Source organism: Ranitomeya imitator, chromosome 2 (assembly GCF_032444005.1).
Source record: "Ranitomeya imitator isolate aRanImi1 chromosome 2, aRanImi1.pri, whole genome shotgun sequence".
Classification (NCBI taxonomy): domain Eukaryota; kingdom Metazoa; phylum Chordata; class Amphibia; order Anura; family Dendrobatidae; genus Ranitomeya; species Ranitomeya imitator.
This window is the reverse complement of record NC_091283.1, coordinates 191,563,951-191,852,308: the sequence shown is the minus strand read 5'-3', so window position 1 is coordinate 191,852,308 and position 288,358 is coordinate 191,563,951. Positions and strand designations below refer to the sequence as shown.

At 45.9% G+C, this 288,358-nt stretch overlaps 6 protein-coding genes across 10 annotated transcripts; 2 read left to right on the top strand and 4 right to left on the bottom strand.

Moving 5' to 3' along the window:
• Positions 1-93,059: 93,059 nt before the first annotated feature.
• On the top strand, positions 93,060-100,393 carry LOC138662607 (caveolin-3-like). The gene is made up of 2 exons (XM_069748423.1): positions 93,060-93,258; positions 99,912-100,393. Exons 1-2 carry the CDS (start codon positions 93,139-93,141, stop codon positions 100,251-100,253), a joined length of 462 nt encoding a protein of 153 aa, XP_069604524.1. The 5' UTR covers positions 93,060-93,138; the 3' UTR covers positions 100,254-100,393.
• ARHGAP4 (Rho GTPase activating protein 4) lies at positions 100,385-196,460 on the bottom strand. Of its 3 annotated transcripts, none has more exons than XM_069748421.1 (23): positions 195,840-196,460; positions 148,934-149,123; positions 148,448-148,610; positions 145,217-145,279; positions 133,535-133,717; positions 133,242-133,370; positions 132,937-133,158; positions 132,748-132,849; positions 131,583-131,777; positions 130,713-130,797; positions 128,907-128,934; positions 126,584-126,686; positions 120,694-120,754; positions 119,887-119,964; positions 118,775-118,909; positions 111,284-111,386; positions 110,637-110,870; positions 108,455-108,531; positions 107,955-108,135; positions 107,568-107,657; positions 106,932-107,078; positions 105,731-105,830; positions 100,385-105,002 (listed from the first exon to the last, which is right to left on the bottom strand). In XM_069748421.1, exons 1-23 carry the CDS (start codon positions 195,898-195,900, stop codon positions 104,796-104,798), a joined length of 2,937 nt encoding a protein of 978 aa, XP_069604522.1. In that variant the 5' UTR covers positions 195,901-196,460; the 3' UTR covers positions 100,385-104,795. The 3 variants fall into 3 exon arrangements, 2 of the variants coding, with proteins under 2 accessions (XP_069604522.1, XP_069604523.1); XM_069748422.1 differs by lacking the exon at positions 126,584-126,686 and adding an exon at positions 122,853-122,880; XR_011318038.1 differs by lacking the exons at positions 100,385-105,002; positions 105,731-105,830; positions 106,932-107,078; ... (4 more) ...; positions 111,284-111,386; positions 126,584-126,686 and having other exon boundaries at positions 118,853-118,909.
• A 10,688-nt stretch (positions 196,461-207,148) lies between these two features.
• Positions 207,149-218,313, bottom strand: LOC138662603 (U8 snoRNA-decapping enzyme-like). Its single transcript, XM_069748420.1, has 3 exons — positions 218,082-218,313; positions 212,007-212,279; positions 207,149-208,604 (listed from the first exon to the last, which is right to left on the bottom strand). Exons 1-3 carry the CDS (start codon positions 218,256-218,258, stop codon positions 208,422-208,424), a joined length of 633 nt encoding a protein of 210 aa, XP_069604521.1. The 5' UTR covers positions 218,259-218,313; the 3' UTR covers positions 207,149-208,421.
• A 17,922-nt stretch (positions 218,314-236,235) lies between these two features.
• On the top strand, positions 236,236-245,195 carry LOC138662602 (uncharacterized). Its single transcript, XM_069748419.1, has 7 exons — positions 236,236-236,691; positions 237,265-237,319; positions 237,422-237,628; positions 237,725-237,871; positions 237,985-238,101; positions 238,341-238,730; positions 243,409-245,195. Exons 2-7 carry the CDS (start codon positions 237,265-237,267, stop codon positions 243,438-243,440), a joined length of 948 nt encoding a protein of 315 aa, XP_069604520.1. The 5' UTR covers positions 236,236-236,691; the 3' UTR covers positions 243,441-245,195.
• A 13,390-nt stretch (positions 245,196-258,585) lies between these two features.
• On the bottom strand, positions 258,586-266,665 carry NAA10 (N-alpha-acetyltransferase 10, NatA catalytic subunit). 3 transcript variants are annotated; one of them, XM_069748417.1, is made up of 9 exons: positions 266,472-266,557; positions 265,888-265,986; positions 265,377-265,435; positions 263,790-263,835; positions 263,166-263,281; positions 262,930-262,974; positions 262,095-262,179; positions 261,805-261,890; positions 258,873-259,015 (listed from the first exon to the last, which is right to left on the bottom strand). In XM_069748417.1, exons 1-9 carry the CDS (start codon positions 266,508-266,510, stop codon positions 259,009-259,011), a joined length of 582 nt encoding a protein of 193 aa, XP_069604518.1. In that variant the 5' UTR covers positions 266,511-266,557; the 3' UTR covers positions 258,873-259,008. The 3 variants fall into 3 exon arrangements, with proteins under 3 accessions (XP_069604519.1, XP_069604517.1, XP_069604518.1); XM_069748418.1 differs by lacking the exons at positions 261,805-261,890; positions 266,472-266,557 and adding an exon at positions 266,581-266,665 and having other exon boundaries at positions 258,586-259,015; XM_069748416.1 differs by lacking the exon at positions 261,805-261,890 and having other exon boundaries at positions 258,586-259,015; positions 266,472-266,613.
• Positions 266,666-269,335: 2,670 nt separating this feature from the next.
• On the bottom strand, positions 269,336-287,444 carry RENBP (renin binding protein). The gene is made up of 10 exons (XM_069748415.1): positions 287,259-287,444; positions 285,327-285,402; positions 284,729-284,804; positions 283,848-284,020; positions 277,543-277,767; positions 277,049-277,130; positions 276,800-276,975; positions 270,100-270,231; positions 269,885-269,972; positions 269,336-269,701 (listed from the first exon to the last, which is right to left on the bottom strand). Exons 1-10 carry the CDS (start codon positions 287,360-287,362, stop codon positions 269,610-269,612), a joined length of 1,224 nt encoding a protein of 407 aa, XP_069604516.1. The 5' UTR covers positions 287,363-287,444; the 3' UTR covers positions 269,336-269,609.
• Positions 287,445-288,358: the final 914 nt, after the last annotated feature.

Sequence of the window (288,358 nt, the reverse complement as noted above, 5' to 3'; positions counted from 1 at the left end):
ATAACATAAAGGGAATAAATGAGAAAAGATAACACTCACATATTAAAAGCATTGCAGGCATCCAGGCTAGTGCAGTTTCCATACATCCCAGTCCATGGGATGTACCAGCTCTTCCAGGACAATAGGACAAAGCAGTCCAGAAGGAGAAATCAGCAGAAAGAGATTCCTCAGAGCCTGCCAGACACTTAAAACATTAAGGCTGTGACATCACAGAAAGGCTGGCTTATTCAGACCCTCCTCTCTCTACATTCTGCCTAAACTTTAAACTATTCTCTCTAATTTCTATAACTTCACTACAAAACATGACAGAGTCATACCAAACCCATAATTCATCTCGGATTAACGTGAGCATTCTAATGAGATCAAATATGTCCTATCTGGGATACCTATTTACAGAGAAAACCCTACTTCTTTACCAGATGGAGTTAGAAACCCGAGTTTAAAGGGATGGGTACCTACACCGAGTGGGACTACGAATATATATTTTCGTATTTCTAGCTTAAATCGTTTGCCTAATATCTAACAAAAACTAAACAAAGAATCTTTCATGAATTTTTGGAGCCATTTTTCCTGTTCTAGCTGGACAAGAGCTTACACAGGAAATGCCAGTCGTAAATTCCGTTCGGCCATAAAACTTCTACCCCCCACACTCTCTGAGAAGGAAAGCCAGGAATTTGCAGCTACAAACTGTTACTCCAAGAAGGGGGGCTTAGCCCACACAGGCTAGAGAACTACTTATGATATTTCATACCATATCGTGACAAATAGGGACACATACGGCAGCAGAGGCTCAGTATTGGGGTATCAGGTGGAGTAATAGGGACACATACAGCAGCAGCGGCTCAGTATTGGGGTATCAGGTGCAGTAATAGGGACACATACGGCAGCAGTGGCTCAGTATTGGGGTATCAGGTGCAGTAATAGAGACACATACGGCAGCAGTGGCTCAGTATTGGGGAATCAGGTGCAGTAATAGGGACACATACGGCCTCAGCGGCTCAGTATTGGGGTATCACGTGCAGTAATAGGGACACATACGGCAGCAGCGGCTCAGTATTGGGGTATCAGGTGCAGTAATAGGGACACATATGGCAGCAGCAGCTCAGTATTGGGGTATCAGGTGCAGTTATAGGGTCACATACGGCAGCAGCGGCTCAGTATTGGGGTATCAGGTGCAGTAATAGGGACACATACGGAAGCAGAGGCTCAGTATTGGGGTATCAGGTGCAGTAATAGGGACACATACGGCAGCAGAGGCTCAGTATTGGGGTATCAGGTGCAGTAATAGGGACACATACGGCAGCAGAGGCTCATTATTGGGGTATCAGGTGCAGTAATAGGGACAAATACGGCAGCAGCGGCTCAGTATTGGGGTATCAGGTGCAGTAATAGGGACACATACGGCAGCAGAGGCTCAGTATTGGGGTATCCGGTGCAGTAATAGGGACAGATACGGCAGCAGAGGCTCAGTATTGGGGTATCAGGTGGAGTAACAGGGACACATACGGCAGCAGAGGCTCAGTATTGGGGTATCAGGTGCAGTAATAGGGACACATACGGCAGCAGCGGCTCAGTATTGGGGCATCAGGTGCAGTAATAGGGACACATACGGCAGCAGCGGCTCAGTATTGGGGTATCAGGTGCAGTAATAGGGACACATACGGCAGCAGAGGCTCAGTATTGGGGTATCAGGTGGAGTAATAGGGACACATACAGCAGCAGCGGCTCAGTAGTGGGGTATCAGGTGCAGTAATAGGGACACATACGGCAGCAGTGGCTCAGTATTGGGGAATCAGGTGCAGTAATAGGGACACATACGGCCGTAGCGGCTCAGTATTGGGGTATCACGTGCAGTAATAGGGACACATACGGCAGCAGCGGCTCAGTATTGAGGTATCAGGTGCAGTAATAGGGACACATACGGCAGCAGAGGCTCAGTATTGGGGTATCAGGTGCAGTAATAGGGACACATACGGCAGCAGAGGCTCAGTATTGGGGTATCAGGTGCAGTAATAGGGACACATACGGCAGCAGAGGCTCAGTATTGGGGTATCAGGTGCAGTAATAGGCACACATACGGCAGCAGAGGCTCATGATTGGGGTATCAGGTGCAGTAATAGGGACAAATACGGCAGCAGCTGCTCAGTATTGGGGTATCAGGTCCAGTAATTGAGACACATACGGCAGCAGAGGCTCAGTTTTGGGGTATCAGGTGCAGTAATAGGGACACATACGGCAGCAGAGGCTCAATATTGGGGTATCAGGTGCAGAAATAGGGACAAATACGGCAGCAGCGGCTCAGTATTGGGGTATCAGGTGCAGTAATAGGGTCACATATGGCAGCAGCAGCTCAGTATTGGGGTATCAGGTGCAGAAATAGGGACAAATACGGCAGCAGCGGCTCAGTATTGGGGTATCAGGTGCAGTAATAGGGTCACATATGGCAGCAGCAGCTCAGTATTGGGGTATCAGGTGCAGTAATAGGGACACATACGGCAGCAGAGGCTCATTATTGGGGTATCAGGTGCAGTAATAGGGACACATACGGCAGCAGTGGCTCAGTATTGGGGAATCAGGTGCAGTAATAGGGACACATACGGCCGTAGCGGCTCAGTATTGGGGTATCACGTGCAGTAATAGGGACACATACGGCAGCAGAGGCTCAGTATTGGGGTATCAGGTGCAGTAATAGGGACACATACAGCAGCAGAGGCTCAGTATTGGGGTATCAGGTGCAGTAATAGGGACACATACGGCAGCAGCGGCTCAGTATTGGGGTATCAGGTCCAGTAATAGAGACACATACGGCAGCAGAGGCTCAGTTTTGGGGTATCAGGTGCAGTAATAGGGACACATACGGCAGCAGAGGCTCAATATTGGGGTATCAGGAGCAGAAATAGGGACAAATACGGCAGCAGCGGCTCAGTATTGGGGTATCAGGTGCAGTAATAGGGTCACATATGGCAGCAGCAGCTCAGTATTGGGGTATCAGGTGCAGAAATAGGGACAAATACGGCAGCAGCGGCTCAGTATTGGGGTATCAGGTGCAGTAATAGGGTCACATATGGCAGCAGCAGCTCAGTATTGGGGTTTCAGGTGCAGTAATAGGGACACATACGGCAGCAGAGGCTCAGTATTGGGGTATCAGGTGCAGTAATAGGGACACATACGGCAGCAGAGGCTCATTATTGGGGTATCAGGTGCAGTAATAGGGACACATACGGCAGCAGCAGCTCAGTATTAGAGTATCAGGTGCAGAAATAGGGACACATACGGCAGCAGAGGCTCAGTATTGGGGTGTCAGGTGCAGTAATAGGGTCACATACGGCAGCAGCGGCTCAGTATTGGGTTATCAGGTGCAGTTATAGGGTCACATACGGCAGCAGTGGCTCAGTATTTGGGTATCAGGTGCAGTAATAGGGACACATACGGCAGCAGCGGCTCAGTATTGGGGTATCAGGTGCAGTAATAGGGACACATATGGCAGCAGCAGCTCAGTATTGGGGTATCAGGTGCAGTTATAGGGTCACATACGGCAGCAGCGGCTGAGTATTGGGGTATCAGGTGCAGTAATAGGGACACATACGGCAGCAGCGGCTCAGTATTCGGGTATCAGGTGCAGTAATAGGGACATATATGGCAGCAGCAGCTCAGTATTGGGGTATCAGGTGCAGTTATAGGGTCACATACGGCAGCAGCGGCTCAGTATTGGGGTATCAGGTGCAGTAATAGGGACACATACGGAAGCAGAGGCTCAGTATTGGGGTATCAGGTGCAGTAATAGGGACACATACGGCAGCAGAGGCTCAGTATTGGGGTATCAGGTGCAGTAATAGGGACACATACGGCAGCAGAGGCTCATTATTGGGGTATCAGGTGCAGTAATAGGGACAAATACGGCAGCAGCGGCTCAGTATTGGGGTATCAGGTGCAGTAATAGGGACAGATACGGCAGCAGAGGCTCAGTATTGGGGTATCAGGTGGAGTAACAGGGACACATACGGCAGCAGAGGCTCAGTATTGGGGTATCAGGTGCAGTAATAGGGACACATACGGCAGCAGCGGCTCAGTATTGGGGCATCAGGTGCAGTAATAGGGACACATACGGCAGCAGCGGCTCTGTATTGGGGTATCAGGTGCAGTAATAGGGACACATACGGCAGCAGAGGCTCAGTATTGGGGAATCAGGTGCAGTAATAGGGACACATACGGCCCCAGCGGCTCAGTATTGGGGTATCAGATGGAGTAATAGGGACACATACAGCAGCAGCGGCTCAGTAGTGGGGTATCAGGTGCAGTAATAGGGACACATACGGCAGCAGTGGCTCAGTATTGGGGAATCAGGTGCAGTAATAGGGACACATACGGCCCCAGCGGCTCAGTATTGGGGTATCACGTGCAGTAATAGGGACACATACGGCAGCAGCGGCTCAGTATTGAGGTATCAGGTGCAGTAATAGGGACACATACGGCAGCAGAGGCTCAGTATTGGGGTATCGGGTGCAGTAATAGGGACACATACGGCAGCAGAGGCTCAGTATTGGGGTATAAGGTGCAGTAATAGGCACACATACGGCAGCAGAGGCTCATGATTGGGGTATCAGGTGCAGTAATAGGGACAAATACGGCAGCAGCGGCTCAGTATTGGGGTATCAGGTCCAGTAATAGAGACACATACGGCAGCAGAGGCTCAGTTTTGGGGTATCAGGTGCAGTAATAGGGACACATACGGCAGCAGAGGCTCAATATTGGGGTATCAGGTGCAGTAATAGGGACAAATACGGCAGCAGCGGCTCAGTATTGGGGTATCAGGTGCAGTAATAGGGTCACATACGGAAAGAGCAGCTCAGTATTGGGGTATCAGGTGCAGTAATAGGGACATATACGGTAGCAGCGGCTCAGTATTGGGGTATCAGGTGCAGTAATAGGGACACATACGGCAGCAGAGGCTCAGTATTGGGGTATCAGGTGCAGTAATAGGGACAGATACGGCAGCAGAGGCTCAGTATTGGGGTATCAGGTGGAGTAACAGGGACACATACGGCAGCAGAGGCTTAGTATTGGGGTATCAGGTGCAGTAATAGGGACACATACGGCAGCAGCAGCTCAGTATTGGGGTATCAGGTGCAGTAATAGGGACACATACGGCAGCAGCGGCTCTGTATTGGGGTATCAGGTGCAGTAATAGGGACACATACGGCAGCAGAGGCTCAGTATTGGGGTATCAGGTGGAGTAATAGGGACACATACGGCAGCAGCGGCTCAGTATTGGGGTATCAGGTGCAGTAATAGGGACACATACGGCAGCAGCAGCTCAGTATTGGGGTATCAGGTGCAGTAATAGGGACACATACGGCAGCAGCGGCTCTGTATTGGGGTATCAGGTGCAGTAATAGGGACACATACGGCAGCAGAGGCTCAGTATTGGGGTATCAGGTGCAGTAATAGGGACACATACGGCAGCAGCGGCTCAGTATTGGGGTATCAGGTGCAGTAATAGGGACACATACAGCAGCAGCGGCTCAGTATTGGGGTATCAGGTGCAGTAATAGGGACACATACGGCAGCAGTGGCTCAGTATTGGGGTATCAGGTGCAGTAATAGGGACACATACGGCAGCAGTGGCTCAATATTGGGGAATCAGGTGCAGTAATAGGGACACATACGGCCGCAGCGGCTCAGTATTGGGGTATCACCTGCAGTAATAGGGACACATACGGCAGCAGCGGCTCAGTATTGAGGTATCAGGTGCAGTAATAGGGACACATACGGCAGCAGAGGCTCAGTATTGGGGTATCAGGTGCAGTAATAGGGACACATACGGCAGCAGAGGCTCAGTATTGGGGTATCAGGTGCAGTAATAGGCACACATACGGCAGCAGAGGCTCATGATTGGGGTATCAGGTGCAGTAATAGGGACAAATACGGCAGCAGCGGCTCAGTATTGGGGTATCAGGTGCAGTAATAGGGACACATACGGCAGCAGAGGCTCAATATTGGGGTATCAGGTGCAGAAATAGGGACAAATACGGCAGCAGCGGCTCAGTATTGGGGTATCAGGTGCAGTAATAGGGACACATACGGCAGCAGAGGCTCAGTTTTGGGGTATCAGGTGCAGTAATAGGGACACATACGGCAGCAGAGGCTCAATATTGGGGTATCAGGTGCAGAAATAGGGACAAATACGGCAGCAGCGGCTCAGTATTGGGGTATCAGGTGCAGTAATAGGGTCACATAAGGCAGCAGCAGCTCAGTATTGGGGTATCAGGTGCAGAAATAGGGACAAATACGGCAGCAGCGGCTCAGTATTGGGGTATCAGGTGCAGTAATAGGGTCACATATGGCAGCAGCAGCTCATTTTTTGGGTATCAGGTGCAGTAATAGGGACACATACGGCAGCAGAGGCTCATTATTGGGGTATCAGGTGCAGTAATAGGGACACATACGGCAGCAGAGGCTCAGTATTGGGGTATCAGGTGCAGTAATAGGGACACATACGGCAGCAGAGGCTCATTATTGGGGTATCAGGTGCAGTAATAGGGACACATACGGCAGCAGCAGCTCAGTATTAGAGTATCAGGTGCAGAAATAGGGACACATACGGCAGCAGAGGCTCAGTATTGGGGTATCAGGTGCAGTAATAGGGACACATACGGCAGCAGCGGCTCAGTATTGGGGTATCAGGTGCAGTAATAAGGACACATACGGCAGCAGCAGCTCAGTATTGTGGTATCAGGTGCAGTAATAGGGACACATACGGCAGCAGAGGCTCAGTATTGGGGTATCAGGTGCAGTAATAGGGACACATACGGCAGCAGCAGCTCAGTATTAGAGTATCAGGTGCAGAAATAGGGACACATACGGCAGCAGAGGCTCAGTATTGGGGTATCAGGTGCAGTAATAGGGACACATACGGCAGCAGCGGCTCAGTATTGGGGTATCAGGTGCAGTAATAAGGACACATACGGCAGCAGCAGCTCAGTATTGTGGTATCAGGTGCAGTAATAGGGACACATACGGCAGCAGTGGCTCAGTATTGGGGTATCAGGTGCAGTAATAGGGACACATATGGCAGCAGAGGCTCATTATTGGGGTATGAGGTGCAGTAATAGGGACAAATACGGCAGCAGCGGCTCAGTATTGTGGTATCAGGTGCAGTAATAGGGACACATACGGCCGCAGCGGCTCAGTATTGGGGTATCAGGTGCAGTAATAAGGACAAATACGGCAGCAGGGGCTCAGTATTGGGGTATCAGATGCAGTAATAAGGACAAATACGGCAGCAGTGGCTCAGTATTGTGGTATCAGGTGCAGTAATAGGGACACATACGGTCGCAGCGGCTCAGTATTGGGGTATCAGGTGCAGTAATAAGGACAAATACGGCAGCAGCGGCTCAGTATTGGGGTATCAGGTGCAGTAATAAGGACAAATACGGCAGCAGAGGCTCAGTATTGGGGTATTAGGTGCAGTAATAGGGACACATACGGCAGCAGCGGCTCAGTATTGGGGTATCAGGTGCAGTAATAGGGTCACATACGGCAGCAGCGGCTCAGTATTGGGGTATCAGGTGCAGTAATAGGGACACATACAGCAGCAGCGGCTCAGTATTGGGGTATCAGGTGCAGTAATAGGGACACATACGGCAGCAGAGGCTCAGTATTGGGGTATCAGGTGCAGTAATAGGGACAAATACGGCAGCAGCGGCTCAGTATTGGGGTATCAGGTGCAGTAATAGGGTCACATACGGAAGCAGCAGCTCAGTATTGGGGTATCAGGTGCAGTAATAAGGACATATACGGCAGCAGCGGCTCAGTATTGGGGTATCAGGTGGAGTAATAGGGACACATACAGCAGCAGCGGCTCAGTATTGGGGTATCAGGTGCAGTAATAGGGACACATACGGCAGCAGAGGCTCAGTATTGGGGTATCAGGTGCAGTAATAGGGACACATACGGCAGCAGAGGCTCAGTATTGGGGTATCAGGTGCAGTAATAGGCACACATACGGCAGCAGAGGCTCATGATTGGGGTATCAGGTGCAGTAATAGGGACAAATACGGCAGCAGCGGCTCAGTATTGGGGTATCAGGTCCAGTAATAGAGACACATACGGCAGCAGAGGCTCAGTTTTGGGGTATCAGGTGCAGTAATAGGGACACATACGGCAGCAGAGGCTCAATATTGGGGTATCAGGTGCAGAAATAGGGACAAATACGGCAGCAGCGGCTCAGTATTGGGGTATCAGGTGCAGTAATAGGGTCACATATGGCAGCAGCAGCTCAGTATTGGGGTATCAGGTGCAGAAATAGGGACAAATACGGCAGCAGCGGCTCAGTATTGGGGTATCAGGTGCAGTAATAGGGTCACATATGGCAGCAGCAGCTCAGTATTGGGGTATCAGGTGCAGTAATAGGGACACATACGGCAGCAGAGGCTCATTATTGGGGTATCAGGTGCAGTAATAGGGACACATACGGCAGCAGAGGCTCAGTATTGGGGTATCAGGTGCAGTAATAGGGACACATACGGCAGCAGAGGCTCAGTATTAGAGTATCAGGTGCAGAAATAGGGACACATACGGCAGCAGAGGCTCAGTATTGGGGTATCAGGGGCAGTAATAGGGACACATACGGCAGCAGCAGCTCAGTATTGGGTTATCAGTTGCAGTTATAGGGTCACATACGGCAGCAGTGGCTCAGTATTCGGGTATCAGGTGCAGTAATAGGGACACATACGGCAGCAGCGGCTCAGTATTGGGGTATCAGGTGCAGTAATAGGGACACATATGGCAGCAGCAGCTCAGTATTGGGGTATCAGGTGCAGTTATAGGGTCACATACGGCAGCAGCGGCTGAGTATTGGGGTATCAGGTGCAGTAATAGGGACACATACGGCAGCAGCGGCTCAGTATTGGGGTATCAGGTGCAGTAATAGGGACACATATGGCAGGAGCAGCTCAGTATTGGGGTATCAGGTGCAGTTATAGGGTCACATACGGCAGCAGCGGCTCAGTATTGGGGTATCAGGTGCAGTAATAGGGACACATACGGAAGCAGAGGCTCAGTACTGGGGTATCAGGTGCAGTAATAGGGACACATACGGCAGCAGAGGCTCAGTATTGGGGTATCAGGTGCAGTAATAGGGACACATACGGCAGCAGAGGCTCATTATTGGGGTATCAGGTGCAGTAATAGGGACAAATACGGCAGCAGCGGCTCAGTATTGGGGTATCAGGTGCAGTATTAGGGACACATACAGCAGCAGAGGCTCAGTATTGGGGTATCAGGTGCAGTAATAGGGACAGATACGGCAGCAGAGGCTCAGTATTGGGGTATCAGGTGGAGTAACAGGGACACATACGGCAGCAGAGGCTCAGTATTGGGGTATCAGGTGCAGTAATAGGGACACATACGGCAGCAGCGGCTCTGTATTGGGGTATCAGGTGCAGTAATAGGGACACATACGGCAGCAGAGGCTCAGTATTGGGGTATCAGATGGAGTAATAGGGTCACATACAGCAGCAGCGGCTCAGTAGTGGGGTATCAGGTGCAGTAATAGGGACACATACGGCAGCAGTGGCTCAGTATTGGGGAATCAGGTGCAGTAATAGGGACACATACGGCCCCAGCGGCTCAGTATTGGGGTATCACGTGCAGTAATAGGGACACATACGGCAGCAGCGGCTCAGTATTGAGGTAGCAGGTGCAGTAATAGGGACACATACGGCAGCAGAGGCTCAGTATTGGGGTATCAGGTGCAGTAATAGGGACACATACGGCAGCAGAGGCTCAGTATTGGGGTATAAGGTGCAGTAATAGGCACACATACGGCAGCAGAGGCTCATGATTGGGGTATCAGGTGCAGTAATAGGGACAAATACGGCAGCAGCGGCTCAGTATTGGGGTATCAGGTGCAGTAATAGGGTCACATACGGAAGCAGCAGCTCAGTATTGGGGTATCAGGTGCAGTAATAGGGACATATACGGCAGCAGCGGCTCAGTATTGGGGTATCAGGTGCAGTAATAGGGACACATACGGCAGCAGAGGCTCAGTATTGGGGTATCAGGTGCAGTAATAGGGACAGATACGGCAGCAGAGGCTCAGTATTGGGGTATCAGGTGGAGTAACAGGGACACATACGGCAGCAGAGGCTTAGTATTGGGGTATCAGGTGCAGTAATAGGGACACATACGGCAGCAGCAGCTCAGTATTGGGGTATCAGGTGCAGTAATAGGGACACATACGGCAGCAGCGGCTCTGTATTGGGGTATCAGGTGCAGTAATAGGGACACATACGGCAGCAGAGGCTCAGTATTGGGGTATCAGGTGGAGTAATAGGGACACATACAGCAGCAGCGGCTCAGTATTGGGGTATCAGGTGCAGTAATAGGGACACATACGGCAGCAGTGGCTCAGTATTGGGGTATCAGGTGCAGTAATAGGGACACATACGGCAGCAGTGGCTCAGTATTGGGGAATCAGGTGCAGTAATAGGGACACATACGGCCGCAGCGGCTCAGTATTGGGGTATCACGTGCAGTAATAGGGACACATACGGCAGCAGCGGCTCAGTATTGAGGTATCAGTTGCAGTAATAGGGACACATACGGCAGCAGAGGCTCAGTATTGGGGTATCAGGTGCAGTAATAGGGACAAATACGGCAGCAGCGGCTCAGTATTGGGGTATCAGGTCCAGTAATAGAGACACATACGGCAGCAGAGGCTCAGTTTTGGGGTATCAGGTGCAGTAATAGTGGCACATACGGCAGCAGAGGCTCAATATTGGGGTATCAGGTGCAGAAATAGGGACAAATACGGCAGCAGCGGCTCAGTATTGGGGTATCAGGTGCAGTAATAGGGTCACATATGGCAGCAGCAGCTTAGTATTGGGGTATCAGGTGCAGAAATAGGGACAAATACGGCAGCAGCGGCTCAGTATTGGGGTATCAGGTGCAGTAATAGGGTCACATATGGCAGCAGCAGCTCAGTATTGGGGTATCAGGTGCAGTAATAGGGACACATACGGCAGCAGAGGCTCATTATTGGGGTATCAGGTGCAGTAATAGGGACACATACGGCAGCAGAGGCTCAGTATTGGGGTATCAGGTGCAGTAATAGGGACACATACGGCAGCAGAGGCTCATTATTGGGGTATCAGGTGCAGTAATAGGGACACATACGGCAGCAGCAGCTCAGTATTAGAGTATCAGGTGCAGAAATAGGGACACATACGGCAGCAGAGGCTCAGTATTGGGGTATCAGGTGCAGTAATAGGGACACATACGGCAGCAGCGGCTCAGTATTGGGGTATCAGGTGCAGTAATAGGGACACATACGGCAGCAGAGGCTCAGTATTGGGGTATCAGGTGCAGTAATAGGGACACATATGGCAGCAGAGGCTCAGTATTGGGGTATGAGGTGCAGTAATAGGGACAAATACGGCAGCAGCAGCTCAGTATTGTGGTATCAGGTGCAGTAATAGGGACACATACGGCAGCAGAGGCTCAGTATTGGGGTATCAGGTGCAGTAATAGGGACACATACGGCAGCAGCAGCTCAGTATTGTGGTATCAGGTGCAGTAATAGGGACACATACGGCAGCAGAGGCTCAGTATTGGGGTATCAGGTGCAGTAATAGGGACACATATGGCAGCAGAGGCTCATTATTGGGGTATGAGGTGCAGTAATAGGGACAAATACGGCAGCAGCGGCTCAGTATTGCGGTATCAGGTGCAGTAATAGGGACACATACGGCCGCAGCGGCTCAGTATTGGGGTATCAGGTGCAGTAATAAGGACAAATACGGCAGCAGGGGCTCAGTATTGGGGTATCAGATGCAGTAATAAGGACAAATACGGCAGCAGTGGCTCAGTATTGTGGTATCAGGTGCAGTAATAGGGACACATACGGTCGCAGCGGCTCAGTATTGGGGTATCAGGTGCAGTAATAAGGACAAATACGGCAGCAGCGGCTCAGTATTGGGGTATCAGATGCAGTAATAAGGACACATACGGCAGCAGCGGCTCAGTATTGGGGTATCAGGTGCAGTAATAGGGTCACATACGGCAGCAGCGGCTCAGTATTGGGGTATCAGGTGCAGTAATAGGGACACATACAGCAGCAGCGGCTCAGTATTGGGGTATCAGGTGCAGTAATAGGGACACATACGGCAGCAGAGGCTCTGTATTGGTGTATCAGGGGCAGTAATAAGGACACATACGGCAGCAGCGGCTCAGTATTGGGGTATCAGGTGCAGTAATAGGGACACATACGGCAGCAGAGGCTCTGTATTGGTGTATCAGGGGCAGTAATAAGGACACATACGGCAGCAGTGGCTCTGTATTGGGGTATCAGGTGCAGTAATAAGGACACATACGGCAGCAGCGGCTCAGTATTGGGGTATCAGGTGCAGTAATAGGGACACATACAGCAGCAGCGGCTCAGTATTGGGGTATCAGGTGCAGTAATAGGGACAAATACGGCAGCAGAGGCTCAGTATTGGGGTGTCAGGTGCAGTAATAAGGACACATACGGCAGCAGTGGCTCAGTATTGGGGTATCAGGTGCAGTAATAGGGACACATACGGCAGCAGAGGCTCAGTATTGGGGTATCAGGTGCAGTAATATGGACACATACGGCAGCAGTGGCTCAGTATTGGGGTATCAGGTGCAGTAATAGGGACACATACGGCAGCAGAGGCTCTGTATTGGGGTATCAGGTGCAGTAATAAGGACACATACGGCAGCAGTGGCTCAGTATTGGGGTATCAGATGCAGTAATAGGGACACATACGGCAGCAGAGGCTCAGTATTGGGGTATCAGGTGCAGTAATAGGGTCAAATACGGCAGCAGCGGCTCAGTATTGGGGTATCAGGTGCAGTAATAGGGTCACATATGGCAGCAGAGGCTCAGTATTGGGGTATTAGGTGCAGTAATAGGGACACATATGGCAGCAGCGGCTCAGTATTGGGGTATCAGGTGCAGTAATAAGGACACATACGGCATCAGCGGCTCAGTATTGGGGTATCAGGTGCAGTAATAGGGTCACATATGGCAGCAGAGGCTCAGTATTGGGGTATTAGGTGCAGTAATAGGGACACATATGGCAGCAGCGGCTCAGTATTGGGGTATCAGGTGCAGTAATAGGGACACATACAGCAGCAGCGGCTCAGTATTGTGGTATCAGATGCAGTAATAAGGACACATACGGCAGCAGCGGCTCAGTATTGGGGTATCAGGTGCAGTAATAAGGACAAATACGGCAGCAGTGGCTCAGTATTGTGGTTTCAGGTGCAGTAATAGGGACACATACTGCAGCAGTGGCTCAGTATTGGGGTATCAGGTGCAGTAATAAGGACAAATACGGCAGCAGCGGCTCAGTATTGGGGTATCAGGTGCAGTAATAAGGACAAATACGGCAGCAGCGGTTCAGTATTGGGGTATCAGGTGCAGTAGTAGGGTCACATACGGCAGCAGAGCTCAGTATTGGGGTATCAGGTGCAGTAATAGGGACACATACGGCAGCAGCGGCTCAGTATTGGGGTATCAGGTGCAGTAATAGGGACACATACAGCAGCAGAGGCTCAGTATTGGGGTATCAGGTTCAGTAATAAGGACACATACGGCAGCAGTGGCTCAGTATTGGGGTATCATTTGCAGTAATAGGGACAAATATGGCAGCAGCGGCTCAGTATAGGAGTTTCAGGTGCAGTAATAGGGACACATACGGCAGCAGAGGCTCAGTATTGGGGTATCAGGTGCAGTAATAGGCACACATACGGCAGCAGAGGCTCAGTATTGGGGTGTCAGGTGCAGTAATAAGGACACATACGGCAGCAGTGGCTCAGTATTGGGGTATCAGGTGCAGTAATAGGGACACATACGGCAGCAGAGGCTCAGTATTGGGGGTCAGGTGCAGTAATAGGCACACATACGGCAGCAGAGGCTCAGTATTGGGGTGTCAGGTGCACTAATAAGGACACATACGGCAGCAGTGGCTCAGTATTGGGGTATCAGGTGCATTAATAGGGACACATACGGCAGCAGAGGCTCAGTATTGGGGTATCAGGTGCATTAATAAGGACACATACTGCAGCAGTGGCTCAGTATTGGGGTTTCAGGTGCAGTAATAGGGACAAATACGGCAGCAGCGGCTCAGTATTGGGGTATCAGGTGCAGTAATAGGGACACATACGGCAGCAGAGGCTCAGTATTGGGGTATCAGGTGCAGTAATAAGGACACATACGGCAGCAGTGGCTCAGTATTGGGGTATCAGGTGCAGTAATAGGGACACATACGGCAGCAGAGGCTCTGTATTGGGGTATCAGGTGCAGTAATATGGACACATACGGCAGCAGTGGCTCAGTATTGGGGTATCAGATGCAGTAATAGGGACACATACGGCAGCAGAGGCTCAGTATTGGGGTATCAGGTGCAGTAATAGGGTCACATACGGCAGCAGCGGCTCAGATTCAAGATTCAAGATTCAAAGAAGCTTTATTGGCAGAACCAAATACACATCAGTTTTGCCAAAGCAAGTGTATAGAGGCAATAGGGATAGGGACTGAGGGGATGTTGGGTAGGAGCTGTGGGGGGAGGTGGATGGGGCAGATCCAGGTTGGGGGCTATAGTCCATGGCATAGGGGAGGTGGATGGGGCAGATCCAGGTTGGGGGCTATAGTCCATGGCATAGGGGAGGTGGATGGGGCAGGTTCAGGTTGGGGGCTATAGTCCATGGCATAGGGGAGGTGGATGGGCAGGTCCATTGTGGGGGCTATAGTCCATGGCATAGGGGAGGTGGATGGGGCAGGTCCAGGTTGGGGGCTATAGTCCATGGCATCATAGTTCTCTTTCTCGCAGTCTATGACATTCGCTCACATACCGCGCTGCTATCTCCACTGCTCTCTCAGTATTGGGGTATCAGGTGCAGTAATAGGGTCACATATGGCAGCAGAGGCTCAGTATTGGGGTATTAGGTGCAGTAATAGGGACACATACGGCAGCAGCGGCTCAGTATTGGGGTATCAGGTGCAGTAATAGGGTCACATATGGCAGCAGAGGCTCAGTATTGGGGTATTAGGTGCAGTAATAGGGACACATACAGCAGCAGCGGCTCAGTATTGGGGTATCAGGTGCAGTAATAGGGTCACATATGGCAGCAGAGGCTCAGTATTGGGGTATTAGGTGCAGTAATAGGGACACATACAGCAGCAGCGGCTCAGTATTGGGGTATCAGTTGCAGTAATAGGGACACATACGGCAGCAGAGGCTCAGTATTGGGGTATCAGGGGCAGTAATAGGGACACATACGGCAGCAGAGGCTCAGTATTGGGGTATCAGGGGCAGTATTAGGAACACATACAGCAGCAGGGGATCAGTATTGGGGTATCAGGTGGAGTAATAGGGACACATACAGCAGCAGCGGCTCAGTATTGGGATATCAGGTGCAGTAATAGGGACACATACAGCAGCAGCGGCTCAGTATTGGGGCATCAGGTGCAGTAATAGGGACTCATACGGCAGCAGCGGCTCAGTATCGGGGTATCAGGTGCAGTAATAGGGACACATACAGCAGCAGCAGCTCAGTATTGGGGTATCAGGTGCAGTAATAGGGACACATACAGCAGCAGCGGCTCAGTATTGGGGTATCAGGTGCAGTAATAAAGACATACGGCAGCAGCGGCTCAGTATTGGGGTATCAGGTGCAGTAATAAAGACATACGGCAGCAGCGGCTCAGTATCGGGGTATCAAGTGCACTAATAGGGACACATACAGCAGCAGCGGCTCAGTATTGGGGTATCAGGTGCAGTAATAAAGACATACGGCAGCAGCGGCTCAGTATTGGGGTATCAGGTGCAGTCATAGGGTCACATACGGCAGCAGAGGCTCAGTATTGGGGTATCAGGTGCAGTAATAGGGACACAAACGGCAGCAGCGGCTCAGTATTGGGGTATTGGGTGCAGTAATAGGGACACATACGGCAGCAGCGGCTCAGTATTGGGGTATCAGGTGCAGTAATAGGGACACATACGGCAGCAGCGGCTCAGTATTGGGGTATCAGGTGCAGTAATAGGGACACAAACGGCAGCAGCGGCTCAGTATTGGGGTATTGGGTGCAGTAATAGGGACACATACGGCAGCAGCGGCTCAGTATTGGGGTATCAGGTGCAGTAATAGGGACACATACGGCAGCAGCGGCTCAGTATTGGGTTATCAGGTGCAGTTATAAGGTCACATACGGCAGCAGTGGCTCAGTATTGGGGTATCAGGTGCAGTTATAAGGTCACATACGGCAGCAGTGGCTCAGTATTGGGGTATCAGGTGCAGTAATAGGGACACATACGGCAGCAGCGGCTCAGTATTGGGGTATCAGGTGCAGTAATAGTGACACATACGGCAGCAGCGGCTCAGTATTGCGGTATCAGGTGCAGTAATAGGGACACATACGACAGCAGCGGCTCAGTATTGCGGTATCAGGTGCAGTAATAGGGACACATACGGCAGCAGTGGCTCAGTATAGGGGTATCAGGTGCAGTAATAGGGACACAAACGGCTGCAGCGGCTCAGTATTGGGGTATTGGGTGCAGTAATAGGGACACATACGGCAGCAGCGGCTCAGTATTGGGGTATCAGGTGCAGTAATAAGGACACATACGGCAGCAGCGGCTCAGTATTGCGGTATCAGGTGCAGTAATAGGGACACATACGACAGCAGCTGCTCAGTATTGGGGTATCAGGTGCAGTAATAGGGACACATGCGGCAGCAGTGGCTCAGTATTGGGGTATCAGGTGCAGTAATAAGGACACATACAGCAGCAGCGGCTCAGTATTGGGGTTTCAGGGGCTGTAATAGGGTCACATACGGCAGCAGCGGCTCAGTATTGGGGTATCAGGTGCAGTAATAGGGTCACATACGGCAGCAGCTGCTCAGTATTGGGGTATCAGGTGCAGTAATAGGGACACATGCGGCAGCAGTGGCTCAGTATTGGGGTATCAGGTGCAGTAATAAGGACACATACAGCAGCAGCGGCTCAGTATTGGGGTTTCAGGGGCTGTAATAGGGTCACATACGGCAGCAGCGGCTCAGTTTTGGGGTATCAGGTGCAGTAATAGGGTCACATACGGCAGCAGTGGCTCAGTATTGGGTTATCAGGTGCAGTTATAGGGTCACATACGGCAGCAGTGGCTCAGTATTGGGGTATCAGGTGCAGTAATAGGGACACATACGGCAGCAGCGGCTCAGTATTGGGGTATCAGGTGCAGTAATAGGGACACATACGGCAGCAGCGGCTCAGTATTGCGGTATCAGGTGCAGTAATAGGGACACATACGACAGCAGCGGCTCAGTATTGCGGTATCAGGTGCAGTAATAGGGACACATACGGCAGCAGTGGCTCAGTATTGGGGTATCAGGTGCAGTAATAGGGACACATACGGCAGCAGCGGCTCAGTATTGGGGTATCAGGTGCAGTAAAAGGGACACATACGGCAGCAGCGGCTCAGTATTGCGGTGTCAGGTGCAGTAATAGGGACACATACGGCAGCAGCGGCTCAGTATTGGGGTATCAGGTGCAGTAATAGGGACACATATGGCAGCAGCAGCTCAGTATTGGGGTATCAGGTGCAGTTATAGGGTCACATACGGCAGCAGCGGCTGAGTATTGGGGTATCAGGTGCAGTAATAGGGACACATACGGCAGCAGCGGCTCAGTATTGGGGTATCAGGTGCAGTAATAGGGACACATATGGCAGGAGCAGCTCAGTATTGGGGTATCAGGTGCAGTTATAGGGTCACATACGGCAGCAGCGGCTCAGTATTGGGGTATCAGGTGCAGTAATAGGGACACATACGGAAGCAGAGGCTCAGTACTGGGGTATCAGGTGCAGTAATAGGGACACATACGGCAGCAGAGGCTCAGTATTGGGGTATCAGGTGCAGTAATAGGGACACATACGGCAGCAGAGGCTCATTATTGGGGTATCAGGTGCAGTAATAGGGACAAATACGGCAGCAGCGGCTCAGTATTGGGGTATCAGGTGCAGTAATAGGGACACATACAGCAGCAGAGGCTCAGTATTGGGGTATCAGGTGCAGTAATAGGGACAGATACGGCAGCAGAGGCTCAGTATTGGGGTATCAGGTGGAGTAACAGGGACACATACGGCAGCAGAGGCTCAGTATTGGGGTATCAGGTGCAGTAATAGGGACACATGCGGCAGCAGCGGCTCAGTATTGGGGCATCAGGTGCAGTAATAGGGACACATACGGCAGCAGCGGCTCTGTATTGGGGTATCAGGTGCAGTAATAGGGACACATACGGCAGCAGAGGCTCAGTATTGGGGTATCAGATGGAGTAATAGGGTCACATACAGCAGCAGCGGCTCAGTAGTGGGGTATCAGGCGCAGTAATAGGGACACATACGGCAGCAGTGGCTCAGTATTGGGGAATCAGGTGCAGTAATAGGGACACATACGGCCCCAGCGGCTCAGTATTGGGGTATCACGTGCAGTAATAGGGACACATACGGTAGCAGCGGCTCAGTATTGAGGTAGCAGGTGCAGTAATAGGGACACATACGGCAGCAGAGGCTCAGTATTGGGGTATCAGGTGCAGTAATAGGGACACATACGGCAGCAGAGGCTCAGTATTGGGGTATAAGGTGCAGTAATAGGCACACATACGGCAGCAGAGGCTCATGATTGGGGTATCAGGTGCAGTAATAGGGACAAATACGGCAGCAGCGGCTCAGTATTGGGGTATCAGGTCCAGTAATAGAGACACATACGGCAGCAGAGGCTTAGTTTTGGGGTATCAGGTGCAGTAATAGGGACAAATACGGCAGCAGCGGCTCAGTATTGGGGTATCAGGTGCAGTAATAGGGTCACATACGGAAGCAGCAGCTCAGTATTGGGGTATCAGGTGCAGTAATAGGGACATATACGGCAGCAGCGGCTCAGTATTGGGGTATCAGGTGCAGTAATAGGGACAAATACGGCAGCAGCGGCTCAGTATTGGGGTATCAGGTGCAGTAATAGGGACACATACAGCAGCAGAGGCTCAGTATTGGGGTATCAGGTGCAGTAATAGGGACAGATACGGCAGCAGAGGCTCAGTATTGGGGTATCAGGTGGAGTAACAGGGACACATACGGCAGCAGAGGCTCAGTATTGGGGTATCAGGTGCAGTAATAGGGACACATGCGGCAGCAGCGGCTCAGTATTGGGGCATCAGGTGCAGTAATAGGGACACATACGGCAGCAGCGGCTCTGTATTGGGGTATCAGGTGCAGTAATAGGGACACATACGGCAGCAGAGGCTCAGTATTGGGGTATCAGATGGAGTAATAGGGTCACATACAGCAGCAGCGGCTCAGTAGTGGGGTATCAGGCGCAGTAATAGGGACACATACGGCAGCAGTGGCTCAGTATTGGGGAATCAGGTGCAGTAATAGGGACACATACGGCCCCAGCGGCTCAGTATTGGGGTATCACGTGCAGTAATAGGGACACATACGGCAGCAGCGGCTCAGTATTGAGGTAGCAGGTGCAGTAATAGGGACACATACGGCAGCAGAGGCTCAGTATTGGGGTATCAGGTGCAGTAATAGGGACACATACGGCAGCAGAGGCTCAGTATTGGGGTATAAGGTGCAGTAATAGGCACACATACGGCAGCAGAGGCTCATGATTGGGGTATCAGGTGCAGTAATAGGGACAAATACGGCAGCAGCGGCTCAGTATTGGGGTATCAGGTCCAGTAATAGAGACACATACGGCAGCAGAGGCTTAGTTTTGGGGTATCAGGTGCAGTAATAGGGACAAATACGGCAGCAGCGGCTCAGTATTGGGGTATCAGGTGCAGTAATAGGGTCACATACGGAAGCAGCAGCTCAGTATTGGGGTATCAGGTGCAGTAATAGGGACATATACGGCAGCAGCGGCTCAGTATTGGGGTATCAGGTGCAGTAATAGGGACACATACGGCAGCAGCGGCTCAGTATTGGGGTATCAGGTGCAGTAATAGGGACAGATACGGCAGCAGAGGCTCAGTATTGGGGTATCAGGTGGAGTAACAGGGACACATACGGCAGCAGAGGCTTAGTATTGGGGTATCAGGTGCAGTAATAGGGACATATACGGCAGCAGCAGCTCAGTATTGGGGTATCAGGTGCAGTAATAGGGACACATACGGCAGCAGCGGCTCTGTATTGGGGTATCAGGTGCAGTAATAGGGACACATACGGCAGCAGAGGCTCAGTATTGGGGTATCAGGTGGAGTAATAGGGACACATACAGCAGCAGCGGCTCAGTATTGGGGTATCAGGTGCAGTAATAGGGACACATACGGCAGCAGTGGCTCAGTATTGGGGTATCAGGTGCAGTAATAGGGACACATACGGCAGCAGTGGCTCAGTATTGGGGAATCAGGTGCAGTAATAGGGACACATACGGCCGCAGCGGCTCAGTATTGGGGTATCACGTGCAGTAATAGGGACACATACGGCAGCAGCGGCTCAGTATTGAGGTATCAGTTGCAGTAATAGGGACACATACGGCAGCAGAGGCTCAGTATTGGGGTATCAGGTGCAGTAATAGGGACAAATACGGCAGCAGCGGCTCAGTATTGGGGTATCAGGTCCAGTAATAGAGACACATACGGCAGCAGAGGCTCAGTTTTGGGGTATCAGGTGCAGTAATAGTGACACATACGGCAGCAGAGGCTCAATATTGGGGTATCAGGTGCAGAAATAGGGACAAATACGGCAGCAGCGGCTCAGTATTGGGGTATCAGGTGCAGTAATAGGGTCACATATGGCAGCAGCAGCTCAGTATTGGGGTATCAGGTGCAGTAATGGTGACACATGTGGCAGCAGCGGCTCAGTATTGGGGTATCAGGTGCAGTAATAGGGACACATACGGCAGCAGCGGCTCAGTATTGGGGTATCAGGTGCAGTAATAGGGTCACATACGGCAGCAGAGGCTCATTATTGGGGTATCAGGTGCAGTAATAGGGACACATACGGCAGCAGAGGCTCAGTATTGGGGTATCAGGTGCAGTAATAGGGACACATACGGCAGCAGAGGCTCATTATTGGGGTATCAGGTGCAGTAATAGGGACACATACGGCAGCAGCAGCTCAGTATTAGAGTATCAGGTGCAGAAATAGGGACACATACGGCAGCAGAGGCTCAGTATTGGGGTATCAGGTGCAGTAATAGGGACACATACGGCAGCAGCGGCTCAGTATTGGGGTATCAGGTGCAGTAATAGGGACACATACGGCAGCAGCAGCTCAGTATTGTGGTATCAGGTGCAGTAATAGGGACACATACGGCAGCAGAGGCTCAGTATTGGGGTATCAGGTGCAGTAATAGGGACACATATGGCAGCATAGGCTCATTATTGGGGTATGAGGTGCAGTAATAGGGACAAATACGGCAGCAGCGGCTCAGTATTGCGGTATCAGGTGCAGTAATAGGGACACATACGGCCGCAGCGGCTCAGTATTGGGGTATCAGGTGCAGTAATAAGGACAAATACGGCAGCAGCGGCTCAGTATTGGGGTATCAGATGCAGTAATAAGGACACATACGGCAGCAGCGGCTCAGTATTGGGGTATCAGGTGCAGTAATAGGGTCACATACGGCAGCAGCGGCTCAGTATTGGGGTATCAGGTGCAGTAATAGGGACACATACAGCAGCAGCGGCTCAGTATTGGGGTATCAGGTGCAGTAATAGGGACACATACGGCAGCAGAGGCTCTGTATTGGTGTATCAGGGGCAGTAATAAGGACACATACGGCAGCAGCGGCTCAGTATTGGGGTATCAGGTGCAGTAATAGGGACACATACGGCAGCAGTGGCTCTGTATTGGGGTATCAGGTGCAGTAATAAGGACACATACGGCAGCAGCGGCTCAGTATTGGGGTATCAGGTGCAGTAATAGGGACACATACAGCAGCAGCGGCTCAGAATTGGGGTATCAGGTGCAGTAATAGGGACAAATACGGCAGCAGAGGCTCAGTATTGGGGTGTCAGGTGCAGTAATAAGGACACATGCGGCAGCAGTGGCTCAGTATTGGGGTATCAGGTGCAGTAATAGGGACACATACGGCAGCAGAGGCTCAGTATTGGGGTATCAGGTGCAGTAATATGGACACATACGGCAGCAGTGGCTCAGTATTGGGGTACCAGGTGCAGTAATAGGGACACATACGGCAGCAGAGGCTCAGTATTGGGGTATCAGGTGCAGTAATAAGGAAACATACGGCAGCAGTGGCTCAGTATTGGGGTACCAGGTGCAGTAATAGGGACACATACGGCAGCAGAGGCTCAGTATTGGGGTATCAGGTGCAGTAATATGGACACATACGGCAGCAGTGGCTCAGTATTGGGGTACCAGGTGCAGTAATAGGGACACATACGGCAGCAGTGGCTCAGTATTGGGGTATCAGATGCAGTAATAGGGACACATACGGCAGCAGAGGCTCAGTATTGGGGTATCAGGTGCAGTAATAGGGTCAAATACGGCAGCAGCGGCTCAGTATTGGGGTATCAGGTGCAGTAATAGGGTCACATATGGCAGCAGAGGCTCAGTATTGGGGTATTAAGTGCAGTAATAGGGACACATATGGCAGCAGCGGCTCAGTATTGGGGTATCAGGTGCAGTAATAAGGACACATACGGCATCAGCGGCTCAGTATTGGGGTATCAGGTGCAGTAATAGGGTCACATATGGCAGCAGAGGCTCAGTATTGGGGTATTAGGTGCAGTAATAGGGACACATATGGCAGCAGCGGCTCAGTATTGGGGTATCAGGTGCAGTAATAGGGACACATACGGCAGCAGCGGCTCAGTATTGTGGTATCAGATGCAGTAATAAGGACACATACGGCAGCAGCGGCTCAGTATTGGGGTATCAGGTGCAGTAATAAGGACAAATACGGCAGCAGTGGCTCAGTATTGTGGTTTCAGGTGCAGTAATAGGGACACATACTGCAGCAGCGGCTCAGTATTGGGGTATCAGGTGCAGTAATAAGGACAAATACGGCAGCAGCGGCTCAGTATTGGGGTATCAGGTGCAGTAATAAGGACAAATACGGCAGCAGCGGTTCAGTATTGGGGTATCAGGTGCAGTAGTAGGGTCACATACGGCAGCAGAGCTCAGTATTGGGGTATCAGGTGCAGTAATAGGGACACATACGGCAGCAGCGGCTCAGTATTGGGGTATCAGGTGCAGTAATAGGGACACATACGGCAGCAGAGGCTCAGTATTGGGGTATCAGGTTCAGTAATAAGGACACATACGGCAGCAGTGGCTCAGTATTGGGGTATCATTTGCAGTAATAGGGACAAATATGGCAGCAGCGGCTCAGTATAGGAGTTTCAGGTGCAGTAATAGGGACACATGCGGCAGCAGCGGCTCAGTATTGGGGCATCAGGTGCAGTAATATGGACACATACGGCAGCAGAGGCTCAGTATTGGGGTGTCAGGTGCAGTAATAAGGACACATACGGCAGCAGTGGCTCAGTATTGGGGTATCAGGTGCAGTAATAGGGACACATACGGCAGCAGAGGCTCAGTATTGGGGGTCAGGTGCAGTAATAGGCACACATACGGCAGCAGAGGCTCAGTATTGGGGTGTCAGGTGCACTAATAAGGACACATACGGCAGCAGTGGCTCAGTATTGGGGTATCAGGTGCATTAATAGGGACACATACGGCAGCAGAGGCTCAGTATTGGGGTATCACGTGCATTAATAAGGACACATACTGCAGCAGTGGCTCAGTATTGGGGTTTCAGGTGCAGTAATAGGGACACATACGGCAGCAGTGGCTCAGTATTGGGGTATCAGGTGCATTAATAGGGACACATACGGCAGCAGAGGCTCAGTATTGGGGTATCAGGTGCAGTAATAGGGTCACATACGGCAGCAGCGGCTCAGTATTGGGGTATCAGGTGCAGTAATAGGGACACATATGGCAGCAGCAGCTCAGTATTGGGGTATCAGGTGCAGTAATAGGGTCACATACGGCAGCAGCGGCTCAGTATTGGGGTATCAGGTGCAGTAATAGGGACACATACGGCAGCAGAGGCTCAGTATTGGGGTATCAGGTGCAGTAATAAGGACACATACGGCAGCAGTGGCTCAGTATTGGGGTATCAGGTGCAGTAATAGGGACACATACGGCAGCAGAGGCTCTGTATTGGGGTATCAGGTGCAGTAATATGGACACATACGGCAGCAGTGGCTCAGTATTGGGGTATCAGATGCAGTAATAGGGACACATACGGCAGCAGAGGCTCAGTATTGGGGTATCAGATGCAGTAATAGGGACACATACGGCAGCAGAGGCTCAGTATTGGGGTATCAGGTGCAGTAATAGGGTCACATACGGCAGCAGCGGCTCAGATTCAAGATTCAAGATTCAAAGAAGCTTTATTGGCAGGACCAAATACACATCAGTTTTGCCAAAGCAAGTGTATAGAGGCAATAGGGATAGGGACTGAGGGGATGTTGGGTAGGAGCTGTGGGGGGAGGTGGATGGGGCAGATCCAGGTTGGGGGCTATAGTCCATGGCATAGGGGAGGTGGATGGGGCAGATCCAGGTTGGGGGCTATAGTCCATGGCATAGGGGAGGTGGATGGGGCAGGTTCAGGTTGGGGGCTATAGTCCATGGCATAGGGGAGGTGGATGGGCAGGTCCATTGTGGGGGCTATAGTCCATGGCATAGGGGAGGTGGATGGGGCAGGTCCAGGTTGGGGGCTATAGTCCATGGCATCATAGTTCTCTTTCTCGCAGTCTATGACATTCGCTCACATACCGCGCTGCTATCTCCACTGCTCTCTCAGTATTGGGGTATCAGGTGCAGTAATAGGGTCACATATGGCAGCAGAGGCTCAGTATTGGGGTATTAGGTGCAGTAATAGGGACACATACGGCAGCAGCGGCTCAGTATTGGGGTATCAGGTGCAGTAATAGGGTCACATATGGCAGCAGAGGCTCAGTATTGGGGTATTAGGTGCAGTAATAGGGACACATACAGCAGCAGCGGCTCAGTATTGGGGTATCAGGTGCAGTAATAGGGTCACATATGGCAGCAGAGGCTCAGTATTGGGGTATTAGGTGCAGTAATAGGGACACATACAGCAGCAGCGGCTCAGTATTGGGGTATCAGTTGCAGTAATAGGGACACATACGGCAGCAGAGGCTCAGTATTGGGGTATCAGGGGCAGTAATAGGGACACATACGGCAGCAGAGGCTCAGTATTGGGGTATCAGGGGCAGTATTAGGAACACATACAGCAGCAGGGGATCAGTATTGGGGTATCAGGTGGAGTAATAGGGACACATACAGCAGCAGCGGCTCAGTATTGGGATATCAGGTGCAGTAATAGGGACACATACAGCAGCAGCGGCTCAGTATTGGGGCATCAGGTGCAGTAATAGGGACTCATACGGCAGCAGCGGCTCAGTATCGGGGTATCAGGTGCAGTAATAGGGACACATACAGCAGCAGCAGCTCAGTATTGGGGTATCAGGTGCAGTAATAGGGACACATACAGCAGCAGCGGCTCAGTATTGGGGTATCAGGTGCAGTAATAAAGACATACGGCAGCAGCGGCTCAGTATTGGGGTATCAGGTGCAGTAATAAAGACATACGGCAGCAGCGGCTCAGTATCGGGGTATCAAGTGCACTAATAGGGACACATACAGCAGCAGCGGCTCAGTATTGGGGTATCAGGTGCAGTAATAAAGACATACGGCAGCAGCGGCTCAGTATTGGGGTATCAGGTGCAGTCATAGGGTCACATACGGCAGCAGAGGCTCAGTATTGGGGTATCAGGTGCAGTAATAGGGACACAAACGGCAGCAGCGGCTCAGTATTGGGGTATTGGGTGCAGTAATAGGGACACATACGGCAGCAGCGGCTCAGTATTGGGGTATCAGGTGCAGTAATAGGGACACATACGGCAGCAGCGGCTCAGTATTGTGGTATCAGGTGCAGTAATAGGGACACATACGGCAGCAGTGGCTCAGTATTGGGGTATCAGGTGCAGTAATAGGGACACAAACGGCAGCAGCGGCTCAGTATTGGGGTATTGGGTGCAGTAATAGGGACACATACGGCAGCAGCGGCTCAGTATTGGGGTATCAGGTGCAGTAATAGGGACACATACGGCAGCAGCGGCTCAGTATTGCGGTATCAGGTGCAGTAATAGGGACACATACGGCAGCAGCTGCTCAGTATTGGGGTATCAGGTGCAGTAATAGGGACACATGCGGCAGCAGTGGCTCAGTATTGGGGTATCAGGTGCAGTAATAAGGACACATACAGCAGCAGCGGCTCAGTATTGGGGTTTCAGGGGCTGTAATAGGGTCACATACGGCAGCAGCGGCTCAGTTTTGGGGTATCAGGTGCAGTAATAGGGTCACATACGGCAGCAGCGGCTCAGTATTGGGTTATCAGGTGCAGTTATAGGGTCACATACGGCAGCAGTGGCTCAGTATTGGGGTATCAGGTGCAGTAATAGGGACACATACGGCAGCAGCGGCTCAGTATTGGGGTATCAGGTGCAGTAATAGGGACACATACGGCAGCAGCGGCTCAGTATTGCGGTATCAGGTGCAGTAATAGGGACACATACGACAGCAGCGGCTCAGTATTGCGGTATCAGGTGCAGTAATAGGGACACATACGACAGCAGCTGCTCAGTATTGGGGTATCAGGTGCAGTAATAGGGACACATGCGGCAGCAGTGGCTCAGTATTGGGGTATCAGGTGCAGTAATAAGGACACATACAGCAGCAGCGGCTCAGTATTGGGGTTTCAGGGGCTGTAATAGGGTCACATACGGCAGCAGCGGCTCAGTATTGGGGTATCAGGTGCAGTAATAGGGTCACATACGGCAGCAGCTGCTCAGTATTGGGGTATCAGGTGCAGTAATAGGGACACATGCGGCAGCAGTGGCTCAGTATTGGGGTATCAGGTGCAGTAATAAGGACACATACAGCAGCAGCGGCTCAGTATTGGGGTTTCAGGGGCTGTAATAGGGTCACATACGGCAGCAGCGGCTCAGTTTTGGGGTATCAGGTGCAGTAATAGGGTCACATACGGCAGCAGCGGCTCAGTATTGGGTTATCAGGTGCAGTTATAGGGTCACATACGGCAGCAGTGGCTCAGTATTGGGGTATCAGGTGCAGTAATAGGGACACATACGGCAGCAGCGGCTCAGTATTGGGGTATCAGGTGCAGTAATAGGGACACATACGGCAGCAGTGGCTCAGTATTGGGGTATCAGGTGCAGTAATAGGGACACAAACGGCAGCAGCGGCTCAGTATTGGGGTATTGGGTGCAGTAATAGGGACACATACGGCAGCAGCGGCTCAGTATTGGGGTATCAGGTGCAGTAATAGGGACACATACGGCAGCAGCGGCTAAATATTGCGGTATCAGGTGCAGTAATAGGGACACATACGACAGCAGCTGCTCAGTATTGGGGTATCAGGTGCAGTAATAGGGACACATCCGGCAGCAGTGGCTCAGTATTGGGGTATCAGGTGCAGTAATAAGGACACATACAGCAGCAGCGGCTCAGTATTGGGGTTTCAGGGGCTGTAATAGGGTCACATACGGCAGCAGCAGCTCAGTATTGGGGTATCAGGTGCAGTAATAAGGTCACATACTGCAGCAGCGGCTCAGTATTGGGTTATCAGGTGCAGTTATAGGGTCACATACGGAAGCAGTGGCTCAGTATTGGGGTATCAGGTGCAGTAATAGGGACACATACGGCAGCAGCGGCTCAGTATTGGGGTATCAGGTGCAGTAATAGGGACACATATGGCAGCAGCAGCTCAGTATTGGGGTGTCAGGTGCAGTAATAGGGACACATACGGCAGCAGCGGCTCAGTATTGAGGTATCAGTTGCAGTAATAGGGACACATACGGCAGCAGCGGCTGAGTATTGGGGTATCAGGTGCAGTAATAGGGACACATATGGCAGCAGCGGCTCAGTATTGGGGTATCAGGTGCAGTAATAGGGACACATATGGCAGCAGCAGCTCAGTATTGGGGTACCAGGTGCAGTTATAGGGTCACATACGGCAGCAGCGGCTCAGTATTGGGGTATCAGGTGCAGTAATAGGGACACATACGGCAGCAGTGGCTCAGTATTGGGGTATCAGGTGCAGTATTAGGGACACATACAGCAGCAGCGGCTCAGTATTGGGGTATCAGGTACAGTAATAGGGACACATATGGCAGCAGCGGCTCAGTATTCGGGTATCAGGTACAGTAATAGGGTCACATACGGCAGCAGCGGCTCAGTATTGGGGTATCAGGTGCAGTAATATGGACACATACGGCAGCAGCGGCTCAGTATTGGGGTATCAGGTGCAGTTATAGGGTCACATACGGCAGCAGCGGCTCAGTATTGGGGTATCAGGTGCAGTAATATGGACACATACGGCAGCAGCGGCTCAGTATTGGGTTATCAGGTGCAGTAATAGGGTCACATACGGCAGCAGCGGCTCAGTATTGGGGTATCAGGTGCAGTAATAGGGTCACATATGGCAGCAGAGGCTCAGTATTGGGGTATTAGGTGCTGTAATAGGGACACATATGGCAGCAGCGGCTCAGTATTGGGGTATCAGGTGCAGTAATAGGGACACATACGGCAGCAGCGGCTCAGTATTGGGGTATCAGGTGCAGTAATAAGGACAAATACGGCAGCAGCGGCTCAGTATTGGGGTATCAGGTGCAGTAATAAGGACAAATACGGCAGCAGCGGCTCAGTATTGGGGTATCAGGTGCAATAATAGGGTCACATACGGCAGCAGAGCTCAGTATTGGAGTATCAGGTGCAGTAATAGGGACACATACGGCAGCAGCAGCTCAGTATTGTGGTATCAGGTGCAGTAATAGGGACACATACGGCAGCAGCGGCTCAGTATTGGGATATCAGGTGCAGTAATAAAGACATACGGCAGCAGCGGCTCAGTATTGTGGTATCAGATGCAGTAATAAGGACACATACGGCAGCAGCGGCTCAGTATTGGGGTATCAGGTGCAGTAATAAGGACAAATACGGCAGCAGTGGCTCAGTATTGTGGTATCAGGTGCAGTAATATGGACACATACGGCCGCAGCGGCTCAGTATTGGGGTATCAGGTGCAGTAATAAGGACAAATACGGCAGCAGCGGCTCAGTATTGGGGTATCAGGTGCAGTAATAGGGACACATACGGCAGCAGCGGCTCAGTATTGGGATATCAGGTGCAGTAATAGGGACATATACGGCAGCAGAGGCTCAGTATTGGGGTATCAGGTACAGTAATAGGGACACATATGGCAGCAGAGGCTCAGTATTGGGGTATCAGGTGCAGTAATAGGGACAAATACGGCAGCAGCGGCTCAGTATCGGGGTATCAGGTGCAGTAATAGGGACACATACAGCAGCAGCAGCTCAGTATTGGGGTATCAGGTGCAGTAATAGGGACACATACAGCAGCAGCGGCTCAGTATTGGGGTATCAGGTGCAGTAATAAAGACATACGGCAGCAGCGGCTCAGTATTGGGGTATCAGGTGCAGTAATAAAGACATACGGCAGCAGCGGCTCAGTATCGGGGTATCAAGTGCACTAATAGGGACACATACAGCAGCAGCGGCTCAGTATTGGGGTATCAGGTGCAGTAATAAAGACATACGGCAGCAGCGGCTAAGTATTGGGGTATCAGGTGCAGTCATAGGGTCACATACGGCAGCAGAGGCTCAGTATTGGGGTATCAGGTGCAGTAATAGGGACACAAACGGCAGCAGCGGCTCAGTATTGGGGTATTGGGTGCAGTAATAGGGACACATACGGCAGCAGCGGCTCAGTATTGGGGTATCAGGTGCAGTAATAGGGACACATACGGCAGCAGCGGCTCAGTATTGTGGTATCAGGTGCAGTAATAGGGACACATACGGCAGCAGTGGCTCAGTATTGGGGTATCAGGTGCAGTAATAGGGACACAAACGGCAGCAGCGGCTCAGTATTGGGGTATCAGGTGCAGTAATAGGGACACATACGACAGCAGCTGCTCAGTATTGGGGTATCAGGTGCAGTAATAGGGACACATGCGGCAGCAGTGGCTCAGTATTGGGGTATCAGGTGCAGTAATAAGGACACATACAGCAGCAGCGGCTCAGTATTGGGGTTTCAGGGGCTGTAATAGGGTCACATACGGCAGCAGCGGCTCAGTATTGGGGTATCAGGTGCAGTAATAGGGTCACATACGGCAGCAGCTGCTCAGTATTGGGGTATCAGGTGCAGTAATAGGGACACATGCGGCAGCAGTGGCTCAGTATTGGGGTATCAGGTGCAGTAATAAGGACACATACAGCAGCAGCGGCTCAGTATTGGGGTTTCAGGGGCTGTAATAGGGTCACATACGGCAGCAGCGGCTCAGTTTTGGGGTATCAGGTGCAGTAATAGGGTCACATACGGCAGCAGCGGCTCAGTATTGGGTTATCAGGTGCAGTTATAGGGTCACATACGGCAGCAGTGGCTCAGTATTGGGGTATCAGGTGCAGTAATAGGGACACATACGGCAGCAGCGGCTCAGTATTGGGGTATCAGGTGCAGTAATAGGGACACATACGGCAGCAGCGGCTCAGTATTGCGGTATCAGGTGCAGTAATAGGGACACATACGACAGCAGCGGCTCAGTATTGCGGTATCAGGTGCAGTAATAGGGACACATACGGCAGCAGTGGCTCAGTATTGGGGTATCAGGTGCAGTAATAGGGACACAAACGGCAGCAGCGGCTCAGTATTGGGGTATTGGGTGCAGTAATAGGGACACATACGGCAGCAGCGGCTCAGTATTGGGGTATCAGGTGCAGTAATAGGGACACATACGGCAGCAGCGGCTAAATATTGCGGTATCAGGTGCAGTAATAGGGACACATACGACAGCAGCTGCTCAGTATTGGGGTATCAGGTGCAGTAATAGGGACACATGCGGCAGCAGTGGCTCAGTATTGGGGTATCAGGTGCAGTAATAAGGACACATACAGCAGCAGCGGCTCAGTATTGGGGTTTCAGGGGCTGTAATAGGGTCACATACGGCAGCAGCGGCTCAGTATTGGGGTATCAGGTGCAGTAATAAGGTCACATACTGCAGCAGCGGCTCAGTATTGGGTTATCAGGTGCAGTTATAGGGTCACATACGGAAGCAGTGGCTCAGTATTGGGGTATCAGTTGCAGTAATAGGGACACATACGGCAGCAGCGGCTGAGTATTGGGGTATCAGGTGCAGTAATAGGGACACATATGGCAGCAGCGGCTCAGTATTGGGGTATCAGGTGCAGTAATAGGGACACATATGGCAGCAGCAGCTCAGTATTGGGGTACCAGGTGCAGTTATAGGGTCACATACGGCAGCAGCGGCTCAGTATTGGGGTATCAGGTGCAGTAATAGGGACACATACGGCAGCAGTGGCTCAGTATTGGGGTATCAGGTGCAGTATTAGGGACACATACAGCAGCAGCGGCTCAGTATTGGGGTATCAGGTACAGTAATAGGGACACATATGGCAGCAGCGGCTCAGTATTCGGGTATCAGGTACAGTAATAGGGTCACATACGGCCGCAGCGGCTCAGTATTGGGGTATCAGGTGCAGTAATATGGACAAATACGGCAGCAGCGGCTCAGTATTGGGGTATCAGGTGCAGTAATAGGGACACATACGGCAGCAGCGGCTCAGTATTGGGATATCAGGTGCAGTAATAGGGACACATACGGCAGCAGCGGCTCAGTATTGGGATATCAGGTGCAGTAATAGGGACATATACGGCAGCAGAGGCTCAGTATTGGGGTATCAGGTACAGTAATAGGGACACATATGGCAGCAGAGGCTCATTATTGGGGTATGAGGTGCAGTAATAGGGACAAATACGGCAGCAGCGGCTCAGTATTGGGGTATCAGGTGCAGTAATAGGGTCACATATGGCAGCAGAGGCTCAGTATTGGGGTATCAGGTGCAGTAATAAGGACAAATACGGCAGCAGCAGCTCAGTATTGTGGTATCAGGTGCAGTAATAGGGACACATACGGCAGCAGCGGCTCAGTATTGGGATATCAGGTGCAGTAATAGGGACATATACGGCAGCAGAGGCTCAGCATTGGGGTATCAGGTACAGTAATAGGGACACATATGGCAGCAGAGGCTCATTATTGGGGTATGAGGTGCAGTAATAGGGACAAATACGGCAGCAGCGGCTCAGTATTGGGGTATCAGGTGCAGTAATAGGGTCACATATGGCAGCAGAGGCTCAGTATTGGGGTATCAGGTGCAGTAATAGGGACACATACGGCAGCAGCGGCTCAGTATTGTGGTATCAGATGCAGTAATAAGGACACATACGGCAGCAGCGGCTCAGTATTGGGGTATCAGGTGCAGTAATAAGGACAAATACGGCAGCAGTGGCTCAGTGTTGTGGTATCAGGTGCAGTAATAGGGACACATACGGCCGCAGCGGCTCAGTATTGGGGTATCAGGTGCAGTAATAAGGACAAATACGGCAGCAGCGGCTCAGTATTGGGGTATCAGATGCAGTAATAAGGACACATACGGCAGCAGCGGCTCAGTATTGGGGTATCAGGTGCAGTAATAGGGTCACATACGGCAGCAGCGGCTCAGTATTGGGGTATCAGGTGCAGTAATAGGGACACATACGGCAGCAGCGGCTCAGTATTGGGGTATCAGGTGCAGTAATAAGGACACATACGGCAGCAGACGCTCAGTATTGGGGTATCAGGTGCAGTAATAAGGACACATACGGCAGCAGTGGCTCAGTATTGGGGTATCAGGTGCAGTAATAGGGACAAATATGGCAGCAGCGGCTCAGTATAGGAGTTTCAGGTGCACTAATAGGGACACATATACGGCAGCAGAGGCTCAGTATTGGGGTATCAGGTGCAGTAATAGGGACAAATACGGCAGCAGAGGCTCAGTATTGGGGTGTCAGGTGCAGTAATAAGTAACATAGTAACATAGTAACATAGTTAGTAAGGCCGAAAAAAGACATTTGTCCATCCAGTTCAGCCTATATTCCATTATAATAAATACCCAGATCTACGTCCTTCTACAGAACCTAATAATTGTATGATACAATATTGTTCTGCTCCAGGAAGACATCCAGGCCTCTCTTGAACCCCTCGACTGAGTTCGCCATCACCACCTCCTCAGGCAAGCAATTCCAGATTCTCATGCCCTAACAGTAAAGAATCCTCTTCTATGTTGGTGGAAAAACCTTCTCTCCTCCAGACGCAAAGAATGCCCCCTTGTGCCCGTCATCTTCCTTGGTATAAACAGATCCTCAGCGAGATATTTGTATTGTCCCCTTATATACTTATACATGGTTATTAGATCGCCCCTCAGTCGTCTTTTTTCTAGACTAAATAATCCTAATTTCGCTAATCTATCTGGGTATTGTAGTTCTCCCATCCCCTTTATTAATTTTGTTGCCCTCCTTTGTACTCTCTCTAGTTCCATTATATCCTTCCTGAGCACCGGTGCCCAAAACTGGACACAGTACTCCATGTGCGGTCTAACTAGGGATTTGTACAGAGGCAGTATAATGCTCTCATCATGTGTATCCAGACCTCTTTTAATGCACCCCATGATCCTGTTTGCCTTGGCAGCTGCTGCCTGGCACTGGCTGCTCCAGGTAAGTTTATCATTAACTAGGATCCCCAAGTCCTTCTCCCTGTCAGATTTACCCAGTGGTTTCCCGTTCAGTGTGTAATGGTGATATTGATTCCCTCTTCCCATGTGTATAACCTTACATTTATCATTGTTAAACCTCATCTGCCACCTTTCAGCCCAAGTTTCCAACTTATCCAGATCCATCTGTAGCAGAATACTATCTTCTCTTGTATTAACTGCTTTACATAGTTTTGTATCATCTGCAAATATCGATATTTTACTGTGTAAACCTTCTACCAGATCATTAATGAATATGTTGAAGAGAACAGGTCCCAATACTGACCCCTGCGGTACCCCACTGGTCACAGCGACCCAGTTAGAGACTATACCATTTATAACCACCCTCTGCTTTCTATCACTAAGCCAGTTACTAACCCATTTACACACATTTTCCCCCAGACCAAGCATTCTCATTTTGTGTACCAACCTCTTGTGCGGCACGGTATCAAACGCTTTGGAAAAATCGAGATATACCACGTCCAATGACTCACCGTGGTCCAGCCTATAGCTTACCTCTTCATAAAAACTGATTAGATTGGTTTGACAGGAGCGATTTCTCATAAACCCATGCTGATATGGAGTTAAACAGTTATTCTCATTGAGATAATCCAGAATAACATCCCTCAGAAACCCTTCAAATATTTTACCAACAATAGAGGTTAGACTTACTGGCCTATAATTTCCAGGTTCACTTTTAGAGCCCTTTTTGAATATTGGCACCACATTTGCTATGCGCCAGTCCTGCGGAACAGACCCTGTCGCTATAGAGTCACTAAAAATAAGAAATAATGGTTTATCTATTACATTACTTAGTTCTCTTAGTACTCGTGGGTGTATGCCATCCGGACCCGGAGATTTATCTATTTTAATCTTATTTAGCCGGTTTCGCACCTCTTCTTGGGTTAGATTGGTGACCCTTAATATAGGGTTTTCATTGTTTCTTGGGATTTCACCTAGCATTTCATTTTCCACCGTGAATACCGTGGAGAAGAAGGTGTTTAATATGTTAGCTTTTTCCTCGTCATCTACAACCATTCTTTCCTCACTATTTTTTAAGGGGCCTACATTTTCAGTTTTTATTCTTTTACTATTGATATAGTTGAAGAACAGTTTGGGATTAGTTTTACTCTCCTTAGCAATGTGCTTCTCTGTTTCCTTTTTGGCAGCTTTAATTAGTTTTTTAGATAAAGTATTTTTCTCCCTATAGTTTTTTAGAGCTTCAATGGTGCCATCCTGCTTTAGTAGTGCAAATGCTTTCTTTTTACTGTTAATTGCCTGTCTTACTTCTTTGTTTAGCCACATTGGGTTTTTCCTATTTCTAGTCCTTTTATTCCCACAAGGTATAAACCGCTTACACTGCCTATTTAGGATGTTCTTAAACATTTCCCATTTATTATCTGTATTCTCATTTCTGAGGATATTGTCCCAGTCTACCAGATTAAGGGCATCTCTAAGCTGTTCAAACTTTGCCTTCCTAAAGTTCAATGTTTTTGTGACTCCCTGACAAGTCCCCCTAGTGAAAGACAGGTGAAACTGCACAATATTGTGGTCGCTATTTCCTAAATGCCCAACCACCTGCAGATTTGTTATTCTGTCAGGTCTATTAGATAGTATTAGGTCTAAAAGTGCTGCTCCTCTGGTTGGATTCTGCACCAATTGTGAAAGATAATTTTTCTTGGTTATTAGCAGAAACCTGTTGCCTTTATGGGTTTCACAGGTTTCTGTTTCCCAGTTAATATCCGGGTAGTTAAAGTCCCCCATAACCAGGACCTCATTATGGGTTGCAGCTTCATCTATCTGCTTTAGAAGTAGACTGTCACGATATGGTATGAAATATCATAAGTAGTTCTCTAGCCTGTGTGGGCTAAGCCCCCCTTCTTGGAGTAACAGTTGTAGCTGCAAATTCCTGGCTTTCCTTCTCAGAGAGTGTGGGGGTTAGAAGTTTTATGGCCGAACGGAATTTACGACTGGCATTTCCTGTGTAAGCTCTTGTCCAGCTAGAACAGGAAAAATGGCTCCAAAAATCCATGAAAGATTCTTTGTTTAGTTTTTGGTAGATATTAGGCAAACGATTTAAGCTAGAAATACGAAAATATCTATTCGTAGTCCCACTTGGTGTAGCTACACATCTCATGACACCCGGGTTTCTAACTCCATCTGGTAAAGAAGTAGGGTTTTCTCTGTAAATATGTATCCCAGATAGGACATATTTGATCTCATTAGAATGCTCACGTTAATCTGAGATGAATGATGAGCTTTTTAGGACGCTGACATGTTTTGTAGTGAAGTTATAGAAATCAGAGAGAATAGTTTAAAGTTTAGGCAGAATGTAGAGAGAGGAGGGTCTGGATAAGCCAGCCTTTCTGTGATGTCACAGCCTTAATGTTTTAAGTGTCTGGCAGGCTCTGAGGAGTCACTTTTTGCTGATTTCTCCTTCTGGACTGCTTTGTCCTATTGTCCTGGAAGAGCTGGTACATCCCATGGACTGGGATGTATGGAAACTCCACTAGCCTGGTTGCTTGTCATGCTTTAAACATGTAAGTGTTGCTTTTCTCATTTATTCCCTTTATGTTATAATTACCCATGTACATATTTGCAATTGTCTCATTTATAACCTCTTTATAAACTATTTTTAATAACGCACTGCCTAGTTATTTTGAATGGGATATACTATTATATATTAGTTCGTTCTCCTGTTCTAAACCGTACCCTAAGTCTTGAAGGGAAAATACGCTACTGTTACTGTTGTGTTGGGTTAGCTTCGGACCCGTTTAATCGAAGCTGGTGGCAGCGAAAGTGTGCTGACGGTTGGATTATGCTGAAGCAACTGCGGGTTTGATAATTATTGTTCCTGCCTGTGTGGGAGTAGTTATCGCGTCGCTGCAGCGTGCCCAATAGCCAGTACATAGCAGGCAGCCTTTCTGGCGACTAATTACCCAGGGTGCAGTACCTAATCTGACCTGAGAGTAAGGGGGGCGCCAGAGAGCTGCAAGTGTTAAGTGGAACTGTAAGCGGGATATACATAAATCCCTGCAGTTCGTGGTATATAGAAAAGCAGTGGGATACCTAGAATAAGCCCCTGCTGTAAACTAAGAGGTCAATAGCCTTGTGTGTGGTTTTTCATCACATTGTTAGCAGTGGAGGGATAACTAAGATAAGCCCCCCTGCACATGTGATAGCCGTCTGTTGGCCTAAAGTCACCCTGATCCGTGACATAGGGGTGACGGTCACGGTGTGAATCCTGACCCAGTGGTGACAGCGGTCAGGGGAATCGTGACAATTGGTGGCAAGGCGGTGGGATATCTTAGAGCATTAGTGATTTGGTTTGAGTAATCATTCCTCTCACTAAAAACTTGCAGAAAGTTCTTGCGAGGACTCTGCGCAAATAAGTTTGGAGAACGAACTCAGTGCTTTTTAGTTGTGAGACAATTGCGTACTGGTAATTATCCCCTCCCTTTCTCTTCGTTTTTCTATCCTATCTTTTATTTGGCAACCATGGTTGGGCTGGGAGAAACCTTTTATGAGCAGCAGACCAGAGACACCCTTGTTGCCTTATGCAAGACACAGCACATTGACTTTGCAAGCAAAAACAAAGCCCAACTGGTCGCAGATCTGGTGCAATGGGAAGCCGCTCGAGACCAATCTCAGAGCTCAGAGGCCGCAGAAGCCAGCACCAGCGAACATGGTGCTGCAGCAGAGGTCCAACCACTGAATGCTGGCCCTGTTAGTAATCCGGGCGAATTGGACCCCCACCTGCAGGCGGCCTTGAAAGAATTCCCCATTGACGACCATGAGGGACGTCGGCAGCTGATTCAGCAATACCGGCAGGAGGCCCAGGCAGCCGAGAGAGAGGCCCGAGCTGAGAGAGAGGCCCGAGCTGAGAGAGAGGCCCAGCGAGCCGAGCGGCAAGCGGAGCGGGAGTACCAGCTGCAGTTAGCCCAACTGCAAATGCAGGGGTCGTCCCAGTCCAGCCGTGAGCACAGCAGCGCTCAGACACCGAAGCCCCGGCCTGATCACTTTCCTGTTATGGAGAAGGACGGAGATTTGGACACTTTTCTGCGGGCCTTTGAGAAAGCCTGCAGGCAGTACCAGCTGCCTACAGATGAATGGGCCCGATACCTGACACCAGGGCTGAAAGGTAAAGCTCTGGATGCGTTTGCTGCCCTCCCTCAAGAACAAGATGGAGACTATGAGGCCATCAAGCAGGCTCTGATAGCCAAGTACCAGCTTACACCCGAGGTGTACCGTAGAAAGTTCCGGACCCTCCAACGTGGCCCACACGACAGTTACAGTGATGTGGTGCATGGACTGGGGACCCACTTTGACCAGTGGACCCAAGGACTGTCAGTGACCACCTTTGCACAGCTGCGAGACCTGATGATCAAAGACCAGTTTTTTCATCTTTGCCCAGCTGAGGTGCGACAGTTCGTGATGGACAGAGAACCCAAAGACGTGACGAAAGCAGCGCAGATTGCCGATGCCTATGAGGCCAACCGTAGATCGGAAGCGCGGAAGCCAGTCACCACCAGCTGGAGAGGGGGTAAGCCTGCAACCAACGCCAGTACCCCTGCCAGCCAACACACCAGAGGTCCTGTCCCTGTGGCCAACAGCACCAGACCTACCACCGAACCTCGCGCGTGTTACACCTGCAAGCGGCCTGGGCATATCAGTACCTTCTGTCCAGACAGGCCGAAGAACCCCCCAGCCAAGGCCCCAGGGCCTAATGCAGCAGTTCTTTTGGTGGGTGGTGTGGTTGGGAGGGTGTGTGACAACGTACAGCCCGTCACTGTGGGAGGCCATGTTGCTACAGGCCTCAAGGACACCGGGGCTGAACGAACCCTCATCCGACCCGAACTGGCGGCCCCTGAAGAAATCATTCCGGGGAAAACCCTAACTGTCACTGGGATTGGGGGCATCAGCTGTCCCTTACCAATGGCCCGGGTTTTTATTAATTGGGGTGCTGGGAGCGGGGTGAAGGAAGTGGGGCTGTCTGATAATTTGCCCACTGATGTTTTGTTGGGGACTGATTTGGGGAGGATGTATGCATACTACGTTCCTGACACCCCTCCCCAATCTACTAATGAGGGTAAAGTTAACCCTGATGATGATGATGATGGGAAATCGCATGTGTTACCTGACCATGCTTTATCTTGTAATGATGCATCTACTAATGATTTTTTCCCTAGGATTGATGGTGAAAATGTTGTACCTGTGCCAGCTGAACCTGATAATGATTTTTCTGTGAAGGTTAATGTGTCCATAGGTACAGGTGTGCCCAGCCACGTCGCTCTGCGGAGTGAGACGGCTGAGGAACCCCTAACAGGGGCAAGTGTCGGTGCTACAGGACATGGGGAGATGCATGGGAACCGTGAGGAAGGTGACGCCATGAAAGTGACCAGTGCCACCGAGGAAGGTAACTGGCCCATAAGTAGCACAGCCCCTGGAGTGTTGGGGGTGGATGGGGAGGTAGAGCCCATAGCAGCGCCGGCTGATGGGCCTGTAGAAATCCCCGGGGAGACAGCCTATGTAGCTGCTGTCACCCGCAGTCAGAGTGCCCGGAACGCAGATAACTGTCTGCCTTCCGGACCCTCCTCAGTCATCACTGTGACTGAACCAGAGGTGGACCCAGAGCAGGTCCAAGAGGGTTCCCGTGGGGAAGGGACCCTGACGTCGCTTTTGGCTTCCCCTAGCCAGGAGTTTCAGGCCGCTCTGCACACAGATGCGAGCCTAGAGAGTTTGAGACAACTCGCCGAGACGCCCACCTCCGTGACTGATAAGGAGAGGGTGTTCTGGGAACAAGGAAGGTTATACCGGGAGACAGTACCCGGAGAATCACAAAAGGAGTGGTTGAGGGAAAGACAGCTGGTCGTCCCGCAGCAATTCCGGGGTGAGTTGTTGCGGATTGCCCATGAGATCCCGCTAGCTGGACACTTGGGGATCAGCAAAACTAAGGCCCGGCTGTCTCAACACTTCTATTGGCCTAAGATGGGGACAGATGTGTCAAACTACTGCCGCTCCTGTATCACTTGTCAAAGAGTGGGGAAGGCGGGGCCTGCTCTTAAGGCTCCCCTGATCCCTTTGCCAGTGATAGAAGAGCCTTTCCAGAGGATCGCGGTGGACATTGTGGGCCCGCTGGCCGTCCCCAGCAGCTCTGGAAAGCAATACATCCTTACTGTGGTAGACTATGCTACCCGGTACCCAGAGGCAGTAGCTCTGTCGTCAACTAGGGCAGATAAGGTGGCGGATGCCCTGTTGGCCATCTTTTCACGTGTAGGATTTCCCAGGGAAATGCTTACTGATCAAGGGACCCAATTTATGTCTCGCTTAATGGAGGCTCTCTGTAGGAAAATGCAGGTGAAGCACCTGGTATCGAGTGCGTACCACCCACAGACCAATGGCTTGTGTGAACGCTTCAATGGTACCCTCAAACAGATGCTACGCATGCTGGTTGAGACTCAAGGGCGCGACTGGGAGCGGTACCTCCCACACCTGCTGTTCGCTTACCGAGAGGTTCCACAGGCCTCGACGGGGTTCTCCCCCTTCGAGCTCCTGTACGGCAGGCGAGTCCGGGGACCCCTTGGGTTGGTAAGAGAATCCTGGGAAGAGGAGCCGAACCCTTCTGAAGTGTCCATAGTGGAGTATGTCATGCGCTTCCGTGACAAGATGCAGACCTTGACGCAGTTGGTGCATGACAACATGACGCAGGCTCAGGCTGATCAGAAGCACTGGTACGACCAGAACGCCCGGGAGCGGACCTACCACGTGGGTCAAAAGGTGTGGGTGCTGGTCCCCGTACCAACGGATAAGCTTCAGGCAGCCTGGGAGGGCCCGTACGTCGTCCACCAACAGCTCAACCCGGTCACGTACGTGGTCACGCTTGACCACGCTCGGGGTAGGCGAAAGGCCTTTCACGTCAACATGATGAAGGCTCATCACGAACGTGAACCTTTCGTCCTACCGGTCTGCAGCTTGCCCGAAGACGGTGAGGAAGACACCCTCCTGGACTTGCTGGCCCAAGCCAAGGCCAATGGGTCCATCGAGGATGTGGAGGTAAGCGCCTCGTTAACTGAACCCCAGCGGGTGCAGTTGCAAACCACACTGGAACCCTTCCGGGTCGTATTCTCCAACCGACCTGGGAGGACTGAGTTAGCCGTCCACGAGGTGGACACCGGGAATCACGCCCCACTACGGCGGACACCCTATCGAATCTCTGACCAGGTGCAGCAGACTATGCGCCAAGAGATCGATGAGATGTTACAGCTGGGGGTGATTCGACGGTCAAAGAGCGCGTGGGCATCGCCTGTAGTTCTCGTGCCAAAGAAGGACCGGACCACACGGTTCTGCGTGGACTACAGGGGGCTCAACGCCATCACAGCCTCGGATGCGCACCCAATGCCGCGCATCGAGGAGCTGCTTGAGAAGTTAGCTGGCGCAAAATACCTGACAATAATGGATTTGAGTAGAGGATACTGGCAGATTCCCCTGAGCCCCGAGGCGCAGGAGAAGTCCGCCTTTATCACACCCTTTGGACTGTACGAGTCCACGGTCATGCCCTTCGGCATGAAGAATGCCCCTGCCACTTTCCAGCGGATGGTCAACCGCCTGCTTCAGGGACTGGAGACGTACGCCGTGGCGTACTTGGATGACATTGCCATCTTCAGTTCCTCCTGGAAGGAACACCTGCAGCATCTCGAGGAGGTGCTCAGGCGAATTCACCAAGCAGGACTGACTATCAAGCCGGGAAAGTGTCAGATGGGCATGAGGGAGGTTCACTACCTGGGAAACCGGGTAGGCGAAGGCACCATGGAGCCAGATCATGGCAATGGTGATGGGTTGGCCCACCAGGGTGAACCTGCTGAGGTGCGCATGGAGGAGAACCATCAGGTCCTGCCTCCCTAGCGCACACCAAAAGGGGGAGGTGTCACGATATGGTATGAAATATCATAAGTAGTTCTCTAGCCTGTGTGGGCTAAGCCCCCCTTCTTGGAGTAACAGTTGTAGCTGCAAATTCCTGGCTTTCCTTCTCAGAGAGTGTGGGGGTTAGAAGTTTTATGGCCGAACGGAATTTACGACTGGCATTTCCTGTGTAAGCTCTTGTCCAGCTAGAACAGGAAAAATGGCTCCAAAAATCCATGAAAGATTCTTTGTTTAGTTTTTGGTAGATATTAGGCAAACGATTTAAGCTAGAAATACGAAAATATATATTCGTAGTCCCACTCGGTGTAGCTACACATCTCATGACACTCGGGTTTCTAACTCCATCTGGTAAAGAAGTAGGGTTTTCTCTGTAAATATGTATCCCAGATAGGACATATTTGATCTCATTAGAATGCTCACGTTAATCTGAGATGAATGATGAGCTTTTTAGGACGCTGACATGTTTTGTAGTGAAGTTATAGAAATCAGAGAGAATAGTTTAAAGTTTAGGCAGAATGTAGAGAGAGGAGGGTCTGGATAAGCCAGCCTTTCTGTGATGTCACAGCCTTAATGTTTTAAGTGTCTGGCAGGCTCTGAGGAGTCACTTTTTGCTGATTTCTCCTTCTGGACTGCTTTGTCCTATTGTCCTGGAAGAGCTGGTACATCCCATGGACTGGGATGTATGGAAACTCCACTAGCCTGGTTGCTTGTCATGCTTTAAACATGTAAGTGTTGCTTTTCTCATTTATTCCCTTTATGTTATAATTACCCATGTACATATTTGCAATTGTCTCATTTATAACCTCTTTATAAACTATTTTTAATAACGCACTGCCTAGTTATTTTGAATGGGATATACTATTATATATTAGTTCGTTCTCCTGTTCTAAACCGTACCCTAAGTCTTGAAGGGAAAATACGCTACTGTTACTGTTGTGTTGGGTTAGCTTCGGACCCGTTTAATCGAAGCTGGTGGCAGCGAAAGTGTGCTGACGGTTGGATTATGCTGAAGCAACTGCGGGTTTGATAATTATTGTTCCTGCCTGTGTGGGAGTAGTTATCGCGTCGCTGCAGCGTGCCCAATAGCCAGTACATAGCAGGCAGCCTTTCTGGCGACTAATTACCCAGGGTGCAGTACCTAATCTGACCTGAGAGTAAGGGGGGCGCCAGAGAGCTGCAAGTGTTAAGTGGAACTGTAAGCGGGATATACATAAATCCCTGCAGTTCGTGGTATATAGAAAAGCAGTGGGATACCTAGAATAAGCCCCTGCTGTAAACTAAGAGGTCAATAGCCTTGTGTGTGGTTTTTCATCACATTGTTAGCAGTGGAGGGATAACTAAGATAAGCCCCCCTGCACATGTGATAGCCGTCTGTTGGCCTAAAGTCACCCTGATCCGTGACGTAGGGGTGACGGTCACGGTGTGAATCCTGACCCAGTGGTGACAGCGGTCAGGGGAATCGTGACATAGACTTTCCATGCTTTCTGTTATATTTGGGGGTTTGTAACAGACCCCAATGAGAATTTTGTTACCATTTTTCCCTCCATGAATTTCAACCCATATGGACTCGACATCCTCATTCCCTTCGCTAATATCCTCCCTTAAAGTGGACTTTAGACAAGACTTTACATAGAGACAAACCCCTCCTCCTCTCCGATTTTTACGATCCTTTCTAAACAGACTGTAACCCTGTAAGTTAACTGCCCAGTCATAGCTTTCATCTAACCATGTCTCGGTTATTCCCACTATGTCTACTACTATAATAAGGACACATACGGCAGCAGTGGCTCAGTATTGGGGAATCAGGTGCAGTAATAGGGACACATACGGCAGCAGCGGCTCAGTATTGGGGTATCAGGTGCAGTAATAGGGACACATACGGCAGCAGAGGCTCAGTATTGGGGTATCAGGTGCAGTAATAAGGACACATACGGCAGCAGTGGCTCAGTATTGGGGTATCAGGTGCAGTAATAGGGACACATACGGCAGCAGAGGCTCTGTATTGGGGTATCAGGTGCAGTAATAAGGACACATACGGCAGCAGTGGCTCAGTATTGGGGTATCAGATGCAGTAATAGGGACACATACGGCAGCAGAGGCTCAGTATTGGGGTATCAGGTGCAGTAATAGGGTCAAATACGGCAGCAGCGGCTCAGTATTGGGGTATCAGGTGCAGTAACAGGGTCACATATGGCAGCAGAGGCTCAGTATTGGGGTATTAGGTGCAGTAATAGGGACACATATGGCAGCAGCGGCTCAGTATTGGGGTATCAGGTGCAGTAATAAGGACACATACGGCAGCAGCGGCTCAGTATTGGGGTATCAGGTGCAGTAATAGGGTCACATATGGCAGCAGAGGCTCAGTATTGGGGTATTAGGTGCAGTAATAGGGACACATATGGCAGCAGCGGCTCAGTATTGGGGTATCAGGTGCAGTAATAGGGACACATACGGCAGCAGCGGCTCAGTATTGTGGTATCAGATGCAGTAATAAGGACACATACGGCAGCAGCGGCTCAGTATTGGGGTATCAGGTGCAGTAATAAGGACAAATACGGCAGCAGTGGCTCAGTATTGTGGTATCAGGTGCAGTAATAGGGACACATACGGCAGCAGCGGCTCAGTATTGGGGTATCAGGTGCAGTAATAAGGACAAATACGGCAGCAGCGGCTCAGTATTGGGGTATCAGGTGCAGTAATAAGGACAAATACGGCAGCAGCGGCTCAGTATTGGGGTATCAGGTGCAGTAATAGGGTCACATACGGCAGCAGAGCTCAGTATTGGGGTATGAGGTGCAGTAATAGGGACACATACGGCAGCAGCGGCTCAGTATTGGGGTATCAGGTGCAGTAATAGGGACACATACGGCAGCAGAGGCTCAGTATTGGGGTATCAGGTTCAGTAATAAGGACACATACGGCAGCAGTGGCTCAGTATTGGGGTATCAGGTGCAGTAATAGGGACAAATATGGCAGCAGTGGCTCAGTATAGGAGTTTCAGGTGCAGTAATAGGGACACATACGGCAGCAGAGGCTCAGTATTGGGGTATCAGGTGCAGTAATAGGCACACATACGGCAGCAGAGGCTCAGTATTGGGGTGTCAGGTGCAGTAATAAGGACACATGCGGCAGCAGTGGCTCAGTATTGGGGTATCAGGTGCAGTAATAGGGACACATACGGCAGCAGAGGCTCATTATTGGGGTATCAGGTGCAGTAATAGGCACACATACGGCAGCAGAGGCTCAGTATTGGGGTGTCAGGTGCACTAATAAGGACACATACGGCAGCAGTGGCTCAGTATTGGGGTATCAGGTGCAGTAATAGGGACACATACGGCAGCAGAGGCTCAGTATTGGGGTATCAGGTGCAGTAATAAGGACACATACGGCAGCAGTGGCTCAGTATTGGGGTATCAGGTGCAGTAATAGGGACAAATACGGCAGCAGCGGCTCAGTATTGGGGTATCAGGTGCAGTAATGGGGACACATACGGCAGCAGAGGCTCAGTATTGGGGTATCAGGTGCAGTAATAAGGACACATACGGCAGCAGTGGCTCAGTATTGGGGTATAAGGTGCAGTAATAGGGACACATACGGCAGCAGAGGCTCTGTATTGGGGTATCAGGTGCAGTAATAAAGACACATACGGCAGCAGTGGCTCAGTATTGGGGTATCAGATGCAGTAATAGGGACACATACGGCAGCAGAGGCTCAGTATTGGGGTATCAGGTGCAGTAATAGGGTCACATACGGCAGCAGCGGCTCAGTATTGGGGTATCAGGTGCAGTAATAGGGTCACATATGGCAGCAGAGGCTCAGTATTTGGGAATTAGGTGCAGTAATAGGGACACATATGGCAGCAGCGGCTCAGTATTGGGGTATCAGGTGCAGTAATAGGGTCACATATGGCAGCAGAGGCTCAGTATTGGGGTATTAGGTGCAGTAATAGGGACACATATGGCAGCAGCGGCTCAGTATTGGGGTACCAGGTGCAGTAATAGGGACACATACAGCAGCAGTGGCTCAGTATTGGGGTATTAGGTGCAGTAATAGGGACACATACGGCAGCAGCGGCTCAGTATTGGTGTATCATGTGCAGTAATAGGGTCACATATGGCAGCAGAGGCTCAGTATTGGGGTATTAGGTGCAGTAATAGGGACACATACAGCAGCAGCGGCTCAGTATTGGGGTATCAGGTGCAGTAATAGGGTCACATATGGCAGCAGAGGCTCAGTATTGGGGTATTAGGTGCAGTAATAGGGACACATACAGCAGCAGCGGCTCAGTATTGGGGTATCAGTTGCAGTAATAGGGACACATACGGCAGCAGAGGCTCCGTATTGCTGTATCAGGGGCAGTAATAAGAACACATACGGCAGCAGAGGCTCAGTATTGGGGTATCAGGGGCAGTAATAGGGACACATACGGCAGCAGAGGCTCAGTATTGGGGTATCAGGGGCAGTATTAGGAACACATACAGCAGCAGGGGATCAGTATTGGGGTATCAGGTGGAGTAATAGGGACACATACAGCAGCAGCGGCTCAGTATTGGGATATCAGGTGCAGTAATAGGGACACATACAGCAGCAGCGGCTCAGTATTGGGGCATCAGGTGCAGTAATAGGGACTCATACGGCAGCAGCGGCTCAGTATCGGGGTATCAGTGGCAGTAATAGGGACATATACGGCAGCAGCGGCTCAGTATTGGGGTATCAGGTGCAGTAATAGGGACACATACAACAGCAGCAGCTCAGTATTGGGGTATCAGGTGCAGTAGTAGGGACACATACAGCAGCAGCGGCTCAGTATTGGGGTATCAGGTGCAGTAATAAAGACATACGGCAGCAGCGGCTCAGTATCGGGGTATCAAGTGCAGTAATAGGGACACATACAACAGCAGCGGCTCAGTATTGGGGTATCAGGTGCAGTAATAAAGACATACGGCAGCAGCGGCTCAGTATTGGGGTATCAGGTGCAGTCATAGGGTCACATACGGCAGCAGTGGCTCAGTATTGGGGTATCAGGTGCAGTAATAGGGACACAAACGGCAGCAGCGGCTCAGTATTGGGGTATTGGGTGCAGTAATAGGGACACATACGGCAGCAGCGGCTCAGTATTGCGGTATCAGGTGCAGTAATAGGGACACATACGACAGCAGCTGCTCAGTATTGGGGTATCAGGTGCAGTAATAGGTACACATGCGGCAGCAGCAGCTCAGTATTGGGGTATCAGGTGCAGTAATAAGGACACATACAGCAGCAGCGGCTCAGTATTGGGGTTTCAGGGGCTGTAATAGGGTCACATACGGCAGCAGCAGCTCAGTATTGGGGTATCAGGTGCAGTAATAAGGACACATACAGCAGCAGTGGCTCAGTATTGGGGTATCAGGGGCAGTAATAGGGACACATACGGTAGCAGCAGCTCAGTATTGGGGTATCAGGTGCAGTAATAAGGACACATACAGCAGCAGCGGCTCAGTATTGGGGTTTCAGGGGCTGTAATAGGGTCACATACGGCAGCAGCGGCTCAGTATTGGGGTATCAGGTGCAGTAATAGGGTCACATACGGCAGCAGCGGCTCAGTATTGGGTTATCAGGTGCAGTTATAGGGTCACATACGGCAGCAGTGGCTCAGTATTCGGGTATCAGGTGCAGTAATAGGGACACATACGGCAGCAGCGGCTCAGTATTGGGGTATCAGGTGCAGTAATAGGGACACATATGGCAGCAGCAGCTCAGTATTGGGGTATCAGGTGCAGTTATAGGGTCACATACGGCAGCAGCGGCTGAGTATTGGGGTATCAGGTGCAGTAATAGGGACACATATGGCAGCAGCGGCTCAGTATTGGGGTATCAGGTGCAGTAATAGGGACACATATGGCAGCAGCAGCTCAGTATTGGGGTATCAGGTGCAGTTATAGGGTCACATACCGCAGCAGCGGCTCAGTATTGGGGTATCAGGTGCAGTAATAGGGACACATACGGAAGCAGAGGCTCAGTATTGGGGTATCAGGTGCAGTAATAGGGACACATACGGCAGCAGAGGCTCAGTATTGGGGTATCAGGTGCAGTAATAGGGACACATACGGCAGCAGAGGCTCATTATTGGGGTATCAGGTGCAGTAATAGGGACAAATACGGCAGCAGCGGCTCAGTATTGGGGTATCAGGTGCAGTAATAGGGACACATACGGCAGCAGAGGCTCAGTATTGGGGTATCAGGTGCAGTAATAGGGACAGATACGGCAGCAGAGGCTCAGTATTGGGGTATCAGGTGGAGTAACCGGGACACATACGGCAGCAGAGGCTCAGTATTGGGGTATCAGGTGCAGTAATAGGGACACATACGGCAGCAGCGGCTCAGTATTGGGGCATCAGGTGCAGTAATAGGGACACATACGGCAGCAGCGGCTCTGTATTGGGGTATCAGGTGCAGTAATAGGGACACATACGGCAGCAGAGGCTCAGTATTGGGGTATCAGGTGGAGTAATAGGGACACATACAGCAGCAGCGGCTCAGTAGTGGGGTATCAGGTGCAGTAATAGGGACACATACGGCAGCAGTGGCTCAGTATTGGGGAATCAGGTGCAGTAATAGGGACACATACGGCCGCAGCGGCTCAGTATTGGGGTATCACGTGCAGTAATAGGGACACATACGGCAGCAGTGGCTCAGTATTGGGGAATCAGGTGCAGTAATAGGCTCACATATGGCAGCAGCGGCTCAGTATTGAGGTATCAGGTGCAGTAATAGGGACACATACGGCAGCAGAGGCTCAGTATTGGGGTATCAGGTGCAGTAATAGGGACACATACGGCAGCAGAGGCTCAGTATTGGGGTATAAGGTGCAGTAATAGGCACACATACGGCAGCAGAGGCTCATGATTGGGGTATCAGGTGCAGTAATAGGGACAAATACGGCAGCAGCGGCTCAGTATTGGGGTATCAGGTCCAGTAATAGAGACACATACGGCAGCAGAGGCTCAGTTTTGGGGTATCAGGTGCAGTAATAGGGACACATACGGCAGCAGAGGCTCAATATTGGGGTATCAGGTGCAGTAATAGGGACAAATACGGCAGCAGCGGCTCAGTATTGGGGTATCAGGTGCAGTAATAGGGACACATACGGCAGCAGCGGCTCTGTATTGGGGTATCAGGTGGAGTAATAGGGACACATACAGCAGCAGCGGCTCAGTATTGGGGTATCAGGTGCAGTAATAGGGACACATACGGCAGCAGAGGCTCAGTATTGGGGTATCAGGTGGAGTAATAGGGACACATACAGCAGCAGCGGCTCAGTATTGGGGTATCAGGTGCAGTAATAGGGACACATACGGCAGCAGTGGCTCAGTATTGGGGTATCAGGTGCAGTAATAGGGACACATACGGCAGCAGTGGCTCAGTATTGGGGAATCAGGTGCAGTAATAGGGACACATACGGCCGCAGCGGCTCAGTATTGGGGTATCAGGTCCAGTAATAGAGACACATACGGCAGCAGAGGCTCAGTTTTGTGGTATCAGGTGCAGTAATAGGGACAAATACGGCAGCAGCGGCTCAGTATTGGGGTATCAGGTGCAGTAATAGGGTCACATATGGCAGCAGCAGCTCAGTATTGGGGTATCAGGTGCAGAAATAGGGACAAATACGGCAGCAGCGGCTCAGTATTGGGGTATCAGGTGCAGTAATAGGGTCACATATGGCAGCAGCAGCTCAGTATTGGGGTATCAGGTGCAGTAATAGGGACACATACGGCAGCAGAGGCTCATTATTGGGGTATCAGGTGCAGTAATAGGGACACATACGGCAGCAGAGGCTCAGTATTGGGGTATCAGGTACAGTAATAGGGACACATACGGCAGCAGTGGCTCAGTATTGGGGTATCAGGTGCAGTAATAGGGACACATACGGCAGCAGCTCAGAATTGTGGTATCAGGTGCAGTAATAGGGACACATATGGCAGCAGAGGCTCATTATTGGGGTATCAGGTGCAGTAATAGGGACACATACGGCAGCAGAGGCTCAGTATTGGGGTATCAGGTGCAGTAATAGGGACACATATGGCAGCAGAGGCTCATTATTGGGGTATGAGGTGCAGTAATAGGGACAAATACGGCAGCAGCGGCTCAGTATTGTGGTATCAGGTGCAGTAATAGGGACACATACGGCCGCAGCGGCTCAGTATTGGGGTATCAGGTGCAGTAATAAGGACAAATACGGCAGCAGGGGCTCAGTATTGGGGTATCAGATGCAGTAATAAGGACAAATACGGCAGCAGTGGCTCAGTATTGTGGTATCAGGTGCATTAATAGGGACACATACGGCCGCAGCGGCTCAGTATTGGGGTATCAGGTGCAGTAATAAGGACAAATACGGCAGCAGCGGCTCAGTATTGGGGTATCAGATGCAGTAATAAGGACACATACGGCAGCAGCGGCTCAGTATTGGGGTATCAGGTGCAGTAATAGGGTCACATACGGCAGCAGCGGCTCAGTATTGGGGTATCAGGTGCAGTAATAGGGACACATACGGCAGCAGCGGCTCAGTATTGGGGTATCAGGTGCAGTAATAGGGTCACATACGGCAGCAGAGGCTCAGTATTGGGGTATCAGGTGCAGTAATAAGGACACATACGGCAGCAGTGGCTCAGTATTGGGGTATCAGGTGCAGTAATAGGGACAAATATGGCAGCAGCGGCTCAGTATAGGAGTTTCAGGTGCACTAATAGGGACACATATACGGCAGCAGAGGCTCAGTATTGGGGTATCAGGTGCAGTAATAGGGACAAATACGGCAGCAGAGGCTCAGTATTGGGGTGTCAGGTGCAGTAATAAGGACACATACGGCAGCAGTGGCTCAGTATTGGGGTATCAGGTGCAGTAATAGGGACACATACGGCAGCAGAGGCTCAGTATTGGGGTATCAGGTGCAGTAATAAGGACACATACGGCAGCAGTGGCTCAGTATTGGGGTATCAGGTGCAGTAATAGGGACACATACGGCAGCAGAGGCTCTGTATTGGGGTATCAGGTACAGTAATAAGGACACATACGGCAGCAGTGGCTCAGTATTGGGGTATCAGATGCAGTAATAGGGACACATACGGCAGCAGAGGCTCAGTATTCGGGTATCAGGTGCAGTAATAGGGTCACATATGGCAGCAGAGGCTCAGTATTGGGGTATTAGGTGCAGTAATAGGGACACATACGGCAGCAGTGGCTCAGTATTGGGGTATCAGGTGCAGTAATAGGGACACATACGGCAGCAGAGGCTCAGTATTGGGGTATCAGGTGCAGTAATAAGGACACATACGGCAGCAGTGGCTCAGTATTGGGGTGTCAGGTGCAGTAATAGGGACACATATGGCAGCAGAGGCTCTGTATTGGGGTATCAGGTGCAGTAATAAGGACACATACGGCAGCAGTGGCTCAGTATTGGGGTATCAGGTGCAGTAATAGGGTCAAATACGGCAGCAGCGGCTCAGTATTCGGGTATCAGGTGCAGTAATAGGGTCACATATGGGAGCAGAGGCTCAGTATTGGGGTATTAGGTGCAGTAATAGGGACACATATGGCAGCAGCGGCTCAGTATTGGGGTATCAGGTGCAGTAATAAGGACACATACGGCAGCAGCGGCTCAGTATTGGGGTATCAGGTGCAGTAATAGGGTCACATATGGCAGCAGAGGCTCAGTATTGGGGTATTAGGTGCAGTAATAGGGACACATATGGCAGCAGCGGCTCAGTATTGGGGTATCAGGTGCAGTAATAGGGACACATACGGCAGCAGCGGCTCAGTATTGTGGTATAAGATGCAGTAATAAGGACACATACGGCAGCAGCGGCTCAGTATTGGGGTATCAGGTGCAGTAATAAGGACAAATACGGCAGCAGTGGCTCAGTATTGTGGTATCAGATGCAGTAATAAGGACACATACGGCAGCAGCGGCTCAGTATTGGGGTATCAGGTGCAGTAATAAGGACAAATACGGCAGCAGCGGCTCAGTATTGTGGTATCAGATGCAGTAATAAGGACACATACGGCAGCAGCGGCTCAGTATTGGGGTATCAGGTGCAGTAATAAGGACAAATACGGCAGCAGTGGCTCAGTATTGGGGTATCAGGTGTAGTAATAGGGATACATACGGCAGCAGCGACTCAGTATTGGGGTATCAGGTGCAGTAATAGGGACACACGGCAGCAGCGGCTCAGTATTGGTGTATCAGGTACAGTAACAGGGACACACACGGCAGCAGCGGCTCAGTATTGTGGTATCAGGTGCAGTAATAGGGACACATACGGCAGCAGCGGCTCAGTATTGGGGTATCAGGTGCAGTAATAAGGACAAATACGGCAGCAGTGGCTCAGTATTGGGGTATCAGGTGCAGTAATAGGGACACATACGGCAGCAGCGGCTCAGTATTGGGGTATCAGGTGCAGTAATAAGGACAAATACGGCAGCAGTGGCTCAGTATTGTGGTATCAGGTGCAGTAATAGGGACACATACTGCAGCAGCGGCTCAGTATTGGGGTATCAGGTGCAGTAATAAGGACAAATACGGCAGCAGCGGCTCAGTATTGGGGTATCAGGTGCAGTAATAGGGTCACATACAGCAGCAGAGCTCAGTAATGGGGTATCAGGTGCAGTAATAGGGACACATACGGCAGCAGCGGCTCAGTATTGGGGTATCAGGTGCAGTAATAGGGACACATACGGCAGCAGAGGCTCAGTATTGGGGTATCAGGTTCAGTAATAAGGACACATACGGCAGCAGTGGCTCAGTATTGGGGTATCAGGTGCAGTAATAGGGACAAATATGGCAGCAGCGGCTCAGTATAGGAGTTTCAGGTGCAGTAATAGGGACACATACGGCAGCAGAGGCTCAGTATTGGGGTATCAGGTGCAGTAATAGGCACACATACGGCAGCAGAGGCTCAGTATTGGGGTGTCAGGTGCAGTAATAAGGACACATACGGCAGCAGTGGCTCAGTATTGGGGTATCAGGTGCAGTAATAGGGACACATACGGCAGCAGAGGCTCAGTATTGGGGTATCAGGTGCAGTAATAGGCACACATACGGCAGCAGAGGCTCAGTATTGGGGTGTCAGGTGCACTAATAAGGACACATACGGCAGCAGTGGCTCAGTATTGGGGTATCAGGTGCAGTAATAGGGACACATACGGCAGCAGCGGCTCAGTATTGGGGTGTCAGGTGCACTAATAAGGACACATACGGCAGCAGCGGCTCAGTATTGGGGTATCAGTTGCAGTAATAAGGACATATACGGCAGCAGTGGCTCAGTATTGGGGTATCAGGTGCAGTAATAGGGACAAATACGGCAGCAGCGGCTCAGTATTGGGGTATCAGGTGCAGTAATAGGGACACATACGGCAGCAGAGGCTCAGTATTGGGGTATCAGGTGCAGTAATAAGGACACATACGGCAGCAGTGGCTCAGTATTGGGGTATCAGGTGCAGTAATAGGGACACATACGGCAGCAGAGGCTCTGTATTGGGGTATCAGGTGCAGTAATAAGGACACATACGGCAGCAGTGGCTCAGTATTGGGGTATCAGATGCAGTAATAGGGACACATACGGCAGCAGAGGCTCAGTATTGGGGTATCAGGTGCAGTAATAAGGACACATACGGCAGCAGCGGCTTAGTATTGGGGTATCAGGTGCAGTAATAGGGTCACATATGGCAGCAGAGGCTCAGTATTTGGGTATTAGGTGCAGTAATAGGGACACATATGGCAGCAGCGGCTCAGTATTGGGGTATCAGGTGCAGTAATAGGGTCACATATGGCAGCAGAGGCTCAGTATTGGGGTATTAGGTGCAGTAATAGGGACACATATGGCAGCAGCGGCTCAGTATTGGGGTATCAGGTGCAGTAATAGGGACACATACAGCAGCAGTGGCTCAGTATTGGGGTATTAAGTGCAGTAATAGGGACACATACAGCAGCAGCGGCTCACTATTGGGGTATCAGGTGCAGTAATAGGGTCACATATGGCAGCAGAGGCTCAGTATTGGGGTATTAGGTGCAGTAATAGGGACACATACAGCAGCAGCGGCTCAGTATTGGGGTATCAGGTGCAGTAATAGGGTCACATATGGCAGCAGAGGCTCAGTATTGGGGTATTAGGTGCAGTAATAGGGACACATACAGCAGCAGCGGCTCAGTATTGGGGTATCAGTTGCAGTAATAGGGACACATACGGCAGCAGAGGCTCAGTATTCGGGTATCAGGTGCAGTAATAGGGTCACATATGGCAGCAGAGGCTCAGTATTGGGGTATTAGGTGCAGTAATAGGGACACATACGGCAGCAGTGGCTCAGTATTGGGGTATCAGGTGCAGTAATAGGGACACATACGGCAGCAGAGGCTCAGTATTGGGGTATCAGGTGCAGTAATAAGGACACATACGGCAGCAGTGGCTCAGTATTGGGGTGTCAGGTGCAGTAATAGGGACACATATGGCAGCAGAGGCTCTGTATTGGGGTATCAGGTGCAGTAATAAGGACACATACGGCAGCAGTGGCTCAGTATTGGGGTATCAGGTGCAGTAATAGGGTCAAATACGGCAGCAGCGGCTCAGTATTCGGGTATCAGGTGCAGTAATAGGGTCACATATGGGAGCAGAGGCTCAGTATTGGGGTATTAGGTGCAGTAATAGGGACACATATGGCAGCAGCGGCTCAGTATTGGGGTATCAGGTGCAGTAATAAGGACACATACGGCAGCAGCGGCTCAGTATTGGGGTATCAGGTGCAGTAATAGGGTCACATATGGCAGCAGAGGCTCAGTATTGGGGTATTAGGTGCAGTAATAGGGACACATATGGCAGCAGCGGCTCAGTATTGGGGTATCAGGTGCAGTAATAGGGACACATACGGCAGCAGCGGCTCAGTATTGTGGTATAAGATGCAGTAATAAGGACACATACGGCAGCAGCGGCTCAGTATTGGGGTATCAGGTGCAGTAATAAGGACAAATACGGCAGCAGTGGCTCAGTATTGTGGTATCAGATGCAGTAATAAGGACACATACGGCAGCAGCGGCTCAGTATTGGGGTATCAGGTGCAGTAATAAGGACAAATACGGCAGCAGCGGCTCAGTATTGTGGTATCAGATGCAGTAATAAGGACACATACGGCAGCAGCGGCTCAGTATTGGGGTATCAGGTGCAGTAATAAGGACAAATACGGCAGCAGTGGCTCAGTATTGGGGTATCAGGTGTAGTAATAGGGATACATACGGCAGCAGCGACTCAGTATTGGGGTATCAGGTGCAGTAATAGGGACACACGGCAGCAGCGGCTCAGTATTGGTGTATCAGGTACAGTAACAGGGACACACACGGCAGCAGCGGCTCAGTATTGTGGTATCAGGTGCAGTAATAGGGACACATACGGCAGCAGCGGCTCAGTATTGGGGTATCAGGTGCAGTAATAAGGACAAATACGGCAGCAGTGGCTCAGTATTGGGGTATCAGGTGCAGTAATAGGGACACATACGGCAGCAGCGGCTCAGTATTGGGGTATCAGGTGCAGTAATAAGGACAAATACGGCAGCAGTGGCTCAGTATTGTGGTATCAGGTGCAGTAATAGGGACACATACTGCAGCAGCGGCTCAGTATTGGGGTATCAGGTGCAGTAATAAGGACAAATACGGCAGCAGCGGCTCAGTATTGGGGTATCAGGTGCAGTAATAGGGTCACATACAGCAGCAGAGCTCAGTAATGGGGTATCAGGTGCAGTAATAGGGACACATACGGCAGCAGCGGCTCAGTATTGGGGTATCAGGTGCAGTAATAGGGACACATACGGCAGCAGAGGCTCAGTATTGGGGTATCAGGTTCAGTAATAAGGACACATACGGCAGCAGTGGCTCAGTATTGGGGTATCAGGTGCAGTAATAGGGACAAATATGGCAGCAGCGGCTCAGTATAGGAGTTTCAGGTGCAGTAATAGGGACACATACGGCAGCAGAGGCTCAGTATTGGGGTATCAGGTGCAGTAATAGGCACACATACGGCAGCAGAGGCTCAGTATTGGGGTGTCAGGTGCAGTAATAAGGACACATACGGCAGCAGTGGCTCAGTATTGGGGTATCAGGTGCAGTAATAGGGACACATACGGCAGCAGAGGCTCAGTATTGGGGTGTCAAGTGCACTAATAAGGACACATACGGCAGCAGTGGCTCAGTATTGGGGTATCAGGTGCAGTAATAGGCACACATACGGCAGCAGAGGCTCAGTATTGGGGTGTCAAGTGCACTAATAAGGACACATACGGCAGCAGTGGCTCAGTATTGGGGTATCAGGTGCAGTAATAGGGACACATACGGCAGCAGCGGCTCAGTATTGGGGTGTCAGGTGCACTAATAAGGACACATACGGCAGCAGCGGCTCAGTATTGGGGTATCAGTTGCAGTAATAAGGACATATACGGCAGCAGTGGCTCAGTATTGGGGTATCAGGTGCAGTAATAGGGACAAATACGGCAGCAGCGGCTCAGTATTGGGGTATCAGGTGCAGTAATAGGGACACATACGGCAGCAGAGGCTCAGTATTGGGGTATCAGGTGCAGTAATAAGGACACATACGGCAGCAGTGGCTCAGTATTGGGGTATCAGGTGCAGTAATAGGGACACATACGGCAGCAGAGGCTCTGTATTGGGGTATCAGGTGCAGTAATAAGGACACATACGGCAGCAGTGGCTCAGTATTGGGGTATCAGATGCAGTAATAGGGACACATACGGCAGCAGAGGCTCAGTATTGGGGTATCAGGTGCAGTAATAAGGACACATACGGCAGCAGCGGCTTAGTATTGGGGTATCAGGTGCAGTAATAGGGTCACATATGGCAGCAGAGGCTCAGTATTTGGGTATTAGGTGCAGTAATAGGGACACATATGGCAGCAGCGGCTCAGTATTGGGGTATCAGGTGCAGTAATAGGGTCACATATGGCAGCAGAGGCTCAGTATTGGGGTATTAGGTGCAGTAATAGGGACACATATGGCAGCAGCGGCTCAGTATTGGGGTATCAGGTGCAGTAATAGGGACACATACAGCAGCAGTGGCTCAGTATTGGGGTATTAAGTGCAGTAATAGGGACACATACAGCAGCAGCGGCTCACTATTGGGGTATCAGGTGCAGTAATAGGGTCACATATGGCAGCAGAGGCTCAGTATTGGGGTATTAGGTGCAGTAATAGGGACACATACAGCAGCAGCGGCTCAGTATTGGGGTATCAGGTGCAGTAATAGGGTCACATATGGCAGCAGAGGCTCAGTATTGGGGTATTAGGTGCAGTAATAGGGACACATACAGCAGCAGCGGCTCAGTATTGGGGTATCAGTTGCAGTAATAGGGACACATACGGCAGCAGAGGCTCCGTATTGCTGTATCAGGGGCAGTAATAAGAACACATACGGCAGCAGAGGCTCAGTATTGGGGTATCAGGTGCATTAATAGGGACACATACGGCCGCAGCGGCTCAGTATTGGGGTATCAGGTGCAGTAATAAGGACAAATACGGCAGCAGCGGCTCAGTATTGGGGTATCAGATGCAGTAATAAGGACACATACGGCAGCAGCAGCTCAGTATTGGGGTATCAGGTGCAGTAATAGGGTCACATACGGCAGCAGCGGCTCAGTACTGGGGTATCAGGTGCAGTAATAGGGACACATACGGCAGCAGCGGCTCAGTATTGGGGTATCAGGTGCAGTAATAGGTACACATACGGCAGCAGAGGCTCAGTATTGGGGTATCAGGTGCAGTAATAAGGACACATACGGCAGCAGTGGCTCAGTGTTGGGGTATCAGGTGCAGTAATAGGGACAAATATGGCAGCAGCGGCTCAGTATAGGAGTTTCAGGTGCACTAATAGGGACACATATACGGCAGCAGAGGCTCAGTATTGGGGTATCAGGTGCAGTAATAGGGACAAATACGGCAGCAGAGGCTCAGTATTGGGGTGTCAGGTGCAGTAATAAGGACACATACGGCAGCAGTGGCTCAGTATTGGGGTATCAGGTGCAGTAATAGGGACACATACGGCAGCAGAGGCTCAGTATTGGGGTATCAGGTGCAGTAATAAGGACACATACGGCAGCAGTGGCTCAGTATTGGGGTATCAGGCGCAGTAATAGGGACACATACAGCAGCAGAGGCTCTGTATTGGGGTATCAGGTGCAGTAATAGGGACACATACGGCAGCAGCGGCTCAGTATTGGGGTATCAGGTGCAGTAATAGGGACACATACGGCAGCAGAGGCTCAGTATTGGGGTATCAGGTTCAGTAATAAGGACACATACGGCAGCAGTGGCTCAGTATTGGGGTATCAGGTGCAGTAATAGGGACAAATATGGCAGCAGCGGCTCAGTATAGGAGTTTCAGGTGCAGTAATAAGGACACATACGGCAGCAGAGGCTCAGTATTGGGGTATCAGGTGCAGTAATAGGCACACATACGGCAGCAGAGGCTCAGTATTGGGGTGTCAGGTGCAGTAATAAGGACACATACGGCAGCAGTGGCTCAGTATTGGGGTATCAGGTGCAGTAATAGGGACACATACGGCAGCAGAGGCTCAGTATTGGGGTATCAGGTGCAGTAATAGGCACACATACGGCAGCAGAGGCTCAGTATTGGGGTGTCAGGTGCACTAATAAGGACACATACGGCAGCAGTGGCTCAGTATTGGGGTATCAGGTGCAGTAATAGGGACACATACGGCAGCAGAGGCTCAGTATTGGGGTATCAGGTGCAGTAATAAGGACACATACGGCAGCAGTGGCTCAGTATTGGGGTATCAGGTGCAGTAATAGGGACAAATACGGCAGCAGCGGCTCAGTATTGGGGTATCAGGTGCAGTAATAGGGACACATACGGCAGCAGAGGCTCAGTATTGGGGTATCAGGTGCAGTAATAAGGACACATACGGCAGCAGTGGCTCAGTATTGGGGTATCAGGTGCAGTAATAGGGACACATACGGCAGCAGAGGCTCTGTATTGGGGTATCAGGTGCAGTAATACGGACACATACGGCAGCAGTGGCTCAGTATTGGGGTATCAGATGCAGTAATAGGGACACATACGGCAGCAGAGGCTCAGTATTGGGGTATCAGGTGCAGTAATAGGGTCACATACGGCAGCAGCGGTTCAGTATTGGGGTATCAGGTGCAGTAATATGGTCACATATGGCAGCAGAGGCTCAGTATTTGGGTATTAGGTGCAGTAATAGGGACACATATGGCAGCAGCGGCTCAGTATTGGGGTATCAGGTGCAGTAATAGGGTCACATATGGCAGCAGAGGCTCAGTATTGGGGTATTAGGTGCAGTAATAGGGACACATATGGCAGCAGCGGCTCAGTATTGGGGTATCAGGTGCAGTAATAGGGACACATACAGCAGCAGTGGCTCAGTATTGGGGTATTAGGTGCAGTAATAGGGACACATACAGCAGCAGCGGCTCAGTATTGGGGTATCAGGTGCAGTAATAGGGTCACATATGGCAGCAGAGGCTCAGTATTGGGGTATTAGGTGCAGTAATAGGGACACATACAGCAGCAGCGGCTCAGTATTGGGGTATCAGGTGCAGTAATAGGGTCACATATGGCAGCAGAGGCTCAGTATTGGGGTATTAGGTGCAGTAATAGGGACACATACAGCAGCAGCGGCTCAGTATTGGGGTATCAGTTGCAGTAATAGGGACACATACGGCAGCAGAGGCTCCGTATTGCTGTATCAGGGGCAGTAATAAGAACACATACGGCAGCAGAGGCTCAGTATTGGGGTATCAGAGGCAGTAATAGGGACACATACGGCAGCAGAGGCTCAGTATTGGGGTATCAGGGGCAGTATTAGGAACACATACAGCAGCAGGGGATCAGTGTCACGATATGGTATGAAATATCATAAGTAGGTCTCTTGCTAGCCTGAGTGGGCTAAGCCCCCTTCTTGGAGAACAGTTTGTAGCTGCAAATTCCTGGCTTTCCTTCTCTGAGAGTATGGGGGAAGAGAGGTTTTATTGCCGAACGGAATTTACGACTAGCATTTCCTGTGTAAGCTCTTGTCCAGCTAGAACAGGAAAAATGGCTCCAAAAATTCATGAAAGATTCTTTGTTTAGTTTTTGTTAGATATTAGGCAAACGATTTAAGCTAGAAATACGAAAATATATATTCGTAGTCTCACTCGGTGTAGCTACACATCTCATGACACTCGGGTTTCTAACTCCATCTGGTAAAGAAGTAGGGTTTTCTCTGTAAATATGTATCCCAGATAGGACATATTTGATCTCATTAGAATGCTCACGTTAATCCGAGATGAATTATGGGTTTGGTATGACTCTGTCATGTTTTGTAGTGAAGTTATAGAAATTAGAGAGAATAGTTTAAAGTTTAGGCAGAATGTAGAGAGAGGAGGGTCTGGATAAGCCAGCCTTTCTGTGATGTCACAGCCTTAATGTTTTAAGTGTCTGGCAGGCTCTGAGGAGTCGCTTGCTGCTGGATTTCTTGTCCTGTCCTGGAAGAGCCCTGCTCACGTCCCAATGAGCTGGGACGTATGGAAAAACTCCACTAGCCTGGTTGCTTGTCATGCTTTAAACATGTAAGTGTTGCTTTTCTCATTTATTCCCTTTATGTTATAATTACCCATGTACATATTTGCAATTGTCTCATGTATAACATCTTTATAAACTATTTTTGATAACGCACTGCCTAGTTATTTTGAATGGGATATACTATTATATATTAGTTCGTTCTCCCGCTCTAAACCGTACCCTAAGTCTCTTGAAGGGAAAATACGCTACTGTTACTGTTGTGTTGGGTTAGCTTCGGACCCGTTTAATCGAAGCTGGTGGCAGCGAAAGTGTGCTGACGGTTGGATTATGCTGAAGCAACTGCGGGTTTGATAATTATTGTTCCTGCCTGTGTGGGAGTAGTTATCGCGTCGCTGCAGCGTGCCCAATAGCCAGTACATAGCAGGCAGCCTTTCTGGCGACTAATTACCCAGGGTGCAGTACCTAATCTGACCTGAGAGTAAGGGGGGCGCCAGAGAGCTGCAAGTGTTAAGTGGAACTGTAAGCGGGATATACATAAATCCCTGCAGTTCGTGGTATATAGAAAAGCAGTGGGATACCTAGAATAAGCCCCTGCTGTAAACTAAGAGGTCAATAGCCTTGTGTGTGGTTTTTCATCACATTGTTAGCAGTGGAGGGATAACTAAGATAAGCCCCCCTGCACATGTGATAGCCGTCTGTTGGCCTAAAGTCACCCTGATCCGTGACGTAGGGGTGACGGTCACGGTGTGAATCCTGACCCAGTGGTGACAGCGGTCAGGGGAATCGTGACAATTGGTGGCAAGGCGGTGGGATATCTTAGAGCATTAGTGATTTGGTTTGAGTAATCATTCCTCTCACTAAAAACTTGCAGAAAGTTCTTGCGAGGACTCTGCGCAAATAAGTTTGGAGAACGAACTCAGTGCTTTTTAGTTGTGAGACAATTGCGTACTGGTAATTATCCCCTCCCTTTCTCTTCGTTTTTCTATCCTATCTTTTATTTGGCAACCATGGTTGGGCTGGGAGAAACCTTTTATGAGCAGCAGACCAGAGACACCCTTGTTGCCTTATGCAAGACACAGCACATTGACTTTGCAAGCAAAAACAAAGCCCAACTGGTCGCAGATCTGGTGCAATGGGAAGCCGCTCGAGACCAATCTCAGAGCTCAGAGGCCGCAGAAGCCAGCACCAGCGAACATGGTGCTGCAGCAGAGGTCCAACCACTGAATGCTGGCCCTGTTAGCAATCCGGGCGAATTGGACCCCCACCTGCAGGCGGCCTTGAAAGAATTCCCCACTGACGACCATGAGGGACGTCGGCAGCTGATTCAGCAATACCGGCAAGAGGCCCGAGCCGAGCGGCAAGCTGAGCGGGAGTACCAGCTGCAGATGGCCCGGCTGCAAATGCAGGGGTCGTCCCAGTCCAACCGTGAGCACAGCAGCGCTCAGATACCTAAGCCCCGACCCGATCACTTTCCTGTTATGGAGAAGGACGGGGACTTGGACACTTTTCTGCGGGCCTTTGAGAAAGCCTGCAGACAGTACCGGCTGCCTACAGATGAATGGGCCCGATACCTGACACCAGGGCTGAAAGGTAAAGCTCTGGAGGCGTTTGCTGCCCTCCCTCAAGAACAAGATGGAGACTATGAGGCCATCAAGCAGGCTCTGATAGCCAAGTACCAGCTTACACCCGAGGTGTACCGTAGAAAGTTCCGGACCCTCCAATGTGGCCCACACGACAGTTACAGTGATGTGGTGCATGGACTGGGGACCCACTTTGACCAGTGGACCCAAGGACTGTCAGTGACCACCTTTGCACAGCTGCGAGACCTGATGATCAAAGACCAGTTTTTTCATCTTTGCCCAGCTGAGGTGCGACAGTTCGTGATGGACAGAGAACCCAAAGACGTGACGAAAGCAGCGCAGATTGCCGATGCCTATGAGGCCAACCGTAGATCGGAAGCGCGGAAGCCAGTCACCACCAGCTGGAGAGGGGGTAAGCCTGCAACCAACGCCAGTACCCCTGCCAGCCAACACACCAGAGGTCCTGTCCCTGTAGCCAACAACACCAGACCTACCACCGAACCTCGCCAGTGTTACTACTGCAAGCGGCCTGGGCATATCAGTACCTTCTGTCCAGACAGGCCGAAGAACCCCCCAGCCAAGGCCCCAGGGCCTAATGCAGCAGTTCTTTTTGTGGGTGGTGTGGTTGGGAGGGTGTGTGACAACGTACAGCCCGTCACTGTGGGAGGCCATGTTGCTACAGGCCTCAAGGACACCGGGGCTGAACGAACCCTCATCCGACCCGAACTGGCAGCCCCTGAAGAAATCATTCCGGGGAAAACCCTAACTGTCACTGGGATTGGGGGCATCAGCTGTCCCTTACCGATGGCCCGGGTTTTTATTGATTGGGGTGCTGGGAGCGGGGTGAAGGAAGTGGGGCTGTCTGATAATTTGCCCACTGATGTTTTGTTGGGGACTGATTTGGGGAGGATGTATGCATACTACGTCCCTGACACCCCTCCCCAATCTACTAATGAGGGTAAAGTTAACCCTGATGATGATGATGATGGGAAATCGCATGTGTTACCTGACCATGCTTTATCTTGTGTTGATGCATCTACTAATGATTTTTTCCCTAGGATTGATGGTGAAAATGTTGTACCTGTGCCAGCTGAACCTGATAATGATTTTTCTGTGAAGGTTAATGTGTCCATAGGTACAGGTGTGCCCAGCCACGTCGCTCTGCGGAGTGAGACGGCTGAGGAACCCCTAACAGGGGCAAGTGTCGGTGCTACAGGAAATGGGGAGATGCATGGGAACCGTGAGGAAGGTGACGCCATGAAAGTGACCAGTGCCACCGAGGAAGGTAACTGGCCCATAAGTAGCACAGCCCCTGGAGTGTTGGGGGTGGATGGGGAGGTAGAGCCCATAGCAGCGCCGGCTGATGGGCCTGTAGAAATCCCCGGGGAGACAGCCTACGTAGCTGCTGTCACCCGCAGTCAGAGTGCCCGGAACGCAGATAACTGTCTGCCTTCCGGACCCTCCTCAGTCCCCACTGTGACTGAACCAGAGGTGGACCCAGAGCAGGTCCAAGAGGGTTCCCGTGGGGAAGGGACCCTGACGTCGCTTTTGGCTTCCCCTAGCCAGGAGTTTCAGGCCGCTCTGCACACAGATGCGAGCCTAGAGAGTTTGAGACAACTCGCCGAGACGCCCACCTCCGTGACTGATAAGGAGAGGGTGTTCTGGGAACAAGGAAGGTTATACCGGGAGACAGTACCCGGAGAATCACAAAAGGAGTGGTTGAGGGAAAGACAGCTGGTCGTCCCGCAGCAATTCCGGGGTGAGTTGTTGCGGATTGCCCATGAGATCCCGCTAGCTGGACACTTGGGGATCAGCAAAACTAAGGCCCGGCTGTCTCAACACTTCTATTGGCCTAAGATGGGGACAGATGTGTCAAACTACTGCCGCTCCTGTGTCACCTGTCAAAGAGTGGGGAAGGCGGGGCCTGCTCTTAAGGCTCCCCTGATCCCTTTGCCAGTGATAGAAGAGCCTTTCCAGAGGATCGCGGTGGACATTGTGGGCCCGCTGGCCGTCCCCAGCAGCTCTGGAAAGCAATACATCCTTACTGTGGTAGACTATGCTACCCGGTACCCAGAGGCAGTAGCTCTGTCGTCAACTAGGGCAGATAAGGTGGCGGATGCCCTGTTGGCCATCTTTTCACGTGTAGGATTTCCCAGGGAAATGCTTACTGATCAAGGGACCCAATTTATGTCTCGCCTAATGGAGGCTCTCTGTAAGAAAATGCAGGTGAAGCACCTGGTATCGAGTGCGTACCACCCACAGACCAATGGCTTGTGTGAACGCTTCAATGGTACCCTCAAACAGATGCTACGCATGCTGGTTGAGACTCAAGGGCGCGACTGGGAGCGGTACCTCCCACACCTGCTGTTCGCTTACCGAGAGGTTCCGCAGGCCTCGACGGGGTTCTCCCCCTTCGAGCTCCTGTACGGCAGGCGAGTCCGGGGACCCCTTGGGTTGGTAAGAGAATCCTGGGAAGAGGAGCCGAACCCTTCTGAAGTGTCCATAGTGGAGTATGTCATGCGCTTCCGTGACAAGATGCAGACCTTGACGCAGTTGGTGCATGACAACATGACGCAGGCTCAGGCTGATCAGAAGCACTGGTACGACCAGAACGCCCGGGAGCGGACCTACCACGTGGGTCAAAAGGTGTGGGTGCTGGTCCCCGTACCAACGGATAAGCTTCAGGCAGCCTGGGAGGGCCCGTACGTCGTCCACCAACAGCTCAACCCGGTCACGTACGTGGTCACGCTTGACCACGCTCGGGGTAGGCGAAAGGCCTTTCACGTCAACATGATGAAGGCTCATCACGAACGTGAACCTTTCGTCCTACCGGTCTGCAGCTTGCCCGAAGACGGTGAGGAAGACACCCTCCTGGACTTGCTGGCCCAAGCCAAGGCCAATGGGTCCATCGAGGATGTGGAGGTAAGCGCCTCGTTAACTGAACCCCAGCGGGTGCAGTTGCAAACCACCCTGGAACCTTTCCGGGTCGTGTTCTCCAACCGACCTGGGAGGACTGAGTTAGCAGTCCACGAGGTGGACACCGGGAATCACGCCCCACTACGGCGAACACCCTATCGAATCTCTGACCAGGTGCAGCAGACTATGCGCCAAGAGATCGATGAGATGTTACAGCTGGGGGTGATTCGACGGTCAAAGAGCGCGTGGGCATCGCCTGTAGTTCTCGTGCCAAAGAAGGACCGGACCACACGGTTCTGCGTGGACTACAGGGGGCTCAACGCCATCACAGCCTCGGATGCGCACCCAATGCCGCGCATCGAGGAGCTGCTTGAGAAGTTAGCTGGCGCAAAATACCTGACAATAATGGATTTGAGTAGAGGATACTGGCAGATTCCCCTGAGCCCCGAGGCGCAGGAGAAGTCCGCCTTTATCACACCCTTTGGACTGTACGAGTCCACGGTCATGCCCTTCGGCATGAAGAATGCCCCTGCCACTTTCCAGCGGATGGTCAACCGCCTGCTTCAGGGACTGGAGACGTACGCCGTGGCGTACTTGGATGACATTGCCATCTTCAGTTCCTCCTGGGAGGAACACCTGCAGCATCTCGAGGAGGTGCTCAGGCGAATTCACCAAGCAGGACTGACTATCAAGCCGGGAAAGTGTCAGATGGGCATGAGGGAGGTTCACTACCTGGGAAACCGGGTAGGCGAAGGCACCATGGAACCAGATCATGGCAATGGTGATGGGTTGGCCCACCAGGGTGAACCTGCTGAGGTGCGCATGGAGGAGAACCATCAGGTCCTGCCTCCCTAGCGCACACCAAAAGGGGGAGGTGTCACGATATGGTATGAAATATCATAAGTAGGTCTCTTGCTAGCCTGAGTGGGCTAAGCCCCCTTCTTGGAGAACAGTTTGTAGCTGCAAATTCCTGGCTTTCCTTCTCTGAGAGTATGGGGGAAGAGACGTTTTATTGCCGAACGGAATTTACGACTAGCATTTCCTGTGTAAGCTCTTGTCCAGCTAGAACAGGAAAAATGGCTCCAAAAATTCATGAAAGATTCTTTGTTTAGTTTTTGTTAGATATTAGGCAAACGATTTAAGCTAGAAATACGAAAATATATATTCGTAGTCTCACTCGGTGTAGCTACACATCTCATGACACTCGGGTTTCTAACTCCATCTGGTAAAGAAGTAGGGTTTTCTCTGTAAATATGTATCCCAGATAGGACATATTTGATCTCATTAGAATGCTCACGTTAATCCGAGATGAATTATGGGTTTGGTATGACTCTGTCATGTTTTGTAGTGAAGTTATAGAAATTAGAGAGAATAGTTTAAAGTTTAGGCAGAATGTAGAGAGAGGAGGGTCTGGATAAGCCAGCCTTTCTGTGATGTCACAGCCTTAATGTTTTAAGTGTCTGGCAGGCTCTGAGGAGTCGCTTGCTGCTGGATTTCTTGTCCTGTCCTGGAAGAGCCCTGCTCACGTCCCAATGAGCTGGGACGTATGGAAAAACTCCACTAGCCTGGTTGCTTGTCATGCTTTAAACATGTAAGTGTTGCTTTTCTCATTTATTCCCTTTATGTTATAATTACCCATGTACATATTTGCAATTGTCTCATGTATAACATCTTTATAAACTATTTTTGATAACGCACTGCCTAGTTATTTTGAATGGGATATACTATTATATATTAGTTCGTTCTCCCGCTCTAAACCGTACCCTAAGTCTCTTGAAGGGAAAATACGCTACTGTTACTGTTGTGTTGGGTTAGCTTCGGACCCGTTTAATCGAAGCTGGTGGCAGCGAAAGTGTGCTGACGGTTGGATTATGCTGAAGCAACTGCGGGTTTGATAATTATTGTTCCTGCCTGTGTGGGAGTAGTTATCGCGTCGCTGCAGCGTGCCCAATAGCCAGTACATAGCAGGCAGCCTTTCTGGCGACTAATTACCCAGGGTGCAGTACCTAATCTGACCTGAGAGTAAGGGGGGCGCCAGAGAGCTGCAAGTGTTAAGTGGAACTGTAAGCGGGATATACATAAATCCCTGCAGTTCGTGGTATATAGAAAAGCAGTGGGATACCTAGAATAAGCCCCTGCTGTAAACTAAGAGGTCAATAGCCTTGTGTGTGGTTTTTCATCACATTGTTAGCAGTGGAGGGATAACTAAGATAAGCCCCCCTGCACATGTGATAGCCGTCTGTTGGCCTAAAGTCACCCTGATCCGTGACGTAGGGGTGACGGTCACGGTGTGAATCCTGACCCAGTGGTGACAGCGGTCAGGGGAATCGTGACAATCAGTATTGGAGTATCAGGTGGAGTAATAGGGACACATACAGCAGCAGCGGCTCAGTATTGGGATATCAGGTGCAGTAATAGGGACACATACAGCAGCAGCGGCTCAGTATTGGAGCATCAGGTGCAGTAATAGGGACTCATACGGCAGCAGCGGCTCAGTATCGGGGTATCAGGTGCAGTAATAGGGACACATACAGCAGCAGCAGCTCAGTATTGGGGTATCAGGTGCAGTAATAGGGACACATACAGCAGCAGCGGCTCAGTATTGGGGTATCAGGTGCAGTAATAAAGACATACGGCAGCAGCGGCTCAGTATTGGGGTATCAGGTGCAGTAATAAAGACATACGGCAGCAGCGGCTCAGTATCGGGGTATCAAGTGCAGTAATAGGGACACATACAGCAGCAGCGGCTCAGTATTGGGGTATCAGGTGCAGTAATAAAGACATACGGCAGCAGCGGCTCAGTATTGGGGTATCAGGTGCAGTCATAGGGTCACATACGGCAGCAGTGGCTCAGTATTGGGGTATCAGGTGCAGTAATAGGGACACAAACGGCAGCATCGGCTCAGTATTGGGGTATTAGGTGCAGTAATAGGGACACTTATGGCAGCAGCGGCTCAGTATTGGGGTATCAGGTGCAGTAATAGGGACACATACAGCAGCAGTGGCTCAGTATTGGGGTATTAGGTGCAGTAATAGGGACACATACAGCAGCAGCGGCTCAGTATTGGGGTATCAGGTGCAGTAATAGGGTCACATATGGCAGCAGAGGCTCAGTATTGGGGTATTAGGTGCAGTAATAGGGACACATACAGCAGCAGCGGCTCAGTATTGGGGTATCAGGTGCAGTAATAGGGTCACATATGGCAGCAGAGGCTCAGTGTTGGGGTATTAGGTGCAGTAATAGGGACACATACAGCAGCAGCGGCTCAGTATTGGGGTATCAGTTGCAGTAATAGGGACACATACGGCAGCAGAGGCTCCGTATTGCTGTATCAGGGGCAGTAATAAGAACACATACGGCAGCAGAGGCTCAGTATTGGGGTATCAGGTGCATTAATAGGGACACATACGGCCGCAGCGGCTCAGTATTGGGGTATCAGGTGCAGTAATAAGGACAAATACGGCAGCAGCGGCTCAGTATTGGGGTATCAGATGCAGTAATAAGGACACATACGGCAGCAGCAGCTCAGTATTGGGGTATCAGGTGCAGTAATAGGGTCACATACGGCAGCAGCGGCTCAGTATTGGGGTATCAGGTGCAGTAATAGGGACACATACGGCAGCAGCGGCTCAGTATTGGGGTATCAGGTGCAGTAATAGGGACACATACGGCAGCAGAGGCTCAGTATTGGGGTATCAGGTGCAGTAATAAGGACACATACGGCAGCAGTGGCTCAGTATTGGGGTATCAGGTGCAGTAATAGGGACAAATATGGCAGCAGCGGCTCAGTATAGGAGTTTCAGGTGCACTAATAGGGACACATATACGGCAGCAGAGGCTCAGTATTGGGGTATCAGGTGCAGTAATAGGGACAAATACGGCAGCAGAGGCTCAGTATTGGGGTGTCAGGTGCAGTAATAAGGACACATACGGCAGCAGTGGCTCAGTATTGGGGTATCAGGTGCAGTAATAGGGACACATACGGCAGCAGAGGCTCAGTATTGGGGTATCAGGTGCAGTAATAAGGACACATACGGCAGCAGTGGCTCAGTATTGGGGTATCAGGTGCAGTAATAGGGACACATACGGCAGCAGAGGCTCTGTATTGGGGTATCAGGTGCAGTAATAAGGACACATACGGCAGCAGTGGCTCAGTATTGGGGTATCAGATGCAGTAATAGGGACACATACGGCAGCAGAGGCTCAGTATTGGGGTATCAGGTGCAGTAATAGGGTCAAATACGGCAGCAGCGGCTCAGTATTCGGATATCAGGTGCAGTAATAGGGTCACATATGGCAGCAGAGGCTCAGTATTGGGGTATTAGGTGCAGTAATAGGGACACATATGGCAGCAGCGGCTCAGTATTGGGGTATCAGGTGCAGTAATAAGGACACATACGGCAGCAGCGGCTCAGTATTGGGGTATCAGGTGCAGTAATAGGGTCACATATGGCAGCAGCGGCTCAGTATTGGGGTATCAGGTGCAGTAATAGGGACACATACGGCAGCAGAGGCTCAGTATTGGGGTATTAGGTGCAGTAATAGGGACACATATGGCAGCAGCGGCTCAGTATTGGGGTATCAGGTGCAGTAATAAGGACACATACGGCAGCAGCGGCTCAGTATTGGGGTATCAGGTGCAGTAATAGGGACACATACGGCAGCAGAGGCTCAGTATTGGGGTATTAGGTGCAGTAATAGGGACACATATGGCAGCAGCGGCTCAGTATTGGGGTATCAGGTGCAGTAATAAGGACACATACGGCAGCAGCGGCTCAGTATTGGGGTATCAGATGCAGTAATAGGGACACATACGGCAGCAGAGGCTCAGTATTGGGGTATTAGGTGCAGTAATAGGGACACATATGGCAGCAGCGGCTCAGTATTGGGGTATCAGGTGCAGTAATAAGGACACATACGGCAGCAGCGGCTCAGTATTGGGGTATCAGGTGCAGTAATAGGGTCACATATGGCAGCAGCGGCTCAGTATTGGGGTATCAGGTGCAGTAATAGGGACACATACGGCAGCAGCGGCTCAGTATTGTGGTATCAGATGCAGTAATAAGGACAAATACGGCAGCAGTGGCTCAGTATTGTGGTATCAGGTGCAGTAATAGAGACACATACTGCAGCAGCGGCTCAGTATTGGGGTATCAGGTGCAGTAATAAGGACAAATACGGCAGCAGTGGCTCAGTATTGTGGTATCAGGTGCAGTAATAGGGACACATACTGCAGCAGCGGCTCAGTATTGGGGTATCAGGTGCAGTAATAAGGACAAATATGGCAGCAGCGGCTCAGTATTGGGGTATCAGGTGCAGTAATAAGGACAAATACGGCAGCAGCGGCTCAGTATTGGGGTATCAGGTGCAGCAATAGGGTCACATACGGCAGCAGAGCTCAGTAATGGGGTATCAGGTGCAGTAATAGGGACACATATGGCAGCAGAGGCTCAGTATTGGGGTATCAGGTTCAGTAATAAGGACAAATACGGCAGCAGTGGCTCAGTATTGGGGTATCAGGTGCAGTAATAGGGACAAATATGGCAGCAGAGGCTCAGTATTGGGGTATCAGGTTCAGTAATAAGGACAAATACGGCAGCAGTGGCTCAGTATTGGGGTATCAGGTGCAGTAATAGGGACACATATGGCAGCAGAGGCTCAGTATTGGGGTATCAGGTTCAGTAATAAGGACAAATACGGCAGCAGTGGCTCAGTATTGGGGTATCAGGTGCAGTAATAGGGACAAATATGGCAGCAGCGGCTCAGTATAGGAGTTTCAGGTGCAGTAATAGGGACACATACGGCAGCAGAGGCTCAGTATTGGGGTATCAGGTGCAGTAATAGGCACACATACGGCAGCAGAGGCTCAGTATTGGGGTGTCAGGTGCAGTAATAAGGACACATACGGCAGCAGTGGCTCAGTATTGGGGTATCAGGTGCAGTAATAGGGACACATACGGCAGCAGAGGCTCAGTATTGGGGTATCAGGTGCAGTAATAGGCACACATACGGCAGCAGAGGCTCAGTATTGGGGTGTCAGGTGCACTAATAAGGACACATACGGCAGCAGTGGCTCAGTATTGGGGTATCAGGTGCAGTAATAGGGACACATACGGCAGCAGAGGCTCAGTATTGGGGTATCAGGTGCAGTAATAAGGACACATACGGCAGCAGTGGCTCAGTATTGGGGTATCAGGTGCAGTAATAGGGACACATACGGCAGCAGCGGCTCAGTATTGGGGTATCAGGTGCAGTAATAGGGACACATACGGCAGCAGAGGCTTAGTATTGGGGTATCAGGTGCAGTAATAAGGACACATACGGCAGCAGTGGCTCAGTATTGGGGTATCAGGTGCAGTAATAGGGACACATACGGCAGCAGAGGCTCTGTATTGGGGTATCAGGTGCAGTAATAAGGACACATACGGCAGCAGTGGCTCAGTATTGGGGTATCAGATGCAGTAATAGGGACACATACGGCAGCAGAGGCTCAGTATTGGGGTATCAGGTGCAGTCATAGGGTCACATACGGCAGCAGCGGCTCAGTATTGGGGTATCAGGTGCAGTAATAGGGTCACATATGGCAGCAGAGGCTCAGTATTTGGGTATTAGGTGCAGTAATAGGGACACATATGGCAGCAGCGGCTCAGTATTGGGGTATCAGGTGCAGTAATAGGGTCACATATGGCAGCAGAGGCTCAGTATTGGGGTATTAGGTGCAGTAATAGGGACACATATGGCAGCAGCGGCTCAGTATTGGGGTATCAGGTGCAGTAATAGGGACACATACAGCAGCAGCGGCTCAGTATTGGGGTATCAGGTGCAGTAATAGGGTCACATATGGCAGCAGAGGCTCAGTATTGGGGTATTAGGTGCAGTAATAGGGACACATACAGCAGCAGCGGCTCAGTATTGGGGTATCAGTTGCAGTAATAGGGACACATACGGCAGCAGAGGCTCAGTATTGGGGTATCAGGGGCAGTAATAGGGACACATACGGCAGCAGAGGCTCAGTATTGGGGTATCAGGGGCAGTATTAGGAACACATACAGCAGCAGGGGATCAGTATTGGGGTATCAGGTGGAGTAATAGGGACACATACAGCAGCAGCGGCTCAGTATTGGGATATCAGGTGCAGTTATAGGGACACATACGGCAGCAGCGGCTCAGTATCGGGGTATCAGGTGCAGTAATAGGGACACATACAGCAGCAGCAGCTCAGTATTGGGGTATCAGGTGCAGTAATAGGGACACATACAGCAGCAGCGGCTCAGTATTGGGGTATCAGGTGCAGTAATAAAGACATACGGCAGCAGCGGCTCAGTATTGGGGTATCAGGTGCAGTAATAAAGACATACGGCAGCAGCGGCTCAGTATCGGGGTATCAAGTGCAGTAATAGGGACACATACAGCAGCAGCGGCTCAGTATTGGGGTATCAGGTGCAGTAATAAAGACATACGGCAGCAGCGGCTCAGTATCGGGGTATCAAGTGCAGTAATAGGGACACATACAGCAGCAGCGGCTCAGTATTGGGGTATCAGGTGCAGTAATAAAGACATACGGCAGCAGCGGCTCAGTATTGGGGTATCAGGTGCAGTCATAGGGTCACATACGGCAGCAGTGGCTCAGTATTGGGGTATCAGGTGCAGTAATAGGGACACAAACGGCAGCAGCGGCTCAGTATTGGGGTATTGGGTGCAGTAATAGGGACACATACGGCAGCAGCGGCTCAGTATTGCGGTATCAGGTGCAGTAATAGGGACACATACGACAGCAGCTGCTCAGTATTGGGGTATCAGGTGCAGTAATAGGGACACATGCGGCAGCAGTGGCTCAGTATTGGGGTATCAGGTGCAGTAATAAGGACACATACAGCAGCAGCGGCTCAGTATTGGGGTTTCAGGGGCTGTAATAGGGTCACATACGGCAGCAGCGGCTCAGTATTGGGTTATCAGGTGCAGTTATAGGGTCACATACGGCAGCAGTGGCTCAGTATTGGGGTATCAGGTGCAGTAATAGGGACACATATGGCAGCAGCAGCTCAGTATTGGGGTGTCAGGTGCAGTAATAGGGACACATACGGCAGCAGCGGCTCAGTATTGAGGTATCAGTTGCAGTAATAGGGGCACATACGGCAGCAGCGGCTGAGTATTGGGGTATCAGGTGCAGTAATAGGGACACATACGGCAGCAGCGGCTCAGTATTGGGGTATCAGGTGCAGTAATAGGGACACATATGGCAGCAGCAGCTCAGTATTGGGGTATCAGGTGCAGTTATAGGGTCACATACGGCAGCAGTGGCTCAGTATTGGGGTATCAGATGGAGTAATAGGGTCACATACAGCAGCAGCGGCTCAGTATTGGGGTATCAGGTGCAGTAATAGGGACACATACGGCAGCAGTGGCTCAGTATTGGGGTATCAGGTGCAGTATTAGGGACACATACAGCAGCAGCGGCTCAGTATTGGGGTATCAGGTACAGTAATAGGGACACATATGGCAGCAGCGGCTCAGTATTCGGGTATCAGGTACAGTAATAGGGTCACATACGGCAGCAGCGGCTCAGTATTGGGGTATCAGGTGCAGTAATATGGACACATACGGCAGCAGCGGCTCAGTATTGGGGTATCAGGTGCAGTTATAGGGTCACATACGGCAGCAGCGGCTCAGTATTGGGGTATCAGGTGCAGTAATATGGACAAATACGGCAGCAGCGGCTCAGTATTGGGTTATCAGGTGCAGTAATAGGGTCACATACGGCAGCAGCGGCTCAGTATTGGGGTATCAGGTGCAGTAATAGGGTCACATATGGCAGCAGAGGCTCAGTATTGGGGTATTAGTTGCTGTAATAGGGACACATATGGCAGCAGCGGCTCAGTATTGGGGTATCAGGTGCAGTAATAGGGACACATACGGCAGCAGCGGCTCAGTATTGTGGTATCAGATGCAGTAATAAGGACACATACGGCAGCAGCGGCTCAGTATTGGGGTATGAGGTGCAGTAATAAGGACAAATACGGCAGCAGCGGCTCAGTATTGGGGTATCAGGTGCAGTAATAAGGACAAATACGGCAGCAGCGGCTCAGTATTGGGGTATCAGGTGCAATAATAGGGTCACATACGGCAGCAGAGCTCAGTATTGGGGTATCAGGTGCAGTAATAGGGACACATACGGCAGCAGCGGCTCAGTATTGGGGTATCAGGTGCAGTAATAAGGACAAATACGGCAGCAGCGGCTCAGTATTGGGGTATCAGGTGCAGTAATAAGGACAAATACGGCAGCAGCGGCTCAGTATTGGGGTATCAGGTGCAATAATAGGGTCACATACGGCAGCAGAGCTCAGTATTGGAGTATCAGGTGCAGTAATAGGGACACATACGGCAGCAGCGGCTCAGTATTGGGGTATCAGGTGCTGTAATAGGGACACATACGGCAGCAGAGGCTCAGTATTGGGGTATCAGGTTCAGTAATAAGGACACATACGGCAGCAGTGGCTCAGTATTGGGGTATCAGGTGCAGTAATAGGGACACATACGGCAGCAGAGGCTCAATATTGGGGTATCAGGTTCAGTAATAAGGACACATACGGCAGCAGTGGCTCAGTATTGGGGTATCAGGTGCAGTAATAGGGACAAATATGGCAGCAGCGGCTCAGTATCGGGGTATCAGGTGCAGTAATAGGGACACATACGGCAGCAGAGGCTCAGTATTGGGGTATCAGGTGCAGTAATAGGCACACATACGGCAGCAGAGGCTCAGTATTGGGGTGTCAGGTGCAGTAATAAGGACACATACGGCAGCAGTGGCTCAGTATTGGGGTATCAGGTGCAGTAATCGGGACACATACGGCAGCAGTGGCTCAATATTGGGGTATCAGATGCAGTAATAGGGACAAATACGGCAGCAGCGGCTCAGTATTGGGGTATCAGGTGCAGTAATAGGGACACATACGGCAGCAGAGGCTCAGTATTGGGGTATCAGGTGCAGTAATAAGGACACATACGGCAGCAGTGGCTCAGTATTGGGGTATCAGGTGCAGTAATAGGGACACATACGGCAGCAGAGGCTCTGTATTGGGGTATCAGGTGCAGTAATAAGGACACATACGGCAGCAGTGGCTCAGTATTGGGGTATCAGATGCAGTAATAGGGACACATACGGCAGCAGAGGCTCAGTATTGGGGTATCAGGTGCAGTAATAGGGTCACATACGGCAGCAGCGGCTCAGTATTGGGGTATCAGGTGCAGTAATAGGGTCACATATGGCAGCAGAGGCTCAGTATTTGGGTATTAGGTGCAGTAATAGGGACACATATGGCAGCAGCGGCTCAGTATTGGGGTATCAGGTGCAGTAATAGGGTCACATACGGCAGCAGCGGCTCAGTATTGGGGTATCAGGTGCAGTAATAGGGTCACATATGGCAGCAGAGGCTCAGTATTGGGGTATTAGGTGCAGTAATAGGGACACATTTGGCAGCAGCGGCTCAGTATTGGGGTATCAGGTGCAGTAATAGGGACACATACAGCAGCAGTGGCTCAGTATTGGGGTATTAGGTGCATTAATAGGGACTCATACGGCAGCAGCGGCTCAGTATTGGGGTATCAGGTGCAGTAATAGGGTCACATATGGCAGCAGAGGCTCAGTATTGGGGTATTAGGTGCAGTAATAGGGACACATACAGCAGCAGCGGCTCAGTATTGGGGTATCAGGTGCAGTAATAGGGTCACATATGGCAGCAGAGGCTCAGTATTGGGGTATTAGGTGCAGTAATATGGACACATACAGCAGCAGCGGCTCAGTATTGGGGTATCAGTTGCAGTAATAGGGACACATACGGCAGCAGAGGCTCCGTATTGCTGTATCAGGGGCAGTAATAAGAACACATACGGCAGCAGAGGCTCAGTATTGGGGTATCAGGGGCAGTAATAGGGACACATACGGCAGCAGAGGCTCAGTATTGGGGTATCAGGGGCAGTATTAGGAACACATACAGCAGCAGGGGATCAGTATTGGGGTAGCAGGTGGAGTAATAGGGACACATACAGCAGCAGCGGCTCAGTATTGGGATATCAGGTGCAGTAATCGGGACACATACGGCAGCAGGGGATCAGTATTGGGGTAGCAGGTGGAGTAATAGGGACACATACGGCAGCAGCGGCTCAGTATTGGGGCATCAGGTGCAGTAATAGGGACTCATACGGCAGCAGCGGCTCAGTATCGGGGTATCAGGGGCAGTAATAGGGACACATACAGCAGCAGCAGCTCAGTATTGGGATATCAGGTGCAGTAATAGGGACAAATACAGCAGCAGCGGCTCAGTATTGGGGTATCAGGTGCAGTAATAAAGACATACGGCAGCAGCGGCTCAGTATTGGGGTATCAGGTGCAGTAATAAAGACATACGGCAGCAGCGGCTCAGTATCGGGGTATCAAATGCAGTAATAGGGACACATACAGCAGCAGCGGCTCAGTATTGGGGTATCAGGTGCAGTAATAAAGATGTACGGCAGCAGCGGCTCAGTATTGGGGTATCAGGTGCAGTAATAGGGACACAAACGGCAGCAGCGGCTCAGTATTGGGGTATTGGGTGCAGTAATAGGGACACATACGGCAGCAGCGGCTCAGTATTGGGGTATCAGGTGCAGTAATAGGGACACATACGGCAGCAGCGGCTCAGTATTGCGGTATCAGGTGCAGTAATAGGGACACATACGACAGCAGTTGCTCAGTATTGGGGTATCAGGTGCAGTAATAGGTACACATGCGGCAGCAGTGGCTCAGTATTGGGGAATCAGGTGCAGTAATAAGGACACATACAGCAGCATCGGCTCAGTATTGGGGTTTCAGGGGCTGTAATAGGGTCACATACGGCAGCAGCGGCTCAGTATTGGGGTATCAGGTGCAGTAATAGGGTCAAATACGGCAGCAGCGGCTCAGTATTGGGTTATCAGGTGCAGTTATAGGGTTACATACGGCAGCAGTGGCTCAGTATTGGGGTATCAGGTGCAGTAATAGGGACACATACGGCAGCAGCGGCTCAGTATTGGGGTATCAGGTGCAGTAATAAGGACACATATGGCAGCAGCAGCTCAGTATTGGGGTATCAGGTGCAGTTATAGGGTCACATACGGCGCTGAGTATTGGGGTATCAGGTGCAGTAATAGGGACACATACGGCAGCAGCGTCTCAGTATTCGGGTATCAGGTGCAGTAATAGGGACACATGTGGCAGCAGCAGCTCAGTATTGGGGTATCAGGTGCAGTTATAGGGTCACATACGGCAGCAGCGGTTCAGTATTGGGGTATCAGGTGCAGTAATAGGGACACATACGGCAGCAGTGGCTCAGTATTGGGGTATCAGGTGCAGTATTAGGGACACATACAGCAGCAGCGGCTCAGTATTGGGGTATCAGGTACAGTAATAGGGACACATACGGCAGCAGCGGCTCAGTATTGGGGTATCAGGTACAGTTATAGGGTCACATACGGCAGCAGCGGCTCAGTATTGGGGTATCAGGTGCAGTAATATGGACACATACGGCAGCAGCGGCTCAGTATTGGGGTATCAGGTGCAGTTATAGGGTCACATACGGCAGCAGCGGCTCAGTATTGGGGTATCAGGTGGAGTAATACGGACACATACAGCAGCAGCGGCGGCTCAGTATTGGGGTATCAGGTACAGTAGTAGGGACACATATGGCAGCAGCGGCTCAGTATTGGGGTATCAGGTGCAGTAATAGGGACACATACGGCAGCAGCAGCTCAGTATTGGGGTATCAGGGGCAGTAATAGGGACACATACGGCAGCAGCGGCTCAGTATTGGGATATCAGGTGCAGTAATAGGGACACATACGGCAGCAGTGGCTCAGTATTGGGGTATCAGGTGCAGTAATAGGGACACATACGGCAGCAGCAGCTCAGTATTGGGGTATCAGGGGCAGTAATAGGGACACATACGGCAGCAGCGGCTCAGTATTGGGATATCAGGTGCAGTAATAGGGACACATACGGCAGCAGTGGCTCAGTATTGGGGTATCAGGTGCAGTAATAGGGACACATACAGCAGCAGCGGCTCAGTATTGGGGTGTCAGGTGCAGTAATAGGTACACATAGGGCAGCAGCGGCTCAGTATTGGGGTATCAGGTGCTGTAATAAGGACACATACGGCAGCAGCGGCTCAGTATTGGGTTATCAGGTGCAGTTATAGGGTCACATACGGCAGCAGTGGCTCAGTATTGGGGTATCAGGTGCAGTAATAGGGACACATACGGCAGCAGCAGCTCAGTATTGGGGTATCAGGTGCAGTAATAAGGACACATATGGCAGCAGCAGCTCAGTATTGGGGTATCAGGTGCAGTAATAGGGACACATACAGCAGCAGCGGCTCAGTATTGGGGTATCAGGTACAGTAATAGGGACACATATGGCAGCAGCGGCTCAGTATTGGAGTATCAGGTACAGTAATAGGGTCACATACGGCAGCAGCGGCTCAGTATTGGGGTATCAGGTGCAGTATTACGGACACATACAGCAGCAGCGGTTCAGTATTGGGGTATCAGGTACAGTAATAGGGACACATATGGCAGCAGCGGCTCAGTATTGGAGTATCAGGTACAGTAATAGGGACACATACGGCAGCAGCGGCTCAGTATTGGGGTATCAGGGGCAGTAATATGGATACATACGGCAGCAGCGGCTCAGTATTGGGGTATCAGGTGCAGTAATAGGGACACATATGGCAGCAGCGGCTCAGTATTGGGGTATCAGGTGCAGTTATAGGGTCACATACGTCAGCAGCGGCTCAGTATTGGGGTATCAGGTGCAGTAATAGGGACACATATGGCAGCAGCGGCTCAGTATTGGGGTATCAGGTGCAGTTATAGGGTCACATACGGCAGCAGCGGCTCAGTATTGGGGTATCAGGTGGAGTAATAGGGACACATACAGCAGCAGCGGCGGCTCAGTATTGGGGTATCAGGTACAGTAATAGGGACACATATGGCAGCAGAGGCTCAGTATTGGGGTATCAGGTGCAGTAATAGGGACACATATGGCAGCAGCGGCTCAGTATTGGGGTATCAGGTACAGTAATAGGGACACATATAGCAGCAGTGCCTCAGTATTGGGGTATCAGGTGCAGTAATAGGGACACATACGGCAGCAGCGGCTCAGTATTGGGGTGTCAGGTGCAGTAATAGGGACACATACGGCAGCAGCGGCTCAATATTGGGGTATCAGGTATAGTAATAGGGACACATATGGCAGCAGAGGCTCAGTATTGGGGTATCAGGTACAGTAATAGGGACACATATGGCAGCAGAGGCTCAGTATTGGGGTTTCAGGTGCAGTAATAGGGACACATATGGCAGCAGCGGCTCAGTATTGGGGTATCAGGTACAGTAATAGGGACACATATAGCAGCAGTGGCTCAGTATTGGGGTATCAGGTGCAGTAATAGGGACATATAGGGCAGCAGCAGCTCAGTATTGGGGTATCAGGTGCAGTAATAGGGACACATACGGCAGCAGCGGCTCAATATTGGGGTATCAGGTGTAGTAATAGGGACACCTACGGCAGCACCGGCTCAGTATTGAGGTATCAGGTGGAGTAATAGGGTCACATACGGCAGCAGCGGCTCAGTATTGGGGTATCGGGGCAGTAATAGGGACATATATGGCAGCAATGGCTCAGTATTGGGGTATCAGCAGGATGAGGAGTTTGTGCAGGTTGGGAATTGATGGTGATGGGGCTGGAATGTGAGAAGTGAAATGTGTCTTTGTTGTATTCCCTGCAGGTGAGTCGTTGAAAGAAGTTGTCATGTCGGGCTGGGCGAGATGGAAAAAACGGGAAAAATGAACGATTCCATCAGAAAGGACGTCAACGGTAAGACATTATCTGTAACTGTGCTGTGATCTCTTTTATGTTCTGTAGGGCTGGTATCTACCACTGACCATATGGCGGTAATATCCATGTTGGTCGTTATATAGAGATTATCTTCAGTAACAGCGCGGTCATCTGCTGAGGTTCTCCTCCACTATTAGGCCGCGTCACCAAGTTGTAATGAAGGTTACCTGGTTAGGGGCCCACTCAGAAGTTTCGCCCTGAACCAAAACCCTAGCTACGCCTCTGACCCTCCCCTCTGGCTAAGAACAGAGAAGCAATCAGGAAGGGTTCTTTATTTTTCAGCATTTCTAATAGCTAAGCCAGCCTCCTTCTCTCTCCCAGTCAATTGATAGAGAAGGGGGCTGGCTTAGGTATTGAAATGAGTGGACAAGTTACCCCTCTTCATACACTGCTCTGGTGACATCCTGTAACATAAGAAATTCTCTACAGGCCATACCTGAAGCTGCCTGTACCCGGGACTGACAATGAAACTGGGGCACTGGCGGATCTTTGCTAACACAAGCCCATTAGTAAGTTATACATATTTAGATCAGGAGCGCTTCAAAACACCACTAGAGGGCGCTAAACTGTTCACTGTTTGATGAACTCAGAGTCTAAATAGCTCCCCCTAATGGTGGCTACTGGCAGCTACTATTTAACTACTTAAAGGAGTTGTCCAAAAATTACTAAAAACCATTACATAATAGCTGTGTCAAAATAATAAAATAACGTAATAATTATTTGCTTCTTTTATCCCCTACTGCACCAGTAATGCCACCGCAGGGGTCCTGCAACAATAATGTCAAGTGCATAATTTTCGTCACCTCCGTAGTCAATCACTGGCCTCAGGGGTCATGTTGTTGTGCACTGCAGCATTTCCTGCAGGGACGCCGGGGACCACCAGAGCGGTCGATAATTAAATAACTAATGATTATATTAAATCTATTTTTGTAAATTCTCCGACATTGCAGCCCCTTTAAGTCTTCGGTTTATACGGGGGACAAATCCCCAAATATTAGCAGTGTCCTTTGCCCCCTAAGGAGATGCGCCTCCATTTGCAGCGTGCTGGAATCCTACTTTGTGGGGTCCCGCCGCAGCTATTTCCATCACTACAGACCCATCCCGAGCCAGCAATGTCGCATGCGAGAGAAGAATTCAAACCACTTCACAGGAGGCTGCGGAGGGGACGGGGTCACATTTCATGTGGGCAGAAGGGGGCTAAATAAAGCAGACGCTGCTGAACTAAAGCTGGCCATGCAATGGAGGGGGCGCCGCAGCCTGAGCCAGACCTAGTGACGCGGAGACCTTACACCAACTCTGGAGTCTGTACTAGACAATTGCTAAAATGGCGCTTCCCAACACATGAGGATTGCTGCAGGCTTTATGTGCCAGTCACAAAATGAATGGAGCGGTGGTCAAGCATGCGCAGTGCCCCTCCATTCACATGGGGGGCATGTATGTAGTGGTCCTGAAATAATCAGGACATCTGTGCTCTGAAATAAAATTGGGGGCTGGTCTGTGGTAAGAAATAATTCAAGGATCTTGTCTAAATCTAAATCGGTTTAGGGGTCTGGTTTGAGGTCTGAGATAATTTAGGATTCTGGATTGGGGCCTCAGTCAATTTAGGGGCATGGTTTAGCTGGTTTGGGGGTTTTAGATAATTTAGGCGTCTGGTTTGGGGGTCCGAGTTAATTTAGGGGTCTCAGACTATTTAGGAGTCTGGTTTGGGGTCTGAGACAATTTAGGTGTCTAATTTGGGGTCCGAGTTAATCATGGGGTCTGGTTTGGGGGTCTGAGATCATTTCCATGTCTGGTTTGTGGTCTAAGATAATTTTGGGGTTTGGATTGGGTTCCGAGTTAATTTGGGAGTCTGGTTTGATATCTGAGATAATTTAGGGGCCTGGTTTTTTTTTTTTTTTTTAATCAAATATTTTTATTAAACAGTAAGAAAAATATAAGTAGATTACATTACTGTAAACAGTACATACATATGTTCTGCATTTTCAATAAACTTTTTAATCCCAAACCAGCTTCCCTCCCCTCCCCTCCCCCCCATCCCCGGAGACCCAAAAAGAACCACTCCGATCCTCCCAAACGTCTATCCTTAACCAAGAACAAGAAGGTGTCATGTCAATACTGCTCCCACGGGGGCAGAGTACCCAAAAAACTAGAAAACAATCTCCAGATCACGCCGACTTGAGCCAAGGGTTCCACAACTTGTTGAAAAGGTCCATCTTGTTTCTTTTAGAATAAATGCTCTTCTCCAATGCCACGATATAGTCCACTTGTGTCATGAAATCTCTTCTCGTTGGTGGCTCTACCCTTATCCAAAACTTAGCGATCAACTTTCGAGCAATAAACAGCAATCTTGCAATGACTGTTTTGTACGAGTTATCAGTTACAATCTCCTCTACGTAACCCAATATGCATACCAAAGGATCCCGTGGTATCGAACATTTGTATGTTAGTCCCACTTTATTTAGCACCACGATCCAAAACGAGGACAGCCTGGGGCACTGCCACATCATATGGAGGATACCCGCCTCGGACTGCGAGCACCTAGGGCATTCGGAGTTAGGTCTTAGACCAGCTTTATACAACATGTCCGGAGTTCTATAAGCCCTATGAATGACCAACAGCTGTGACAGCCTCCCAGGCTCACTCATCGAGATCCTGGGCACGTATTCCAATATTGAGTCCCACTGATCGCCGTCAATCACCCCCAGGTCTGCCTCCCACTTTGCTCTAGCTCTGATAGGGTGCCCCTCTAAGAAGGAAAATAGAAGAAATTCATATATTCCTGAGATCACCCCCTTCGTGCCTTCCCCTATGAGGATAAAATCTAGCATTAGATCCACCTGGATCTCCATAGGCCCCTTCTTACATTGTGCCCGATATGCATGAGAGATGCGGTTGTATTGGTACAATTCAGAGCTTGGCAGCTGAAATTCCTCCTGTAGTGTTTCAAAATTCTTAATTCTACCTTGGTGCAAAACTTGGCTTATCCGAGAAATTCCCGCTCCCTTCCAAACATGGAATCCCTCCATCTGTCTAAACTCCTGCAAGAGACAATTATTCCATATGGGCGAAAACCTAGTAAGTGCCCTCACACCCCTAATTCCTTTAACTTTGTCCCAAACCTTATGGATGAGCCTAACAGTGCAAAATTTAGTCCCCTTCTCTCGGAAATGCCCACCCTCCAAACCCTCAACTAGTACCCTTGACCCAATCAGTTTCCTCAGACTGCAGGGTGTCCGCTCCCAACCCGATTCCACACCCCATCCCCTAAAATGCTGACATTGTGAAGCCAAAAAATATAACCATGGGTTGGGCAGTGCCACTCCCCCCTCCGTCTTTGGTCTTTGTAGGATTTCCTGTTTAAATCTAGGACTTTTCCCTCCCCAAATCAGCTCGCCAAATAGAGATCTAATCCTCCGAAATCTATTCTGCGATATCCATATAGGGGAGTTGTGCAGCACGTAGAGAAGTTGCGGCATCACAATCATCTTTATTAGATTTATTCTACCAATGACCGATAAGTGTAACTTTTTCCACGCCTGAACCTTAATACGTATCTTCCGCAATAGTGGCGCCAAATTTAGTTCCTCAAAACTCGTCAGAGGCAACGCAATCTGAATCCCCAAATATTTAAATTTATCCACCAACCTCAACTTTGCATGAGATTCCCTCATAGCACTATTCTCATAATCCCCATCCACTAACATCATATTGGACTTTTCCCAATTGATTCTCAGGCCAGAGTAGCTCCCAAATTCTTCAATAATGGCCTCCGCCCCTGTCAGGGACTCCCCCGAATCCTCCAAGAAGAGCAAAATATCATCTGCGTATAACGCTACCTTCTCTTCCGAATCCCCGTACATAAATCCCCTCACCTCCCGGGAACCTCTAATTTTTGCAGCAAGGGGTTCCACCGCCAGGGCAAAAAGCAGTGGGGACAAAGGACAGCCCTGTCTAGTCCCCCTAGACAAAGAGAAAGTCTCAGAGAGGATGCCATTCACCCTTACCTTTGCCACCGGGGAAGAATACAGCAGCCGCACCCATGAGATGAACCTAGGTCCAAACCCCAAACGTTCCAACACTGTCCACAGATAACTCCACTCCACACAGTCAAAGGCTTTGTGGGCGTCCAAAGATGCCACAACCCGTTTGCCAGCATTATCTGAAGGGATTTGTAAATTTAAGAACAACCTTCTCAGGTTGATTGCCGTTGACTTGTTAGGCATGAAGCCTGACTGGTCAGGGTGCACCAATTTGTCTATCACCCTACTCAACCTATTTGCCAAGGCTTTTGCCAAAATCTTAATATCGGCAGTCAATAGTGAAATTGGTCTATAGGATTCTGGCATCAGTGGATCTTTATCAGCCTTAGGGATAACCACCACTATAGCCTCTCTCATCGACAAAGGCAACTCCCCTCTTTCCAGCGAGCTATTGTACACCCCCACCAGCCTGGCCAACAGAGTTTCTTTCAAGGTCTTATAAACCTCAGCTGGAATGCCGTCCGCTCCCGGGGCCTTACCCCCCGCAACACCTGCCAAGGCCACCCCCAATTCCTCCTCCCCAATCGGTTCCTCCAATAATTCACACTCCTCTCTACTCAACCGGGGCATATCAATTTCTTCCAAGTAGCTCTCCATATCCTCGGATCCCTTCTCCACACTGGACGTATATAATTTTCCATAAAATTTCCTGAACACTTCCAGGATCTGCTCCCCCTGAGTAACCAACCTTCCCTCCTCCGTCTTAATAGAGTAAACATGTGAAGAGTCTCTTTGCGCGGATGCCACTACCGAGAGCAAGTGCCCCACTTTCTCCCCCTCCGAGTAGAAAGTTTCTCTCTGGAAGGCCCTCAACCTCTCCGCCTTTTTCAAAAATAACTGATCGACCTCCCGCTGAGCTGCCCTCATACGACTCTGAGATTCCCCGGTACGATGTTCCCCCAATGCCGCCTCTGCTGCTTTCAACTCCTCTAAAACGCCCTGATCCCGCTCTTTGGTCCTTGTTTTATGTCTTGAGATATCCCTAAACAAAATTCCCCTTAAATAAGCTTTCATGGTGTCCCACACTACATGGCATTCCGCGCTCCCTTCATTAATTTTGAAAAATTCCTCTATCTCTACTCCCACCTTTGCCATGTCCAAAATTTGTAGCCAGACTGGGTGAATTTTCCAACCCGCCCTCCTCAAACCAACCTGACCTGACAACTTTAGAGAGACCCGAACTGGGCTATGGTCTGATAAAATCCTGGGATTATATTCCACCCCGTTTAACAGTTCGTTCATCCTATCGTTACCCAAGGCAACATCAATTCTTGACATCGAGCCGTATGTAGTCGAGTAACAGGAATAGGAATATGTATTGGCATTGCGGACCCTCCATAAATCAATCCAACCAATTTCTCTGAGATAGTTACCAAAGGGAGTGTCATTACCGTCCCTGCGCTGTGATGCGTGGTTACTCTTGTCCCAGTGGTCATTTGCTATATTGTTTACATCACCCACCACCAGAAGGGGGATCCCATCCCAACCTCTTATAGCCTCCAATATGTCCTGGATCTTCCTTCCAGAGTATGGCGGAGGTATATACAATGATACTATGCACATTAAGCAGTCAAAGATTTTACACACTAGCAAAACGTATTGACCATCCGTATCAATTTTAACCTCAACTTCCTCAAATGGGGTATTAGTGTGAATTAAGACTGACACTCCCCTCGCGTAACTAGAGAACGTCGAATGATACGCCTTGCGCACCCACCGTTTCTGTAATATATCAACTTTTTCCTCCACTAGGTGGGTTTCTTGCAGGCAGATCACCGAGGGCCTCTGTTTCAGAAGATACTGAAATATTGCCGCGCGCTTAGTGGCGTCCGCTAACCCCCTAACATTCCAGCTTATAATATTAACGTCCCCTCCCATTTTCTAGAGAAAAAACAATGAGTTAGAGCAGTCTCCTTCAGGTCTCCCCCGACACCCCCCCCCCCACCCCCTCCCATCCCCCTTTCCCAACTTCCCCATCTAAAACTCAATAGAATTCAACTAGTACAAACTTTCTTTCTCTGTATGAGAACTGAGAGCTCTTGATACAACCTAGAACTGAGCCCCTTGCAGTCCATCTCTCCCCCTCCCACCGCTATCAACATGAAATATTCTTTGCGCCGCCGAGCACACTATTTCAAACTTTTGGGTGCATTCTGTAAGACAAGTTCAAAAATCACCATCAGGGGGTATAAACAAATGAGTGACGAAGTCTCAGCGTCAGTCTCATCGGCTCCGATCCACGCCAATTTTCTTAGTATTGGTATCTAGCCAGTGCATAGCCTCCTCCGGGTTCTGGAAAAAATGAACACGGTCCAGCGCCACCACCCTGAGCTTAGCCGGGTATAACATCGAATATTTTAGGTCCAGGTCTCGGAGCCGCCTCTTGACCTCGCCGAACCTCATTCTCAGTTTCTGCACCGATGCCGAGTAGTCCGGATAAATGGAGATCCGATTTCCGTCTATGCTCAGTCCGTCGCTGATCCTGGCCTTCCTTAGTAGGGTTTCCCGGTCCCGATAGTCCAAAATTTTTGCCAGCAGAGCTCGAGGGGGGGATCCAGGCGGCAGGGGCCGGGTGGGGACTCTATGGGCCCTCTCCACGGAAAAGTGGTTGGTAAGGTCTGCTCCTCCCACCGAGTTTTTGAGCCATGCCTCAATGTATTCCGTAGGATTATTCCCCTCCACCTTCTCCGGCACCCCAATTATTCTTAGATTGTTCCTACGGGAACGATTTTCCAGGTCATCTGTTTTAAATTCCAGTTCTGCAATACGCTGAATGTATCTCTTTTCTCTTTTCAACAGTTCATTTGTCTGATCTTCCACACTGCCCACGCGCTCCTCCACCACCTCCACTCTTTTCTCCACTTTACGCATAGCAGAATTAAGGGACTTCATTTCAACTGTTAAATCGTCTACCCTTAGGTTCAGCGCAGCCAGGGCAGATTTGCAGTGTATAACGACTGAGAAAATGTCCTGCAGTGTAGGTTCCCCCACGTTTGATTGCTGCGCACCCTCAGAGTCCTTAGCCTGCACTGGACTGGCGGTGGGTGACATGTTAGTTGTCTCTTGCATCTCCTGCCTCTTCACTGGAGAAAGCCGCTCCTCCACCACACTGAGGGTGTCATCCCCTCCTCTCTCCTGTCTCTGCGGGACTTCCTCCTCATCTGGCCCCTCAGGGCCCAGCAGCAGGGCACCCCCCTCCTCTGTCCGAGCAAACCGCTCCAGCCGGGCGATTACCTCAAGCCTCCGGCGGTATGCGGTGCTGGCTCTGGCCGCCTCCTCCTCTGCCACGGCGCCATCTTGGATTTTCGCGCCAGCCGCGGGCGCTGACTGTCTTTTGCGCGGCATTACCGCTCTTCTCCTTTCGCTGCCTCCGGCCCTCTCCTCCGTGCCCAGGGGTCCTGCGGAGCAACTTCGCCCGGTTTTCGGCGCTCGGCGGCGCCTTCAAGGGTGAGGATTTAGGAGCGGTGCGGGGAGAGAGATCCGTCGCACGTCCGCTCACATCGCTCGCTAGGCCACGCCCCCAGAGGCCTGGTTTAGGGTCTGATATAATTTAGGGGTCTGGTTTGGGGTTTGAGATCATTTAGGGGTTTGGTTTGGGGCAGGAGATAATTTAAGGGTCTAATTTGGGATTTGAGATCATTTAGGGGTCTGGTTTGGAGTCTGATATAATTTAAAGGTCTGGTTTGGGGGCTGAGATCATTTAGGGGTCTGGTTTGGGCATGAGATAATTTAGGGGTCTGATCTGGCATCTGAATTCATTCAGTGGTTTGGGGTCTGAATTTGTTTATTTAAGGGTCTGGCCTGGAGTCTGAATTAAGGGCCTGTTGTGGGGTCTGAATTTATTCAGGGTCCTGGCTTGGAGTTTAAATAAATGTAGGGGTGTGGGGTCTGAATTCACTTCTTTAGGGGTCTGAATTAATTGGTTGGACTGATCAGGATCTTAATTAAATTATGTTTGGGGTCTGGATTGATTTGGGGGTTTGACTATTTAATTCATTGTTTGCGACTTTGTACTTTTGTTATTCTTACCGTTTCATTGTTTATTTAGTTTCTTCTGCTTTTACCGAGATTCTTATTCCTGTGCACTGGTTGTGTTAGATTTTTTTCTTACATTTTTGCTCTTTTTTCTCTTTTCAAAAAAAAAAAAATTGTTAGGGGGTTCCCAAAAATAATAATTTTTCAGGGGTTCTCCAATGCTAAAAAGGTTGTTAAAACCCCGTAATGTGTAAATTCAGATCGCTGTACAGATTTAATTTCAACTTTACGAGAAATTTTCATCTAAAATTATGTCCTGATATATTGTGTCTGTTCTTCTAAATTCTTTAGGGTCTCTTGGTATAAATAAGTAAAGCATGGTGGCAGCACCGGGGTCACGACTTTAACTTAAGCATTAGTTGCATGGAGTTTGTCCCGCTCGTGCTTGTTGGGGGGTTTCCTCCAAGCCTAAAAATATACTGGTAGAAAAAAAGGGTAAGTACCTCTGTGCTTTATATACATAGAAAGACTTATGTTAATCACAAGGATTATGTGACTCCCCGATCTTCATTCAGGTCTTAAATAAAGGGAAACATATTAAAGAAGATCTGTCACTTGCCATAAATGTATATTTTTTTTGCCTGGTGTAAAAGCCGCTGTTCTCCTGTATCCGGCGCTGTTTTTCTTGTCTTTCTGCGCCTCTCCGTTCCCGAGATATGGTCCCTTCTTTCTTGCCTAAAAATTGAGTTTTCTTAGCCAAGTGAGTGTGGCCATTAAGAACCCACCCACAGAGAAGAGCTGAGAACCACGCCCACTTGGCTTAAATACTAGATTTACCCACAGGAAAGAGGAGCCCATATCTCCGGAACGAAGAGGCGCAGGAACAAAAGAAAAACATCGCCAGATTCAGGAGAACAGTGGGATTTCAATCAGTGTAAAAAAAATGTACCGTATTTTTCGGATTATAAGACGCACCGGACTATAAGGCGCACCCAGGTTTTAGAGGTGGAAAATAGGGAAAAAAAATATTTGAAGGTAAAAAATGTGGTAAAATATTTAATAACATAAATGACATACTATTATATGTGGTGCTATTATATATAATAGTATGTTATTATGTTGGAAGCTGCGGGACCAGTGTGGTGTCTGTAAAGCACTATATGAAGATGCTGGAGGGTGAGTATAAGAATGGGGGCACAGGGCTTATATTTAAAGCACCACTCCAGCACTGCAAAATAACACTGGAGTGCTGCTTTAAAATCCCATGGGAGAACTATAACTCCCAGCATGTCCTGCAGATCCTATGACATGCTGGGAGTTATAGTTCACCAAAGGAGTGGCAGAGTGCTTTATTGTGTTTTGTAAAGACTAACCTCTTAAATGTGGCAGCCAGCCACACTATGGTGAGGTTAAAGCTGGAGCATCCCATTACTGTACACAGAGCAGTTCCTCTTTCCTTTCCACAGCACAGGTTATGAGGAAGCTGCAAATTCTAGTGGAGACTGGAGAGCCTGAAGGACCTGTGATGATGTCAAGAAGAGGGAGGGCTCTGAGCTGCCATGTGATGCTCCAGCCCGCCCACTCCTGACATCATCACAGGTCCTCCTGCACAGAACTCAGTGTCCAGCCCAGGCATGGCAGGCAGGTATGCAGCGATCTCCTCTCTCCTCCGGCCCCTGCTGCTGCCTCCTCTCCCCCAGACACACAGACCTGCCCAGCTGCTGCAGGAATCAGCGCTGGAGAAGCCATGTGTGTCCCTGCTTAAAGGGAACCTGTCACCTGAATTTGGCGGGACTGGTTTTGGGTCATATGGGCGGAGTTTTCTGGTGTTTGATTCACCCTTTCCTTACCCACTGGCTGCATGCTGGCTGCAATATTGGATTGAAGTTCATTCTCTGTCCTCCGTAGTACACGCCTGCACAAGGCAAGATTGTTTTGCGCAGGCGCGTACTATGGAGGACAGAGAATGAACTTCAATCCAATATTGCACCCAGCATGCAGCCAGCGGGTAAGGAAAGGGTGAATCAAACACCAGAAAACTCCGCCCATATGACCCAAAACCAGTCCCGCCAAATTCAGGTGACAGAGTCCCTTTAAGCATTTGCTGCTCCCGGCTCACCGCTCAGCTGATAGGTGGGCGGGGAGCCGCTAATGAATATTCACTGCACTTAATCATCGGGAGCACATGGTTTCTCCAGCGCTGATTCTGGGCAGCGGGGACATCCTGAAGTGGGATAACAGTGCGATCCCACTCACTGCTGCCCCCCTCCCCACATGCTACATCCGTACCATAAGACGCACCCACACTTTCCTCCCAAATTTGGAGGAAAAAAAGTGCGTCTTATGGTCGGAAAAATACGGTATTTATGGCAAGTAACAGGTGCTCTTTAGAGCATTTGGACAAGAGTGGTGCTGTTTCAGAAAAATAAATCACTTTTTTTCTAATATTTTTTATTTCTCACATATTTTTCATATTTCTTAACATTTTCCACATTTTACTACAGATTTATATATGATGTAGGGATTGAAAACCATTTAATAGGCACAAATATGAGATAAGCCAATGGGTGCTCGTACATCTGTCAAATCATGGGCTGGTGGTTTACACTTCGTGGCCAACCACATACGATAGGAAAGTCATAATGTAGTGGCTTCCTTCTAAAGTTTGATAGTATGTGCTTATACACAGCAGTCAATATAAACAAGCAGGGCTGCAGTGTAAAGCATTGGAGATGTAGAAAGCAGTAGAAGCCTCAGATGATTCAGGAAGTAATATTATCTATGTACAGTGGTGTAACGGGGTCTACCAAGCTGGGGTACCTCTTTCAGTACCACCCCGGGTTTCAGGAGGTCCACGCTGCTTTTGCTAGATTCTGAATGAAGGACGCCGGCAGGAATTTCTTGATTACATGAGAGCATATAAAAGCTGACTGCTTCTCCACGTATTTCCAGTCTAAGAACACCCTTTACTTACAGCACAAATATATAACACAGATACACAGGGCAGGCCAATAGGAAAACAACAAGCCAGACATACATTACAATAGCCGCAGGGGGCCGGAGCCTGCCGATATTTACTGTGGGAATTACAAAGGTGGGGGGAGGTCAGAAAGAGAATATCTTGTCCAGGGGCGCAGCCTGTGGACTGATGCATTTCACATGGAAACTATTATACATACATATACTGCATAACATTCTTGGTGCTGGGGGGTTCTGTAACAAGTGGAGTGCAAAAATATTCACCTCCTCTTCCCTTCAGCTTTTTTTGTGTTTTACTACCTCACAACCTGCAATTTCACTGTTTTTTGAGGGTTTGCATCAGTTCATGTAGAGCACATGCCTACAGCTGTGAACATTTGATTTTCTTTTTATTGTGAAGCAAACAACAAATAAAACAAAATAACAGAAAATGTTAGTGTGCATAACTCATCAACCCCCTAAAGTCAGTACGTTTTAGAGCTCCTTTTTCGGTAATTTCAGCTGCAAGTCACTTTGGATAAGTGTCTATGAGCTTTCCACATCTTGACACTAGGATTTTTGCCCATTCCTCAATCAAAACTGCATCAGCTCCTTAAAGTTAGATGATTTCCTTTGGCGAGCAGCAATCTTCCCGTCTGACCACAGATTCTCAATTGAATAAAGGTCTGGGCTTTGACTAGGCCACTCCAAAACATTTTACATGTTTCCCCTTAAACCACTCGAGTGTTGCTTTAGTTGTATGCTTTGGATCATTGCCTTGTTGGAAGCTGAACCTCTGTCCCAGTCTCAAATCACTGACAGACTGAAACAGGTTTTGCTCAAGAAGATCCCTGTATTTCGTACCATCCATCTTCCTTTTGACTCTGACTATTTTCCCTGCCCCTGCTGCCAAAAGCCATCCTCACAGCATGATGCTGCTACCACCATGTTTCACTGTAGGTATGATGTTTTGTGATGCTGAGCTGTGTTGATTTGTCGCCAGACATAGCGTTTACCTTGGTGGCCTAAAATTTCAATTTTGGTGTCTTCTGACCACAGCACCTACCTTCATACATTTGAGGAGTCTCCCACATGTCTTTTGGAAAACTCAAAACGAGCCATACTATTTTTGTGTGCAAGTAAAGGCATTTTTCTACTCTTCCATAAAGGTCACCTCTATGGAGTGTACGGCTTATTGTGGTCGTATGGACAGATACTACAGTCTCTGCTTGGGAACTCTGCAGCCCCATGAGGGTTACCTTTGGTATCTGTGCTCTCTGATTAATGCCCTACTTGCCCGGCCTGAGAGTTTAGGTGGCTGACCCTCTCTTAGCAGGTTTTTTGTGGTGCCATGTTCCTTCCATTTGATGATAATGGACTTGATGGTGCTCCAGGGGATTCTCAGAGATTGGGATATTTTTTCATAACTGAACCCTGTCTTGTACTTCTCAACAACTTTGTCTCTGACTTGTTTGGAGATCTCCTTGGTCGTCATGGTGTTGTTTAGAGATCTCTTTGGTCTTCAAGGTGGTGTTTGGAGATCTCTTTTGTCTTCATGTTGTTGTGTGGAGATCTCCTTGGTCTTCGTGGTGTTGTTTGGAGATCTCCTTGGTCGTCATGGTGTTGTTTGGAGATCTTCTTGGTCGTCCTGGTGTTGTTTGGAGATCTTCTTGGTCTTCCTGGTGTTGTTTGGAGATCTCCTTGGTCGTCATGGTGTTGTTTGGAGATCTTCTTGGTCTTCATGGTGTTGTTTGGAGATCTCCTTGGTCTTCACGGTGGTGTTTGGAGATCTCCTTGGTCTTCATGGTGTTTGGTTAGTGGCTCCTCTTGTTAATGGTGTTGCAGCCTCTGTGGCCTTTCAGAAAAGGTAAAGTGTATATACTGACAGACATGTGACACTTAGATTGCACACAGGGGGACGTCCTGTCACTAAGCATGAGACTTATGAAGGAAATAGTTTTTACCAGAAATTTTTAGGGGCTTCAAAAGATGTGAATACATACGTACTGTACATGCCAATTTTTAGTTGTTTGATCCCATAAATGTAATCTATGCCTATATTTTTCTCACTTCACCAACTTTAGACTATTTTTTACTGATGCATCACACACAAATCAAATTACAAAAATATTTAAACACAGGTTATAATGTAACAAAATAGTTAGAAAGCCAAGGGGGTGAATACTTTCTCAAGCCACTGTATAGTGATGTACATATGAGAAAACTTCACACCTGCAGTCAGCCACCTGCCCTTAGCTCTCCAACCCATGTACAGTTCCTAAAAGTACCGTAGATGTAGTTGGATAATCACAATGTAAAACTATACAATGATGTGTGTAGAGTCAGAGTCACAGTCAGCGAGCTCCAGATCCTGGTGCTGGGATGTTCTCCAGTGGTAAATGGGATAGGGCGGCTCCTCTGGACATGGGCAGCACTCTGGGCAGAGCCTCACCAGCAGAAGCTGCAGGACGCCGACAGGGTAAGAAGTTAGTAAGAAACACCAAGGAACAGAACATGGCCCAAATCCAGCACCCGGAGCCTGCGAAGGAGAGCAAGACCCTCCCTGACACCCTCACCAAGGAGATCGACTTAGTACAGAGGGACCCTAAAAATATCAACCAGGACGTGGTGCAGGTGAGAGAGAAGTGAAGTGTATGGAAGATTGTAATATTACATAGGAACATGAAGTCTATCCGAGGACTGACACAAGAATAATATCTATCTGTTGTCTATTTATCTATCATCTATCTATTATCTATTTATCTATTATCTATCTATCATCTATTATCTATCTATGTATAATCTATCATTATTATCTATCATCTATCTATTATGTATCTACAGATCTATTATCTATTATTTATCTATTATCTATAGATCTATTATCTATCATCTATCTATAGATCTATTATCTATATATCTATAGCTCTATTATCTATATATTATCTATCATGTATTTATCTATTATCTATCAATTATCTATTTATCTATCATCTATCTATCTATTATCTATCATTTATCTATCTATCATCTATTAATTACCTATTATCTATTTATCATCTATCTATTATCTATTCATGATCTATCTATTATCTATCATCTATCTATCTATCATCTATCTATTATCTATCTATTATCTATCATCTATCTATTATCTATAATCTATCTATTATTTATCTATCTATCTATTATCTATTTATCATCTATCTATTTTCTATCTATCAATCTATCTTCTATCTATATATATATCTATCATCTATCATGTATCTTTCTATCTTTCCATCCTTATCTATCCATTGCTTAATAAAGCTACTCTATCATCCATGAACGAAGGACTTGTCCACTACTTCTACCCTTTGGTTCCCTCCACCGTTCTTCTCGGGGCTGGATGTAAACAGTGAACAGAGCAGGACCCCACAGCTCTGTAGTCTGTGAAGTGGCCCCTACCGTGTACTGCAGGTCAGCTCTTATTGAAGATAATAGGAGCTGGTCTGCATATAAAATCAGTGGTGGTCTGACACCCAGGACCCTCACTAATCTTTTTATTGATCACCTAGGTCATGGACAACCCCTTTAAGATCCTTGCTACATATTAGAATTGTATTAGAAATTCAGGGCACTTTCTAAGTTATCCAATCCCCACAATACACTTGTCTTTGGGGGGGGGGGGGGGCATATGGAGGAGATGCCTTTACATTTGGGGGTGCCATGACTTTTCCAGGGTACTTAGAAGGGATCTTTTAGGACAATTTAACTACTGAAACTAGTGGTACGACAATATAGGTCCTAGAACAACGATAAAAATGATACCTGTCTTGTAGTAATCCGATGTACCGCTGCTGAGAAATCAAGCTTTGAAACCACATGCAAATTTAACCTAGAAGTGCATTGGGGCGTGTCTGTGTCCTCACAGTGCTCTTCCAGGCTAATTTGCATGTGGCTTTAAAGCTTGATTTCTCAGCACTGGCACATCGGATTACTACAAGACAGGTATCATTTTTCTTGTTTTTATAGGACCTATATAGCCATGCCAATAGTTTCAGTAAAAAAAGTATCCAGACACATACCCTTTAATTTACATTATAGTGAAATTTAAGGCTGTATGTGATGTATGATATCTTGCAGTTTCCAATAATTCAGCTGGGCAATCCTTAATTGCTGGTGATGTCCTTATTCGGAGATTTCTTCTAATTTACTGGGTAATTATCTATAGGAGGCATTGAACATACCAGCCTTTCTAGAGTAAAGCCGACCAAGCACTTTCACTAGCTGTCAATCATCTGATGGCAATCTCTCCTAACTTCCCCACACACATTAACGTTCCCCCTTCTTCCAGCCCGTGCCCCCTCTACACCCCAATACTCACCTCTGAATGTGCGTTTGGACACCAGTGGTTCTCCCTAATGACAGCATCCCATTATCACAAACCAGAAACTTTTGCACAAGTTTTTGGAGGCACCAAAGAGATTTGACAACTTTTCTGGAAGGTCTCCACTTTTCCCTGTACTTGGTTATAAATGCTTGTGCTATATACTTGAAGTGTGTTGTAAGAGATTAGAAAAAAAATAGATTGGATAAGAAATATTGGATAGCACTGTGCTAAAGCTGACTGGGGTTACAAATTTACAGCGACCTGGGCCAGTTTTACAACAGTGTTTACGAGCTCAATAGAAAAGAGATTGTAAGCTCTGTGCATGTTCTGCCGTCTAGCAGCAGTGGTCGGTCTCCAAGGCAACTAGCTGTAAACAAAAGAAAAGTGCTAATATCTCAAGAACAGCTGCAAATTTTAATAAGCAGTAAATTGCAAAATTGCTTGTACTTACAAGCTCTGCCCGTCAATACCTATTTACAAAAATGGGAATGGGAATAACCCTTTAAGAACAGAAAGCCCTGGCGTTGGTCATCCATCCAATAATTCAGAACTGCGGAATAAGCTTTATTATAACAAAGAGGCACAGGAATAATCACTGCCGTGTAAAACGGAGATGATTGGGTGGGGTTTTAGGGTCTCTGTACGGCGAGCCTGTGAATTAAGCACTCGGGATCTGTGTAAATTTAACACTGCAGACGAGGTCTGCTTTGGTCACCGTGTGGCTGCTGGTGGGGGCTGCTGTCACAAGTCGCAGAAGAGGTCTGACAGCTGGAGACTCTGCCCACATCCACCTCCGCTCAGAGACAAATATATAGAGGGAATTAATGGAATCCTCATAAACCCCAGCACTAATGCACCTTATAAGTGCATCCCGCAGCGACTTAGCGACCGTCCCCGGAGCAATAACTCTTCATACTAAAAAGGTGGCGATGCAATGTTCACACTGCGCAAAAAGCTAATTAATGTAAAAGTGCAAAGCTTTTAATTCTCTGCACACTTAAGTTTCTGGAGGTTTTCAGAGCTGAGATAAAGCAATAATCACGGGGGCCAATCTCCCATCCCCCCCCCCCCTCCAATCTGAAATTGATAATACGGTATACCAGTGATCAACCACAAGGCTTGGCCTAAAGGAATAAGACTCTGTTCAGACCGGCCCTCCGTGACTCTGTGGTCAGCGTGTGCCTGGACTTTACACGTCTACACAGATGGATCTACGGTCACGTAGCCTTAAAGGGGTTGTCTCATATCATTACAGCTATCGTCAGCCCATGTGACTATGGTTGTAATGCCTTAAAGGGGTTGTTTCTTCATGACAGCTATCGTCCATGGTTGTAAGTCTCATCTTGTTAAATGGGTAAAATATCAAATTTCGTATAAAAAGAAGAAGTTTTGCAATTTAATTTGTATTAATAATTCTGTCCGTTCTCAGAAACAAAATGATTTTTAATTCTATAGTATACATTTTGCTGTTTACCGTCCACCTCTGCAGTTAATCAGCGGTAGCCGGTTTCCTACACAAGAAGCACAGGTTTGCAAGCCAGTTGCATAACTAAGGTACCTTTAAACCTTATGGGTACAAATGCAAACTCTCAGTGCCCCCATCTATTGTGGGTCTTTAATAGTATTGTTTTCTCATGTGGGACTTTTTTGGGCCTCCCTAAGCTCCAGGGTCCTTGTGTGACTGCAGCCCTGCCCCTGCTGATTTTGGCCAGATGGGTGGATTTGGCCTCGTTCAGTGCCCCTGCAAAGCTTGCGGCATGGGAGAGCTTACAGTTCTAACATGCCACAGGTGCGAGCTGTCAATCTTCAGGAGGGCACCGCCCCCTGGCAAGATAGAGGGCAAGGGCAATGCTCCTATACACCCAATATCTCATTGCAGAGGTGGAGTTCGAGGTTGACGCCATGTTCTTTTAGGAGACTCATTGCCAGTATATACCAGAGTGCTGAGGGAGGTTTATGGAAGCCTAAAAAAAGATAATGCACTATTCAAACCCCATTGTCAGAATTGCTGTGCTTTCTCTGTGTCAACAATGATAAGCAAGCATCTATGTGGTGTGGCCTTGTCAATGGAAAAATAAACAGTTCGAATGCTAGGAAGAAGTTTAGAAACAAAAATGTAAAAAAGTAATCCATCTTGAAGGTAGGAAGGACAGAGATTCAGCCTGAGTGACTGATGAGACTTGAGTGGACTTTCTGTGAGACCTCCTTCACATGTACACGTAGGTGTGGTGACGGTTTTCACGCGTACCGGAGACACTTGCCCACATAGACCCCTTTAGCTGAGTGGGTCTGTGCATACGTCAATGTGTTTCCAGGGACCACAGGCCGGAAAACATCCCGCACACGTGCACAAAGATGACATTCATGTGTCATCAGTGTGACACGCATTGGCGCCTGGGAAAAAGCGATGCAGTTCGTGCTGTTCCCGGGCACCATGTCCTGAGCTCTCATCATTGTCACTTGGTCTCCGTGCGATGAGCGTGACAGGCGGCAAGTATGGGAGTTGTATTCAGCACCCGCTGTGTACATCGTGTTTAACAGAAACCATTTTTTAAAAAATGGTGTGCTCCCTCATAATTTTCATACCAGCAGAGGGAAAGCTGATCGCTGGGGGCTGATGTTAATAATCAGGGAAAGGGGCCAACAACCCAAACGGTTCACAGGCTATTAATAATAGCTTACAGCTGTTTTCTTAATCTTTACTGGTTAGTTTACAGGGGGACCCCAGAAAAAAAGTATGTAGGGTCCCCCTATAACATCTAACCAGCAAAGGCTAAACAGACAGCTGTGGACTGATATTAATAGCCTGGGAAAAAGCCAGTGATATTGGCCCCCCTTCTAGTCTAAGAACATAAACCTCTCTGTTACTGAGAATGGCCCCTTCTTTCTTGTATATAAATTTAGTATTGTAAGCCAAATGGGCATGGTCCTCAACTATTCTCTGTGAAAGTCTTCTTAACACATCACCCACTTGGCTAAGAAGACTACATTAATACACAGGGAAGAGAGGGCCATATCTCAGGAATGGAGAAGCGCAGGAAGAAAACAAAAACATTGCCGGAGTCAGGAGAACAGCGGCATTTACACCATATAAAACATTTTCTATATATGACAAGTGATAGGTTCTTTCTAAGACCATCTAACCTAACCTTGGAAGATTATACTGTATATATAAGCCACACTAAGCTACTACTAGCCAGCTAACAGTATACAGTTAGGGCCAGAAATATTTGGACAGTGACACAATTTTCGCGAGTTGGGCTCTGCATGCCACCACATTGGATTTGAAATGAAACCTCTACAACAGAATTCAAGTGCAGATTGTAACGTTTAATTTGAAGGGTTGAACAAAAATATCTGATAGAAAATGTAGGAATTGTACACATTTCTTTACAAACACTCCACATTTTAGGAGGTCAAAAGTAATTGGACAAATAAACATAACCCAAACAAAATATTTTTATTTTCAATATTTTGTTGCAAATCCTTTGGAGGCAATCACTGCCTTAAGTCTGGAACCCATGGACATCACCAAACGCTGGGTTTCCTCCTTCTTAATGCTTTGCCAGGCCTTTACAGCCGCAGCCTTCAGGTCTTGCTTGTTTGTGGGTCTTTCCGTCTTAAGTCTGGATTTGAGCAAGTGAAATGCATGCTCAATTGGGTTTAGATCTGGAGATTGACTTGGCCATTGCAGAATGTTCCACTTTTTGGCACTCATGAACTCCTGGGTAGCTTTGGCTGTATGCTTGGGGTCATTGTCCATCTGTACTATGAAGCGCCGTCCAATCAACTTTGCAGCATTTGGCTGAATCTGGGCTGAAAGTATATCCCGGTACACTTCAGAATTCATCCGGCTACTCTTGTCTGCTCTTATGTCATCAATAAACACAGGTGACCCAGTGCCATTGAAAGCCATGCATGCCCATGCCATCACGTTGCCTCCACCATGTTTTACAGAGGATGTGGTGTGCCTTGGATCATGTGCCGTTCCCTTTCTTCTCCAAACTTTTTTCTTCCCATCATTCTGGTACAGGTTGATCTTTGTCTCATCTGTCCATAGAATACTTTTCCAGAACTGAGCTGGCTTCTTGAGGTGTTTTTCTGCAAATTTAACTTTGGCCTGTCTATTTTTGGTATTGATGAATGGTTTGCATCTAGATGTGAACCCTTTGTATTTACTGTCATGGAGTCTTCTCTTTACTGTTGACTTAGAGACAGATACACCTACTTCACTGAGAGTGTTCTGGACTTCAGTTGATGTTGTGAACGGGTTCTTCTTCACCAAATTAAGTATGCGGCGATCATCCACCACTGTTGTCATCCGTGGACGCCCAGGCCTTTTTGAGTTCCCAAGCTCACCAGTCAATTCCTTTTTTCTCAGAATGTACCCAACTGTTGATTTTGCTACTCCAAGCATGTCTGCTATCTCTCTGATGGATTTTTTCTTTTTTTTCAGCCTCAGGATGTTCTGCTTCACCTCAATTGAGAGTTCCTTTGACCGCATGTTGTCTGCTCACAGCAACAGCTTCCAAATGCAAAACCACACACCTGGAATCCACCCCTGACCTTTTAACTACTTCATTGATTACAGGTTAACGAGGGAGACGCCTTCAGAGTTAATTGCAGCCCTTAGAGTCCATTGTCCAATTACTTTTGGTCCCTTGAAAAAGAGGACGCTATGCATTACAGAACTATGATTCCTAAACCCTTTCTCCGATTTGGATGTGGAAACTATCATATTGCAGCTGGGAGTGTGCACTTTCAGCCCATATTATATATATAATTGTATTTCTGAACATGTTTTTGTAAACAGCTAAAATAACAAAACTTGTGTCACTGTCCAAATATTTCTGGCCCTAACTGTATAATGTTCCACAGTGCAGTGGTCTTAACTGGTCCATGTCATCTCTTACAGGTGGATTTCGAGGATGTAATCGCTGAACCAGATAGCATTCACAGCTTTGACGGCGTGTGGAAGGCTAGCAACACCACCTTTACCGTCACCAAATACTGGTTTTACCGAGTGATCTCTGCTGTTTTTGGCATTCCGCTGGCCCTTCTGTGGGGCTTCCTTTTCGCTTGCCTTTCATTCTGTCACATCTGGGCTGTAGTCCCTTGCGTCAAGAGTTACCAAATGGAAATCCAATGCCTGGGCCAGTTCTATGCCGCTTGTCTCCGTACCTTCTGTGACCCAATCTTTGAGGCCGTGGGTAAAGCACTTGGTGGCATCCGTGTGGCCCTCAGAAAAGAAGTGTGAAAACCAAATTGGCACCAATAGACAATGGCATTGGGGGAAGCTGCCAACTAAGTATGCCCAATTAAAAATATCATGATGCCAATGGACCCAATTTAGGCTGACCTAACCCAAAGAAGCACGCAAAACAAAAGTGGGTATAAATACCATGTTTTATTGGCATTTCTCTGTATGCACAAACAGCTGTATTTTGGTGAGAACTGGCACAGGAGTATAGGGTAAAAGGCCTCTGTTATATAGTCTTATGCATCTATAGCCACGGAAGATCAATGTGAAGACGTTCTTCCAAGACTCCACAGACCTATAGCCGCAGAAGATCAATGTGAAGACGTTCTTCCTAGACTCCACACATCTATAGCCGCAGAAGATCAATGCGAAGACGTTCTTCCAAGACTCCATATGGGCTCCGAACTCAAGAAGTCAAACTATTCTCCATAACTTGAAGATCACAGTAAGATATGGGATAGTGTACGGTTACAAACAGATAAGGCACACCGAACATGGGTACCCTAGAGCTTCGGTAACCCAACTGCCAGAGTGCCGAGTTATGCCAAGATAAAAGCAGTGACAGAGGGCGATAAAACTGTAGGGCGAGGTTTGAAAATGATGCACATACAGCAAAAAGACTTTAACCACAAGCAAAACTACAAGAACAGACGATCTAAGAAAAAAAGTGCCAGGTCCATAAAAAGAACCCTCACATGTCTTTTGTGCCATTAATATGGGAAATGTATTGAAACCGTAAGCTGCCTCATAGACGAGAAGATCTCATTCCTGGATGATAATAAAAAAATGTTTTGTGTATATATTGTATGGTTTATTTTGCTGGAGAAATAGCTATAAAATAATGGTCAACCACTCATCATTGGTGGGTTTAGGGAGTAATAAGTGGCACCTGGACAATGTGGCGCCACTTATCTCTTGATACGGATATGATCAGGCAGAAAATCTGCCTGATTTAGGTTCCCTCCAATAGCAGACTTTAGGCAGAGATTTTCCTACTCTTGTGAATTTTATTTGCTTCTATGCACCCTCCTGCAACTTTTACTAAATGTTATTTTTGCTTTCCAGCATGACTATGTGCTTATTATAGGCAGAGCACGGAATATGGCATCTATCGGTACAGCTCAGCTCTGTTACATCCTTATAATTAGAGGTTATTGAATGGAAAAAGATGAGAGACAAAAATAATCATGTAAAAATCAACACGGGATAGCATATTTCTCTAATGAGGACCCTTCACTTGTCATAAATATATATATATTTAACCTTTTGTAAAAGCCACTGAATCCGGAGCTGTTTTTTCTTTTTTTTCCTGTGCCTCTCCATTCCTGAGATATAACTCCTTCTTCTCTATATATAAATTTAGTCTTGTTAGCCAAGTGGGTGTGATCATCGAGAAAACGCTCACATAGAGGTTCCGGCCTCCTTGGCTAACAAGTCTGGGTTTATATACATAAAGCAGAAGGCCATATCTCCAGAACGGAGAGGAGTAGAAAGAAAAGAAAAGTGACCCCATATTCAGCAGAACAGTGGTATTTATACCAGGTAAAAAAGTTAAAAATTTATGAAAATGAAAAGGTCGCCTTTAAGAGTTTTTTGGGGCGGTTCATATTAAAGGGGATGCCTGGTTGAAAAGTGACTTTTTGTAAGAAGGTGGCCCCATTGATCGGTAGATTACACGTTTTCCCCGCAGTAAGTCTAGTTTTTGTGTTCCACCACAACAGGAGAAGTGGAGTGTTACCCAGTTCCTAATGAAATCATCATGACTGAACTTACCGAATCCTCCCAAACAAAAGTTTTTAGAGCTGCATTTTGAGCCTCCTTCAGACGTGTACAAGACGCTGTCAAGTTCGAGTCAGGAAAACCTGTGACCAGTCTGAGCAACATGGTCCATAGGACCATGGTCCATAGATGGCTGAATATGGGTAACCAATATATCTTGAAAAAAGGGCACCCTGCACTGTCAATAATTTGGCATATGCCTGAAGAATACATTTAGAATATCTCGTTACTGATATAAGTGTATGGAAAGCAGTAAAATTCCTTTAATCTGGAATAATTTGGACTCCGGTCTTTTGAAATTTTACATAATATGGAAATTTTATAAAGACAAAAGTGTCACATTAAAGTCAAGTCACTTTATTAGTAAGCGATATCTGTCATGTATGAGCCTTGAGACGTCTTTAGACAACGTTTAAAAGGGGTTGTCCAATACTACAAAAACATGGCCGCTTTCTTCTAGAAACAGTGCCACCTTTATCCATAGATTGTATTGTATCGTTATTAAAAAAGAGGACCTGTCACTCGCTATAAATATGCCTTTTTTTTACCTCATGTAAATGTTGAGATTCTCCTGAATCCAGCCTTGCTTTTCATTTGTTCCTGCTCCTATCCATTCCCGAGATATGGCTCTGTTGTATATAAATCGTCTTTTTTGGCCAACTGGGCGTGGTCCTCCAAAAGATGCCAATAGAGAAGAGCTCAAGACCACACCTATTTGGCCAAAAAAGGCTAGATTTATATACAGGGAATTGAGAGGAGCAGGAAGAAAAGAAAAGCAATGTCAGACTCAGGAAAACAGCGTGATTTACACTAGGAGAAAAATATATATATTTATGGCAAGTGACAGGCCATCTTTAAGTGACCCCAATATCACACTCAGTAGGGCAGTTATATGAAAACTGTCTGTTTCCCATAGCAACTAATCAGCTCTCAGCTTTCATTTTACCTGAACAGTTTAAGAAATGAATGCGCAGCTCTGATTGGTTGCTATCGGCAACAAGGATAGTTTTACTTTCAGTTTTGTTTTGAGTTAACATTACAGAAAGCCATATAGGCCTCCATTATGGTATTGAGTTTTTCCACACAATACAAAAATGCCTGATAAGTTTTGTTACCCAATACCGAAAGGTGAAGGAATCATGACTGAGACCCCTCTCAGAAGCCCATGTAGCTGCCATATGGCTTTGCTCCTTGGTCTGTGTAACCCTTTAATTCTAGAGAAGCAACGTCCATCGAAGGTCATTAAAGGGGTTTTCCCATTACGCAAAGTAGGCTTTGAAATTGGTGGCAAGGAATCTAATCTGCTAATTTATTATTACACAAAAGTACTTTTTTTTTGTAAATTTCATATCCTAATTAAAAATTCGGTGTAGAATTCCCAAAATGTGCTCCAAATTGTGCGCTGAGACACAATGGCCTACAGTTCCCCATCTCGTCACATCACACACGTAGTTTTCTTAGATTTTCAGCTGCATAGTATAGGGAGTATAATGTAGATTGAAAACAGTACCGCACATGCGAAACCACCAAAATGTACTGTATGGCTGTGGGCAAACATAACCCGCGGCAACAGAACTTTTAAACAAAGTGGTCACATGGAGTACAAGTAGGTGGATACCACTAAAAGTAACACCATTTGACAACAATGATTATTTTTACATTAAGGATCAACTTAGCCCTATTAAAGAGGCCTATGTCAAATATGGGCTCCATTTTTATGCTTTAATCTTTTTTACGCTGCTCCCCTGAAAATTATGTTTTTTTATTTTTTCTAAATCTGCCATACGGTTTCAGAGATATGGGCTTTTTTTTTTATTATCGGAGGGGCCACGCCCCTGAGGATCCTGCAAGCCACGCCCTGTTTCAAAAGATCCGGAAAAAAAACAAACTACCACTAAACAAAATGGCCCATATCTTTGGAACTGCATGTCGGATTTTAAAAAGACAAAAAATAGAATAATCAGGGAAGCAAATAAAACCAAGAACTGGCCACTTTTGACCTGGTGACAGATCCCCTTTAAGGTACCACTCAATAGACTTCACTCAACTGCTCAATAGCAAGCATAAAATGTAAAATGATGCAGCTAGCGCCACCTAGTGACATCTATATAAATCTCCTTGACATTGCACGCCTGTTGTCGGTGCCTGTGCTATTCGCAGTGTACTCATATTTAAACTTGAACGGACCCCACAGTAACATGAAAGCCGCTTCGCAAGTACTAAAAAAGTGGACGGATACTCTCGAAATGTCACCGTCCTAACAATGTCTAGTTCATTCCCGCGGAGAATCTAATGCTGGCTGATTGTATGATCAGTATAAAAGATGGGGGATCGTTAGTGGTGTTATTGGCTGTGCTTGTGCCAACCTGCTGGTATCATTCTGCTGAGCAGGAATCTGGTCTAGATGCCAGGAAACCTAAATACCAATGGGTTAAAAATGAACGTTGTTGAATTGGATAGGAGCCACGGCCGCTATCCGCAGCCAACAGTCTATATCTGCTTTTTCTATCCCCCCTGGTGCTTCCCTAATGGTTGGACATTGGCCCACGCTGGTTTTTGGGGAGGGAGAAGCTCCAATTAGCTTCACACGACTGTGCTTTTCTTTATGGCAGAAACATAGACTGATACATTGAAACGAATGTAAATATTATCACACGTCCTTCCTTCCTCTATTGTCCAGCACTCCAATACTGATTTGAGCCCAGGGGAGCGAGGTGCATGGAAATGAATGGATTCTACGTTCCTTTCTTGTCTCCAAATTCATCTTCGAAATACGGCTCTTCCTTGAGGTCCCTTTTTGCCCGCTGGGCTCCCGCGTACTTGCTCGAATGCGCTTGGTGCATGAGGTTTAGTCTCCCGGGGCTTCCCTGCTTTGGTGACTTCACTTGCTTCTTCCCCGACGCCGTGTCTGTGCGCTGCTTTACCCAACAGCTCCTTGAAAACACTGTCCATGTTTTTTGTCACATCCTGTCATGTAGAGGGGGGACAAAAATGCAATATTTTAGATTATTACTCATGGAAGGTCTACATGGAGGTCCCGCCAGGCTATGAGCAGATGCAGAACCTGGATCTCCTGCAAAATCTGCCCTACAATACTCATTGGGCTCCAGGGTTGGGTGACTGGTTCCTCTAACCCCCCCTATAGCTACACCCAGGCTCGGACTGGCCCACACAAGAGCAGGAGAATCCTCCGGTGGGCCACCACCCTCTTATATGAGCAGTGCTGGGCACAATATACTTGAATCACTATGTACAGACAAAGGCGGCATCTTATTCAGTTAGCAATCTACCCAGATCATTGTTATATACATTTGTGATTGTCACATTTGCATGTAGCTAAAAACTGGTGCCCCGCAGTTGGTTACTGAAAGGCCCTTTGTGCCCCAGTCCGACACTAGCTACACCCCAGTATATATGATAACTTACAACATAGTAGAAGATAAAAAAAAACTACCAATATAGCACTGAATAAAGCTGCAGACGTCTGTTTGCCCTATGACAACACTTCCAGTGCTAAGCTGTAGTATTTTAACTGGATATGAACACAAATTCAACATCCGCCGTTTCAGCAGTGGTGTGTGAATGTTGACAAAGATGGTGATCAAGGCAGCATCCGTATGACAGCACATAGGACCGCCAGCTTCCCCTCTGTTTTCTATTTTCACTTTTTTTCACAACCACATTAAAGTAATGACCTTATCTACTTCTATGCCTTGACGATCGCTTTGCCAGGTTTTCATTGCAAATGTCCCCTTAGGCACACCGTCCATATGGTTTCTCCTCTCCCCTGGTGTTCTGGTAAGACAAAACAAAGCAAATGTAAAAAAAAAAAAAGTAACCGAATAAAAAATAGTATCATAATATAATTATTATTAGGTCATAATATCAATTTACATATAACGTCTCAAGATAGATATAAAGATGGGTGGAAAGATACAAAGATAGATGAATGGATGGATGGATAGAAAGATAGATGGGTGATGGATATACAGATAGATAGACAGATAGATAACAGATAATAGATAGAAAGATGGATAGATAGATAATAGATAGATAGATAGATAGATAGATAGATAGATAGATAGATAATAGATAGATAGATAGATAGATAGATAATAGACAGATAGCTAGATAATAGATAGATAGATGATAGATAATAGATAGATAGATAGATAGATAGATAGATAGATAGATAGATAGATAGATAATAGATAGATAATAGACAGATAGCTAGATAATAGATAGATAGATGATAGATAATAGATAGATAGATAATAGATAGATAGATAGATAGATAGATAGATAGATAATAGACAGATAGCTAGATAATAGATAGATAGATGATAGATAATAGATAGATAGATAGATAATAGACAGATAGCTAGATAATAGATAGATAGATAGATAGATAGATAGATAGATAGATAGATAGATAGATAGATACGGTAGATAGATAATAGATAACAGATGATAGATAGAAAGATAGATAGATAGATAGATAACAGATAATAGATAGAAAGATAGATAGATAGATAGATAGATAGATAGATAGATAGATAGATAGATAACAGATAATAGATAGATAGATAGATAGATAGATAGATAGATAGATAGATAGATAGATAGATAGACAGATAAATAATAGATAGATAGATAATAGACAGATAGCTAGAGAATAGATAGATAGATAGATAGATAGATAGATAGATAGATAGATAGATAGATAGATAGATAGATAGATACGGTAGATAGATAATAGATAACAGATGATAGATGATAGATAATAGACAGATAGATAATAATACATGTTAGATAATAGATAGATAATGGATAGATAGATAGATAGATAATAGTAAGATAGATATTCATGTCTTTTACTCCTGTCTTCCATCTTGCCTTTCAATGTGACTTAGCAGCCTTGGACCAGGATGAGCCATAGGAAAAGGAATCCTGGATGCGTCCATGAATGGGCTGATTTTTCGGATAGGGCTTCCCTCACTGCGTTTTCTGGGGGAGCACGCGCTATCAGAATTTACTCGTAACCTAAGAGAATTATGAGAAAACATTGGTTAGAGTGTCAACTCTACTACATCATTCCAAAGATTAACTATTTATACTGTAAAGAACCCTTTCCTACATAACAATACAACTACCTTACTGCACACCCAAATGTTTTTCCGCTCCAGTTCCTGCAATATTGTTACAGAAGTGCCTTCTTGCTCAAGATTGTAGCCTTAGATAGCATTTATAGGGACAAAATGATATTCAAGGCACATGTTTTATATATCATTTTAAGGAAATTGAGATTGTACTTTTTTATGCAGCTGCTGCTTGGTATTGAGCGCTGCTGCTCAGATTACTGGTAACCTGTTTACCTTCTTTTTTTTCCCCAAGTCCGTTTTTTTTAATTATAGAACGGTTTGTTGAAGGGTTTGTGTGGGCATACCCTCCTGCCAGATCTGTCATCAGGTGAGGAGACACCACAGCACGCTAGGAGGCAAATGCCCAACACCCAGCGAGCTGATCTCTTACCTGCTGGGTTCAACAATATCGTCTGGTGTGACGGCTGTGCTGGACTCCGCTTCCTTCCTGAGAGCTCGTTGCTCCAGCTTCTTCTCTGAGCTATAAAATTAGTGAGCAGGCCATATTTTATATATACATATAGAATACAACTTGCTTTTTTTTCATTCTAATATAACACGCACAGGGGCCGTTATGGTGGGATATGGGATGTTTTGCAGGGTCCTTACAATGGAGAGCTGGTGGTCATCACCTCTATGAAGACAGTGGCTACAACCAATGATCACCAGCTGCCCAGTGTGAGGCTTCCACAAGATCACAAGCACAATGTTCTCAGGAGCTAAGACCCCAAACTTTTAGTGCTGCAGAGTTTCCATATTCCTTCTGACCATCTCTTACCCCTCAGGAATGTTGATATACTTGTGAGGGACCAGGCCTCGCTGCCCTCCGGACTCCCCTCTCCACCAGTCACCAGACGCCTTACTGTGCAAGACAATCAAATCACCCTTTTTGAATGAAAGTTCCTGAGGAGTTCGAGCCAAGTAGTCAAACTTTGCCAAAGCCTCCACTGTTTCCAGCTCTGAAAAAAACATAGATAGATAGCTAATAGATAATAGATACATAAATGATAGATAATATATAGATAGATAGATAATGGATTGATAACAGATAACACATCGATGATAGATAGATAGATAGATAGATAACAGATCGATGATAGATAGATAGATAGATAGATAGATAGATAGATAGATAGATAGATAATAGATAAATAATTGATAATAGATAGATAATAGGATAGATAAATAATAGATAGATAATAGAAAGATAATAGATAGATAGGCAGATAGATAATAGATAAATGATAGATAATAGATAATAGTATAGCATTTTCTTACCATCCTCGCTGACAGCCATTTCCTGCTGCATCTCTTGATCGCTTTCTTCAATGGTCGCCTCCAGGGCTAGCGTATCACTAAATGAAATGATAGATATTAATTTTAGTGATTAAAAATAAAACTTTCATAAGGCATAAAAAATAATACCCCATCATAGTCACATTCTGCACAGTAATGGCGTATCCTCGGGTTGGGTCATGCAGTGAAAGGTTGCGGTATAGCTACAGCACACAGCAAAAGTCAGGTATAGTTACAACAAGGCCCGGAAACACACTGAAAGGTCCAATCTACTTTTAATTGTTCCCGTCAGACTATATAGTGTTGGTGTATTTTGGATCATTGTCCTGCTGCTTAACCCAAGTGCACTTCAGCTTGCGGTCACATATAGATGGCCGAACATTCTCCTTCAGGATTTTTGGTAGACAGCAGAATTCATGGTTCCACAGCAAGTCATCCAGGTCCTGAAGCAGCAAAATAGCCCCAGACCATCACACTACTACCACCATAATTTACTGTTGGTATGATGTTCCTTTTCTAAAATGCTGTGTTATACTTACGCCAGATGTAGTGGGACATACACCTTCCAAAAAGTTCAACTTTTGTCTTGTCAGTCCACAGAGTATTCTCCCAAAAGTCTTGGGATCATCAAGATATTTTCTGGCAAAGCTGAGACGAGCTTTTATGTTCTTATTGCTCAGTAGTGGTTTTCGTCTTTTAACTCTGCCATGCGGGCCATTTTTGCCCAGTCTCTTTCTTATGGTGCAGTCATGAACAGTGACCTTAGCTGAGGCAAGTGAGGCCTGCAGTTCTTTGGATGTTGTTGTGGGGTCTTTTGTGACCTCCTGGATGAGTCATCGCTGTACACTTAGGGTAATTTTTGGTTGGCTCGCCAGGGAAGGTTCATCTCTGTTCCATGTATTTTGTTATCTGCGGATAATGGCTCTCACTGTGGTTCGCTGGAGTCCCAAACCTATAAAAATGGCTTTATAACCTTTCCCAGAATGATAGATCTCAATTACTTTGTTTCTCATTTGTTCCAGAATTTCTTTGGATTGCGGAAAGATGTCTAGCTTTTGAGGATCTTTTGGACTACTTTACTTTATCAGGCTGGTCCTATTTAAGTGATTTTTTGATTAACAACAGGTGTGGCAGTAAACAGGCCTGCGTGTGGCTAGGGAAATTGAACTCAGCTTCTCAAAGATGTGATAAGCCGCAGTTAATACATAAATTAAGGGTGGGGGCGGGCAATCACTTTTTCACAGAGGGCAGGCCCTGTAGGTTTGGATTTATTTTCCCCTTAATAATAAAACCTTCATTTAAAAACTGAATTTTGTGATTACTTGTGTTATTGTCAGGGGTATGACAGAGGCTGCAGACGGCAGCACGGCATCTAGCTGCAGAAGGTCTCTGCGTTTGGCCTTGCAGACACCTTGTTAACCCATCTGACTCTTTGACCCAGTGTCAACCTTTCTCCGGTTCAAATTGGCACATCTGGACCAGGGTGTTTATAAACTCCCAGCCTGCTGCTGGAATTTGCCGGTGATATTTCCATTTTCACCTATTGAGGCTTGGAGCTATAGCAGTCGGCTAGCTTCCTGTTTGGTGTTGCTGGAGGATGTCTGTGTTACATATCTGAGTCTACTCAAGATAAGTGTTCCCCTTGTTCGTCTACTCCAGCTGTATTTAGTGTTAGTGGGGATCCACTAGTGCACACCCCGTTATTCCCTAAGCAGGGCTTATAGCCAGAGACAGGCAGGGATTAGGATCCTGCTCGGCGATAGGTGCAGAACCTATATAGGGACATTTAGAGAAGACAGGGTGACGTTAGATCTGCCTAGGGGTCTCCACTACCCTCTTCCCTAGTGTTGGGCTCCCTTTCCCTCATCCCTTCGTGTTGCACTTAGTCTTTCCTACACTATGCGTGACACTTATCTTTGTCTAATACTTACATTTGTTTGGTGATCTGAAACATTTAAGTGTCAAAAACATGCAAAAGAATAGGAAATCAGAAAGGGGGCAAACACTTTTTCACACAACTGTAAATACATTCCTGAAAAATTCTGGCCATTTACAATTAGTATTCTGTGATTCACGTTCCCAATCTGTCCAACGTTAATGGTTGTGGGCTGAGATGGGGGATGGTCCATCCTTTCTGGACATTTGCCTTCAGGTTGACACTCACCAGTATTCTTCGTCCTCCTCCATCGTCATGCACTTCTCGTACACGGGACCCTCCAGTTCTGTTGGCCCCGGAAATATCCGTTCTTGGTAAATGATAATGGTCTTCACAACCTCGTTACTATGAGCCTGGACAGATACCGGGTCCTGTCCTTCAGGGATGGAAACCAATGTTGGACCGAAACAGACTGCCAAGTTATATGGATCCATCATGTTCTCATCACTGTACTGAGACAAACTAGAAAACAAGAAGAAATAGAAATGTAGAAGGTTTTATTTTCCTGATCAAGATTTCAACTACTCAGAATTGTAAGGATTAATAAGCTGATTGCAAAATATCCGGCAGGTAGGGAACACAGTGATCAGCTACAAGAGAATCCAACAGCAAGTCTTTAATTATCCAGTAGTGCCCCCGCAGGTGAGATGGAGTATTACACAATGCTCAATAAAATCACTGCAGAATTATGTCAAATCCCAAGCCGTCCTTTGCTGGTTAATAGTTGAGGTTTTGAATAGGGGAATTGATTCGGAATTTCCTATTAGGGTAATTGGAAATGGATTTTCTACAAAGGACAACCCCTCTAAGCCCAAGGGCAGCAATATAGGCACTAATTTAATGTATTATCTGGATGGGTTCTTGAAATTACTTACTGGTTCAAGAAGGCAAAGAGGTATCTTAGGACAAGGGTGACGGTTGGGGGGAGCTGTGCCACCAACTTCTTCAAGTGTGCAACTCTATCCTGGATCTCCAGTTCTGATGGGTAAGAAATAGATTTTTTTTTATAATAAACATGCAGGAATACAACTAATTACAATGGTGTATGACACATACAAAAGACACTTTGGGGACCACTTAGAACACAATTCCGAGTATGAAATATGAATCCCTATGATCCCTTCTTCTGGAGGCCGGTTTGCCTCACTATGTGTGACTGTTTGTCACTGATTGCTTCTCTGCTTGTGATCTAGAATAATTTGTCCAATTAATGTTCAAATTTCTTGGAAATCTTGAAACGACGTGGAAGTACAAAGCAGCACATCTAAACAAGCCAAGTTGCGGTGTCAAATATGGGGGGTATAAACCGCGCTGTCATCTGGGCCTCTTATCAGACAGTGGCAGTGGTGTAGCCTGGGGAGAGGAACCACAGAGGCGATTGCCCGGGGTGCCACATTTTATGGGAGAGTAAAATGCCTTCCTTAGGTATAGAATTGTGGCTAATATCGTGGCTAGGGCTAGGGTGGGTGCTAGGATTTGGGCTAGGATTGGGTCTAGGGTGGGGGCTACAGATAGGGCTAGGATTTGGGCTAGGGCTTGGGTGGGGGCTAGGATTAGGGCTAGAGTGGGACCTAGGATGGGGCTAGGGTAAGATTTGGGGCTAGAGATAGGACTAGAATTGGGGTTAGTGTTATGGACCTGGTGGTTAGGAGCACCAGGAACGACCTGATGGTTAAACTCACACAAGACAAGCTCTGGGAAGTGGGAACTCTGCTGACCGCAACCCCTAATCCTATCACACAACTAGAAATAGCCGTGGAGCGTACCTAACACGGCCTAGACGCCTCTTCACAGCCTAAGAGCTAACTAGCCCTAGAACTAGAAAATAAAGCCCACCTTGCCTCAGAGAAATTCCACAAAGGAAAAGGCAGCCCCCCACACACATTGACTGTGAGTAAAGATGAAAGTCACAAACACAGAAATGAAACAGGTTTCAGCAAAGAGAGGCCCGACTTACTAAACAGACTGAGGATAGGAAAGGTATCTTTGCGGTCAGCACAAAAAACTACAAAAAGACCACGCAGAGTGTGCAAAAAGACCTCCGCACCGACTCACGGTGCGGAGGTGCCACTCTGCATCCCAGAGTTTCCAGCTAGCAAAACAAAATCATGACAGCAAGCTGGACGAGAAAGCAATGAACAAATAATAACTAGCAGGGACTTAGCTTCTGCTGGAGTAGACAGGTCACCAGAAAGATCCAAGAGCGAATTGAACCAGTACAAGAACATTGACAGCTGGCATGGAGTAACGATCTGAGTGGAGTTAAATAGAGCAGCCAGCCAACGAATAAACTCCGTCACCTGTGGAAGGAACCTCAGAAGCAGCAGCACAACTCACAGCCACCAGAGGGAGCCCATGGACAGAACTCGCCGAAGTACCATTCATGACCACAGGAGGGAGATCGATAACAGAATTCACAACAGTACCCCCCCCCCCTTGAGGAGGGGTCACCGAACCCTCACCAGAGCCCCCAGGCCGATCAGGACGAGCCAAATGAAAGGCATGAACTAGAACGGCAGCATGAACATCAGAGGCAAAAACCCAGGAATTATCTTCCTGACCATAACCCTTCCACTTGACCAGGTACTGGAGCTTCTGTCTCGAAATACGAGAATCCAAAATCTTCTCCACCACATACTCCAACTCCCCCTCGACCAACACCGGGGCAGGAGGATCAACGGAGGGAACCATAGGCGCCACGTATCTCCGCAATAACGACCTATGGAACACATTATGGATGGCAAAAGAAGCTGGAAGGGCCAAACGAAATGACACAGGATTGAGAACTTCAGAAATCTTATACGGACCAATGAAACGAGGCTTAAACTTAGGAGAGGAAACCTTCATAGGAACATGACGAGACGACAACCAAACCAAATCCCCAACACGAAGTCGGGGACCCACACAGCGCCGGCGGTTAGCGAAACGTTGAGCCTTCTCCTGGGACAATGTCAAATTGTCCACCACATGAGTCCAAATCTGCTGCAACCTGTCCACCACAGTATCCACACCAGGACAGTCCGAAGACTCAACCTGCCCTGAATAGAAACGAGGATGGAAACCAGAATTACAGAAAAAAGGCGAAACCAAAGTAGCCGAGCTGGCCCGATTATTAAGGGCGAACTCAGCCAAAGGCAAGAAGGACACCCAATCATCCTGATCAGCAGAAACAAAGCATCTCAGATATGTTTCCAAAGTCTGATTAGTTCGTTCGGTTTGGCCATTTGTCTGAGGATGGAAAGCCGAAGAAAAAGACAAATCAATGCCCATCTTAGCACAAAAGGACCGCCAAAACCTCGAAACGAACTGGGAACCTCTGTCCGAGACGATGTTCTCCGGAATGCCATGCAAACTAACCACATGCTGGAAAAACAATGGCACCAAATCAGAGGAAGAAGGCAATTTAGACAAGGGTACCAAATGGACCATCTTAGAGAAGCGATCACAAACCACCCAAATGACCGACATCCTTTGAGAGACAGGGAGATCTGAAATAAAATCCATGGAAATATGCGTCCAGGGCCTCTTCGGGACCGGCAAGGGCAAAAACAACCCACTGGCACGAGAACAGCAGGGCTTAGCCCGAGCACAAGTACCACAGGACTGCACAAAAGAACGTACATCCCGTGACAAAGAAGGCCACCAAAAGGATCTAGCCACCAAATCTCTGGTACCAAAGATTCCCGGATGAGCCGCTAACACCGAACAATGAACCTCAGAGATAACTCTACTAGTCCATCTATCAGGGACAAACAGTTTCTCCGCTGGGCAACGGTCAGGTCTATCAGCCTGAAATTTCTGCAGCACACGCCGCAAATCAGGGGAGATGGCAGACAAAATTACCCCCTCTTTGAGAATACCCGCCGGCTCAGGAACATCCGGAGAGTCAGGCACAAAACTCCTTGACAGGGCATCAGCCTTCACATTCTTAGAGCCCGGAAAGTACGAAACCACAAAATCGAAACGGGAGAAAAACAGCGACCATCGAGCCTGTCTAGGATTCAACCGTTTGGCAGACTCGAGATAAGTCAAATTCTTGTGATCTGTCAAGACCACCACGCGATGCTTGGCTCCTTCAAGCCAATGTCGCCACTCCTCGAATGCCCACTTCATGGCCAACAACTCTCGATTGCCAACATCATAATTGCGCTCAGCAGGCGAAAATTTTCTAGAAAAGAAGGCACATGGTTTCATCACCGAGCAATCAGAACTTCTTTGCGACAAAACAGCCCCTGCTCCAATCTCAGAAGCATCAACCTCGACCTGAAACGGAAGTGAAACATCTGGCTGGCACAACACAGGGGCAGAAGAAAAATGACGCTTCAACTCCTGAAAAGCCTCTACAGCCGCAGAGGACCAATTGACCACATCAGCACCTTTCTTGGTCAAATCAGTCAACGGTTTAGCAACACTAGAAAAATTAGCGATGAAGCGACGGTAAAAATCAGCAAAGCCCAGGAACTTCTGCAGGCTCTTCCCAGATGTAGGCTGAGTCCAATCATAAATGGCCTGAACTTTAACAGGGTCCATCTCGATAGTAGAAGGTGAAAAAATGAAACCCAAAAATGAAACCTTCGGAACTCCAAAGAGACATTTCGACCCCTTCACAAACAAGGAATTCGCACGAAGGACCTGGAACACCATTCTGACCTGCTTCACATGAGACTCCCAATCATCCGAAAAGACCAAAATATCATCCAAATATACCATCATGAATCTATCCAGGTACTCTCGGAAGATGTCATGCATAAAGGACTGAAACACAGATGGAGCATTAGAAAGCCCGAATGGCATAACCAGGTACTCAAAATGGCCCTCGGGCGTATTAAATGCTGTTTTCCATTCATCGCCCTGTTTAATTCGCACAAGATTATACGCCCCTCGAAGATCTATCTTGGTGAACCAACTAGCCCCCTTAATCCGAGCAAACAAATCAGACAGCAGCGGCAAAGGGTACTGAAATTTGACTGTTATCTTATTAAGAAGGCAGTAATCAATACAAGGTCTCAAAGAGCCATCCTTCTTGGCCACAAAAAAGAACCCAGCTCCCAACGGTGATGACGACGGGCGAATATGACCCTTCTCCAAGGATTCCTTTATATAACTCCGCATAGCGGCGTGCTCTGGCACAGATAAATTAAACAGTCGGCCCTTAGGAAACTTACTACCAGGAATCAAATTAATAGCACAATCGCAATCCCTATGAGGAGGTAGTGCACCGGATTTGGGCTCTTCAAATACATCCCGGTAATCTGACAAAAACTCAGGGACTTCAGAAGGAGTGGAAGACGAAATTGACAGCAATGGAACATCACCATGTACCCCCTGACAACCCCAGCCGGACACAGACATAGATTTCCAATCCAAAACTGGATTATGGACCTGTAGCCATGGCAACCCCAAAACGACCACATCATGCAGATTATGCAACACCAAAAAGCGAATATCCTCCTGATGTGCAGGAGCCATTGACATGGTCAATTGAGTCCAGTACTGAGGCTTATTCTTGGCCAAAGGCGTAGCATCAATTCCTCTCAATGGAATAGGATGCTGCAAGGGCTCCAAGAAAAAACCACAGCGCCTGGCAAACTCCAAGTCCATCAAATTCAGGGCAGCGCCTGAATCCACAAATGCCATAACAGAATAGGACGACAGAGAGCAAATCAGAGTAGCGGCAAAAGAAATTTAGACTGTACCGTACCAATGGTGGCAGACCTAGCGAACCGCTTAGTGCGCTTAGGACAATCGGAGATAGCATGAGTGGAATCACCACAGTAAAAACACAGCCCATTCTGACGTCTGTGTTCTTGCCGTTCAACTCTGGTCAAAGTCCTATCACACTGCATAGGCTCAGGCCTATGCTCAGAGAATACCGCCAAATGGTGCACAGTTTTGCGCTCACGCAAGCGCCGATCGATCTGAATGGCCAAGAACATAGACTCATTCAGACCAGCAGGCGTGGGAAATCCCACCATGACATCCTTAAGGGCTTCAGAAAGACCCTTTCTGAAAATTGCCGCCAGGGCACACTCATTCCACTGAGTAAGCACAGACCACTTTCTAAACTTCTGACAGTACACCTCCGCTTCATCCTGACCCTGACACAAAGCCAGCAAGATTTTCTCTGCCTGATCCACTGAATTAGGTTCATCATAAAGCAATCCAAGCGCCAGAAAAAACGCATCTACATCACGCAATGCAGGATCTCCTGGCGCAAGGGAAAATGCCCAGTCTTGAGGGTCACCACGCAACAAAGAAATAATGATTTTTACTTGTTGAACGGGGTTACCAGAGGAGCGGGGTTTCAAAGCTAGAAACAATTTACAATTATTTTTGAAATTCAGGAACTTAGATCTATCCCCAGAAAACAAATCAGGAATTGGAATTCTAGGCTCTAACATCGGATTCTGAACCACAAAATCTTGAATGTTTTGTACCCTTGCAGTGAGATGATCTACACAAGAGGACAGACCTTGAATGTCCATATTTACACCTGTGTCTTAAACCACCCAAAGGTTAAGGGGAAAAGAAAGACAAAACACACTGCAAAGAAAAAAAAATGGTCTCAGAACTTCTCTTATCCCTCTATTGAGATGCATTAATACTTTGGGCCAGCTGTACTGTTATGGACCTGGTGGTTAGGAGCACCAGGAACGACCTGATGGTTAAACTCACACAAGACAAGCTCTGGGAAGTGGGAACTCTGCTGACCGCAACCCCTAATCCTATCACACAACTAGAAATAGCCGTGGAGCGTACCTAACACGGCCTAGACGCCTCTTCACAGCCTAAGAGCTAACTAGCCCTAGAAATAGAAAATAAAGCCCACCTTGCCTCAGAGAAATTCCCCAAAGGAAAAGGCAGCCCCCCACACACATTGACTGTGAGTAAAGATGAAAGTCACAAACACAGAAATGAAACAGGTTTCAGCAAAGAGAGGCCCGACTTACTAAACAGACTGAGGATAGGAAAGGTATCTTTGCGGTCAGCACAAAAAACTACAAAAAGACCACGCAGAGTGTGCAAAAAGACCTCCGCACCGACTCACGGTGCGGAGGTGCCACTCTGCATCCCAGAGCTTCCAGCTAGCAAAACAATATCATGACAGCAAGCTGGACGAGAAAACAATGAACAAATAATAACTAGCAGGGACTTAGCTTCTGCTGGAGTAGACAGGTCACCAGAAAGATCCAAGAGCGAATTGAACCAGTACAAGAACATTGACAGTTGGCATGGAGTAACGATCTGAGTGGAGTTAAATAGAGCAGCCAGCCAACGAATAAACTCCGTCACCTGAGGAAGGTACCTCAGAAGCAGCAGCACAACTCACAGCCACCAGAGGGAGTCCATGGACAGAACTCGCCGAAGTACCATTCATGACCACAGGAGGGAGTTCGATAACAGAATTCACAACAGGTTAGGTTAGGGCTAGAGTGGGGGCTAGGATCGGGGCTAGGGTTAGTGCCAGAGTGGGGGCTAGGAGAGCTAGGGTTAGGGCTAGGGTAGGGGCTAGGATCGGGGATGGATCAGGGCAAGTGTGAGGGCTAGGGTAAGTTCTTGAGTGGGGGCTAGGATTGGGGCTATGGTTGGGGCTAGAGTGGGGGCTAGGATTGGGGCTAGGGTTGGGGCCAGAGTGGTGGATAAGATGGGGCTAGGGTTAGTGCTAGGATTGGGGTTAGGATTAGTGCTAGGGTGGGGGCTAGAATTTGGGGAACGGTGAGGACTAGAGTTAGTGCTGTAGTGGGGGCTATAATGGAGGTAGAGTTAGGGCTAGGATTGGGGTTAGGGCTATAGTAGGGGCTAGGGTTAGTGCTAGAGTGGTGGCTATGATGTGGCTAGGGTAAGGGCTAGGATCAGGGCCAGGGTTAGGGATAAGGTAATGAAATAGTTACATAAAAATGTAGGTGTAAATAAGATAAAAAAAATTATAACTAAGTTTTTACATTTTACATTTTGCGTTGTATGTAAGTAAAAATAAAAAGCAGAAAAAATATAGAGGGCCAAAAGACAAAATATAAATATAGCAGTATTTTCTTAAAAAACAATTCATGTGCTTGGGGTATAAGGTGAGCAATGCTAGCCTGGTTGATGGCAGTGATAACGGCATACGGGTTAGGGGGCGCAAAACTATGGGCAACCCAATGGGGGCTGTACTGCTCCAGCTGGAGTTGTAAAATGCTCATTTTAATATTAGTCAGGAAAACTTTCAAAAGAGTGTCAGCCATTCTGACATGAATTTTCATAGTAAATATACCAGTGTAATCAGGTGTAAGAGCTGTATTTGATCATGTATGCAGCTTATATGTGTGATCTGGTGACACATCCAGCCACTCCCAACATGTCCACTGTAGATAGAATACACTCACGGAGAGAGGACAGTAATTCGTTGAACATGTCTTTTGGAAATAACGGCTTCTCCAGTCCCCGGAAGTACAGCTTCAGGACCCCCGCCACCGAGTCCACATCATTCCCTGTGTAGCTGGAGTCCAACCGGTCCTCACCTGGAAAGGAGCACAGATTAGTCCGCCTGTTGGAAAAATCCCAAAAGACCCAAAAAGGTGTCATTTCAGGAAGGTTTACTATGTCCCCAGAGCCAGTAACAAGTAGACAGTGAGAAGGCAGGGCTTAAAGGGGCGGTGCACTAGGTATCACTATGTATGCAGCTATTAAAGGTTGCTTTAATTGAAGGGAAATGAACCCGTTTTTATCAGCTTGATAAGTGGTATTATATATAAGAGAACAGACCTTTAATACATACCTAAAAAAAAATGTTATAAAGTAACTACGGTTTGAATTTTCTATTTTACGAGTTAACATAATCATTTTTATAATATATCTCATCAGAGAAATCAGCTATTTTCTCCTTCAGGACTGATCATTTATTCTCAATTCATGGTTACAATAAAATCTGTAACCTATGTCTTCAGTGAAGACAGACCTTTCCATTACTCAAGCAGGAAATGGCAGTTGGTGCTTATAAAGTTCTATGGAGGGGGAGGAGCCAGACAGACATTCTGCTGTCACTCCTCTAACTCCTCCTTCTTCCTCCATAGAGTTTTACGAGCAGCAACTGTTATTGTTATCGCCTTCACTGAATAAAGATTTTACCAGTAAATTGAATAGTGAAAGATCAGGAGAACAGGAGAAAGAAACATATTTTTTTTCTAATTAGTTTCCTATTATTATTGATTTATGGAAAATAAATAATATAAAACGCTAACAATATCATGCCATTCAACATGTCACCAGTAGATGGCGCCACTCCATAGCAAATATAGCACAAGGGAAAAGAATCCTGATAAACTGTGTTCTATATGTAGTTACCATGAATGTAAATGCATAAGTGACATAAATAGCAAAAGTGGCATAAAAAAAAATAAAACAGCAGTGTTGTTAAAAGTCCTACATTCCGAGATTGTGGCCCAGAAGGTAATCTATCCCCATTTTTCCGTCAGTGTCACCCTTATGTTATACGAACCTCTTTCAAAGGCACTGCGAATCTCATTCACCTGGGCCTGTGACCCTGGGACACGGAATATACCCTCGTGCTGTAGACCTATAGAAAAGTATACGCCAAAAATGTCACAAATACTCGTCACATGTCATTACATACAGCAGCAAAGCACAAGACAGATCTTTAAATTGGAACCTGTCACTTCCCATAAATGTGAAATATTTTTATCCTGAGTAAATGCCGCTGTTCTCCTGAATCCGGCGATGTTTTTCTTTTGTTCCTGCGCCTCTCCATTCCTGAGATATGGCCCCATTTCTACATATACAAATTTAGAATTGTTGGGCAAGTGGGTGTGGTCATCGAGAAAACGCCCACAGGAGGAGGAGACCAGAGGACCAAGCCTCCTTGGCTAACAAGACTAGATTTATATACAAGGAACAGGAGGCAACATCTCCAGAATGGACGAAGAAGAGGAGTACAACAACGATTTGTTATAGAAGTGGGCGCGATCCTAAACTTTTTCTCTGCGAGTCGTTTTAAGAATCACACCCCCTTGGCTATCAAGACTAGATTTCTATATAGGGAAGAAGAGGCCGTAGCTCAGGAACGGAGAGGCGCAGGAACAAAAGAAAAACATCGCCGGATTCAGGAGAACGGCGGCATTTACACCAGGTAAAAATAATGATGTATTTACGGCAAGTGATAGGTTATCTTTAAGATGAAAATAAGGAGTTTCCCCCCAAAAAACCTTGATTATTGATCGCAGATTTAGCAAATTCTTCACCCTTAGTTATTGATGCCATATCAGTTGCCTCTGACGAGTTTACCCACCGTGCAGGTTTATGAAGCGGATACAGCTCGATACGACCCGTGGAATGGCTTCTCCTGAACTCTGGGTGGTCGAGACACCAAGAGAAAAGACAAGAAAATGGCATGAGCAGGCCGGAAGACGTCTTAGTCTTTGGTATCATTGTCACTACGTTGAGATTAGCGGCTATAACTGCTGACCGGGCAGAAATACACGGTGGGGGGAAAGGATGGGGAAAGCCAATGAAGCCCATGATAAACTAAATACAACGGAAGGGGGCTACCAATCAGTATTCTACCAGAGTCCACCCTACATACACAACTATTCAGCTGCCTGCAACACGGGGAAGTCTTGGGAAGTCTTCACGCAGTCTTGGAGACCATTGAACCATGGGACAACTAAGCCTTCCGAGAAGCCATTCAATACAGTGATGTGTTTGGCCGACTTCCTCCAGAATAGAAGAACGTGATGCCACCTCTCGCCACATCCTGTTTGTTTTTTTACAAGAAAATACTTCCTCGGCTGCTATCACGAGGAGTATATAAAGTGTCACTCCGGCAAGACATGGACATCTGCCATCACAGCCGTGTTAGCTAGATTTCTGAAAGAGGGCAGCCATGTTTTTCTAAGCCTGGACAATCCCTTTAACTATTCATTAGATAAGATGTGACAATGACTTCAATCTAGGTTGGAGCCTATAGAGCGATCATTTTTATCACGTTGGAAAACATGGATTGCTTAGAAGTGTGGCTCAGTGGTTACATCGGTGAAGAAGGAAGTAGCTAGCTTCTCCTCCTAGTTTTATTTAAAGCGACATCTCTGAGGAACATTTTTTTTTTTAAATTAAGCATTCAGACTGGTTAAAAATATTTTTTATGAACTGAAACAGGGATTGCTTGGAAGTGTGGCTCAATGGTTAAATCGGGGAGGAAGGAAGTAGCTAGCTTCTCCTCCTAATTTGGTTTGAAGGGGAATTCTGGGGAAAATAAAACCATTTTTTCAAGTGTTCAGACTGGTTAAAAATATTTTTTTATCGATTTTAAAAAGAAGGATTGCTTGGAAGTGTAGCTCAGTGGTTACATCCATGAAGAAGGAAGTAGCTAGCTTCTCCTCCTACTCTAATTTTGTTTAAAGGGGCATTTTCTGGGGGAAAATAAAAACATTTAAGTGTTCAGACTGGTTGAAAATATTTTTTTAATAACTTAAAAACAGGGATTGCTCAGAAGTGTGGCTTAATGGTTACATCGGTGAAAAAGGAAGTAGCTAGCATCTTTTCTGCGTTCAGTTTAAAGGGGCATTCTGGGGAAAAAGATGATTTTAAAGTGTTCAGACTGCTAAAAATATTAAAATTATCAATAATTTGTGCTCTTAGAACCCCGGCAGCTCCAGTTCAGTCCCTAACCCAGTCCTTGCTCATCTGTTCTTTTTGGTCCCGTCCTTCCAGTGTGTCGAGAACGGGACCAGGCAGCGCAGACTATCACGGACTGCGAAAGTGCAGAACGGGAATTACAGTGGATTAGTGAGGATAAATATTAAATTATTTTATTATTTGTAACCCATCTGAACACTTTAGATAATAATTTGTATTCTGCAAAGCACCTCTTCGGAAAAAAAATAAAAGTAATTAAAAAAAAAACTTTTGGCATAAATGACAGAAGTTATGATCAGTGTCGTCCTGAAAGAGGAAGAGGCTGAAACTAGGAGAGGCAGCGTTTGCTAACGACAAGTTCATTGACTTTCTATTGAGTAGTCTCAATAGGACTCAACACTCGTTTAGAGTGTCCTTCTTCTCTTTGTTTCAGCGATCGGGGGTCTCAACGCTCTGACCACCACCGATTAAAACTTCTGATATTGTAGGTTTTTGGAAAACAGGGGCAAACAAAAACTTGAGACACAGACCCACAAAATGCTCCTTAATTAAAGACCAAGTGGCTCCTATCTGGCCAGACCTCCTGGGCTGATCATAGAGATCATTGGCTGGATGGGAGCTATGCAGGGGCAGAGTCCTGGTGAATGTTCTACTTCTGGCCATTACTATTTAATCCCACAACCTCTAACCATACAGAAAACAATAAGATGACATATGAAATAACCAACTGGAAAATAAAGCAACAATGAAGACTACAAGCAGACACAACAGCGCTGAAAGCCATGCATGAAGAGAAGAATTACTGAAATGTACCTTGGCTCGGGACAGGTACCGCCGTCTCCTGCAAGCAGAGTTGAGGGGGGGGGGAAGGACAAAGAGAGGATCGGTCTGTAAAGGGTTAATTGGAAGCACAAGCAGAATGAGGCTCCTGTGATCGCGCAAGGGATATCGGAAGGGAAATCACTCATAGTAAATAGTGCAGAGTCAATATGACACTTATAGAAAGCAGAGGTAGGCTTCAGATTTAGCAAATTCAAGTGCAGAATACAAAAAAAAAAAATCAAAAAAGTACATTTTTGTAGATGAGAAAGTTAAGAGCCTAGCAAAACTATAAGTCAATTTCTAATTCCCGATCTGTGAAGTCCAAAGTGGTCGCTTCTTTGGATTATGATGCCCTCAGTGTCTGTAGGTATCAAGATTTGTCCTGGTCTGCTTCCGTATAAATAAATCTCCCCCTCTATAAGATCAAATACACAGCAACAGCGAGGGGGACAAGGTGGATCATGATGCAACCATCCAGGACATGAAGGTGTCATGCTCCAGATTGAGGAGGCCAGGAGAACCTACAAGAAGATGTCATACTACAGAACAAACCTTTAAGAAGCTCTGGTGCTACAAATACAGGGGGTCAGGGGAACTTTCAGGAAGGAAGCATGCTACAGGTGGAGGAGGACAGGGGAACCTTCAGGGAGGTATTATGCTACACATGGTGGAGGCCACAAGAAATTCAAGCAGGTGTCATGCTGAACGTGGAGGAGGTCAAGGGAATCTTCAGAAAAGTGACATGCTAGAGATGATGGAGGTCAGAAGAACTTTAAAGAAGTTGTCATGCTACATGTGAAGGAGGTCAGGGGAACTTTCAAGGAGGTATTAAGCTACAGGTGGAGGAGGCCAGGAGAGCCTTCTATACGGTGTCATGTTACAGGTGGAGGAGGACAGGGGAAACTTCAGGAAGGTGTCATGCTACAGATGAAGGAGACCAGAAAAACTTTCAAGAAGGTGTCATTCTACATGTGAAGGTCTGGGAAACCTTCAGAAAGGTGTTATGCTCCACATGGAGGAGACCAGAAGAACCTTCAAGAAGGTGTCGTGCTTCAGGTGAAGGAGGTCAGAAGAACTTTCAAGAAGCTGTCATGCAACATGTGAAGGAGGTCTGGGAAACCTTCAGAAAGGTGTCATGCTCCACATGGAGGAGACCAGGAGAACCTTCAAGAAGGTGTCATGCTTCAGGTGAAAGAGGTCAGAAGAACTTTCAAGAAGGTGTTATGCTACATGTGAAGGAGGTCTGGGAAACCTTCAGAAAGGTGTCATGCTCCACATGGAGGAGACCAGGAGAACCTTCAAGAAGGTGTCATGCTTCAGGTGAAGGAGGTCAGAAGAACTTTCAAGAAGGTGTCATGCTACATGTGGAGGAGGTCAAGGGTACCTTTAGGAAGATGTCATGTTACAAATGAAGGGGGTCAGAACTGTCAGGAAGGTGTTATGCTACACATGTAGGTGGTCAGGGGAATCTTCAGGAAGGTGTCATGCTCTAGATGGAGGAGGCCGGGAACATTTTCAGGAAGGTCTCATGGAGGATCTTGTGATCAATCCAAATCTAGGCTTGGCTTCATAGGAATCTTTTGTTTTTTTTTTAAGACTACCTCAAATTTTGGATAACGCAACATCCATACTCCTGCTGAATTATCATCTATATTACAGAAGAAACTTTAATGAACACAGGGTGAAGCATCGCCAAATCTGTGCACTGTCCTCAGATGTAACGGGAGACTTGGAAATAAGAATGACCAATGTCATAAAATAACTATGGGATTTAATGTAGGGTCGTTTTTGTACTATTGATATTCATTATAAATATTATAAATGGTAAATGGAATCACCCTTTAAAAATCTGTAGCGCTAACTCAAGAGCATACCTTTATAAAGGAATAAGTAGGTGCCCTTAAAAGTTTAGGTCCCTTTTCTTCATCATCACCCCATTACAATCATTTATGTATGGATATTTGTAGGTTTATCCCATTATACCCGCAGTAATATGCTGTATAACACGTTTTCAATACAGATAGGGTCACACAAGACATAGAAAGCAGAGCACATACTGTAGAATGGTGCAACATGAGAAGGGAAGTAAATATGGGTGGGCAAAAGGGAAGAAGTAGAGATTACGCAGAGGAAGAGAGATAATGACGAGTGATAGGTGATAAGAGGTTTTAAAGATAAAGTTCCTTGTGTGAGCAAAAAGAGGGCAAAATACAGACTGTATATATACTAACTTTGCTGATTTAGTCCAGCTCAGCTCAGTGAAAGCTAAACTGGATGCAACCTTCAACTCTGTGGTGTGGTTTAAAGCTGACGTGTCACTTGATCCAAGAGATTGAGCTCAATACCTTTTTTAAAAAAATGAGTGACGGGGATTTTGTGCCACTTCGCTATTTTGCGCTGTGTTGCTCCATTTCCGATAAATTCATATTTGTTTCTTCTGGATCGCAGTATGTGAAATCTCTTCTTGTAGACCAACTGAGCGATTCTTCAGAGTTTTCAATGTGGTTTGGGTCACGTGCTATCATCCTTCACTCCCAGACACTGCAAATCATAGCTAGGCAGCCTTTGAGTCTGACAGACTGCAGAATTGGATGCCGAGCTGTGATTGGCAGCGTGTGGGAGGGATGAGCGAAGGCACACGCCCCAGAGAAGACTCTGAAGAAACGCCCAGTTGCGCTACAAGCAGAGATTTCACGTACTACAATCTGAAAGCAACAAATGTTAATATCTCAGCAATGGAGCGACGCAGTGCAAAATGGAAAAGAGCGGTATAATCAGGGGAACGCGAAGATTTTTGCCAAGGTATTTAACTCAGTTTTTAGAGCAAGTGACAGGTCCTTATTAAGCAAGCTCCACTGCTTTTCTAGACTGCCAAAAAATAGAGACAGTCCCGGCATACTCACAGACTGTTGGTAACTATGAAATAGAGGCATAATAAAAGGTGCATGTCACCAAAGTAGAGATTTGAGCATCTATATGTTGGTTTATCAATGCTGAGCTATTAGGCACAACAGCACCCACTTATGATCCTGTTGCAAGTGCCATGCATGAAGGCAGCAGTCAATCACTTACAGTTTAATAGGCATCAGGCTTCATTGTGTCATGTGTTACAAACGCTAAGACAGTAGGGTCCACTCACATGGGTTACCTGTTGAGGGAGTGTGTGCCTACCGAATCTGCTACTGTCCACTAACATTGAAAGTGTCGGACTGTGCGGGGACACACTTCTTTCATAAGTGAAAGGTAACACCTTATTGTCAATTTATTCCTAAATGTCCAGGCGGAATATCAGAGGAATGGGACAACGCAGAATTGAAAAAAAAGATACATGAGAATTGTTATTTCTTGGGAAAAACAAGAGAAGACAGAATTAGTGACAGGTCCCCTTTAAGGCTGGCACTTATATGGAAGTACAATATCGGGCACTATGGGGGCATGGGGAAGAGTGGCTGGCAGTGTTAGGTATAAAAATTGAAATACAGAAATAAAAAAGGTCATGTGGAATAAGAGAGGGAAAAGAGAAACCTAAAATAAGGGTCCTATCAGCAGCAGAAGCTCAGACCGTGAGATCATTCAGCAGCGAGGTGATAGATATTTGCACCGGCAGGGAGAGTCCTATGCAGCGAAGGCTTCTGGAGCGAGCAACACTGCAGTAAATTCCCCAAAAGGGAATATGAGCCAGATCAGGAAGCAAAGAAAAGGGCAGCAGATATGGCGGGTACCTGCACAAACTCCTCCAAGTCCCCGTTAAACAGTTTGTGGTTATACTGGGAGGACGGTCTCTGCCTTCTCGCCCTTTGAGACTTACTGGTGCTGGACTCCTGCCTGAAACCAACCGTGGGACATACAATTCACCCACATGCAAATCCTCGCTTCACATAAAGGCTGGGGCTACGCGGCAACTGAAGTTGCAACACAGATAAAGCAGCAAAAAGATTGCTCTATGCTGCAGCATAATGTAGGTGAATGGGGTCATGTTGGTACCCGTAGGGTACCGTGACCGCAACAACCAAACCACAAAAAATCCAATTGGTTGTGATTTTTTATGACTTATTGCAGCCCATGGGTCGCAATGCAACCCCATTGACCTGCATTTTGCTACTGCAATTTTTGGTCATGCTGGACCCGTGTTGCGGCCAAATTTGCCGGTATCCCCTACCTTATAATATAACAGAGGCAATAAACATAGAAGATATTCTGGCCTCCATTACATAAAGACACAAACTTTATTAGAGTCATTTATCATTAAACAGGATGGTATCCAATAGACAGGATCAAATAAAAAAGGAAAAAATTCCAAGGGTTACTTTTATATACACGCCGCTTAATAAAGGCTTTGTTTATTAAAGCGGCTGGCTTTGCACCTATAGACAATGCCAGTCTTGTCTAAGTTTTGTATGCCTTACTGCAGCTCAGCCCGAAACATGAATAAGAATGCACTGCAATACCAGATACAACCTGTGCCCAGTAGTGGCGCTGTTTTGGTGGGAAAAAAAACACATAACTTTTTCTCTAATCCTGGACTAAGGGGCAGCAAAATTCAAAAAGGGCAACAATCGGGGTATTCCAGTCTACATAAATCGTCAACTATCCATTGGATAGATTTCAAAAACCTGACCTGCACATCCAAACATAGACTCAGTGTGAACAGGTGCTGAACCTAGAGTCGCCAACTCGTATACAGTTAAGTAAATAAGGCAGCACACTGCAGCGCTAGAACGTACAAACTTGAAAAACAAAATTTGAACTGCATTACTGCACTAGAAATATGAAAAATGAGAGCTTTTAGCGCATAAAAATGGCCAATTTTATGTGTACCTGGTAGACCTGGTATAAGAGAGATGCAGTAAAGGGGCTATCAAGTACACATAAAATTGGCCATTTTTATGCGCTAAAAGCTCTCATTTTTCATATTTCTAGTGCAGTAATGCAGTTCAAATTTTGTTTTTCAAGTTTGTATGTTCTAGCGCTGCAGTGTGCTGCCTTATTTACTTAACTGTATACGAGTTGGTGACTCTAGGTTCAGCACCTGTTCACACTGAGTCTATGTTTGGATGTGCAGGTCAGGTTTTTGAAATGTATTCTCTAGCCTTCTGATCGTGCACTCCACCTCCTAGCTTCAGGTGTTTTAATTACAGCAGGTCTAATACCCCTCCACAGAGAGAGAGAATTCTAGTCTAAGAAGATGTTTCACATGTACCCATTCAGATGGAGACGTTTATTCTCAGCGAGGTAAGGCAAGTGTAGGACCTGGTATAAGAGAGATGCCGTAAAGGGGCTACCAGGTACACATAAAATTGGCCATTTTTATGCGCTATAAGCTCTCATTTTTCATATTTCTAGTGCAGTAATGCAGTTCAAATTTTGTTTTTCAAGTTTGTATGTTCTAGCGCTGCAGTGTGCTGCCTTATTTACTTAACTATCCATTGGATAGGTCATAATGGTTAATCCCACCGATTGCCATAATGGGAGGGGACTGGTTCTCCCCTGGTCTCAAGATATTGTCAAATGGAACAACTGGTCACCCATACAAAAGCTCCAAAGCAAAGGACAAAATTTAATGTTAAATGTCCATATTTTGTTATTATGATCTAAAACATTTTGTACATTTTAGCAACATTACACGTTTTTTATATAATGCTTCAAATCCCCTGAATATATAGAACTGAATGATATAACCTAATTATGTGTGCCTGTGGTCACCACTATAGGGAGCTGAGAAGCACAGTTAAAAATGTCAGCTACCTGTAGTCACCACTAGAGGGAGCTGAGTAGTTCAGCAGTCTACATGATAAAACAGTATGCTGTGAGCTCTATGGCTCCCTCTAGTGGTGGCTACAGAAAACATTTTTTATTTAACTTGCAGCCTTGTAATAAGAAGAAAAGGAAATCAGTGGGGAAAGCAGGAACCAGGGTCAATCATTGCCTTGTGGTGTGAGGTTTATGTTTTTTTAACGGATACTAAATAAATCCATATCGGCTAAAGATTCTACTTCCCGTTCCTCCTCTGTACCCCCCAATACAGAGAACATACAGCGTACATACCCAGAGATGTGACTGTGTGACTCAGCAGCTGCAGAGGAAAATGGAAACAGTGAGAAATTGCAGAACACACAGAAATACGGCAACTTCCTCAGCTGTTCTCATATATCATTTGAATACATCTACTTATTAGAGCAGCTTAGGAAATAACCATTGCTTAGCAGATCTCGATGTACTTTGCTATATAATATGCTATTATAATATCATTTAATGGAAAGAAGGACAGATAAGTGGACACAAAATACATTTTTATCTTTAAAAGGTTACATAAGATTTTTTGGGGAAACAGCGCCACTCTGGTCCACAGGCTGTGTCTGGTATTGCAGCTCAAAATCATTTAAAAAGTAATAGTGGTTTCAATTCTCATTTCATAAATGAATATTATCTATGAGAATAAGACACTTTGTAATATATCTTATCAGAGAAATCTGCTTATTTCCCCTCCTGGACTACTAATCTTTCACTCTCAATTAACGGGGGAAAAAAATCTGTGTTCAGCAAAGACAAATTTTTCCACTACTGAGATAGGAGGTGACAGTTGGTGCTTATAAAATTCTATGGAGAGAGGAGAAGCTAGAGGCCAACACAGACATTCTACTGCAAGTTCTCCTGAAATAGTTACAATTTAACTTTTTTTTTACTATATGTTTAAAATGTAAACAGTCGTTTCAGGAGAACTTGCAGTAGAATGTCTGTGCCTGCCTCCGCCTCCTCCATAGAATACTATGAGCACCAACTGTCATCTCCTATCTCAGTACTGGGAAAACTTGTCTTCAATGAATGCAAATTTTAACTGTAAATTGAGAATTTTGACATAGAAAGTTCAGTCCAGGAGGAGAAAGAAGAGGAGTTATCTCATAAGAGATATTACAAAGTTTCTTATTTTCATGTGTACTATTGATTTATGAACTAAAAATTAAAAAGATGGTTACACTTTAAGTCATTAGATGTAAGCTGCAATACCAGGAACTACATAAAGGCAAGAGTGGCGCTGTTCTGTGCAAGCAAGCTTGTATATAAAGGAGACAGTGAAAACTGGAGGGCCTCCTCCAAGTGTTGACCAGGTTGCCAGAACTTCTACTGTTATAGCGGAGACTTATAGAAGGGAACCTTGTGTCAATATGATCAAAATACCCAATCTTGATGGCAGCAGTGTTGACCAGGTTGCCAGAACTTCTACTGGTATAGCGGAGACTTATAGAAGGGAACCTTGTGTCAATATGATCAAAATACCCAATCTTGATGGCAGCAGTGTTGACCAGGTTGCCAGAACTTCTACTGGTATAGCGGAGACTTATAGAAGGGAACCTTGTGTCAATATGATCAAAATACCCAATCTTGAAGGCAGCAGTATTGACCAGGTTGCCAGAACTTCTACTGGTATGGCGGAGACTTATAGAAGGGAATCTTGTGTCAATATGATCAAAATAACCAATCTTGATGGCAGCCACTAATAGCCTTAAAGGGTTCCTAAATTTTCACATGTCAGAAGTCAGGCCCCCCATGATCATTGTCTTCATTAGCATTGAACCGAGCACTCTCCCCATCCATAGTAATGAAGATGGCGGCAGAGGTCAATACCGCTTGCCCAGCTGCTCTCTTGCTTTGCCCACTTCTGCACAAGTGTGAACAGAGCTAGAGGATGGCTGGGGAGGCGGACACATAAGTAAATGACAATGCAAACCTATGAAAGAGAAGAGCGTTGCTTTTGAGGTTTACGGGATCATTTAGAGATTCTTGGCAAAAAACTGGAAGACATTTGACCAGAAACTGGACAACTCCAAGTTCTACTGAGCACAATCCACTTGCCTTTATCTATGGCTTCCTTCAGCCGGTCTCGCTTTGACTGTAATTTACATATAGTGCTTCTCCCTGCAAGATACTTCTGCAATTTCTAAAACAGAAAAGAAAAATACAAGTAAGCAGATATCAGCTACACCAAACATGGAAGCATCAGAACAGCAGGGACCATCCACGGGACGTTACTCTACACCTACTAATTCTGCAACCGGCACAGTATCTCCACATGATGATGCCAAAATTGATACATTAGATCATTAAAAGGGTTTTCTTTAGCAGATATTTAAGAAAAATTAGACTGAACTGAGCTTGGACCTCCACCTATTTCTCATCATGAGGATGGTTGATGTTGAAGTCCTAGATACTTTTAATTCCTTGTCCATGTAGATCATGGATGCGCCAAGTCCTTCACAGAGAAAGAGTTGCCCTTTGTTGAGTGTCTTGAATACGGGATCCTCCTCTATTAACACTGAATTCCGTAAGAGGGCCTTTAAAAGGGGGTTTTATAAAGCAGACAGCCCCTCCTGAAGAATCTAGGTTAACAACCAGTCATTCCATACCAGACTAATGGCCCATTCACTTGCTGCTATGGGATGAAGACGTGTAATTACTAGTGATGTTGAGTGACAGCTTATTGTGCTAAAGTACAACATGGGCAATTAGCCTGGTGAATGGAACCGTAGTGAGACACCAGGAGAATGAGTAGATCTTGAATGGTGGCATTGTTGGGTATCTTTGAATGGTCATTTATATAATTCTTCCCAAACTTCCATTGAGGGCCGTCATAACTGCATTTTTTTCTGTGTGGTCCTCACATTTATGGCCCCCGACCTCAAAAGGTCAAGCCCCATATTGTTCTCCTACCTATTTCCTTCTCACCGTAACATAGAAGGTCTCTGTGTCCTGCTGGTTGGCCCGTCTTTTTGCCGTGCTTGTCTTACTGCTGGTGTCTGATCCCGTGGATTTTAAGGATTCTGTGGACTGGCTGGACTGAAATGCATCGGACAAGTCAAAGTCATCTGCTCCAATGAGGTCTAGTAGAGACTGGAGAGTAGCCTTAAGTGTCTTGTTCACCTGAAAAGAAAACAGGCTCAGAATGCAAATGTTGATTGCTCCCAATTTCAATTAGCTTTCTACAACGTTTGGTGGTGAAAGGGTCCTCCATATTATTTTCAGTAATTTGCCATGCCCAGACCCACCTCATTTCATCCAGCTAAGCTCCACGAATCACATATATGAATAAGCATGGAATAAAGTTGAGGACCCATACGTATGTCCCATAACCTGGTCAATCTTGCTCAGTAACACTGAATATTCTGCATAAGGCTCTGCTCACATTTTCTTTCTGACTTCCATTACATAGAAACAACAACAATGCAATTCTGGATCTATTATATAATAGGCCCCACCAGAATTGACCAATGTCCAAAGGACACCAGTGACTTAGAATGGAATTGGTGAGGGTTCTGTTGAGATGTCCCTCAGGTTCAACCGAGGCATGCGAAAGGATAATGGGAATGTTGGTGTGAATCGATTCACGGGCTCAGTCCATCAGCCACATCAGTAATCTATGGCCGCCACACGGGAGGAGAACCATCTCTTACCTCTCGCCACCACCGGCTCCTCTTTTGATTAGCTGATCTGGCACAAGGTCAACGTTGTGGCATGATGAACATATCACACCGTGTCAGGCCTGCTAATCATAAGGAGGGCCAAGAATGCCATCAGGTAGGAGGCGGTTCTCAAGGCTCCCGCCCTGTGTCAACAGATTACTAACAAGGCTGAAGGACAGGGTCCTGCAAAGCAATACGAACAAAGTCTAGAAAGGAGTATAGGTACAACCATAATGCATGAACAAATCTGCCCCAAAAAGAGCACATGTTTTTCCTCCCCAGCAGTCCGAAAGTCCATAGGACTGATGGAGATAACTGAATAGCGTAGTCCTATACAGTAGATGCTAAATTTACAGCCACCACTTCAGTACGTCGGGGCATTTCAGAGTCCAATTCTCAACTTGTAATAATCCCTTTAAGGTGTAACGTACCTCTTCAGTCTCTAGATGCTCGCTTTCCAGTCTCGATTGAATATGTTGAAATCTGGTGATCAGCTCTTGGTGAAAAAGTGGCTCAGATCGGACCTCCAACACCTGGAGAAGAAGAACATGACATATGTATTTACAAAAAAACCTACATATTTATTTTGGACGCCCCCAAAAGACGAGCAGGTTCCATACCTCATCGCCCTCATGGGGCTGGAATTCAAATCGTGCTGGAGGACAGAAGGCGTCACCCCGCATCTCCATCATCTTGTGTTTGTCAGCCTGTGCATCCAAGTTGTCAACGGCCCCTTCAATGGCCTGAAGACCTTGGTGTCGGGAGGCTTGAACTCGTTCCTCAGCCTGCAAGAATACTCGCATAGTCTTCCCAAGGGAAAGGTGAAAGCCAAGATCACAACACTGCCGGGGAAAAAGTGGGAACATTACTAGGGGGGCATGACTGATGATCCAGAATGAAGGAGAGAACCGCAGGAGCCACCTACATCGATCAGGTCGCTGACATCATTGATATAGTAGTTGTTCAGGTTGGAGTTCACCGTGTTCAAGTTGATGAGATATTCATTTCGGGCCTTGGTGCATTTTTGACTATTCTCCAGGTATTTCTTCAACCTCTAAAAAAAAACCAATAGATATATTGTAGCATATTGGCTAGCTAACTCATGTAAATGGCCAGCAGTACAAGACCACTGGTCCCACCGCAACATAACAGGACAGCACTTCTATAAGTCAGTGGCCGAAGCCGCGATACATATTTTTGCACCAAGACCCTCCTTACCTTCTCAACAAGCCTCTCGCTCTTTTTCAGCGAGCTTCGTCTCGGCCCTCTTTCAGCCACCGGTGAGCTCAGCGTCTGCTCGCTCACTTTGCCCGTGCGCTTCTCGTCCTGCTTCTCTGCCTCCCGCAGTTTGTGCTCCGAGTTTAGACAGTCGTTGTGGTACAGCTGGTACGTCTTCATGGCCTGTCAGCGAGAAGAGAAGTCATGTTTCACCGAGATAATAGCTGGATTGAGGGAAATCTGCACAAATCATCGGTATGTGCACCTCTATTTAGGCAACGTATGGCAGTGGTACTGAGGCGCAGTACGGTATATTATCTGCACTGTATGGTGCTATCTAAAGCAGCGTACGGTATATTATCTTTGCATTGCATGGTATTATTTATTTAGGCAATCTATGACACTGTTACTTAGGCACAGTACATGATATTATCTGTGCACAGTATGGTGCTATCTAAGGCAATGTATGGCACTGCTATTTAGGCACAGTACGGTATATTACATCTGCACTGTATGGTACTATTTAGGCAATGTATGACACTGTTACTTAGGCACAGTACGGTAAACTATCCTCGTATGGTGCTGTTTATTTGGATATTACGTTACACTGCTCCTTAGGTACAATACAGTATATTTTCTTTGCACTGTATGGTACAATTTATTTGGACATTATGTGACACTGAGACTTAGGCACGGTACGGTATATAATCTTTGCATTGTATGGTATTATTTATTTAGGCAATGTATGTCACTGCTATTTAGGCACAGTACGGTATTTTATCCTTGCACTGTATGATATTATTTAGGTAATGTATGACACTGCTATGTAGGCACAGTACGGTATTTTATCCTTGCACTGTATGGTATTATTTAGGTAATGTATGACACTGCTATTTAGGCACTGTATGGAGCTATTTAAGGCAATGTACACTACTGTATATTATCTCTGCACTGTATGGTGCTATATAAGGCAATGTTCGGCACTTTTACTTAAATACACTACGGTATATTATCTTTGCATTGTATGGTGCTAATTATTTAGGCAATGTATGACTGTTACGTAGACACAGTACGGCATTTTATCCTTGCACTGTATGGTGCTATTTAGGCAATATATGACACTGCTGTTTAGGCACAGTATGGTATATTATCTCTGGACTGTGGTGCTGTATAAGACAATGTATGGCATTGTTACTTAGGTACAGTATGGTATTTTATCTTTGCCTTGTATGGCGCTATTTATTAAGAAGATAAAGATTCAGGTCATACATAAACAAAAAAGCAAGAATATAACATAGTGCGATATAGGTCCAAACTGTACTGATATTATGTCACCAGAAGACAAGAAAACTACAGCCTCACGGGAACACCCATAACTAAAGTGTAACGAAAGGACAACTCCACCCAAGAACATTACCGCCCATCAGTTTTCAAGATAACTTAAAGGGAATCTGTCAACCACATTCGGATCCTTCAGACGTAACCTGAAAACCCATCTCTTCAGGAAAGCCTACAGCCTGCACTGACCCCGCTGCCTCCTCATCACTACCGAAGCTACCGCCTCACCAACACCGGAGCTCCTGCAACCACACCACACCTCTGATTGACTCCTTTCTATATACACTGTGCATATGCAGAAAGCTGCCAATCAGTGGTTGGACTGCCTGGCAGCAGGAATACTAGCCTTCTAGTGATAATCTCCTGTCACTAAAACTGTGATTTTGTAAAAACTACAAAAAAAGCATCCCAATAAGTGGCACATCGCTGGAATCAGGGTCTCCGTCTTTACATTATGCTGTTCTCAGATTAGATGGTAACAGCCTGCTGACAGATTCACCACCAGCACTTTCCTGAAAGCAAAATAAAATGATTGCACTTCTGTTCATTGGTGAAACAGGCACGGTGTATATACACTGCTCAAACAAATAAAGGGAACACTTAAACAACAGAACATAACTCCAAGTAAATCAAACGTCTGTGAAATCAAACTGTCCACTTAGGAAGCAACACTGTTTGACAATCAATTTCACATGCTGGTGTGCAAATGGAATAGACAACAGATGGAAATTATTGGCAATTATCAAGACACCCTCAATAAAGGAGTGGTTCTGCAGGTGGGGACCACAGACCACATCTCAGTACCAATGCTTTCTGGCTGATGTTTTGGTCACTTTTGAATGTTGGTTGTGCTTTCACACTCGTGGTAGCATGAGACGGACTCTACAACCCACACAAGTGGCTCAGGTAGTGCAGCTCATCCAGGATGACACATCAATGCGAGCTGTGGCAAGAAGGTTTGCTGTGTCTGTCAGTGTAGTGTCCAGAGGCTGGAGGCGCTACCAGGAGACAGGCCAGTACACCAGGAGACGTGGAGGGGGTCGTAGGAGGGCAACAACCCAGCAGCAGGACTGCTACCTCAGCCTTTGTGCAAGGAGGAACAGGAGGATCACTGCCAGAGCCCTGCAAAATGATCTCCAGCAGGCCACAAATGTGCATGTGTCTGCACAATCGGTTAAAAACCGACTCCATGAGGATGGTCTGAGTACCCGATGTCCACAGATGGGGGTTGTGCTCACAGCCCAACACCGTGCAGGACGCTTGGCCTTTGCCACAGAACACCAGGATTGGCAAATTTGCCACTGGCGCCCTGTGCTCTTCACAGATGAAAGCAGGTTCACACTGAACACATGTGACAGACATGACTGGAGACGCCGTGGAGAGTGATCTGCTGCCTGCAACATCCTTCAGCATTACTAGTTTAGCAGTGGGTCAGTAATGGTGTGGGGTGGCATTTCTTTGGAGGGTCGCACAGCCCTCCATGTGCTCGCCAGAGGTAGCCTGACTGCCATTAGGTACCGAGATGAGATCCTCAGACCCCTTGTGAGACCATATGCTGGTGCGGTTGGCCCTGGGATCCTCCTAATGCAGGACAATGCCAGACCTCATGTGGCTGGAGTGTGTCAGCAGTTCCTGCAAGATGAAGGCATTGAAGCTATGGACTGGCCCACCCATTCCTCAGACCTAAATCCGATTGAACACATCTGGGAAATCATGTCTCGCACCATCCACCAACGTCATGTTGCACCACAGACTGTCCAGGAGTTGGTGGATGCTTTAGTCCAGGTCTGGGAGGAGTTCCCTCATGAGACCATCCGCCGCCTCATCAGTAGCATGCCCAGGCATTGTAGGGAGATCATACAGGCACGCAGAGGCCACACACACTACTGAGCATCATTTCCTTGTCTTGAGGCATTTCCACTGAAGTTGGATCAGCCTGTAACTTCATTTTCCACTTTTTTGATTTTGAGCATCATTCCAACTCCAGACCTCAGTGGGATATTAGTTGTGATTAACGTTGATAATTTTTAGGTTTTATTGTTCTCAACATTCCACTATGTAATGAACAAAGATTTACAACTGGGATATTTATTCAGTGATATCTAGGATGTGGGATTTTAGTGTTCCCTTTATTTTTTTGAGCAGTGTAGATGTAGCCCAGATGAGTTTGTCAGGGGCAGCACAAGCGAGTTTTGTCTGTTGTCACAGTTATTGTAATGGTGTGACCGGCAGAGTTATGGGCATGTCATGGCTGGCACTGTTATGAGCGCACTGTGGTGGTCAATTTCATAGCCCATGGCAGTGGCACTGTTCTCATGGTTAATGCTTTTACCATGAAAAACTCTTTCAAATAAACAATAACACCAAAAAGCTGAAATTGCTAAAGTCGTCATTTTCATGCTCGGGATCAGATAATTTTTGCTTCCTTCTTTAGGCCTATTTCACACGTCAGTGTGTTCAGTATGTGCGGTGACAGTTTTCACACGTACTGGAGACACTGACACACATAGACCCATTCAAATGAATGGTTCTGTGCACATGTCAGTGTGTTTCCATGGACCGTGTGTCCATGGGCAAAACACGATGACATGTCCGTTTTTTAACAGAGGCACGAGCTGCAACACATCCTGCATACATGCACACTGATGACATCCGTGTGTCATTAGTGTGACATGTTCCGGTGCCTGGGAACAGCGGTATTGTTAGCGCTGATCCCTGGCACGGGTGCTGGCGCTGTGATCAGCAGTAGCAGGGGAGAATGTTGAGAGTTGTATTCAACTGATAACAGCAAGAGCAGGAGGCAGCTGATGGGAGTATTCATCAGACGCCGCATGAGCTATAAATAAATTAAAAAAAGATAGACAATACAAAGGTTACACCAACCCCACAAATATGAACCCCACTTGCCACCGCTATCTAATAGATGTGCCTTTTCTAGGGAGGCTGCAGGCTGCTCTTTTCAGGCTGTGGGTCTATATCCATGGCCCCTTACCACTGAGAATACCATGCCGTTTTTTTTAAATTACTTATTTAAATAATTAAGAAATACAGTGTGGGGACCACTCTACTTTTGATAACCAGCCTTGCTAATGCTGACAGCTGAGGGTTGCAGCTCACAGCTGTCAGTTTTGCCTGTCTCGTTATCAAAAATACAGAGGAACCCACATCATTTTTATTATTTATTTATAGTACAGGCAGATGAATACTCCCATCAGTCGTCTCCTGCTCTTGCTGTTATTAGCGGCATCAGGTGTAGGCTGATGGGAGTAGTAGTCCCATCAGTCGCCTCCTGCTCTCGCTATTATTAGCAGCAGCAGGTGTAGGTTGATGGGAGTAGCAGTCCCATCAGTCGCCGTCTGCTCTCACTGTTAACAGTTGAATACAATGCTCAACATTTTCCCATGATAGTACTGATCGCAGGGCAAGCAGGGGACAGTGATATGAGTTGTCTTCAGCACCAGGCCCAGGGAACAGCGAGAACTGTACCGCTGATTTCCAGGCGCCGGTTTGTGTGATACGGTAGATTACTGAATGCAAATCACCAGAACAGGCGCTCTGCAATCACTGAACCAGCAGGGAATGCTGGGAGATTTCAACTCTAGAGTTAATACAGCTATGAAGTATGATACAGACTGTAACTCAGAAAAAAAGTCCAAGATAAGTTGTTACTAATTATACAAAAAAAATAAAGTTTTACTGGTAAATACAATCTTATTTTTGGTTTTGAGGCCTAAAGATCCGAAATAGATGCAGGCAATTAACAGTTTTCTATTTGCATGTATTTAAACGGGTATTCCTATAAAAAAATGAAGGACTAGTGCCCCATATTTGAGCAGAGAGGTGGTCGCGCATGTGATGTGGTTACGCATGTGATATGGTCGCGCATGTGATGTGGTCGCGCATGTGATGTGGTCGCGCATGTGATGTGGTCGCGCATGTGATGTGCGCTGCCACTTCCATCAATCTCTATAGGACTGTAAGAAATAAGGTCCTTCCGTAAGTCCCATGCATTTTCAATGGGGTGGCAGCAGGCTTGAATGTCTCCATTCCAAAAAGGGGGATACAAGTCATCTCTCTTCTGGTAATTGGGAGAGGGTTCAGTTGATCTTTGGATAGTTGATAACTTCTTACAGCCCAAATTCCCCTTTATACATTCTAGTAGTCCATATATGAAGAGAACTAACCTAGAAGTCTGACTTCCTCTTTTCACAAGTATAAAAATACAATTAATCATTTGAGGAGAAGTAATTTGTTTGCTTTGTGATATCCCACATACAGTGGGGCAAAAAAGTATTTAGTCAGTTAGCAATAGTGCAAGTTCCACCACTTAAAAAGATGAGAGGCGTCTGTAATTTACATCATAGGTAGACCTCAACTATGGGAGACAAACTGAGAAAAAAAAATCCAGAAAATCACATTGTCTGTTTTTTTATCATTTTTTTGCATATTATGGTGGAAAATAAGTATTTGGTCAGAAACAAACAATCAAGATTTCTGGCTCTCACGGACCTGTAACTTCTTCTTTAAGAGTCTCCTCTTTCCTCCACTCATTACCTGTAGTAATGGCACCTGTTTAAACTTGTTATCAGTATAAAAAGACACCTGTGCACACCCTCAAACAGTCTGACTCCAAACTCCACTATGGTGAAGACCAAAGAGCTGTCAAAGGACACCAGAAACAAAATTGTAGCCCTGCACCAGGCTGGGAAGACTGAATCTGCAATAGCCAACCAGCTTGGAGTGAAGAAATCAACAGTGGGAGCAATAATTAGAAAATGGAAGACATACAAGACCACTGATAATCTCCCTCGATCTGGGGCTCCACGCAAAATCCCACCCCGTGGGGTCAGAATGATCACAAGAACGGTGAGCAAAAATCCCAGAACCACGCGGGGGGACCTAGTGAATGAACTGCAGAGAGCTGGGACCAATGTAACAAGGCCTACCATAAGTAACACACTACGCCACCATGGACTCAGATCCTGCAGTGCCAGACGTGTCCCACTGCTTAATCCAGTACATGTCCGGGCCCGTCTGAAGTTTGCTAGAGAGCATTTGGATGATCCAGAGGAGTTTTGGGAGAATGTCCTATGGTCTGATGAAACCAAACTGGAACTGTTTGGTAGAAACACAACTTGTCGTGTTTGGAGGAAAAAGAATACTGAGTTGCATCCATCAAACACCATACCTACTGTAAAGCATGGTGGTGGAAACATCATGCTTTGGGGCTGTTTCTCTGCAAAGGGGCCAGGATGACTGATCCGGGTACATGAAAGAATGAATGGGGCCATGTATCATGAGATTTTGAGTGCAAACCTCCTTCCATCAGCAAGGGCATTGAAGATGAAACGTGGCTGGGTCTTTCAACATGACAATGATCCAAAGCACACCGCCAGGGCAACGAAGGAGTGGCTTCGTAAGAAGCATTTCAAGGTCCTGGAGTGGCCTAGCCAGTCTCCAGATCTCAACCCTATAGAAAACCTTTGGAGGGAGTTGAAAGTCCGTGTTGCCAAGCGAAAAGCCAAAAACATCACTGCTCTAGAGGAGATCTGCATGGAGGAATGGGCCAACATACCAACAACAGTGTGTGGCAACCTTGTGAAGACTTACAGAAAACGTTTGACCTCTGTCATTGCCAACAAAGGATATATTACACAGTATTGAGATGAAATTTTGTTTCTGACCAAATACTTATTTTCCACCATAATATGCAAATAAAATGTTAAAAAACAGACAATGTGATTTTCTGGATTTCTTTTTTCTCAGTTTGTCTCCCATAGTTGAGGTCTACCTATGATGTAAATTACAGACGCCTCTCATCTTTTTAAGTGGTGGAACTTGCACTATTGCTGACTGACTAAATACTTTTTTGCCCCACTGTATAAACTATAAATTAGGTGTTCAGGAAATAAAGCATAGCCAAATACTAAAAGGGGACCCTTCACTTACCATAAATATGTATTTTTTTTACCTGATGTAAATGCCGCTTTTCTCCTGAATCCGGTGAAGTTTTTCTTATGTTCCTGTGCCTCTCTGTACCTGATATATGACATCTTCTTCCTTGTATATAAACCTAGTATTTTAGCCAACTGGGCGTGGTCATCAAAAGGGTTGCCACAGAAAAGAGTTGACAAGCACACCCACTTGGCTAAAAAAAAAAAAAAGACTAGAAATATATACAGGGAAGAGGGGGTCGTATCTCAGGAAGAAAGAGGTGCAGGAATAAAATGAAAACATTGCCGGATTAAGGAATAAGGAAGAATAATTTACACCAGATATAAAAAATATTTATGGGTAATGACAGGTCCTCCATAAAGCATAGCTCCCAACCGTTCTGGATTCAACAGGACTATCCCAGATCAGAGGGTTAAGCCCCACCACGACTGGGCTTTGTTCCAACTTCTAATACTCACCTCTCTGCTCTCCGACATCTCCATCATAGCTTCTCCTCGTCGGGGTCGCATCTCTGCTCATAAATAGATTACTGTATATACTCGAGTATAAACCTCGTTTTTCAGCACATTTCTTTTGTGCTGACAATGCCCCCCTCAGCTAATACTCGAGTGAGGTGTCCAGAACATGGAGGGGGAGCGGTAGCGGCGGGTCACAGGTGGCAGCAGCCAGCTGCTGCAGCTAAAGCCTGTGCCTGCACAGCGTCAGCAGCAGCCAGCTTCCTGCAACTGCTGGGCAATCACGTATGGCCGCTAGTTAAGAAAAATGAATATTCACCTCTCTCCACTCTCAAGGGGCGTGGAGAGAGGTGAATATTAATTTCTCTTAAGTAGAGGCACATGTGACTGCATAGCGGCTGACACTGTGCACGCTGCTTAATAGCAATGAATACTCCCAGCCCTCCACGCACATAGTTCCGGAGTGGGGAGCGGTGAGTATTCCGGCAGCTGTGCTCTGCTTGCGAGCAGCGCATGACGTCCCTGCCATGCACTGCTTACAAGCATAAAGCAGCTGCTGGCACCGAAACAAGACACTGCAAGGGAGCGCAGGAAGGTAAGTATAATGGTTTATTTTCTAAAAAATGTTTTTTGATGGGGGGCCAATCATAAAAGGATGGGGATGAGGAGCCATGCAGAGAAGGATGGGGATAAAGAGCCTTGCATATCAGGATGGGGATGAGGAGCCATGCAGACAAGGATGGGGATAAGGAGCCATGCAGACAAGGATGGGGATAAGGAGCCATGCAGACAAGGACGGGGATAAGGACCCATGCATACAAGGACGGGGATAAGGAGCCATGCAACCAAGGATGGGAATAAGGAGCCATGCATACAAGGATGGGGATAAGGAGCCATGCAGACAATGATGGGGATAAGTCACCATGCAGACAAGGATGGGGATATGGAGCCATACATACAAGGATGGGGATAAGGAGCCATGCAGACAAGGATGGGGATAAGGAGCCATGCAGACAAGGATGGGGATAAGGAGCCATGTGTTGTGAATTCCGCTCTTGGGCTCCCTCCGGTGGTTGTAAGTGGCACTTTTGTGAGTTCTGCTCTTGGGCTCCCTCTTGTGGTTTCTAGTGGTATGGCTGCTCCTTGGAGTTAGCTGTCATCAGCTGCCTCCACTTATCGTTTGCTATTTAAGTCTGGCTCTTTCTTCAGCCTGTGCCACTTGTCAATGTTTCCTGGCTGGATTCATCTCTGCTTGGATTCTCCTGGTTTCCTGACCAGTTCTGCAAAGATAAGTTCTGGCTTTGCTCATTTCAGTCCACATGTTGTGGAGTTATTGTTCTGTGCATTATATATTTGTCCAGTTTGTCAGTATGGATTTTTTCTGTTAGCTGGAAGCTCTGGGAAGCAGATTTACCCTCCACACCTTTAGTCAGGTGTGGAGATTTTGTAAACTCTGTGTGGATTGTTTTGTAGTTTTTATACTGACCGCACAGTATCCTTTCCTGTCCTATCTATCAAGCTAGACTGGCCTCCTATGCTAAAATCTGATTTCATTTCTGTGTATGTTATTTTCCCCTCCTCTCACCGTCAATATTTGTGGGGGGCTATCTTTCCTTTGGGGATTTTCTCTGAGGCAAGATAGGTTTCCTGTTTCCATCTTTAGGGGAAGTTAGATCTTAGGCTGTGCCGAGGGGTCTAGGGAGCGTCAGGTACCCCCCACGGCTATTTTTAGTTGCGCTGCTAGGTTCAGGGTTTGCGGTCAGTACAGATACCACCTCCTTCAGAGCTTGTCTCATGTTGTTCCTAAACCACCAGATCATAACAGCCATGCAGACAAGGATGGGGATAAGGAGCCATGCAGACAAGGATGGGGATAAGGAGCCATGCAGACAAGGATGGGGATGAGGAGCCATGCATACAAGGATGGGGATGAGGAGCCATGCAGACAAGGATGGGGATAAGGAGCCATGCATACAGGGATGGGGATAAGATGGGGATAAATACTAAACCTCACAAATCGGCAAATAACACGGACATATTTGGTGTCTCTGTAATCGTAACAATCCGCACAACACAGTGATCAGATTATTTACGAGGATCAGTAAATGGTGTAAAAAAAAATGACGTGATTGATATTTTTTTCTCTATTAAACCCATAACAAATGCTGAGGCCGTGTTCACACATGACGTAAAAGCAGAGTTTTTTCCAATACTTTTTTTTTCTGCAGGTGTCTTCACCACACAACGCAATAATACTCTTCTCTGTGTGTTTTCTCTGTTTCTTTTCAGCATTTTCTCTCTTATCTGATGCCTTTTTGGCGCCGATGTGAAGCTTTTAACGCTTTTTCAATACTACAGAAAAGCACTGATTCTGCACTTAAAAATTTAACAGCATTTTTTTTCCTTGCTTTTTTTTTTTCAGAATTCACATAGAAGACTGTAGAGGAAAGAAAGAAGCAAACCGCAGATTTCAGCAGCGTCTTTAGAGACCGGAGAGTTCATGGAACCACATCCACGTTGCTTGGAAATTTAGGCCGTGTTCACATGTAGGGTAAACGCTGCTTTTTTAAATGATGCTTTTTTTTGTACAGAAATTCTGATGTGGCTAACTGTCCAAACAAAGTGGATGTGATTTCATGAAAACTGTTCCCCTTGAGGTCTAAAAACGCTGCTGAAATCTGCGTTTTTGGTAAAGAAATGGTAAATGCGTATGGATTGGGATGTGGCAAAAAGTTGCCGGAACAGCGCCACACTTGTCCACTGGTTGGGTGTGGCATTGCAGGTCAGCTGCATTTACTTCAGTGGAACTTAGCTGCAATGTAAATTCGAGCAAACAACGGATAAAGCAGCCATGTTTTTCTAATCTAGAAAGTCACCCACCTATTAATCTCTTTCGAGGGTGACATAACCCCATATTTAAAATATGTGAGCGTGCACGGGAAACATATTTTATAAGGCTAGTTTCACATTTGCGTTTAAAAACGCAGCGTTTTAAACGCAAACGCAGGTGGTGAAAAAAACGCATGTAAACGCGTGCAAACGCTGCGTTTTTTAGATGCATGCGTCTTTGCATGTGGTAAAAAAAATGCGGCGTTTCGACGCGTTTTTTCCTGCGTTTGCGTTTTTGAAACGCATGATGAGAAATGTGTGACAGCTGCCAATCATCAAAATCAACTAGAAAACCCACTATAAACAGAAATAGCTAGGGTTAGGGTTAGGATCCCTAGGGTTAGGGTTAGGGTTAGGATCCCTAGGGTTAGGGTTAGGGTTAGGATCCCTAGGGTTAGGGTTAGGATCCCTAGGGTTAGGGTTAGGATCCCCTTAGGGTTAGGGTTGGGGGTTGGCTTATTAGTGTGTATTCTTGTGTTTTTCTATTGAAATGCATGCGTTTAAAAACGCAAGCAAACGCATGTGCTTAAAAACGCATTGCTTTTTTTGCGGCAAAAAAAGCCTCTAGAAAATACTACATGTTGCATTTCCGCAACAAAACGCAAGCATAGAAACGACGCATGCGTCGTCAAAACGCGGCAAAACGCATGTAAAAAAATGCATGCGTTTTTAATGTTAAGTATAGAAAAGAAACGCGTGCGTTTTTTTGCGCTAAAACGCAGCAGCAAAAAACGCAAATCTGAAACCAGCCTTAATTTTCCATAACATTATAGTATAATGCTGTAAGATCGCTCCCTTTTCAGGCGTGAGCTCTGCGGACACCGTGAGCTGGGATTGCCCGCGGCTTCTGCACACTGTCGTGCCGGGCTCACAGAGCTGCCATGTTTATGTAATTACCCGGATGGCCTTTTACATTGACAGACCCAGATTCCAGCACGCTGAATCACATGAATACATGACGGATGACTCGAGTCTCCGCCAGATGTGACGTTATGTTATGATGACTCGAAGTAAACTTCTCCTCTGTCCTCCGCCCCATACTCACCCCTTGCAGCTCAGACACCAGCTTCATCAGATCCTCCTGCTGCTGGGCACTGATGTCTTTACTCTGCGGGGGGGAGGAAGGGAAACAGCATAAGGCGGCGACTTAGGCAAAACTATCTGTAAATAGATATGCAAATGTCGCATTATGCACCGACATCGCCTCAAACCTCCACATCCAAATATGTGTCAGGAATAGTCATGTGTATTTAGAGTAGAATAAGCAGTGGAGGCGGAGGTGTACATTAAAATGCATTTTTCCTAATAGTAACGAAAAATCTATAAATCCCTGCATCCATCCGAGGGCGTTATCACGTGTGCTATGTTACTTAATTTTCTTCTACTTTCCTCCTCCAACTCAGATAATTTGAAACATGGGCGCCCTCTTCTCCGACAGCTCGGGATGTTGAGGGAGAGGCCCCCTGGTATTTGCCTTTGCTCATTATATCTTGTTAATAATTTATTTGCTTTTCTTGAATTATGTTCTTCCCCAGGAATCAACCTCAGAGCCTCTAACTTTGTAGGCAGCAACTTTAGCAGTGAGCCACAGACAGCACTGCTAAGCAGAAGAGGATTTTCTCTGCCTAAAGGTTCGATCTCACCTGCGTAAAAAAATCACTCCAATGTTGATCTAGAAAAGTAGGGCGAGTGTCATGCGTGTGCAATGCAATTTTTCTCAACTAGCATCCGTATGACATCTGTATTCAATCCGTATGCCATGCATTTCTAACATCACATTTTACATACAATGATTATCTGTCATTTAAAGCTAACTTTCTTATTTAATAAAGCAGTCTTAAATACAGATATAGAAAGAAAGATAGATAGATAGATAGATATAATTAGATACATAGATATTAGATAGATATGAGATAGATAGATAGATAGATAGATAGATAGATAGATAGATAGAATTAGATAGATAGATATGAGATAGATAGATAGATAGAATTAGATAGATAGATAGATAGATAGATAGATAGATAGATAGATAGATAGATAGATAGAGATAGCTTCAGATATTTAATAAGCGTTGTGGAGATTATCCGGCAGCTTTTTAGCAATACATTTTTTTATATTGCGTGGGGTTCTCCTTATTTTTATTAACAAGCAAAGGTTAAGCAGACAGCTGCAGAATGATATTAATAGGATGGAAGATTCATGGATATTGGCCCCTTCCCAGCCTAATAAGACCAGCCCTCAGCCGCCACAGAAGTGGTGTTACCATTAGATACGTCAATTCTGGTGCTTAGCCTTGGCTCTTCCTGATTACCCTGGTGCATTGGCAATCGAGGTAATGGTTTTGGGGTTGATGTGAGTTGTGTAGTGTTTGCTGACATCAAGCACAAGGGTTAGTAATGGAGACCCCCCATTACTAACCCCTTAGTGAAAACATAGAATCACAAACACACAAAATTCCTTTATTTGTAAAAAGCACTCTTGACAAATTCCTTCTTTCACCTATTTATTACCATAAAAAAATCAACAGGGTCCGCCGTAATCCAAATGGAGGTCCCACAATGATACCTGTCTTCTTTGTCCAGTCTGTGGAGCCCCATTCATAGAACGCGGGTCCACAAACTGGAGCTACAGACACTGACGGGTCTCACACTGCACAGGGTGAGAACCAGCAATAAGTCATCACGCTGCGAGTGATGACTTCAGTAAGTTAACAACAGTCTAACAGCTGTGAACAACGATAACTTTAATGACGTCAGGGCTCGTCATAGAGGCCGGGTTCTCGCACTACGCAGCGTGAGAGCCGGCAGTGGCTGCTGCTCCAGTCTATGGAGCTGCGTTCTCTGAACGGAGCTCCATAGACTGGACAAAGAAGACGGGGATCACCATGAGACCTTCCAATTATGGACTACAGCGGACCTCTGTGGAATACTTTTTTGGGGTAATAATTTGGTAGAAGAGGGTAATTCTTGGGGAGTGCTTTTTACAGTGAAAAGACTTTTCTGTGTGTATTTATTTCTTCTGACTACGGGGTGAGTAATGGAGGTGTCTCTCCATTATTAACCCCTGGGCTTGATGCCAGCTGGCATTACATAGCTGACATCAACCCCAAAAAACATTATTCCAATTGCCGCCGCACTAGCGCAATTGGGAAGAGCCGAGGCTAAGCGTCAGAATTGGTGCATCTAATAGATGTGCCATTTCTGTGGCGGCCGAGGACTGGTTTTATTAAGCTGGGGAGGGGCCAATGTCCATGGCCCTTTCCAGACTATTAATATCAGCCTGCAGCTGTCTGCTTAGCCTTTGCTGGTTATTAAAAATAGAGGGAAACCCACATAATCTTTTTTTAGGGGGTCCTCCCTTTTTTAATAACCAGTAAAAACAAAGCAGACAGCTGTGAGGTGATATTAATAGGCTGGGAAGCACTATATTTATTGGCTCATTCCCAGATTTTTTTTTCATATGCAAATGCTCTAGATTGTATTCTCCTTCATTACAGGCATACTGCATGGATCCCCTATCTTGTGACAGCTCAGGACATTGTGGGTGATGCCACTGGCATCTGTCTTTGCTCATTATATCTAATTAATAAATTATTTGCTTTTCTTGACTTGGGTTCTTCCACAAGATTCAATCTCAGAGCCTCTAGCTTTTCAGGAAGCACTACTAAGTAGAGGAGAATTTTCTCTGCCTAAAGCTCTAAATTGTATTCTTCTTCATTACAGGCATAATGCTGGGGCATACATACCATTTGTACAACTTGTGTACTGGCACAGGGGCCCAAGCGGTATATTTATTATACTTGTAATTGTAACAACTCGTACAATAAAGTGAACAGATTATTTACGGCGATCGGTAATGCCATCCCATCTTATTTCTCTACTTTTTTTTAATCGATTATTCACGCTTACATTGTATGTATCTGTATTAATTGCTTTCTTCTCTTGCTTTGTTAAAAAAAAAATACCAAGACATTCAAGTTACACAAATGAGCTGAAAAGCAGAAGTCCATGGTTTGCCTTTAAAACCGCACGTTCCATATTTGGATAGTTCACATCTGCATATTCGGAATTTGCTTCAGCATTACAAAAACAGCAAAAGAAAAAAAAAAGGTATCCTTCTACAAAAGGGAACTAATAGAAAACTCAACGAGGGAACGAAAAAGTTACAATTTCTAAGTAAAAGCGGAAAAAAAAACAGATATATATATTGTCCATCTATATTTCATCCGCATTTTCATACGTTGATGTGAATAAGCATTTAGGCTAAGTCTAACCTTCTTTGTAAGGCGGATGAGATCCTCCCCTGTATGCGTGAGACGTGGAATAAGATGTGAGCTGTAAACGTCGCTGATGGCGGCATAATCCCGGCTTTCTTGACGTGTGTGGTTTAGGACCATGTACAAGCAATTGATCGGGGACAGAAGTGGCTGATCCTTTCTAAAGGAAAAAAAAAAAAGGAGAGAAGTGGTTTAGGCGGGGGCTACATGGCGACTTTGGCCTTGTTGGTTCACAGAGCGATACAAGTGAATAGGGTCATATTGCGACCCCCCGAGGGCTCTGTATCAAGCCAGTCGCAAAAAAAATGCAGATGAGGTTGGACTTCTTACAAATTGCTTGTGGCAGATGCAGTATTATTTGGGTCATAATGCGATCCCATTTACTTGCAACGGTAATTAAAGAACTTCGGTTGTGCAAAGGATGCCACAACCCTAATGTTAAAGAGAAGATTCCTACATTTTTCCCACCCATTTGGTCATTACCTGTGATGTTCCTTGGAGTTGCGGATCTTAGAGGAGAAGCGATCACACAACTTTTCAAGGTTTCGGGAATACTCCAGGTTGATCTCTGCTTTCCTGCGCAGGAACTCGCTCAATTCTTGCAGCAGCTGCTGTCGGTGCTCCACCTGAGCATCTATACATTTTCCTTGCTCGATCAGTTGGCTGCGGATCTCTACGAAGAGGAAGAGAACAGGTCAATGTAATGTCTGATCCTCATGGCAAGCATAGTAATAGGCCAAATAACTCAACATAGTTATTCTTGTATGACAGCCATTGCTCCAGCCACGTAGAAGTGAATGGTCACACGTGCACTACTGCTCCACTCTCAAAGGAGACTTTTGCCATGTAAATGACCTTGACAAAATCCTATATGACTCCATTATATGTTATTAGGGATCCATCTTCCACCATAGGGATCCGACGTTCAACCAATGCATCACAGATCCCTGCTGAATTACTGCAGACAATGAGCAGTATATTTGTGTTAAAAAGGAAAATCAGCACATAATGAAAGGTTTAATTTCTGCATATAAAAGTTAGAAACATTTTTGTTCATATATTTTTTTGCTATGGATTTAAAAAACGCCAGCAATCGACTGTGCCCAGGTGAATTTTCTGGGGGTTTTTTTGGAGTTAGTCTTTGACAGGACTGAAACTGATGAGGTTTGCGCCTACCACCCTAACAGGTTAACAGTGAGCCACAAACTGCACTATTGTATATGAGATCTAAATGTTATTCTTCATTCCAGGTACATTTATATGAAAAAGTTTGGGCACCCCTATTACTCTTAAGCTTAATGATGTATAAAAATTGTTGTTGTTTTTTTGCAACAGCTATTTCAGTTTCATATATCTAATAACTGTTGGACACAGTAATGTTTCTGCCTTGAAATGAGGTTTATTGTACTAACAGAAAATGTGCAATCTGCATTCAAACAAAATTTGACAGGTGCATAAGTATGGGCACCCTTATCATTTTCTTGTTTTAAATACTCCTACCTACTTTTTACTGACTTACTAAAGCACTTTTTTTGGTTTTCTAACCTCATTGAGCTTTGAACTTCATAGCCAGGTGTATGCAATCATGAGAAAAGCTTCTTAAAGTGGCCACTTGCAAGTTGTTCTCCTGTTTGAATCTCCTCTGAAGAGTGGCATCATGGGCTCCTCAAAACAACTGTCTAATGATCTGAAAACAAAGATTATCAACATAGTTGTTCAGGGGAAGGATACCAAAAGCTGTCTCAGAGATTTAACCTGTCAATTTCCACTGTGAGGAACATAGTAAGGAAATGGAAGAACACAGGTACAGTTCTTGTTAAGGCCTGAAGTGGCAGGCCAAGAAAAACATCAGAAAGGCAGAGAAGAAGAATGGTGAGATCAGTCATGGACAATCCTCAGACCACCTCCAGAGAGCTGCAGCATCAACTTGCTGCAGATGGTGTCACTGTGCATCGGTCAACTATACAATGCACTTTGCACAAGGAGAAGCTCTATGGGAGAGTGATGCGAAAGAAGCCGTTTCTGCAAGCACGCCACAAACAGAGTCGGCTGAGGTATGCAAAAGCACATTTGGAGAAGCCAATTTCTTTTTGGAAGAAGGTCCTGTGGACTGATGAAACCAAGATTGAGTTGTTTGGTCATACAAAAAGGCGTTATGCATGGCGGCCAAAAAACACAGCATTCCAAGAAAAACACTTGCTACCCACAGTAAAATTTGGTGGAAGTTCCATCATGCTTTGGGACTGTGTGGCCAATGCCAGCACCGGGAATCTTGTTAAAGTTGAGGGACGCATGGATTCCTCTCAGTATCAGCAGATTCTTGACAATAATGTTCATGAATCAGTGACAAAGTTGAAGTTACGCAGGGGATGGATCTTTCAGCAAGACAATGATCCAAAACACCGCTCCAAATCTACTCAGGCATTCATGCAGAGGAACAATTACACTGTTCTGGAATGGCCATCCCAGTCCCCAAACCTGAATATCATTGAACATCTGTGGGATAATTTGAAGAGAGCTGTCAATGCTCGGCGACCATCAAATTTAACTGAACTGGAATTGTTTTGTAAAGAGGAATGGTCAAAAATGCGTTCATCCAGGATCCAGGAACTCATTAAAAGCTACAGGAAGCGACTAGAGGCTGTTATTTTTGCAAAAGGAGGATCTACTAAATATTAATGTCACTTTTCTGGTGGGGTGCCCATACTTATGCACCTGTCAAATTTTGTTTGAATGCAGATTGCACATTTTCTGTTAGTACAATAAACCTCATTTCAAGGCAGAAACATTAATGTGTCCAACAGTTATTAGATATATGAAACTGAAATAGCTGTTGCAAAAAAAAACAATTTTTATAAAACATTAAGCTAAAGATTAATAGGGGTGCCCAAACTTTTTCATACAACTGTATATTGTACTGGTAGGTACAGAAATCTCTTCTTCATTACAGGTATATTGTACTGGTAGATACAGAAATATCTGTATATATTATTATTATTATTAATATACATTTTAATAGCGCCATTTATTCCATGGCGCTTTACATATATCTGTTCATTATGGTAATTTAAAAGAGCTGCATTTCTTTTTTTTTATTAAAGATACTAAAAAAATAATACTAATTGTATATTTTAATAAATGTGTGTGTGTGTGTGTGTGTAAATGCGTGTCCACATTTTATACATATGTGTGTGCATGGGTATTAACGTAGGGGAGACCAATGCATAAGTCCTACCCAGGGGCCCTTGTCTGTCAGTATCCGCCTCTGGCATTATCCACCTTCATAGCTTTTTATTATGTAGCCCAGGCCGACCATTATAGCATTTTCCATTCTAGGACTCCCTATTGCTGTCATAGACATTTTACTTTGTCAATTAAAGAAGCTAATTTTAGTAATGCAGAGCAATGGAGAATGTGCACTCACTGAACCATGCCCTCTGGATTGTGTAATGACATGTGGCATTTCGCCAAAACAACCCATGGATGCATACGGGCATTTTAAAAATCGGATTGCGCTAAAACGTCCCATGTGATTACTGTTTGCCTGTGATATCTCTGGTGAAGGCCCACCCTATGAGCTGTCACAACGTTGGCATCTGAAGAGCACTAGTGCCACAATGTCAGAGATTTGCCAGGGCTGGTTATTCCTAAGAGTCTGACGGCGGATTACACATTGAGTGGTCTTGCTTTTGCCTCCTTGTATCATCCTATTCATCGGGAGATGTTTATGTGTATAGTCGTGCTGCCCTGCGGGGCGAAGATTCAGCCTCTTTCGCTCGCTTGCACAGGACATCTACTGCTAGGACATGACAGCTCTCACTACGTGGAACAAAAGGCAATGACTGCATGACCCCCCCAGGACATCAGCTGTTGTGCTGGTCATCCATGCTTAAAAAGGAAGGGGTGGGGGGTCCTCGAAGAGAATAATGAAAGAGCAATTCACACTTTCTTTTGTATGTCTTCGAATTTTCACTGTAGAAAACCCATACACACATACACTCCATGGAGGAAAGTATTGGGAAAGGACCAAGGCGACCTCTGCCCTTCCGGTGCTTAATTTGGATTAGTGCACATAGGGAAGGCATTACTCTACTTTGATAGGAACGTCCACATGACTGACGACATGCTCCCTGAAATCCCAATTTTTCGGTAAGACGTGGCATGGTGCCTGCTAAGACACACCATGAGCGGTAATGCATTTCTTACTATTTGTAGCGTATTTTAGGTTTAGATTGTAAACGGTATCATTAGCCCCAATATGGTCTTATGGGACCTTACAAGAAGGCTGTGGTTGGGAGGTCTGATGTAGTAAATGAGCAGTGTTTAATAATGGAGTGATCATTTAACAGTGGATTTCAACCGTATCCTCAAATTAAAAGGGCTCTCCTACAATGGTAAGTGATGGCAGATCCTTAAAGGGAATCTATCTGCATTTTTTTTGTACCCCATCTGAGAGTAGAATGATGTAGGGGCAGATACCCTGATTCCAGTGATGTGTCACTTGCTGGTCTGTATGCTGCCAATTTGATACAATCCCCGTTTTCTCTGCTACAGATCTACCAGTTCTCTGAATGCTGACTTCTGTATAACTCCGCCCACACTACTGATTGGCTGCTTTCAGTGTACGCTGTGCAGAATGTTGCCAATCAGTGGCAGGGGGCAGGGCTGGACTGCATGGCAGGAGGTTTACTAGTCTTCTAGTGATTATCTCTTGCTGATAAAACAGTGTTTTTATCAACACTACACAAAGCAGCCTAGTAAGTGACACATCGCTGGAATCAGGGTCTTTGCCTCTATATCATGCTGCTCTCAGATTAGGTATAAAAACCTGGTGATAGATTCCCTTTAAAATCTTGATTGGTGCGGTCAAACTGCTGAGATCCCTACTGATCCTTAGCGTGGAGAGGTTACCAATCTCAGACAAGTATGGCATATCCAGAAGACATCTGGAAAAGGAGGTCCCCCAACCTTCTTATGCCAGCTGCCATTAATAGACAGGTGTCTGCACATGTATGGTTCTCTCCAGCTACTTTCAGGCTTTCCGTGAACGAAGAGAGTCATGCCTGCGGGGCCACCTCTCTAATCACAAAGGTGCAAGATGGGGCCCACCCGTTTCTCGAGATCACTGCAGATCCAAGAGATAGGACTTGTACCCTTCAGCTATTCTGAGTTGGAAACCTGTGGGCCAAGTGCTCCTCTGACCTCGTCTGCGATTTTTTTTGTAATTTTATCGATGCTGAGCCTTTTCCTTTAAATCCTGGATATACGACAACCCTCTAGGCCATAGTTCCGGAGATAGTTCCGTACAGTATAGTAATTAATCCCAACTTCTTACAGACCCTATTAGGAGGCATAGAAGAACCATAAGGAAAGTGGGCAGCACTGATCTGATGTCTAGTAACCTCGATGCCATGTGTTTAGTCACCCAGTCACCCGGCATACACCGGCCCTTCCCTGCTCTCCATCTTCCTGCATCTGTAACTTCTGTGCTGATTCCCAGAACTTTCTGAGCCTGCTTGGATTAGAAGAACTTCGACAAACATCCACATAACTGTCTACATCCTAGACGTTAAGAATGGGAATCCTTCCCCCTAACCATAGGCATTTATTTTATTATCTAAATAGATTCCATTGTTATAACAATATATAATGCAAGAATAATAATAATAATCATAATCTAATATATAAAGCTGAATGTGTGTATGTATGTACAGTTAGGGCCAGAAATATTTGGACAGTGACACAATTTTCGCGAGTTGGGCTCTGCATGCCACCACATTGGATTTGAAATGAAACCTCTACAACAGAATTCAAGTGCAGATTGTAACGTTTAATTTGAAGGGTTGAACAAAAATATCCGATAGAAAATGTAGGAATTGTACACATTTCTTTACAAACACTCCACATTTTAGGAGGTCAAAAGTAATTGGACAAATAAACATAACCCAAACAAAATATTTTTATTTTCAATATTTTGTTGCAAATCCTTTGGAGGCAATCACTGCCTTAAGTCTGGAACCCATGGACATCACCAAACGCTGGGTTTCCTCCTTCTTAATGCTTTGCCAGGCTTTTACAGCCGCAGCCTTCAGGTCTTGCTTGTTTGTGGGTCTTTCCGTCTTAAGTCTGGATTTGAGCAAGTGAAATGCATGCTCAATTGGGTTTAGATCTGGAGATTGACTTGGCCATTGCAGAATGTTCCACTTTTTGGCACTCATGAACTCCTGGGTAGCTTTGGCTGTATGCTTGGGGTCATTGTCCATCTGTACTATGAAGCGCCGTCCAATCAACTTTGCAGCATTTGGCTGAATCTGGGCTGAAAGTATATCCCGGTACACTTCAGAATTCATCCGGCTACTCTTGTCTGCTCTTATGTCATCAATAAACACAAGTGACCCAGTGCCATTGAAAGCCATGCATGCCCATGCCATCACGTTGCCTCCACCATGTTTTACAGAGGATGTGGTGTGCCTTGGATCATGTGCCGTTCCCTTTCTTCTCCAAACTTTTGTCTTCCCATCATTCTGGTACAGGTTGATCTTGGTCTCATCTGTCCATAGAATACTTTTCCAGAACTGAGCTGGCTTCTTGAGGTGTTTTTCTGCAAATTTAACTCTGGCCTGTCTATTTTTGGTATTGATGAATGGTTTGCATCTAGATGTGAACCCTTTGTATTTACGGTCATGGAGTCTTCTCTTTACTGTTGACTTAGAGACAGATACACCTACTTCACTGAGAGTGTTCTGGACTTCAGTTGATGTTGTGAACGGGTTCTTCTTCACCAAATTAAGTATGCGGCGATCATCCACCACTGTTGTCATCCGTGGACGCCCAGGCCTTTTTGAGTTCCCAAGCTCACCAGTCAATTCCTTTTTTCTCAGAATGTACCCAACTGTTGATTTTGCTACTCCAAGCATGTCTGCTATCTCTCTGATGGATTTTTTCTTTTTTTTCAGCCTCAGGATGTTCTGCTTCACCTCAATTGAGAGTTCCTTTGACCGCATGTTGTCTGCTCACAGCAACAGCTTCCAAATGCAAAACCACACACCTGGAATCCACCCCTAACCTTTTAACTACTTCATTGATTACAGGTTAACGAGGGAGACGCCTTCAGAGTTAATTGCAGCCCTTAGAGTCCATTGTCCAATTACTTTTGGTCCCTTGAAAAAGAGGACGCTATGCATTACAGAGCTATGATTCCTAAACCCTTTCTCCGATTTGGATGTGGAAACTATCATATTGCAGCTGGGAGTGTGCACTTTCAGCCCATATTACATATATAATTTTATTTCTGAACATGTTTTTGTAAACAGCTAAAATAACAAAACTTGTGTCACTGTCCAAATATTTCTGGCCCTAACTGTATGTGTGTATATCCGGGATTGGCATCTGCACCGTCGCAGCTACAGCCACCAAATTTTGCACAGTCACACGTCTGGACCCCGAGAGTGTCATAGGCTATGTTGTGAGGTGAAAATTTAACCCCGCGCTTTCCTATTCACCAAACAATTTTGCCCCTATCTACATAATGGGGAAAAAGTGAAAGGAAAAGTGTTGGAGGCAAATTGACAGCTGCCAGATGTGAACAAGGGGGACTTAAAGAGTGAGAGCGATGGCGCCAAAGAGTATATACCGTACAGTTGCTAAGTTGGGGCCCCGACATGGGATACTCACCACACACGGGGATATGAACACACACACAAAATGCGCCACACACTACCACGTGCTTGAACACATATACCACCCTCAGCACACATTTCACCACACATACACCAACCTCGCCACATAAAAGTTGAAACACAAATGTCGCCGCTCAAAACTCGCCACATGCAAAACTAGACTCACGCAAAACTCGCCACACATGCAAAACTCACCTCATGGAAAACTCGCCACACATGCAAAACTCGCCACATGCAAAACTTGCACACGTGGAAAAATTGCCACATGCAAAAGTTGCCTCACACAAAACTTGCACATACTCAAAACGCACCACACATAAAACTCACCACACGCAAAACTCGCCATGCGCAAAACTTGCTGCCCACAACTTGCTACACTAACCTGTCACATGCAACTCGACACACAAAAAGTTGCTACACGCATGTCGCCACACGCAACTCAACACACACAACTTGGCACACGAAACTCGCCCTAAAACACACACAAGTCTGGTATTATCCTTCAAAAATAAAAATCTGATTAATAAGCAGACAAACTACAAGAGCAACAAATGTACCATATAGGAAATACTATTATATGTATGTGTGAGCTAATATATACTGCCAGGGGAGAGGGCTTCCCGTTGGCTGGAGATTTATCAGGCTGCCAATTTAGCTTACAAATACTGAGGTAAAAATACTGACCAAATAACGTGTGAACGAGGTCTAATACAGGAGGAGATGACACACAGATATATACTATAAACAAGAGGAGATGACACACAGGTATATACTATATACAGGAGAGATGACACAGGTATATACTATATACAGGAGGAGATGACACACAGGTATATACTATATACAGGAGGAGATGACACACGTATATACTATATACAGGAGGAGATGACATAAGGGTATATACTATATACAGGAGGAGATGACACACAGGTATATACTATATACAGGAGGAGATGACACACAGGTATATACTATATACAGGAGGAGATGACACACACATATATACTATATACAGGGGAGATGACACACAGGTATATACTATATACAGGAGGAGATGACAACCTGGTATATACTATATACAGGGGAGATGACATACAGGTACATACTATATACAGGGGCGAGGACACACAGGTATGTACTATATACAGTGGAAATGACACAGGTATATACTATATACAGGAGGAGATGACATACAGGTATATACTATATACTGGAGGAGATGCCACACAGGTATATACTATATAGAGGAGGAGATGACACACGTATATACTATATACAGGAGGAGATGACATACAGGTATATACTATATACAGGAGATGACATACAGGTATATACTATATATAGGAGGAGATGACATACAGTTATATAGTATATACAGAAGAGATGACATACAGGTATATAATATATACAGGAGGAGATGACACATTGGTATATACAATATACAGGAGGAGATGACATACAGCAGGTATATACTATTTACAGGGGAGATAACATACAGGTATATACTATATACAAGAGAAGACATACAGGTGTATACTATATATAAGGGAGATGACAAACATCTATATACTGAGGTGAAAATGAGGGGTGTGAGGTGAAAATGAAAAGGTGTGAGTGAAAAATGAGAGGAGTGAGGGAAAATAGTCGAGTGATCGGAAAATGACAGATGTGAGGTTGAAATGACAAGTGTTAGGGGGGAATGAGAGGAGTGAGGGGGGAAATAAGAGGAGTGAGGGGGAAAATGAGAGGTGTAACGGAGAAAATGAGAGGCGTGATGGGAAAATAAGAGACGTGACGTGCTATAACTAACCACAGATATTTACTATGCCCAGGCAACGCCGGGCTCTTCAGCTAGTCATAAATAAAATAATAAATGAAAAAAATAATTACACTAATAATACAAGTAGCAAAAAATAAAATAGCAAAACTATGTATAAAAATAATCAACGAAATATATAATATATAATAACACTAAATAATAATAACAAATGAAATAAATAATAAAATAACAATAACAGTAATTATACTAAAATAATAAATAACAATCATAAATTATGCTATAAGCAGCCACATTATCACTGCGCAGTTTGCCATCAGCATAGGACAGCTGGTGACATATCCTATGACCTTTACAATGCACCGCGAACGCAGCGCCCGAGCACAGCGGGATAATATATTATCTATAAATAGAGGCAACCTACCTGTAGAGAATACCCAGAACGCCTCACGCCGCCTGATGCCGCAATTTATTCTTGTAACCTTGAGACGCGGCCACACTGACACTTAGTGGTGCAAATTTTTGCTTTTATCTAAATAGTTTCATTTAAAAAGTTTAAGAATGTTGTAAACGACACAGAAGTCAGAAGGATGAGGGTATAAACATGTGGAGTGCTAATGGATTATCATGGACCCTGCGGACATGTGGAGTGCCGATGGATTATCATGGACCCTGCGGACATGTGGAGTGCCGATGGATTATCATGGACCCTGCGGACATGTGGAGTGCCAATGGATTATCATTGACCCCCCAACATCTGGAGTGCTAATGGATTATCATGGACCCTGCGGACATGTTGAGTGCCAATGGATTATCATGGACCCCCCCCCAACATGTGGAGTGCCAATGAACTATCATGGACCCCCCCAACATGTGGAATGATGATGGATTATCATGGAACCCCCCCAACATGTGAAGTGCCGATGGATTATCATGGACCCCGCGGACATGTAGAGTGCCAATGGATTATCATGGACCATACCATGTGGCGTGCCAATGGATTATCATGGACCCTGCCAATATGTGGAGTGCCGATGGATTATCATGGACCCTGCCAACATGTGGAGTGCCGATGGATTATCATGGACCACACAATGTGGAGTGCCGGTGGATTATCATGGACCCCGCCAACATGTGGAGTGCCAATGGCTTATCATGGACCATACCATGTGGAGTGCCGATGGATTATCATGGACCCCACCAACATGTAGAGTGCCAATAGATTATCATTGTAGTCGGGGTCCTACTGAAGCCCACATATAGCATGTCACATGCTTAGTGTTCTCATATATCCATTTTCTTTGTTCCTCTTGGCAAGAAATCAAGATATCACAGTAAAAAAACATATCTTCGGCAGTGACATATGTGGGAACCAAAAATAAGCGTATGTGAATATGATGTCTTTTAGATGCCGGCGTACAGAATACGATTCAGGAGAATGTTAGTGGTGCTTTTCCTGAAACTCATTTTTTTGGCATCTTTTTGGTAATTTTTCTAAACTGTGTATATAAATTAGTGAGGAATGGACCAATCACTTCTTTGCCCCACTTCTCAGTAGGTCATTTTGACTTTGCAGTGCATTTATTCAATCTTTTTAGCATTTTTTAAAGGAAATCTGTCTGCAGGGTTTTACTATGTAATCTGAGAGCAGCATGGTGTAGGGGCAGAGAGCCGGGTTGCAGCAATGTGTCACTTATTGGGCTACTGTGTTGTTGTGTTAATAAAATGAGTGTTTTATCAGCAGGAAATTATCACTACAGGACTAGATGTTTCGTTCCTCCTAGTCCAACCTCACCAGTGATTGGCAGCTTTCTGTCAATGTAGAGTGTACACAAGAAGCTGCCAATCAGGGGTGTGAGCGGGGTTATAAACAGCTCAGCATTCAGAGCTCTGCTTGATCTACAGCAGATAAACCAGGAATTGTAAATTACAGCAAGCAGCCCAGCAAGTAATACATCGCTGGGATCAGGGTCTCTGCCCCTATATTATGCTGTTCTTCCATTATAAAGTAAAAACCTTCTTATATATTCCCTTTAAGCACTTTTTTAGGCAGATTCCTGAGCGGACCTACCCGAAAATACATCGTCTACACATTCCCTAACTGGCCATGCTCCTATACAAATCCCATAAGTCGCCATTTTTCATTCTAGCTATGGATTTATAGGCAATTCATCCATAAAGAGGATAAGTAAAGGGTCGTATCCACCCATTAACCCATTAGCCAAATTACAATAAACACTGACATCAAGTCGCCAAGACCAGAATTCCATCTCATTAAGTTAAATTTCTTCCGAAAGCTAAAAGGGTCCATCCCTGGGGATACGGACAGTTCATGGCTTGACCCATTTAGGTCTCCACTAAGAGCTCAACATCTTCTCTCTTGTGTGCTGGAATTGAGGATGACATCTGATCCTAAATGCAAGACCCCACACTGTCTCATTGACTTTTTGAACCACAAGCAACTTCCCCCCTTACTCCAGGCAGTATTTAACGAGCTCTTATTTATGAAGTCAGATGCCTGACAGGTCAATGGTCTACTAGATTAGGGTCTCTTAGGGCTTACAACAGAGTATGAATTCCATCAATTCATAGATGCATTTAGAGCACAATACATTATTACGTCCTTGTGTGATCTTCGTTGTCACAATATCTCTGGGGGTTTTTTTTTCAGGAAATAGAGGAGTTTTGATTCCAAGAAAGTCCATCACCCTACAAATTGCCATGTAAGCAACTTCCGTACATTCTTCAGCCAAAAGAAATTGAAATTTTTTTATGCACAAGAATCAATGTATTTATCAAGGGAACCTGGAGCGGCGTAAATATACTTTGTGCAGGAATGGCTGGCTTCACACGGCCTAGATTCACTAGCAGAGTTTAGACCAGAAGACCAAGCCCAACTGTCTCGTCTCCCGACCTGAGCTAACTGCTTCAGATATACCTACGAGACAGTTAATTCAGGTTGGGAGAACTGATGGCCACGCTGGGTCTTCCAATCCAAGCACACTGCGGATTCGTGAACCCGGCCTAAGTAGTGTTTTACATGCTATGAATTGTCATTTCGCAACATCAGGAATTAAATTGCTTAGATTGAAGGAGTTGTCCGGACTTAAGCTACAAATCTGGAGTCACTCTATGTGACTGCAAACTTGTGAATCCTTATAGCGTGAGAACTGCACAGCGTGAGGATTCTCCGGCGCCGGGAGCGGGAGGTCATGTGACCGCAAGTATGAGATTTGCATAATTCCAGCCACATTCCGACTAGAGAGTATCAATCACTCAATCAATATACTTGCATTGAGCGAGGTCACACATGTCTATTCGGCAAGAAGAAGGCAGTGGTTCTCAAATTCCCCAACAATCTGGCTGCCGTTGTTATGGCACAATGTTTTTGGGGTTCTGTGGCCCAGAGGCTAGCGGCTTTGCCTGGCAGCAGGGGTAATATTGAAGACCTAGGAGCAGGTACTGGGTGGCGGTGGTTGCCATGCAGAGTAAGGACCCATTTAAAGTCACGATGACAGGATGGTGGGCTTATACACTTTGCTCAAAAAAGTAACTAAGAACTTCATATAGTAGTATATATAAAAAAAAAAACAAATCTAGAAACAGATAATTGGCTTAGACTAAGCCAGAAAATACAGGATTAAGGCCAAGGCACCAATAAAGTGACATTTAGCCTCATATGCCCTAAAAATGTGGTGGCCATTATTGCTTTGGTACTATGTCTTTGAGGTGTTGTGACCTAGAACCATGGGGGCTTTGACCGTCAGAAGAAGTACAGTTGACCACCTGGATCATTCCCTGTGTAGGTACTATATTGCGGTGGTTGCCATATAACATCCATATATGAGTCCCGATGTCTTGGACCAATCTGACCCAAACAAGCAGCCACAACCCACCTAAGGAGGCCAAATCACGTACTGTGGAATATGGATGTGTGAATGGGGTCTTACTCAGCTGAATGAGCATGAGTTGTAATACCAGTCACAGCCCAATAAAGTACTGGTTCAGTGTCTAAAAAAAAATGTAAAAGACAAAGACAACCCCTTGAATTTCTTTCCCCCATGTGAATGTACACAATAGTTCAAAAAGCATTGATGGCAACAAAAGTCATTGTGTACATAGCTAGAAGATATGACAAGTCAGAGTCATTTGTGGAAAGGTCATACGAGAGAAATCAAGAAGAGAGGACTATAAAGAGAGCAGTCAAAGATCAATAAGTATAAATATAAACACGAAACAAAAGGTGGATAGGCCACGACAGACTTCTTAAATACTTGAAGTGACGACTATCCAGATGATGAGCCATTCCTCATGCACAATTAGCCCAAGGGTTAAACAGCTCCCGTCTATTTCCGTGTAGACAACCAAGAATAGAACGCTCTATATTCCTGGGCTCTCCAGCCACAGTACAACTTCCAAGACCGGAATTACTTTTCACTTCATTACAGGGTGTGATAACCACTTTGGTCCATCCATATGTTGAAGTTGCTTCTAAGCCCGGAGAGTGATCTGATGATTCACATTGGTAATTAGAGAGCAGGGGGGCAGTGTTGGAATGAAAAACTTGCTGAGACGAATTATATTTTTCACTAAATTGCTTCTTGAGTCAACCAAAAATTGCCCAGTAAAAGGAAAGATATGAACCCAAGAGGTCGAAATAACTTACTAGACATTAAAATTGAAGCAATATTTTGCTTAGACATACATTGAAGCTCTAAGACAAAGTGCAGAAGCTATAATTGTAACCCCCAGCTACTTGATGTTAAAGTCAATCTGTATGCCCCACCTGGCTAAGAAGTCAGGTGGCAAGTGCAATATCTTGAATATCTAGAAAATGTAACTGTTCGGCAAGTGCCCATTTAAATGGACTATACTGGGTTAAGAAAACTCAACCTTACTGGTGAGAATTGGTCTGGTTTTATGTCCACCATGGTGGCATGTGGCGTCTATGAGAATTTGGATGATGGTGACTTGTTTGGTTGGTTTGGTTGTCCCTTCTGACCAAAGACAACACCCTCCATATGTCCTACTAGGAGGTCAGAGAAAGGCGTTATCCTCTGTGAGTTGTGACCACCTCCTTTATGACAAGGAGTGGAGAGTTGGTTTCCAAATCTACGGCCATCTGTTGTCTTTTATCCTTTTCACAACTACACTGAAGGGAAATTGATGCAGAACTTATCCCATAGATTCCTATTGGATCGTTCTCTGATGAAGCCCCATCAGATTGTTTGGGGCATCTAGAAGAATGATTGTCCGGAGAAAAACAGGTGACTGCTAGCATGAGCCATGCGTCACATCAACAGTAAAGCATTGTGAGACACTTCATGTGTGGGGGGACTTTCATCTGCGGAGGGGTCTCACTCACAAATTTTGCCTATGAACACTGCCATGAATAAAGAATGGGGTCTAAACATCCTCCAAGACCAACTTCACCCGACCATCCAGGAGCAATTTGGTGATGAACAATTCTCTTTCCAGTATGATGGAGACCATGTCACAAGGGAAAATTGATAACTAAGCGTCTCGGTGAACAAAACATTGAAACTTTGAGTCCAGGATCAGGAAACCGCATTGAACATCTGTGATCCATCCTCAAAACTCTAAGAACTGATTAGGAAAGATTGGGTTGCCATCAGTTAGGATTTGGATGGACATTGACCACCATTCATTGTATTACTACGTGTCGCCTGAGGTGACGAGGGAAATTCAGCCCATACAAAATCATCTGTTTCCTGGATAACTTTCAATCTTAAATATTCTATACATGAATAAGTGGTTAATAAGCTTCGTAAAACCTCAAAGACAGCACTGGTGAGAATACCACAACATCTACAATAGACCATATGTTTTTGTGACGTACATGATCCCTCTTGTTTGAGATCAATTATCTAGAAGACCATTATTTATTGAAGAAGTCCTCTCAAAGAGGCATAACTGTATGTAGTCAAACTTTATTACATTCCTCCAAAATTTTCTGAGATGGGTGTGAATGTTTAGAGAAGAAATGTAGAAATGTAGACATTTTTCTTGAGATCAGTAACCTCCCACGTGGTGTTGGACAATGGGTGGATAAGATGACTTGGCTGCAGGCTTGATCTGCTCTCTGTGAATTTACAGAAGTGAAAGTATGCCAGAAAGAAGAAATAAAACCACGTTTCAAAATTGGTATTTTTTCTTTTAAAAGAACAAGGAAATCTGTTACATAAAGAATATGGGTTTCATGAGAATCCGCACTAACGGTTCTACATGAATTGTGCTTCCACCATTGCTTGTCTTATGGGAATGCCAATTGCTCAGTTGTTGTGATGGCTAGATGATTGGGTCAGAGCACCTTCAGAAAGGGCAGGTCCAGAGGGATGTTCCTGGTATACAGCAGTTGGTAACTACCAAAAGTGGTACAAGGAAAGACAACCAGAAAGAGGACCACAATTCATTGATGCATATCAGGAGTGAAGGCTAGCCCACCGGGTCTGATCCCACAGAAAAGCCAATGTAGGGCAAACTGCTGACCATGATAGAAATATGTCAGACCACACAAAGCGCATCCTGCCGTATAGGGACCGTGCGATAACAAACCGGTCAGAGTACCCATGCGTATCCCATCTACTGCCAAAACCACAAAAAAATTACGCATGGGCATTGTAAAATGGAAGAAGATTGCTGGCACATAGAATCACATTTTCATTTACATTGTGTGGGTGCGTGTGCGTCAATAACCTGGGAAAGAGATGGCACCGTAGGAAGAAGTTAAGGTAGCGGAGGCAGTGCGATATTTTGGGCAATGTTCTGCAGAGAAAGCTTGGCATATACTGTTTATGCAGATATTTGACACATACCACCAAACATATCTCTTAATAACAACAGAATTCTCTGACGGTAGGTGGCACCAACTGAAAGGGGCTGTCCACTATTGGACATCCCCTACATCCATGCTACAGTGCCCCATAATATAAAATTAAAACAAAACATAAAGTAATTAAATTACCTCCAGGATCGTCGAGATATAGCCACTGTGTTTCACATGGCATTGTTCTGTCTGATGGAATTGTGAAAGCTGCAGTCACATCAGTGGTCACTGATGGTCTGCAGTACTTGAGCGCCAGGAAGTATTTTATTTATATTTTATATGGGCACTATCAACGTCGAGGACGGTGGATTTTATACAGGCAGGTGGCTTTAATGATATATATAAATATATATATATATATATATATATATATATATATATATATATATATATATATATCTAGAAAATTCCTTGGAGAAGGGAATGGCACTAGGATATCAATTGCAGCTTTATATTCCTCGCACTCATTACATGGATCGCTCACACATGCGGTATGCAAAAAGCCACTGAGATGCGGTGCTCAGCTAATGAGGTAATACCGATCTTCATAAACACGATGGACCCGTCGAAGTGCAGAGCGCACGAAACGGCCGTCGTCCCCCTTCACTCCCCGCACCCTCGTAACTACCTGCATTGTGTCCGCATAATCTGTACTATGGATTGAAGACACATTAAAGACATCATTTTGAGCAGACTGGTGAGTGCCGCTACTTTTTCAACTTTTGTTTATGAAGATATATATATATATATATATATATATATATATATATATATATAGTAGATGGTGGCCCAATTCGAACACATAGGGTATTCTAGAATATGTATGTAGTTTATTTATGAATTTTTCAGAATGCAATTTATACACAGGATTTGGCCGGCTGGCTACGACCAATTAGCACAGCGTGGTTCAAATTCCGCGCCAATTCGCGGGCGGACTGGGAAATGTTGCTGATTATTCGCGGCCAGGCGTGATCAATCAGTGAAGCCAGGGCCGGCTCCAGGTTTTTGAGGGCCCCGGGCGAAAAAAGTCTCAGTGGGCCCCCCTCTTTAACACATACCACGATTCATCACAGATACAGCAGAGAAATATAGCACAGCCAAGTAGCGTATAACACAGCCCACGTAGTATATAGTACAGCCACGTAGTATATAGCACAGCCACGCAGTATATAACACAGCCACGTAGTATATAGCACAGCCACGCAGTATATAGCACAGCCACGTAGTATATAGCACAGCCACGTAGTATATAGCACAGCTACGTAGTATATAACACAGCCACGTAGTATATAACACAGCCCACGTAGTATATAACACAGCCCACGTAGTATATAACAAAGCCACGTAGTATATAACACAGCCACGTAGTATATAGCACAGCCACGTAGTATACAACACAGCAACGTAGTATATAGCATAGCCACATAGTATATTGCCCAGCCACGTAGTATATAGCACAGCCCATGTAGTATATTGCCCAGCTACGTAGTATATTGCCCAGCCACGTAGTATATAGCACAGCCACAAAGTATATAGCACAGCCACGTAGTATATAGCACAGACACGTAGTATATAACACAGCAATGTAATATATTGCCCAGCCACGTAGTATATAGCACAGCCTACGTAGTATATTGCCCAGCAACGTAGTATATTGCCCAGCCATGTAGTATATTGCCCAGCCACGTAGTATATAGCACACACGTAGTATATAGCACAGACACGTAGTATATTGTATACTACGTGGCCTGTGTTATATACTGCATGGGCAGTGTTATATACCACGTCTCTGTGCTATATACTACGTGGCTGTGCTATATACTACGTGGCTGTGCAATATATTACGTGGCTGGGCAATATACTACGTATCTGTGCTTTATACTATATGTCTGTGCTATATACTACGTGTGTGCTATATACTACGTGGCTGGGCAATATACTACGTATCTGTGCTATATACTACATATGTGCTATATACTACGTGGCTTGGCAATATACTACGTGGCTGGGCAATATACTATGTGTCTGTGCTATATACTACGTGTGTGCTATATACTACGTGGCCCACGGAAGGTGAGTATATAATGATTTTTTACTTTTTTTTATTATTTTTAACATTAGATCTTTATACTATTGATGCCGCATAGGCAGCATTAATAGTAAAAAGTTGGTCACACAGGGTTAATAGCAGCATTAACGGAGTGCGTTACCCGTGGCATAACGCGGTGTAACGCTGCCATTAACCCTGTGTGAGTGCTGACTGGGGGGGGGGGGGGAGTATGGACTGCGGGCACTGACTGCGGGGAGTAAGGAGCGGCCATTTTGCCACAGGACTGTGCCCATCGCTGATTGGTTGTGGCCGTTTTGCCGCGACCAATTAGCGACTTGGGATTTCCGTGACAGAAAGAGAGACAGACAGACAGAAGGACAGACAGAAAGACGGAAGTGGACCTTAGACAATTATGTATATATATATATATATATATATCTATGTATATATATATGTAAAAAGGCGACCACGGACAGAAAAGGGCCACTGTGCAAGAATAATATATGGGCCCTTTCCAGGCCAATAGCTCATCACAATGCACAAATCCTCCTGTTTTGGAGGTGTAAACGTGCCCCCTAACATCTTGGGCCCCTGGACAGGTTGCACCACTGATATGTCAATCTATATATACACAGTTGTGCTCAAAAGTTTACATACCCCGGCAGAATTTGTGCTTTCTTGGCCTTTTTTCAGAGAATATGAATGATAGCACCAAAACTTTTTCTCCACTCATGGTTAGTGGTTGGGTGAAGCCATTTATTGTCCATTACTGTGGTTTCTGTTTCTAAATCATAATGACAACCCAAAACATCCAAATGACCCTGATCAAAAGTTCACATACCCCATTTCTTAATACCCTGTATTGTCCCCTCTAACATCAATGACAGCTTGAAGTCTTTTGTGGTAGTTGTGGATGAAGTTCTTTGTTTTCTCAGATGGTAAAGCTGTCCACTCATCTTGGCAAAAAGCCTCCGGTTCCTGTAAATTCCTGGGCTGTATAGCATTAACTGCGCTTTTGAGATCTCCCCAGAGTGGCTCAATGAGATGGTCTCAGTCAGGAGACTGAGATGGCCACTTCAAAACCTTCACTTTGTTCTGCTGTAGCCAAGAAATACCAAGTAGATGGTATTGTGTTTTGGATCGTTGTCACGTTGGAACGTCCAAGTACATAAGCCTTGTTGACTTCTCTCTAAATGTAATGTTTATGGTTGTGGCCAAAAAGTTCAATTTTGGTCTCATCACTCCAAATTACCTTGTTCCAGAAGTTTTGAAGCTTGTCTCTGTGCTGTTTTGCATATTGTAGGTGAGATACTTTGTGGCATTTGAGCAGTAATGACTTTCTTCTGGTGACTCGACCATGCAGCCCATTTTTCTTCAAGTGCCTCCTTATTGTGCATCTTGAAACAGCCACATCGCTAGTTTTCAGAGAGTTCAGTATTTTTGCCGATGTTATTTGTGGGTTTTTCTTTGCATCCCGAACAATATTACTGTCAGTTGTGGATGACATTTTTGTTGGTCTTCCTGACTGTGGTTTTGTGTTTACAGAGCCCCTGACTTTCCATTTGTTAATCACAGTTTGAACACTGCTGACTGGCATTATCAATTCCTTGGATATCTTTTTGTGTCCCTTTCCTGTTTTATACAGTTCACCTACCTTTTCCTGTAGATCCATTGATAATTCTTTTGCTTTCCCCATGACTCACAATCCAGAAATGTCAGTAGCTGGATGAAAGATGCAAGAGTCTGTCTGGATCCCGGAAACTAACTCAGCTTTTATGTATACACATACTGATTACAATCAAACAGGTCACAGGTGAGGATGTTACCTTTAGTAGCCATTCAAACCCATTTGTGTCAACTTCTGTGCATGTTATCAGGCAAAAATCACCAGGGTTTGTGAACTTTTGATGAGGGTCATTTGGATGTTTTGGGTTGTCATTATGACTTAAAAAGAGAAAACACAGTAGTTTGACAATAAATAGCTTCACCCAACCACTAACCATGAGTGGAGACAAGGTTTTGGTGTTATTATTAGTGATGAGCGAATATACTCGTTACTCGAGATTTCCCGAGCACGCTGGGGTGACCTCCAAAAATGTTTTAGTGCTCGGAGTTTTAGTTTTTAGGGCCGCAGTTGAATGATTTACATCTGTTAGCCAGCATAAGTACATGTGGGGGTTGCCTGGTTGCTAGGGACATCGTCACTTCATTTCTTAAAGTAATGATGGCCACTCGTTTTTCTTAGCTGCTTTTTTCTTGCCATAATACAAATTCTAACAGTCTATTCAGTAGGACTATCAGCTGTGTATCCACCAGACTTCTGCACAACACAACTGATGGTCCCAACCCCATTTATAAGGCAAGAAATCCCACCTATTAAACCTCATCAAGAGAATGCCAAGAGTGTGCAAAGCAGTCATCAAAGCAAAAGGTGGCTACTTTGAAGAACCTAGAATATAAGACATAATTTCAGTTGTTTCACACTTTTTTGTTAAGTATATACCGGTAATTCCACATGTGTTAATTCATAGTTTTGATGCCTTCAGTGTGAATGTACAATTTTCATAGTCATGAAAATACAGAAAAATCTTTAAATGAGAAGGTGTGTCCAAACTGTATATATATATATATATATATATATATATATATATATATATATATATATATATATATATATATACACACACACACGATCTGTAACGTTTTGCATTCCGTTCATTGCTGCCGGTGTCGGTCATCAGGGATGTCTTGTAAATCCGGGTGAGGTAGTGGGGGGTTGAGGGGATTCTTACTCCCCTAGGAAAATCTAATGGATTTCCTAAACTAACTATCCAGTTAGCCACAGGAGACAGACCGTTCTCTGTAATGCAGGCTCAGGGTAATGACAGCGCTGCACAGAAGAATAACCTACACCCTAACAGGAAATGACTGACAGCGTGGGCTGCGCGCTCACATAGACAGGCAGAACTGTGGCACCGAGACTTGCAGCCATTGCCCGAGCCTCTTATTTCCATGATCATCACGTCTTCCTCTCGCACTTTTCTTGGCTGCTCCGGCCTTGCTGTGTGTAGGAAAGTCCTCAGGTACCTCCCTGCTTTGCATAGACCTGGCCTTGTGTGCGCCTGCAGGAAGTGGCTTCTACTGACATGAATGAGGCATTGAAGATCCAGACAAGCTGGCGGATTGGCATCCCCAGCCCATAACATTGCCCCAGCAGGGGGATCATAGAAACACTGCCCTGCGAGTCCAGGGCATAGGAACGAATGCAAACGTAGACCTCAATGCCAGCCTCTTCACGCTTCTTGAAACTTTGACCCTAAATGTTCTCATGATGAAACTTTCCCTGTTCTGAATATAAAAAAGGAGGGAAAAAAAAATCTTTAATGAGCCTTGTCATGACCACTGCCCACTCGCTACAGATGTGACGGTAAAGGGGGACTCCGCTTCTCACACTCCCCTATTCCAATAGGCTAACAATGAGCCCAGTGCTTCCCACAGCCAGGCCACACATCCACACCACACTCCTGCCGCTGCCGCTCGCTGTTTTGATAGGCCAGTGAAAAACCTGCCCCAATACGTAACTCTTCTTGAACTCTGGCATTCACAACCTGGCTATACTTTTCCTCTTCGAGGTTGTGGGTACGATTAGAGCAGCAAGGAACAAACGTATGACATTTTAAATAATATATATGAAAAAGGTACAAAGCTTAAAAAAATTACAAAAAGATGAACTATAGGAGAACGGAGCATAGAACGCAAACAGTTGCAAAGCTGTGCGGCCTCCAGAGTTGAACAAAACCCTGTGGAACTAATCTGAAGAGGAAGAGTTGCAGAAGGGACAGACTTAGGCAGTACCCCAGATTAGGTGACCATGACAAAACCAGCCTTCAGTAGAAAAGGTCAGCATCAAATATGCGCAAATATGCTCGAATAAGGTGTCATCTGAGCATGGTCGAATAATATGCTTGCTCGAATAATATGCACCTGCATGTCTCACGGCAATGCAGTCCCTGCATTTGTTGAGGCTGTCAAACAGTTGCAAGACATGCAACCGCGTGGACTCAAACATATATTTTTCGAGAATGCTGAAGACACTAGTCAGCGCTCCGGGAGGAGATTTTGACCCAAGGTAGGTGACAGATACTCCCACTGTAGCTCCAGCAGATGAGATTGTAGGCTACAGACGTGGATACCAGCTAGGCCTGGACTGAGACGACGCCGGTCAAGCACCGAAGACCAGAGGTAAGCCGGTCAAGGTCCAGACTGAGCTCGTCGACGGTCAAGCACCGAAGACCCGAACGCCAGTCAACAGCCGAGGACCAGCCCCCACCGATACGGACCGACGAGATGTACGTCGGCAGTCAAGGAACAAAGAGGTCCTGGAAATAATTGGCCAGAGACTCCAGCATGGGCCAATGATCGAAGGAGACGTGTAAGATGGACCGTCATTTTCTGCAGATTTACAATAACGGAGTCTGGATGAGACTAGAGCGGCTAGTGAGACAGAGCAGAGCCCCTCATCAAGGCCCAGAAAGCTGCAGAAACTTCGAGAGACTGTTCAACCCAAATAATTAGCTGGTTCTCCCCCACTAGAATTAGGTTGGACTGCGGATTTGGAGCGGAAGATTCCTGTTGTATACAATTCCATATACCTCTGTTATAAAAGTGCTCGTCAAATATTGTCCTTTTGTGATTTGTCATTTTCAGTGTCTCTGTTTCTAGTACATATTGTTAATACGATAATTAAATTGTTGTTTCCACCTGGGGCCTCTGATGTAACATTTAGTCTTCTGCTTACATGACAAAAACACAAACAAAAAAAAGGCAAAAAATAACAGCATAAAACAAAAAGGGATAAATAAAGAAGTCTCTTAGGATTAGATTTCCACAGAAATCTGGACAGATCTACAAGTTATGTTGTTTCTCCTGGAATCCTACAGTGAGTTTTTTTGGTTGAGATATTTTAAAGGGTCTCATTCACGCCCCTTACTCCTATCCTAGTCCCGGTCAGGTGTTCGTGTGACCCCGGCCTTAGGGTCGAGGGTCAGTATTTTCCTTGGCTAATGATTTGCTGAAGGTATTTATTATTTATGAGGATGTATAACAACCAATGTGACAAGACAGCGGGGATGAAACAGATAATACCGACTCTGTAACGTACAAATGTGACATGGCCAATAATGATGGTAAACTCAGCCGTGGAGGTGATGAGAAAGGGGAGAGGCGCAATGTGAAGCACTGAGAGCATCAGCTTTATATGACGGCCATGCCGGCCTCCTCACACCATACAGTACTGACAGATGGTGACGCAGAGGACGTAGGAGCCCGGCCATTTTACGCAACAGCCGTCATTCGGCATTGATATCTGTGACTACCTAGCAGTAACTGAGAGCCCGTCAGGTTTGCTCAGCAGGCGGCCCAATCACAGGACTGTGCGAGAGGATGAGCGGCACAAATATTCACCGACACCTGTATAAGAGACATATTCACATGCACAAAAATACATTCACACAAGTGCATTCCCATGTACTCACAAATATACAAGTACATAATCATTAATATAAAGCATTCATATATGTGTACACGTACATATAGGCACAAATACATGTATACAAGTACACAAAAACATGCGTAAATACATACACACATACACAGATACACACATACATACATGCATACACACACATACATACATACGAACAGATACATACATATATACATACATACATACACACACATATACACACATACATACATACATACACACACACATATACACACATACATACAAACAGATACATACAGTGGGGCAAAAAAGTATTTAGTCAGTCAGCAATAGTGCAAGTTCCACCACTTAAAAAGATGAGAGGCGTCTGTAATTTACATCATAGGTAGACCTCAACTATGGGAGACAAACTGAGAAAAAAAAATCCAGAAAATCACATTGTCTGTTTTTTTAACATTTTATTTGCATATTATGGTGGAAAATAAGTATTTGGTCAGAAACAAAATTTCATCTCAATACTTTGTAATATATCCTTTGTTGGCAATGACAGAGGTCAAACGTTTTCTGTAAGTCTTCACAAGGTTGCCACACACTGTTGTTGGTATGTTGGCCCATTCCTCCATGCAGATCTCCTCTAGAGCAGTGATGTTTTTGGCTTTTCGCTTGGCAACACGGACTTTCAACTCCCTCCAAAGGTTTTCTATAGGGTTGAGATCTGGAGACTGGCTAGGCCACTCCAGGACCTTGAAATGCTTCTTACGAAGCCACTCCTTCGTTGCCCTGGCGGTGTGCTTTGGATCATTGTCATGTTGAAAGACCCAGCCACGTTTCATCTTCAATGCCCTTGCTGATGGAAGGAGGTTTGCACTCAAAATCTCACGATACATGGCCCCATTCATTCTTTCATGCACCCGGATCAGTCGTCCTGGCCCCTTTGCAGAGAAACAGCCCCAAAGCATGATGTTTCCACCACCATGCTTTACAGTAGGTATGGTGTTTGATGGATGCAACTCAGTATTCTTTTTCCTCCAAACACGACAAGTTGTGTTTCTACCAAACAGTTCCAGTTTGGTTTCATCAGACCATAGGACATTCTCCCAAAACTCCTCTGGATCATCCAAATGCTCTCTAGCAAACTTCAGACGGGCCCGGATATGTACTGGCTTAAGCAGTGGGACACGTCTGGCACTGCAGGATCTGAGTCCATGGTGGCGTAGTGTTTTACTTATGGTAGGCCTTGTTACATTGGTCCCAGCTCTCTGCAGTTCATTCACTAGGTCCCCCCGCGTGGTTCTGGGATTTTTGCTCACAGTTCTTGTGATCATTCTGACCCCACGGGGTGGGATTTTGCGTGGAGCCCCAGATCGAGGGAGATTATCAGTGGTCTTGTATGTCTTCCATTTTCTAATTATTGCTCCCACTGTTGATTTCTTCACTCCAAGTTGGTTGGCTATTGCAGATTCAGTCTTCCCAGCCTGGTGCAGGGCTACAATTTTGTTTCTGGTGTCCTTTGACAGCTCTTTGGTCTTCACCATAGTGAAGTTTGGAGTCAGACTGTTTGAGGGTGTGCACAGGTGTCTTTTTATACTAATAACAAGTTTAAACAGGTGCCATTACTACAGGTAATGAGTGGAGGAAAGAGAAGACTCTTAAAGAAGAAGTTACAGGTCTGTGAGAGCCAGAAATCTTGATTGTTTGTTTCTGACCAAATACTTATTTTCCACCATAATATGCAAATAAAATGATAAAAAAACAGACAATGTGATTTTCTGGATTTTTTTTCTCAGTTTGTCTCCCATAGTTGAGGTCTACCTATGATGTAAATTACAGACGCCTCTCATCTTTTTAAGTGGTGGAACTTGCACTATTGCTGACTGACTAAATACTTTTTTGCCCCACTGTACATATGATCCAATACAAGAAATGAGGGCACTCACCAGTCTTCACCGTGATTCGTACTTTATTAATAGATACAACTTGTTAAAAATCCATGGCCGGAGTTGAATGAGCCGTAGCTCGTGTGAGCAGGGGGGGTCAGGACGACGATCGTTTCGCGCTGTGCTTGCGCTTCAACAGGTCAGTTGAAACTGACCTGTTGAAGCGCAAGCACAGCGCGAAACGATCATCGTCCTGACCCCCCCTGCTCACACGAGCTACGGCTCATTCAACTCCGGCCATGGATTTTTAACAAGTTGTATCTATTAATAAAGTACGAATCACGGTGAAGACTGGTGAGTGCCCTCATTTCTTGTATTGGATCGTATTGAACACTGTTTTTTTCTGAGGAGCACCCGAAGTCAGGATTCGTTGGAGTTGTGCTTCTATTTGTCGGATCTGTTGACACAGCCTGTCAGATGTTTTAAGCCATCGAGGATAGTGCCGCTCGGCGTGTTGTTTCTCCGGCTCTTGTTGTATTTAGATACATACATATATACAGTACATACATACACACACAGATACACACATACACACATACAAACAGATACATACATATATACAGTACAGACCAATAGTTTGGACACACCTTCTCATTTAAAGATGTTTCTGTATTTTCATGACTATGAAAATTGTACATTCACACTGAAGGCATCAAAACTATGAATTAACACATGTGGAATTATATACTTAACAAAAAAAGTGTGAAACAACTGAAATTATGTCTTATATTCTAGGTTCTTCAAAGTAGCCACCTTTTGCTTTGATGACTGCTTTGCACACTCTTGGCATTCTCTTGATGAGCTTCAAGAGGCAGTCACCGGAAATGGTCTTCCAACAATCTTGAAGGAGTTCCTAGAGATGCTTAGCACTTGTTGGCCCTTTTGCCTTCACTCTGCGGTCCAGCTCACCCCAAACCATCTCGATTGGGTTCAGGTCTGGTGACTGTGGAGGCCAGGTCATCTGGCGTAGCACCCCATCACTCTCCTTCTTGGTCAAATAGCCCTTACACAGCCCGGAGGTGTGTTGGGGTCATTGTCATGTTGAAAAATAAATGATGGTCCAACTAAACGCAAACCGGATGGAATAGCATGCCGCTGCAAGATGCTGTGGTAGCCATACTGGTTCAGTATGCCTCTAATTTTGAATAAATCTCCAACAGTGTCACCAGCAAAGCCCCCCCCCCCCCCCCACACCTCCTCCTCCATGCTTCACGGTGGGAACCAGGCATGTAGAGTCCATCCGTTCACCTTTTCTGCGTCGCACAAAGACACGGTGGTTGGAACCAAAAAGCACAGATTTCCACTGGTCTAATGTTCATTTCTTGTGTTCTTTAGCCCAAACAAGTCTCTTCTGCTTGTTGCCTGTCCTTAACAGTGGTTTCCTAGCAGCTATTTTACCATGAAGGCCTGCTGCACAAAGTCTCCTCTTAACAGTTGTTGTAGAGATGTGTCTGCTGCTAGAACTCTGTGTGGCATTGACCTGGTCTCTAATCTGAGCTGCTGTTAACCTTCGATTTCTGAGGCTGGTAACTCAGATAAATTTATCCCCAGAAGCAGAGGTGACTCTTGGTCTTCCTTTCCTGGGGCGGTCCTCATGTGAGCCAGTTTCTTTGTAGCGCTTGATGGTTGTTGCAACTGCACTTGGGCACACTTTCAAAGTTTTCCCAATTTTTTGGACTGCTTTCTTCTTGCCATAATACAAATTCTAACAGTCTATTCAGTAGGACTATCAGCTGTGTATCCACCAGATTTCTGCACAACACAACTGATGGTCCCAACCCCATTTATAAGGCAAGAAATCCCACTTATTAAACCTGACAGGGCAGACCTGTGAAGTGAAAACCATTCCCGGTGACTACCTCTTGAAGATGCACCAATTCCGGCACTTAGCCTCTCTCTTCCCACTGCCCTGTAGCGGTGGCATATGGGGTAATAAGGGGTTAATGTCATCTTTCATTGTAAGGTGACATTAAACCCGGTTAGTAATGGAGAGGCGTCAATAAGACACCTATCCATTACTAATCCTATAGTAGTGAAAGAGTTAAATAAAGACGCAGCCAGAAAAAGTATTTTAATATTCTTAATTTCACCATACTTGCAACGACGCCTAATTCCCCCGAAGCCATCGATCACCTGCAAAAATTAAAAAATAATAAACCAACAGTATACTCCCTGTTCCGACGCAGTCCAGTTAATAACGAGTGTCCCACGACGATCTCCCCTATAGAGCTGTCACATCACAAGATGTGACAGCTCTATAGGCCTCCAATGACACACTGACAGGAGACAATGGCTCCTGCAGTGTTATCACTGAGGCTTCAATGGCCTCTCACTTTACGACACTGCTGCGTGAGAATTTTCCCACGCAGCGGTGCCGCAAGTGACAGTATGAATTTTACTGTACTCACAGCGGCGGAGGGATACAGTGTAGAAGGATACCTTCCGTCATTGTATCCCGGAGCCCCTGGAGAGCGGTTGCATCTGCCGATGTGACAGCTCTCCACGGGAGATCGTCTTGGGACACTCATTATTACATGGATTACATCGGATCAGGGAGTATACTGTTGGTTTATTATTTTTATTTTTGTTACAGGTGATTAATGGTTTCGGGGACTAGGTGATTGGTGACTATGTACTGTATGTTGCATGTACTGTATGTCTATATGTCTGTATGTGTTTTTTTTTTAACACTTGAACACAGCAGCCGGATGATGGGACTACTGCTGTTCCATCATCCGGTAGCTGTCACTGTAGCAGGCATAGCCGGATGGGACTATACACAGCCCCACACGCACACACACAGCCCTGCACACACACGCATACAGCCCCGCAGACACATACAGCCCCACACACCCATGCACACACACACACACAGATACACACAAACAACCGCACACAGCCCCGCACATCTTCTCCGCACAAACACAGTCTCTCGCCCACACACACCGTCTTCACCCAAACACTCTTTCCCCTCCAAATCTGCAGCGTGTCTCGCAGGCACATCCGCAGCGAATCCGGAAATCTTTTTTAAACCTGCGGTTTTGCTGCGGATTGGCCTGAGACAATGGAAGTCAATGGGTGCAGAAACGCTGCAGATCCGCAAAAAGAATTGACATGCGGCGGAAAAAAAAAAGCTGCGATTCCGTGCGTTCCGCAGCATGTGCACACCAAATGTCAATTTCACATTGACTAACATTGGTGGTGCACTACACTGCGGATTTGATGCAATTCCGCGCGTCCAAAACCGCCGTGGAAACGCATCAAAATCCGCAACGTGTGCACATAGCCTGATAGGTTACAATACAACAGGGCCTGGCAAAGAGTCAACCTTCAGAGACAAATCGTTTCCAAGGCACCATTGACTGATGCCTTGGAAATTATTTGTCTCTGAATTTGCTGTTAACTTGGTGGGAAGTTGCTCCAAGGAAGCACAGAGACTGTGGAGTGGTACAAAGGAAACTACCATTACGGGCACAAAGCAATCTACCTTGAAGTGGTGGAAGCTTAAAAAAAAATCTTTTGGCCAAAATAAAAGCTGATGTCTATGTATGTGATATGGTGTTCGATGGGAACTGTTAATTTGTGATTGGTGAGGACGTGGTGCAGACGTGGAGTTTTTCTAAGAGTGGGCGCTGGGCCTGTGGAAGGTTCACGGGGTGGAGGCGGAGCTGGGGTGGAGTCTGGGCGGAGTCTCAAGGGGTCCCAAAAATTTTGCCAGGAAGGGGCCCTGAAATTTCTGGTGGTAGTCCTGCCTTACTGTAATCAAATAACATAGACATGCAGTCCATATAATACCACCACACTGCACTCAAATAATACTAATTTAGCAGTACCACACTGTACTCAAATAATACTGCCAACCAGTACATAAATAATTCTATGACACTGTTTATATAATACTGATATGCATACATCAATAATACTATTACACTTTGTTTAATTAATACTAATATACAGTACATAAATAATATCACCATACTGTGCTCAAATAATACTGGCATGCAGAATATGAATAACACCACCATACTGTACTCAAATTGCACTGACATACTGTACGTAAATAATACCAAATACCACTACACTGCACTCAAATAATACTCACATACCATATATAAATGATACCAACATACTGCACTCAAATAATATTGACATACCATATATAAAAAATATACCACCATACTGCACTCAAATAATACTGACATACCATATATAAATAATACCACCATGCTGTGCTAAAATAATACTCACATACCTTAAATAATACCACCATGCTGTGCTAAAATAATACTGACATATATATAACCACCATACTGCCTTTAATATAATACTGACAAAGTACATAAATAATAACACAAAGTCGTGAAATAATACAGTATATAGATAATACTACCATTCTGTGCTCAAGTAATACTGATATATTGTATATAAATGATACCATACAACACTCAATTAATACTGACATACCATATGTAAATACCACCATACTGCGCTAAAATAATACTGAAATACCATATATAAATACCACACTGCGCTAAAATAATACTCACATACCATATATAATACCACCATACTGCGCTCAAATAATACTGATATACCATATATAAATAATACCACCATACTGCGCTAAAATAATACTCATATACCGTATATATAAATAATACAACTATACTGCACTCAAATAATAATGACATATCGTATATACAGTGGGGCAAAAAAGTATTTAGTCAGTCAGCAATAGTGCAAGTTCCACCACTTAAAAAGATGAGAGGCGTCTGTAATTTACATCATAGGTAGACCTCAACTATGGGAGACAAACTGAGAAAAAAAAATCCAGAAAATCACATTGTCTGTTTTTTTAACATTTTATTTGCATATTATGGTTGAAAATAAGTATTTGGTCAGAAACAAAATTTCATCTCAATACTTTGTAATATATCCTTTGTTGGCAATGACAGAGGTCAAACGTTTTCTGTAAGTCTTCACAAGGTTGCCACACACTGTTGTTGGTATGTTGGTCCATTCCTCCATGCAGATCTCCTCTAGAGCAGTGATGTTTTTGGCTTTTCGCTTGGCAAAACGGACTTTCAACTCCCTCCAAAGGTTTTCTATAGGGTTGAGATCTGGAGACTGGCTAGGCCACTCCAGGACCTTGAAATGCTTCTTACGAAGCCACTCCTTCGTTGCCCTGGCGGTGTGCTTTGGATCATTGTCATGTTGAAAGACCCAGCCACGTTTCTTCTTCAATGCCCTTGCTGATGGAAGGAGGTTTGCACTCAAAATCTCACGATACATGGCCCCATTCATTCTTTCATGTACCCGGATCAGTCATCCTGGCCCCTTTGCAGAGAAACAGCCCCAAAGCATGATGTTTCCACCACCATGCTTTACAGTAGGTATGGTGTTTGATGGATGCAACTCAGTATTCTTTTTCCTCCAAACACGACAAGTTGTGTTTCTACCAAACAGTTCCAGTTTGGTTTCATCAGACCATAGGACATTCTCCCAAAACTCATCTGGATCATCCAAATGCTCTCTAGCAAACTTCAGACGGGCCCGGACATGTACTGGCTTAAGCAGTGGGACACGTCTGGCACTGCAGGATCTGAGTCCATGGTGGCGTAGTGTGTTACTTATGGTAGGCCTTGTTACATTGGTCCCAGCTCTCTGCAGTTCATTCACTAGGTCCCCCCGCGTGGTTCTGGGTTTTTTGCTCACCGTTCTTGTGATCATTCTGACCCCACGGGGTGGGATTTTGTGTGGAGCCCCAGATCGAGGGAGATTATCAGTGGTCTTGTATGTCTTCCATTTTCTAATTATTGCTCCCACTGTTGATTTCTTCACTCCAAGCTGGTTGGCTATTGCAGATTCAGTCTTCCCAGCCTGGTGCAGGGCTACAATTTTGTTTCTGGTGTCCTTTGACAGCTCTTTGGTCTTCACCATAGTGGAGTTTGGAGTCAGACTGTTTGAGGATGTGCACAGGTGTCTTTTTATACTGATAACAAGTTTAAACAGGTGCCATTACTACAGGTAATGAGTGGAGGAAAGAGGAGACTCTTAAAGAAGAAGTTACAGGTCTGTGAGAGCCATAAATCTTGATTGTTTGTTTCTGACCAAATACTTATTTTCCACCATAATATGCAAAAAAAAATGATAAAAAAACAGACAATGTGATTTTCTGGATTTTTTTTCTCAGTTTGTCTCCCATAGTTGAGGTCTACCTATGATGTAAATTACAGACGCCTCTCATCTTTTTAAGTGGTGGAACTTGCACTATTGCTGACTGACTAAATACTTTTTTGCCCCACTGTAAATGATACCACCATACTGAGCTCATATAATACTGACATACCATATATAAATACCACCATACTGCGCTAAAATAATACTGAAGTACCAAATATAAATACCATACTGCGCTAAAATAATACTCACATACCATATATAATACCACCATACTGCGCTCAAATAATACTGACATACCATATATAAATAATACCACCATACTGCGCTAAAAAAATACTCACATACCATATATAAATAATACCACCATACTGTGCTCAAATAATATTGAAATATATATAAATAATACCACCATACTGCGCTGAAATATTGACATACAGCTCATAAATAATAAGAGCACAAAGTGGTTGAATAATACCGTGTATAGATAACACTACCATACTGTGCTAACATAATATTGCCACACAATTTTATCCTTGCATTGTAGGACACAGTGACTGGCATTGTAAGCCATTTCTTGATTCAGGAAGACCACTGATGTGAACATAAGAACATGTGTTTATGTTAAAATTAGCCAGGAAATCTGGTAAGGTAAGTGTTAATGTGTATGTATATAAAGCAGAAGGGTGGGATTTCCTGGTCCATAAAGCAATTATTACATTATACTTTGCCCTCAGACCGTCAACGTCTTCAGCCATCGCTGTGCGACTAGAGCGGAAGTTGTAGGCCGCTAGTAAGCTGCTGAGAATTGGGCCAAGATCCTGTACAGAATAGATAGGGATCAGCAAGCACATGATGAGGTAACAGACAGGCTCTCACAGGTCTGCACAGCAGACGAAGGGTTAACCACTATTGTACCGCATCACTCTGTCAAGAAATATTACAAAGACGCTGCCCTATGGCTAACAAGCGGAAAGCTGAGAACTGCTACAAACACCAAGGACTGAAGGAGTTAAAAGGCAATTGCCTGTAGAATTAGGTGTATGCATATCTAAGCAGCACACCACTATATATATATATAGTTATACGCTATGTAAAAGATTAAGTCACTCTGTAAAGATATTGAATTATTTATCTTGTATTGATCTTGAACCTGTATTATATCCCCCAGAGCTTCATTCATAATTCTGCTGGTTGTTCCTAGAAAAAAAAATAATCCATCAACTTGTTGTCAGACTCCTCCCATACAGCTTACCGGGGCTTCTGTAAGGATTTTAGCCAGTAATATTTCATATTACTGCTTATATATTAAACTTCCAGGATAAGGAATAGTGGAAGAGTTCAGCTCTGAAGCCAGGATTGTGAATGTAACTCGGTATAAGGGACGAGCACATTCTAGAACAGTGGCAGCATAAACAAAAGGATTGGGTGGGTTAAATCCAACATGACCAACTCTTCTTTACCCTTAAGGACCCCATGCACTTTAGGTTAAAGTTGGTCAGAGGGATCGGCTGACCACCTACTGTGTATGGGGACCCTGACAAGATGATGTTGGGGGAGAGAAGGATCCGTCCGATTGGATTTCCCATTGCCGATTCATTTTGTTCTCAGGGAGACAAGCAAAAGACTGGAAACTGGTCATAGGGAACACAGGGGCGTTATATAGGGCCGAGCTTTCCTAGAGAGAGTCAGGGGACGTAGCTGTCAACCAGACGATCGTTTGGCCACCAGCTATCCAATGTGTATTTCTGCCCAAAACAAGATGGAAGACCTCCATAAACAACAGCCAGGCATTTACATTGACATCGGTTGGGTTGGCCAACTTTTTTCTGACGTGTATGGTCGATGCACACACACATTAGATCGATGTTGGCTGGTTCGGCTGGCAGCCATCTCAACTCTCCCGAACGCTTGCTCTGTTCTCAGTGAGAGAGCTCCTGCCAAAGTCCACTGGTGGGGCTTTAGTCTAGAGAACAAACTGATCAGCAGTCAGACATGCCAAATCCTTAACTCCACCAACAGTCATCCGTCAGAAATCCCCATACACAGTAGACCGTTGGCTAAACCAGTCGATAATTGTGGGATCGGCCGATATTAGTCTAAAGTGCATGGGGGCCTTACTGTGTCAAAGGTGCCCACATGCTCTAGATAGCTGTAGGCCATCAGATGAGTCAGGAGACCCCATTACAGTAGATGCTCATCTGGTTCAGCCATAATCAGTGGTTTCGTACCAACTTTAACCTAATATTTAGACCTTTAGCCCAGAAAGTATCAGATCACCACCTACTCTGGACCCTTTAGAGTTGGGCAAAATGATTTCCGGTTTGGGCTTTTGTGGCAGCTGGACCAGGGTAATCTTCACTTCTGCAGCTGTGGCCGGCATCCACGCCAACTCTGGTATAGGCAAGGATTGAGACCCCACAACATCATGACATTGTGAGTTCTACTAATCACCAGAAGAGCCCGTGATGCCGAGCCGATGAAGTCAACCTGCAAAAAATGAAGACTGACCCAGTCCGGCTGACACGGAGGACCATACTGAGCAAATCTTTTTCCTCAACTCTAGTATCTTTGTGTCTGATACTACTAAATATTTTTTGGAGGAAGGATTTAAATTGAAGCTTATTCTTGTGTTCAACCGTGAAGGGGTTGTCTGTTTTAGAAAACCTATGATATTAAAGATAGGATGGCCTTCTCAAGGCCCGAGGACAAGGTGTGGAATGGCTACATGGAGCGTCTCTGTCTGGAGACCTACCCTATCATACCGACTGCCTACTCAGTTGAATACACATGGTGTAATACCTCATTTCCCCTTTGGGGGAGCTGCAGTTAAAGTTGTCACCTATTGCCAGGTTTCCCAACTTACTAAAGCTGATCATTGGGGGCACAGTAGGGGTTCACTGTGTAATCAGCTTCTTGTCGTACAAAAAAAAAAACCTAATTTGAATATATATATATATCTATGCTCTAACACAGTTACAAGAAAAACTCAGCATGTGGCAGTGTGCCAACTATTAGTTCCTTAACTAGAAACCATATCACTTCCTATAAAGCGCTTATCTTGGACCTTCTGCTCACGTAGCACAGTGCTGACCGTGAATGGCACCACTACAAAAATTGCACCCTATGTCCTTTTATTGCAGGACACTTCTGTGTTTTCTGACGTCCTGGTCCCACCAGTGAAACTTCAGCTCACATGCATCGCACATGTGCATGACTTATGCCATTATAGGGTGCAGCATTTTGGGAAACAGCTGCTTTCTAACATGAACAGCGCCGCATTTGTCAATGAGTTGGTATTGCAATTCAGCTCTCTTTAGAGAGTCACTAAACTTTTTTTTTTTTTTCAATAATTTTGTCCAACAAGGAAAGTAATGAAACTACAATCCATTTTATTAGGAAATTTATCTTTATTCTTGTGCAATAAATACATGTAAGTGGCTTTCCCTCAGTCTATTTGCCTCCCTTCAGCTGCATTGATATCAGCACGTACCCTTAAGGTACCTTCACACATAACGATTTCGTTAACGATATCGTTGCAACGTCACGCTTTTTGTGACGTTGCAACGATCCCGCTAACGATCTCGTTATGTGTGACAGCGACCAACGATCAGGCCCCTGCTGGGAGATCGTTGGTCGCTGGGGAATGATCAGGACCTTTTTTTTGTCGCTGATCACCTGCTGTCATCGCTGGATTGGCGGGTGTGACGCCGATCCAGCGATGTGTTCACTTGTAACCAGGGCAAACATCGGGTTACTAAGCGCAGGGCCGCGCTTAGTAACCCGATATTTTCCCTGGTTACCATTGTAAAAGTAAAAAAAAAACACTACATACTCACATTCCGATGTCTTTTACGTCCCCCGCCGTCAGCTTCCCTGCACTGACTGTCAGCGCCAGCCGTAAAGCAGAGCACAGTGGTGACGTCACCGCTGTGCTCTGCTTTACGGCCGGCGCTCACACAGTCAGTGCGGGAAGCTGACGGCGGGGAACGTGACAGACACCGGAATGTGAGTATGTAGTGTTTTTTTTTTTTTACTTTTACAATGGTAACCAGGGTAAATATCGGGTTACTAAGTGCGGCCCTGCGCTTAGTGACCCAATGTTTACCCTGGTTACCCGGGGACTTCGGCATCGTTGGTCGCTGGAGAGCTGTCTGTGTGACAGCTCCCCAGTGACCACACAACGACTTACCAACGATCACGGCCAGGTCGTATCGCTGGTCGTGATCGTTGGTAAGTCGTTTAGTGTAACGGTACCTTTAGAGTACAGCTGATGGCAGTGATGGGTCACCACCTGTCTCCTCCTCCGAGTATTGTGCTTATCCGAACAATCTCCTACAGCAGCTGATCTCCAGAGTTAGGGACAAGGGAGCGGACCTGTGGATGTTCAGGTTCGCCTGGTTCGACCAGTCCAAAGGTCGATTCTGTTACCAGAACTTTTCTCGAACTTGAACCAGAACCCGAACCCTAAAAAAGTCAATGGGGATCCATTCGAAGAGCCCTGGATCTCAGGATTGATGGAACCCCAGCGATTGGGAAGTTATCCTCTATATCATGGATAGGGATTAATGGAGACAAGGAGGCTGGGCGATCAGCTGATCAAACCTTTATATTGCAGGTGAAATGCAGTATTACACCGTGACCATTCAAATCAATTTCCATCTATGTAAATATGGACAGGGCTGGTCCACCAGAGTCCAGGCTTATAAATAAGACTTCTAGCCTGAGGACCTAATAGGACTCTTGGCATGGTTTTTTTTTTTTAACAAAAAGTTCAGTTTTTTAAATGAAGAATCAGTCCATTAGAAGACCACTCGAGGAGTTGAGTAAGCAGCAGTGAAGCGTTGCAGCGGAAGCTCCCTGTCACTTCCTGTCACTCACACTTCTTGCAGCAGCTGTGGCACGTACCCACACTTGTCAGGGCACACAGAAAGCCTTTCCATAGGGTATTCATGTCACAGAGTATGTGTGCAGGGAACGTCTATGGCCCAATCAGCAGGACAAATGCCACATCCTATTAATAATAAGATGTAATAAAGGTCTTGACCTCTCAAGAAGTCCAACACCGGTCACCTTCAGAACATCCAGAAGTCTTTATAGGCTAAGTCTATACGACAACTCTACTAATCTGCGGCCATAAAACATTGGTGTCATTTATTCCAACGTTTGGTTTGGGTACCAGAACTGTTCCAGAACCAGAACCCTACTGAAAACAATGCGGACCTGAACTTTTGAGCTGGAAAATTTTCTCTCTCTGCAATGGACCTTCTCGGGAGCTATGAACATTGCAATGGAGACGTTCGTGTTAGGTGTTTTACACCACTGTCAGGTTCGAACCCCAAACTTTTAACTATCAATCGCTTTTATTCCTTTACCGCCGCTTTTATATCTTTGACCATCGCGCCATGCATTTCCTATGGGGTGGTTGCCGCTCAGCTTTTTCCAGCCACCCCTTAGAGGATCGAGCTGTAGTCAAATATCCAACCTATGGCTCCATTTTTTTTTAACAGGGAATAAAAGTCCCCAAATGTGGGTCCATCTTAGCAGTCGGACCTCCACGATCAGAAAGTTGTCACCTATCCTGTGGAGAGGTGATAACTTGCTTTCTTTGGACAACCCCTTTAAAAACAACATGTCTTTAATCCTTTCTTACCTTCATAACTGGAGCATCTTTTCTTGGGTTTCGATATTGTACTTCAGTTATTTCTCCTAGAAATTGACAGGAGGGGCCACTGTGTCAGACTGGGGTGCCAAGGGCCCCCCCAATAACCAACTTCACGACCCCATTTTTCAGCTACATGCAAATGTGACATTATCCTCAAACGCAAATTTATGTAACAATGATCTGGTAGATTGTTAACTGAATAAGACGTACATAGTGATACAAGAATATAGTGTTGAGTACTGCTCATATAAGAGGGTGGTGGCCCACCGGAGGATTCTCCTGCTCTCCGGTGGGCCAGTCCAAGCCTGGTTGTGGGGGTGTCCCTGCACGCTCCGACATCATCCAATCAGCGCTGACCGTGCAGACTGTAAGGACACACCTCTGTGGCAACAGCCATGTGTGAATTAACACATTCATTTCTAGAAGGAGGAACAGCTCCATGCACAGGTCTAAATAAAGATGACGCAGAACTGTAACGTTAAAAGGAATATGAGGATTTGCTAAAAGTGGCGGGTCAAGTGAGCTGAGTGGCCACAAAAATTTAACTTTTGGTTCTACAAAAATTATTTTTGCACCCCTCACTACTGACTGTGTCCTGTGGATGAAATTGAAATATTTGTCCCTCCCTGGTTAGCTGAGGAAACAGCAACGTGATAAGATGGCAATTTACATGTGTAAAATATGATAGGCCATCAGTTCAAAGTTCTGCTCTCGGCTTGTAAACTACGATCAAGAGGGGTGTGGGGAATACACACAGAATATTTACCCAGTGGATAACCCCTTGTGCACACATCCCCCTCCCCTGGCCCGTACTAACACATGCATACAGCAGATCCCTATACCCAAAAAATGCTCATGACACCATGCTTCCTGCAGGCGGTCAATCACATTATTCATAAGTATTGCTTAGAGCTCGTCACCTTGAAGGGAAAGTATGTTATTACTGGTACGCATCACTTGTTTATGCTTGTTTTACAGCGAAATATGTGGATATTCACATTCCTGCTTTACATATTTTCTCTATTAAAGGGAACCTGGTATTTTTTGGTAGTAATAGAACGGCTGTACCGGCGCTTGTCCCCCTGTAAAAATGATACATTTTGTGTAGAGATCTGATGTACCAGTCATGAGAAATCTAGCATAGAAGCCATATGCAAATTAGGCTGGAAGTGCACTGTGGGCGTGTCAGTGCAAAAGGGACAAGCTGTCACAGTGTACCGACACGCCCCCAGTGCACTTTCTGCCTGATTAGCATATGATTTCTATGCAAGATTTCTCATGACCTACACTTCGGATCGATACAAAAAAAGGTGTCATTTTTATAGAGGGATGAGCGTCTATACCTTTAAAAACATGGTGACATTTGTTACTATCTGTGCAGCCTCATCATCATCCTCATTCAAGTTGCACTCAGAAAGACCTGCAGCCCCTTCTTTAGGTTAATGGTATAGGTTTGGGGGGCATTCCACCGGTGGTCACCGAGATCTATACCGATCATCAGAACAAGGCGCCATGAGCTCCCCAACATTTCATGGAGCTGTGATTGGTGGCACTTCTTGGGTTCTGCTGATGTCACCACGCTGAGTCCTGCTACTGTCAGTCTGTGAACCATTGCATATGTCTATGTTCTCATGGGCGCATTGCTATACATAACACAGTATACAGAGAACGCAGCACGCGACACCGGATGTTGTGTGATGGATTCTACACAGATAAGTCAACAGAGAGTCAACGAGAAAAAGGAAAGGGAGCCATTACGCATATTTTACGTGTATATGAGACGCATCCATGAGTATAGACATTGAAATACAAGTATAAACCTGAAACACAACGAAGCTAAAAAAAATTAACAAAAAAATACAGATAATTCTTATTCTCAATTCATGTCCTGTTTCCATTCATGAACAGGTCATTAAAGGGAAGGTGTCAGCACATGTGGAAGTAGTGGTATGGCCCGATAGGCGCTTGTTGACCGATACAAATGACACCTTTTATGTAGAGATCGGATGTGCCAGTTAGGAGAAATGCAGCACAGAAATTGTATGCAAATTAGGCAGGAAGTGCACTGGGGGCGTGTCAGTGTGCTGAGAAGAGGTAGTCTGAGTGTACAGACACGCCCTCTCTGCACTTCCAGACCGATTTGCCTATGGCTTCTCCACTAGATTTCTCCTGACAGGCACATCGGATCTCTATATAAAAAATATCATTTTTATTGGGGGACAAGCGCCTATGCAGCCATACCATTTATAAAAAGCGTTGACAGACTTAATTTTCAAGGATAATACTGTAGATAAAGCTTTCTAAAAACCGCAGGTCCCACGACATCTTCAGATTGAGTTCCTATGATTGCTCATGTAATAGCCCTGTAAAACAAACCCGACACACTGAAGTCAAGCCTATGTAAAAGCAGCCCTTCCTGGATATCCCATTACCACCTACTGTATATGCTATTTGGGGGATTTTACACTATTGGCTTGACGTCTATGGAATCTCTGTTAGACCTTTGTGTCAGCAATACAACTTCTAGTTAAACCTACAAAAATAATACTACAAATGCTCGAACCAAATATTATCATGTAACTGGTCCAAGGTGACTTAACGGCAGCCGGAACTGGGAACATACTGCGCCAAGTATGAATCATAGAAGAAGACCTAATTATCATTTTCTTGCATACAAACCCCTTGACTTACTGCTATGAATATGACCATTGTGGACAATGCAGGATATCATGTAGGTACAGTAGTGGCACAGATCTCCGTGGACATTTACAATTTGCCCACACTTTTGCCTAGCCTTTAAAACGCAATCCACTTCCTTGGAGTAGAATTCACCATGAGAGAAACAAGTATTTTAATTTTTCTTAAATGGTGATTGTACTTTCAAGTAAGTTTTCTGAAGAAGTTGTACATGGGTAATAACATTAGTCATTTCATCCCCTCGTATCCTGCATTTTCACCAGTATTACCCTATGCAAGTCCTATCTTGTAATTTCCAATTGACTCTGAGCTGGTGGGGAAGAGACCAGCTGCTATGATGTCTCCTATACACAGCACACTGGGATGAATTCCCTTTCTTCATTCTTCAGTTAGCAAAAAAAAAAAAAAGTATGAAGCAGTGTAGCTGTGAATCCAGCTCTGCGGAAAGGTCAAGGACTTGTTAGAAAGCTCAGCACAATCTTTCTGTGTCTCCCTCTGTTTGTTTTCTCCCAGTTCCCCTCTCAATAGAGTATGGATAGGGGGTGTAACTTGACTCCTCACCGTGATGATAGTCCACCTTGTTTTGAGCAAGATGGAGTTCAGATGCTTTTTTTTCAGAGCAGATGGTGAGTTCAAGGGGCAGGAGAGAGTTGAAGAAGTAGCTCATAAGTGCGGTCCTTTAAAGGAGATGTTTCTTATATTATAAAAGACGGTATCTCGCAGAGCATAACTTACAAAATTACCAAGTTTCCAAAATTCCCTAATGCACTGGCAGGGTATTTTTGTTTGCTGCATCACTTTTCATAGATCAGTTCCTCAATAAGTTCTTGATGAAACTGGATAGTGGAAGCTTCGACCTTTTTTTTTTGTTTATTGGATAAGGATTTCTACATTTTCACTTCTTGCATCTGACGATAAATTAGAGTAGGAACGGACAGAACCACAAACTGAATGTGGCTGCAATGCTCTGAAGAAGATGATCTGCAACTCCCGGGTGGTGAGAAGGTAGTGCAAGAGTTTACACAAATGGTCCCTAACCTGACAAGTGATCTCTTCTCCTCGATTCACTCTGCAGTCTAGGATACATGGTGCCAGAAAGAGCAGTCTGTATTCTGCTGTTTGTGAGTCGCCCCACGGGCTAGGGGTACTCGGTACCGGGTCCTACTGTTTCACAGGGGGATGTCACGGTGGCTGCGACCCGGTCCGTGGCCCTGGGCGCCCATGTAAAAGGGAAAGGTCTTTAGAGGGAAAAGTTTATGTTAGTGACGCCACCTGTGGTATTCGGTCAGGGTGACCGACGCTGCTTTAAGGGGTCCGCTGGGGTGATGTTATGGCAGCTAGATGGTATACCTTCCCACAGGTGAAGTGTATCCCCAGGGCTTCCCGATGTATAGATAATGATATGGTGAGAGGCGCAGTGAAGAACGAGGACACAAGGTTGCAGTCTCTTTACCATTTACTGAAGACTTCAGCATCCACAGTCCAGAGCACCGGATCACAGGGCAGGCAGAGTCCGGCAAGCTTGGAGGCAAGTCCAGAGTCCCCTTATCCAAGTGAAAATCAGTAGCCTTCCCTTGCGCTGCAGTGGTATAGTCCCTTACTGCCTATGGCTTCACAGAAGGGTCTCACAGATGTGGTGTTTCGTTCTCTCTGTCCCCCATATAGGATAGGACAAAACCCGTATGACTGGTGACTTGAGCCTTTTTATAGGGTCTCTTAGATAACCCGGCTCTGTAGGTGTCACCGTGCCTCCTGGGTGTGAGTGCAGACAGGTAACCTGCAATTAGCTGTCCTGCCGGTCTCTGAAATAAGGCGTAGAGGTCCTTACTCCCTCGGTGTTCCGGCTACCAGGGTCCTGCACCTCAGAAGGAGGCAGCCTGTTCGGGGCTGGTCCCCTTCTGGTATCCTCTCCTTTGCTTCGACTTCCTTCACGCTCACTGCAAACAATTCTGCCTTTCAATGTCTCTTTCTGGAAGTTGCAGCTCTGAGGGCATGCACAGCTCTGTTGACTCTCTGCCCTCCTCAGACTACTGTCTGGAACTGACTAACTTTCCCTACAGACTACCAGTTATATATATATATATATATATATATAGAGAGAGAGATAAAGAGTGACCTAATAAATAGGAGCAGAAGCTCCCCCTGGTGGCCTGGAGTGTGAAATGTGTTGGATGTTTGTGATACCTGGATGCAGTTATCCTTCTTTGCCTCCAAACGCAATATCACTCTCCCCTGGAGGAAAGCAATACCACTGTGACGACCAGGACCATGGGGCGCCACACTTGCATCCTGCAAATCCACCATGAAGGGCACAAAGTTATTTCTGATGGGTGCTCTGCAGGGAACAGAGGGCAGAGAGTGGTCATGGACAATGTTGTCCACTTTGAGCATCAGGTGGCACCACTGGCGGGTGGAACAGAGACAGATTACCTGTGTACAAAATTCTGCACAGGTCCTTAGGGGGGGCGAAATATTAGCCTGGCTGTTTCTTTTGAACAATTAGCGCTCAGATCTTTTCTAACCCGTCACGTGTATAATCCGACGTACCCTGACTCATTCACTCACATGTCATTCTTCATTCATTTCTGTCAACACAACCGTGACTTTGTCCTACACTATCTATACCGCCGGTGACATATGAGATGTAGGAGAGCAGCAGACGAGATCTCTTGTAAGTGACGGGTGGAAAGAAGAAAAAGAAGGAAATCCATAGATCAGGGTGCAACTTATAGACCCTACTCCATAGTTTATAGTGCCGTAGATGGTGGATAAACATTGCATAGGACAACCCTGGATTGTTTGGCATGCTGGGGTGTACTTAAAAAAGGGGCACTGTAGTAAAAATCTAAATGTGACATTCCTCTAGGTTCAGACAAACAAGCCTCCCCCCTTTCCTTGGACAGAGAAGTACAGTGTTTATTCACTAGCCCAAAAATCCTATTCCTGGAAGAAAAGAAGGATGGCATGACTAATGTGCCAACGCTCCCTCCCTTGTTTACAGAAGGAAAGTCCCTCACGTTCACATCATCCATGGAGGATAAGGGGCCAACCTGAGCTAAAACCCAAATATTTACAATATTTAATATGTGTTGGCAAATGCCCACCAGGAACTTTGATTCTTGGGGCCCACCGTTCAGCTACCTGATCCTAGTACTTTTGCTTTTATGTAATATGGATTTGGCTAGCTTGTTTAATGAATCATTAGAAGATATTTTCAAGTTGTGAATCAAGGGTAATAGCATTTATCATTAGCACTGTTTACAGGGGCGGCCTACCGGAGGACTCTCCTGTTCTCCGGTGGGCCAGTCCGAGCCTGATATTATACACGTCTCTGATAATAGGGTATGGTATTGGCAAAACAAGTGCAAATATTTCTTGGATGCCAATGTGCAGGAAGAGAATATTGGCTCATTGATCCTCAATGCCTCATCATATTACATCCCCAGTGGTAATAATTAGCTAAAAAAATCCTTATGTTGCAATCAGAAGCTACTTTGAAGCTACTAACCTACTAAGCCCTCGTGCTTGATTTTTTTTTTAATTAAAAAAAAATAAAAACAAGGCCAAAACTTGTGCAGAAGATTAGCAAAGTACTTTAGAAGTAGACATCCTGCAAAGGAAACCATCCAAAGTGCAAACTACAGAGATAAAGGAGCCCAAGGTCTGCAGGAACATAAGAAGGAACGGACATCAATCATATTAATATAAATGATTGCTCTTGTTATTCTGCTCTATCATAATGCTGGAAACAGGAACAAATGGGCTACTTGCACACAGGTAATATACAAATGATCAGGTTTTTAAATACATCAGATAGGGATTGCATACATCAGTTAGGACTGCTCTGATATGGGTATACCTTGACGTTTGGTGGAGCAGCTTAGTATACATTTTTTGCAAAAAACGTATCAACCAAATACCCTGGTTTTTTACATCTTTTTACTAGCACTTGCGGATTACTGTGATTTTTTAAACTGAGTGTTTTTGGTTTTACTATGCTCTTTTGTGTCCTCTATCATAATGCTGTAGACTGTATTTATAAAACGATTGCATCGTTTCTTTTGTTCTATAAACTTGCGGAAAGTTTTTCAATATTTGAGAAACATAACACAATTGATACCAAGTAACAAACAACAAAGAATCTTCCTTTGTAGCTGAGGATCCAAGAAGATCAGAAGGAGGTGATGATAAGGCTACGTTCACACAGTGTCATTTTTCATGTGGAAAAGAATCAATATGAATTTCCCCAGGAACCATCATCAGAAATCTAATCCTGACCCCCGAATTTCCAGGGGTTGCATTTTGAACTCCTGAGGGTCCGCATGCAGAATAGCCCCATTTATTGAAGCTGGACCATCTGTAACTATTTATCTTTGTGGTTTTTATGTGTAAATGACTTCTATAGAATATTCAAATTTGCAGCATAAAAGTTTGCATTCATATGAATGGCAATAAAGATTTCCCATTAAAAAAAAAAATATAATAATAAAAGATGGTGTGTGGGTGTTTTTCAAATGGACTTCAGTGCAGAATATGTTCCAAAACCAGAGCGACAAAAAAAAACCTCAGAGCAGCCCGAATAGCAGGAAGTATGTGTAACGTCCCTTAATGGGGTTGTCGTATCAAGATATCCACCGATCATATGACCTACTAGAGCATATGACACTCATGACCTCCCTCTATAAGCAAGAGTGGTCCACAACAGTGTAACGGCAGGAGCCTTATATAGCCGCTCTATCTCTACCCATCCCACTCCATCCTTTTCCACCATTTTATTGCTAAATGAGTGAAGAAAAAGCAATATGTAGCATTTTTTTTTGAGTTGACGCTTTGAAATGTCAATCACAACGATGAATGTGAGAAATCACAACGCAAACTATGGGATCTGTTCTCACATCAGATTCCCTCTGGCATTTCATGGCCACATTGGAGAGGAAAAAAAGTTGCATGGCCTGATATATGAAAACCCAGCCTAAGAGCTTGTGTTAAATGATCACCTATTCATAAGGCTGCGTGCCCACGATCAGGAATAGTAGAGTTTTGGACAGTAGTAGCATATTTTCACTCCATAACGCAGTGTTCTACATTACAAGCACGGTGGATGGGATTTATAGAAATCCCATGACCACTATGCTTCTGGTCATGCCAATTTCTCTAGTGGAGACGCTAGTTTCCTCGGCGTACCTTCCCCGAATAGACTGTCATTAGGTGCGGTAAATCCGCATAGTTCTAAAAGACAAGTACGAAAAGTAGAACGCAGAGTTTTGGAAGCAGCAAAAATACGGTGAGTTCAAAACGATACTGTTCCTGATCGTGGGAACGTTCCCTAAGTAGCTAGATAAGGTTTCCCTCCGAAACGATAGCTAATAAAATGTCATGTCTGCTCTTTAATGGCTTGGCTAGAATAATTGAATAGGAGCTCTAGAGATTATTCTGGAATTGTAGAAAACTTTAGAAAAGATTGGTGTAATTTGTCTGGAGATCCTTGGAATAAACCTCAGCCACAAGTTATTAGATTGAGGTTCATCACATCTCGTGGCGTCCATGGGAAGACCCAACTCATTGACAAAGACATTCTGTGCTTCAACGGAGAAGCGGAAGAAGACAACATGCGTGAAGATGGATGGATGCAATCACTGGAGTCATGAAGAAGCCAATGCGGAACCTGAAGACCCGAACAAGTTTTTAGATTGAGCTTCATCTCATCTTGTGGAGTCCATGGGAAGACTCAACTCATTGACAAAGACATCTGTGCTTCAACGGAGAAGCGGAAGAAGACAACATGCGTGAAGATGGATGGATGCAATCACTGGAGTCATGAAGAAGCCAATGCGGAACCTGAAGACCCAAACAAGTTTTTAGATTGAGCTTCATCTCATCTTATGGAGTCCATGGGAAGACTCAACTCATTGACAAAGACATCTGTGCTTCAACGGAGAAGCGGAAGAAGACAACATGCGTGAAGATGGATGGATGCAATCACTGGAGTCATGAAGAAGCCAATGCGGAACCTGAAGACCCAAACAAGTTTTTAGATTGAGCTTCATCTCATCTTGTGGAGTCCATTGGAAGACCCAACTCATTGACAAAGACATCTGTGCTTTAACGGAGAAGCGGAAGAAGACAACATGCGTGAAGATGGATGGATGCAATTATTGGAGTCATGAAAAATCCAATGCGGAACCTGAAGACCCTCACAGAAGACAAGAAACACTGATCCTATGGCTGTCAGGATTCCAACACAATGGCCCTATGACTTAGATGCCTACGAGAAGATCTGTGGGCTTCTACGTTGACTCTACATCTAATTAATGGAAATATTTCCACTACATTAACTAGTACTTTGCCCAATCTGACCATATCCATGCTCTAAATACGTATATCGTGATCATTATACGCTTCAGGATACGGGCTCCGTGGACAACAATAATGGATCCATAGTGCGTATTCTAATGAAGGCTTGTAGATCACAATGAACTTTGGAGCCATTACCTTCAGATTGTTTTGTCTGCGGTCCCGTCTGACCTCGACCATTGTGATGCGAGCCTGGTATTTTACAGATAGTACACGAACGCAGCAGCCAGCTCCTGGCGCAGTCAGAAATCACATACAGCCGCAGACACAGGACAGACGCACAATGCGCCGCAGTCCGGGGCAGTTAGCGCAGAGCACTTAAAGCTGCGTAATAAAGTCTACCACTATGGAAAAATTTTATTATGCATAACGACGGTAAGGAAAAAAAAAAAAAAAGGATCATTATTTTTCAACCAAAACTCGGAGAACTGCAAACCCAGGCAAAGGAGATGACTGTTATCATGGGCACAGAAGCAATGTGGTCTAATCTATGGATGGTTGGCATGTTGGTCATGCTGTAATCCCAGCTCTTCCGTTGACTTTAGGCATAGCATGCGCTACATGGTTATGTATTCAGGAAACGCTTACACCACAGCCTCTGTCATAACACAAGTTCCCCATAAACCTTCTACACTAATCCGTTTTAACCCCTTCGCGCCTCCCCAACAAAGAATCTCTTTCTTGCAGCCCTTCTTACCTTTAAACTGACTTTCATAGTCTGCAGTTCTGTCCTTCCTTGGCTTCCCAAGAGATGCCATCCTTTTTTTCCTTCAGTACCTGGCACTCACTGGCTCTGCTGTCATATCACTGCCAGTGCCTCCACCTCCAATCCATGAGCTCAGATTCAGCAAGCAAACAGCCCCCCACTCCCCCCCAAAAAAACGATGTTTCACTAGCAGTCCCTGATGAATGGAGTTGTCCAGAGTCCTGGGGAAGGGGAGGTTGTGTGACCTTAGACAGTGTGCAGCAGCTTCAGATCACAGTGTAATGGACTCTGCACCTTCATGCTGTGCCAGGAGGTGATGCAGTGCTGACAGTGTGCAGCAGGCAGGGGGATAACTGGGTGCGGGAGGTGCCCTGGCACAGAGGTGCAGTGCTGTGGGCTGCAGCCAGGGTCCAGTGCTGCCAGTGTCCTCTGCATTGGGAGCAGTGCACAGAGCTGAGCACACAGGCGCCTCCCTCCTCCTCCTCCTCCTCCTCTTCAGCTGTCTCTGTGTGATCACAGATTGATGTCTGTCTCTATAGCTGTGTGTCTCCAGCTGTCTCTAGGAAGACATCCTCCTCCTGCTGTATATGTGTCAGTGTGCTCTACCTGCTCCTCTCTGCAGCCTCCTCCCTCCTAGTCATGGCTATAATGATTTATTAATGAAGTAAGGCCAGCAATGTACAGATGCAGGAGGAGTCACACACACACACACACACATATATATATATATATATATATATATATATATATACACAGTATATATGCATGCCCCCACACATGTGCATTGTCTGATGAGCCCCCTCCTCCTGGGTCAGCAGCATCTTATTCACAGTCAGTGTGATCTTCTTCATCACAGTCACACTTCCCCATGTGTGGACCAATCAGACCTGGAGAATGGTGGGCTGATCATCATCTGTGGCTTGGATGGCACTGTGCATGCTGCAGCTCTGGGAGACAGGGCATTGTGGGCTCCTCATATACACAATGAACAGACTTCCATCTGACCCTAGATCTCTCCCCATGCATGCCATTCATTGTCCTGTATAATAACACTTCCTTTATGCGGTGTTCTTTGTCTTGCAGGACTTCATTACATACATAAGAAATGTGTAAACCTCAGGATCACGTCTCATTTCTGGTTCTGATGAGCCAAGAATGAACTATGCACTTGAATCACTTGAATGTAATACCAGAGACAGCCTGCAGAGATGAGTGGCGCTGTTTCCTGTATAATGCGTGCATGCTATTGCAATCTCATACACCCCCTTTAAGATTTGGGGCTGGTCTGCATTGCATTAATTCAGCCTCTATACATGTCAGATCTCCCAAAAAACCTAAATACAGGTACAACCAAAGTATACAGTGGGGGAAATAAGTATTCGATCCCTTGCTGCTTTTGTAAGTTTGCCCACTGACAAAGACACGAACAGTCCATAATTTTAAGGGTGGGTTAATTTTAACATTGAGAGACAGAATATCAATAATAACATCACATTTTATAAATCATATAAAGTAATTTGCATTTTGCAGTGAGAAATAAGTATTTGATCCCTCTGGTTAAACATAAAAAGAGCTGCAAATAAGAAACTGTCCCAGGAGTGGCGCCATTTCTGGACACCGGTATTATACACAGCTCACATAACTGTGGGGGCCTTTACAGATTTTGCTTTGGGGTCCGAGAGTTTTATGTTATCACGTTAGGCCTCATTTATCAAAGCTCGCATAGCAACCAATCAGAGCTCAGCTTTCATTTTGTAAACAGCACTTGAGAGATGAACGCTGCTCTGTGATTGGTTGCTATGGGCAACAAACTCAGATGATATTTCTGACAAGGCCTCGCACCTACACAACCAGTACAAATTCCCAATAAATTATTTCGCAGTGTTTAGTGACTTGTTTTGTCTTTGATCAGAGCAGGTCCCTCCTGGTTTATGGCTGGCGTTACCTCGAATTCAGACCCGAAGAGCAGCTCATAAATCACAGGACGGGAATAACGAGCGGCCGATAAACGTTAGTTTCATGGTGAATAGGAACAAGAGTGTTCACGGGGACTTCTAGCTCGATCACAGTTAATTGATCATGATTTTATATGTGACGGTACATTAATATTCAGTGGAATTTGAAGGGGTTTGGACAATCCATTTTTGTTTGAGGGTCCATCATCAACACGTGGATGACAAGGAATATGCTGTAATCATTGATGAACGCAGCCAAGAAAAAAAGGTTTAATTTCCCTGCAGCACACCCGCAGGACAAAAGGAGTATTACACAATTCCAGATCCTCCAGATTGAGAGGAGCACTCTACTTTCTATCTAACAGATGAGGGTCCTGTATAACAGAGGTCCCCAACTCTAGTCCTCAAGGCCCACCAACAGGTCATGTTTTCAGGATTTCCTTTGCATTGCACAGGTGATGCAATTATTACCTGGGCAAGACTAAGGAAATCCTGAAAACATGACATGTTGGTGGGCCTTGAGGACTGGAGTTGGGGACCCCTGCTGTATAAGACAAAACTTTCAATTTATTTTAACAGGGTCGGCAGGGCTTCTCTAACCCCTGGCAATCAGATGATATTGTCAGGGCGACACCATCTTGCTAGATGTCATTTCTTTGATTAACCATTCATGTAATGCATAGGTAGCTTTGGTGCACAATCCATGAGCCTGGGATAACTGTTCATGGCATCATTATACACCTGTAGGGTTTAAGGACAACCCCTGTTGTGAATTCTGCTCTTGGGTTCCCTCCAGTGGTTGTAGGTGGGAATGCAGTTGTCTCTGACTCGCAGTCCTGGCCAGGTGTATCGGATGATTACAATTCTGACTGGGATATTTAGGTGTGCAGGATCCTTTAGCTGTTGCCAGTAGTCAATGTTCCTTGTGAAGTGCTGGATCACTTTCTGGCTTCTCCTGCTTGCTACCAAATTCAGCAAAGATAAGTGTTTTGTTTTTGTATCTGTGGCACACTGCTGTGTGCTTGTTTCAGTTTTATTCCTGCTCTGTTTGTAGGATTCACTGGAGTTGCAGATATACGCTCCTACATCTTTAGTTAGATGTAGGAAGTTTTTTTGTATATTCTGCTGTGGATTTTTTGAAGGGTTTTAATACTGACCGCACAGAACTCTGTCCTATCCTGTCCTATCTAGCTAGAGTGGCCTCCTGTGCTAAATCCTGTTTTTTCTGCCTGTGTATGTTTTTTCCTCTCCGACTCACCGCCAATATTTGTGGGGGGCTGTCTATCCTTTGGGGATTTTCTCTGAGGCAAGATAGTATTCTGATTTCCATCTTTAGGGGTATTTAGTCCTCCGGCTGTGATGAGGTGTCTAGGTGTGTTAGGTACACTCCACGGCTACGTCTAGTTGCGGTGTTAAGTTCAGGATTGCGGTCAGTATAGTGGCCACTTTCTCCAGTGAAAGTTCTCATGCAGCTCCAAGGTCACCGGATCATAACAAACCCCTTTAATAGGTTATTGCTGTTTGCGGCAGATGGCGAAGTGCTGCAGAAGTTTTGGTGACACTGGTTCTCTCCTTACCGCTTAAGGGCTTGTTCAGATGTCACACTGATTTCCATCATATGGAAAAAAAAAAAAAGATTTTTTCATCAAATGTATACCAGTGTTTAATCAGTGTGTCCATTATTACCAGAAATATATCGCAAGTTTTTCTTGTATGCAAAAATTAAAAAAAATGAGGTTGGTTTCGCAAACTTCTCCAATCAGTCAGTAAAAACCAGACTGCTGGGATCCAAGTGCTGCCCAATCTTTTCATGGACTTTCCATAGACGGGCACTGGCGAGTTTGATCTGTGAGTCCAATCACAATTGGCGCGTCTAATGGGATGCACTAATTCTGAGGCGGTTGCAGCCTGGTATTTTTAGGCTAGGAAGGGACCAACATCCATGGACCTTCCAAACCTGATATCGTCCCCCAGCTGGCTGCTTTACCTGTGCTGGTTATCAAAAATAGCAAGGACCCAACATCATTTTTTAAATTTATTAGTGTAATACAAGTACAATAAAATACACCCACATGGCACTAACTATATCTCTCATGAATATTTATCTACATCTATCTATTCTCTATCTTTGAACATTTAAACATCTGTAATTTCTCTTCTGCATTCTATTGGAGTACGTGTCACATGGTTGGTGCACATGAACAGCACACGGATGCCACACAGATTGGACACACGGACACACAGACAGCACCGGTACTGGTTTTTCCACTACCGAAAATATCAGGACGTGTGGAAAATGAGCACATGTAAAATAATTTCATTTTCATGCAGGAAAAAAAAGGATTTTTCACTTGTATGGTGCTCTGCATGCCATCGTATATCCGTCTTTTACATTTGTATGCCATCTGTTTTTATACATCACCTTTTAAAATTTTGTACAAAACCAAATACAGTTTCTGTCATGACTCTGTTGTCGGGTGTCCTGGGACCATGGGCTTCTTCCCTGTCCCTAACGCTAAGGGCGCCCTAGCTCGCCCTGCTCCCCGGATTACTTCTAATGGTGAAGAAGCCGGGGCCACGTACCTTGTTTTAGCTCCTGAATCCATCCTCAGTCTGTACCCTTCCCCCACCCAGGGAAGAGAGGAGTAGTAGTATACCGTAATACACCAACCAGACTAATAAGGTAATACGAACAGGGGTAACAAAAAATACCAAACATACAAATATTCTCACATATGTAACAGAGACATGCACTGGGGAGTGAAGAATGAGGTTAAACCAGAGTAGGAGAAGAAAGGGAATTACTACAACACTCAAAACCAAGCAACAGTCACAAATAAATACATCGAATGCCTTTTTCTATTAAAATAAAAAAACAACTACCAGCCATGCAGCAGAAGCTAGCTCTGACAATGAGTGCTAGCCAGGGCCCAGTTTTATAGGAGATGGGAGAGGCTAACAGTGAACAGCTGAGAGCTTAATGCAGGAAAGCTTCCATGAGCTCTCAACTGACCAGATTAAAGGAAGTGAAGTGCTTCTAATCAGTGCAGGAGTAGGAGAAAACAGACGCTGCAGTCTTCTGGCTCCTCTCTGTCTGGCTAAACCTGTGACAGTTTCCTAAGACAGTAATTGCAATACATCCATGACATAAGGATGATGTCAGTATGACATACTGTACAGACCAAAAGTTTGGACACACCTCATTTAAAGATTTTTCTGTATTTTCATGACTATGAAAATTGTACATTAGCACTGAAGGCATCAAAACTATGAATTAACACATGTGGAATTATATACTTAACAAAAAAGTGTGAAACAACTGAAATTATGTCTTATATTCTCGGTTCTTCAAAGTAGCCACCTTTTGCTTTGATGACTGCATTGCCCACTATGTACAGACAAAAGCAGCGTCTTATTCATTTCACAATCTACCAGATCATTGTTATATAAATTTGTGATTGAGGATAATGTCTCATTTGCATGTAGCTGAAAAGTGGGGCCCTGGAGTTGGTTCCTGGAGGGCCCTTGGCACTACAGTCCGACACTGTGATGGTCCGCTTGTAAAAACGTCCTAATGAACTGCTTCATTGACTTACATTGGTCCGTATGCTATCCGTTTTGTTTACAGACATCAGACACATGTAAAATACACCTGTCTGTATGAGCCCCTTGGTTAGGTTCACACAGAGCTTTCTAAGGAGGATTTTGCAGGTGAATCCACTCCAAAATCCACATCAACCTGCTACAAATCTGCTCTGTATACTCTTCCTGCTGATTTAAATGGAAATTCCGCCTTTGTGTTCATATGATGATTTCTTTAGTGTTGTTTTTCCCAACAAAGCTTTAAAAACCTTCCCTTCGAAATAAAGAAGTGACTTGTCAAGTAAACAAACTGCCAAAAAAAAATGTGTGGAAAAACACTAACCCCTAGAAAGGTTTTTTTTTCACTAAGCTTATAGATCTAGATCTCTCTGGTGACTTGCTTTCCTGAAGTATATGATGATTGGACACTTCCTGACAAGCTTGTGTTTAGGAACAGCAACCAGAGTGGGTAAGCAAAGCTGCAGGGAAAGGTTTTTCCCATTTGAAGCATCTTTGTCACTCCGATGACATAAGTGTGATCCATGGTATTAAAGAACAAGACGTGCACTCTCGCTAATGACGGTGCAGACTGAACATGGAGGATACTCCAGAATATAGTCATACACAACAACAGTCGCACTCAAAGAAGAGGTTTTCAGAATTTTAGTTTGTAATAAAGAAAACCACGTTTTTCAGCCAAACACCAAAATAAAGGTATCACCGCAGTGTTTCAAGGTAGGTAACGTTTCAACCCACAGGGTCTTTCTCAAAACTTACTTTTAATTGTAGGAACAGAGCGGAGGGCATAAATCCCTGGAGGGGTGTAGGAGTCCCGTTCGGGGCTATAGCAGCGAAAGTAATGGTGTCTGCGGTGCTTTAGGGTACTTTCACACTAGCGTTTTTTGTAAATCCGTCACAATGCGTCGTTTTGCAGAAAAAACGCATCCTGCAAAAGTGCTTGCAGGATGCGTTTTTTCCCCATAGACTTCTATTGGCGACGCATTTGCGACGGATTTGCACACTTCGCATCCGTCTTGCGACGGATGCGTCGTGCTTTGGCGGACCGTCGGGAAAAAAAACCCCTACATGTAACGTTTTTTTCTCCCGACGGACCGCTTTTTCCGACCGCGCATGCGCGGCCGGAACTCCGCCCCCACCTCCCCGCACCTTACAATGGGGCAGCGGATGCGCCGGAAAAATGCATCCGCTGCACCCATTGTGCAAAGCGTTAAACGCTAGCGTCGGAATCTCTCCCCGACGCATTGCGATGGGGAGATTCCGACGCTAGTGTGAAAGAAGCCTTAGTCTGTGCCCGATGAAGAGACCCGAGTAGTCTCGAAAGCTTGCAATTTGTTACCATCTTTTCAGTTCGCCATTAAAAGGTATCAACCACTAAGGACTCTCAGCTCTAAATATTTTTCTATCTACTGGCTAACACGGTACCAAGATATCTTTCCTGCAGCCAAACTGAGCAATTGTGGGAGAAGAGCCTTGGTGAGAGAGGTAAAGAACCCCAAGATCACTGTGGCTGAGCTCCAGAGATGCAGTAGGGAGATGGGAGAAAGTTCCACAAAGTCAACTATCACTGCAGCCCTCCACCAGTCGGGCGTTTATGGCAGAGTGGCCTCTCCTCAGTGCAAGACATATGAAAGCCCGTGTAGAGTTTGCTAAAAAACACATGACAGACTCCCAGACTATGAGAAATAAGATTCTCTGGTCTGATGAGACGAAGATAGACCTTTTGGTGATAATGCTAAGTGGTACATGTGGAGAAAACCAGGCACTGCTCATCACCTGCCCAATACAATCCCAACAGTGAAGCATGGTGGTGGCAGCATCATGCTGTGGGGGTGTTTTTCAGCTGCAGGGACAGGACGACTGGTTGTCATTGAAGGAAACATGAATGCGGCCAAGTACAGAGATATCCTGGATGAAAACCTCTTCCACAGTGCTCTGGACCTCAGATTTGGCTGAAGGTTCACCTTCCAACAAGACAATGACCCTAAGCACACAGCTAAAATAACAAAGGAGCGGCTTCAGAACAACTCTGTGACCATTCTTGACCGGACCAGCCAGAGCCCTGACCTAAACCCAATTGAGCATCTCTGGAGAGACCTGAAAATGGCTGTCCACCAACATTCACCATCCAACATGACGGAAGTGGAGAGGATCTGCAAGGAAGAATGGCAGAGGATCCCCAAATCCAGGTGTGAAATCATTGTTGCATCATTCCCAAGAAGACTCATGGCTGTACTAGCTCAAAAGGTGCTTCTACTCAATACTGAGCAAAGGGTGTGAATACTTATGACCATGTGATACTTCAGTATTTCTTTTTTAATAAATTTGCAAAAATTTCTACATTTGTTTTTTTTCAGTCAAGATGGGGTGCAGTGTGTACATTGATGAGAAACAAATGAACTTTTTTGAATTTACCAAATGGCTGCAATGAAACAGAGTGAAAAATGTAAAGGGGTCTGAATACTTTCCACACCCACTGTATATAAATATATCCAGCTCTTCGCACCTATGAACACTCACACCATTACTAACACCCAGAGACAGAACACAGGATGCTTCTATTCACAGGCTCCCACCCCCACCCACAGGAAGCGCCGCAACCAGGATTTAAAGGCACAGCAGCCCGCCCCAGGGAAATCCAATGTGCTGGATGAAGAACTCATGACAATATCACTTTAGGCAAGAAAGAAATGATTTTAATAATGTAAAATAGAGCGAAAGGTTATAAAAGGGTCCATCAATGTGGACTGGAAGTGTCTGAGGACTCCAAATATTCGTTTACAGTTAATGGAAACAGTCAGCAAGCTGGAGTCATCTCTGGCAGCTCACCTGATCCGCTGATACATTTGGCAGTGAGGTGGCTCACTGGTTAGCACTGGAGTCTTGCAATATTATGGTCCTGGGTATATGACGTGTGGTTTTCCTCCACCATTCAGGAGCGATGAGACTTCACACCTCCCCATTTTATGGTGTGTGTATGGATCGCCCATTTCCAGAGCGGACGCAGGTCTCCTGACCCCGAGCTCAACAGCCTCATAAACCAATGGGCAATCTGTGCACACGACAAGCCAAGCCTGCTGGTGGAAGATGTCCTCTACCTCACCCACATCCAGCTGTACACTGCCATTCACCTGCAGGCAATGTCCAACTCTCTCCAATATGTGGGTCGCCCTCTACTGGCACAAAATAGCATCTGCAGAAAAATAGGCATGCTGCAGGGGAGTATGCGGCTTAATTTAGTCATCCAACAGAGCAGGGGTGGGCAATTCATTTCGCAGAGGGGCCACATAAGAGACCGTGACACACAAGCCCCCTCTATATACAGTATAAGCCCCCACACGAGTCCCCTATATACAGTATGAGCCCCACACGAGTCCCCCATATACAGTATAAGCCCCCACACAAGTCCCCTATATACAGTATGAGCCCCTATATACAGTATAAGCCCCCACACGAGTCCCCTATATACAGTATGAGCCCCTATATACAGTATAAGCCCCCACACGAATCCACTATATACAATATGAGCCCCCACATGAACCCCCTATATACAGTATAAACATTTCATAAGCCCCCTATAAACAGTATGAGCCTCTATATAAAGCATAAGCCCCCACATGAGTTCCCTATATACAGTATAAGCCCCCACACGAGTCCCCTATATACAGTATGAGCCCCTATATACAGTATAAGCCTCCAGTCTACAGGTACACATCCCTTGTATACGTTATACATGTTCGGTGCACTCACACTCCGCACAGCAGACACAATGTAGTGATGTCGTTATGTCTGCCGTCTCAGTCGCCCATGTCGATTGGTGGAAGCAGGAGCTGATGACTCCATCCTCCACCACTATATCCACCGCTGTCTGGATGAGGGCGGTGGAGGGCAGGGTGCGGCCTTCGGCTGTACTGGAAAAAGGGCCGCATTTTGCGGAGGACTGCAATAGAGGATACATTACAATACTTGTACCATTGGCCTTCCATAGCCTCTGCGTTGGAAACGAGTTAACCGAGAATCCATCAGTGAGCTCATTCTGATTTATGACCCCAAACCACACCAAATTGAAAGTGCAGGAAAACAAAATAGCCGGTAAGAGCAAAAATTTTAATGGAACCTAATTGCAAATGTATTTATTTTAATATTGGTGTAATTAAGTATTCTGTACATTTTTTTAATATTTGTATTTTAAAACGGATAATCTGGGCTTTCCGGAAAAAAAAAATGAAATGAAAAATAAGAGAAGAGAAGAAAAGGTGTTAAAATAATAAAATAACTATTAGGGCTCATACTCATCTGCGAGGAAAACTGACGAGTGCAGTCAGAGAAAATAAAAATCAGACTGCACTCCGACCAACGTTATTCTGAGTCCCAGCAAATCTGCGATTTTGTTTCTCAGCTGAAATCGGGCAGAAAAAACAACTCCCAGCATGCGGTGATTGTCCTAGTATCTCGGATGAGATTCACCAATGTAAGTCAAGGGGTACGAGAGGGGGAATGGCACGGCACTCTGATTTTTACGTACCCACATGATGCTCAGTGTCTCTGCTGGACGGCAGCTTGTACTGTCGTATCATGCAACAATTCAGGCTGCCATCTAGATGTAGCAGAGCTAGGGACAAAACAATTATTATCTTCTCGTCGAAGAGGTGAGGAATATTGTTGCTCATTATTTTCATTCTGTTACAGGGGACATTGACTTCAGTGGATAGGGCGATGACGTGAGTATGGTTTAATTTAAATTAATCAAAAGGAGTCTGTGTTATTCTTTCAATTAAAGGACTTTATTCTGGGTGTGCTTTTTTTTAATACAATATCACTATGGCGTTAGTAATAGGGGCATCTTCTAGACGCCTCTCCATTACTAACCTCTGGGCTTGATGTCACCGGACAAAAAAAAGGTGACATCAACCCCCCCAACTATCACCCCACTTGTCACCGAACCAGGGCAAGTGGGAAGAGCGAGGCTAAGAGTTGATGTTTTTAGTCTGGGAGGGGGCCAATATCCATGGCCCCTTCCTAGCCTATTAATATCAGCCCGCAGCTGTCTGCCTAGTCTTTGCTGGTTATTAACTATAGGGGGACCCTATGTCTTTTTTTTTTTTTTAGGGTCACCTATTTTAATAACCAGTAACGGCTAAGAATACAGCTGAGAGCTGGTATTAATAGCCTGGGAAGCTCCACAAGCATTACCCCCTTCCAAGGCTATAAACATCTGCCCCCAGCTGCCGCCATCTCTCTCTCTATTGAAGAATATTTCATTGGAAAAAAAATATATGTAAATGACAGAGAATCACTCTATGTAATTGAAATCGGATGGCATTCGGATGCTAGGTGTGAAAAATCGGATTGTATGCTCATGAAAATCGCACGACACTAATCCTACATTTCTGGAACAAAATCTAACCGTGTTTTTTTCTTTTTTATGGTAGAAGGTACGAACCCTTACACATATACTCCATTGTAGAGTTAAGAGCAAATTCTGCGGCATCAATGTCACACTATATCGATCATACGACCGCTGCAGACAATCGCCGACAGTAGCTCACTGAAGCCACTAATTGAAAAAAAATAGGGCGAGAGAAACCTTATTATTTTAATATGTTAAAAAGAATATTAAGGTTAGGAAATCGCTTTTAGAAACGATAGAGATGATATTTAATGCTGCAGATGAGAACCGCTCTGGATATCCGTCACCTTACACATAGGACGACGTCTGCAATAAAAAAAAACACAAACAAAGTCTCAATGAAAAATTCTTAATTTTCCCCCAAATTTATTTGAAACGCAAACACACAAAAGTCATCTTACACCGACGATATATGGAGGGGTGTACTCCAAAAGCAAAAAGGATATCAGCATTTCCAATAAGAGGGTACCTGACATGTTAAGGGGGGCACATTTAGAAGATTCCCATGAAGGGTTAATGAAAAGGAGAGACAGACACGTTTCTGCAGTCATGATGACGGGTGCATTCGAGTCGCCATTTACTCGCCCATTAGGTGAACTCTTGTCAGCGCCAGTGGACCCACTTTATGACATATAGCTACTGGCATAAAGAACAAGGGTTGTGTAATCACATAACAATTTGTGGGGGTCTATATTAAAGGGGATGTCCAGTAGGTATGTATTTTTTCTTTTACAGAGGCAATGCTCATCTCACCAGTCCCTGGTCCGCTTTCTGCTGTTCCAATGAAGTCTCCTTTTTCAGGACTATGCGAGACTAATATTGCCATTTTTTTTCTGCCTATTCAGAGACACTAACCCACCAGATAACCCCTTTAAGAGCCCCAGTACAAACGTCTCCACATTGAAACGACATGAACACAACTATATAAAATAAATTTAAAAAATAATCTGATGAAATTAAAGCAGATTTTGAATAATTGTCTTTTAAGTCTAGAAAAATGGGCTTTTAACCAGAAACGGCGCCACTCTTGCCCGAAGGCTGCGACTAGTATTGCAGCTCAGTTCCATTCAACGCCACTGAGCCTGAATTACAATACCAGACATGGAGCAAAAAGATCTGCCGGACCTTGATCCAGTGGCCACGTCAGTAGTCCACGGTCTCCAAACCAGAGCCCTGCAACCCACCTGCTGGCATCCCCAGCTCCCCTTCTGAGTTTTCGGCTTGAGGCGATGTACACATGATGTAATGATGTTGCAGAGCCGACTAGTCAGTAGGGGCGCCAGGGATGCCCCGGGTTGGAGGAGGTTCGGGGAGGTCTGGGCTGGCGGACTAATGACTTGGCCGCTGGACCCGGGTCCTGTGAATCTTCTTTTTCCTCCACTATTAAAGCTGTTTGCGGAAAAAAAAAATTAAAAAACAATGTTTTTTTCTAACTTTAACCCCCCTCGACAATCAGAACAAAAATTTTTAAGAATTTCTGGGCAACTGATAACCTGCGTTGGCCGAGCCCTGCACGTGGCGCTGTACACTGAAGATACTCAGGAGACCGATCATTTGACATCTTTTCCGACTCTATACTAAATGTTGGGTTACGTGACGAGACCATTACTAAGAGTTCTGACTGCTCCACATGGCATCTTGGATCAGGTCCTCCCGCAGCAGCCGCAGGCTCCGCAGCCCATACAGGAGCTGGCTCTTAGAATTCCCAATAAAGTTGTTGGACAGAAAGGCTGGAAGACCTCCAAATCCATCCCGCAAAGTGTACAGGGGGACACGGACCAGACCCATCACCTGCAGAAAGCAAACACAAATGTTACCCCGGATCACAGAGGGGGCAGAGGACTCTCCGGAGGTCACAGACCATCAATGTGGAATGCTACTGCCAGATATCGGGGGATACCACCTTACATAACCGCCAGTCATCTGGAAGGTGCTCCTCAGCCACCAGCCCCATTAAATGTGCGCTGGGCTCAACCCCAGAAGATACTTATTTTGTGTGAGAATAATAGGATTGGGCATACTGAAATCCAGCATGCCTGATCTTACTAAAGCAAAGTGTGTAAGTTAAAGAGAAGCCCCGATCAATGATAACAGGGACAGAGGAGGGGAGACGCAGGGGGAAGGGTGGACGACGCAGGGGGAAGGGTGGACGACGCAGGGGGAAGGGTGGACGACGCAGGGGGAAGGGTGGACGACGCAGGGGGAAGGGTGGACGACGCAGGGGGAAGGGTGGACGACGCAGGGGGAAGGGTGGACGACGCAGGGGGAAGGGTGGACGACGCAGGGGGAAGGGTGGACGACGCAGGGGGAAGGGTGGACGACGCAGGGGGAAGGGTGGACGACGCAGGGGGAAGGGTGGACGACGCAGGGGGAAGGGTGGACGACGCAGGGGGAAGGGTGGACGACGCAGGGGGAAGGGTGGACGACGCAGGGGGAAGGGTGGACGACGCAGGGGGAAGGGTGGACGACGCAGGAGGAAGGGTGGACGACGCAGGAGGAAGGGTGGACGACGCAGGAGGAAGGGTGGACGACGCAGGAGGAAGGGTGGACGACGCAGGAGGAAGGGTGGACGACGCAGGAGGAAGGGTGGACGACGCAGGAGGAAGGGTGGACGACGCAGGAGGAAGGGGGACGACGCAGGAGGAAGGGGGACGACGCAGGAGGAAGGGTGGACGACGCAGGACGAAGGGTGACGACGCAGGAGGAAGGGGGACGACGCAGGAGGAAGGGGGACGACGCAGGAGGAAGGGGGACGACGCAGGAGGAAGGGGGACGACGCAGGGGGAAGGGGGACGACGCAGGGGGAAGGGGGGACGACGCAGGGGGAACGACGCAGGGGGAAGGGTGGACGACGCAGGAGGAAGGGTGGACGACGCAGGAGGAAGGGGGCCGACGCAGGAGGAAGGGGGCCGACGCAGGAGGAAGGGGGCCGACGCAGGAGGAAGGGGGCCGACGCAGGAGGAAGGGGGCCGACGCAGGAGGAAGGGGGCCGACGCAGGAGGAAGGGGGCCGACGCAGGAGGAAGGGGGCCGACGCAGGAGGAAGGGGGCCGACGCAGGAGGAAGGAAGTCTCCATCTTTTTGCATGGGCAATGACTGATTGTATTGGTAGGAAGGAACCCCCCATTAGAATGGGTATGAGTATTTATATACAGTACAGACCAAAAGTTTGGACACACCTTCTCATTTAAAGATTTTTCTGTATTATCATGACTGAATATTGTACATTCACACTGAAGGCATCAAAACTATGAATTAACACATGTGGAATTATATACTTAACAAAAAAGTGTGAAACAACTGAAATTATGTCTTATGTTCTAGGTTCTTCAAAATAGCCACCTTTTGCTTTGATGACTGCTTTGTACACTCTTGGCATTCTCTTGATGAGCTTCAAGAGGTAGTCACCGGGAATGGTCTTCCAACACTCTTGAAGGAGTTCCCAGAGATGCTTAGCACTTGTTGGCACTTTTGCCTGCACTCTGCGGTCCAGCTCACCCCAAACCATCTCGATTGGGTTCAGGTCTGGTGACTGTGGAGGCCAGGTCATCTGGCGTAGCACCTCATCACTCTCCTTCTTGGTCAAATAGCCCTTACACAGCCCGGAGGTGTGTTTGGGATCATTGTCCTGTTGAAAAATAAATCATGGTCCAACTAAACGCAAACCGGATGGAATAGCATGCCGCTGCAAGATGCTGTGGTAGCCATGCTGGTTCAGTATGCCTTCAATTTTGAATAAATCCCCAACAATGTCACCAGCAAAGCACCCCCACACCATCACACTTCCTCCTCCATGCTTCATGGTGGGAACCAGGCATGTAGAGTCCATCCGTTCACATTTTCTGCGTCGCACAAAGACACGGTGGTCGGAACCAAAGATCTCAAATTTGGACTCATCAGACCAAAGCACAGATTTCCACTGGTCTAATGTCCATTCCTTGTGTTTTTAACCCAAACAAGTCTCTTCTGCTTGTTGCCTGTCCTTAGCAGTGGTTTCCTAGCAGCTATTTTCCATGAAGGCCTGCTGCACAAAGTCTCCTCTTAACAGTTGTAGAGATGTGTCTGCTGCTAGAACTCAGTGTGGCATTGACCTGGTCTCTAATCTGAGATGCTGTTAACCTGCGATTTCTGAGGCTGGTGACTCAGATAAACTTATCCTCAGAAGCAGAGGTGACTCTTGGTCTTCCTTTCCTGGGGCGGTCCTCATGTGAGCCAGTTTCTTTGTAGCGCTTGATGGTTTTTTTCCACTGCACTTGGGGACACTTTCAAAGTTTTCCCAATTTTTCGGACTGACTGACCTTCATTTCTTAAAGTAATGATGGCCACTCGTTTTTCTTTACTTAGCTGCTTTTTTCTTGCCATAATACAGATACTAACAGTCTATTCAGTTGGACTATCAGCTGTGCAACCACCAGACTTCTGCACAACACAACTGATGGTCCCAACCCCGTTTATAAGGCAAGAAATCCCACTTATTAAACCTGACAGGGCACACCTGTGAAGTGAAAACCATTCCCGGTGACTACCTCTTGAAGCTCATCAAGAGAATGCCAAGAGTGTGCAAAGCAGTCATCAAAGCAAAAGGTGGCTACTTTGAAGAACCTAGAATATAAGACATATTTTCAGTTGTTTCACACTTTTTTGTTAAGTATATAATTCCACACGTGTTAATTCATAGTTTTGATGCCTTCAGTGTGAATGTACAATTTTCATAGTCATGAAAATACAGAAAAATCTTTAACTGAGAAGGTGTGTCCAAACTTTTGGTCTGTACTGTATATATTCTGCCCTTGCAATGCCAAAATACCTTGATGCCGAAGCATGGCAATAGGGGGTACAGAGGCAGCAGCACGGAAGCGCTTGTGGCTGGAGGAGCCTGTATGCCCCTTTGGCTACATAGTAAAATACCATTATAAAACTTCACATAAATTCTTTATACCCAGGAATTTTAAAGGGATTGTACAGGATTAGAAGAAAACACAGCGGCTTTCTTCCAAGAACAGCACTACACTGGTCTACGGGATGTGTGGGTTGTTGAAGCTCAGCTCTACTTACTTCCATAGAGAAGAGCAGCAATACCAGACACAACCTTCAGACAGGTGTGGCGCTGTTTCTAGAAGAGAGCGGCCATGTTTTTCCAATCCTGTGCACCTCGCCATCCACAGATAACACTGGACAGTAATGTCCCCCTCACCTCGAGGCCGTGGTCTTTGGCACACACGCCTTCTCTCTCTATGGCCTCTAATTCCTCCAGCTTCAGCTCCTTGGTGAAGAAGTGTGTGACCCCTTTCTGCGGGAGCTCTCGGGCCTGTGCACTACGATAATCTTTGTCAGTCACTTTCAAAGTGTCGAAGATGGAGCCGAGTTCCTCCTGCAGCTCCCGGTTGAGGCCTTCTTCCAAAGAAACGTCTTGTGAATCCACGAAACCTCCAGGGAAACCGAGACGTCCATCAAAACGCATCATCATCTATGAAGATAGAAGGGAAGAGAGTCACTAAGGGCCAAGCGAGACTTTGTACGCTTAGAAGGGCTGTCCCATAAACATGTAAAGGGCACAGGGTCCAGGAGGACAAAGCGTTACTGAGCATGTGCGACCACTGCCGCACTGACCATCTCTGACTACTATAGAGTTTATGGAGCAGTGGTCGCACATGCCCAGTAACGCATCATTCACACAGGGGGCTATAGGACCCTAGTTCTTGGGATTGGTGCAGGACCCAGTGGTCAGACTATCGATCATACATGTATCCACTATACGGGAGAACGTTACCCCCTGACCGCACTGTGCCCGCTCTACAGATGGTGGAGGAGGGGTAATACTATGGGCTTGTTATCAGGGCTCGGCCCTTTACTGCCAGTGAAGGGAAAGCTTAATCTTCAGCACAAGACATTGTGGATAATTGTACCTTTAGCCTTGTGGGAACAGTTTGGGGAAGGACATTTTCTGTTCCCCATGACTGCGCCCAGTGCACAAGCTCCATACAGACATGGAGGGCAGAGTGTGGTGGAAGAACATGGCCGTCCGCACAGAGCCCGGACCTCAGCCCCCCATATATCACCTATAATGGAGACTGTGACCCTGGCGTCCCCGACATCAGGGTCCGACCTCACAAATGCTCTTCGGAGGGGCAAATATTCCCACAGACGCCTCCAACATCTTGTAGAAATCTGCAAAGGGATCAACTCCATGTAAATGTCCACGGGCTGTGGAGGGGGCACATACTTTATGGTGTTTTGGGGGCGACCCCTGAAGGGCGGATACGAGATCTGAGGCGTATTATGGGGGAGTTTTACCAAACGTCAGGATTTGTTATGCAGAAAATCCGCCACAGAGTGTTCCCATATGAAGGAGCGTTAGGATGAACAACACCGACACCATGTTGTCAAAGTCCGCTCACTAGTCTCCGGCGCCATGAAAGGTGGAGTAAAGTACAGAATTGTCGCATCGTGTGAGCAGAGTCTGAAGCCGGACCCATCCTCACTATGGAGCAGCACCCAGCCGGACCCATGCGACCAGCACCGCACTATGGAGCAGCACCCGGCCGGACCCATCTGCCCAGCACCGCCCTGTGGAGCAGCACCCGGCCGGACCCATCCGCCCAGCACCGCCCTATGGAGCAACACCCGGCCGGACCCATCCGCCCAGCACCGCCCTATGGAGCAGCACCCGGCCGGACCCATCCGCCCAGCACCGCCCTATGGAGCAGTGCCCATCCGACTAGCACCGCCCTATGGAGCAGCACCCGGCTGGACCCATCCGCCCAGCACCGCCCTATGGAGCAGCACCCGGCCGGACCCATCTGCCCAGCACCGCCCTGTGGAGCAGCACCCGGCCGGACCCATCCGCCCAGCACCGCCCTATGGAGCAGCACCCGGCCGGACCCTTCCGCCCAGCACCGCGCTATGGAGCAGCACCCGGCCGGACGCATCCGCCCAGCACCGCCCTATGGAGCAGCACCCGGCCGGACCCATCCGCCCAGCACCGCCCTATGGAGCAGCACCCGGCCGGACCCTTCCGCCCAGCACCGCGCTATGGAGCAGCACCCGGCCGGACGCATCCGCCCAGCACCGCCCTATGGAGCAGCACCCGGCCGGACCCATCCGCCCAGCACCGCCCTATGGAGCAGTGCCCATCCGACTAGCACCGCCCTATGGAGCAGCACCCGGCCGGACCCATCCGACCAGCACCGCCCTATGGAGCAGTTCCCATCCGACTAGCACCGCCCTATGAAGCAGCACCCGGCCGGACGCATCTGCCCAGCACCGCCCTATGGAGCAGCACCCGACCGGACCCGTCCGCCCAGCACCGCCCTATGGAGCAGCACCCGGCCGGACCCATCCGACCAGCACCGTCCTATGGAGCAGCACCCGTCCGCCCAGCACCGCCCTATGGAGCAGCACCCGGCCGGACCCATCCGACCAGCACCATCCTATGGAGCAGCACCCGGCCAGACCCATCCGACCAGCACCGCTCTATGGAGCAGCACCCGGCCGGACCCATCCGCCCAGCACCGCCCTATGGAGCAGCACCCGGCCGGACCCATCCGCCCAGCATCGCCCTATGGAGCAGCACCCATCCGACCAGCACCACCCTATGGAGCAGCACCCGGCTGGAACCATCCGCCCAGCACCGCCCTATGGAGCAGCACCCGGCCGGACCCATCCGCCCAGCACCGCCCTATGGAGCAGCACCCGGCCGGACCCATCCGCCCAGCACCGCCCTATGGAGCAGCACCCAGCCGGACCCATCCGACCAGCACCGTCCTATGGAGCAGCGGCCATCCGACCAGCACCGCCCTATGCCCTATGGAGCAGCACCCGGCCGGACCCATCCCACAAGCACCGTCCTATGGAGCAGCACCCGGCCGGACCCATCCGACCAGCACCGTCCTATGGAGCAGCACCCGGCCGGACCCATCCGACCAGCACTGTCCTATGGAGCAGCACCCGGCCGGACCCTTCCGCCCAGCACCGCGCTATGGAGCAGCACCCGGCCGGACGCATCCGCCCAGCACCGCCCTATGGAGCAGCACCCGGCCGGACCCATCCGCCCAGCACCGCCCTATGGAGCAGTGCCCATCCGACTAGCACCGCCCTATGGAGCAGCACCCGGCCGGACCCATCCGACCAGCACCGCCCTATGGAGCAGCACCCGGCCGGACCCTTCCGCCCAGCACCGCGCTATGGAGCAGCACCCGGCCGGACGCATCCGCCCAGCACCGCCCTATGGAGCAGCACCCGGCCGGACCCATCCGCCCAGCACCGCCCTATGGAGCAGTGCCCATCCGACTAGCACCGCCCTATGGAGCAGCACCCGGCCGGACCCATCCGACCAGCACCGCCCTATGGAGCAGTTCCCATCCGACTAGCACCGCCCTATGAAGCAGCACCCGGCCGGACGCATCTGCCCAGCACCGCCCTATGGAGCAGCACCCGACCGGACCCGTCCGCCCAGCACCGCCCTATGGAGCAGCACCCGGCCGGACCCATCCGACCAGCACCGTCCTATGGAGCAGCACCCGTCCGCCCAGCACCGCCCTATGGAGCAGCACCCGGCCGGACCCATCCGACCAGCACCATCCTATGGAGCAGCACCCGGCCAGACCCATCCGCCCAGCACCGCTCTATGGAGCAGCACCCGGCCGGACCCATCCGCCCAGCACCGCCCTATGGAGCAGCACCCGGCCGGACCCATCCGCCCAGCATCGCCCTATGGAGCAGCACCCATCCGACCAGCACCACCCTATGGAGCAGCACCCGGCTGGAACCATCCGCCCAGCACCGCCCTATGGAGCAGCACCCGGCCGGACCCATCCGCCCAGCACCGCCCTATGGAGCAGCACCCGGCCGGACCCATCCGCCCAGCACCGCCCTATGGAGCAGCACCCAGCCGGACCCATCCGACCAGCACCGTCCTATGGAGCAGCGGCCATCCGACCAGCACCGCCCTATGCCCCATGGAGCAGCACCCGGCCGGACCCATCCGACCAGCACCGTCCTATGGAGCAGCGGCCATCCGACCAGCACCGCCCTATGCCCTATGGAGCAGCACCCGGCCGGACCCATCCCACAAGCACCGTCCTATGGAGCAGCACCCGGCCGGACCCATCCGACCAGCACCGTCCTATGGAGCAGCACCCGGCCGGACCCATCCGACCAGCACTGTCCTATGGAGCAGCACCCGGCCGGACCCATGCGCCCAGCACCACCCTATGGAGCAGCACCCATCCGACCAGCACCGCCCTATGGAGCAGCACCCGACCGGACCCGTCCGCCCAGCACCGCTCTATGGAGCAGCACCCGGCCAGACCCATCCGACCAGCACCGTCCTATGGAGCAGCCCCTGGCCAGACCCATCCGACCAGCACCGTCCTATGGAGCAGCACCCGTCCGCCCAGCACCGCCCTTTGGAGCAGCACCCGGCCGGACCCATCCGACCAGCACCGTCCTATGGAGCAGCACCCGGCCAGACCCATCCGACCAGCACCGCCCTATGGAGCAGCACCCGGCCGGACCCATCCGCCCAGCACCGCCCTATGGAGCAGCACCCGGCCGGACCCATCCACCCAGCATCGCCCTATGGAGCAGCACCCATCCGCCCAGCACCACCCTATGGAGCAGCACCCAGCCGGACCCATCCGCCCAGCACCGCCCTATGGAGCAGCACCCGCCCGGACCCATCCGCCCAGCACCGCCCTATGGAGCAGCACCCGGCCGGACCCATCCGCCCAGCACCGCCCTATGGAGCAGCACTCGGCCTGACCCATCCGCCCAGCACCGCCCTATGGAGCAGCACCCGGCCGGACCCATCCGACCAGCACCGCCCTATGGAGCAGCACCCGGCCGGACCCATCCGACCAGCACCGTCCTATGGAGCAGGACCCGTCCGCCCAGCACCGCCCTATGGAGCAGCACCTGGCCGGACCCATCCTACCAGCACCGTCCTATGGAGCAGCGCCCATCCGACCAGCACCGTCCTATGGAGCAGCACCCGGCCGGACCCATCCGACCAGCACCGTCCTATGGAGCAGGACCCGTCCGCCCAGCACCGCCCTATGGAGCAGCACCTGGCCGGACCCATCCTACCAGCACCGTCCTATGGAGCAGCGCCCATCCGACCAGCACCGCCCTATGGAGCAGCACCCGGCCGGACCCATCCGCCCAGCACCGCCCTATGGAGCAGCACCCGGCCTGACCCATCCGCCCAGCACCGCCCTATGGAGCAGCACCCGGCCGGACCCATCCGACCAGCACCGCCCTATGGAGCAGCACCCGGCTGGACCCATCCGACCAGCACCGTCCTATGGAGCAGGACCCGTCCGCCCAGCACCGCCCTATGGAGCAGCACCTGGCCGGACCCATCCTACCAGCACCGTCCTATGGAGCAGCGCCCATCCGACCAGCACCGTCCTATGGAGCAGCACCCGGCCGGACCCATGCGCCCAGCACCGCCCTATGGAGCAGCACCTGGCCGGACCCATCCTACCAGCACCGTCCTATGGAGCAGCGCCCATCCGACCAGCACCGCCCTATGGAGCAGCACCCGGCCGGACCCATCCTACCAGCACCGTCCTATGGAGCAGCGCCCATCCGACCAGCACCGCCCTATGGAGCAGCACCCGGCCGGACCCATCCGACCAGCACCGCCCTATGGAGCAGCACCCGGCCGGACCCATCCGACCAGCACCGTCCTATGGAGCAGGACCCGTCCGCCCAGCACCGCCCTATGGAGCAGCACCTGGCCGGACCCATCCTACCAGCACCGTCCTATGGAGCAGCGCCCATCCGACCAGCACCGTCCTATGGAGCAGCACCCGGCCGGACCCATGCGCCCAGCACCGCCCTATGGAGCAGCACCTGGCCGGACCCATCCTACCAGCACCGTCCTATGGAGCAGCGCCCATCCGACCAGCACCGCCCTATGGAGCAGCACCCGGCCGGACCCATCCTACCAGCACCGTCCTATGGAGCAGCGCCCATCCGACCAGCACCGCCCTATGGAGCAGCACCCGGCCGGACCCATCCGACCAGCACCGCCCTATGGAGCAGCACCCGGCCGGACCCATCCTACCAGCACCGTCCTATGGAGCAGCGCCCATCCGACCAGCACCGCCCTATGGAGCAGCACCCGGCCGGACCCATCCGACCAGCACCGTCCTATGGAGCAGCGCCCGGCCGGACCCATGCGCCCAGCACCACCCTATGGAGCAGCGCCCATCCGACCAGCACCGCCCTATGGAGCAGCACCCGGCCGGACCCCGCCTCTCACCAGCACAGCGTATCGGATGGGGATCCGGTCAAACAGCTTGGCGGCGGTGGGCGCGTACAGCATGACGTGGCAGGCGTGCCGGTACCCCTCCAGCTGCAGCGCCTCCTCCCGGGACACGTTGCGGGGCCGGGGCCGCTCATCTCCGGCCGCTCGGATCTGCTGCCCGGCCTTAGCCATGGTTCACACACTACATGGGCTAAAGGACCTTTGATGATGTCATGATCACGTGACCGGTCATGTGTGTGGGAGGAGTCAAGTATTTAGAATTGAGAGTCGTCAGTGGAGGAGTCAGTCACTTTAACCCTTTGAGGAAGGGGCCGTATTTTTTTTCTCTGTTCACATTGGACTTGTTTTTCTCCTGCGGTAAGCTGACGGTTTTACTGACACCATCGTAGGGCACAGACGGTTTGGCTGAATTTTTGGCCATGACAACCGTTCTGACGTTATGATCTTTTTCTCGTCCTTACCTGGTTTACGGTTTGATTTCAGAAGGGAAGTCAGAGATTTATTTAAAGAAAAATTCTTATTTTTAAAAACGTTAATTGAGCTGAAGCGCAGGAATAATAATGGCAAAACCAGAAAAGTGTCCGGTGCCGATGGGCGACCAAGCCAGGGACCGACGGCGGCATCTCAAGGGTTAAACGGCAGCAATCACAGCAGAGCCGAGCGTGTAATATACGTGCGTGTAATATAAGAGCGTGTAATATACGTGCGTGTAATATAAGAGCGTGTAATATAAGAGCGTGTAATATAAGAGCGTGTAATATAAGAGCGTGTAATATAAGAGCGTGTAATATACGTGCGTGTAATAAAAGAGCGTGTAATATACGTGCGTGTAATATAAGAGCGTGTAATATAAGAGCGTGTAATATAAGAGCGTGTAATATAAGAGCGTGTAATATACGTGCGTGTAATATAAGAGCGTGTAATATACGTGCGTGTAATATAAGAGCGTGTAATATAAGAGCGTGTAATATAAGAGCGTGTAATATAAGAGCGTGTAATATAAGTGCGTGTAATATAAGAGTGTGTAATATAAGTGCGTGTAATATAAGAGCGTGTAATATATGTGCGTGTAATATATGTGCGTGTAATATAAGAGCGTGTATTATAAGAGCGTGTAATATAAGAGCGTGTAATATAAGAGCGTGTATTATAAGAGCGTGTAATATAAGAGCGTGTATTATAAGAGCGTGTAATATAAGTGTGTGTAATATAAGAGCGTGTATTATAAGAGTGTGTAATATAAGTGCGTGTAATATAAGAGCGTGTAATATATGTGCGTGTAATATATGTGCGTGTAATATAAGAGCGTGTATTATAAGAGCGTGTAATATAAGAGCGTGTAATATAAGAGCGTGTATTATAAGAGCGTGTAATATAAGAGCGTGTATTATAAGAGCGTGTAATATAAGAGCGTGTAATATAAGAGCGTGTATTATAAGAGCGTGTAATATAAGAGCGTGTAATATAAGAGCGTGTATTATAAGAGCGTGTAATATAAGAGCGTGTATTATAAGAGCGTGTAATATAAGAGCGTGTAATATAAGAGCGTGTATTATAAGAGCGTGTAATATAAGTGTGTGTAATATAAGAGCGTGTAATATATGTGCGTGTAATATAAGAGCGTGTAATATAAGAGCGTGTAATATAAGAGCGTGTAATATAAGAGCGTGTAATATAAGTGTGTGTAATATAAGAGCGTGTAATATAAGAGCGTGTAATATAAGAGCGTGTAATATAAGTGCGTGTAATATAAGAGCGTGTAATATAAGTGCGTGTAATATAAGAGCGTGTAATATATGTGCGTGTAATATAAGAGCGTGTATTATAAGAGCGTGTAATATAAGAGCGTGTAATATAAGAGCGTGTATTATAAGAGCGTGTAATATAAGTGCGTGTAATATAAGTGCGTGTAATATAAGAGCGTGTAATATAAGAGCGTGTAATATAAGAGCGTGTAATATAAGTGCGTGTAATATAAGTGCGTGTAATATAAGAGCGTGTAATATAAGAGCGTGTAATATAAGAGCGTGTAATATAAGTGCGTGTAATATAAGAGCGTGTAATATAAGTGTGTGTAATATAAGTGCGTGTAATATACGTGCGTGTAATATAAGAGCGTGTAATATACGTGCGTGTAATATAAGAGCGTGTAATATACGTGCGTGTAATATGTGTGTGTAATATAAGAGCGTGTAATATAAGTGCATGTAATATAAGTGCGTGTAATATACGTGCGTGTAATATAAGAGCGTGTAATATACGTGCGTGTAATATAAGAGCGTGTAATATAAGAGCGTGTAATATAAGTGCGTGTAATATAAGAGCGTGTAATATAAGAGCGTGTAATATAAGTGCGTGTAATGTAAGAGTGTGTAATATAAGTGCGTGTAATATACGTGCGTGTAATATAAGAGCGTGTAATATACGTGCATGTAATATAAGAGCGTGTATTATACGTGCGTGTAATATATGTGTGTGTAATATAAGAGCGTGTAATATAAGTGCATGTAATATAAGTGCATGTAATATACGTACGTGTAATATAAGAGCGTGTAATATACGTGCGTGTAATATAAGAGCGTGTAATATACGTGCGTGTAATATAAGAGCGTGTAATATACGTGCATGTAATATAAGTGCGTGTAATATACGTGCGTGTAATATACGTGCGTGTAATATACGTGCGTGTAATATAAGAGCGTGTAATATAAGTGCGTGTAATATAAGAGCATGTAATATAAGTGCGTGCAATATACGTGCGTGTAATATTAGTGCGTGTAATATAAGTGCGTGTAATATACGTGCGTGTAATATGAGAGCGTGTAATATAAGAGCGTGTAATATAAGAGCGTGTAATATAAGTGCGTGTAATATAAGAGCATGTAATATAAGTGCGTGCAATATACGTGCGTGTAATTGCGTGTAATATAAGAGCTTGTAATATAAGAGCGAGTAATATACGTGCGTGTAATATAAGAGCGTGTAATATAAGAGCGTGTAATATAAGTGCGTGTAATATAAGAGCGTGTAATATAAGTGCGTGTAATATAAGAGCGTGTAATATAAGTGCGTGTAATATAAGTGCGTGTAATATACGTGCGTGTAATATAAGAGCGTGTAATATACGTGCGTGTAATATAAGAGCGTGTAATATACGTGCGTGTAATATATGTGTGTGTAATATAAGAGCGTGTAATATAAGTGCATGTAATATAAGTGCGTGTAATATACGTGCGTGTAATATAAGAGCGTGTAATATAAGTGCGTGTAATATACGTGCGTGTAATATAAGAGCGTGTAATATACGTGCGTGTAATATAAGAGCGTGTAATATACATGCATGTAATATTAGTGCGTGTAATATAAGTGCGTGTAATATAAGAGCGTGTAATATTAGTGCGTGTAATATAAGAGCGTGTAATATAAGAGCGTGCAATATAAGTGCGTGTAATATACGAGCGTGTAATATAAGAGCATGTAATATAAGAGCGTGTAATATACGTGCGTGTAATATACGTGCGTGTAATATAAGAGCGTGTAATATAAGAGCGTGTAATATAAGTGCGTGTAATATACGTGCGTGTAATATAAGAGCGTGTAATATACGTGTGTGTAATATAAGAGCGTGTAATATACCTGCGTATAATATAAGTGCGTGTAATATAAGAGCATGTAATATAAGAGCGTGTAATATAAGAGCATGTAATATAAGTGCGTGTAATATACGTGCGTGTAATATAACAGCGTGTAATATAAGAGCGTGTAATATAAGAGCGTGTAATATAAGTGCGTGTAATATAAGAGCGTGTAATATACGTGCGTGTAATATACGTGCGTGTAATATAAGTGCGTGTAATATACGTGCGTGTAATATACGTGAGTGTAATATACATGCGTGTAATATAAGAGCGTGTAATATAAGTGTATGTAATATACGTGCGTGTAATATACATGCGTGTAATATACATGTGTGTAATATAAGTGTGTGTAATATAAGAGCATGTAATATACGTGTGTGTAATATATATATGCGTGTAATATAAGAGCATGTAATATACGTGCGTGTAATATAAGAGCGTGTAATATAAGAGCGTGTAATACAAGTGTGTGTAATATAAGAGTGTGTAATATACGTGCGTGTAATATAAGTGAGTGTAATATAAGTGCGTGTAATATACGTGCGTGTAATAAAAGAGCGTGTAATATAAGAGCGTGTAATATACGTGCGTGTAATATATGTGTGTAATATAAGAACGTGTAATATAAGTGCATGTAATATAAGTGCGTGTAATATACGTGCGTGTAATATAAGAGCGTGTAATATACGTGCGTGTAATATAAGAGCGTGTAATATAAGTGCATGTAATATACGTGCGTGTAATATAAGAGCGTGTAATATACGTGCGTGTAATAGAGCGTGTAATATACGTGCATGTAATATAAGTGCGTGTAATATACGTGCGTGTAATATACGTGCGTGTAATATACGTGCGTGTAATATAAGTGCGTGTAATATACGTGCGTGTAATATAAGAGCGTGTAATATAAGTGCGTGTAATATACGTGCGTGTAATATTAGTGTGTGTAATATAAGTGCGTGTAATATAAGAGCGTGTAATATAAGAGCGTGTAATATATGAGCGTGTAATATAAGTGCGTGTAATATAAGAGCGTGTAATATACGTGCGTGTAATATAAGAGCGTGTAATATAAGTGCGTGTAATATACGTGCGTGTAATATTAGTGTGTGTAATATAAGTGCGTGTAATATAAGAGCGTGTAATATAAGTGCGTGTAATATACGAGCGTGTAATATAAGAGCATGTAATATAAGAGCGTGTAATATAAGTGCGTGTAATATACGTGCGTGTAATATACGTGCCGTAATACGCTGAAAAGTCCCGAAAATAGTGGTCCGTAGCTCCTCCGTAGGCAGGGTGTGTCAGCGTTTTTTGCGCATGGCATCCACCGTATGTAATCCGTATGGCATCCGTACTGCGTGTTTTTCTCGCAGGCTTGCAAAACCAACATACCGCTATAGAAGGGATCCATGTGTCACAAAAAAAAAAATCCACTATATAAAGCTGAATGTGTGTATGTGTGTGTGTGTGTGTGTGTGTGTGTGTATGTCCGGGATTGGCATCTGCACCGTCGCAGCTACAGCCACAAAATTTTGCACAGTCACACGTCTGGACCCCGAGAGCGTCATAGGCTATATTGTGAGGCGAAATTTTAACCCCGCGCGTTCCAATTCACCAAACAATTTTGCCCCTATCTACATAATGGGGAAAAAAGTGAAAGGAAAAGTGTTGGAAGCGTCGCAGCTACAGCAAGAAAATTTTGCACAGTCACACGTCTGGACCCTGAGAGCGTCATAGGCTACGTTGTGAGGTGAAATTTTAACCCCGCGCGTTCCAATTCACCAAACAATTTTGCCCCTATCTACATAATGGGGAAAAAGTGAAAGGAAAAGTGTTGGAGGTGTCGCAGCTACAGCAACAAAATTTTGCACAGTCACACGTCTGGACCCTGAGAGCGTCATAGGCTATGTTGTGAGGTGAAATTTTAACCCCGCACTGTCCAATTCACCAAACAATTTTGCCCCTATCTACATAATGGGGAAAAAAGTGAAAGGAAAAGTGTTGGAGGCGTCGCAGCTACAGAAACAAAATTTTGCACAGTCACACGTCTGGACCCTGAGAGCGTCATAGGCTATGTTGTGAGGTGAAATTTTAACTCCACGCTTTCCAATTCACCAAACTATTTTTCCCCTATCTACATAATGGGGAAAAGTGAAAGGAAAAGTGATATTACAACAACCTTTGTTTTTATTTCATTAAAATAATTTTTAATAATGTGTTTGTGTATTTTTTTTAACCCTTTACTAGTATTGGATTAATAATGGATAGGTGTCATAATTGACGCCTCTCCATTATTGATTTGGCTTAATGTCACCTTACAATAGCAAGGTGGCATTAACCCTTCATTACCCCATATCCCACCGCTACACGGGAATGGGAAGAGAGTGGCCAAGTGCCAGAATAGGCGCATCTTCCAGATGTGCCTTTTCTGGGGTGGCTGGGGGCAGATGTTTTTAGCTAGAGACCCCAAATTTTGCACATACAGTCATGGCCAAAAGTATTGACACCCCTGCAATTCTGTGAGATAATACTCATTTTCTTCCTGAAAATGATTGCAAACACAAATTATTCGGTATTATTATCTTCATTTAATTTGTCCTAAATGAAAAAACACAAAAAGAATTGTCCTAAAGCCAAATTGGATATAATTCCACACCAAACATAAAAAGGGGGTGGACAAAAGTATTGGCACTGTTCGAAAAATCATGTGATGCTTCTCTAGTTTGTGTAATTAACAGCACCTGTAACTTACCTGTGGCACCTAACAGGTGTTGGCAATAACTCAATCACACTTGGCATGGATTAAAGTTGACTCAACCGCTGTTTTGTGTCCTTGTGTGTACCACATTGAGCATGGAGAAAAGAAAGAAGACCAAAGAACTGTCTGAGGACTTGAGAAACCAAATTGTGAGGAAGCATGAGCAATCTCAAGGCTACAAGTCCATCTCCAAAGACCTGAATGTTCCTGTGTCTACCGTGCGCAGTGTCATCAAGAAGTTTAAAGCCCATGGCACTGTAGCTAACCTCCCAAGAAGTGGATGGAAAAGAAAAATTGATAAGAGATTTCAACGCAAGATTGTGCGGATGTTGGATAAAGAACCTAGACTAACATCCAAACAAGTTCAAGCTGCCCTGCAGTCCGAGGGTACAACAGTGTCAACCCGTACTATCCGTCGGCGTCTGAATGAAAAGGGACTGTATGGTAGGAGACCCAGAAAGACCCCACTTCTTACCCCGAGACATAAAAAAGCCTGGCTCGAGTTTGCCAAAACTAACCTGAAAAAGCCTAAAATGTTTTGGAAGAATGTTCTCTGGTCAGATGAGACAAAAGTAGAGCTTTTTGGGCAAAGGCATCAACATAGAGTTTACAGGAGAGAAAAAGAGGCATTCAAAGAAAAGAACACGGTCTCTACAGTCAAACATAGCGGAGGTTCCCTGATGTTTTGGGGTTGCTTTGCTGCCTCTGGCACTGGACTGCTTGACCGTGTGCATGGCATTATGAAGTCTGAAGACTACCAACAAATTTTGCAGCATAATGTAGGGCCCAGTGTGAGAAAGCTGGGTCTCCCTCAGAGGTTATGGGTCTTCCAGCAGGACAATGACCCAAAACACACTTCAAAAAGCACTAGAAAATGGTTTGAGAGAAAGCACTGGAGACTTCTAAGGTGGCCAGCAAAGAGTCCAGACCTGAATCCCATAGAACACCTGTGGAGAGATCTAAAAATGGCAGTTTGGAGAAGGCACCCTTCAAATATCAGGGACCTGGAGCAGTTTGCCAAAGAAGAATGGTCTAAAATTCCAGCAGAGCATTGTAAGAAACTCATTGATGGTTACCGGAAGTGGTTGGTTGCAGTTATTTTGGCTAAAGGTTGTGCAACCAAGTATTAGGCTGAGGAAGCCAATACTTTTGTCTGGCCCATTTTTGGAGTTTTGTGTGAAATGATCAATGTTTTGCTTTTTGCTTTATTCTCTTTTGTGTTTTTCCATTTAAGACAAATTAAATGAAGATAATACCAAATAATTTGTGATTGCAATCATTTTCAGGAAGAAACTGAGTATTATCTGCCAGAATTGCAGGGGTGTCAATACTTTTGGCCATGACTGTACACACTACTAACATTAATAGTGTGGAATATGCAAAAAAAATGGGGATCAGACATGGTTTACTGTATGTAAACCATGTCTCATATCATGTCGGGTTTCAGAAGGAGAAAGCAATTACCGGCTTTTCTGCTATCTAGCACCGGATGAAATATTAATATATACATATGTCATCTCAATTACATATATATATATATATATATATATATATATATATATATATATACCTATACTATGTGTAGACATTTACTCCACCTATTCTATTCTAACCGGTCAGTGTGATTTTACTGTACACAGCGCTGAATTGCCGGCTTTTCTCTCTAACACCGCTGCGTATTTCTCACAAGTCACACTGTTGGTCCGTGCGTAATCCGTATTTTTCTTGCCCCCATAGACTTTCATTGGTGATTTTTTTGCGCAATACGGTGACAAACGCAGCATGCTGCGATTTTCTACAGCCATAGAAGACCGTATAATACGGATCAGTAAAATACGGCTGATAGGAGCTGGGGCATAGAGAAGCATTGTACCGTATGCAATCCGTATTTTCAGCACCTCTCTTACGTCCGTAAAACTCGCCAGTGTGACGCCGGCCTTAATGCGTGCAGCAGAGATGAGCGTGTAATATAAGTGCGTGCGGCGGAGCATATAATATCTCGAAAAGTATAATAGAAACATGACACCACTTCTGCATTTATCACCCACTCCTGATTTTGGCTCACAGATACTGATGTAAAATACTGACCAAATACTGACCGTGTGAACGTGGCCTTACGCTGCACTCACATATGTGTGCTGTTTGCTGTGAATTACAGACAGGTTATACACCAGTCATTAGATGGGATGTTGCGCTCCCGCACTGCGATCTGTGTGTGACTGCCGCCCATCCTGCGGTCTTCAAGGTTACCTTATATGTTATACACACAGCACCACCTACTGGCCAGTGTCGGGATATATTTATAGAGATCTCAAGGGGCCACAGATGTCATAGTTGGAAACTAAGGGTATGTGTCCACGATCAGGATGGCCGGCGGTTTAGTCGGAGCGGCAAACCCGCTCTGCGCTAAGCTCCGCCCCCTTCTGGGACGCGATGATGCTGGATGTGTTCATAGCACACACCCGGATCATCGCACCCCACACATAGGGCCCTGTGCTATACCTTGAGGCGACGCAGCGTCGCCGCAAGGTATATGGATATGCTGCGATCTGAAAAGGCGCGCCGCATGTCCAGAGTCGCAGGGCCGCCGTGTGCGTGTTACCACGCATAGTGGAGACGGGATTTCATTTAATCCCCTCCACTATGCTGTAACATCTGGACGCTGCGTGTTTGACGCTGCGTGTTTGACACTGCGTCTCTATGCAGCGTCAAACACGCAGCGTTTACTGCACGTGGAAACATACCCTTAGAATCATAGAATGGTAGAGTTGGAAGGGACCTCCTGGGTCATCTGGTCCAACCCCTGCTCAAAGCAGGATTCACTAAATCATCCCAGACAGATGTCTGTCCAGCCTCTGTGTGAAAACTTCCATAGAAGGAGAACTCACCACCTCTCATGGCCGCTTGTTCCACTCATTGATCACCCTAACTGTCAAAAATGTTTTTCAAATATCTAATCTGTGTCTCCTCCCATTCAGTTTCATCCCATTGCTTCTAGTCTTTCCTTGTGCAAATGAGAATAAAGATGATCCTTCTACAATATGACAGCCCTTGAGATATCTGTAGACAGCTATTAAGTCTCCTCTGAGTCTTCTTTTCTGCAAGCTAAACATTCCCAAATCCTGCAACCGTTCCTCATAGGACATGGTTTGCAGACCGGTCACCATTCTGGCCGCTCTTCTCTGAACTTGCTCCAGTTTGTTGATGTCTTTTTTAAAATGTGGTGCCCAAAACTGGACACAGTATTCCAGGTGAGGTCTGACCAAAGAGGATTAGAGGGCAATAATGACTTCACGTGATCTAGACTGTATGCTTCTCTTAATACATCCCAGAATTGTATTTGCCTTTTTTGCTGCTGCATCACACTGTTGACTCATGTTCAGTTTATGATCTATTAGTATATCCAAGTCTTTTTCACATGTGCTGCTACTTAGCTCTATGCCTCCCATTCATGCTTTTTTCATTTTTTTTGCCCAGATGTAGGACTTTTTCCTTGTTAAAAACCATTCTGTTAGTTGCTGCCCACTGCTCCATTTTATTTATATCTTTTTGAATCCTCTCTCTCTCTTCTCTAGTGTTAGCTATCCCTCCTAGCTTTGTGTCATCAGCAAATCTAATCAGTTTACCCTCAATTCCTTCATCTAAATAATTGATAAAGATGTTGAACAATACAGGGCCCAGGACAGAACCCTGTGGTACCCCACTTGACACATTCTTCCAACTGGATGTGCAGCCATTTATGACCACTCTTTGGGTCCGATCACTAAGCCAGTTATGGATCCACCTAACAGTTGCCTTGTCCATTCCATGCTTAGTCATTTTTTCAATATGGATAGTGTGAGATGCTTTGTTGAATGCTTTGCTGAAGTCAAGATATACTATATCTACAGCATTTCCCTGATCCACCCAGTCAGTGATTCTGTCATAGAAGGAAATTAAGTTAGTCTGACATGACTTATTTTTTTTACAAACCCATGCTGACTTTGGTTAATCACTTCATTCTTATCCAGGTACTTACATACATGTTGTTTAATAATTTGTTCAAATATCTTTCCTGGTAAAGAAGTCAGACTCGCCGGCCTATAGTTCCCTGGGTCCACCTTCTTCTCCTTTTTGAAGATAGGAACAACTTTTGCTCTTCTCCAGTCTTCTGGGAGTTCTTCTGTTCTTCAAGAATTTTCAATGATTATGGAGAGTGGTTCAAAAATTTCTTCTGCTATCTCCTTCAGTACTCTGGGGTGTAATTCATCTGGACCTGGAGACTTGAATTCATTTATTTTAGCCAAGTGTTTCCTCACTATCTTTCTGTTTATAGATATCCTGGATTCTTCTGTTTCTTTAATAGGACAGTGAAGATCAGTTGATGTTACATTTCCTTTCTGAGAGAAAACAGACGCATAATCAGAATTTAAAAGTTCAGCCTTCTCACATCATTTCTTACCATTTCATCATTTTCATCCTGTAAAAATCCAATAGCATCTTTGGCTTTTCTTTTACTTTTGACATATCCCCAAAATCCTTTTTCATTGATTTTGACATCTCTTGCAAGCCGAAGGGTACCGTCACACAGTGGCATTTTGATCGCTACGACGGCACGATCCGTGACGCTCCAGCATCGTAACAATATCGCTCCAGCGTCCTAGACTGCTGTCACACTTTGCAATGTACGACGCTGGAGTGATAATTTCATGACATATTTGCGATGTAGAAGCCGTTGGTTACTATGCGCACATCGTATACAATATCGTGCACACCTTTGTTACACCATGCGATCAAGCCGCCACAGCGGGACACTAGACGACGAAAGAAAGTTTCAAACGATCTGCTACGACGTACGAATCTCAGCAGGGTCCCTGATCGCAGGAGCGTGTCAGACACAGCGAGATCACTGGAACGTCATGGATATATCGCTGGAACGTCATGGATCGTGCCGTCGTAGCGATCAAAATGCCACTGTGTGACGGTACCCTTAATTCATTGTCAGCTTTAGATAATCTGATTTGTGCCCTGCAGGTTCTGCAGACAGCATTATATTCTTCTTTAGATATGCCTCCATCTTTCCATTTGATAAACATTTCTTTCTTCCTGTTTAGCATGTGTTTAAGTTCTGTGTTCATTCATCCTGATTTCCCTAAATGCTTCCTATTCTTCCCTCTTTTTGGAATTGTTAACGATTGTGCTTTGAGAATCTCATTTTTCAAGATTTCTCAACCTTCCTGGACATTTTTGTCCTTAAGGATATCCATATCCAGCCATTGGAACCCTCCGATTTTCTTTCTGAGTCCCTTAAAATCTGCCTTTCTGAAATCTAACCTTGATATCTGAGTCTTCACAGGTCTTCCTCCTCTATTTATCCAAAATTCTAAAATAGCATGGTCCTAGGGTCCCAGTCACTCTTACCTCCTCAACTATTTCCTCCCTGTTTATGAGGATTAGATCCAAGGTAGCAGATCCCCTTGTTTTCTCCCCTACCTTTTGGAAGATAAAATTGTCAGAGAGGATAAGAATTTGTTTGACCTGTTAGTTTTGCCTGAGAGAGATTCCCAACAAATGTCTGGATAGTTGAAATCTCCCATGACAACTATGTCATATTTTTTTGAGAACTTGGCCATTTGATGCATAAAGAGTTCATTCATATCGTCAGCTTGCACAGGCGGCCTGTAGTAAATGCCTACAATGGTGTTCTTTCTGTTGTTCTCTCCTTGTATTCTTACCAGTAGTGTATAATAGCCAGGTTTCGTCAAACTCAATCTGACAGGTGCCCCGCCCCTATCAAAGTGTATCAAAGTGTGTAACCCCTCCCCTCCCCTTGTTTGACGGCTGGACCCCTCCCCTCCCCTTGTCTGACGGCTGGTATCCAGCTGTCCCTCCTTGTTTGATTTCCCCTTTTGATATAGTTTAATATAGTTTAATTTGTTGTAGTTTTGATATTATTCCCGTATTTTGTGGAATAACACATGTTTATAATTATAGCCTAGTCGTGTATTTATTTTACACGTGGTTTATAACACCTTTTTCATTTGTTTTATAATAGATTTTATACGTAGCCCCGAGTTTGATTCTGTAAGCTTTTGTTTTATTCACAGTGTATCCATATAGTGAATAGGGCTGATGTTTCTGTATGCAATCCTACAGCCTGTTATGTGAAAAGTATTCTCAAACACTAACTAAATGGTGAACATTACCTAAATTAGGTTAACTGTGGGTCAGCGGGTTATAGCACCTAGGTCAAGCAATTGTTGTTGTATTTGCGTACCCCATAAATGTTTATTCTCACAAACAGAAAAGTTATTGTGTCCTGAAGATGGCATCTGAGGTTATTTGTTTTTTGTATTAGCTTTCTCAGAAAACAGCTGTGTTATCTGAGGGTCAGATATTTTTGTACAAACTCATGCTGTTTGGTGATCTTTGTGAAGCAGAACTTTGTTTTATAACACATTTGTACTTGTATTGTACCTGAATTGATATTTGCTTTCTCTTTTTTGTGTCCTGAAGATGGCATCTGCAAAGTTATTTGTTATCTACTGAGGCCATTGCAAGTTGTGTTTATTCACATTGTAGCAGGTTTTATCCTTGTGGCTGCCTTATATACACAGAAGAGATATGCACCAATGTCACAACACAAGTTATAATATGACCCAATGTTACAACACAAGTAAGAAGCGGCGTGTTTTATACGAATAAAAACCAAAGACACGATATTGTAAAAAAAAATTTAAAAGATTTATTTCTCACAATAAAACAGCATCTCAAAGACATTTCATTACTATAAAAATTCATACAGAATATAAAAAGTAAAAACATTAAAATAGTACAATGAACAATTACACTTCTTACAAAATAATTAATATAGCGTTACAAGGCGTGTACAGCATTTATCCAGTACATTCTTTACATCGTGAGCCACATGGTTTGCAGCATCGGTAGAGACCTTTTTTTAGGTAGCAGAGTTCCACGTGTGGTACCTAATGACGGGGAATGTAAAGATTGAATTGTACGGGGAACCGCCGCTAACTTCAGCGGTGTAGATACAGAGCGTGTCTCACTGTTGGTAATTTTTAATTCATCTAAAAGCTTCCTAGTAGCGGGGTTACCCACAACTGTAGACGGCATATTTAGTTCGGCCATAGCCTGCATAAATGAATCCCAACCCGGTGGTAAATTTCTACTGTTCAGAGCATGACTCTGCGTTGTACTACGTACCAAATCCAGTAAGTTAGACCCTGGTATTACGGATCCTTTGAAAATAAATTCAGCATTATTATTCCATGCTGTGACATTTTTATTCTGCAGCAGCCTGTTTAGTAAAAATTCAGCATTCTTTTTATATCTTTGGTTTATATGTCCGACAATTTCAGCGATCTCATGATTTTTATCAGAGTCGGTATTTGGCAATTGCTGCTGACCAGGATCAGGAGGGCTAACGAGATTTAAAGCCGTTACTTCTTTTGAGCTGTGCCTCGTATGTACCAAGTAGCGTTGTAGCACAGCGCTATACATTTTAATTTTCACATCATCGGGAATGTCACGACGCTGTAAAATGTCGCTAATCTCACCATCAAGGCGCCGAATAACACTGTCGCGTATGTTATCTGTAGTACCGGGTCTTAGTTTGTCTAGCTCCTGTTTGGGGACTAGATACATTTTCGTTGTATGCTCCATTATCTTCCGGCGATCAGGCTTGTTATTATTGGGATTGCAAAAGCTAAAAGAGGACCGATAAACCCGCCGGCCTGTTTTAGTAGGCGCTTCTTTTTCTTTATGGGCTGAGACCTGTCGCTCAGGGTTCTTATAGCTTTACGCCACTTCTTTAATATACCTTTTTGGCGCTCTTTCAGCGGAATCCTGCCTTTTAAGATATTTAAAGCAATCTCGCCTATGGCTGTAATTAAATCATTGCTTGCATCGCGCAAAATAGACTTTCTGACAGCGGGGGTTGCTTTCACTAGGGTTTTTAAGAGAGCCCAGTTACGCCGGAGCCTCTCAGACATCTTTACATCACAACGACCACAGCGTAGAATGTCTGATACCTGGTAAAATTCACTTTTTAGAAGTTTTTTTCTTCTGAACATAGACAGCGGGCAGCGCGGGTGGAAACAACCCAGTCCTTAAACGCAGATCCTCAGGAGTATTAGCTCTCAAATCTACAAGCAAATACCCGTAAGGCTCCCGCGTGGCATCCTCAAAAGCTTCTAGGAAAAAACGTGTTTTTCCGGGATACATCTGACGAGCTAGAGTTAAAATTTGTAATTTATCTCGGGGGTTGTTAAAAAGCACCATGTACTTTGTGTTTAAATTTATCGTACGGCTTTTCTTGCCCTGACAAAATATGTTTTGCACCAGGTAGAAAATGCTGAGATTTCTGTGGTGCACATACTTGGTAAAGGCTTTTTCTATCTCACAATTCTCACTAGCACTCTCCATGAGATCATCAACAATCGCCAAATTCACCTTCTCCGGTGGGAATAATTCGTCATCTACGAATGTATTCGGCAGACCCTCCACAAATCTGGCGTGGGGAAAAGAGAGAGAGATTTCATCATATAGTTTTTGCCAACACGAATAAAACCATACAATATTATCAGGTTTCTGAGAAAAATTAGCTTCAATATTATATAGCAGCTGTTTTACAAAATAGCTCTTTCCAGAATTAGACGGGCCTGCTAGAATGCACGAGAACGGGTGTTGCAGACGCGTATCCATCACAATACTCGACTAATACCCAAAAGGTAATGTTGTGAAATCGTCTAATAGTCGCCGCTTTGTATAAACGCACTTTTGTGTTTTGCGTAATGGCCTTGTTTCAATATCCCAGTACTTTTTATTTCTCACAATGGACGCCTGCTGTACGACAATACGTTTCTGAGTTTCTGCGGCAGAATTGCGCGGGTAGTCCAGAACTAGATCTTTCAGACTGTTGAAATTAATAGATTGAGAGTTACCAACATTTAGTGTTATCCCCTTAACTTTTAAGACAGTTTTACCGGTGTTGAGTTTGTAGCCGTAAGTTTTGGGGCCCGCGGATACAAATTCTGTGATGTGTGTACCATCGGGTATTTCACTGGTCAGCTCCCCCAGGTAATCGCCTAAAGGCGGTTGCCACTCACCATCTCTCTGTACAAAAATAACTGAGTCTGTGTCGTGATAAAGGCACCTCTCCTGCAGCCGGTCCAGCAGCGAATAGAGCTCTAACCGAGCATACGCTGTTGTAAAACACGCTATAAAAATGTTTGTGTTTTTGTTGAGTGTGTGGTGGCCTTTTGCATATTTCCAGTTAATGGTTGCGGTGTCATCATCAAGGAAATGTAACATCGAAATGTCATAGTAAGGCAGGAACAAATACTTAAAAAGCTCATCTGGATCCCTAACAATGCTGGTACATGATAGATTAGATCTCTGAGCAAACTTTCCCCATAAAGAATTTAAGAAAAGCTTGGAGATCTGGCGCTTAGCAGGATTGACAGCTATATTTTCAGGCCGTAATTGGACACCTTCTTTTTCAAGAAAAGAGTCAATGTACTGCCGTTTCTTGGCGTCATCAGTGCACCAGCTAGGATAACCAGAGGCTTCCTGCTTATCCCTAAGATGTAATTTAATGTAAGGCGCAAACAGATCATCAGTGGTTTTAGGAAAATGCCATATTTCATAGATGTGAGCGATCCGATACCCTTTTTCTATCGCCATCTCGAGCTCTATAGTGCACCAGGTGCCTGTCAGCGCCCGTTCTTCATCACTGTGGGCACAAATATCTGCCTGGGAATTTGCAGCGCATGTGTAGCAAAGGGGAAACATTAATTTTTTGTTGAGTTTTACCGGTAGAACTGGAAAAAATAAATCTCTCGGCGGGTAGACCTTGACTCTAGCAATGCCAAAGTATTTTTTAATGAATCCAAAATTGTCGTAGATGATGTCTGGATGGCCTACAGGGTATGTTTTAGTTTTGTTTACAAAGGGGTACAGACTGGTGAAATCGTAGTAGTGTAAAGTCTCCCCTTCTTCCAGATGGTGATAGAGCTTAATGGCGTTAGTTCGCCCGCCATAAAGCGCATCACGGGGGTCTAAAGGAGCGGGGAATTCCATCTGACGAAGAAATGTTTGAAGGTTAGAATCATTTTCAACCATTTCATTCCACTCATGTTCCCACATCAGTCTTACTGTGTACCCGCAACACTGTAAGTAACGCTTTTTAGCTAAAAAGGTGTAATATAACTGTCCGTAGGACGTGCTTGTGACCTTATTTGTGTCATTTTCATTATAGCACACGGGGCAACCGTGGTAAAAACACCCCTGAAATTCAAAGGCTATGTGCTGGCCGCTAACATAGGCATAGCCATCTAGAAAATACTTCCCGACCTGTTTTTCACCGCCTCTCAAAGCGTGCTGTATGTCGATGTTCTCAGAGTGGGCTACATACATGAGCCACTGTATAGCGGGTGTCGAGTAGCGCTTTTTTGCCTTGTGATAATTATCACCAGGTAAAATGGCGATTGTCTTTTTTGGAAGAAATTTAAACCGGTACATTGTCATACACACCGAGGCCAGGGTGATGAGCTGAAAAGGATCAACACATCTGCGCACTACAATCTTTTGCTTTTGACGCTTACAGTATTTTTTAACATTTTTCTGCGTCATCTGCATAATACGCTCTCTATAGATCTCGCAGGCGTGCCTCAAAATTTCAACATCTTGTTTGCAATAAGATTTTAGCTCGGCCTTGAAGTCAAAAGTTGTATTTACCTGTGTCTCATACCACTCCAGGAACTCTACCTTCTCACCAGGTGACATGTACTCCACCCCATAATATTTTACATCAGGTATGGGACCTACATAGTTTTGGTTTTCTCTGGTATTGAAAAAGTGTGGAAAATGCCCTTTGCCTCCTGAAAAGCCCATGGCCTGTGGTAATTTACTGAGTTTCATGGGGATAAAATTTAGAGAGTCTATGAACCTTATAGACAAATCGGGTAGCGACACACACAAGAGGCGGCCACCTTGGGTTATCAACTGTACTTGTAGTTTTTCAGAAATCAGTTCCTTAACAATAAAGTATGCATCATATCTTCCACCATTGTGGGCAATAAATGTATGATCTGAAAATTTACCGCCTGTAAAGAACTGTACAAAGTCATGTGTACAGGTATCGCCCTCAAACTCCCAGGAGGGGTGGCCATACAGCGTTGTAGCATAAATGTAATTCGGGATGTGCGTGCCTGTCTCCTGCATACATTCAAAATCATAAAAGATATAGCAATCTGACTCATCCTGTGCTACATACTTCCGCATGTAACAAAGATGGGCATCGAATTTATTTATATGTCTGCGACATACAGGACAGCGCAAACCATTACATTTATGCTCTGTTTCACTATTTCTGGGGACAAAAAGGTTGCATTTATCACAAAATGTTTTAAGTCTGCAGAATGCTGGGTCACCTAATCCAAATTGTTTGTGATAATCTAAGCACACGCTCGAGCGGCAATAAACTCTGCAAACAGGACATCTGGGCTGTTGGTCGGCACCGCTTTCCACGCAATTCTCTCTCTGACAGGCTTTACAAAAATACTGACAGGAATGGTTGTTTTTGTGGTGAAACACTGAATTGCAGAGCTCACAAAAGTACTTAGCACCGATAAAACCCTTCATATTTTTGATACCGTATCCGCCTGCCACTGCGCATCAATGGCCGAGACGTAAATTTTATTTGTCAAAAAGCGTTTTCTAGCAGGCTTGTGTAGCGTGTAGGTGTCTTGCTTATTTAACCAGGCAATAACATCAGATTTCTTTATACCGCGTGCTCTTGCAGATCTAAATAATTTGTCAATACCCGAGAATGAGCCGGGTGCGCGGCATGTAAAATATTGTTTTTCTAATATGGCATCATACGATTTAGACGTCATGATTGATTAAAATGATTGTGGTTCGTTAATCAACAGCCTGCTTCTTTCAGAAATTCAGCTGTATAAAAATTCCTGTTTTAATCCGGATATATCATGCCTGAGTTAATGCATGCATTAATTGCATGTATGGTTGTGTTCTGGGTGTTAACAGCAGGCGTGTGGTGGGGGCGTAACTGGGTGTGTTTCTGGGTGTTAACAGGTGAGCTGGTTTCTGACACTCAGGATAAATACAGGTGGCTGGCCCACTAAAGTACATCAGACAACCACCAGAAGTCCGACCAGACTAAAAAAAGCAAGCTATTCTAAATGTAAGTATATAAGACAGTTGTGTTATTATTCGCAAATGCTTAATTATATTTAACTATGCATCTCTAAAACCATAATTAAGGGTGTTATTTGTCTAATAAGTTAGTTTTATACTGGAGGATAGCTGCATATTTAGTATCGTTGTATAATATAGTTTTACTGCATAAAACATATTCTGTGGTACATAATTAATATAGAAAGACTTATCCGCGGGCAACTATTATAACATAATTTATGTAATACAGTAGTTAATAACTGTCAATACGCCCTAACTAGCGCCTGCAGCGTTTACTTACTACATGTGTGTTGTTTAACATAGACATATTTATAGTCATATTTATACAGTAGCGGTATATTTAGTGGGGCTGTGTAATATAGTTTTACCGCATAAATCATATTTGTGGCGCATAATTAATATAGAAAGACTTAGCCGTATTACCCATGATTTGCTTAGTATAAGAATATTTATACACGGGGAGCAGTTTATTTGTTGGGGTATATAATTGAGTTTGACGAGTAGTGGTGTGTGGATAATATAGATTGCGCATAAAATTTACACAGATAATTTATTTTAGATGGAATCCCAACATTTTTCGGCTTTTTCCAGTCAAGTTGCGGATTCGGTAATAGGTATGTTTCAAGATTTATATACATGTATCTGTTAGTGTCCCATTCTAACTAAGGGCTGTTTTTATATATTATCTTTATATTGTTTATTCTTTCTTGTTTAAGATGAATTAATCAGGACCATCCCCGATAATCTAGATGAATTTACCAGGAACACCCCCGATGCTGTAGATGAATTTATCAGCAACTATAGCGATGATTTTTTAAACGGCTTCAGCGTGCCTACTCTGGAGTGTGATACACCTGGAGCTGAGTATAGTAACACTAATGCAGGTGTCGCTGCTGTGTGGGATTTGACTCAAGGCATCATAGGTGCGTTGTGTGACTGCTGTGTATGTATGTGTGTGTGTGTGTGTATATAGCTTTTAAGTATTTAGACGTGTAAATATATATATTAATTCTTTACAGATGTCGACATGTTTCCAGAACCAACCACCACGGAACACAATCAGCCGCCTGTTGAGGAACTGATGTACCAGACCCCCACGCCGAGAAACAGCCCTGATTCTAGAGCACCTAAAAAACAGCTCGGACCGGCGGGCAAAAAAGGGAGAGGTGAGAATCGTATGAAAAGTTTTTTTTTTTTTTTTTTTTTTTTTTTTTTTTTTGCACAACCGCTCTGCGAAAATCCACCACGCCTCTACTAAGGCCTGTATCTTTATTTATAGCTTGTAAACTGAAGCCTAGAAGAATTTTCACAAAAGAGAATATACCGGAGCTAATGGAGAGCATCGCAGAAGCTGCAGAAGACGCCACGGCAATCATTCACCACACATCGCTATCCCGTAAGTGTATATTTTGGTATACAGGCACAGTCTCTGTACAGTCAATGATGCACGTGCTTCATCATTGAGATCCATGGCCCCCACATATCTGACACATGTATAATCTATCCTGCAGCTAAGCGCAGCGGCCTGCGTCGGTCTCACACATATCTGGCACACGTATAATCTTTCCTGCAGCTATGCGCAGCGGCCTGCGACGGTCTCGCACATATCTGACACATGTATAATCTTTCCTACAGCTAAGCGCAAAGTCATGAGAAAAACACCTCCAGCACCTCTACAGCCGCTACAGATCACCGAGAATGGCGCAGCACAAGCGTGGCCGGCGATACAGACGGCTAATGGTTCTGTTAGAGCATATCCGCTATCACCGATCTGCGTGGTGCAGGACGCAGGAAACCCTGTACCGTCGGACCATCGTGAAATACCCCATTCAAGTACCGGTCAGCCATCGACAATCCGTGTGAATGACCCCGCGCCACTATATCCAGAAGTGCTCGAGGCACCCCGAAAACATAAGCGGAAAACAAAACATGTTACAGAGTCACCAACCGCATCCTGCGCCGTGGGTGCAACAGCCACGATGAGTCGTGAAGAGTATGATCGCGAGATTGATCAGCTCGCTGATGGTAAGCAACCATCCATAGAACCGCTCATTATACGTATGTCCCACACTATGCAACCGTCAGCGCCATGTGTAACGGGTCCTGCTAATGCCTCTGGGGCCGGACCCTCAGGACCCTCTAATTTGGGTGACATATCTCATGTCTGTGTATCTAACTCTGTTAATGTTAAGAAACGGTCAAAGAGGTCGCGGCCGGATGATGTTAAGGGGTGTAAAGAGCTTAAGGTGTGTAAAAAGCCACGGATTCATGCGCCAGCTATAGATCTGCAGCATGAATCCCGCAGCTGGGACCCCGTTGAAATGCTTGTATTTCAGGAACACATCGGCCGCTACTTACGCTACAAACGCTGGGTCCCCAAAATAATGTTTTTTTGTGATACTTTTGAAAAATTATTATTAACACAAAACCCAACACAGGCTAATAAGTCCGAACTATACGCACTTCGGAGCCTGCTGCTGGATGGCGAGATAACAACTACAGCGACCCCATTATGACTAGATATGGTCGGCTACGGCATGCATAAACCACCTAAACTAACACTACCCAGGTATAATAGGGCTAGAGTTATAAAGAGGGCTCTAAAATTGTTGGTCAGCGCTAGACGGGCGCTATGCTCTAGGAGGCGCCGTGGTGCCATGTGTCCTGCAATGCCTCTACAGTCACCACAGATGTCGTCACAAGAGTCAGAACAGCACTCACATAGTCCAGGCAGCTCTGCAGCTGCCGCACAGGCATCTACACAAAATTCACAAGCCGCAGACGCTGCTGGTAATGTGCGGCGCCCCGATCATACAGTATTTTTGCAACACATCCATCATCATGAAAGAGCCCTCCGCAATTTCAACGGTCATATACATACAGATCATTTTAGATTTGTAAATTTAGAGCGTGTACGATCATTTGAAGAGGGCTTGAATATTGTTCATGAAGGCATTCAGGCATTACTGGATAGAATCATCAGGGACATTGAACCTGGCGACTTTGTACAGTTAAGGTTTGATGCCGGTGATACTTTAGACCCTATTTTCACTACAAAACAAACCCGTGAAGATTTTAATTCCGAATCTTTTTTAAATGCTGTTGCCCGCGCACTTCAAAGTAACAGTGAATGCATATCATCCAATTCGCTAAAGCTAGTCGTCACCATCATTAAAAACCGACGCGGTGGTGTAAAACAAAAAAGGCGCTTGAAATCTATAGCGAGCAGTCAGATCATTAAACAAAAGAGACAATGGCTGTATGATTTTAACAATTACACGACAAATCTGTGTTTGGCTGCTAGTGTGTGCGCCCTGATGGACGCCACGAATGTCACTGATGGTGTTTTACTGAGCCGCTCTAAAAACATACACGCAGCACTGGGCATCCCTGATGACCAATTAGTGAGTTTTAGCGACATCCCTGCATTTGAAAAATATTTGGGGGTCACCATTAAAGTACTGTACTATAGTCAGGGCGATTGGCGTTACTTTGAGAGCGGTAATACAGCTAATGGCAAAACAGTATTCATATTGTTCCATGATAATCACTACTACGGTATCAAAAATATGAAGGGTTTTATCGGTGCTAAGTACTTTTGTGAGCTCTGCAATTCAGTGTTTCACCACAAAAACAACCATTCCTGTCAGTATTTTTGTAAAGCCTGTCAGAGAGAGAATTGCGTGGAAAGCGGTGCCGACCAACAGCCCAGATGTCCTGTTTGCAGAGTTTATTGCCGCTCGAGCGTGTGCTTAGATTATCACAAACAATTTGGATTAGGTGACCCAGCATTCTGCAGACTTAAAACATTTTGTGATAAATGCAACCTTTTTGTCCCCAGAAATAGTGAAACAGAGCATAAATGTAATGGTTTGCGCTGTCCTGTATGTCGCAGACATATAAATAAATTCGATGCCCATCTTTGTTACATGCGGAAGTATGTAGCACAGGATGAGTCAGATTGCTATATCTTTTATGATTTTGAATGTATGCAGGAGACAGGCACGCACATCCCGAATTACATTTATGCTACAACGCTGTATGGCCACCCCTCCTGGGAGTTTGAGGGCGATACCTGTACACATGACTTTGTACAGTTCTTTACAGGCGGTAAATTTTCAGATCATACATTTATTGCCCACAATGGTGGAAGATATGATGCATACTTTATTGTTAAGGAACTGATTTCTGAAAAACTACAAGTACAGTTGATAACCCAAGGTGGCCGCCTCTTGTGTGTGTCGCTACCCGATTTGTCTATAAGGTTCATAGACTCTCTAAATTTTATCCCCATGAAACTCAGTAAATTACCACAGGCCATGGGCTTTTCAGGAGGCAAAGGGCATTTTCCACACTTTTTCAATACCAGAGAAAACCAAAACTATGTAGGTCCCATACCTGATGTAAAATATTATGGGGTGGAGTACATGTCACCTGGTGAGAAGGTAGAGTTCCTGGAGTGGTATGAGACACAGGTAAATACAACTTTTGACTTCAAGGCCGAGCTAAAATCTTATTGCAAACAAGATGTTGAAATTTTGAGGCACGCCTGCGAGATCTATAGAGAGCGTATTATGCAGATGACGCAGAAAAATGTTAAAAAATACTGTAAGCGTCAAAAGCAAAAGATTGTAGTGCGCAGATGTGTTGATCCTTTTCAGCTCATCACCCTGGCCTCGGTGTGTATGACAATGTACCGGTTTAAATTTCTTCCAAAAAAGACAATCGCCATTTTACCTGGTGATAATTATCACAAGGCAAAAAAGCGCTACTCGACACCCGCTATACAGTGGCTCATGTATGTAGCCCACTCTGAGAACATCGACATACAGCACGCTTTGAGAGGCGGTGAAAAACAGGTCGGGAAGTATTTTCTAGATGGCTATGCCTATGTTAGCGGCCAGCACATAGCCTTTGAATTTCAGGGGTGTTTTTACCACGGTTGCCCCGTGTGCTATAATGAAAATGACACAAATAAGGTCACAAGCACGTCCTACGGACAGTTATATTACACCTTTTTAGCTAAAAAGCGTTACTTACAGTGTTGCGGGTACACAGTAAGACTGATGTGGGAACATGAGTGGAATGAAATGGTTGAAAATGATTCTAACCTTCAAACATTTCTTCGTCAGATGGAATTCCCCGCTCCTTTAGACCCCCGTGATGCGCTTTATGGCGGGCGAACTAACGCCATTAAGCTCTATCACCATCTGGAAGAAGGGGAGACTTTACACTACTACGATTTCACCAGTCTGTACCCCTTTGTAAACAAAACTAAAACATACCCTGTAGGCCATCCAGACATCATCTACGACAATTTTGGATTCATTAAAAAATACTTTGGCATTGCTAGAGTCAAGGTCTACCCGCCGAGAGATTTATTTTTTCCAGTTCTACCGGTAAAACTCAACAAAAAATTAATGTTTCCCCTTTGCTACACATGCGCTGCAAATTCCCAGGCAGATATTTGTGCCCACAGTGATGAAGAACGGGCGCTGACAGGCACCTGGTGCACTATAGAGCTCGAGATGGCGATAGAAAAAGGGTATCGGATCGCTCACATCTATGAAATATGGCATTTTCCTAAAACCACTGATGATCTGTTTGCGCCTTACATTAAATTACATCTTAGGGATAAGCAGGAAGCCTCTGGTTATCCTAGCTGGTGCACTGATGACGCCAAGAAACGGCAGTACATTGACTCTTTTCTTGAAAAAGAAGGTGTCCAATTACGGCCTGAAAATATAGCTGTCAATCCTGCTAAGCGCCAGATCTCCAAGCTTTTCTTAAATTCTTTATGGGGAAAGTTTGCTCAGAGATCTAATCTATCATGTACCAGCATTGTTAGGGATCCAGATGAGCTTTTTAAGTATTTGTTCCTGCCTTACTATGACATTTCGATGTTACATTTCCTTGATGATGACACCGCAACCATTAACTGGAAATATGCAAAAGGCCACCACACACTCAACAAAAACACAAACATTTTTATAGCGTGTTTTACAACAGCGTATGCTCGGTTAGAGCTCTATTCGCTGCTGGACCGGCTGCAGGAGAGGTGCCTTTATCACGACACAGACTCAGTTATTTTTGTACAGAGAGATGGTGAGTGGCAACCGCCTTTAGGCGATTACCTGGGGGAGCTGACCAGTGAAATACCCGATGGTACACACATCACAGAATTTGTATCCGCGGGCCCCAAAACTTACGGCTACAAACTCAACACCGGTAAAACTGTCTTAAAAGTTAAGGGGATAACACTAAATGTTGGTAACTCTCAATCTATTAATTTCAACAGTCTGAAAGATCTAGTTCTGGACTACCCGCGCAATTCTGCCGCAGAAACTCAGAAACGTATTGTCGTACAGCAGGCGTCCATTGTGAGAAATAAAAAGTACTGGGATATTGAAACAAGGCCATTACGCAAAACACAAAAGTGCGTTTATACAAAGCGGCGACTATTAGACGATTTCACAACATTACCTTTTGGGTATTAGTCGAGTATTGTGATGGATACGCGTCTGCAACACCCGTTCTCGTGCATTCTAGCAGGCCCGTCTAATTCTGGAAAGAGCTATTTTGTAAAACAGCTGCTATATAATATTGAAGCTAATTTTTCTCAGAAACCTGATAATATTGTATGGTTTTATTCGTGTTGGCAAAAACTATATGATGAAATCTCTCTCTCTTTTCCCCACGCCAGATTTGTGGAGGGTCTGCCGAATACATTCGTAGATGACGAATTATTCCCACCGGAGAAGGTGAATTTGGCGATTGTTGATGATCTCATGGAGAGTGCTAGTGAGAATTGTGAGATAGAAAAAGCCTTTACCAAGTATGTGCACCACAGAAATCTCAGCATTTTCTACCTGGTGCAAAACATATTTTGTCAGGGCAAGAAAAGCCGTACGATAAATTTAAACACAAAGTACATGGTGCTTTTTAACAACCCCCGAGATAAATTACAAATTTTAACTCTAGCTCGTCAGATGTATCCCGGAAAAACACGTTTTTTCCTAGAAGCTTTTGAGGATGCCACGCGGGAGCCTTACGGGTATTTGCTTGTAGATTTGAGAGCTAATACTCCTGAGGATCTGCGTTTAAGGACTGGGTTGTTTCCACCCGCGCTGCCCGCTGTCTATGTTCAGAAGAAAAAAACTTCTAAAAAGTGAATTTTACCAGGTATCAGACATTCTACGCTGTGGTCGTTGTGATGTAAAGATGTCTGAGAGGCTCCGGCGTAACTGGGCTCTCTTAAAAACCCTAGTGAAAGCAACCCCCGCTGTCAGAAAGTCTATTTTGCGCGATGCAAGCAATGATTTAATTACAGCCATAGGCGAGATTGCTTTAAATATCTTAAAAGGCAGGATTCCGCTGAAAGAGCGCCAAAAAGGTATATTAAAGAAGTGGCGTAAAGCTATAAGAACCCTGAGCGACAGGTCTCAGCCCATAAAGAAAAAGAAGCGCCTACTAAAACAGGCCGGCGGGTTTATCGGTCCTCTTTTAGCTTTTGCAATCCCAATAATAACAAGCCTGATCGCCGGAAGATAATGGAGCATACAACGAAAATGTATCTAGTCCCCAAACAGGAGCTAGACAAACTAAGACCCGGTACTACAGATAACATACGCGACAGTGTTATTCGGCGCCTTGATGGTGAGATTAGCGACATTTTACAGCGTCGTGACATTCCCGATGATGTGAAAATTAAAATGTATAGCGCTGTGCTACAACGCTACTTGGTACATACGAGGCACAGCTCAAAAGAAGTAACGGCTTTAAATCTCGTTAGCCCTCCTGATCCTGGTCAGCAGCAATTGCCAAATACCGACTCTGATAAAAATCATGAGATCGCTGAAATTGTCGGACATATAAACCAAAGATATAAAAAGAATGCTGAATTTTTACTAAACAGGCTGCTGCAGAATAAAAATGTCACAGCATGGAATAATAATGCTGAATTTATTTTCAAAGGATCCGTAATACCAGGGTCTAACTTACTGGATTTGGTACGTAGTACAACGCAGAGTCATGCTCTGAACAGTAGAAATTTACCACCGGGTTGGGATTCATTTATGCAGGCTATGGCCGAACTAAATATGCCGTCTACAGTTGTGGGTAACCCCGCTACTAGGAAGCTTTTAGATGAATTAAAAATTACCAACAGTGAGACACGCTCTGTATCTACACCGCTGAAGTTAGCGGCGGTTCCCCGTACAATTCAATCTTTACATTCCCCGTCATTAGGTACCACACGTGGAACTCTGCTACCTAAAAAAAGGTCTCTACCGATGCTGCAAACCATGTGGCTCACGATGTAAAGAATGTACTGGATAAATGCTGTACACGCCTTGTAACGCTATATTAATTATTTTGTAAGAAGTGTAATTGTTCATTGTACTATTTTAATGTTTTTACTTTTTATATTCTGTATGAATTTTTATAGTAATGAAATGTCTTTGAGATGCTGTTTTATTGTGAGAAATAAATCTTTTAAATTTTTTTTTACAATATCGTGTCTTTGGTTTTTATTCGTATAAAACACGCCGCTTCTTACTTGTGTTGTAACATTGGGTCATATTATAACTTGTGTTGTGACATTGGTGCATATCTCTTCTGTGTATATAAGGCAGCCACAAGGATAAAACCTGCTACAATGTGAATAAACACAACTTGCAATGGCCTCAGTAGATAACAAATAACTTTGCAGATGCCATCTTCAGGACACAAAAAAGAGAAAGCAAATATCAATTCAGGTACAATACAAGTACAAATGTGTTATAAAACAAAGTTCTGCTTCACAAAGATCACCAAACAGCATGAGTTTGTACAAAAATATCTGACCCTCAGATAACACAGCTGTTTTCTGAGAAAGCTAATACAAAAAACAAATAACCTCAGATGCCATCTTCAGGACACAATAACTTTTCTGTTTGTGAGAATAAACATTTATGGGGTACGCAAATACAACAACAATTGCTTGACCTAGGTGCTATAACCCGCTGACCCACAGTTAACCTAATTTAGGTAATGTTCACCATTTAGTTAGTGTTTGAGAATACTTTTCACATAACAGGCTGTAGGATTGCATACAGAAACATCAGCCCTATTCACTATATGGATACACTGTGAATAAAACAAAAGCTTACAGAATCAAACTCGGGGCTACGTATAAAATCTATTATAAAACAAATGAAAAAGGTGTTATAAACCACGTGTAAAATAAATACACGACTAGGCTATAATTATAAACATGTGTTATTCCACAAAATACGGGAATAATATCAAAACTACAACAAATTAAACTATATTAAACTATATCAAAAGGGGAAATCAAACAAGGAGGGACAGCTGGATACCAGCCGTCAGACAAGGGGAGGGGAGGGGTCCAGCCGTCAAACAAGGGGAGGGGAGGGGTTACACACTTTGATACACTTTGATAGGGGCGGGGCACCTGTCAGATTGAGTTTGACGAAACCTGGCTATTATACACTACTACTCTTACCCAAATAGTTTCCAAAGAACACAATTTAAAGGGAACCTGTCACCCCCAAAATGGAAGATGAGCTAAGCACACCAGCATCAGGGGCTTATCTACAGCATTGTGTAATGCTGTAGATAAGCCTGAAAGATGAGAAAAAGAGGTTAGATTACTCACCCAGGGGCAGTCCCGTCCGATGGGCATCACGGTCCGGGTCCAGCGCCTCCTTTCTTCATATGCTGACGTCCTCTTCTTGTCTTCACGCTGCGGCTCCGGCGCAGACGTACTTTATCGCCCTGTTGAGGGCAGAGCAAAGTACTGCAGTGCGCAGGCGGCCCTCTGACCTTTCCCGGCAAACTGTGCACTGCAGTACTTTGCTCTGCCCTCAACAGGGCGATAAAGTACGCCTGCGCCGGAGCCGCAGCGTGAATACAAGAGGACGTCATCCTATGAAGAAAGGAGGCGCTGGACCCGGACCGCGACACCCATCGGACCGGACCGCAGCGGGACCGCCCCTGGGTGAGTATAATCTAACCTTTTTCTCATCTTTCAGGATACATCGGGGGCTTATCTACAGCATTACAGAATGCTGTAGATAAGCCCCTGATGTCGGTGGGTTTAGCTTATCTTCGATTTTGGGGGTGACAGGTTCCCTTTAAAGATACAGTCATGGTTTAAAAGTGTTGACACCCTTGAAATTGTTGGCATTGTGGCTAAACAACTTTGTTTCACGCATGTGATGCTTGTTTAAACTCACTTGTGACAAGTTACAGATGTGGACAATATGAAAATCATACCTGAAATCAGATAAAAAGGGGAGAAATTGACTCAATCTTTGCATTGTGTGTCACACTAAGCATGGAGAACAGAAAGAGAAGAGAACTGTCTGAGGACTTGAGAACCAAAATTGTGGGAAAATATCAACAATCTCAAGGTTACAGGTCCATCTCCAGAGATCTTGATGTTTCTTTGCCAAGGTGAGCAACATAATCAAGAGGTTTACAACCCATTGCACTGCAGCTAATCTCCCTGGGCATAGACAGCAGAGAACAATTAATGAAAGGTTGTAACACAGGAGGAGTCCGGATGGTGGATAAGCAGCCACAATCAAGTTCCAAAGAAATTCAAGCTGTCCTGCAGGCTCTGGGTGCATCAATGTCAGCATATGTACTTCTCTAAGAATTCCGTGTTCCTGTTCGGGTTTGGCAGCCCAAACAAACCCTGTTGAAAGCGCAGCCAATCAACAAGCTTTTCCTGTATGTGCCCTACCAGCCCTATCATAGCCATGTCAAGTATTGGCATAGCTGTGATTAGCCAGTATATATATATATATATATATATATATATATATATATATATACATACATACAGTGGGGCAAAAAAGTATTTAGTCAATCAACAATGGTGCAAGTTCCACCACTTACAAAGATGAGAGGCGTCTGTAATTTACATCATAGGTAGACCTCAACTATGGGAGACAAACTGAGAAAAAAAAATCCAGAAAATCACATTGTCTGTTTTTTTTAATCATTTTTTTGCATATTAAGGTGGAAAATAAGTATTTGGTCAGAAACAAACAATCAAGATTTCTGGCTCTCACAGACCTGTAACTTCTTCTTTAATAGTCTCCTCTTTCCTCCACTCATTACCTGTGGTAATGGCACCTGTTTAAACTTGTTATCAGTATAAAAAGACACCTGTGCACACCCTCAAACAGTCTGACTCCAAACTCCACTATGGTGAAGACCAAACAGCTGTCAAAGGACACCAGAAACAAAATTGTAGCCCTGCACCAGGCTGGGAAGACCGAATCTGCAATAGCCAACCAGCTTGGAGTGAAAAAATCAACAGAGGGAGCAATAATTAGAAAATGGAAGACATACAAGACCACTGATAATCTCCCTCGATCTGGGGCTCCACGCAAAATCCCACCCCGTGGGGTCAGAATGATCACAAGAACGGTGAGCAAAAATCCCAGAACCATGCGGGGGGACCTAGTGAATGAACTGCAGAGAGCTGGGACCAATGTAACAAGGCCTACCATAAGTAACACACTACGCCACCATGGACTCAGATCCTGCAGTGCCAGACGTGTCCCACTGCTTAAGCCAGTACATGTCCGGGCCCGTCTGAAGTTTGCTAGAGAGCATTTGGATGATCCAGAGGAGTTTTGGGAGAATGTCCTATGGTCTGATGAAACCAAACTGGAACTGTTTGGTAGAAACACAACTTGTGTTTGGAGGAAAAAGAATACTGAGTTGCATCCATCAAACACCATACCTACTGTAAAGCATGGTGGTGGAAACATCATGCTTTGGGGCTGTTTCTCTGCAAAGGGGCCAGGACGACTGATCCGGGTACATGAAAGAATGAATGGGGCCATGTATCGTGAGATTTTGAGTGCAAACCTCCTTCCATCAGCAAGGGCATTGAAGATGAAACGTGGCTGGGTCTTTCAACATGACAATGATCCAAAGCACACCGCCAGGGCAACGAAGGAGTGGCTTCGTAAGAAGCATTTCAATGTCCTGGAGTGCCCTAGCCAGTCTCCAGATCTCAACCCTATAGAAAACCTTTGGAGGGAGTTGAAAGTCCGTGTTGCCAAGCGAAAAGCCAAAAACATCACTGCTCTAGAGGAGATCTGCATGGAGGAATGGGCCAACATAACAACAACAGTGTGTGGCAACCTTGTGAAGACTTACAGAAAACGTTTGACCTCTGTCATTGCCAACAAAGGATATATTACAAAGTATTGAGATGAAATTTTGTTTCTGACCAAATACTTATTTTCCACCATAATATGCAAATAAAATGTTAAAAAAACAGATAATGTGATTTTCTGGATTTTTTTTCTCAGTTTGTCTCCCATAGTTGAGGTCTACCTATGATGTAAATTACAGACGCCTCTCATCTTTTTAAGTGGTGGAACTTGCACTATTGCTGACTGACTAAATACTTTTTTGCCCCACTGTATATATATATATATATATATTTTTTTTTTTAAATTAAAAAAAATGATGTGTGGTCCCCCTCTATTCTTGATAACCAGAGCAGGTAAAGCTGACAGCTGTGGGCTGCAGCACTTAGCTTTATCTTGGCTAGTTATCAAAAATAGATGGGTTCCCGCACTTTAAAAAAAAAAAATGTAAATAATTTTAAAAATTACGTGGGATTTCCCACATTTTGAAAACAAGACAAGATAAAACAGACAGCTGGGGGTTGGTATTCTCAGACTGGGAAGGGGCCATGGATATTAACATTTGTCACCACTCAGCAATGCAACCAGATGTAGCAAGAGTAGGGGCTTGTTTGGGACATAAGCATTATGGATTATCTGCGCACAGGTGAGTAACTTTTATTTTTTATTTTTATATTAATAAATGAGTAAAAGAGGATTGGGGAGTGTTTTGTTAAAAAAAAAAGACTTTTTCTGTGTCTATTATTACTTTTTACTTACTGGGTTAGTAATGGGGGAGTCTTGATAGATGCCTCTCCGTTACTAAATAGCTGACATTACAAAACTGACATCAACCCCCAAATCATTACACCACTTACCAACGCACCAAGGTCACCAACACCCGGGAAAAGCAAATCCATCTAATGGATGCGCTATTTCTGGGGCAGCTAAGAGCTGATGTTATTAGTCTGCAAGGGGGCCAATAGCCGTGGGGGCCCACAAATATGCCCGACCCATTTTTTGGGGTTTTGTGTGAAACTATGTCCGATTTGCCTTGTTTCCCTTTTATGTGTTGTTCCAATACACACAAAAGGAAATAAACGTGTGTAAGAAGACATGTGTAATTGTGATAATTTTCTGGGACAAATACTTCATTTTCTAGAACTGACTGTATAGCAGAGCCAACACCGTACGTCAGTGATCTGACCTACCATTATATTAACACAAATTGCTGCCCTTTGGCAAGCTGTTAATTATACCGACATACCATTAGGGCACGTAGATGGTAGAGGCACAGGAGCTGTACCAGCGCCATTACTTGTGGGCGCTGGCTGTGTTACAGAGCTGATGACCCTCTCTACTCTCCAGATATCTACTATATAATTGTCTAAGGGTCACTTCCGTCTTTCTGTCTGTCCTTCTGTCTGTAACGGAAATCCCAAGTCGCTGATTAGTCGCGGCAAAAATGCCACAACCAATCAGCGACGGGCACAGTCCGGTGGCAAAATGGCCGCTCCTTACTCCCCGCAGTCAGTGCCCGCAGTCCATACTCCCCCCAGTCAGCGCTCACACAGGGTTAATGGCAGCGTTAATGGACCGTGTTATGCCGCGGTGTAACGCAATCCATTAACGCTGCTATTAACCCTGTGTGACCAACTTTTTACTATTGATGCTGCCTATGCGGCATCAATAGTAAAAAGCTGTTAAAAATAAAAAATCATTATATACTCACCTTCCGTGGGCCCCCAGATCCAGCCGAGGCCTTTCCGGCTCCTCGCGACGTTCCGGTGACCGGTCCATGCATTGCGGTCTCGCGAGATGATGACGTAGCGGTCTCGCGAGACCGCTACATCATCTCGCGAGACAGCAATGCACTCTTGGGACCGGAGCGTCGGTAAATGCTTCCTGGATCCGGGGGCTCCGGAAGGTGAGTATATAACTTTTTTATTTAAATTTTTTTTTTAACAGGGATATGGTGCCCACATTGCTATATACTACGTGGGCTGTGTTAGATACTGCGTGGGCTGTTATAATACTACATCTCTGTGCTATATACTTTATGGGCTGTGCTATATACTATGTGGCTGTGGTATATATTATGTGGCTGGCCAATATACTACATTACTGTGCTCTATACTACGTGGCTGTAAACTACATGCATATTCTAGAATACCCGATGCGTTATAATACGGCCATCATCTAGTATGTATGTATGTATATATATATATATATATATATATATATACACACAGTTAGGGCCTGAAATATTTGGACAGTGACACAAGTTTTGTTATTTTAGCTGTTTACAAAAACATGTTCAGAAATACAATTATATATATAATATGGGCTGAAAGTGCACACTCCCAGCTGCAATATGATAGTTTCCACATCCAAATCGGAGAAAGGGTTTAGGAATCATAGCTCTGTAATGCATTGCGTCCTCTTTTTCAAGGGACCAAAAGTAATTGGACAATGGACTCTAAGGGCTGCAATTAACTCTGAAGGCGTCTCCCTCGTTAACCTGTAATCAATGAAGTAGTTAAAAGGTCAGGGGTGGATTCCAGGTGTGTGGTTTTGCATTTGGAAGCTGTTGCTGTGAGCAGACAACATGCGGTCAAAGGAACTCTCAATTGAGGTGAAGCAGAACATCCTGAGGCTGAAAAAAAAGAAAAAATCCATCAGAGAGATAGCAGACATGCTTGGAGTAGCAAAATCAACAGTTGGGTACATTCTGAGAAAAAAGGAATTGACTGGTGAGCTTGGGAACTCAAAAAGGCCTGGGCGTCCACAGATGACAACAGTGGTGGATGATCGCCGCATACTTAATTTGGTGAAGAAGAACCCGTTCACAACATCAACTGAAGTCCAGAACACTCTCAGTGAAGTAGGTGTATCTGTCTCTAAGTCAACAGTAAAGAGAAGACTCCATGACAGTAAATACAAAGGGTTCACATCTAGATGCAAACCATTCATCAATACCAAAAATAGACAGGCCAGAGTTAAATTTGCAGAAAAACACCTCAAGAAGCCAGCTCAGTTCTGGAAAAGTATTCTATGGACAGATGAGACAAAGATCAACCTGTACCACAATGATGGGAAGAAAAAAGTTTGGAGAAGAAAGGGAACGGCACATGATCCAAGGCACACAACATCCTCTGTAAAACATGGTGGAGGCAACGTGATGGCATGGGCATGCATGGCTTTCAATGGCACTGGGTCACTTGTGTTTATTGATGACATAAGAGCAGACAAGAGTAGCCGGATGAATTCTGAAGTGTACCGGGATATACTTTCAGCCCAGATTCAGCCAAATGCTGCAAAGTTGATTGGACGGCGCTTCATAGTACAGATGGACAATGACCCCAAGCATACAGCCAAAGCTACCCAGGAGTTCATGAGTGCCAAAAAGTGGAACATTCTGCAATGGCCAAGTCAATCTCCAGATCTAAACCCAATTGAGCATGCATTTCACTTGCTCAAATCCAGACTTAAGACGGAAAGACCCACAAACAAGCAAGACCTGAAGGCTGCGGCTGTAAAGGCCTGGCAAAGCATTAAGAAGGAGGAAACCCAGCGTTTGGTGATGTCCATGGGTTCCAGACTTAAGGCAGTGATTGCCTCCAAAGGATTTGCAACAAAATATTGAAAATAAAAATATTTTGTTTGGGTTATGTTTATTTGTCCAATTACTTTTGACCTCCTAAAATGTGGAGTGTTTGTAAAGAAATGTGTACAATTCCTACATTTTCTATCAGATATTTGTGTTCAACCCTTCAAATTAAACGTTACAATCTGTACTTGAATTCTGTTGTAGAGGTTTCATTTCAAATCCAATGTGGTGGCATGCAGAGCCCAACTCGCGAAAATTGTGTCACTGTCCAAATATTTCTGGCCCTAACTGTATATATATGTATATATTTTCGCACACTGCTCAAACCTGTCCAGTTATGAAGCAACTCCGATTGTGAATCAATTTCTCCTGCTGCTGTGAAAATGGAACAAACAACAGGGACAAGTGATCGGAAATTAGCAAGCCTTCCCCTATAACAGAGTGGTTCTCTAAAGGGGTGACCAACCACAGTTCATTTCTCTGTTCTCATCCTATTTTGGCAGTTGCTTTGATCACTTTTGCATTGTCATTGCTATCACCCCTAAAGGTATTGTACAGTAGCATGAGGCAGTGTCTTCAACCCACACAAGTGGCTCAGGTAATGCAGTTCATCCAGGATGGCACATCAGTGTAAGCTGTGGCAAGATGGGTAGCTGTGACTGTCAGCATAGTGTCCAGAGCATGGAGCAGATACCAGGAGACAGGCTAGTACACGTGGAGGGGGCTGTAGGAGGGCAACAACCCAGCAGCAGGACCGCTACCTCCTCCTATGAGCAATTAGGAACAGCGGGGGCAGTGCAAGAGCCCTGGAAAATGACCTTCAGCAGGCCACTAACAACCATGTGTCTGCTCAAACTGTCTAAAACAGACTGCATGAAGGTGGTATGAGGGCCTGACTTCCACGAGTGAGTGTTGTGCTTACAGCCCACACCGTGCAGGACGCTTGGCATTTTCCACAGAACACCAAGATTGACAGATTTGACATTGGCACCCTGTGCTCTTCACGGATGAGAGCAGGTTCACACTGGCCACGTGACAGAGTCTGGAGACGCCGTGGAGAGCGATCTGCTGCCTGCAACATCCTTCAGTATGACCAGTTTGGCAGTGGGTCAGTAATGGTGTGGGGTGGCATTTCTTTGGAGGGCCGCACAGCCCTCCATGTGCTCGCCAGAGGTAGCCTGACTGCCACTAGATACCGAGATGAGTTCCTCAGACCCCTTGTGAGACCATATGCAGGTGTGGTTGGCCCTGGGTTCCTCCTAATGCAGGACAATACCAGACCTCATGTGGCTGGAGTGTGTCAGCAGTTCCTGCAAGAAGAAGGCTTTAAACTATCAACTGGCCTGGCCATTCCCTAGACCTGAATCCAACTGAGCACATCTGGGACATCATGTCTGGCACCATCCACCAACATCACGTTGCACCACAGACTGTCCAGGAGTCGGTGGATGCTTTAGTCCAGGGCTGGGAGGAGATCCCACAGGAGACCATCCGCCGCCTCATCAGGAGCATGCCCAGGCATTTTATGGAGGTCATTCAGGCACGTGGAGGCCACACACACTACTGAGCATCATTTCCTTGTCTTGAAGCATTTCCACTGAAGTTGGATCAGCCTGTAACTTCATTTTCCACTTAGATTTTGAACATCATTCCAACTCTAGACCTCCTTGGGATATTAGATGTGATTTACATTGATCATTTTTATGATTTATTGTTCTCAACACATTCCACTATGTAATGAATAAAGATTGGAATATTTCATTCAGTGATATCTAGGATGTGGTATTGTACTGATCCCTTTACTTTTTTTAGGATATATATATATATATATATATATATATATATATATATATATATATCTATATCCACAAAATAAGAAAAAAGCAACATCCGCACCGCTGTAATTCGTTAGACCCTCACAAGACTCCTTCACTGCACTGTGCTGCCGTAGATAGGCTCACATATAACATCACATACCGGGGTGCTCCTCTGGTAACAGTCCATATAAAAATCCACAAAAAATAAGAAGAAAAAGAAGAGAAAAGAGCGCACTCACCGGTAGTGAAACGTCAGGTTTATTCGGACATTTACATAGAAAACGCAGGGAGGGAGGGTAGTGAATGCACACGGACGACGGCCGTTTCGTGCTCAATGCACTTCAACTGGTCCTGTGGCGTGAGGAAGTGGGGTGGATCTTATACACAGAACATCTCAGATCCCTCCCCTCTTCCCTCACAAAGTCACGGTCGAGTGGATACAATCACCGAACATATGTGAAATACTAATGAATAATAACAAACCGCGATAAATCAATAAAAACACTTAAATATTACAAACCCCAGAGCACACATTGCAAACCTGGTATAACAAGAAGGATATAACTATATATTTACAAAAAAACAGACATATCGATTTTGTCATTGAAGCCTATTGGTCCCACTGCATCCGCACGTAGGATCCATCTGGATAAATCCCTGTTGGAACCACCGGGTCGCCCCATCGTGTCCGGTGTGGGCTCGGTCACGGAACCCTTGTCGGCATACATAGACTGGCTTTTACGCCCCCTGTTGCGAGATGTTCCTTCATATGTCAGAGACACAAAGGACTTTTTAAGATCTATTAAGGGATTTGATTGGCAGGAGAGCTTCGCCTTGGCTTCTATAGATATAGAAAGCCTGTACACTAGGATTCCACAGGACCTAGGAACAGAAGCTATCAGAGAAGTTCTAAATCATACCCCTACAGATACCAGTACTATCTCATTCATTTGTGAGGGACTCTTTTATTCTGTCAAATAATACGTTCAAGTTTGATGACGCTTGGTACAGACAGACAGAAGGTACAGCCATGGGTACCCCTGTCGCATGTACCCTGGCTAACCTTTTCCTGGCTGTATTTGAGGATCGTTACATCTACTCTTCGAATAACCCTTTTTTGAAGCACATTAAATTCTATGCTAGGTTTGTCGATGACATGTTCATGGTATGGGACGGGGATCAACTGGAGTTTGCTCGTTTTGTCCAGTACCTTGACCAGTCCAATACCATGAACATGAAATTCACCTTTAATTTTGGGGGTAGTGAATTAGTTTTTTTAGATGTAGGTTTGAAAATTACTCCACAGGGAATACAGACAGAGGTATTCCGCAAACCATCAGCATCTAACTCCCTCTTGCATTTTGATAGTGCTCACCCTCATTACACCAAACGTGCATTACCTTATAGTCAGTTTTTGAGGGTCAAAAGAATTAATAGCAGTCCTGCTGGCTTTATGAAGCAATCACAAGACTTATATAAGAGATTCGAAGAGAGGGGGTATCCTCATTCCATTCTAAATGCGGCATTAACAAAAGCCACAAATATAGTCCCTGACAGAACGGAAATAAAGAGAAAGGAGAAAAAATTCGTTTTTTCTTTTAAATATGGTCCAATGGATACCCAAATTAGAGCTGCGGTTAGAAAAAATTGGCAGATTTTAAGCCAGGACCCTGATTTGAAGGAGATAGTAGAAAGGGGACCGTTATTTGCTTGTCGACGCAGTAAAAACCTGAGAGACTGTTTGGTTCAGAATAGGATTGTTTCACCTCGTAACAATTGGTTACAATCAGGGGTACCGAAAGGCAACTTTAAGTGCGGTCACTGCAATTTTTGCAGTTTTCATCTTACAGGTAGTTTCTTACAAGTTGGTTCTATCTCTCACCAGGTACGTCATTTTATATCTTGCAAGACAACCCATGTGGTTTACGTATTGTTTTGTCCGTGCAGATTTTTTTACATAGGCAAGACAATTCGTCCTTTGTTCATCCGGGTCAGAGAACATTTTTCCTCTATACGCACAGGTAAAGGTGTACCCCGTTTAATTAAACACGTGAGAGAACAACATGCAGGTAATGCACAAGTTCTTCGCTTTGCGGGTTTAGAAAAGGTTTCCTTACCACCCCAAGGGGGGAATCTTGATCGTATTTTGCTGAGAAATGAAGCCAGATGGATCCTACGTGCGGATGCAGTGGGACCAATAGGCTTCAATGACAAAATCGATATGTCTGTTTTTTTGTAAATATATAGTTATATCCTTCTTGTTATACCAGGTTTGCAATGTGTGCTCTGGGGTTTGTAATATTTAAGTGTTTTTATTGATTTATCGCGGTTTGTTATTATTCATTAGTATTTCACATATGTTCGGTGATTGTAGCCACTCGACCGTGACTTTGTGAGGGAAGAGGGGAGGGAATCCACCCCACTTCCTCACGCCACAGGACCAGTTGAAGTGCATTGAGCACGAAACGGCCGTCGTCCGTGTGCATTCACTACCCTCCCTCCCTGCGTTTTCTATGTAAATGTCCGAATAAACCTGACGTTTCACTACCGGTGAGTGCGCTCTTTTCTTTTCTTTTTCTTCTTATTTTTTGTGGATATATATATATATATATATATATATATATATATTCACAGATTGAACAGAACTAATGCGAAGTAAATGCAGGCGGTTCCTGAACTCGTCCGGTAAGTAATTTGCAGGCTTGACCGCCCCATGTGAACGCAGCCTTAGGCCGCCGTCGCACTAGCAGTATTTGGTCAGTATTTCACATCAGTATTTGTAAGCCAAAACCAGGAGTGGATGATAAATACAGAAGTGCTGCATATGTTTCTATTATACTTTTCCTCTATTTGTTCCACTCCTGGTTTTGGCTACAAATACTGATGTAAAATACTGACCAAATACTGATAGTGTGACGGCAGCCTTACTCATACCTCTGTCCTTCATGTCCATGCTCTGCCCATGTTTTTTATATACTGTAGAACATGTCATATTATAATCCATACAGCTGTTCATGTGTTGGGGGAGGAAGTCGGTCCGGACCGATTGTCCACAAGAAAAAAAAAAAGATAAGGAGACGTGTCCATATTTTATCTCATTTGCAGATCAATCTCGCCCATGAAAGTGAATGGGGATCTGAAAGAAGATGAATAGTGCATGTCACCTGAGCGCTGGGTATTTTTTACTGTTTAATGGGAAATATATATATATTTTTTCTTCTGCATGAGAACAACAGATGCCACAGTGATGTCAAAAACTGAAACATAGATGAAAATCAGATCCAACATACTGATGCTTTTATCGTAAACAGTAAAAAAAGACAAAAAACCATGAAGTGTGAATGAGGCTTTAAAGGGAACCTGTTCATGCTGCCTGACCTACGGCCCGCATGAACCAGAGACATTGCAGCCAGGTAAAATTTACCCCAAAATGCCACACCAGCCCAGACTATAGAGAGAGACCACTGGTCTTGCCCCGACCCAGAACGGATCTCCCCGCTCTACGTGACTGACAGGTCTCCCCCCATATGTGTACATTCATGGGGAAGCAGGCAGGGAGAAATGTGTAAAGACACTGGCGACTATGTGTCCTGACGGTCAATGGCCGCAGCGTTACACAAATGTTTTCGGTCGCTGTTAAATTTTACCTTAAAGGAGTTTTCCAATCATATTATTACCAATCCCCCAGCAGCCAATGTGCCGTCTTTGTCCAAGGCTCCCCGAGCTCTTTGTAGTGATGATGTATTGACACAATAAAAACCAGTGACTGGCTGCAGCGGTCACGTCATATCAGAGGGGCACAGGAGCAGCATTGCATTGGTATTTATCCTTTTGTATTTTTTCATAACATTGTAGGGAAAAAAAAAAAAATCATGGGGGTTTTAACATTCACTAACCTATATTTACATGCATCTTTATGGACACTTTAATATTTAAAGAGGCACTCCACTTTGCACAAACTTCTACTGCTTAGGTGAAAACGCTTCAATTTTCCGTGTTTTAGCTGCACCATGTTTTCTCCTCCATTCAAACCCAAATTCTAAATCTGCCAATTTCCCTGTAACCGGCGGCATAAATGCTGTTCGGTCACGTGTCTGACAGCGCGCAGGAGCTGATCTGCTGTCTGTTTCCAAGGACTACCCAGACAAACCCACTGATCAGACTGAACAGATATAAAAGTGCTCAAAAGCAAAATAAAACTAAATGCTCAAATTGTAAGCAGATGCATAAACATGGAGTTACCCTTAAATTCTCCGTGAGAAAATGGAATCTGGCGCTATTCAGAAACTGCGACGTTATCGGATCAGAGACTTTAATATCTTTTAGTATTTACAGATCTGTCTTGGTTTTGGGCCATGGTTTCGAGTCAATTATGTTCACGTTATGGAGAGCTGGGAAGGATTGAAACGTAGAAGCAGAGCAAGTGCAGGAAGTAAACTGCAGGTGGGTGGGAGCCCCAATGTGCGGACGTCGCCCCTAGGAGGCAGAGTCTGAAGCCTCGGAGCTGTCCTTCACGTCGGTACTCTCTGTGGCCTCGCTGACTTCGCTGACATCTTTGCTGTCGCCGCTGTCCTCGGTACCGTCGCGCTTGCCGGTGTTGCTCAGACACTTCTCATCGCGGCAGCAGTCGCCCACGTGCCCAGATCGATTGTCGGATTTATTCTGTATGGAGCTCAGCGGCTGTGGCCGACTTTTATCCCTCAGCTCCATCTGTTTCCTCAGTTGCTGTAAAGACAGAAAATGATGAAATGATTCATCTACTATCTGCTACATACAGAGACATCTAATGGCTTCCGCGCCCCCACAATGTATTACCCGGACCACCACTGACTTCAAAGGTCGCTGTATGATGCAGCATCTCATGTTACTTAGTAAGCGATGATCATTTATCGATTGCTGGAGGTCCGACCTAAACATTTTCTTAGGTGCTGCGTCCAGCCACACTCTGCACACAGAGACTATTTCAAATGCCATCACTTTCTAAGGTGAAAAGAGGATTTTTGGTACTCACCGTAAAATCTTTCTCGGAGTTTTCATTGAGTGTAAGGTAAGTGTAAGGTAAGATAAATGTAAGGTTATACACATGGGAAGAGGGAATCAATATCACCATTACACACTGAACGGGAAACCACTGGGTAAATCTGACAGGGAGAAGGACTTGGGGATCCTAGTTAATGATAAACTTACCTGGAGCAGCCAGTGCCAGGCAGCAGCTGCCAAGGCAAACAGGATCATGGGGTGCATTAAAAGAGGTCTGGATACACATGATGAGAGCATTATACTGCCTCTGTACAAATCCCTAGTTAGACCGCACATGGAGTACTGTGTCCAGTTTTGGGCACCGGTGCTCAGGAAGGATATAATGGAACTAGAGAGAGTACAAAGGAGGGCAACAAAATTAATAAAGGGGATGGGAGAACTACAATACCCAGATAGATTAGCGAAATTAGGATTATTTAGTCTAGAAAAAAGACGACTGAGGGGCGATCTAATAACCATGTATAAGTATATAAGGGGACAATACAAATATCTCGCTGAGGATCTGTTTATACCAAGGAAGGTGACGGGCACAAGGGGGCATTCTTTGCGTCTGGAGGAGAGAAGGTTTTTCCACCAACATAGAAGAGGATTCTTTACTGTTAGGGCAGTGAGAATCTGGAATTGCTTGCCTGAGGAGGTGGTGATGGCGAACTCAGTCGAGGGGTTCAAGAGAGGCCTGGATGTCTTCCTGGAGCAGAACAATATTGTATCATACAATTATTAGGTTCTGTAGAAGGACGTAGATCTGGGGATTTATTATGATGGAATATAGGCTGAACTGGATGGACAAATGTCTTTTTTCGGCCTTACTAACTATGTTACTATGTTACTATGTATGAGTGATACAGGAAACCATAAACATCTGCTGCTACCTGGAGGATGACACTTAAAATACTTCTTCAAAAGGCGTTGTCCATGTTTGTCTTCAAAATCTGCAGTCACTATGCGACGGCAGACTTGCGCATTCCCACATTGCATGCTGTCAGGATTCTACAGTACTGGGAGGCAACGGTGATTGCAAAGATATTGCATACTCTCGGACACATTTCGACTAGAAGTGCGCATGTCTAGTTGGAATGTGGACGGGAATAGGCAGATGTCATAGTTGCAGTCACATAACCGTCTTCTCCAAGTGCCGGAGAATTCTGCCAAAGTTCGCTGTGTGGATTCACAAGTCTGAAGTCACAGATTTGGGGCAAACATGGATAACCCCTTTAAGAAAAGTCAACTCCTCCCCAACAGGCTACACCAAGCTTGCCAACACAAAGCTAGTCAGTTTAGCTTACAGTCAAGTAGCTGCTTTTCCTGCGTCTCCCAATGAAGTGTCCAAGACAATTACAGTAAGATCTTCTTGAAGCTTTAACAAACCTTCCCATATGCATGCACCTAGGTCAGGTGAATACTTCCCATTAAAATAGCAATCACATCTCCTATCGTCAGGAACGCACTGCTCATCTGCCTCCTTTCTTTCCTGGGAGGGTCAGTGTGTTCCTGATGATGGACAGTTCGGACCAGCAGCACGAGAGGCAGGGGAGTGGTGTGCTCCTGATGGACAGTTCGGGCAAGCAGCATGAGAGGCAGGGGAGCGGTGTGCTCCTCATGATGGACAGTTCGGGCAAGCAGCACGAGAGGCAGGGGAGCGGTGTGCTCCTGATGGACAGTTCGGGCAAGCAGCACGAGAGGCAAGGGAGCGGTGTGCTCCTGATGATGGACAGTTCGGGCAAGCAGCACAAGAGGCAGGGGAGCGGTGTGCTCCTGATGATGGACAGTTCCGGCCAGCAGCATGAGGCAGGGGAGCGGTGTGCTCCTGATGGACAGTTTGAGCCAGCAGCATGAGAGGCAGGGGAGCGGTGTTCTCGTGACTATGGACAGTTCAGGCCAGCAGCATGAGGCAGAGAGCTGTGTGCTCGTGACTATGGATAGTTCAGGCCAGCAGCATGAGGCAGGGGAGCGGTGTGCTCGTGAAGATGGACAGTTCAGGCCAGCAGGATTAGAGGCAGGGGAGCGGTGTGCTCCTGATGATGAACAATTCGGACCAGCAGCCTGAGAGGCAGGGGAGTGGTGTGCTCCTGATGACGGACAATTGTGCAATCTCAGGGGCAGAATTGGAGAAGAGCGGGGAAATGACAGCTGGCCAGATTGAGCCTCGCACCTAGCCTAGGAAAGTGTCCACCTCTGACGTCAGACTGACGTGGTGGCCAGTAACCTAGGAGGAACGAGCAGTAAAATTAAAAATCTCTCCTTTCTTGAGAACAGAGAGAATTTTTAAGCGCAGTTAAATTGTCAAAACTATTTGTTTTAACGAGCACTTAGCAGTTTTACCCATTTAACAGGATGAGACAGCCCAAACCATTATTGACAGACAGAATGAACATCTACAAAATAACTGTGTAAATATGCAGCATTACTTATTTTCAGCTGCAGTAATAATTCTGAAGGCTTCAGAGCTAAAATCTCCCAGAATTCCTTACTACCTGATTGGCTGCTGACAATTTGTCCCGTGGAGAGTCTTTACACCGGGCGTTGCATCGTTATCTGATGTAGGAGGAATGAGCAGCCCCTAGGTAAAGTTGTTAGGGATAAGTCTGATGGCAACGACATTCAGCAGAATTACGACTACAGCTCTTGACTATGATACGGGGTAATAGTCGCACTGTATTGGATGCGGACACGCATGTCTCATGATAGGAATTCAAGGCTCTAGTGCTAAAAGCCCCGATGTACAATTCCACATCCCATACTCTGACGCAGCCCACCGCCTCACCTCTTCAGCCATCTGGGTCAGATCCCGCTTCATGGCGTACGCATCTTCACCATCAGCGTAGTACTTGGGCTCCACTTCACTGATTCTGTACAGAAATACAGACGCTAGGTGAATTGCATAAGCCTCCAGAAAACGGCCCCTGCACCCTATTAGAAAGGACCACGTGTAATATTACAACTCCCCTGCGGAGGGGGCCACTGTCATTCTTGGGATTGGCAGAGCTCCCAGTGGTCAGACCAACCTCACATTATCGGTATACCCCAGGTATGTCTGCAAAGCGTTGAATGCAGACGCTGAAAAAAGTCAAATGAGCGGGTTTTGGCCATTTCCAAACTGTTGAGATGGGCAGCGCAAGTTTGTCCTGTTCTATTGCTTTAAAAAAAAGGGCTAAAGGGGTCTTCAGGTTTCAGAAAACATCTCCCAGCTGCAATCCATAAAAAAAGCAAGCAAATTGTGGTTTTCACACTCTCCCCAGGTCCAGCACCACTGCCCTCAGTGTGTTATTGTAAGCCAGTGAGCTCAGGGGGACTCTGCGCACGTAGGCGGCACGAGTCTCTCAGAGCTGCTGAAATCAATGACTGGCAGCAGCGCTGTGGACATGACATCTTCACTGTAGAGGACTCAGTGATTGACCCAGGGAGGAAGAATAAAGCAGAAATATATAGATTTAAAAAAATGAAAAAATTACAGCTGGAACCTGGAAAACTGCTTTAAGCCACTTTTCATACAGATTTCAATAGGGGGCTTGGAATTGGCCGAATCCGCTCCTGTGGCCGTTTTCAGCTCCAGTATTCGATCTAGGAAGATTTTTTGGATAATAAAAAGAAGTACTTACTGGAAATTCAATGTGTTGGAATATAAATGCAGAGCCGCCCGATTGCTGTAAAGTGAAATCACAAAGAGTTGAAATGGGCACAAAACCCTCCAGCCTCCGACTCTTATGGCGAGACACCATACACAACGCACCAATACTTCTCCATTGGCTATGGCGTTTTTTTTTTCCGACAACACCCCCCCCCACTGATATTTTCTTTGGAGGTGAAGAAATCACAAAATTCCCCCGTATCTTACCTTTTCCGCACATGTAAAGACACATATTTGGCGTTGAAGTTTTCGATCATTGCTCTGGATGCCTGGTCCATCAGCTTCTGAGCCAGCCCGAGTCTTCTGTGTGAGCGCTTAACAGCCTGGGCAAAGGCAACCACTGATTAGCACATCTGTCCCATACAACCGAGGGGACGTCCACCACTGGGACACTGATGACCAGCTATAAGGGACTGTTCACACAAGAGTTTATTTTACATGGATTTTGAAGCAAAACCGCATCAAAGAACATTTGAAGTGTCTTTTGTGTGGATCCATTTCTACATAGATTCTATGTGGCCATTCAGTAAGAACAGCTCGGCTCGGTGCAGTCTGCAGAATCCGTCCTCGGGCACTGCGGCTCAGCTTCTATGGCAATGCATAGGTGCCGAGATGCAGAACCCGGCACAGGGTATGCAGCCGCACGGTTCCGGATCTGTACCCCGATTATTTCTGGCTGAAAACAGCTGACCGGAGGGGATGATGGCACCACACCAATCTGAAATGTATGCCCTTATCCTATAGATAGATCATCAATATACAAGTAGTGGCCAAACCACTTTAAAATTTCAGACTAATGTGCAGACATGACTAACAAAAAGGTTCACTTACTAATGAGGTGATATGGCCGTGAGGGACATCATCTGGATCTTCCTCCCTGCACAAGAGAAGAGATAAAGCATCAGGAATTGTTTCAGATTCAGGTCTAGAATCTCTATCCCAATATAAAATTACAGTTAAAGGGATCCTCTCTGGGGTCCTGGGCTCAAATCCCACCCAGGACAACATCTGCAAAGAGTTTGTATGTTCTTTCCATGTTTGCGTGGGTTTCCTCCGGGTTCTCCGGTTTCCTCCCACAGTCCAAAGACATACTGATAGGGAATTTAGATTGTGAGCCCAATCGGGGACAGTGACGATAATGTGTGCAACCTGTAAAGCGCTGCGGAATATGTTAGCACTATATAAAAATAAAGATTATTATTATATGTAAAGATCTCAGAGCAAGCGTCCTCACTGGTAGCAACAGAGTACTGCATCCCAAAAAGTAGATGCCTTTATGAGAAGGCTTTGGAAGCAGTGATGTGAAGTGGCGCTCCATTGACTGACTATGTGTCTGGTGCAGACAGAAGAGCGCAGTACCCAGCTATCTCCATCAGTCCGCAGTGGCGCTCCACTCACTGACTATGAGGCTGCCTTCACACTATCATTATTTGGTCAGTATTTTACATCAGTATTTGTAGCCAAAACCAGGAGTGGCTGATAAATACAGAAGTGGTGCATATGTTTCTATTATACTTTTCCTCTATTTATTCCACTCCTGGTTTTGGCTACAAATACTGATGTAAAATACTGACCAAATACTGCTAGTGTGACGGCAGCCTGAGTCTGGTGCAGATAGAAGAGCGCAGTACCCAGCTATCTCCATCAGTCCACAGTGGTGCAACATTCACTGACCATATGTCAGGAGCAGATAGAAGAGCGCAGTACCCAGCTATCTCCATCAGTCCACAGTGACATTACATTCACTAGGTGTCTGGTGCAGACAGAAGAGCGCAGTACCCAGCTATCTCCACCAGTCCACAGTGGCGCTCCATTCACTGACTAGGTGTCTGCAGCAGATAGCTGGGTACTGTATTCTTCTATCTCCGCCACTCCCATCTATTTATATGATTGCCTTAAATTGTCTGTCATTCACTTCCGTCTGCACGTCCTAGAATTCCACAATCCACTGTGCCGTGCCGGTGGAGACCTGGGCTTTGGAGGGACAAAGTGGGACGGTGAGTGGAGAGTGGGGCTGCGCACATGGGGGCAGGGATTCTCAATGCTGCAAAGCCTGCCCCCATCCTGACATTACCGCCCTCCCGATGCGATAGCATCCGGCCTCCATCTAGTATAGATTAATAAAGCAGCAGTGCGGATTCGTCACAGTCACTCTATTCAAACTTGTCTAAAAAGTGGGCTTTGGGCCCTTGTTCTGGTGGTTAGGGGGGGGTCCCAGCACACATTCATCACCTCTCCTGAAGCTTAGTTGATAACTATAGTTTTGGAAAAGCCTTGTTCCCCAGATGCAGTTTATTTTTACTTATTTATTTTTTAACCCTGTGCCTTTCTTACCCTCCTCGAGAACAAAAAACCCTTTAGGTGATAAAAGCAAATATGATCAGAACTCCACGTGTAATATCTGCAGGTAAAACTCACATTTTTGCCAGGACATAACCAACAATTTTTCCGTTTTCATCTTCGGCGATGTACGACAACTGCGAGGGGGGGAGAAGAATAAGAGAAACGTTACAAGCGGGAAAAATCTGGGATCGCTCATAATAATGAAATAAAAGGAAAAAAAAAAATCCGAGTATCCCAAGGCTCTGTATAGAGGAGACGCTTACTATCCCCCCCACCTTATAGGACACGTTCTATAAAGAACAATCCAAACTTTGTCAGGCAAAGCCATATTTACATGGGGCTGATTTCTTCCCATAAATTACTATATACACAGGTCCGTTATTATCTGTGGGGCTTCTGAGCTCAGCGATCGGCTTTTTCCGTCTGTTCCATAGAGTCCTGTTGGGGCTAACAGTTCCCTGTACTGTAGATCGCTGCGGCTCCGAGCATCGGACCCCCGCCAAGCCGTTCCAGACCCGTCCACCATGGAACAAGGTTACACCCGACAAGGGAAAGTGCGGCTTGTCTGCAGCGTTACTCCACGCACCTGCGGCCAGGACAGTCCGTGGTAGAAGTAGTACTTCATCTGATAGTTCTCCGGCAGGCACAGCAGATTGCAGTGCTGCATATTCATCAGGTCCTCGGGCTGCGGAAAAACGGGGGTAAAGCAATTAGTGATGGAAAGTACCACAGTGAGCGATACGGACCCCCAAGTACCCGATACTGGGGGGAGGCAGTCAATGATAAAGATGTGGACGGCTCCTTTACTGAATGTACACAGACCCCGACACCTGAGGGGCTCCGGGGCTGCAACCCCCTGTCAGACAACTGCGGTTCATCCCCATTAAAGTGAATGGGACCAAAACAACGAAGGCCCGCAGCGCCGAACGGCCATGGCCGCCCCTTCATGCTCACTGGTCACTGTGGAATTGCCCTTCATGCACTTGCCTGGTGACGTCATCACAGGCCGCAGTGCATGCTGGGAATCAGCCCTTGATTCTTCCCCTGTCCTCCTATAAGGCCATCTACGGGGGGGGGGGGGGGGGGACTACAAATGCCAAAAAGCCCTTCCCTTCCCATCACAACACCCAGCCCAAAGCATCATGGGAAATTCAGCCATAATCCCCTCACCCCAACTACAAAGTCACCCGCTCGGTAAGTGACAGCCATTTCTTCCGAAAGAACCCACGTCTCCAGGCTGAGCCCCAGCACCAAGCATGATAAATGTACCCCCGGTTACCCGTGCGTTCCGGATATTCATGGCGCAGGTCTCAGGAGCTACACGTTCTCTTTCACGCAGGCGCAGAAGCGATTTAGCCGCACAACGCCGAACAACCAATCACAAACTAGTTGCCATGACCGGAAGCCAATCAGATAGCGAGCAGCGTAGACGCATGCTGTCTGGAAGCTGAGCCAATCAGAGCTCCTGCTATGTTGATTGACTCTTGGATTAACCAATGAATTCAGTGTAGGGCCTAGTGACATATCGGTAAGACAAGGGTTGGTTGTGCTAGCACTTAGCTGATATTGTACAGCAAGGGGGGGAGAATTTAATGATTTTTTTTATTTTGTATTATTTTTGTAATGCATGTATTTGAGGACAAAAATAATTTTTGCTATTTTTTTTTTTGCAACAGAGTTTAAAAAAAAAGAAAAAGTCAGAAGAGTTAGCCAGGAGCTCGCCGATAGATTCTCAGTTGACTCATTCAGCAGCCAGCCATAGACAGTGCAGCACAGCAGCTATAGGAGGCAGGAGACGGTGCAAATTTTGTGAGAAAGCCCAATTGCAAAAAAAAAAAAATGTTTTTAACCCTATTTACATGTATTTAAGTTAAAAAAAAAGTTACGTAAAGTGAGCGACCTCTTCCCATTGGAGCCAGTGGTCATGTTGGCGCTTCCGTTTTTTTTCTCCCCTTCTTCCAAGAGTCGGAACTTCTTATTTGTCCATCGCTGTCGTTTGTTTGAGGTTTTGGAAAATTCCCTTCACTATAATATGTAACGTACTGAAACTGGGGGGGGGGGGGGGAACCGCAAAAAACAGGAGGAATTTTGGCCTTCAGATTTTTTTTTTCCTTTTCGGTGTTAATTAATTTTTTATTTTGTTAGATCAGATCTTTAATGTAGTTATTAATTTCTTTATTTTGAATCATTTGAATTTTTATCAGGTTTTTTTTTTTTAACCCCTTCACAACCTTGTTTTTTTTTGCGTTTCTGTTTTTTTGGTTTTTTTTTTACTTTGCAGTCTACTGAATTTCCTTCCCTCTTCCAATGGGAGACTTGACCCTGAGATTGTTTGATCGCTTTTTACGTCAGTACTGCACAGGGCTGTGGAGTCGGAGCCCATTTTGGTGGACTTGGTGTCATGGAAATTGAGGAGTCGGAGGTTTGGCTTAAAGACTCCACAACCCAGACAGTTGGAGTCGTGGAGACAGACTCGGTGTCATGGAAATTGAGGAGTCGGAGCTGGAGGTTTGGCTTAAAGACTCCACAGCCCTGGTACTGCAGTATACAGCACAAATCATTGTCTCCTATGATGTCCGGCCCATGGGTGGGCTTATTACCTACCAACATGATGGTGACATGGGCTTTTCACCAAACTCCCGGTTGCTACGGCAATCCATTGGTACGCCCCTTACGATCCCGCGTTAGGGGGGTGATGGGTGCACAAATGGATGCGCTACGACCTAAAATGTCACTGTTAGGAATTGACAGCAGCATTAAAGAGGATGTCCACTACTTTATCATTGATGACCTATCCTTTAGTATAGGTGATCAGCCGGGGTCTGACACCCAGAACGCCCACCGATCAGCTGTCACCGGTGTCAGGTTATAAGTCCAGCAAGTGAACAGTCCGTCCTTGAAGATGAGGTGCGGAAGCAGAAAAATAAGCATAAGAACATACCACTCTGCAGACCATATATTATATACCTCCCCCAGAGGCAGCAGGACTGTCCCGGATTTTAGGCGCAGTCCTGGATTTTAGGCGCAGTCCCGGATTTTAGGCAAAGTCCTGGATTTTAGGCAAAGTCCCGGATTTTAGGCGCAGTCCCGGATTTTAGGCGCAGTCCTTGGAGGTATTCGCTGCATGAAAATCCATCTGAGCTGCAGGTCAGTACAGATACATGTATCACAGGACAGAGGATCTCCTAGGTGATAACTCTGGGTTCTGATGCTGGAACCTTCAATCACAAGATCCGGCTGTGAAACGTCATTCTGGAATAGAACTTTATTTATTCTCTTTGGGAACAAAAAAAGACAAGCGCTGTGCCCAGCAATGCCATAGAGTTTGAATGGAAAGTGGTGGCACTCCTGCGTTTCGCCTTTCCCTCCTCACGGAGCTTTTTAGAACCTTGCTCTCAGGATCGATGAAGGTCCCACCGCCGATCTGCAAGTTGTCCCTTTACAGGTGAGACATTATAATGATGGGATTCACTTTTATCTTGTAGCGTTTGTTGACGTTTCATGAAACTTACGCAAAATCAAAAATGCGCTTTCATTTTTTGCCTTTTAAGAGGTTTATTGACTCCTCAGAGCAAAAGTCACACATTCTGCTAAAAGGTCCCAAAATTTGCACTGGAATGTATCTGGCATCCGTAATATTACTCCAGCGGGGGAAGGGGAGACTGGAATACATTTGCAGCAACTTTTTAAAAAGTCACAGTTGATGAATAGGTCTAAAACATCAGGAAACTCCAGCAAACCTGGCCCACAATGACAGATATATATATATATATATAATATGGCGGACCCCACATATCACAAGATCGTCCATTTATCATTCATCGGGCAACTCTTATACATTAATGGAGCGAAACAGTAATAACAGTACATGGAGCTGTGGTGTCAGTGGATCGGTGGGGGGCTGGGTGCCGGACCCTCATTGATCTGATATTGATGACCTATGCTTATCACATTTTTGGACATAACACAAATATACAATGAAATAATTGAGAGGATTCCTTTTTTTATGTAAAGTTTTTTTTAATTTTTTTATTGTGCATTTAGTTGGACTTTTTGATGCGGAGCTGCACAGGGGACCGTAGACCAGGTAGGGACAGTGCACACCTCTCCTGAGATCTTCCCCCAAAAAATCTCTTGGTAAATCACAAGACTACTCAAGACATGGTGCCCCAGGTAGACAACTTCATAAGAAGCCGACAACTGAGACCCATCAGTAGCAAACCTACTTGTTGATGGTTTCTGCATAGCATACTAGACAATTAGGTCTTATTGAATCAATTTAAGGGAAGGGAAGAAGTTGGTGAAGACTCATTTCGGGTTTGCTCCATCGTCTTCCTCTTCTATGAGCTTGGTCAGCATCTCTTCGCACATGTACAGGCATCGAGGGACATGGAAACATCCTGCAAGGAAAAAAAAAAAGGGACTGCAGTCACTTGGAGGAAAATCAACATCTCCGTGAAGTGGCGAGGGTCATTATTTGTTTGTCAGTGTCTCTCCGACGTTTGCTCTGGATGGAGCCATCCATGCTTAAGTGGGATAATGCTGCAACACCCGGCACAACTACGTGTTAATACTAACATTACCTTTAAACGGCCCTCCTTTGATGGGGAGTGCCACCTTCCCTTCTTGAGTCAAGTAGCCAAACCACTCTCCGTGCTCCGGGTCCGAAAACTGAATTTAGAAGCAGAAGAGGATGGAGAAAAACCATGAAGTTCCTGGCCTTCCTAGTCTATACGTGGGTTACGAGCGCCTGCACCTCAGGTATCCTTAAAAAATTAAAATCACATATTTTACAAACCCGGCTGAATGCGTATTCGTAAACTTTGTGGAAGTTGTCAAGCAGTCGTGGATCCTTGGTTTCCATATAGCCAATCAGGAAGGCGATGAGGGCTTCTGTGTGCGGCCACCACATTTTCATGCTCCACTCAAGCTGGAGAAGACAACGAATGATTATCTGCACGCGTTATATGGCCAATCATCTATTTATCTATCTTAGAGAATAAAACCGACATATTCGGCGTTCTAATCAACCAGATTCGCACGGCAGAATAAAGGATCAAGTGTTGGGTGCATTTTTTTTGCGCATGCGCGATAGAGAAATAAAGTAACCAACGCCATCTTGGAAAAGGTGCGCACTCGCTCAATCAAAACAATGGGATACTACGCATCATCACATGCAGGGAAAGCCAAAAGCAAGGACAAAGGTTAGATGATGGTGAAAGCGCTAGATTAATAGGCAAAGTAGATTCCACGCTACAAAATAGGTAAAAAAAGGTAACCCAAGAGAACCCCCCCGTGACTGGGGCTGGTATATCTGAGAGACGTGGATATGTAAGGAGGCAGTGGCGTAACTAGAGTCCGATGGGCCGGGGCAAAATTTAATTTGGACATCGCCCTCTCGCATGTTGTTCAGATGTTTGGGCCCTTGTAGCGTTCTAAATCCTATAAGGACATACAAGTTGCCTTCCTTCCCCCATTACATAATAACATACCTTCCTGGTATATATGTTCCCCATCCTGATTCCCATTGTGGTATATATGTTCCCCATCCTGGAATATACGTCTCTTATCCTGGGCCCCATTCTAGTATATATCCCGCATCCTAGTATACATGTCTCTTATCCTGGGCCCCATCCTGGTATATATATTCTCCATCCTGGGCCCATCTTAGTATACATGTCCCCCATTCTGCCACTATTTTTTAATACATAGAAGAAAAAAAAGGATTCTGCTCACCTTCCCTCCTGCTCCCCCACTGTGCGGCATCCTCTTCTGAAGATGGCAGGTGACTTCAGCGTGCAAGTGATGGTAGCGCATGACGTCACTGACATGTACCCCCAGTCATGTGCACGCCGATGTCAGCTGCTGGCCTCTGATTGGCTGGCAGAGTGTATTCCAGCGCACAAACCTATACAGTCGTTGTTTCTAGTCTGGATGGTTTGGTTTTTGCCAAGGAGGCTTTGCATCCATACTGTCTTATTGCTGCTCCTATTTACATCTATCATCTATTTATTATCTATTATCTATCATCTATCTATTATCTATTTATCTTTCTATCATCTATTATCTATCTATTTATCTATCATCTACAGTGCCTTGCGAAAGTATTCGGCCCCCCAGGACTTTTCAACCTTTTCCCACATATCATGCTTCAAACATAAAGATACCAAATGTAGATTTTTGGTGAAGAATCAACAACAAGTGGAACACAATTGTGAAGTTGAATGAAATTTATTGGTTATTTTAAATTTTTGTGGAAATTCAAAAACTGAAAAGTGGGGTGTGCAATATTATTCGGCCCCTTTAACTTAATACTTTGTTGCGCCACCTTTTGCTGCGATTACAGCTGTCAGTCGCTTGGGGTCTGTCGCTATCAGTTTTGTACATCGAGAGACTGAAATTCTTGCCCAGTCTTCCTTGGCAAACAGCTCGAGCTCAGTGAGGTTTGATGGAGATCGTTTGTGAACAGCAGTTTTCAGCTCTTTCCACAGATTCTCGATTGGATTGAGGTCTGGACTTTGACTTGGCCATTCTAACACCTGGATACGTTTATTTGTGAACCATTCCATTGTAGATTTTGTTTTTTTTTTGGATCATTGTCTTGTTGGAAGACAAATCTCCGTCCCAGTCTCAGGTCTTTTGCAGACTCCAACAGGTTTTCTTCAAGAATGGTCCTGTATTTGGCTCCATCCATCTTCCCATCAATTTTAACCATCTTCCCTGTCCCTGCTGAAGAAAAGCAGGCCCAAACCATGATGCTGCCACCACCATGTTTGACAGTGGGGATGGTGTGTTCAGGGTGATGAGTTGTGTTGCCTTTACGCCAAACATATCATTTGGCATTGTTGCCAAAAAGTTAGAATTTGGTTTCATCTGACCAGAGCACCTTCTTCCACATGTTTGGTGTGTCTCCCAGGTGACTTGTTGCAAAATTTAAACGACACTTTTTATGGATATCTTTGAGAAATGGCTTTCTTCTTGCCTCTCTACCATAAAGGCCATATTTGTGCAGTGTACGACTGATTGTTGTCCTATGGACAGACTGTCCCACCTCAGCTGTAGATCTCTGCAGTTCATCCAGACTAATCATGGGCCTCTTGGCTGCATCTCTGATCAGTCTTCTCCTTGTTTAAGATGAAAGTTTAGAAGGACGGCCGGGTCTTGGTAGATTTGTAGTGGTATGATAGTGCAGCGCCCCAGAGATCTGGTCATTGCAGTATGACACTCTGCCACTAAGGGGAGTGATGGTACGTCCGATGGCACTAAAGGAGTTCTCCTGACCAGGTATCACCAGCACACATTACACTTCACACTCCAGCCACTAGGGGGAGCAAAAGGCTTTATTTATTGGGCCCCTCCTCACACTGGTAAAACTAGGGGTTGGATAGAAAGTTAGTTAGAAGCTGACTGGGTTGGATTCAGGCAACATCCCGTGGCAGGGGGTGTTGCAGGGAGAAGACACAGGGGGGGTCCCTCTCAGGCGTGGGAATCTGGCAGGCACCTAGCGACCAGAACAGAACGTTACGGAACCGCGCCTGCACACCCCGCGGCGGTATCCTAAGAAAGAGACATGAAGCGAAGGATATTGTGAGACAGTGAGAAACGAGATCAAGCATAAAGAAGAGCCAGTAGGAGTCGTGCCGTGAGACCGAGGCAACATCCTACTGAGGCGCGTAGCCGGAACACCGAGGGAGTAACTGACTCTACGCCTTACTTCAATTTCCGCAGGACAGTTAATTATAGGTTGGCTGTCTCACCTAAACACCTACAAAGACATAGGGGGCAACAGTGGGAGAGGGGCGTCTCTAGGGTCCCGGAAGACCTCCAGGCCTTCCCGTCATACGGGTGCGTCCTAGCCATAACATACCTGGGGGACGTTGAACTAGAAACATCTGGAACTAAGAGAGAGCTGTAAAGAACAAACGAATGAGATCAGCAGTTGTGAGGACTATTCCGAATGCTCAGCAGGGTAGCACTACAACACACAGGCGCTATTGGTAGGCAACGATTTCCACCTGCAAAGGGAATTCTGGAAGTGCCCATCGGACCGGCCGGTCTCAGATAGCCCTGTTAAACGTGCTCTGGATTGAGGATCTTGAAGTCTTCAGTAAAGAGGTAAAGAGACTGCAACCTTGTGTCCTCGTTATTGACTGCACCTCACACCATCACCATCCACCTTACTGGGAAGCCCTGGGGACATACTTCACCTGTGGGAAGGTATACCATCCAGCTGCCATTCCATCACCCCAGCGGACCCCACAGCAGCATCGGTCTCCCTGACCGAACACCACAGGTGGCGTCACGAACCCCTGACAGACTGTACCACCTTTATTGGACGCCCCTTAGCAGGGTCGCGGACCGGGTCTAGCCACCGTGACAGCCTCAGAACCGAACCAGAGAGGCCCGGTACCGAGAACTCGCAGCCCTGTGTCTGGGGGCGCTCCAATACTCCTTCCATTTCAATATGATCGCTTGCACAGTGCTCCTTGGGATGTTTAAAGTTTTGGAAATCATTTTGTATCCAAATCCGGCTTTAAACTTCTCCACAACAGTATCACGGACCTGCCTGTTGTGTTCCTTGGTCTTCAATGCTCTCTCTGCTTCAAACAGAACCCTGAGACTATCACAGAGCAGGTGCATTTATACGGAGACTTGATTACACACAGGTGGATTATATTTATCATCATTAGGCATTTAGGACAACAGTGGATCATTCAGAGATCCACAATGAACTTCAGGAGTGAGTTTGCTGCACTGAAAGTAAAGGGGCTGAATAATATTGCACGCCCCACTTTTCAGTTTTTGAATTTCCACAAAAATTTAAAATAACCAATAAATTTTGTTCAAATTCAGAACTGTGTTCCACTTGTTGTTGATTCCTCACCAAAAATTTACATTTGGTATCTTTATGTTTGAAGCATGATATGTGGGAAAAGGTTGAAAAGTTCCAGGGGGCGAATACTTTCGCGAGGCACTGTATCATCTATCTAACATTTATCTATCATCTATCTATTATCTATGATTCATCTATCTATTATCTATCTATCTATAATCTATCATGTATGCAGCGGTAGCATCATACACAGTGATGAGGCAGTGACCCACAAAATTCAAACACAAAAGTCTCTTTAATGTGTTATCTTCACAGCATTAAAGTCCAAATTCACACAAGTGCATCTCATTAGTGTTCAGTTCACACCAGTTCGTAGCACTACATAGTACAAAGCTTTAAATCACAGTCCCTAAACATGCCAGACTTCCCTGTGTCCAGTCTCCGTGGGCGATTGCACGCCATGACAAAGTCTCTTACACACAGCTTCACTTCATTAGTTTGCACAGAACACGATATCCTTCATATTGTAGTCACTAAACACACCAGTCTTCCTCTGACCAGTTTCTGTGGGCGACTACACCACCGTATCAACATCTCTTTACTCACACACCTTTACTCGGTTACTTTGCAATTGCTACACATGCCAGTCCTCCTCTGACCATTTTCTGTGGGTGACCGCACCGCTGTGTTACTGTCTCTTTAATCACAGCTTTACTTGTTTAGTTTGCCGTCACTACACACGCCAGTCCTCCTTCGGGCTACAAGACCTTCGGTTCACCTCCGGTCACAAGACCTGTCCACATCTGAGACCAGTCACCGCGGGTTACCGCACCCCTGTGTTAATGTCTTTTTACTCAGACAGCCGTACACAGTCCATGATATCCTCCGGATCACAGCCGACAACCATATCCACCTGTTTGCAGCCGTTAAACACGACAGTTCTCCTTCGTGCACAGGACATCCACCTCCGGTTCACCGCTAGGCACAGGACTGTCCACATCCGAGACCAGTTACCATGGACGACAGCACTGCTGTGTATGCTGCGGGTGCCAGGCCTATTGGCTCCGCTCACAAGCCATGATCTGCAACATCAACTTCTCTGCACAGTAACAATCACCAACTCACTCTGGCCCTGACACTGGACCTGCCACACCCTACCCTATCCTACAGGGCTTTTAACATAGAAACCTGTGGCCTTCAGCCACATGGAAAACCTGGGCTGGGAATGAAATGGACTGCACCACTAACAGTCAGTTTCAAAACACAATATCCCAAAGAAAGTCTTCCCTACATCTGTCTTGGACACTAGCATGTCCAAGACTAACTTATTTTTAATCTGCATTGCAGTAACAGCTACGCTCGTGATTGCCATGCACTCCTATGGCCTTCATACACCTCCCTGCATAACCTGGGGAGAATACACAGCGACCCCTACCTGTGACATCGGCTACTGCTTCACCATTGCAATCACAGCTACACCTGTGACTGCCAGGCCCTCCTACGGCCTTCATACACTTCCGTGCGCATCCTGGAGAGAGCAAACAGCGACCCCTACCTGTTACACGGGTCACTGCCTCACACTATTATCTGTCTATCATATATCTATCTATCTATCCATCATCTATCTATCATCTATTTTCTATAATTAATGCATCTATTGTTGTTAGACTAGCCTTGCATGGATTACAGCAGTCTCTTCCTTGTAAATAAGGAGTAGTTACATCAGTCGCACTCAGGAGTAAGTAAAAATGGATTTCCCAAACTACTGAGTTACACAAGTTTATGTAACAAGTCACGTAGCTAATTTCATAAAGCGCAAAAGAAAAATTACGGTAATTGTCGAATCTACTATTTTAGCCAACCTAATAATCCCCTGGAACCAGGCCTTCAGAAGTAGTACAATTAATTCCTGCAGCTGTAAATAAAACCTTGAATCTCAACAGTTTCTCAAAAGACAATATTTTGGGCGTTACACCAAGAAAAGAAAACTGTCTGGGCATGAAGCGAAGGAAAGCTCTAATAAAATGCAAAATAATTAGCTGAAAGCATACAAAATGGAGAATAAGGATATACAAAATGGCGGTCACTCCGACAAATGCTCCCGACAGTTGCAATGTACAACCATATACACAATAGGCCACGTTTGCTCATTTTGGTCCCACGCTTGGGAATTAGGAGGTGTAGAGTTTTCAATCACATCTGAGCCCTGGTGCTGGAGGGGACACAACAGCCCCTCTGCCACAAGGAGACACCAGCATTTTAAATGGTGCATTATATTTGAGGTCCGCTGCTTCAAGTTCTGCTTTTAATTTCATCAGGACTGATTTTAGGAGGTTGCAAGCTAGGCAATGCCCAGTGCCGTATTTCCTATGATCCCCCAAGAGGAGACCCCAGAAGTAGCTTTAGAGCGGATTATGTAATCCAACCATGCCCTGGACCACAAGGGACCATTAAGCCCATCTTTTTTTTAGGAATTGTTTGGTATTATTACATGTTTATTGTCTATAAATATTATGTGGCATAATACGACATTTACTGTATGTTATTATTCAAGAAGGTCTTTGTCAAAACCCACCAAATAGTACTTCATTCAAGACAATTAATTTAATTTTAAATTGAAAATATGAGTTGAGACTTTGGATCTGCCCATAATGGCATCACTCACCTGTGTAGGGCAATGTCCATCCACATCCTGGAAAGAAAACAGTCCTCCGTGCTCCTGGTCCCATCCCGATTCAAAGGGTAGAAGTAAAAACTTTTCCACAGCGATCTTCCCCAAGTTATGGTCATGGTTAGTGAAGGCTTGACGTAAAAGAAACCAGCCAGCCTCAATGGCATGTCCTGTGATGGAGACTAGATATTAGAAAGGGGCGGCAGCCGCACAGCCGAGTATAAGAGCTTGAAGTGACCATACCAGGGTTCTGGTGTCTGCCCTCACATCCTGGGAGCTCCTTTCCATCTTCAGAAACATTCTCCAAAATAGCCTGACCGCCACGCTGCAGAAGAACACGAGGAAATAGTCATAGGGACAAGAATCATAGAAGGTTAGGGTTTACTGTTCAGATCCTAGTGGCATTACTTGATCTTCCTGTAGCAAAAAATACCTGAATCCTTTGAGGGACCTTTAGACCGCTCAGGCCTTTAAGCCACTGTCAGATCCCTCATCCATTAGCCAGAAGAAAAGATGACTACAAAAGGTCATCTCTTGCTCTGGAGGACCTGACTATGTAGTACTTCATTTCCCCTACGGTGGCACTGCAGTGGAAAGTCACCAGATCAAGGTGGCCATTGCGGTTTTGGATGGCCCATGAATACGCTATTGCCCATGGGATGGGAAAAATCATTGTTGGTATTCTCCTGCCCCTCTACCATAGCTTCCATCTTCTCTTCATTTAGTATATATGGTACCTGTAAGTGCTGCAGGATCTTCTCCACACTCCAGGTTCCCAGTTCTGCGTACTTCATTGCTGCCTCTTCATCATCCTCACATAACTGATCCACCAGATTCAGCAGCATCATTGGCACCGCCATAGAGTTCACTGGTTCAGCTCCAGGCAACTTCGGTCTTCCTAAATTAGATGGATCTATTCGCACCCAGTGAACTATCTGATCCATCATCATCCGCGCTTCTCTCTATATGAAAATAGACTTCATTATTAAATATCTTCAAATTTCATAAAAATGTGCAATATCCAGAAAACGGGAATCATTGATCCAAATCCAGTTATTGGCAGCTGCTTTTATCTCCCTAAAGGGGTCGTCTCAAAAACAACATGTGGCACCCCTAGGGGTATTTGCCACAAAAACAGTTACTGACACTAAATACAAATACTAAAATAGCAAGACTGCACTACCATCTCCGGCCAGAAGGGGGAGCTCCAGAGACTCCCCTTGATCCATTCTGGTCTGAGAGAAGAACTGGCAGTTGGGCTAAGGAGCTGAAAGTGAGAGGTCATACAGCTGAATTTCTAACAGCCCTATGACAGTTTCCAGGCCCAAATCACCGGCCTGAGGAGAAAAGGGACAGAGAAAAAGGACATTGTGAGAACCGGGTAGCATTAATCACTACCCAGAACAGGCGCAAAGACGGATACCGGATCCGTGGCTGTATTCATTATATATAATACAGCAACCGGAAAAACGTGAGGTGATATCAGCTTCACTAGGGCCGGACGCAGCAACAGACACAGAGTTCAGCGGTACTCCCGGAGGGGGTAAGCTGATAAAAGGACTCGGGTTGCCCGTCGAACCAGGACCCGGAGGGGACAGATTGGGCCGGCAGCCAGTTCACATACAGCAGCAGGGTCACACAGAAATTGCGTACAATAAGAGGCGAAGACCCCGGCAGGGTCAAAGTAACGCAGAGTTCCCATACAGACTCCGGTGACAGGACTGGTTGTAAATCCCTTTATGTTAAAGTAAACTGGTTAAACGTTTCAGTGCCTCAGTCTTTCATTTGGACAATAGCCAATATCCAGGATCGGGATCATCGCCGCTGGGAGAACCTGCTGCTGATCAAGTAAGTGCCTGCTCCCTCACGATACCCCTTACACTGTGCATTGCCTGAGGCTACAGCACCGGGTCAAGCCACCCGTGACATCCCCCTTAAGAGACACCCCATTGGTCCGGTGCTGGGTATCCCGGTCTCCTGGGCGTCACAATTGGCGTCACGAACAGGATCTAGCCAGCCCGTATACCGGGTATTGTGTGCCGTGATTGGAGCCCAAAACTGTGAAAACTTGGATGAAAAATCTTGAAAATTGACTTTATTAAAGAAAAATCCATTCCCCATTGAAAACTATTGAAAGTGACTTTTCCCCATTGGTTATAATGGAGTAAAGATGGCCGCCATCCCCTGAGGTAATCACCTCATAACCGTTAGGCACGAGACTGTTAATTGAGCTACGCCATTACCTGAGCCCCAGTCTGACTGAAAAACTTCAGAATCCGCCATTACAGAGCGCGTGGCGGGCGGGAGCAGCAGGGGGCGTGTCATTGTGGGCGGCACCAAACTGAGCGCTCTGACGTCAGAGCAAGGGGAAAACCAATCCTGCTGCACAGCGGAACAAATCTACACTATCCCGACGGAAGCGGAGGACCGGAAGGGTCCGGATTAGCTAAGGGGGCACAGTATGTCGCAGCACCCGGCGACGCTAATGCAGCTGAAAGACAGAGTGTCGATAGAGAGTCCGGTAGCGCAGCGGTGCAAGGAGTGGCGCCCATCATGCCGGTGCTGATGCCATATACCCCGGGTGGCCCATGGCTTCCAATGTATGAAGGTGAGCCTAATACCCTTGACGATTTCAGAGAAAAGATGCTGGCCCATTTTGACATGTTCCCCGTGGGTGAAGTTCAGCGTGTTAGTCTCCTGATGATGCAGTTAAGTGGCCATGCTAAGCGAGAAGTCACAGCATGGGCAGCTGATCTGAAAAGGCACTGTTGAACGCATATTTGCTGGATTAAAAGCTACATTTGAAACCACTGCCAGCAGCAAAGCTAAAGTACGATTCTTTAATTGCAAACAAAAAGTTAATGAGGGCGTGAGAGACTTTGCCTTAAACCTGCAGGAAGCCCTTAAATCACTTACACTGGCTGAACCCATTTTTAACACCGGAGCGGATAAACTGCTAAGAGATCAATTTATTGAGGGACTCTACACCCCTTCTCACCGGGGGCATGTGAGCATGCTTGTTTTTAAGAACCCTGAATTGACATTTGCCCAATTAAAGGAGAGCGCTATACGTCTCCAGCTGGCAGAGGCACCTCGGGATCAGGAGCCTGCGCAACCCATGGCAGAGGCTCCTCAACAACAGGGAGTGCCAGTGACATCAGCTATGTCCGGGGCCATTGCTAAGCCCCTGGGGCCCAGTACTAATGAGGCTCTTCAACAAAAGCTTGACTCTTTAACTGATGTTGTTGCTTCAATGGCTAAAACCATGCAGGAGATGAGAGGACACAAGATGGAGTTGGCAAACCGTAGAGAAGATGTTCCATGGATGAGACCCCGGAGATACCCGACATGGAGAGGACGACCCCTTATCCCTATCGTGCTGGACGGAATGCCCCTCAACGCTTTGCTGGACACAGGTTCCCAGATTTCATCTATACCGTATATCCTTTATAAGAGGTACTGGGCTGATGCAGATATTGATAAAGGGCCCTCTGATGTTGAACTAGATATATGGGCCAGTAATGGTAAGTTGGTACCGAAACTAGGATTCAGGGAGATGACCATAAAGATTGGTAAAGTAGAATTGAAGAAACAGGGTATAATTGTTGTTGATGTTGACCGGCGGAACTGTGAACCAACTGTATTGATAGGAATGAATGTGTTAGAGAACTGCTTTGCCGAAGTTATTTCTGTCTTACAGCAAATTGCTGAAACTGCCCAATCCTACCAGCAGAGAGTTCTCCGGAGGGAAATAAAAGTATTGATGTTAAGGCAACAGGTAGAAGTTGCAGGTGGAGAAATCGGCAGTGTGAGGACTTTATATTGGTAACTCCGTTGGAAAAATGGAACTAAATTCTTGGACACAAAGTGCAGTGCCTTTCCTAGTACCTTCAAGGATAGAACTGTATTAATGGACGCTATTTGAAGTGACTTTTTACAGAACTCTATTTTTGTTTCCTTGAGTGGTTTTTGTAACTTTTCATTTTTAAGACTCTGTACATATTAATTGTTATTTCAAAATGTTATCGTCCCACAGTCCCGGAGTACTGTTCTTAACTAAGGGGGAATGTGGCACCCCTAGGGGTATTTGCCACAAAAACAGTTACTGACACTAAATACAAATACTAAAATAGCAAGACTGCACTACCACCTCCGGCCAGAAGGGGGAGCTCCAGAGACTCCCCTTGATCCATTCTGGTCTGAGAGAAGAACTGGCAGTTGGGCTAAGGAGCTGAAAGTGAGAGGTCATACAGCTGAATTTCTAACAGCCCTATGACAGTTTCCAGGCCCAAATCACCGGCCTGAGGAGAAAAGGGACAGAGAAAAAGGACATTGTGAGAACCGGGTAGCATTAATCACTACCCAGAACAGGCGCAAAGACGGATACCGGATCCGTGGCTGTATTCATTATATATAATACAGCAACCGGAAAAACGTGAGGTGATATCAGCTTCACTAGGGCCGGACGCAGCAACAGACACAGAGTTCAGCGGTACTCCCGGAGGGGGTAAGCTGATAAAAGGACTCGGGTTGCCCGTCGAACCAGGACCCGGAGGGGACAGATTGGGCCGGCAGCCAGTTCACATACAGCAGCAGGGTCACACAGAAATTGCGTACAATAAGAGGCGAAGACCCCGGCAGGGTCAAAGTAACGCAGAGTTCCCATACAGACTCCGGTGACAGGACTGGTTGTAAATCCCTTTATGTTAAAGTAAACTGGTTAAACGTTTCAGTGCCTCAGTCTTTCATTTGGACAATAGCCAATATCCAGGATCGGGATCATCGCCGCTGGGAGAACCTGCTGCTGATCAAGTAAGTGCCTGCTCCCTCACGATACCCCTTACACTGTGCATTGCCTGAGGCTACAGCACCGGGTCAAGCCACCCGTGACATCCCCCTTAAGAGACAGACCCCATTGGTCCGGTGCTGGGTATCCCGGTCTCCTGGGCGTCACAATCATATATACCATTTATAGGTGAAAAATGTTAAACTTGGGCTCTGACTATTAGGACCACCACCAATCATGAGAACTGGGGTCACGAAGTCTCCAATTTGAATGCAGCTGTTAACAGGTACACAGATGCAACAGTGGAGAGAATGTAGACTAGTGATAACGTGAAACAATAATAATTTATTCGATTACACAGGGGAAGGCAGCAAGTTATTTTACAATGGAAATTCAGCTATATAGGATATTAACACAATTCTAATCACATACTTCTACTCTCCTAATACAAAAAGACAACTATTGTCATGGCACTGTTGCAGGATATCCCGGGGCTAGGTGCTCCTTCCCTATCCCTAAGGCTAGGAGTGCCCTAGCTATCCCTGCTACCCAGATTACATCTGATTGTGAAGATGCCAGAGCCTCATGCCTTGCTGAGGTCTCAAATCAGCCCTTATCTGTCTCCTCTCCCACCCAGTGAGGTGGGGAGTTGTAGTATATAAGAATACACAAACCAGACTAACAAGGTAAGACGTACAGGGATAAATGATAATACCAAGTACATAATTATGCACTGACAAACAGCAAAAGGGGAACACCGAGAAGTAAAGGAAAGAAAAAACAAATAGGAGAGGATGAGGATATGCACACAGACAAATCACCAAGCAACACCTCATCAAACAACCAACACCTAAAAACTCCAGAACAAGGCAGTATGAAACTAACACTGACAATCCCTGCTTGCCAGAGGCAAGTATATATAGCAGAGGGGAGTGACCAACACTGAACAGCTCAGACCATCTAAGCAGGAAAGCTCCAGGAGCTCTCATCTGAGCAGATTAACTCAAGCACTGCTAGCAGAAACCTGCACTTTTTAATATGAAGGTGTACTGCTTCTAATTAGTGCAGGAAATCAGACACTGCGGTCTTCTGGCTCCTCTATGTTGTAGTAAACCCGTATCAAGTGTTATAGTCAAAGGTGTCAGGGTCCTAGCACCCTAGGCGAAAGTATTATCTTATTCTCATGCTCGTCACCCTGTCATTCTCTCGCTCTTTGTGCAATACTGATCGTTGTCAAGAACTCAATGGGAGTTAGGCCTACTACACAGGCTGCAAGTCCCTGATCAATGAGATTATCCGACCACCCATGGCGCTCACTGCTTCTGTTCCCTGAACCCTAGTCCCATCAGTACCGTAATTCCACACCTCAAAGACGCAGCTCACAGGAATGTCCCCTTCCTGTTATTGGCTCACATGGTTCTAGCTCCATACTCTCGTCCCAGGCCCCTCTCTTCTGGTTCTTGACGCACAGCTCTGCTTCGCCAGATTATCTTTGGCTCCGTTTCCTTGGTCCTGGTCACTGAGTTCTGGTTACTCGGTCTGGTTACTTACCTCTGGTTACTCATCTCTGGTCCCCTCGCCTCTGGGTCTGCACTAGCAATGGCGGCCATAAGCCAGCTCAGCTACTTCAACATGTCTGTCCTGCTACAGGTCCAGGTGCCAACTCTTCCCCTCCTCTGCCTTTCCGGGCTTTATATAATTCCTAACTGCGACCCAACTATGACCTGACCTAGAGTCTCTTCTAATTCCTGCCTACCAGGACCACACGCTGGGCTCTACCATTAATGCTGACACAATTCTATTTTCTTCCCTTTTAGTCTTTAGACAGCAGAGGGCGGTCTTCGCTTACAGATGTCCATTCATGCATTATCTTCACCTCCTTACTGGTACTGAGCATGTGCGACCACTCCTCCTTTTGTTGTCTATAGGAGTAGTGGTCGGGTCACACATGTCTTGTTTATGGCACAATCCTTTTAAAAACAAAAGGATTGGGCATGCTGAGCCAGGAGACCACCATACAGCCAGTCTCACTGACGATCCTGTGTATAGCCACCTTCACAAAGCAAAAGTTGATAGCCTGGTCCTAGAATTTATCGGTTGTGCATCTCGTTGGTGCATCCCGTTGGTGCATCCTCCGATGTTGAGGTTTTTCAAATAATAAATTCTAATTTTATTAGCATATTAAATTTATATGTTCTACATGAAAATTAGACACCGCACCAACACAACCCTGGCAATCCCACCCCTCTCTTTCACCTTATACTTCTCTTTTTGGGTTATTCTCCATAGTTCATCCATAGCCATGATGTAGAAACACTCACTGAAGATGGTGCGCTGGATCTTCACCGCTCGACCATCACGTGTCACCACGAAAGCACATTTTAGGGAGTCAGACGATGGGCGAGCATGAGCAATAAGGAACTCGCCCCCTGATTATCAAAGGAAAAACAAATAACATGGAGTATATTATTTCAAGTCAATCTCCGGACTGAAAACAAATTAGAAAAGAGTCGTCCGACCATGAAAATTTCTCCATTTTGCCTGATAGATGATCCTTATACAAGCTGCTCCCAGAAGATTCTGTGATTGGCTTACTTTGCTATCCCATTAGATAACATATCAATGCTTGGCAAAGCCAAACCTTGATGTACCTTTATAGAAGATACGTCACCAGGTCAAAAGTGGGTAGTTTTTGCTCTGATTTTATTCTGCCATACACTTCGAGAGATAAGGCCCTTCTTAATTAGTGCTCTTTCTAAGGGAACGTGGCTCATAGGATCCTCAGGGGCGTGTCTTTAGGTTGCTCTGCCATGCAGGCGTGATCACAGGGATCCAAAGAACATTAAGAGAGAATTCCTTTGTCATGCTCTTCCCTCTCAAGGATGAGAAAATTGTATGACCTATTCTTAGAGTAATCCATCAGTTTAAGATCAGACTGACTTTTGGCGGCCCCAGATTATCAGCCATTTATAGGGACCTCTTCTCCTTCATAGTTTACCAGACACAGCGCCATACTTTTTGTGGTGGTTGTGCCTGGTATTGCAACTTAAAGTGACGGTCTCAGGTGAAGCAGTACTTGGTGGAGTATAGGTCATCAATTTTAATGTTCGTCAAAATTTTAAAAACTCAAAACTTACCAGCAATGGCAGAATTAAGTAGTTCTTCCCTGTGGAATCTGGGCACTTTTCTGTAGAGACGGCAATACATCCAAACCTAGGTTGACCAGAAACCAGTAGAGGTCTCGTGAAGATTGCCAGATTAACTTTCATTTGTATATAATAGTGTGATTAGTTCCTATACACAGTCAGTAATTGCGTATTGGGCCTGTTCACCCTATGGGCCGTATTACAGACCCGTAGGCACTTTATATGACTCTGTATAGTCACTCAAAAACAAATACAGAACATATAATAAATATATAGGGATATCTACCCTCACCTACTGTATCCTCACCCATCCCTTGTAGATTGTGAGCCCTCGTGGGCAGGGTCCTCTCTGCTCCTGTACCAGTTGTGACTTGTGTTGTTCAAGATTATTGTACTTGTTTTATTATGTATACCCCTCCACACATGTAAAGCGCCATGGAATAAATGGCGCTATAATAATAAATAATAATATATATATATATATATATATATACACACACACAACTTGTTCTGCAAAAAACAAGCCATCATTCCACCACTCCGTGTACCAGCTACATATTAATGACCTACCATATTGCCGCCTCCTTACCTGCCTGCCCTGCAGCCAGATGTACTTCAGTGGATCATACACCGCTCCTTCCTGACCGAGGCACGTGAAGAATCCCCTAACAACATCAAACAGTCTATTATCAGATAGTCAATGCACATTAATATGTACAGTCATGCTTTTGTCTCGGAAACAGCGCCACTCGTAGCACAGGTTGTGTCTGGTATTGCAGTTCAGTCTTGTCACCTTTAAACGAGATAGAACCTCAATACCAAACATAGCCAACGGTGGGGCTGCTTCTAAGGAAAGAGTCTCAGAGTAAAGGTTTATCTTATATAGTGTCCATATATCAGGAAACAGATATCGGACACCATAAAAAAATAGTATAATGCATGGATTAACCATTTATATTGTTCATTTATAAGAAAAATAAGTTAATTGATTTTTGTATTGAATATATAGGTTTAAATGCCCCCGGCCACAATGCAACTCTACATAATATGATCATATACAAATATGAACTCCAATATTTCTGCAAACGTTAAGGTACTTAGCAGCTTTTGATTAAAAAAAAAAAAAAAAAAAGCAGCTCAAAATCTATCCAACCCCGTCAAGGTGACCTTTAAATATGGATGGGCCCTAGAAAAGGGCTCAGCATCCACCCATCTCTCTCTCATAAGGTTTTACTTGCGAGCTATGCCTAGTTTCCTTTTCATTCCCCATTCACATGATGCTGTTTTGGCGCATAGAGAGGTAAGACATTTAGCGGCTAGGGACCATCCATATATAAAGGTCACCTTGACGTGGTTGGATGGCTTTTGCGCTCTTTGATTAAAAAACAAACAAACCGCTAAGTACCCTTACAGCAATATTGGAGTTCATGTATTCATTAGTCACAGTGTCCTGACGCATCATGTACAGTATATATATGTTAGTATATTGGACACAGAGCGTATTTGAGAACCTGTGCATTAATTTAATACTAAAGGTGTGCTGACACTATTTTTTCTTTTTTGGGTTCTACATAATATGATGTCTTCACAAGTGGATGATACCCTCTCCACACATTATCATGCCTCCACAGTCCCCCCCACAAACAGCAGGATGCACCCACTATGCCCACCACACATAGTAGGATGCCCCACATGCACAGCATGATGCCCCGGCAGTAGATATATCCCCCAGAGCGTACCTCTCCTACCACCGTTCTTACAATACATCGCTCCAGTATGTGGAGCCGACGTGATCTAATGACCTCACTGCACCTGCAACTCCGAGACTCAGACTCACAGGGTGAGTAGTGGAGCAGAGAGCGGACGGCTCCCTTCTCCACCATTGTAGCCAACTATAGCTGGGCCTTGAGGATGCAGATATCGTTGAAATCGGGACATATTCCCCAACTTTCTGGGATAGCTGTCTCTTGGCCAATTAGGTTATGTACACACAACACCTTTTTGGGGCGGGTACGCTTAGTAATGTGCCTGAAAAAGCGGTAAATAATTGGTAAAAAGAATAAAGAAATGTATTTATATGTAAGAACGACTTGCTGTGCACGTGTCCCATCTTTCGAGCTTCTTTTAACTGCTTCACATTTGTAAGGATGCCGAGCGGTTAAAAAGTAGTGACCTGACCATTCTGGCGACCTCAGAAAACTGCTGCTTTATATATATATATATATATTTTTTTTTTAAAAAGCCGACGGCGAATTCGCCGCAATAAACAACTGCATCTTCTGCTTACAAGACTCAGTGGGTAAGTACGCCAGCGTCTAAAATACATGGTGTGCATATACGCTTAGGAGGCACGGGAGTACTAGATATGTTTCTGGCTACATTTCAGGGGTCATTTCCAGGTTTGGAAGCTGATATGAGCAGGTGTGTGCAGGTACAAGTCATCAGCGCGGCTCGGAAGTTAGTGGCGCCGTACAGCCATTCGCTTGATGGAATATGCCGACGTTTAATAAACCATATTTACCCAAATTCCTTGTCCTCGGAGTGTTGGGTCCAGAACTCCATGACTCTGTCCAGCTCGGTACTGATCCGCTCTCTCCACCGCTGTAGGCGACTTTTCTCTCCCATACTGGAACTTTTTCCTGATTCCCTCTGCTCCGTCTGCTGTGATCTCTGCAGCCGAGGAAGGAAATCAGTGATGAGGACCACAGCGGCCGTCAGCTGACTGCCAGTCATGTGATTCATGCATTGGAAGACAGTGAATGCTGAGTCCTACAAAAATGAGAAATGCTAAACAGGGAGCAGCGGGAAAGTCTTAAAGTGCACCTGCCATACCGCCTTTAAGAAACTTCCTCTCGTCTCAGTTGTAAAAGTGCCACAACATACATTACTTTTAAACATGAGTAATAAATAATAATAATAATCTTTATTTTTATATAGCGCTAACATATTCCGCAGCACTTTACATTTTGCACACATTATCATCACTGTCCCCGATGGGACTCACAATCTAAATTCCCTGTCAGTATGTCTTTAGAATGTGGGCGGAAACCGGAGAACCTGGAGGAAACCCACACAAACACGTGGAGAACATACAAACTCCTTGCAGATGTTGTCCTTGGTGGGATTTGAACCCAGGACCCCAGCGCTGCAGTGCTAACCACTGAGCCACCGTGCCGCCCGATACATGTACATATGAGTACATTAGTTCGAGAGCAATTGAGTTCTCCTCAAATTTTGCAAAAATCCACATTCTCCAGAATAGGAATTATTTTGCAAATCACTCAAAATGGCGGTCATCTGCGGCCGCCATTTTACTCAACCATAGAACGACAGGTAAATGGTTAAATAAAAAAAAAAAAATCCTCATTTCACTTATCACTTGTCCCGCCATCTCCGTGACCCGCCGCCCGGTCCTCGGCGCCTCTTATATTCTCTTTTCCCCATCGTGTGTATTTTTTTTCAATCTATCCCGAGGCTTGTGGCGTGACTAGGCCCCGGATGTCACTGCGATAACCTCCGAGGCCTATTCAAGTCGTGGTCCGGACTGAAGAGACTGAAGACAATATGCGCAACGGTGGAAGCCGGTGAAAAGAAGCGTTGCCGAGGACCGGGCAGCGGGGT

What these genes read in the sequence shown, in the direction of transcription:
- LOC138662607 (XM_069748423.1), top strand. Translation starts at nt 93,139, where the DNA reads ATGGCCCAAATCCAGCACCCGGAGCCTGCGAAGGAGAGCAAGACCCTC. An exon ending in TCAACCAGGACGTGGTGCAG is followed by an intron (nt 93,259 to 99,911) that starts GTGAGAGAGAAG and finishes CATCTCTTACAG; the next exon opens with GTGGATTTCGAGGATGTAAT.
- ARHGAP4 (XM_069748421.1), bottom strand. Translation starts at nt 195,900, where the DNA reads ATGGCATCTCTTGGGAAGCCAAGGAAGGACAGAACTGCAGACTATGAA. An exon ending in CTATGAAAGTCAGTTTAAAG is followed by an intron (nt 149,124 to 195,839) that starts GTAAGAAGGGCT and finishes TCCTCTTCGTAG; the next exon opens with AGATCCGCAGCCAACTGATC. An exon ending in TGGTGTCTGAGCTGCAAGGG is followed by an intron (nt 133,718 to 145,216) that starts GTGAGTATGGGG and finishes TCTCGCTGACAG; the next exon opens with GCCATGAAGACGTACCAGCT.
- LOC138662603 (XM_069748420.1), bottom strand. Translation starts at nt 218,258, where the DNA reads ATGGCTAAGGCCGGGCAGCAGATCCGAGCGGCCGGAGATGAGCGGCCC. An exon ending in CCATCCGATACGCTGTGCTG is followed by an intron (nt 212,280 to 218,081) that starts GTGAGAGGCGGG and finishes CTATCTTCATAG; the next exon opens with ATGATGATGCGTTTTGATGG. An exon ending in CCAAAGACCACGGCCTCGAG is followed by an intron (nt 208,605 to 212,006) that starts GTGAGGGGGACA and finishes TGCTTTCTGCAG; the next exon opens with GTGATGGGTCTGGTCCGTGT.
- LOC138662602 (XM_069748419.1), top strand. Translation starts at nt 237,265, where the DNA reads ATGGAATCCCAACATTTTTCGGCTTTTTCCAGTCAAGTTGCGGATTCG. An exon ending in TTTGACTCAAGGCATCATAG is followed by an intron (nt 237,629 to 237,724) that starts GTGCGTTGTGTG and finishes AATTCTTTACAG; the next exon opens with ATGTCGACATGTTTCCAGAA. An exon ending in GATTGATCAGCTCGCTGATG is followed by an intron (nt 238,731 to 243,408) that starts GTAAGCAACCAT and finishes TCCCCACGCCAG; the next exon opens with ATTTGTGGAGGGTCTGCCGA.
- NAA10 (XM_069748416.1), bottom strand. Translation starts at nt 266,510, where the DNA reads ATGGCTGTCACTTACCGAGCGGGTGACTTTGTAGTTGGG. An exon ending in GGTTATGTCCTGGCAAAAAT is followed by an intron (nt 263,836 to 265,376) that starts GTGAGTTTTACC and finishes TCTCTTGTGCAG; the next exon opens with GGAGGAAGATCCAGATGATG. An exon ending in TGACCCAGATGGCTGAAGAG is followed by an intron (nt 259,016 to 262,094) that starts GTGAGGCGGTGG and finishes CTGTCTTTACAG; the next exon opens with CAACTGAGGAAACAGATGGA.
- RENBP (XM_069748415.1), bottom strand. Translation starts at nt 287,362, where the DNA reads ATGGGAGAGAAAAGTCGCCTACAGCGGTGGAGAGAGCGGATCAGTACC. An exon ending in AGATCCTGCAGCACTTACAG is followed by an intron (nt 277,131 to 277,542) that starts GTACCATATATA and finishes GTTCTTCTGCAG; the next exon opens with CGTGGCGGTCAGGCTATTTT. An exon ending in GGGCAGACACCAGAACCCTG is followed by an intron (nt 276,976 to 277,048) that starts GTATGGTCACTT and finishes TCTCCATCACAG; the next exon opens with GACATGCCATTGAGGCTGGC.